The sequence below is a fragment of the Somniosus microcephalus genome, chromosome 3 (assembly GCF_052327205.1).
Source record: "Somniosus microcephalus isolate GS21.2 chromosome 3, FLI_Smic_1.0, whole genome shotgun sequence".
Lineage (NCBI taxonomy): Eukaryota > Metazoa > Chordata > Chondrichthyes > Squaliformes > Somniosidae > Somniosus > Somniosus microcephalus.
This window is the reverse complement of record NC_140989.1, coordinates 149,431,913-149,720,270: the sequence shown is the minus strand read 5'-3', so window position 1 is coordinate 149,720,270 and position 288,358 is coordinate 149,431,913.

Below are 288,358 nucleotides of genomic sequence, written 5' to 3'. Positions count from 1 at the left end.
AAAGCAGGGAGGTGGAAGAGTGGCTTTAGCAAAAGGACAGCTTGGCAGAAAGGCATGCCAGATTGCGGCAAGGCTCTGACATGGCTGCACACTGAGGAAGCATGCTGGCGGGTGGACCAAGTGGAAGGAAACAGCTGGAAAAGGTGAGAGCCTTACCCTCGCTGTCGGAAATGGGGTCGGCAGCTGCAGTGGTAACAGGACCACACAGACGTCCTCCAAGAATCTGGTGCACTCTCTCCTCGAGATCCGTCAGAGTGACCACTTGTGGAGGCCCGCCACCGGTTCGACGCTGGTCCTTTCGCATCGCCGCCAGCTTGGACTGCAGGGGAAAGAAGGGGAAGCTCTGTAACATGATGCCTTGAGAGATCATCTCATGCCCCCCATGGTGCAAGAGCCCTTACATGAGGCCTTGAGAGATCATCGCATGCCCCCCATGGTGCAAGAGCCCTTACATGAGGCCTTGAGAGATCATCGCATGCCCCCCATGGTGCAAGAGCCCTTACATGAGGCCTTGAGAGATCATCTCATGCCCCCCATGGTGCAAGAGCCCTTACATGAGGCCTTGAGAGATCATCGCATGCCCCCCATGGTGCAAGAGCCCTTACATGTGGCCTTGAGTGAAATGTCCATGTGTGTGCCCAGAAAGGGCCATGGGTGCTTGCTGACAGATGGCCATTGGGGCATCATGGCAACAGGGTGCTCGAAGTCAGGTGCAGATGGAGGGAATCAGAAGTTTGCATAAACAACACTCACCCTAACGACCCGAGTGAGGTCGTTGAATTTCTTCCTGCACTGAACAGGGCTCCTGGTCGCCATGCTGCTGGAGTTGACCCTCAGAGAAACCTCCCTCCAAGATCGCCGGTAATCCTTTTGATTCGGCCTCCTGCCATTGTCAGGATACAGAACATCTCGACGGCGCTCCACTGCAGACACCAACTGGTCCAGACCCTCAGTGCTGAAGCGCTCTGCTCTCTGTCTCACCTTCTCCATCCTGACCAAGTTTTTTGCGCCAGAGAAGGGCGAGCGCCGATTCTGAGTGTGGCAGCTCAGGCTGACTGACCCACCCCTTTAAGAGCCGGCCGGCGCCTGGAAGTCTCGTGGTTTTCGGTAATTGAGATCACCTGCGCTGCGCCCGTCCGCGCCGATATTGGGTAGCGCCTGAACTTTTGCGCCTTAGGAGCCCCGTGCAATGTCTAAATTCGCGCCTCAATCCCCTTTGGGGGTGATGCAACCCAATATCGTGCCAGGCAGCGATAAGTTTCGTCTGGCTATAAACTTTGCGCAGCGCCAGTTCTAACGTCTCAAGCGGGGCTATACCCAATTTCTAGGCCATAGAGTCATAGAGACATAACGGCACAGAAGTAGGCCATTCGGCCCATCAAGTCCATGCCGGCTCTCTGTAGAGCAATCCAATCAGTCCCATTCCCCCGCTTTATCCCCGTAGCCCTGCAAGTTAATTTCCCTCAAGTGCCTATCCCCTTGAAAATATTGAGTGTGTCCGCTTCCACCACTTCCGTCAGCAGCGAGTTCCAGGTCCTCACCACTCGCTGCGTAAAAAAGGTTTTCCTCACACCCCCCCTATATCTCTTACCCAAAACCTTAAATCTGTGTCCCCTAGTCCTTGTGCCATCAACTAGTGGGAACAGCCTTTCCCCATCTAGCCTATCCAAACCCGTCATAATCTTGTACACCTCTATCAAATCACCCCTCAACCTCCTTTGCTCTAATGAAAGCAAATCCAGCTTCTCCAACCTGTCCTTGTAGCTAAGATCCCCCATCCCTGGAACCATTCTGCACCCTCTCAAGGGCCTTCACATCCTTCCTAAAGTGCGGTGACAAGAACTGGATGCAATACTCCACTTGTGGCCTAACCAGCACTTTATAAAGGTTCAGCATAACTTCTCTACTTTTGTACTCAATACCTCTATTTTTGAAACCCAGGATCCCATATGCTTTGCTAACCACTCTCTCAATATGTCCTGCCACCTTCAGGGACCTGTGCACATTAACTCCCAGGTCCCTCTGTCCCTGCACACTCTTTAAAACTGTGCCATTAAGTGTATATTACCTCCCCCGTTCCTTCTGCCAAAATGCATCACCTCATACTTCTCTGTATTAAATTCCAGCTGCCACATGTCTGCCCATTCTTCTAGCCTTTCTATGTCCTGTTGCAGTCGGGCTTTTTTTCAGAGGCCGGTGTCAGGAGCAGCAGGAGAGTATAGTGAGTATTTAAACTCACTTTCGTGGGCTTTTATTCAGAGGCTTACCAAACTTGCATACCGGCGGCGGCGTTCCAGAGCCACGTCACCATTCAAAAAGTGACGTGGGCAAGATGAAGCAGCTGATTGGGTGAATACTTATACTACTCTATAGTTTGAAAGTTAAGGTTAATAGTTTATAAAGTTTAGTAGGTCTTAATTTTTGTGGTTATAGTTCCTAAGGTCTCTGTTGTGTAGTGGGGAGTGCTAGTAAACAAGGGCCCTTGAGTATATCATTTAATTGTAATGTAATTAGTGGTATTGATTTGATTTAATTTAATTTAAATTAATTAAAGGGTAAGTCATGGTAGCACAGCTCGGCCCCGTGGCATGCTCCTACTGCACTATGTGGGAAATTAGGGACACTTCCTGTGTGCCTGATGACCAAGTGTGCGGGAAGTGTATCCAGCTGCAGCTACTGATAGACCGCATTGCAGCGCTGGAGCTGCAAATGGATACATACTGGAGCATTCGTGATGCTGAGGACATTGTGGATAGCATGTTTGATGAGTTGGTCACACCGCAGGTAAAGGCTGCACAGGCAGGAAGGGAATGGGTGACCACCAGGCAGAGTAGTCGGCGCAGGCAGGTAGTGCAGGGGTCCCCTGTGGCCATCCCCCTCTCAAACAGATATACCGCTTTGGATATTGTTGGGAGAGATGCCTAATCGAGGGAAGGCAGCAGCAGCCAACTTCCTGGCACCATGGGTGGTTCTGCTGCACAGGCTGGGAGGAAAAAGAGTGGGAGAGCGATAGTGATAGTGGATTCTATTGTAAGGGGAATAGATGGGCGTTTCTGCGGCCACAAACAAGACTCCAGGATGGTATGTTGCCTCCCTGGTGCAAGGATCAAGGATGTCTTGGGGTGGTTGCAGGGCATTCTGGAGGGGGAGGGTGAACAGCCAATTGTCATGGTGCATATAGGTACCAACGACATAGGTAAAAAAACAATGAGGTCCTAAAAGCTGAATATAGGGAGTTAGGAGGTAAATTATAAAATAGGACCTCAAAGGTAGTAATCTCAGGATTGCTACCACTGTCACATGCTCGTCAGAGTAGAAATAGATGGATATTTCAGATGAATACATGGCTAGAGGAATGGTGCAAGGAGGAGAGATTCAAACTCCTGGGACATTGGAACCGGTTCTGGGGGAGGTGGGACCAGTACAGACTGGACAATTTGCACCTGGGCAGGACCGGGACCGATGTCCTAGGGGGAGTGTTTGCTAGTGCTGTTGGGGAGGGTTTAAACTAAAATGGCAGGGGGTTGGGAACCTGTGCAGGGAGACAGAGGAAAGGGAAGCAAGGATAGAAGCAAAAGACAGGAAGGCGAAAAGCAAAAGTGGAAGGCAGAGAAATCAAGGGTGTAAATCAAACAGGGCTACAGTAAATAATAATTCTAAAAGCACTAAGAGTGTTTAAAAAACAGACTTGAAGGCTTTGTGTCTTAATGCGAGGAGCATTCGTAATAAGGTGGATGAATTAGCTGCGCAAATAGATGTAAACAGATATGATATAATTGGGATTACAGAGACATTGCTCCAGGGTGGCCAAGGCTGGGAATTCAACATCCAGGGGTATTCAATATTCAGGAAGGACAGGCAAAAAGGAAAAGGTGGTGGGGTAGCATTGCTGGTTAAAGCGGAGATTAACACAATAGTAAGGAAGGATATTAGCTCTGATGATGTGGAATCTGTATGGGCAGAGCTGAGAAATACCAAGGGGCAGAAAACATTAGTGGGAGTTGTATACAGACCCCCAAACAGTAATGCTGAGGTTGGGGATGGCATTAAATGGGAAATTAGAGATGCATGCAATAAGGGCAAAGCAGTTATCATGGGTGACTTTAATTTACATATAGATTGGGCTAACCAAATTAGTAACAACACTGTGGAAGAGGAATTCCTAGAGGGTATATGGGATGGTTTCCTGGACCAATATGTTGAGAAACCAACTAGAGATCAGGCCATCTTAGACTGGGTATTATGTAATGAGAAAGGATTAATTAGCAATCTTGTTGTGCAAGGCCCCTTGGGTCAGAGCGATCATAATATGATAGAATTCTTCATTAAGATGGAGAGTGACGTAGTTGTTTCCGAGACTTGGGTACTCAATTTAAATAAAGGAAACTACGATGGTATGAGGTGCGAGTTGGCTAGGATGGATTGGGGAATATTACTTAAAGGGTTGACGGTGAATAGGCAAAGGCAAACATTGAAAGATCGCATGGGTGAACAACAGAATTTGTTCATCACTGTTTGGCATAAAAATAAAACAGAAAAAGTGACTCCACATTGGCTAACAAGGGAAATTAGGAAGAGCATAAGATCCAAGGAGAGGACATATAAATTGGCTAGAAAAAGCAGCAAACCTGAGGATTGGGAACAGTTTAGGATTCAGCAAAGGAGGACAAAGGGATTAATTAAGAGGGGGAAAATAGAGTATGAGAGTAAGCTAACAAGGAACATAAAAACTGACTGTAAAAGCTTCTATAGATATGTGAAGAGAAAAAGATTGGTAAAGTCAAGCGTAGGTCCCTTGCAGTCAGAATCAGGGGAATTTATAATGGGGAACAAAGACATGGCTGACCAATTAAATACATACTTTGGTTCTGTCTTCACAAAGGAGGACACAAGTAAACTCCCAGAGATGTCGGTGAACATAGGGTCTAATGAGAGGGAGGAACTGAATGAAATCAGTATTTGTAGGGAAATAGTGTTAGGGAAATTGATGGGATTGAAGGCCAATAAATCCCCAGGGTCAGATAATCTACATCCTAGGGTACTTAAGGCAGTGGCCCTAGAAATAGTAGATGCATTGCTGGTCATCTTCCAAAATTCTATAGACTCAGGAACAGTTCCCATGCATTGGAGGGTAGCTAATGTAACCCCACTATTTAAAAAAGGTGGTAAAGAAAAAATGGGGAATTATAGACCGGTAAGCCTGACATCGGTAGTGGGGAAAATGCTGGAGTCCATTATAAAAATGTAATAGCAGAGCACTTGGAAAACAGTGACAGGATCGGACAAAGTCAACATGGATTTACAAAAGGTAAATCATGCTTGACTAATCTACTGGAATTTTTTGAGGATGTAACTGGTAGAATAGATAAGGGAGAACCAGTGGATGTGGTGTGTTTGGACTTTCAGAAGGCTTTCAATAAGGTCTAGCAGAAGAGACTAGCGTGCAAAGTTAAAGCACATGGGATTGGGGGTATGGTACTGACTTGGATAGAAAACTGGTTGGCGGACAGGAAGCAAAGAGTTGGAATAAACGGGTCTTTTTCCGAGTGGAAGGCAGTGACTAGTGGGGCACCGCAGGGATCAGTGCTAGGACCCCAGTTATTCACAATATATATTAATGATCTAGACGAGGGAACTAGATGTAATATCTCTTAGTTTGCAGATGACACAAAGCTGGGTGGGTGTGTGTGCTGTGAGGAGGATGCAGAGAAACTCCAGTATGATTTGGACAGGTTGGGCGATTGGGCAGATGCATGGCAGATGCATGATAATGTGGATAAATGTGAGGTTATCCACTTTGGTGGCAAAAACAGGAAGGTGTGGCGGTACCACTGGTTGTCCCTTACATTGAGACACATAATTCCCTTTAACTTACCTTTTGGGGCCGTTGCCCTTTTAACTTACCTGTTGGGGCCATTGCCCCTTTAAGGCGCACCCTAGCGCGCTGACGTCATGTCACGTACGACGTGATGTGCGTGCGCCGGCACAGCCCGGCCTAGCGTCTTCGGCCTCAACGGCCAGCCGACGGGAGCGACGCGATCTTCCGCTCTCGCGGCAAGCACCGGCACAGCCCGGCCTCCCGACTTCGGCCTCAACGGCCAGCGACGCAACGACGCGCATCACGTGATGCCCTAAGCGCGGGAAACGCGAACAACGTGATGACATCACAACACAAACGCGATGACGTCATCACGCTCCCCACAGGACTGCGAACTCAGTCCTCGTGGTTTCCCCGCTGGGACAAGACCTACACCACGGTGCTCCTACAGTCAGCCATCTTACCTGCTATGGTGATTATTCTTTATGTTTAGTAAGAAGTATTGTGATTGGTTGTTTGTTTCCTGCCTTGGGATATATGCTGTAATCTCATTGGTAGTTGATGTCATGTGATTTGTGGTGGCCATCTTAAATTCAGTTCTTTCCAGCCTTTAGATGGGACTGGGTGTTGAAGATGTGCTACCGGATTTTTAAGTTAATAAAGCCTAGATTAGAAAGGCAAATCTATTCTTTATTTCAATTTATTAACTTTATGTCAGAATGGAGCGATATCTTCAACCAGAACGATTCAATGCTGACCCTAATTCTGCAGGAGTGGATGATAAATGGAAACATTGGTATTGTACATTTAAAAGCTTTTTGGGCGTGTTGGATCAAGAGTCTCTAAATAAGCTGAATATGCTGCTCAACTACATTGCTCCGGATGTGTATAAGTATATTTTGGACTGTAAAACTTACGAAGTGGCTATTTCTACATTGGAAAAGATTTTTGTTAAACCAAAGAATGAGGTATTTGCACGTCACCTTCTATCTGCCCGTAGGCAGCAGGTGGGAGAATCTTTGGATACTTATTTACAAGCACTTCGGTGCCTTAGTGTTAACTGTAATTATAAGGCCGTGACGGCTGAAGAATATAAGGAAGAATCGGTACGGGATGCTTTTATTAATGGATTACTGTCTAGATCAATTCGTCAGCGGTTGTTAGAAAATAAGACTTTGGATCTTAAGAGTGCTTTTGAGCAAGCTTCTACATTGGATGTGGCTCAGAGAAGTTCGGATTCTTATGCTCTTTTTAATCAGCCTGTGACTGTGGTTTTGGCAGTTCCGGATGAAAAGGAATTATGTGGACTTAATAGGAGTGGTTTACTAGATTCTGAAACAGTTTCTACTTCAGTGGCTGTTGCCTCTAGGATTCAGAAGTGTTATTTTTGTGGGAACATCCGGCACCCTCGTCTGAAGTGTCCTGCTTGGGAGGCTGTGTGTAGTAAATGCGGCAAGAGAGGTCATTACGCACGTGTGTGTAAATCATCAGGTTCAATTACCTCCTCTGTGACTATTCAGCCTTTAGATAGGGCGTTTATTGCATCAATTTCTGCTGCATTTGCTCATGGCCTAAACAAAGCTATAGTTACGGCCCAAGTTAATGGGTTGGAAGTGAAGGCCCTTATAGATACGGGCAGCACCGAGAGTTTTATAAGTCTTCAGTTTGCAAAGGAGAAGCATTTGAAAATTTTGCCTGTTTCCTATCAGGTGTGTATGGCTCAGATGACTCTCACTTCACAAGTAGCTGGTTGTTGCCTTGTGAAATTGATTCTTCTAGGTAATACGTATACTGATATATGCCTATCTGTTTTGCCTAATCTCTGTGCGGATATTTTGATTGGTCATGATGTGCTTCAGTTACATGAGAGTCTCAGTCTTTCATTTGGAGGGACTAAGCCACCTTTATCTATTTGTGGATTAACCTCTTTATCCATTTCTCCATTATCACTTTTTTCCAATTTGATGCCGGATTGTAAGCCAATTGCTACCAAGTCAAGAAGGTATAGCAGTCAGGATAGAGAATTTATTAATTCTGAAGTTCAACGTCTCTTATTGGAAGGAATCATTGAACCTAGTTGTTCGCCTTGGCGGGCACAGGTAGTTGTCACGACTAACGAGAGACATAAGAAACGAATGGTGATAGACTATTCCCAAACTATTAATAGGTATACTCAATTAGATGCGTACCCTTTGCCTAAGATTGATGAGCTTATCAATAAAGTATCTCAGTATAAGGTTTTTAGCACTATTGACCTAAAGCGTGCTTATCATCAGATTCCTATTGTTAAGAAGGATCAACCATATACGGCCTTTGAGGCTGGTGGAAAGCTGTATCAGTTTTGCCGAATACCATTTGGTGTTACTAATGGTGTTGCTTGTTTTCAACGGGCAATGGATGCTTTTATAAGTGATAACTCTCTCTCTGACACCTTTTCATATTTAGATGACATCACGGTGTGTGGCAAATCAAGGGTGGAGCATGATTCTAATTTAGAAAGATTCCTTCAAGCTGCGGAAAAAGTTGGTTTAACTTTCAATAAAGAGAAGTGTACCTTTTCGACCACTGAGGTAAATCTACTGGGGTACATTATCTCGGGAAATAAGATTAAACCAGACCCAGAACGTCTGCGACCATTGATTGATTTACCTTGTCCTACTAATTCTAAGGCTTTGCAACGAGTTGTTGGACTGTTTTCTTACTATTCTAATTGGATTGCAAATTTTTCACAGAAGATCCGGCCTCTTATTCGGGTTACGACATATCCTCTATCATGGGAGGCCAGGACGTGTTTTGATAATTTTAAAAAGGATATCCTTGGAGCAGTTGCGCATTCTATTGATGAGCAGGTTCCTTTTGTGATTGAGACGGACGCTTCTGATTTTGCAATTGGGGCTACTCTGAACCAAAATGGAAGACCTGTGGCCTTTTTCTCACGTACCTTGAACAGTAGTGAAAAAAGGCATTCTTCAATAGAGAAAGAGGCGTATGCAACAGTAGAAGCACTGCATAAATGGAGACATTATTTATCGGGGCGACATTTTACGTTGGTAACTGATCAAAAGTCTGTGCCCTTTATGTTTGATGTCAAACATTTTGGAAAGATTAAGAATGATAAAATAATGAGGTGGAGGATTGAGTTGGCACGTTACCATTTTGATATAGTTTATCGTCCGGGGAAGGATAATGTTGCTGCTGATGCGCTGTCGAGGGCTTATTGCTCTGTGATTCACGGAAATACGCTTATTAATCTTCACAATGCCTTATGCCATCCTGGGGTTACGAGGATGATACACTTCGTACGCAGTAAGAATTTGCCCTTTTCAGTTGAAGACGTCAAGCGGTGTAAACCGAATTTCTTTAAACCTCAACGAGCTCATCTTATGAAGGCTACTTCTCCTTTTGAACGTTTGAGCGTCGATTTCAAGGGGCCTCTTCCTTCAACTACTCAAAACCGATATATATTTACTGTTGTGGATGTGTTTTCAAGGTTCCCTTTTGCTTTTCCTTGCGCAGATGTATCAGCTGCTACAGTTATCAAATGTCTGACTCAACTTTTTGTCATCTTTGGGATGCCTGCGTATATCCATTCGGATCAGGGAAGTTCTTTTATGTCTTCCCAGTTGAAGGAATACCTTCAGAGTCGGGGAATTTCTACTAGCAGAACTACCCCGTATAATCCCCAGGGTAATGGACAGTGCGAATGATACAATGGGGTGATCTGGAAGGCAGTTTTGTTGGCTTTGACATCCCGGAACCTTAAGAATACACAGTGGGAAATGGTACTGCCTGATGCCCTGCATTCCATTAGATCATTGCTTTCAATGGCTACTAATGCGACCCCCCATGAAAGGCTCTTTAACTATCCGCGGAGATCTACTACAGGATATTCGGTACCTTCATGGCTTACTATGCAGGGACCTGTGCTGCTTCGACGCCATGTTAGATTGTCAAAATATGATCCTTTAGTGGAGGAGGTGGAGCTGTTGGAGGCAAATTCCCAATATGCTCATATTCGATTCCAAGATGGGAAAGAAAGTACCGTTTCAATTAAAGACTTGGCTCCTTGTGGTGGCCAGCCCTCTTCTGAGGATATTAACAATAGTCATGATTCAGATAATGTGGATGCTGTTACAGATACTACGAATATTTCCAATCCGACTGCAGATAATTATACTTCTATTAGTCAGCCTTCGATGGATGTTCATGACCGTCCCAGTTTACCTCCTGATGGGATTTCTAATCCGGAAACCGTTGAAAATCGGGATATGGATAGCCTTCCTGCAGAAGATACTTCTGTGTCTCCTGGTGTGGGAGGGCAAGGAATTTCACCAAGGTTAAGAAGGTCGACACGAACAAGATATCCGGTCGACCGATTGAAAATGGACTTTTAAATTGATAGTAATGTTTTAAAATTGTTGAAATATTATATTATATTGTTTTAGTTGAGAGATACTTAATACTTATGTGCAATGTTACTATTTGTTGTTGCTCACTTAGTATTGTGTCATGTTGAATAGTTTTATTTTGTCTGTGCATAGTTTTAGTTGTAAATAATTAATTATAAATTGTAAAGGTTATTTAGATTGTAGTATATTTTAAAAGGAGGGGTGAATGTGGTGATTATTCTTTATGTTTAGTAAGAAGTATTGTGATTGGTTGTTTGTTTCCTGCCTTGGGATATATGCTGTAATCTCATTGGTAGTTGATGTCATGTGATTTGTGGTGGCCATCTTAAATTCAGTTCTTTCCAGCCTTTAGTTGGGACTGGGCGTTGAAGATGTGCTACCGGATTTTTAAGTTAATAAAGCCTAGATTAGAAAGGCAAATCTATTCTTTATTTCACCTGCTATCTTACCTGCTGTAATTAGTCTGTTCCTGTAAATAAACAACTTGTTGATAGTTCGTCGAAGTCAAACTCTCTTATTTAGTGGCGATCTACACGAACCGCTACATTGGTGACCCCACGACGTGAGTACGGGAGCTCATCAATTCCAACGCTACAATTGGTGAACCCGTATCCGTGAACGATTTTCACGGTAGCAACGCGCGCCTGAACCTCGTCTTCACTCAAGATGACCAACGCACAACCGACGAACAACCATGGAACAACAACCGCCTAACACCGATTCCACCAAAAGTGACCCTGTCTTTGCGAACGTCTTCACAAAGGAAGCGCAGCTTGGAGGTGAGCCCGTTTTTCATGAACGATGTCACAGAGGTAGAGCATGACCAATGGCAACCGTCATCCACCAGCGCTACAATTGGTGGGTTTGTGAACGTCTTTCACAAATGAAGCACGCTATGGAAGCATCAGCCATTCTGCTGTCGCTACCACAATCCAGGGAGCCATGGTCTCCCTCATGCTTTATGCAGGTAGAAGCCCTATTCGCCGAGAACATCGATGCGGCACAGACCACGCACGTGCTCACGGTCTCCGTATTCGACTCTTCTACCGCCACACGGATCGTCCGCCTCTACATCCAAAGCAACAGCAAGTATACATCTCTCCAAGCATGGGTGCAGCATGTTCAGGCCCACAAGATCGGAGCGCGCCCCGCGGGGATACCACGAGGACTCACCCCCGCAAAACACGAGGACGCACTCCTCGCCCACGAGAACCCATCCCTCGTGAACACCGATGACTCTTTCCCCGCCGACGACGCACCAGCCCTTCAGCCTGCTGGTTGTGTTACCTACTACACGATTCGGCGTGAACAAAAAGCGTGCCGCCCTCCTGGCTGTTTTCTCCTAAATCTACAACTGTTACAAGTGTTGCCGCCCTCCAGGCAGAGTTAACCCCTCCTGAAAGCAACAACAACCTGGACTGTTGCCGCCCTTTCTCCAGTTTTCCCTTTAACAAACGCAAACGCCTACTGAAGCTGCACACATCGAGGACGGGTCCAACGGGCATCCTGTGGCCGCGATCAGCCACGTAAAAGTTGCTAGCCTCACCGCTCACTGATCAACGCAGCAACTCTTCACCCTCCGTTGTGTTCACGTCGTAGCACTATGGCATGCACCGTTCCGTGCGTTCCAGCCTCCCGAAGGTTTCGCTCACCAGCCAACGGAGACATCGCCCGCATCCGCCCAACCTGCCCGTCACTCTGACAAGGCCTGCTGTTTCGCACGTCTCCACGGTCCTTCACCTGACGGATACGTTTTATTTGCCACGACGCGCGTAAGGATCCGCTCACGAGCAGCATCTTCATACCTCGCCTACCAAGCCGAGACAGCACGACCGCTGAGACCACCAGCTCGTCAGACCATCTCATCCTTGGACTTTCGTTAAAGCGAATTCTGGGGGAGCCTATGTGGCGGTACCACTGGTTGTCCCTTACATTGAGACACATAATTCCCTTTAACTTACCTTTTGGGGCCGTTGCCCTTTTAACTTACCTGTTGGGGCCATTGCCCCTTTAAGGCACACCCTAGCGTGCTGACGTCACATCACGTACGACGTGATGTGCGTGCGCCGGCACAGCCCGGCCTAGCGTCTTCGGCCTCAACGGCCAGCTGACGGGAGTGATGCGATCTTCCGCTCTCGCGGCAAGCACCGGCACAGCCCGGCCTCCCGACTTCGGCCTCAACGGCCAGCGATGCAACGACGCACATCACATGATGCCCTAAGCGCGGGAAACGCGAACAACGTGATGACGTCACAACACAAACGCGATGACGTCATCACGCTCCCCACAGGACTGCGAACTCAGTCCTCGTGGAGTCCCCGCTGGGACAAGACCTACACCACGGTGCTCCTACAATCAGCCATCTTACCTGCTATCTTACCTGCTGTAATTAGTCTGTTCCTGTAAATAAACAACTTGTTGATAGTTTGTCGAAGTCAAACTCTCTTATTTAGTGGCGATCTACACGAACCACTACAAAGGCATATTATTATCTGAATGGCAATAGATTGGTAAAAGGGGAAGTGCAACGAGACCTGGGTGTCCTTGTGCACCAGTCGCTGAAGGTAAGCATGCAGGTGCAGCAGGCGGTTAAGAAGGCAAATGGTATGCTGGCCTTCATAGCGAGAGGATTCGAGTACAGGAGCAAGGATGTCTTGCTGCAGTTGTACAGGGCCTTGGTGAGACCACACCTTGAGTATTGCGTGCACTTTGTTCGCCTTATCTGAGGAAGGGTGTTCTTGCCATGGAGGGAGTGCCGCGAAGATTCACCAGACTGATACCTGGGATGGCAGGAATGACTTATGAAGAGAGATTGGGTCGATTAGGCTTTTATTCGCTAGAGTTTAGAAGAATGAGTGGGGATCTCATTGAAACTTATAGAATTCTGACAGGACTAAACAGACTAGATGCAGGAAGTCTGTTCCCGTTGGCGGGGGTGTCCAAAACCAGGGATCACAGTCTAAGGATAAGGGATAAGCCTGAGATGAGGAGGAATTTCTTCACCCAGAGAGTGGTGAACCTGTAGAATTCTCTATCACAGAAGACAGTTGAGGCCAATTCATTAAATATATTCAGGAAGGAGTTAGATATATTTCTTAAGGCTAAGGGGATCAAGGGATATGGAGAGAAAGCAGGGACAGGGTACTGAATTTGGATGATCGGCCATGATCGCATAGAATGGCGGAGCAGGCTCAAGGGGCCAAATGGCCTACTCCTGCTCCTATCATCTATGTTTCTATGTTTAAAAGCTCTATATCTGAATGCATTCAGCTTTCGTAACAAGATAGATGAGTTCACGGCACAATTAGATACAAATGGGTATGATCTGATCACCATTGCAAAGACGTGGTTGCAAGGTGACCAGGGCTGGGAACTGAATATTCCAGGGTATTTGACAATTCAGAAGGATAGACAGAAAGGATGAGAGGTAGGGTGGCTTTGTTGGTAAAGGATGGGATCAGTGCAGTGGTGAAAGGTGACATTGGCTCAAAAGATCAAGATGTAGAATTGGTTTGGGTGGAGATAAAAAATAATGTGGGGAAAAAGTCTCTGGTGGGTGTAGTCTACAGGCCCTCGAACATTAACAATACTGTTGGACAAAGTATAAATCAACAAATAATGGAGGCCTGTAAAAATGGTATGGTAATAATCATAGGTGATTTTAACCTCCACATTGATTGGACAAATCAAATTGGCCATGGTAGCCTTGGGGAGGAGTTCATAGAGTGTATCCGGGATGTGGTTAGCACTGTTGCCTCACAGCGCCAGGGACCCGGGTTCGAATCCGGCCTCGGGTGACTGTCTGTGTGGAGTTTGTACATTCTCCCCGTGTTTGCGTGGGTTTCCTCCGGGTGCTCCGGTTTCCTTCCACAGTCCAAAGATGTGCGGGTTAGGTTGATTGGCTATGATAAATTGACCCTTAGTGTTAGGGGGATTAAATACGTGGGGATAGGGTGGGATATGTGTTGGTGTAGGGTTTACGGGGATTGGGTGGGATATGTGTCGGTGCAGGCTTGATGGGCCGAAATGGCCTCTATCTGCACTGTGGGGTTTCTGTGATTCTGTGATTCTGTGAACAGTGTGTAATGGAACCAACCAGGGAGCAGGCTATCTTGGATCTGGTACTGTATAATGAGACAGAATTAATAAATGATCTCATAGTAAAGGATCCTCCAGGATGGTTGAATTTCAAATTCAGTTGGAGGGTGAGAAAGCTGTATCTCAAACCAGTGTCCTAATCTTAAACAAAGGCAATTACAATGGCATGAGGGCAGAACTGGCTAAAGTGGACTGGAAAAATAAATTTGAAGGTAAGACAGTTGAATGCAGTGGCGGACATTTAAGGAGATATTTTATAACTCTCAACAAAAATATATTCCAGTGAGAAAGAAAGATTTTAAGAGAAGGGAGCACTATCCATGGCTAACTAAGGAAGTAAAGGATGGTATCAAATTGAAAACGAAGGCATACAATGTTGCCACGATTGGTGGGAGGCCAGAGGATTGGGACATTTTTTTAAACCAGCAAAGGATGACTATAAAAAAATAAAAAGAGAGAAGATGAATTATGAGAGTAAACTGGCAAGAAATATTAAAACCAAAAGTAAGAGCTTCTACAGGTATATAAAAAGGAAGAGAGTAGCTAAAGTAAACATTGGTCCCTTAGAGGATGAGAATGGTGAATTAATAATGGGGAACGGGGAAATGGCAGAGACTCTGAACAGATATTTTGTATCTGTCTTCACGGTAGAAGACACTAACAACATCCCAATAATGGACAATCAAGGGGCCACAGGGAGGGGGGAACTAAAGACAATCACTATCACTAAGGAAAAAGTACTTGGTAAAATAATGGGACTAAAAGACGACAAGTCCCCTGGACCAGATGGCCTGCATCCCAGGGTCTTAAAAGAAGTGGCTGCAGAGATAGTGGATGCATTGGTTGCAATATACCAACATTCCCTGGACTCTGGAGAGGTCCCTGTGGATTGGAAAACCGCAAATGTAACACCATTATTTAAGAAAGGAGGGAGACAGAAAGCAGGCAACTATAGTCCAGTTAGCCTAACATCTGTCATTGGGAAAATGCTGGAGTCCTTCATTAAGGAAGCAGTAGCTGGGCATTTGGAAAATCATAATGCAGTCAAGCAGAGTCAGCATGGTTTTATGAAAGGGAAATCATGTTTAACAAATTTGCTGGAGTTCTTTGAGGGTGTAATGAACAGGGTGGATAAGGGTGAGCCAGTGGATGTGGTGTATTTGGATTTCCAGAGGGCATTTGATAAGGTGCCACATAAAATGTTACTGCATAAGATAAGAGCCCATGGAGTTGGGGGTAATATATTAGCATGGTTAGAGAATTGGCTAACTAATAGAAAGCAGACAGTCGGGATAAATGGGTCATTTTCCGGTTGGCAAATGGTAACTAGTGGGGTGCCACAGGGATCGGTGCTGGGGCCTCAACTATTTACAATCTACATTAATGACTTGGATGAAGGGACCGAGTGTAATGTAGCCAAGTTTGCAGATGATATAAAGATGGGTGGGAAAGCAAGTTGTGCAGAGGACTCAGAGAATCTGCAAAGGGATATAAACAGACTAAGTGAGTGGGCAAACATTTGGCAGATGAAGTATAATGTGGGAAAGTGCGAGGTTATGGAAAAATAAAAAAGCAAATTATTATTTAAATGGAGAGAGTATAAAATGCTACAGTTCAGAGGGATCTGGGGGGTCCTTGTGCATGAAACACAAAAAGTTAATATGCAGGTGCAGCAAGTAATCAAAAAGGCAAATGGAATGTTGGCCTTTATTGCAAGGGGGTTGGAGTATAAAAGCAGGGAAGTCCTGCTACAACTGTATAGGGTATTGGTGTGACACCTTGAGTACTGCGTACAGTTTTGGTCTCCTTATTTAAGGAAGGATATGCTTGCATTGGAGGCAGTTCAGAGATGATTCACACTGTAAGGTTTGCAAAATTCCCACATTCCCCCAAGGTTATTAATAAAAGGGACCCTGTGTGAACAATTTAAAAAGGGTACCCAAAAAGATGGCATCCGCACCTCCTGGCCAGAAGCCTGTAAGATTTTACAAGCTTGGACTCTGCAGCACAAACAGGCAGTTTTGGGAAATTGAAACTTAAAATGCATTTCTGTGAAAAGGGCTTTGTGTTTGAAAAGCCAGACAGCTAGGCAAACACGGAATATGCATTACGTCAGATCAAAACAGACCAAGCCCAGTTAGGCCTAAACATGAGGCCATTAGTTTGTCCGCATAAATAATCAGAAACAGCTCAAGGGAGCCACCAAGGCTGGACAGGCCAATTAAAATGCATTAATGACAATACAACCCGGACATCGGGGCCATCGGGTGCGATAAACGGTCATCTAAAGCCAGTTAACTTAGATTGGTATAATCATTTAAAACAGCCCGCCAAAAGTTGGACAATAGACTGACCTGATTTGGCGCGCAGATAAGGGCCTTCAGAAGGAGTATAATTGTAGGCCCATCGGTAACCAACGTTCTCTTGTTCTCTTGCTCTCTTCCTCCCGCGCTTGCTGCCTGGCCGCTGCCTGGCCACTTCCCGTGTCTTCCCCAAATCCATCAGGGATGCCCGGTATCGCACCAGGCAAACACGGGCAAACCAAGCCAGACGAGGCGGGACGAGACGAGATGAGATGAGATGAGATGAGACGAGATGAATTGGAAGAAGATTGAAGAACGCTTCGAATAATCGGGCCTTCAATCCAGCTAAACCTGCGACTATCTTCATGCAAACTTCAACTGCTGCCGCCCGAAGAAGAGGAACTATCATCCCTGCGAGGTAAAGTACCCAAGCAAAGACTTTAATCTCGGGGTACTTTACCTGGACGATGCCCTTGCAGCGCCCTGAGACCACGTGACGACGGCAGGCCCCAGAGAGCACAAAGAGCGAACCCCAAACCCCACAACCGTTTTAACTCAGCAGATCTTGACTTGGTGAGCATGAATTCCTGGCCCCTCTTAGCTTAATCTAGTTAGGTATAGGGGTGGGATAAGGATAAGGGGATTGTTAATGTAGTTTTTTTTCCCTTGATGAGCCGTGTGTTCCCCATTCCCATTTAAGTGTATTTTCTTTTGATAAGCCTGTAACTACATAGTGATTCTCTCAGTATTTGTAATTTTTATCATCGTTTTAATAAAGTTCACGGTTTTCTTGTACCAAACCAATTGTCTACCCATTTTCCTGTATCGCCGCCTGCACCTAAGTCCGGTGTCAAGAACCCAGGGGTGTGGAAGCGATTCGAACCACTCACAGGCAGTCAGGGGCATAACTGACTGGCCACACACCACCCCCTACAACACGGTTGATTCCTGAGATGAGGGGGTTGACTTATGAAGAAAAGTTGAGCAGGTTGGGCCTATACTCATTGGAATTTAGAAGAATGAGAGATGATCTTATTGAAACATATAAGATACTGAGGGGGGCTCGACAAGGTAGATGCAGAGAGGATGTTTCCCCTCATGGGGAAATCTAGAACTCACGCCAGGGACCCGGGTTCGAATCCGGCCTTGGGTGACTGTCTGTGTGGAGTTTGCACATTCTCCCCGTGTTTGCGTGGGTTTCCTCCGGGTGCTCCGGTTTCCTCCCACAGTCCAAAGATGTGCGGGTTAGGTTGATTGGCTATGATAAATTGACCATTAGTGTTAGGGGGATTAAATACGTGGGGTTATGGGGATAGGGTGGGACATGTGTTGGTGTAGGGGTTACGGGGATCGGGTGGGATATGTGTCGGTACAGGCTCGATGGGCCGAAATGGCCTCTATCTGCACTGTGGGGTTTCTGTGATTTCTGTGAACTGAGATGAGGAGGAATTTCTTTTCTCAGAGAGTCGTAAATCTGTGGAACTCTCTGCCCCAGAGATCTGTGGAGGCTGGGTCATTAAATACATTTAAGGTAGAGATAGACAGGTTTTTACAAGATAAGAGAGTGAAGGGTTATGGGGAGCGGGCAGAGAAGTGGCTCTGAGCCCAAGCTCAGCCATGATTTTATTGAATGGCGGAGCAGGCTCGAGGGGCCAAGTGGCCTATTCCTGCTCCTATTTCTTTTGTTCTTCACTCCCAAAATCGACTGCAGACAAATTTTCACCCCAAGGTCTCTTACTGGTCTCATGACACAGAACTTGCACAATCAAACTCCGCAATTAATGGATGCAGTTAGCACTGACAAGTGATAAACTGCTGGTGGTAACATCAAAAGAAAAAAATCAAATACCTTACAGATTGTAAAAAATAAAAAATGACCTAAAATATAAACTAAATGGTACAATTCTAAAGGAGGTGCAGGAACAGAGAGACCTGGGGGTGTACGCACACAAATCTTTGATGGTGACAGGACAAGTTGAAAAGGCTGTTAAAAAAGCATACGGGATCCTTGGCTTTACAAATAAAGGCATAGAGCACAAAAGCAAGAAAGTTATGCTAAACCTTTATGAAACACTGGTTAGGCCTCAGCTGGAGTATTGTGGCCAATTCTGGGCACCACAGCCTTGAAATTCCACATTGCTAAAAACCTTCATGTTAATTAGCCACCAGCACCAATTTATCTGTCCTGCCAGCTCCATCATTTTCGCCGGCTGTTAACATTGGCCCGTGCTAAACTTACCATGCAACGACGTTTTGGTGGTATTAGTCACGGCAGGATGTAGCATGGCCGTAGTGTCATTGCAGCAAGAACAGCCTCTCTTAAAGCAAGGCTGTCATTTCAGAAAGCAGTTCAGTCTCTTAAAGGGGAACTGCCTTCTGAAATGAAAAAAATAAAAATCATGTAAAAAAGTGAGTTTTAGCCCTTACAGCTCAACAGCCTTCTGAAAAAAAAATTAAAAAGATTTCCCAAAAGGGAATCTTCAGCATTTAACGCTGAATTGCCTTCCGCAACTAAAAAATTGGGAAAAGTGCTTCAGCACTAACACAAATGGCTCAGCAAGCCAGGGAAGGGGCACCCAGGGTCTCGCATGCAGCATTCCAGCTTTGTGCAGGGGGTCAACACAGCAAAAGATGTCCTCTACCCACAGGGGCCAGGATGCCCTCCAGAAAGAACGATGTGGGACCAGATCACCAAGGCCGTCACTGCCAGCAGTGCCGCCACCACCACCTGGCTCCAGTGCCCAAAGAAGCTTTATTACCTCAGACCACTGGTCAAGGTCAGTGAATTGCCCCACAAGCAAACCTGAGCGGCGGCAGCAGTGGCGGAGGTGGCAGAGAATAAATAGAGTGGGACCCGAGGACAGCGCAGACCTGATAGGAGTGACGTCACAGGAAAGCAGGTAGTTGGTTGATTGGTGAGCATTAATGTTTATTCCCTCTCTAAGCTAGGAATGTGGTTTATACTAAGTGCAGGAAATCTATAACGTACATTATTAAAGTAATAACTTAACTAGATAAACTAATTAATATAACTATAAATAATTGTTTGAATAAAGGGGGAAAATTCGGTTGATTTGCGCCTCCCATTAGGGCGCTAACGGTGCGCAAAGCAACTTGCGCCTGGGCGCAGTGCCGCTAACACCTCCCGCGAAATTCAGTGGCAGGTTAGCGGCAGTGGTAACCGTTAGCACCCCGCAGTGCTGCCCCTCTGGTGATGACATCATCACCGTGCACAGCGCCCCGCCCGTGCCCCAGCCGCGATCTTCGGTACCGCCCCCTGACTTACCAGACGCTATGTCCGACAGGGTCAGGGGGGCCAACCCTGCAAATTAAAGGGTAGGTGCCGCGTGGCCATTTTTGTTGCTGGCCGCCTGCAAGCACCTGCCCCCGTTGCTGTCACTGGCCTCCTGAGCAGCCTCCCCCGCAGGGTTCCGGTTACGCTCCGTGAGCCTGGCACTTCTCTTGAGTGCCGGGCTCTTTTGCGAGCGCTCCGATCCCTGGTGGCCCAGTTGGGCCCTGGGTCACGCTGCGCTAGGCCCCTCTCCTTTATTAACATAGAAACATAGAGATAGGAACAGGAGTAGGCCATTCGGCCCTTCGAGCCTGCTCCGCCATTCAATGAGATCATGGCTGATCTTCGTCTGAGATCATAGCTGATCTTACCAGTTCAGTACCCCGTCCCCGCCTTTTCTCCGTAACCCTTAATCCCCTTAGCCTTCAGAAATATATCCAATTCTCTCTTGAAAATATTTATTGAATTAGCCTTCACAGCCCTCTGTGGCAGGGAATTCCACAGGCTCACCACTCTTTGAGTGAAGAAATTCTTCCTCATCTCTGTTTTAAATGATTTGCCCGCTATTTTTAGACTGTGGCCCCTGGTTCTGTGCTCCCCGGCCATTGGAAACATTCTCTCTGAATTCAGCCTGTCCAGGCCTGCCATAATTTTATATGTTTCGATGAGATCCCCTCTCAATCTTCTAAACTCCAGTGAGTACAAGCCCAAACTATTTAATCTCTCTTCGTAGGTCATTCCCGCCATTCCAGGTATCAGCCTGGTGAATCGCCGTTGCACTCTTTCCATGGCAAGAACATCCTTCCGCAGATGGGGCGACCAAAACTGTACACAATACTCCAGATGCGGTCTCACCAGCACCTTGTACAGCTGTAGTAAGGTATCCCTATTCCTATACTCGAACCCCCTTGATATGAAGGCCAACATACCATTTGCCTTCTTAATCGCCTGTTGCACCTGCATGCTCTCCTTCAGTGACTGGTGCACAAAAACACCCAGGTCCCTCTGCACTTCCCCATCTCCCAATCTATTGCCATTTAGATAATAATCTACCCTCCTGTTTTTACCCCCAAAGTGGATAACCTCGCATTTATCCACATTATAGTGCATCTGCCACGTATCCGCCCATTCCCCCAACCTGTCCAAATCGCACTGTAGCCTCCTGACATCCTCATCAGAGCCCACCCCTCCTCCTAGTTTAGTGTCGTCAGCGAATTTGGAAATATTGCATCCAATTCCCTGATCCAGATCATTTATATATATTGTGAACAGCTGGGGTCCCAGGACAGATCCTTGCGGCACCCCGCTGGTCACTGCCTGCCACTCCGAAAACGAGCCGTTTATTCCAACTCTCTGTTTTCTATCCGCCAGCCAGTTCTCTATCCACGTTAATACATTGCCCCCAATCCCATGAGCCTTAATTTTGCATGATAATCTTTTGTGTGGAACCTTATCGAAGGCTTTCTGGAAGTCAAGGTACACCACATCCACTGGCTCTCCCCCATCTATTTTACCAGTTACTTCCTCAAAAAATTCCAGCAGATTAGTCAAACACGATTTACCCTTTGTAAATCCATGTTGACTCTGTCCGATCCTTTCCCCATTTGTCAAGTGCTCCGCTATTTTATCCTTAATAATGGACTCTAGCATTTTGCCCACAACCGATGTAAGGCTTACTGGTCTATAATTCCCTGCTTTCTCTCTACCCCCCTTTTTAAATATTGGGGTAACATTAGCTACCCTCCAATCCACGGGTACTGTTCCCGAGTCAATGGAGTTCCGGAAGATGATCCTTAGAGCATCTGCTACCTCCAGGGCCACCTCCTTAAGTACCCTAGGATGTAGTTTATCAGGCCCCGGGGATTTGTCGGCCTTCAGTCCCCTCAACTTACCCAACACCATATCCCTAGAGATACTAATTTCTGTCAGCTCCTCCCTCTCATTAGTCCCTATGTTTGCCGATATTCCTGGGAGGTTATTTGTGTCCTCCTTTGTGAATACAGAACCAAAGTATGAGTTTAATTGGTCTGCCATTTCCTTATTCTCCATTATATATTCTCCCGAATCGGACTGCAAGGGACCGACTTGGGATTTTACCAGTCTTTTCCTCCTGATATACCGATAAAAGCTTTTGCAGTCTGTCTTTATGTTTGCTGCAAGTTTACTTTCGTATTCTATTTTCCCCTTCCTGATTAATCCCTTTGTCCTCTTTTGCTGTATCCTGTACTGCCCCCAATCTTCCGGTCTGGTGCTTTTTTTTGCCAGTTGATGTGCCCTTTTTTTTGATTTTATGCTGTCCCTAATTTCCCTCGTTATCCACGGTTGAGTCACCATTTTAGGTTTATTTTTATGCCAAACCGGTATAAACATGTTCTGGAATTCTTCCATTCTATCTTTGAATGCTTGCCATTGTCTATCCACTGTCAATCTCCCCAGAAACACCACCCAATCAATCTTACCCAATTCCCGTCTCATACCCTCGTAATTCCCTTTATTTAAGTTCTGGACCTTAGTCTCTGATTCAATTTCCTCACTCTCCATCTCGACTGAGAGCTCGATCATATTATGATCGCTCTGACCCAAGGGGCCTCGTACAAGAAGATTGCTGATAAGTCCCTTCTCATTGCACAATACCCAGTCTAAAATGGCCTGATCTCGAGTCGGCTCCTCGACATATTGGTCCAGATAACCGTCCCGAAAACATTCCAGGAATTCCTCCTCCTCAGAATTTTTACTAATTTGAGTAGTCCAATCAATATGTAAATTAAAGCCACCCATGATGACAGCTGTGCTCTTATCACACGCTTCTCTAATTTCCCTTTTTATGCCTTCCCTCACCTCCATATTACTATTTGGGGGCCTATATATCACACCCACTAACGTTTTCCTCCCCTTGCTATTTCTCATTTCTACCCATACAGATTCCGTTTCATCCGAGTTAATATCCTTCCTTTCCATTGCATTAATCCCCTCCTTTACCAGCAATGCTACCCCACCTCCCCTACCTTTTTGCCGATCCTTCCTAAATATTGTATATCCCTGGATGTTAAGTTCCCAGCCTTGCCCACCCTGCAGCCACGTTTCTGTAATCCCAATCAAATCATACTTGTTTACCTCTATTTCCACAACTAATTCATCCACCTTGTTCCTAATGCTTCTAGCATTAAGATACAAAGCCTTCAGGCTTGCTTTTTTCACACTCTCATTATGAATTAGTTTGGCCCTTTGTGTTTCTCTCCTTTGCTTATTGCTTCTCACCTTTCTACCATCTATTTCTGACTTCATATGACTTCCCTCTTTTCCACTACCTAGGTTCCCATCCCCCTGCCAAATTAGTTTAAATCCTCCCGAACCGCCCTAGAAAATATTACCCCGAGGACATCGGCTCCCTCACAGTTCAGGTGTAGACCGTCCCCTTGGTACAGGTCACTCCTCCCCAAGAACTGGTTCCAATGCCTCAAGAATTTAAATCCCTCTCCCTTGCACCACTGCTCAAGCCACGTATTTAGCTTATCTATCTTACTCTCTCTAAACTTATTAGCTCGTGGCACTGGTAGCAATCCAGAGATTACTACCTTTGAGGTCCTACTTTTCAATTTAGCTCCTAACTCCCTAAATTCAGCTTGTAGGACCTCCTCCCTCTTTTTACCTACATCGTTGGTACCTACATGTACCACGACAACTGGCTGATCCCCCTCCCCCTTCAGAATGCTCTGCACCCGCTCCGAGACATCCTTGACCCTTGCACCAGGGAGGCAACATACCATCTTGGAGTCTCGGTCTCGGCCACAGAAACTCCTATCTATCCCCCTTACAATTGAATCCCCTATCACTATAGCCCTATTCCTCTTTTTCCCGCCCTTCTGTGCAGCAGAGCCAGTCATGGTGCCCTGAACCTGGCTGCTGGTGCCTTCCCCTGATAAGTCATCTCCCCCAACAGTACCCAAAACGGTAAACCTGTTTTGGAGGGAGATGACCGCAGGTGACTCCTGCACTACCTTCCTGCCTTTACCCTGCCTTTTGGTCACCCATTTACTGTCTGAGCTAGCCTTTACCTGCGGTGTGACCAACTCACTGAATGTGCTATCCACAACATCCTCAGCATCGCGTATGCTCCAGAGTGAGTCCATTCGCAGCTCCAGCGCCGCCATGCGGTCCGCTAGGAGCTGCAGCTGGACACACTTCCTGCACACATAGTTGTCAGGGACAGTGTCCCTGATTTCCCACATGGCACAGGAGGAGCATGACACGGGTCCGAGCTGCCGTTCCATGACTTAACCCTTACAATACCCTTTTATTTACTACGATTTAGCTTAATTATTGAATTCTACTTAGAATAAGTTTGTGAAAGTACTCACCAACCAGTCACCTACCTGTTTTCTGGTGTTGTATTTTCACTGCCGCCTCCTGTCCTGGAACCTTTTCCACCTAGGTTAGGCTCCTGAAATAAAATAAATTGAACCTACCTTTTCAACTTCCCCTAACCCCTAAAAGGTTAGAGGAGGTGGAAGGGTGGGAGACACTACACTGTAGTGTTTCGGGTTTAGCAACAGCTCCACCTATATAAGAGTTACTGGCCTCCTGCTCTCCCGACTGCACCAGCTGTGAAAGAAAAAGCCCCCGAAAGGTGAGCTTTTAAACTCACCAGTTACTGGCCTCCTGCTCTCCCGACTGCCCCAGCTGTGAAAGAAAAAGCCCGCGAAAGGTGAGCTTTTAAACTCACCAGTTACTGGCCTCCTGCTCTCCCGACTGCCCCAGCTGTGAAAGAAAAAGCCCCCGAAAGGTGAGCTTTTAAACTCACCAGTTACTGGCCTCCTGCTCTCCCGACTGCACCAGCTGTGAAAGAAAAAGCCCGCGAAAGGTGAGCTTTTAAACTCACCAGTTACTGGCCTCCTGCTCTCCCGACTGCCCCAGCTGTGAAAGAAAAAGCCCCCGAAAGGTGAGCTTTTAAACTCACCAGTTACTGGCCTCCTGCTCTCCCGACTGCACCAGCTGTGAAAGAAAAAGCCCGCGAAAGGTGAGCTTTTAAACTCACCAGTTACTGGCCTCCTGCTCTCCCGACTGCCCCAGCTGTGAAAGAAAAAGCTCCCGAAAGGTGAGCTTTTAAACTCACCAGTTACTGGCCTCCTGCTCTCCCGACTGCCCCAGCTGTGAAAGAAAAAGCCCGCGAAAGGTGAGCTTTTAAACTCACCAGTTACTGGCCTCCTGCTCTCCCGACTGGAGGAAGGCCTGCACAACGTGGCGCTGCTGCACGTAGCGCCGCGATATTCACTCGCAGCGCCCCAAGAGGGAGGGAGGGCACTCCAGTAGCGTCCGGCCTCCCTCTTGGGGCGCTACCAGTGAATTTTGGGCATTCTTTGGGGGCGCTAAAAGTAGCACCTCAGCGAAGTTAGCGCCCCAAAGGGGGTGCAACCCAATTTTGCCCCCAGGCTAAAAATTGAGTAGCGCCCCAATTGGGGTGCTAACTTCGCCGGCGCGCTAAAAGTAGCGCCCCAGAAAAATTAGCATCCCCGCGCCGGAAATTGTGTGGTTGCGCCCCAAGAGGGAAGCGGGGCGCTACTGGAAGCGCCCCGCATCCCTCTTGGGGCGCTGTGAGTCAATATTGTGGCATTTTGTGCCGCAGCTCCACACGCTGCAGCACGTCACGCCGCGGTATTGCAGGCCTTCCTCCCCTTCTTAAAGGGGAGGGGCCTTGTGCAGCACAACCTGGGGCCCAGCTGGGCCCCCCGGGGATCGGGAGTGCAAGCAAAAGAGCCCGGCACTCAAGGGGGGCGGTGGGGTGGCGTTTCAGGAGGTCTGGGACGGGAATGCAGGCAGGTGCTGGCAGGCGGCCAGCAACAAAAATGGTCGCCCCGCACCTCGCCTTTAAATTGTGCCTCCCCAGCCGCAGGTACACCCCCCTGATCCCGTCGGACATAGCGTCCGGCGGTAAGTCAGGGGGCGCTCCCGAAGATCGTGGCCGGGGCGTGAGCGGGGCACTGCGCACACCAATGATGTCATCGCCAGAGGCGCAGCACCACAGGCCGCTACCGGTTAGCGCCACCACTAACCTCCCGCTGAATTTTGCGGGAAGCGTGGGCAGTGCTGCGCCCGGGTGCTAGTTGGTTTGCGTCCCGTTAGCGCCCTCTTAAGGCGCTAATGGGATGCGCAACCAACTGAATTTTTCCCCCTAAAAGTTGAAAAGTTAGCGCCAGGCGCTAAGCAATCTCGCTGCCCACTAAATTCAGTCTCAGCGCTGAAAGAATGCAGGGAAGTGCTAAATCAGGCGCTATTAGGATCACTGAAGTCTGCACATCAGCCCCTAATGATTCAGGGAGTGCAGAACGGTGATATGCTGTGGGATGAAATGCGAAGTTCTTTGACGGCCCGCTACACTCCGGGGACTACGCAGCCTTTATTTGGCGGCAGTTACATCCTCCGCTCTCTGCCACTCATAACTGACCTTTGGAACAGAAATTCCTTGACAGCTGGAGCGCATCAATTTAAGTAGCGCCCCGCCAGCTGGCTGGTTCACGCCTCTGCTCCCTGGCGTTATCGGCGCGAGGCGCTACTGAAGCCTTGCACGCTCACTGACGTCACAAACTGCATGGCGAAAGGTGCCAAGGTGCTAACTGTTAATGCGCTACAGGGCCGGTGAATTTGCAGTGCGGTGTGGGATTTGCCCTGAGTTTGCCTGAGTGTCCCATTAGCGCCCCCGTGAGGCACTAACTGGGGGTGCTAACCTACTGAATTTTGCGGCCTTAGTCTTAAGGTTATTTCTGTTAAGTTAGTTAATCTATATATATAAAAGGATATGTCTATCTGTCTGTCTCTCTGTCTGTCTCTCTGTCTGTCTCTCTGTCTGTCTCTCTTTCTGTCTCTCTGGCCGGCTATACAATCAAAAGTTATAGAGCGTACCTACGCATATGTTATATCAAAAGAAAGCTCATCATTAGGGGACTCTTGTAGGTGTATTTACTTTTTGCTCCGACAAAAATTGTGCCGACGGTATCCAAAAAACGTTAAAAATTCCTCTCATTATCTGCTCATTTGCATCGAGTGGGGGCGGGTTCATTGTGTGTGCGGGCGGGCCATCCTACAGTTGAGTGACGTGATGATTGACCAATCCTACTGTTCAGTGACCTGACGGTTGACCAATCGGTGCGTGTGTGGGCGGGCCTTATCATTCTGAATCGAGGTGAGTCGCCGCCATCTTGATTCCAAACTTTTCCTTTCTTTTTCCCGCTTTCTGCGTGTTTCTTTTCAAATCCACATTTCCAGCAAAAAAAAAGTTGCTTTTAAAACACAAATTGTTTTAAAAAAAAGTTAAATAATTTGTTAATCTTTTCTCTAACCTCTATAATTCTCCTACCTTTCACCGTTTTTCCAGGCCCGGGGCCCAGGCTTCTCCAACTGCCAGCAGTGCAACTCTTGACCCAGGCTCCCGGCCTAGACAAAGACAAACACTGGCAGAGGGGAGAGGGTGTGCTGCCTCAGCTCCATTCCCGGGGTCAGTAGGTGGGGAGGCTTCATAAGCAACTGGGGTAGGTTGCAAGCCCCAAATAATAATCTGAAGATCCTGTGTTTGCAGCTGAGGAAATTTCTTCTGCTGACAGCCCCAGGTTAATGGCAGCCATCGTTGTCAAGGAGGGTGAAAAGTTTCAGTGCGACGCCATTTTGATTCAGTGTGTAACAGAGTGCATGCGCGGCCATCTTAGTACAAGAACATAGAGTGGGTGGGGCTTCTGTGCTCCAAATCGGGTCCTGGTGACCGAGACAGACAATCGACTGTGTGGGCGGGGCCTAATCTTTCCAACTGGAAAGCAAGCGGCGGCCATTGTTTGTGATACAACACACTGAGAGATGAGCACCCCTTTTTTAATAAAAAGATTGGTGAGGTTGTAAAGTGTATGTTATAGAAAGATTTACCAAAAATGTTTTATAAGTACAGGAAACTTTGTGCTATCCGGAGGTGAGCTATCCGGCAATCTGGAGCCACCAGCAAAAATCAGCAGTCGTTTTTTATTCTTTTTGTTTTTTTTTTTTGCTTTGTTTGAACAGTCAAGCTGTGCAAGGTCTGTAGCTATAGCAACAGCTTTAGCTACAGAGCTTTAGGGCCACACCTGAGTGTTTTGAAGCTGTTGCTAAGCAACAGTGTTTGTTGTCAAATTCGGAGATAAGAATCTCCGTATCTCTCAACATTAACTCTGGAGAGTACGGCAGTTTTGAGGCAAGGCAGCAGCTTGGTCCCATGGGTGCCGGATAGCACAAAGTTTCCTGTACTTTAAGTTTATCTCCTCCCCTCCCTTTCCACCCCACTCCCCCCCCACACCCCCTTCCCCCACACCTCCTTCCCCCCCACACACCCCCCCACTCCCCTTCCACCCCCCACACCCCCTTCCCACCTCCCCCCTCCCCACACCCCCTCCCACCCCTCCCCAACCCCCTCCCCCCTCCCCACCCACCTTCCCCCCTCCCCTCCCCCACCCCCCCTTCCCCTCCCCCCCACCCCCACCCGACACTCCCCTCCCCCTCCCCACCCCACCTCCCCAACCCCTCCCCTCCCCTCCCCACCCCCCTTCCCCACCTCCCCTCCCCCCACCCCTTCCCCACTCCCCTCCCCCCCTCCCCCCTTCCCTCCCCCCCTTCCCCACCCCCCTTCCCCCCCTCCCCACCCCCTCCCCTCCCCTCCCCCCTCCCCTCCCCACCCCCCTCCCTCCCCCCCTTCCCTCCCCTTCCCCCTCCTCCCTCCCCCCTTCCCCCTCCCTCCCCTCCCCCTCCCCTCCCCCTCCCCTCCCCCCTTCCCCCCTTCCCCATCCCCCCCTCCCCTTCCCCTCCCCTTCCCCCCTCCCTGTCCCCCCCTCCCCTCCCCTTCCCCCCTCCCTGCCCCTCCTCCCCCCTTCCCCCCTCCCTCCCGCTCCTCCCTCCCCTCCTCCCTCCCCCTCCCATACCCCTTCCCCCTGCCTCCCCTTCCCCCTCCTCCCTCCCCCCTTCCCCTTTCCCCCACTCCCCCCTCCCCTCCTCCCCCCCACTCCTCCCCCTTCCCCTTCCCCCACTCCTCCCCCTTCCCCTTCCCCCACTCCCCCCTTCCCCCACTCCCCCTCCCACTCCCTCCCCACTCCTCCCCGTCCCCTTCCCCCACTCCTCCCCCCTTCCCCTTCCCCCACTCCCTCTCCCCCCTCCCCTCCCCCCTCCCCTCCCCCTCCTCCCTCCACTCCCCCCCCCAGTCGCTCTCTCTCTTCCCCCCAGTCACTCTCTCTCTTCCCCCCAGTCGCTCTCTCTCTTCCCCCCAGTCGCTCTCTCTCTCTCTCTTCCCCCCCAGTCGCTCTCTCTCTTTCTTCCCCCCAGTCACCCTCTCTCTCTCTCTTCCCCCCCGTCGCTCTCTCTCTCTCTTACCCCCCCAGTCGCTCTCTCTCTCTCTTCCCCCCAGTCGCTCTCTCTCTCCCTTCCCCCCCAGTCGCTCTCTCTCTCTCTTCCCCCCCAGTCGCTCTCCCTCTCTCTTCCCCCCCAGTCGCTCTCTCTCTCTCTTCCCCCCCAGTCGCTCTCTCTCTTCCCCCCCAGTCGCTCTCTCTCTTCCCCCCCAGTCACTCTCTCTCTTCCCCCCCAGTCGCTCTCTCTCTTCCCCCCCAGTCGCTCTCTCTCTTGCCCCCCAGTCGCTCTCTCTCTTCCCCCCCAGTCACTCTCTCTCTCTCTTCCAACAACAACATGCCCTTGAAAAAGCCTCGGCACCGCCGGGTACTCCAGCTAGTAGTCTACAAAATAGAGGTATGGCAGGGCAGCTCAGTCCCATGGAATACACATCTTGTGCCATGTGGGAACTCCAGGACGCTTCCAGTGTCCTGGACAGCCACATGTGCAGGAAGTGTCGTCGGATGGAGGAGCTCAAGCTTCAGGTTTTGTAGCATTCATGAGGCTGAGAGCTACGTGGATAGCACGTTTAAGGAAGTGGTCACCCCGCAGCATAAGAGTGTGCAGGCAGAGAGGAAATGGGTGACTGCCAGACAGACAAGGAGGACCAGGCAGGTAGTGCAGGAGTCCCCTGAGTGCATCTCACTCTCTAACTGGTGTACTGAATACTGGTGAGGGCGATAGTTCCTCTGGGGAGTTCAGCCAGAGTCAAGTCCACGGCACCATGGGTGGCTCAGTTGTATAGTGGGGGAGGAGGAACATCGGGAAAACAATAGTGATAGGGGATTCAATGGTTAGGGGAACAGACAGGCGTTTCTGCGGTAGCAGACGTGATTCTAGGATGGTATGTTGCCTCCCTGGTTCTGAGGGGGGAGGATGAACGGCTGCAGAACATTCTGAGGGGGGAGAATGAACAGGCAGAGGTCGTGGTCCGTATCGGTATTAACTACATAGGTAGAAAGAGGGATGAGGTCCTGCAGGCAGATTTTAGGGAGCTAGGCAAGAGATTAAAATTAAAAAAGGTAGTAATCTCTGGATTACTCCTGGTGCCACGAGCTAGTGAGTATAGAAATAGGAGGATAGAGCAGATGAAAACGTGGCTGGAGAGATGGTGCAGGAGGGAGGCGTAAATTCCTGAGATATTGGGGAGGTGGGACCTGTACAGGCCAGATGCCTGTAAAAGGAAATAAGGGGGGCAAAGAGAGAGCATATGGTAGCTAACATCAAAGGGATTCCAAAAGTCTTCTATAGGCATATAAATAGCAAATGGGTAGTAAGAGGAGGGGTGGGGCCGATTAGGGACCAAAAAGGAGACCTATGCATGGAAGCAGAGGGCATAGCTGAGGTACCAAATAAGTACTTTGCATCTGTCTTCACCAAGGAAGAAGATGCTGCCAAAGTCATAGTGAAAGAGGAGGTAATTGAGATACTGGATGGGGTAAAAATTGATAAAGAGGAGGTACTAGAAAGGCTGGCTGTACTTAAAGTAGATAAGTCACCAGGACTGGATAGAATGCATCCTAGGATGCTGAGAGAAGTAAAGCTGGCCATATTCTTTAAATCCTCCTTAGATATGGGATTTAAGTACAGGAGTAAAGAAGTCTTAATCCAGTTATATAGGGCCTCGGTGAGACCACACCTGGAGTACTGTGTACAATTTTGGCCTCCTTACCTAAGGAAGGATATACTTGCCACAGAGGGAGTGCAATGAAGGTTCACGAGATTGATTCCTGGGATGGCGGGACTGTCGTATGAGAAGAGATTGTGTAAACTAGGCCAGTATTCTCTTGAATTCAGAATAATGGGAGGGGGTCTCATTGAAGCCTACAAAATTATTACAGGGCTTGGTAGGGTGGATGCTGGGAGAATGTTTCCCTTGGCTGTGGAGTCTAGAGCCAGGGGCCACAGCCTCAGGATAAAGGATAGGCCATTCAGGACTGAGATGAGAAGAAATTTCTTCACACAGAGTGTGGTGAATCTTTGGAATTTTCTACCCCAGAGGGCTGTGGAGGCTCAGTCATTGGGTATATTCAAAACAGAAGTTGATAGATTTCTGACTAGTAAGGGCATCAAAGGATATGGCGATAGGGCCGGTGAATGGAGTTGAGGCAGAAGATCAGCCATGATCTCATTGAATGGTGGAGCAGGTTCGTAGGGCCGAATGGCCTACTCCTTTTCCTATTTCTTATGTTCTTATATGGGAGTGGTGCCAGAGGACTGGAGAATAGCAAATGTTACACTCTTGTACAAAAAAGGGTGGAAGGATTATTACGTCCGTGAATGATTGAGACATGGACAGCAGGAGTTGAACAAAACACGTCTTAACTGATGGAAGTCAATAGTGAAACTGAAAACAACAGGGGCTCACTAGCGCCTTTTATACAGGGGTGGTCACTGCCGGTACTGCAGACTGAGACCAGTTATTCTCTTAAAGGTACATACACAATAATTACTCCCCTTTTAGATGAACAGTACATAACATTCATTTAACAACTAAATGATAACTAATTACAATCACAATTACGGTTGCTAGATACATTGGTTAAGTTTAAGCAATTATAAGTTCAGTCTTTGAGGAGGCTTCCTGATTCTGTCTGGATAACGCCTCTTTGGGGTATCAGGTTCTTCTGGCAATGTTGAGTCAGGATCAATGTCGTTGTTTGGTTCATCTGCTTCCAATATTACCAGTTCTGCGGTAGCTGTAATTGGAACGTCGATTTCATTACCAGGTGTATCAGATCGTGGTGTGGAGTTGACGTTTTCCAGTGACTCTAGAATCTGGTCAGCATGGCATCTTACAATGCTCTCCCCAACGTCCACGGTATACATGAGAGGTCCTTGTCGTGTACAAATCGTTCCTGGCTGCCATTTCTCAGTGCGGTAGTCCCGGGCCAAAACTGGTTGACCTATCTTAAAACTCCTGGTCGGCCTTTCATTCATATTCTGAAACTGCCTGTTCTCCACATCTCTTCTGATGTTTGGCTTAACCAAATCCAAGCGGCATCGTAGTCTTCGATTGAAGAACATCATGGCTGGAGTTTGGTTGGTAACCGCATGTGTCGCATTCCGGTAGGCAAACAAGAAGTTGTCCACCTTGTGTTGTAGGGGTATATCTTCATTACACATTGCCTTGATAGCCTTCTTGAATGTTTGAACAAACCTCTCGGCCAATCCATTAGTGGCTGGATGATACGGGGCAGATGTGTAATGCTTAACACCATTGTTCTTTAAGAACCTCCGGAACTCTTCAGACACAAACTGTGGTCCATTGTCAGAGCAAATCTGTTCAAGCAGCCCATTCCTGGCGAATATGGTTCGTAAAACTGTGATAGTTTTTTCCGTGGTGGTTGAGGACATTTTTATTACCTCTGGCCACTTTGAATGTGCATCCACCGCAATTAAAAACATCGAGTCCATGAAGGGACCAGCAAAATCAATGTGCACCCTTTGCCATGGAGATGAGGGCCACTCCCATGGATGCAGAGGAGCTTGTGGTGGGGCGTTTTGGACCTTCTGGCATCCTGCACAGCTCTTGGTCATCTCTTCGATTTCTCTATCGATTCCCGGCCACCACACAAACGCTATGGCTAAATTCTTCATTTTTACCCCACCCAGATGACCCTCATGAAGCTCATTGAGCACTCTATCCGTCAACTTAGGTGGAATTACTACTCTGGATCCACACATCAAGGTTCCTCTGCACACTGACAGCTGTTCTCTTCTTGGCGAGAATGCGGGCAGCAGTGGTTCGCCATCTGCTGGCCATCCCTTCACCGTTAAATCATAGACCCGTGATAGTGTCGGGTCATTCCGTGTTTCCTTTTCTATGTTTGCATTCGTCACAGGGAGACATTCGACTATGGTCGAGTGGAATAACTCCATTGGATCCACTGCAAGGTCTTCTTCTTCCACCATCGGCAACGGTAGGCGTGACAATCCATCAGCATTTCCATGCTGTTTAGTTCCTTTGTACTCGATGTCATATTGGTGTGTCCCGAGGAAAAGGGACCACCTCTGCAGCCTTTGTGCTGTCATTATCGGTACGCCCTTCTGAGGGTTGAAAATGGAGACAAGAGGTTGATGATCGGTTAGTAGAGTAAATTTTTGACTGTGCAGGTAGTGATTGAACTTCTTCACCCCCCACACTAGGCTGAGGGCCTCTCTGTCAATCTGGGCGTAGTTACGCTCGGCAGAAATTAACGAGCGTGACGCAAAAGCTATCGGCCTCTCTAAACCATCAAGGAATTTATGTGACAGTACCGCCCCAATGCCGTAGGGAGACGCATCACACGCCAGTCTGATCGGCAGTGCTGGGTTGCAGTGAGCCAATACTTCCCTTGACGTGATTAAGTCCTTACTCTTCTGAAAGGCCCGCTTACAATCATTGCTCCATTTCCATGCTACCCCCGTTCGTAGCAGGGCGTTCAGTGGGTGCAGAATTGTCGACAAATTCGGCAAAAACTTATGGTAGTAATTCACCAATCCGAGGAATGACCTCAGTTGCGACACATTTTCAGGCACTGGGGCCTTAACAACCGCTTCAATTTTGTCAGGGGTCTTATGTAACCCCTCTTCATCAATCACGTGGCCACAATACGATATCTGTTTCTTAAAAAATTCGCACTTGGGGCGGTTGGCTCGCAGCCCATGTTCCCGTAGTCTAGTGAGCACCTGTTCTAGGTTGTTAAGGTGTTCACTGTCATCTTCACCTGTCACAAGGATGTCGTCCAAGCAACACTGAGTCCCCGGAATCCCTTGCAGGACTTGTTCCATCGCTCTTTGCCATATCGCCGGAGCCGATGCTACTCCGAATACCAATCGATGATACTGGTAAAGACCTTTGTGAGTGTTTATCGTGAGATACTTCCTAGAGGACTCTTCAACCTCCATCTGCAAATATGCTTGTGCTAGTTCAATGTTTGTAAAACGCTTCCCTCCAGACAGTGAGGCGAAGATGTCTTCTATCCTTGGAAGAGGATATTGTACTGTGTGAAGGACTGGGTTCACCGTCACCTTGAAGTCCCCACAGATGCGAACTTTCCTTGGCTCCTCAGACTTATTGCTTAACATTTTCTTCATGACAGGAACGATGGGTGTTCCCACTCGCTCCAGTCGACTTTAGACAACACGCCTGCCTTCTCCAGATTCTCCAGCTCTGCCTCGACGGCTGGGCGAATTGCATATGGTACCGGTCTTGCTTTGAAAAACTTGGGAACTGCATTCTCTTCTATTTTTATCGAGGCGGTTACGCCTTTAAGCGTGCCCAGTTCTTGTTGAAATACCTCTTTGGCGTTAGCTAAGATTGTTGACAATCGTCCAGGAGTGACGTCTTCATCTTTTTTACCGTCCACCGTCATTGCATGAATGGAATGCCAATCTAAGTTTATCTTCCTGATCCATTCCCGTCCCAATAACGGTGGTCCACCATTTGGCAGTATGTAGAGATACAATTTCCGTATTTTCTTGCCGTTGTATTCGACAGGCACCCTTATTTTTCCTCTGGGGTATACTTTTTGCCCCGTATACGTCGTCAAGATGATGGATGTCTCTCTCAAGGGTATGTGTGAAAATAGCCACTCGTAGTCTCGTCGATTCATGACGGTTAACGCTGATCCTGTATCCAATTCCATTTGAACTTGGGACCCTGCTATCGTGAGGGTCACCCAAATGGTTCGGTGATCCTCTTTTGCGATTACATTGTGAAGTTTGAGACAGCTTAGTCTCCTGTTCCCGGATTCACTATCGCTCATCTGGTCTTCGGAACTACTGTCCGTCATCTTTTGTACTTTCTTGTACGGTTCCTTAGTAGCCTTTTTGTTGTCACTGGTCTTCTTCCCAGACCTGCAAACTCGTGCAATGTGTCCCATCTTCCCGCATTGCCTACATATTTTGTCTTTGGACCAGCAGTCCTTCTGGTCATGGTTAGTTCTGCCGCAGCGATAACATTTTGCAAATCCCCGTGTCATTTCGTGAGTGCCGTATTCCTGTGGTTTTTGTTGAATTTCTGCAGCTCCCCTGGCTGCTGCTTCATACGATACTGCCACGCTGAAAGCCTTATCTAGCGTCAGCTCTTTCTCTGAGAGTAACTTCTTCTGTGTTCCTTCACTCAGGAGTCCACAGACAAATTTGTCCCGTAGGGTATCTGCCAGTCCTGCTCCGAACTGGCAGTGCTTTGATAGCTTGCATAGTTCCATAAGGTACTCAGCATTGCTCTCGTCCTTATGCTGAGTTCTCCTGTGGAATTTAAATCTTTCTGCTATCAACAGCGGTGCAGGGTTTAGGTGTTCCTGTAGGACAGCAACAATTTCGTTAAAACTCTTCGCCTTCGGTTTGGTTGGAGTAATCAGGTCCCGCAATAGGCCGTACGTTCTAGCGCTCATTAAGTTTAGCAATATCGATGCCTTTTTCTCCTCCGCCATTTCGTTTGCCTCAAAATATACCCCGACTCTTTCCACATATGTGGTCCAGTCCTCTATTGTATTATCAAAAGCAGTGATACAGCCAGTCTTCGGCATCTTGCAAATCTAAAATGGCGCCTCCCGCGCTTTGCCTTCTTCCCCGATTTAACAAAATGGCACCTCCCGCGCTTTGCCTTCTTCCCCGCTGTTGCTAGCGCTGCTTTCCGCGGTTCCCGTTGCAACCTGCAGCTCCTCGCGGTTGCTTGCGCGTTTAATATTTCTTTTTTTATTATTTTCCCGTCTTGGAACAACCCAGTGGGACTCTTGCCTCCCTCTTCGCGGGTCTATACGCAGCCCGGCTTCGTAGCACCGGCCGCGCCCTTTGTGCTCCACCCTCTCTCTCTCTTCTTCCCGACAACGCTGCTCGGCCCCATTGCAAACCACCCGCTCGAGTTCGCGACCGCCGCAGCCCAGGAAGGATCAGTGCATTACCTGCCACCAGCCCGATTAGCTGAAGCACCGTCGACAGGAACCAGGCCCCGCTTCCGACAGCTTCTCCAGCAATCTTCAACTCCGCAACACAGGCCGGATGCCCACGGTCGACGCCCGTTTCTACTGCCTCTTACTTTCTTTTCTTTCTGGCCTCGACCTCTGCTCACTTCGCTGTAGGAATGGATCCCAGGAGGTGGTGCAGACTGTAGGTAGGTTCGTATCTGCTCGTCGCCAGTATTACGTCCGTGAATGATTGAGACACGGACAGCAGGAGTTGAACAAAACACGTCTTTACTGATGGAAGTCAATCGTGAAACTGAAAACAACAGAGGCTCACTAGCGCCTTTTATACAGGGGTGGTCACTGCCGGTACTGCAGTCTGAGACCAGTTATTCTCTTAAAGGTACATACACAACAAGGAAAAACCCAGCAACTACAGGCCAGTCAGGTTAACCTCGGTAGTGGGGAAGCTTTTAGAAACAATAATCAGGGAGAAAATTAACAGTCACTTGGACAAGTGTGGATTAATTAAGGAAAGCCAGCACAGTTTTGTTAAAGACAAATCGTGTTTAACTAACTTGATTGAGATTTTGATGAGGTAACAGAGAGGGTCAATGAGGGCAATGTGGTTGACGTGGTGTACATGGACTTCCAAAAGGCGTTTGATAATTTGCCACATAATAGACTTGCTAGCAAAGTTGAAGCCCATGGAATAAAAGGGACAATGGCAGCATGGATACGAAATTGGCTAAGTGACAGGAAACAGAAAGTAGTGCTGAATGGTTGTTTTTCAGACTGGAGGAAGGTATACAGTGGTGTTCCCCAGGCGTCGGTACTAGGACCACTGTTTTTCTTGATATATATTGATGACTTGGCCTTGGGTGTACAGGGCACTTTTTCAAAATTTGCAGATGGCACAAAATGTGGGAGTATAGTGAACAGTGAGGAGAATAGTGATCAACTTCGATGGGCGGACATGTGGCAGATGAAATTTAATGCACAAAAGTGCGAAGTGATACATTTTGGTAGAAAGAATGAGGAGAGGCCATATAAACTACAGGGTACAATTCTAAAGAGGGTGCATGAACGGAGAGGTATATGTGCACAAATCATTGAAGGTGGCAGAGTATGTTGAGAAAGCGGTTAAAAAAGCATACGAGATCCTGGGCTTCATAAATAGAGGCATTGGGCTGGATTTTGATACTGGGGCGGGCTGGGGTCGTGTAATCTGCATTTCGTGTTAGCCACCCGATTCTAAATTGATGTGGGAAAATGATGCCATTTTAACTTAATTGGCCAATTGAGTTCCAACATGTGGGAACCCACGGCCAATGAGTTTTTCCAGTCTGAAAGTCGCCTCCGATGACGTCATCATTGCTGCTGCATTTAAGGTCTGCAACAAGCCTTGCTTCTTCTGCAGACTGCCAAGCTTTTGCCCTTGCAGGTTAGAGGCACCTGCAGGAAGAATGGCCAGCCAGAGACCTAGGTCTGCACCCCGCTTTGATGACATTGCCCTGCAGTCTTTAGTAGAGGGAGCAAGAGCAAATAAAGAGGTGCACTTCCCTTCAGGGAGGAAGAAGCCTCCCCAGCAAACCAAGGCTGTGTGGATCCAGGTGGCAGAGGAGGTCAACTCCTTGTCAATAACCCGCAGAACCTGGCTTCAGTGCAGGAAGAGGTTTCATGACCTCCTGCGCACCGGAAAAGTGAGTATGAATTTCCCATCACCCTCAATCTGATCCCCATTGCCTCTCCTCACCAGCACTCAGCTTTAGCAATCTCTTCCTCCACATCCCACTTGACACTGACATTTATGCACCATTACCCATTCCCTCTCTCTCTATGGTCATATTCATCTAACTATTCGACTATGCAGCCCTCACACTTCCTATCACTGTGATGCAATTACAACTTATAACACACAGGGAGGGCCCTTGGTCTTGCCACCTCACTCCATCTTTGTCTCCTTCTAAGCATCTATGCTATGGATTCTCTACACTCCTTCATTCTCACTCAAACTCCACTTGTCTCCCTCATTGCAGGAAAAGAGAGCTCACAATAAGAGGGAAAGAGCGAGGACAGGAGGAGGGCCACCTCAGTAGCCCAGCTCACCCCCTGGGAGGAGGCGGTCCTGGAGATCGGGGGAGTGGAGGAAGATTCCCAAGTGGGGGATGGACAGACGGGTGCATCACAGCAAGCTGGTGACAGAATAGTTTTCCATCTCTCTCAATGACATTGCATGAGTCGCTGACAATGATTCTGAAGCTCTAACAGATCATCTGCAATATGCAATGTGCATGTAACCTTGGCCTCACATCTCTGACTCTTTCCTTTACTCCCCCACAGGACCATCGCAAGCACCCATCCCCACTATCCAGGAGGAAGAGCATGAGCCTCAAGACTCCTCAGAGGAAGCTGCATCCACTGAGGGCGCAGCGTCAGCAGAATTCACCCCACCAGAGTCCCCACCCAACTGAGATCAGCGTCTCAACCCTTGCACAGCCGCAGGAGCAGCAGACTGTTGGCGAGCCTGTTGTGTATGTAACTTTAAGGGAATAACTGGTCTCAGACTGCAGTACCGGCAGTGACCACCCCTGTATAAAAAGGCGCTAGCAATCATCTGTAGTTTCAGTTTCCCCATTGTTGCCATTCAGTAAAGACTTGTTATAATCAACTCCTGCTGTCCGTGTCTCAATTATACATGGACATAATATTGGTGACGAGCAGGTACGAACTTACCTACAGTCTGCACCACCTCATGGGATCCATTCCTGAAGCGAAGTGAGCAGAGGTCGAGGCCAGAAGGGAGAAAGAAGCAGTAGAAATGGGCGTCGACCGTGGGCATCCGCCCCTGAGTCAGCGGAGTTGAAGATTACAGGAGCAGCTGTCGAGAGCGGGGCCTGGTTCCTGTCGACGGTGCTTCAGCTAACCGGGCTGGTGGCAGGTAGTACACTGATCCTTCCTGGGCTGCGGCGTTCTAGAACTCGAGCGGGTGGCTTGCAACGGGGCCGAGCAGCGTTGTCGGGAAGAGGAGAGAGAGAGAGGGTGGAGCACACAGGGCGCGGCCGGTGCTACGAAGCCGGGCAGCGTACGGACCCGAGAAGAGGGAGGCAAGAGTCCCACAGGGTTGTTCCACGATGGGAAAATAATAAAATAAAAATAAAAAAGAAATATTAAACGCGCAGAAAACCGCGAGGAGCTGCAGGTTGCAACGGAAACCGCGGAAAGCAGCGCTAGCAACAGCGGGGAAGAAGGCAAAGCGCGGAAGGCGCCATCTTAATCCAGCGGGGAAGAGGGCAAAGCGCGGGAGGCGCCATCTTAATCAGCGGGGAAGAAGGCAAAGCGCGGGAGGCACCATTTTGTTAAATCGGGGAAGAATGCAAAGCGCGGGAGGCGCCATTTTAGATTTTCAAGATGCCGAAGACTGGCTGTATCACTGCCTTTGATAATGCAACAGAGGACTGGACCACGTATGTGGAAAGAGTCGAGGTATATTGCGAGGCAAACGAAATAGCTGATGAGAAAAAGGCATCGGTATTGCTAAACTTAATGGGCGCTAGAACGTACGGCCTATTGCGGGACCTGATTACTCCAGCCAAACCGAAGGCGAAGAGTTTTAACAAAATTGTTGCTATCCTACAGGAACACCTAAACCCGGCACCACTGCTGATAGCAGAAAGATTTAAATTCCACAGGAGAACTCAGCATAAAAATGAGAGCAATGCTGAGTACCTTACGGAACTACGCAAGCTATCAAAGCACTGCCAGTTCGGAGCAGGACTGGCAGATACCCTACGGGACAAATTTGTCTGTGGACTCCTGAGTGAAGGAACACAGAAGAAGTTACTCTCAGAGAAAGAGCTGACGCTAGATAAGGCTTACAGCGTGGCAGTATCGTACGAAGCAGCAGCCAGGGGAGCTGCGGAAATACAACAAAACCCACAGGAATACGTCACCCACGAAATGACACAGGGATTTGCAAAATGTTATCGCTGCGGCAGAACTAACCATGAACAGAAGGACTGCTGGTCCAAGGACAAAATATGCAGGCAATGCAGAAAGATGGGACACATTGCACGAGTTTGCAGGTCTGGGAAGAAGACCAATGACAACAAAAAGGCTACTAAGGAACCGTACAAGAAAGTACAAAAGATGACGGACAGTAGTTCCGAAGACCAGATGAGCGATAGTGAACCCGGGAACAAGAGACTAAGCTGTCTCAAACTTCACAATGTAATCGCAAAAGAGGATCACCGAACCATTTGGGTCACCCTCACGATAGCAGGGTCCCAAGTTAAAATGGAATTGGATACAGGAGCAGTGCTAACCGTCATGAATCGACGAGACTACGAGCGGCTATTTTCACACATACCCTTGAGAGAGACATCCATCGTCTTGACGACGTATACGGGACAAAAAGTATACCCCAAAGGAAAAATAAGGGTGCCTGTCGAATACAACGGCAAGAAAATATGGAAATTGTATCTCTACATACCGCAAGATGGTGGACCACCGTTATTGGGACGTCAGTGGATCAGAAAGATAAGCTTAGATTGGCACTCCATTCATGCAATGATGGTAGATGGTAAAAAAGATGAAGACGTCACTCCTGGACGATTGTCAACAATCTTAGCTAACGCCAAAGAGGTATTTCAACAAGAACTGGGCACTCTTAAAGGCGTAACAGCCTGGATAAAAATAGAAGAGAATGCAATTCCCAAGTTTTTCAAAGCAAGACCGGTACCATATGCAATTCGGCCAGCCGTCGAGGCAGAGCTGGAGAATCTGGAGAATGCAGGCGTGTTGTCTAAAGTAGACTGGAGCGAGTGGGCAACACCCATCGTTCCTGTCATGAAGAAAACTTTAAGCAATAAGTCTGAGGAGCCAAGGAAGGTTCGCATCTGTGGGGACTTCAAGGTGACGGTGAACCCAGTCCTTCACACAGTACAATATCCTCTTCCAAGGATAGAAGACATCTTCGCCTCACTATCTGGAGGGAAGCGTTTTACAAAAGTTGACCTAGCACAAGCGTATTTGCAGATGGAGGTTGAAGAATCTTCTAGGAAGTATCTCACGATAAACACTCACAAAGGTATTTACCAGTATCATCGATTGGTATTCGGAGTAGCATCAGCTCCGGCGATATGGCAAAGAGCGATGGAACAAGTCCTGCAAGGGATTCCGGGGACTCAGTGTTACTTGGACGACATCCTAGTGACAGGTGAAGATGACAGTGAACACCTTAACAACCTAGAACAGGTGCTCACTAGACTACGGGAACATGGGCTACGAGCCAACCGCCCCAAGTGCGAGTTTTTTAAGAAACAGATATCGTGTTGTGGCCACGTGATTGATGAAGAGGGGTTACATAAGTCCCCTGACAAAATTGAAGCGGTTGTTAAGGCCCCAGCGCCTGAAAATGTGTCACAACTGAGGTCATTCCTCGGATTGGTGAATGACTACCATAAGTTTTTACCGAATTTGTCCACAATTCTGCACCCACTGAAAGCCCTACTACGAACGGGAGTAGCATGGAAATGGAGCAATGACTGTAAGCGGGCCTTTCAGAAGAGTAAGGACTTAATCACTTCAAGAGAAGTATTGGCTCACTACAACCCATCACTACCGATAAGACTGGCGTGTGATGCGTCTCCCTACGGCATTGGGGCGGTACTGTAACATAAATTCCTTGATGGTTTAGAGAGGCCGATAGCTTTTGCGTCACACTCGTTATCTTCAGCCGAGCGTAACTACGCCCAGATTGACAGAGAGGCCCTCAGCCTAGTGTGGGGGGTGAAAAAGTTCAATCACTACCTGCACGGTCAAAAATTTACTCTACTAACTGATCATCAACCTCTTGTCTCCATTTTCAACTCTCAGAAGGGCGTACCGATAATGACAGCACAACGGCTACAGTGGTGGTCCCTTTTCCTAGGGGCACACCAATATGACATCGAGTACAAAGGAACTAAACAGCATGGGAATGCTGATGGATTGTTGCGCCTACCGTTGCCGACGGTGGAAGAAGAACTTGCAGTGGATCCAATGGAGATATTCCACTCGACCATAGTCGAATGTCTCCCTGTGACAAATGCAAACATAGAAAAGGAAACACGAAATGACCCGATACTATCCCGGGTCTATGATCTAACGGTGAAGGGATGGCCAGCACATGGCGAACCACTGCTGCCAGCATTCTCGCCGAGAAGAGAACAGCTGTCAGTGTGCAGAGGAACCTTGATGTGTGGATCCAGAGTAGTAATTCCACCCAAATTGAAGGATAGACTGCTCAATGAGCTTCATGAGGGTCATCTGGGAGGGGTAAAAATGAAGAACTTAGCCAGAGTGTTTGTGTGGTGGCCGGGAATCGATAGAGAAATCGAAGAGATGACCAAGAGCTGTACAGGATGCCAGAAGGTCCAAAACGCCCCACCACAAGCCCCTCTACATCCATGGGAGTGGCCCTCATCTCCATGGCAAAGGGTGCACATTGATTTTGCTGGTCCCTTCATGGACTCGATGTTTTTAATTGTGGTAGATGCACATTCAAAGTGGCCAGAGGTAATAAAAATGTCCTCAACCACCACAGAAAAAACTATCACAGTCTTACGAACCATATTCGCCAGGAATGGGCTGCCTGAACAGATTTGCTCTGACAATGGACCACAGTTTGTGTCTGAAGAGTTCCGGAGGTTCTTAAAGAACAATGGTGTTAAGCATTACACATCTGCCCCGTATCATCCAGCCACTAATGGATTGGCCGAGAGGTTTGTTCAAACATTCAAGAAGGCTATCAAGGCAATGTGTAATGAAGATATACCCCTACAACACAAGGGGGACAACTTCTTGTTTGCCTACCGGAATGCGACACATGCGGTTACCAACCAAACTCCAGCCATGATGTTCTTCAATCGAAGACTACGATGCCGCTTGGATTTGGTTAAGCCAAACGTCCGAAGAGATGTGGAGAACAGGCAGTTTCAGAATGTGAATGAAAGGCCGACCAGGAGTTTTAAGATAGGTCAACCAGTTTTGGCCCGGGAGTACCGCACAGAGAAATGGCAGCCAGGAACGATTTGTACACGGCAAGGACCTCTCATGTATACCGTGGACGTTGGGGAGAGCATTGTAAGACGCCATGCTGACCAGATTCTAGAGTCACTGGAAAACGTCAACTCCACACCACGATCTGATACACCTGGCGATGAAACCGACGTACCAATTGCAGCTACCGCAGAATCGGTGATATTGGAAGCAGATGAACCAAACAACAACATTGATCCTGACTCAACCTTGCCAGAAGAACCTGATACCCCAAAGAGGCGTTATGCAGACAGAATCAGGAAGCCTCCTCAAAGACTGAACTTATAATTGCTTAACCTCAACCAATGTATCTAGCAACTGTAATTGTGATTGTAATTAGTTATCATTTAGTTGTTAAATGAATGTTATGTACTGTTTATCTAAAAGGGGAGGAATTGTTGTGTATGTACCTTTAAGGGAATAACCGGTCTCAGACTGCAGAACCGGCAGTGACCACCCCTGTATAAAAAGGCGCTAGCAATCTTCTGTAGTTTCAATTTCCCGATTGTCTCCATTCAGTAAAGACTTGTTATAATCAACTCCTGCTGTCCGTGTCTCAATTATACACGGACATAATAGAGCCCTCACAGGTTCGCAACCCCAAAGAACGCCTGCCAAAGGTGTCAAGACAGGAGCAGCAAGAAAGTGAGCAAGGGGCCTCCACATCTGCTGAAGCCACAGGGGAAGCACCATGTAGGAGCACGCGTAAGAGAAAGAAACTGCACAAATAGTCACAAGGGTAGTCACTTGGGTGAAATTTGATGTTTTATGTTAAAAAGCCATCAGATGATTACTGTAAATAAAAAATCTGATGGCTACTGCTGTAATTGTGGCGTGTGTCATTTCACGAATGGGACTTCCACAGTGAGGGCTTAGGATTACTTGCAATTGTCAGTATGGTGGTCAAATTGATAGGAATCCGCTGGTTCTTGGCCATTGTCGATGCTCAGGTAAGAAGCTGCGAGGCAAAAGTGCTTGATTGGCTAGACTAAGCAAATCTGCCCAAGATGAGTGCATTCCTTGCACCCCAAGCAGCAATGTTCTCGCGTATTGCTGCCGATGGTTGATGGGCCTCTGCAAGATGTTCATTTTCGCTCTCCTCCTCCTCCTCCTCCTCTTCATCTGAGAAGGATATGTGATGAGCCACTTGGTCTTCAGGAATCTGCAAGCCACGACGCTGTGCCATGTTGTGAAGTGCACAGCAAACCACGATGATTCTGGAGACCCTGGCTGCTGAGTACTGCAGGGCTCCACCTGATCTATCCAGGCACCTGAAGCGCATCTTCAGCAAACCGATGGTTTGCTCGATTATGGTTCTGGTGGACATGTGGCTGGAGTTGTAGCCCTCCTCAGCTTCGTTGGATGGGCTGCTCAACTGTATCATTAGCCATGTCTTCAGGGGATAGCTCTTGTCTCCAAGTAGCCATCCGTTAAGTTGGTCTGGCGGACTGAATAGCGGAGGCACACTAGACTGGCGCAGTATGAAGGAGTCATGGCAACTGCCAGGTACTTGGCACAAACATGCAAAATGTCCTTCTTGTGGTCACACACCAGCTGAACGTTAAGGTTGACAAAAATACTTGGATTGTGATGGGGTGCCTTAAGGGCCACATGTGTGCAGTCAACGATGCCCTGCACCCTTGGAAAGCCTGCCAGATTAGCTAATCCAACCACATGCTCCGTAACACTTGCTTGATCCTTGGTGAAATGGATGTGATTGTGCGCGATGGCAAAGAGGGCATCAGTTACCTGCATGATGCAAGTGTGTGCGGCCACCTGGGAGATGCCGCTGATGTCTGCTGCTGACCCCTGTAATGAGCCTGAGGCAAAAAAGTTGAGTGCGGTGGTTACTTTGACGGCCACTGGTAAGGGGTGTCCACCTGGTCCTCTGGGCTCCAGGTCTTGTTGCAGCATTGCACAGATGCCACCAATTACCTCTCGCGAAAGTCGGAGCTGCTTTTGGCACTGCTGCTCGGACATGTTGAGGTAGCTGACCCTGTGTCTGTAGACCCTGTTTTGGGGGGTATCTCCTGCGCCGACGGGCTTCCATGTGCTGGCCCCTTCTGGCCTGTGCAGCTTCAGGTGGGTGAGCAGCAGCCTGGCGCTCCTGTTGTTGCTACTGCTGTTGGTGCTGTTGCTGTTGGTGCTGCTGTTGTTCATGGTTCTGCTGGTGCCACGGCTGGTCTTCATCCTCATCTGATGTCCAGAGGGAAGGAAATAAATGGCCCCCATGCTTCTGGTATATGCCTCAGTTGAGGAAGTGCTCAGTCAAGGTGGTGAGGGGGGGTTCCCAGGAGGTCACACTGGAGATGGGTGTCAGGCTCCAAACTTCCACAGCTGTGGTTATGCCTTCTAAAAGATCCCCCAGATCTGAGACAACAAAGTCCTGCCACCTGCAAATGATGGCTAATCAAAACTATTTAATGGTTGAATTGCAGCTTATAGTCAGTTATCCAATTGTGCTACCGCCAGGTTTCACCGTCATGTTTCAGAACAGGCGTGCTTCATGTGGGAAAAGGGTTAAAATCACAAAGGCATATCAAAATGGCATTACATAGAAACATAGAAGATAGGAGCAGGAGTAGGCCATTCGGCCCTTCAAGCCTGCTCCGCCATTCAATGAGATCATGGCTGATCATCCAAATTCAGTACCCTGTCCCTGCCTTCTCCCCATATCCCTTGATCCCTTTAGCCTCAAGAAATATATCCAACTCTTTCTTGAATATATTTAATGAACTGGCCTCCACCGCCCTCTGTGGCAGAGAATTCCACAGGTTCACGACTCTCTGGGTGAAGAAGTTCCTCCTCACTTCAGTCCTAAATGGCTTACCCCTTATCCTTAGACTATGACCCCTGGTTCTGGACTCCCCGGCCATCCGAAACATCCTTCCTGCATCTAGTCTGTCCAGACCTGACAGAATTTTATAGGTTTCGATGAGATCCCCTCTCAATCTTCTAAACTCCAGTGAGTATTAGCCCAATCGACACAAGCTCTCCTCATACATCATTCCTGCCATCCCAGGTATCAGCCTGGTGAATCTTCGCTGCACTCCCTCCATGGCAAGAACGTCCTTCCTCAGGTAAGGTGACCAAAACTGCACACAATACTCAAGGTGCGGTCTCACCAAGGCCCTGTACAACTGTAGCAAGACATCCTTGTTCCTGTACTCGAACCCTCTTGCTACGAAGGCCAACATACCATTTGCCTTCTTAACCGCCTGCTGCACCTGCATGCTTACCTTCAGCGACTGGTGCACAATAACACCCAGGTCTCTTTGCACTTCCCCTTCACCCAATCTATTGCCATTCAAATAATAATCAGCCTTCCTGTTTTTGCCACCAAAGTGGATAACCTCACATTTATCCACATTATCGTGCATTTGCCATGTTTCTGCCCAATCACCCAACCTGTCCAAATCGTACTGGAGTTTCACGACATCCTCCTCCCAGCTTACCCTCCCACCCAGCTTTGTGTCGTCTGCAAATTTGGAGATATTACATCCAATTCCCTCGCCCAGATCGTTAATATATATTGTGAACAGCTGGGGTCCTAGGACTGATCCTTGCGGTACCCCACTAGTCACTGCCTGCCACTCGGAAAACGACCCGTTTATTCCAACTCTTTGCTTTCTGTCCGCCAACCAGTTCTCTATCCAAGTCAATACCTTGCCCCCAATCCCATGTGCCTTAATTATGCACGCTAATCTCTTATGTGGGACCTTATCGAAAGCCTTCTGAAAGTCCAAATACACCACATCCACTGGTTCTCCCTTATCTATTTTACCAGTTACATCCTCAAAAAATTCCAGTAGATTAGTCAAGCATGATTTACCTTTTGTAAATCCATGTTGACTTTGTCCGATCCTGTCACTGCTTTCCAAGTGCTCTGCTATTACATCTTTTATAATAGACTCCAGCATTTTCCCCACTACCGATGTCAGGCTTGCCGGTCTATAATTCCCTGCTTTCTCTCGTCCACCTTTTTTGAATAGTGGGGTAACATTAGCTACCCTCCAATCCATGGGTATCGTTCCAGAATCTATCGAGTTCTGGAAGATGACCAGCAATGCATCTACTATCTCTAGGGCCACTTCCTTAAGTACCCTGAGATGTAGACCATCAGGCCCTGGGGATTTATCGGCCTTCAGTCCCATCAATTTTCCTAACACCATTTCGCTACAAATACTGATTTCTTTCAGTTCCTCCCTTTCATCAGACCCTATGTTCCCCGACATTTCTGGGAGGTTATTTGTGTCCTCTTTTGTGAAGACAGAACCAAAGTATGTATTTAGTTGGTCTGCCATTTCCTTGTTTCCCATTATAAATTCCCCTGATTCTGACTGTAAGGGACCTAATTATAGAGGCAATTTAGTGCTTGTTAAGGGCCTTAACAGCCTATCCCGCCTCTTGGAGGCGGGATGGAGGCGGGACGGAGACGGGACCAGTAGACATGATTTACTGAAAATTGCTTGGAGGTGGGATGGAGGCGGGGTTGGGCCCGCCCGTCAGTTTCTGCAATTTTAACCTCCCACATGCCTCCAATTCCACCTGAACGGCCCGATGAAATTCGAGCCCATAGAGTACAAAAGCAAGGAAGTTATGATAAACTTTTACAAAACACTGGTTCGGCCTCAACTGGAGTATTGTTTCCAATTCTGGACACCGCACTTTAGGAAGGATGTGAAGGCCTTAGAAAGGGTGCAAAAAAGATTTACAAGAATGGTTCCAGGGATGAGGAACTTCAGTTACGTGGATAGACTGGAGAAGCTGGGATTGCTCTCCTTATAGCAGAGAAGTTTGAGAGGAGATTTGGTAGAGGTGTTCAAAATCATGAGTGGTCTAGACAGAGTAGATAGAGAGACACTGTTCCCATTGGTGGAAGGGCCGAGAACCAGTGGACACAGATTTAAGGTGATTGGCAGAAGAACCAAGGGCAACATGAGGAAAAACATTTTTACATAGCGAGTGGTTATGATCTGGAATGCACTGCCTGAAAGGGATGGTGGGAGCAGATTCAATAGTCACTTTCAAAAGGGAATTGGATAAGTACTAAAAAAGAAAACATTTGCAAGGCTATGGGGAAAGAGCAGGTGGATGGAACTAATTGGGTCGCTCTTTCAAAGAGTCAGCACAGGCACGATGGGCTGGATGGCCTCCTTCTGTGCTCTGTGATTCTATGACTGGCAATGTGTCACAAGGTGCATCACACCCTCAGAGGTTGAATGACTAGTTCAACTGCTTCCACTTTGCTCTTGCAAGTTACTTCATCATCCAACTCCCTTGTTGTAATAGACTCCTAACCGTCTGTTGTACTTGATGCTACATTATCTAACCACAGCTTCCAGATAAACCCACACACTGTAGCAATCTCTAGGAATGTTGTCCAGACTGTATTGGCACAGTGTTATAAGTCTGGCTAGCTGCAACCACATAGCTCTGTGGAACAAATATTATTTAAGCAATATAAGAAGACTACAATATGGAAAACATTGTGATTACTGAGTTTAAGAGTGGTTTTGGCAAAGGTCTGAGAACTGTAGGGGGTGGCGTGTGGTGGTGTTTGGCGCGTACGCCCAGTCAGTTATGCCTCTGACTGTTTATGAGTGGTTCGAATCGCTCCCACACCCCTGGGTTCCAGACACCGGACTTAGGTACAAGGCGGCGGTACAGAGAAGACTCGAGTAGATAGGTGGTTGGATGTAAACAAAAACCAAGATTTTATTGAAGAGGAAAAACTGATACAATCTTATGGAAAAATTACTAGTGTACACTTCTACAGGCAAAAATACAAAAGAAGAATAACTATACTTATACAGGGAATGGGGAACACACGGCACATCGAGGGAAAACAACTATCTTAACAATCCCCTTATCCTTATCCCACCCCCTATAAATAACTAGATTAAGATAGGAGTCAGAACTTCATGCTCACCAATCAAAAGGTTTGTTAGACTCAAAACCGCGGTTGGGTTCGGGATTCGCTCTTAGTGCTCTCTGGAGCCTGCCGTCGTCACATGGTCTCTGAGCGCTGCAAGGGCGTTGTCCAGGTTTGAGTACCCCAAAGTTAAAGTCTCTGTTTGGGTACTTTACCTTGCAGGGATGATTCTTCGTCGACAGCTGACAGATTGAGTTGGTGTACAGATATTCGAAGGTCGGCCGAGGCTGAAGGCCCGATAATTTGAAGCCTCTCCTCAGTTCGTCTCCTCAGTTGGTCATCTTCAGCAGGTCTTCCTCATGTGGCCTTCCCTCCGGTGGTCTTCCCTCCTCCCCTCGTCGCATCCCGCCTCGCCTGGCCTGAATGGTCCGTGTCCGCCCGACCCGGTGCTGGGGCGATTCCAGATGGAGTGGGAAAAGGGCATGGGCAAAGGCCAGGGGGTAAGCGCGGGACGGGGAAAGAGCGGCAGCCATGAGGGCGAGGGGCCGAAGAGCAGCAGCACCAGGACAGCACAGCGCACCACACCGATTGCTACCTGGAGGCCTTCAATTATACCCTTGTCGAAAACCTTTATCTGCGCGCCAAATCAGGTTAGTTCTTTGGCTTAATTTTGGCGGGCTATTTTAAATAATGGTAGCAATCCATATTAACTGGTTTTAGATGGCCGGTAATCGTATCTACCGGCCCGATAATTGACTTGTATTGTCATGAAAGTTCCTTGATGGGCCTGTCCAGCCTCGATGGCTCTGTTGATCTGTTTCCGATAATATATGTAGACTGCTTGATGGCCTTAACTATAGGCCTAAACTGAATTTAGATTTGTCTCCAATTCGGTCTAATGCATAATTCAGAGTCCTGTCTGGCTTCAAAATACAAAGTCTCTATTCACAGACCCTTCAGCTTTGGGTTTCGATCCACAAGCTGTCTGCATTGCAGAGTCCATTTTAAAATCTCACAGGCTTTCTGTCACGAGGCACGGACGCCATCTTGGGTACCCTTTTTGATTTAAAATGTCCACGCAGGGTCCCGTTTATTAATAACAGCCTTCGGGGAAATGCAGAAATTTTGCAAATCTTACATTCCGCCCTGTGATTGTAGGATTTGCAAAATTGAACTTTATATTATAAAGGGTCGAATGGCAGAAGAGGCCATGATTTTAAAGACTGTTTTAAAAGAAGCCTAGGAAAAAGGGGCATTCAAAATGGCCGCCAGACCCTGTGACCAACTTATTGGGACACTTTAAAATGGTTCCTGCAGTCCTCAGACAGCTTTGTGGATTCAGCCCACAGTAAGTTCTGGAAGCCGTTTCTGAGAGAACGAAACCAGACACCCACATATACATATAGATTGGATGCAGATCTAGTCGAGATCGGCCTGTAGATAAAGGCCATCTAAATGTTTAACCAGACAAAAGGGAACAGTTTCATATTCATGAGAAGAGCATCAAGGACCTGTTAAGGACATCACCAGGACATTAAAAACAATGAAGTTCATTCCAGACCAGAGATGGCCCGTTACCGGCCATACAAGAACAGTTTAAAATATAATAACTGCCCCGTTGTGCTCCCAGCCTGCCAAAATTAAAACAAAAGACTAACCTGATTTGGCGCGAGATAGGGGCTTCTGATGAGAAGTATATCTGGGAACCCAGAGGTAGAAAGAGAAGGAGAGGAAGCCATAGACGGAGAAGCCATCGTGGTGCTGCCATTGTTTCGGTAGCATCATCGCTAGAAGAAGGAGAAGAAGACGGTTCGAGCCGGCGTCCCGCCCCGGGGTAAAACATCGGGAGATCATCGACCAACCCCGGGCCATTGACGAAACGAGAGGCCATCGACCCGCTCCGGCTCGGGAGAAGAGATAAGAAGAAACTACAGAAAAGATGATGGGGGCCAGCCCAAGGTTCCTCTGACCGGGGTCGAGCAAATGATCCCCGACCCCGCCGACATCCAGACCAGCCGGTGTCCAGCCGTCCCTGACCCCCACCTCAGGAGAGAGGTGTGGCGCAGTTCGCTGGGGCTCCACCAACCACGTGGAGACGGGACGCCTGAAAGGATCAAACGCAGACCTGTTTCAAAACCTTACACTTCCTAGTTGGATTGGTGAGCATGTTTCTGGCCCTTCATAATCAGATCTAGATAGATTTAAGGGGGTGGACATTTAAGGGTATAATTAACATGAGTTGTTGTCCCTCGATGTTCCGTGTGTTTTCCCCATTTCATGATGATCTTTGTAGAGTATAATATGCCTGTATTTGCCTTAGTTAGTACTGTGTCATTATGATTTGTTTGTGTTTTTCCTCTCCCATGTACCCTCTTACTTGCTTGCATTTTGATTTGTTTTAAATTATGCAATAAAATTCCATTTCGTTTCATCAAACTTGGTCTATAAGAGTTTTCTCTACATTGTAGTTCCTGCCCCAAAGTCCAGAGTACAGAATCTAAGGGGCGAGTGGGTCGAACCACTCACGGTTTTACTGTGCAAGAGAGAGAGGCCTCTAGAGAGAGAAACCTCTGCGATCTAAAACCCCTTACAGATACTAAAACTTGCTTGAAGTATCATACATTTAAGGTGAGCAAAATTTTTCTGACCCTCCATAGTCAACCTTCCCCTTTAATTACCTGTCTAATATACCCACGACACATGCACTTCCCATTCCGTGAAAATGTAGTGTACATCAGCATACAGAGAGCAAAATTACAGACTTTACACACACATCCAAGCGTGGAGGGGGTCCAACAACCCTGCACCGCTTGGTACACATATCTTTATTAAACCACGTCACAAAAAAAGCAACAAAAGAAAAACCTTTATTAAAAATAAGAAACAAAAAAGAAATGACAATCCTTTACTTATAATACAGGGAAAAGGCTTAAACCGGCGTATCTCCTTCCACCTTTACATAGTGTTCCTTCCAAATTCTCTGATTTCGGAATTCTGACCACCGACCCTTTCCCTTACACTAGATACAAACTAAATACAACATTATCCCTAACTGGGAAACCACGAGAATGTGGGAAGCCAGTCTGATCCACGGAGGGACCTCTATATTATTGAAAATGTTCCACCAGGGTGGAGTTACAATATCCAATATTTTAGTCCCTATCTCTACTGTTTTCTGTTCGAGTGTATAAAAATGTTTCTGCGAAACTATAATGGCTTTGAGTATTTTGGTAAGATGTTCAGGGAGAGGGGGAATTTCGTAGCCAAAGTGCGCTACATACTTTTGCAAATCCGTAAAATTCTCCTTCACAGTGAGGTGAACAGTGGAGGGTTCAGGATTGGGGACAATTCGCTCCTGGGCCACTTGAACTTCTGCCTCGGGTTTAAAACAGAAACTGCTGTCACTAACCAGACACCAGCTGTGCTGTCCATGCTGGTAGTGGGACGCGCCGGTGCTGACACAATATGTCCCACCCCCTATATATGCTACCTGCGGGGGAACATGGCCTTGTGCCATTGCCTCCATGGTACAATTTATAGGCTTTGCGTCAGCAGCTCTGAACCCACACTGCGATTTTCAAAAGGCATTCAAGTGCTGGGGACACAGGATTATGTGTGCTCCCCGGCTCCGGCACCCTGAGAGGTCAGTACCTGTCATAGCGTGTTCCCACTTAATGACGTAAGGCGGGATCGCTGTGAAACGAATGTGTGCACCCCCTGAATTACTCCAATGTTCTCCACCCTGTATACCGGTGCGGGTCGGGCTGTCCTACCATGACCGGCATCCTAACTACTACTCCCATGATTGTGTGGTTGGACCGCCCACAATCCACGGGGACTGGATAGGCTTCGGAGGCTAGCCGGAGTTGGCACGGGCTCAATGCATTCTCAAAAGGGTGGAGGGCTGCGAACTGCTTGTTGCTAATCCAGGAGGGGACCAAACCTTGTTTTAAATCCTCCAGATTACTGCGGCCCTCGCCCAGTAACCACGCCCCATATAACACGCACACCTCATTCTGCGCAGCCTGGTCAGAAGCATTTCTGTCCTCCCTTATGAGAGCATTTATCGTCTTTGCATGCTTTTCTAACTTGGCTATGATCTCCTTTAAATGGACCGTCGTGGCTTGGTCTTCATGCAACTCCGAGCCCACTACCTTGTTCTCATCCAGTAATATCCTCTTTAACTATGTTTTTAAACCGTTTATCTGGGTCTGCAGCTCTATGTCATCCAAGCTGTTGATGACAGAGGACCCAGTATTAAACGCAGTAAAAACATCATTCCATACTCCCCTTGTTTGTCTCCCTGCATTACTCAAAACTTCTCAGTGTGTGCTGTAGAGTTCGGTCTTGTCCACGTGGGCAAAATCGAACTCGTAAAATTTCTTGAACATGTCCTTTAATAGGGCCTGGTATAACTGCTCTGTTTCTTTGGGGCACCACTCCAGTAAATGTACCTCGGTGAGATTTAAAATCACGGAGGCTACCGCGTAGTGTACCCCCTGATACAGCATCTGATCGGTGGGGACTAGTACCAACCCATTCCCTGGTCCCTTGGTGGCGGTGGGGCAACCTTCCCTGGATAAACTCGCCGCCTGCGCCGTGGGCTGGGCACAAGCTCAGTGGCATTGATTGGGATCGGGGAATATGGGACCGCACACACCTTCCGGCTGGCATCCCACCTTATCCCCTTCCCGGTGTCGTGCCACTGCCGGTGGAACATAATGGATATGCCTGCGGGGCAGACCATCTCTGACCCCCACATACAGATGTAAATCCCTTGATCCGGTTCCCACCACTTGTCCCAACACACGCTTAGTCCTCCATGAGTCCCGGTAATCGTACGATGGGTGTTGTTTCCCAACCGTTCCCACTCGACTTCAGGGTTCCTCATGTCCTTGCTCAACTTCCTGAGCCACCACCAGCTATCCAGTGGAATGTGTCCTTTACACGTCAAACATATTCGCTTTCCAACAGTGACGCTGACCCTCGTGGTAACGACTCGTACCCGGGGGCACAGGAGGGAGGCTTCCCCGTACGTGAATCCGGTTTGTCTGGAGTACTGAGACGAATTGGACCCCAGCCATCCTGGCCACCTTCCCTCGTGGAAGTAAATGGCGGTCTCCTATGCATCCCATTCACCGCTCCCATCGATCGCCATGGGCGCCTTGTCTCCCGAACACCCGTAGATGTGGGAGTCCTGGACGTCGCCCCTCCTCTCCACACTCATCCCGATCAGGGCGAATACGATCACGATCCATTCCATCCCGAAAATCTTTCTGCAAAAAGATGTAAAAACATGCAGCCAGGTCCCCAAGAGATTCTCTGGCTTGGTGAAGCGTGGTCGGGTCCCGCGACCTCGACCCAAATATACACTCTTAACAGACTACTTAACTTAAAACTACCCATCACTTTATTTAACTTAAATTATAACACCCAAACTTAAGCTAAATAATTACACTTACTTTAAACTTAAACTTAAACTAAAACTATATACATGCGCCGCCCGTCTCCAGGCGGCCAGGCTAATCCCTGGTCGGACTGCGGCTCGCCGCTACCCCCGGCGTGACCGCACCGTCCTTGACTGTTGGTCCCTCGCAGCCCATGGCTGCTGGCTGAGGACCCCTGTCCTTTGACTTCCCCCTGACTCGGGAGGCTGCCCCTTTAAACTGGGGAGCTGGTGACCATGGCATTCTCGGCTGGGGCGTCCGTGGGGACCTTCTAGGGGCTTTGACGGGTGGGGCTTTCTTGGCCGCTGGGCCTTTTACCCGAACCGCTGCTCCACCAGGCTTGACCCTTCCCGAACCCGGGCTGGGGGCAGGTAACTTTTCACAGCCTGCTGCTGCGAGCTGACAGTCTCTGCCCCCAGGTCCCATGGCTGGGTCTGGGGCGGGGTTTTCCACCTCAGGTCCCTCCCTCCCTACACCTGGGTTAGGGGCGGGGTTTTCGCCCTCAGGTCCCTTCCCCTCGTCTGGATCCCAGAAGAGTGGGGGCGTGTCCCAATCGATGGGCGGGATGGTCCTTCCCTTCAAGCAAGCCACAGCGCCTGCCTGTGCAGTCTGTGAACTCGCTCCTGATGCAGACTGAGGATCTTTATCCTCAGACCCTTTTCCAACTGGCTGCTTTCCCCTTTCAGGTGTAAACAGCTTACACTGGTTGATGGAACCAGCGGCCTGTTTTAAAACCTGTGCTGAAGGCTCGCCCGCTGCCCCGAGCGGACCTTCTAGGGGCTCCCCTTTCTCTTTCCTCACCGGGACGGTCTTACAGACGGGATCTTGGGCCCGGACCCGCTTTAGGTCCGGGCCAAAACTACCCCCCGTGTGCCTCCCTTGTCCCGGACTGCGGCTTCCGGACCTGCCCGATAGGGGTCCCGGGACTCTCCTTCCCCAGCCTTATCTATGGCCCTTTCTCCAGCGCGCACGGTCAGACCGAGGAATTTCACCTCCTGCTGGCCGATCTGCGCCTTCTTGGGATTTACCTTGAAACCCTTCTGTCCTAACAGCTCCAGCAGTTCGGCCAATAGCGGGCCATGCTCCTCCTTCGAATCAATGAACAGGAGCAGGTCATCCACATATTGAACCAACTGTCTAGGCTGGCTAAAATCCTTCAAACTGTCAGCCATGCACTGATGGAAAATGCTGGGGCTGTTGTGGAAGCCCTGTGGCAAACAGTTCCACGTGTACTGTTACCCTTTAAAAGTAAAGGCAAACTTGTACTGATCCTCCCTCCTTACAGGGATGGACCAAAACCCATTTGAAATATCCAGCACCGTGAAAGTGGTCGCGGATGCTGGAATACTCCCGATGAGGTCGGCAACTGCTGCTACTGTGGGTGCGTAGGCTGGGATGTTGCTATTGAGCACCCGATAGTCCAACGTGGTCCTCCAGGAAATGTCCGGCTTTCTGACCGGCCATAACGGAGAATTCACGTGGGTCGCTATCGGTCTCAGAACTCCCTGCTGCACTAACGAGGACATGGCTGCTTCCATGTCCGGTTCTGCTTCCCTGGGGAAGTTATACTGTTTCTGTGGTCGGGCCATGGGGCCCTCGTCTACGCTGACCTCAAACCCTGTGACCCTCCCGCAGTCGTGTTTGTGAGTGGCAAATGTGGCCAGGTGGGCCTGCACAAATGCCTGGAACTCTGGTGGGGTGTTGCTGACCATGAGTCCGAGGTTATAATCCTCTTTGGGCTTCATGGTGCAGAGGGTCCCCTTCCCTTCCTTACCCGGGATAACTACGATCTCACTGTTCTTTACTTTTCCTGCCCCCCAAAGGCAGTGATTCCTCAAATCCACTAGGATCCCATGACCCATGATAAAGTCGGCCCCCAGGACTCCTCTTCCATCCTCCACGTCCCATTTCATCAGGACACACGTCCACTTGGAGCGGAGCGGTCCTATCCGAATGGCGAGCGGAATGGAAACCGAGCCGGCCTGTTCCCTACCCGTGAACCCAAATAGACTGTAAGGGACCCCGCTGGAAAGAGGTGTGGTGATGGGATTAGCTGAGTAGATCACGGTACGCGATGCCCCCATGTCCAATAGATAGGTCCCTGTCACCTTTTCCACCTCCATCTCCAAAAGGGGTCTCCTCCACTCATCATATCGGAGCGAACACAGATACACAGGCTGCGCTGGCTCTAGTCAAGGCTGTGGGTTTTGTAGGCTAGGGTTAGCTGCCTAATTACCGTGAGCTCTGTGGTCTGGGGATCTTTGGGGTCGAACCAGGCTTCTGCCTTGGCCCGGACCTGTGGCAAGCTGTTCGCCACCAGGCAATGGAGCCAATGCGTCAGGGAATCCCCGTTCAGGAACATCCGGCCTGGTGTCCCCGGGCAAGCTTTCCGGTACACCGGCCACAGCCGGTCCGCAAAAGCCTGCGGGGTTTCCCCAGAAAGCTGGATCGTGTTCTCCACGCGCGAGAAGGGACTTCCCTCATCCATCCCCATGGCCTCTAGAACCGCATCTCTAAGCTCCTCGTACCCGCTCTGCCCCCTTTTACACTCGTCAGAGAGGGATTGGAGGAGATTACTCTCCAGGGAGAATAGCAGCATTTTGGCCTTCTCAGTGTCATCACAGTCATTGACGCTGGCGGTCTGCTCTATTTCCCTGAAGTGGATCGAGGGGTCTCCTTTTGCGGAAAGCTTCGGGATATGGTTGACCATAACCCTGAGCTGTTGAATGTCGAAGGGTAATACGAACTGGTTTTGGAGGGGTCCCTCAATGTCGCCGTTGGCGGGTGGGTCGAACCTCTGATGCCGCGCTGGGCACATCGGTCCCGGCTCCGGCCTCTCGGGCGGGGGTTGCTCTACCTCCGCCTCCACCTCTGGTTCCGCTTTGGGTTCCACCCCCGGTTCCACCCCCCCTTGCTGCCAAACCTCGCTGAAACTTGGCTCTACGGGTGGTGGCCATGAGGTCTCCTCTCTCACAACCAGTCATCCCTGGGCACCACCGGTGATGTTGGAACTGTCCTCCCCTCATTCCCCATAAAATCTGCCTGGCCTGCCTTTGGGCTTATGAGGCATACCATGCCTTTTGCCTTCCAGAGGGCCCGGCTCAGATTTTCTATCCTCTATCTACAGGGGCCGTGGTCTGCCTCCTCAAACCCCTGCTCACTTGTTAGCTTGTAAGCGGCTTTTACCTACTGTACTTTCTCTTCCTGTTCCCTAATCTGCCTTGCCAAGCGGGTGTTCTTCTCCCGCAACCTGAACTCGTTTCCCTTGGCCTCGGTGACTTGGCACCGTAGGTATTCTAACTGGGCCTTGTGTTCTCCTACTAAATGTACTCTCTCTTGGTTCAAAGCCTGCAAAGCCACTAATAACTTCTCCCCTGCGAGAGCCTTATCCTGGATCTCCAGGGCTGACTCCCTTAACTCGACTGCCTGTGCTGCAACGAGCCCGTCCAAGAGCTGGACCTGCTTTTTAAAGCACATCAGCCAAACTCCCTTCTCTAAGGACTTCTTGTGTTCCTTTCCCTCTGTCCACTTAGCTGCTGCATCTATCGGACGCCCAGCCCTTAACAGAGTGGTGATCCACTTTTTAGTGATATTCACCTTGCTAAACACATAATCAGAAATCCTTTCCTCCATCGCGGTTCGCTCATCCGAACCATTGTCTACTGTATCGCAACCTTGTTGCCGGTGTCCTGCCGCGGTCGCCATTTCTGTAGAGGGTGGCGTGTGGTGGTGTTTTGCGCGTACGCCCAGTCAGTTATGCCCCTGACTGTTTTGTGAGTGGTTTGAATCGCTCCCACGCCCCTGGGTTCTAGACACCGGACATAGGTACAAGGCAGTGGTACAGAGAAGACTCGAGTAGACAGGTGGTTGGATGGAAACAAAAACCAAGATTTTATTGAAGAGGAAAAACTTGATACAATCTTCTGGAAAAATTACAAGTGTACACTTCTACAGGCGAAAATACAAAAGAAGAATAACTATACTTATACAGGGAATGGGGAACACACGGCACATCGAGGGAAAACAACTACCTTAACAAACCCTTTATCCTCATCCCACCCCCTATACCTAACTAGATTAAGCTATGAGGGGTCAGAACTTCATGCTCACCAATCAAAAGGTTTGTTAGACTCAAAACAGCGGTTGGGTTTGGAGTTCGCTCTTGGTGCTCTCTGGAGCTTGCCGTCATCACGTGGTCTCTGGGTTCTGCAAGGGCGTTGTCCAGGTTTGAGTATCCCAAAGTTAAAGTCTCTGTTTGGGTACTTTACCTTGCAGGGATGATTCTTCGTCGACAGCCGACAGATGGAGTTTGTGTACAGATATTCGAAGGTCGGCCGAGGCTGAAGGCACGATAATTCGAAGCCTCTCCTCAGTTCATCTCCTCAGTTGGTCTTCTTCAGCCAGTCTTCCTCAGGTGGTCTTCCCTTCTCCCCTCGTCGCGTCCCGCCTCGCCTGGCCTGAATTGTCCGTGTCCGCCCGACCCGGTGCCGGGGCGATTCCAGATGGAGTGGGAAAAGGGCACGGGCAAAGGCCAGGGGGTAAGCGCGGGACGGGGAAAGAGCGGCAGCCATGAGAGCGAGGTGCCGAAGAGCAGCAGCACCAGGACAGCACAGCGCACCACACTGATTGCTACCCGGGGGCCTTCAATTATACCCTTGTCGAAAACCTTTATCTGCGCGCCAAATCAGGTTAGTTCTTTGGCTTAATTTTGGCGGGCTGTTTTAAATAATGGTAGCAATCCATACTAACTGTTGTTTTAGATGGCCGGTAGTCGCATCTACCGGCCCGATAATTGACTTGTATTGTCATGAAAGTTCCTTGATGGGCCTGTCCAGCTCGATGGCTCTGTTGATCTGTTTCCGATAATATATGTAGACTGCTTGATGGCCTTAACTATAGGCCTAAACTGAATTTAGATTTGTCTCCAATTCGGTCTAATGCATAATTCAGAGTCCTGTCTGGTTTCAAAATACAAAGTTTCTATTCACAGACACTACTGCTTTGGGTTTCGATCCACAAGCTGTCTGCGTTGCAGAGTCCATTTTAAAATCTCACAGGCTTTCTGCCACAAGGCACGGACACCATCTTGGGTACCCTTTTTGATTTAAAATGTCCACGCAGGGTCCCGTTTATTAATAATAACAGCCTTCGGGGTAATGCAGAAATTTTGCAAATTTTACAGAACAGGTTGTATCTTGTGTGTCACACAGGTCTGGCTAAAGAAATGGAAAATTACATAAAGGTTATAACACAGAAACAAGCCATTTGACCCAACCAGTCTATGTTGGTGTTTAGCCTCCACACCAGCAAATAGTTCTAATCACATTTACCCACCCTGTTCGCATATCCCTTCAACACCTCATTCTTCATCCACCTTTCCAATCTAATCTCAAATGTTGACATAATTTCTGGCTCTACCACTAACCCTGGAAGTGTATTCCTCAGCCTCATAACTTACTTTGTGAAGAGGTTTCTCCTGCCCTCACTTCTAAATCTCATACATTTAATTGCCCGTAAACAGGATCTCCGCTGCACTTCTGGTGAAGTTATGGTAGTCGAGCGGAAACAACTCCGAGGAAATTCCCAGCCAATATTAAATGAATGGGAAGGGGAAATAAATAGGTGAATTGTTTTAGTATGTTTTCAACAGTGATTAGGGCAAGTCTTTACAGGGATGGACCAAAACCCATTTGAAATATCCAGCACCGTGAAAGTGGTCGCGGATGCTGGAATACTCCCGATGAGGTCGGCAACTGCTGCTACTGTGGGTGCGCAGACTGGGATGTTGCTATTGAGCACCCGATAGTCCAACGTGGTCCTCCAGGAAATGTCCGGCTTTCTGACCGGCCATAACGGAGAATTCACATGGGTAGCTATCGGTCTCAGAACTCCCTGCTGCACTAACGAGGACATGGCTGCTTCCATGTCCGGTTCTGCTTCCCTGGGGAAGTTATACTGTTTCTGTGGTCGGGCCATGGGGTCCTCGTCTACGCTGACCTCAAACCCTGTGACCCTCCCGCAGTCGTGTTTGTGAGTGGCAAATGTGGCCAGGTGGGCCTGCACAAATGCCTGGAACTCTGGTGGGGTGTTGCTGACCATGAGCCCGAGGTTATAATCCTCTTTGGGCTTCATGGTGCAGAGGGTCCCCTTCCCTTCCTTACCCAGGAGAAATAAGATCTCACCGTTCTTTACTTTTCCTGCCCCCCAAAGGCAGTGATTCCTCAAATCCACTAGGATCCCATGACCCATGATAAAGTTGGCCCCCAGGACTCCTCTTCCATCCTCCACGTCCCATTTCATCAGGACACACGTCCACTTGGAGCGGAGCGGTCCTATCCGAATGGCGAGCGGAATGGAAACCAAGCCGGCCTGTTCCCTACCCGTGAACCCAAATAGACTGTAAGGGACCCCGCTGGAAAGAGGTGTGGTGATGGGATTAGCTGAGTAGATCACGGTACGCGATGCCCCCATGTCCAATAGATAGGTCCCTGTCACCTTTTCCACCTCCATCTCCAAAAGGGGTCTCCTCCACTCATCATATCGGAGCGAACACAGATACACAGGCTGCGCTGGCTCTAGTCACGGCTGTGGGTTGGATGGGGCTGACGGGGTGAGAGCACCGGTGGCGGCTGCTACTCTCCCCTGGCCAGTCAGTAAGGACCTCATGGCGTCCAAAAGTGACTCGACCGCTGCGGAAGGGGTCCCTACCCCTGCCTTTTGGGCTGAGGCTGTGAGATGCTTTCCCTTGTTATCCTTTCAAGGGTTTTTGCACTCCTTCCACCCGTGGCCATCCTTCCCACACCCGTTGTGGTGTATGTAACTTGTTCCACCTTAAGAGAACTTAAACCTGTTCCACCTTAAGAGATGTACTACTTTCTCTGGCTGCTGTATACGGTAATACCGGTGGTGACCACACCGGTATATAAGTGCTGTGTAGTAATTTGCTGGGTAGTACAGCCCTAACCTCCGAATAGTAAAGACCTATTGAAAAGTTATTCTTGTAGTCTGTGTCAGTAATTGACCTGAAATATAACTGGAACACACAGACTTAACAGTGGCAACGAGTCCGATCTTACCCTGTGGCAGTTTACATCCACGGCAGCTTCGTCCTCAGAACGGGCGTCGAGAAGAGGCATCCACCCTCATCATCCTGCTGAACAGCACGTCGCGCGGGAGGCATCGAGGACCCGGAGTGAAGAAGAGAAATTCTGAACTCGAAGCCCACATCAGCGGCAGACAGCTATCTTCCTTCTACCACGGTGGTGGGTAAGCCAATCAGCGAAAGTCGGCCGCGTTGGCTGTAGCGAAGGGGAGGGAAGACGGAGGAAAGAGGGCGGTGAAATCGACCGCGGCCAGTGAAAAGGGCCGGGCCGCATTCGGGCTGAAAGGCGCAGCAACTGGGGCAGCTGAAGGCGCGAGAGTCGCGGTGAATTCGAACGCAGCGGGTGCACATAACCGGGCTGCAAGAAGGGCTGCGAGGCGCGACGGCAGGGAAGCGCGAATGCCCACAGGAACCGCGGTGGAGTAGAAGCAGCGTCGGGGGAGTTGTTAACCACTGGGGAGGCGAGACCGGCAGCAGCACAGCAATCGCCATTGCAGCCAGCGGGTGAAGAAGACGAGCGCGGGAAAGACCGCCAAGCGCGGGAAGCCGCCATTTTGGAAAACAAAATTGCAAAGATGCCTAAACATGGGAACATTAATACTTTTGATAGCGACATCGAAGATTGGACCACGTATGTAGAACACATAGAAGTTTATTGTAGAGCAAATAAGATACCAGATGGGGAGAAAGCACTAACCTTATTAAACTTAATGGGTGCGAAGACATACGGGCAATTGAAACACCTTCTATCACCAGAGAAACCGGTGGATAAGACTTTCGCGGATATTGTTACCGTCCTGAAAAATCATTTAAGCCCCACGCCGCTGATGCTAGCGGAACGATTTAAATTTTACAGCAGAAAGCAGCTGAAAGATGAAAGCAATGCTGAATTTTTAATTGAATTGCGTAAGCTAGCAAAGTACTGTCAGTTTGGAACAGGACTAACAGATGCGCTAAGAGATAAATTTGTGTGTGGATTGTTAAAAGAAGAGACACAAAAGCGACTGCTTGAGGAGAATGAGCTGACGCTTGATAAAGCTGTCGCTATGGCAGCATCGCACGAAGCCGCAGCGAGAGGCACGGCGGTAATGCAGCTACGGTCACCGGAACTCAGCACAAATCAAATGGTCTTGGGTACAGTAAAATTTTATCGTTGTGGAAAGACAACGCACGATCAGAACCAGTGCTGGTTCAAAAATAAGGAATGCAGAAAATGTGGCAGGCTTGGTCACATAGCTAAAGTATGCCGGTCAGGAGAGAAGACCAGCAACAAAAAGTCACCGCAGGGAAAGTACAGAAAGGTACACAAGGTGACAGAGAACAGTTCGAACGAACAGAAGTCAGATTCAGACGCCAGCAGTAATGAACAGGGTAGTTTAAGAGTACACAACGTTGGTAAGGAAGCAGACCTCCAGACAATTTGGGTCACACTTCAGATAGCAGGAGTCCAAGTGAAGATGGAATTGGACACTGGATCGGCATTGACGGTTATGAATAAGAAAGATTACAAAAGGTTATTCCAACATATTCCCCTACGGGATACGGAGATTGTATTGAAAACATACACGGGGCAAAGAGTATACCCCATCGGAAAGATAGAGGTAAAGGTGGTCCACAAGGGCAAAGAAAGCCGAGGAATGGACTTATATGTGCTACCTGAAGGAGGTCCACCACTACTGGGACGGGAGTGGATTAGAAAAATGAATATGGACTGGCATTCATTAAAAGCACTAACGGTAGATGCCAGGGAAACAGATGTCAAACCTAAACGATTGTCCAGAATATTGGACGATGCTAAAGAGGTGTTCCAGCAGGGACTGGGAACACTGAGAGGAATTACGGCAAACATCAAGATTGAAGAACATGCACAACCAAAATTTTTCAAAGCCAGACCGGTACCCTATGCGATACGACCTGCTGTGGAAGCGGAGCTGGAAGCACTAGAACGTTCAGGAGTACTGTCTAAGGTAGACTGGAGTGAGTGGGCTACGCCCATTGTTCCCGTGATGAAACGTCCTTCGAGCAACAAGCCGGGAGAACCAGGGAAGGTTCGCATCCGTGGAGATTTCAAGATCACTGTTAATCCGGTGCTTCACACGGTGCAGTATCCGCTTCCGCGGATTGAGGATATCTTCGCTTCATTGTCGGGCGGGAAACACTTCACCAAGATAGACCTGGCGCAGGCGTACATACAGATGGAAGTTGAGGAAGAGTCACGCCAGTACCTCACGATCAACACGCATAGAGGCTTGTACCGGTATAATAGACTGGTTTTTGGAGTGGCATCGGCTCCAGCAATTTGGCAGAGGGCCATGGAGCAGGTATTACAGGGAATTCTAGGCACACAATGTTACCTGGACGATATTCTGATTACAGGAGATGGTGACGAGGAACACCTCGTAAATTTGGAACTGGTGCTCATCAGATTGAAAGAGTATGGACTTCGAGTTAATCGGCAGAAATGTGAGTTCTTTCAGAAGTGGATCTCGTACTGTGGCCATGTCATTGACCAGGAAGGACTTCATAAGTCTCCTGACAAGATCGAAGCGGTTGTGAAGGCTCCCGCTCCGGTTAATGTATCTCAGTTGAGGTCGTTCCTAGGATTGATTAACTATTACCATAAGTTTCTGCCAAATTTATCCACGGTACTGCACCCGCTGAACGCTCTTTTGCAGAAGGGAGTACCATGGGAGTGGAGCGAGGACTGTAAGAAGGCCTTTCGCAAAAGCAAGGAATTGATAACCTCAGAGGAAGTGTTGGCTCACTTCAACCCAACACTGCCTATTCGTTTGGCTTGCAATGCTTCTCCATATGGTATTGGGGCAGTACTCTCACACAAGTTGCCAAATGGCACGGAGAGGCCAGTCGCGTTCACATCCAGATCATTGACCTCCGCTGAGCGCAACTATGCTCAGATAGATAGGGAGGCTCTCAGCCTTGTGTGGGGAGTAAAGAAGTTTAATCATTACCTGCAGGGCCAAAAGTTTATGCTTCTGACAGACCATCAGCCGTTGGTATCCATTTTTAACCCTAAGAAGGGTGTGTCGGTGATGACAGCACAGAGACTCCAGAGATGATCCCTTTTCCTAGGGGCACATCAATATCAGATAGAATTCAAAGGTACAAAGCAGCATGGTAATGCTGATGGGCTGTCGCGCCTGCCACTACCTGAAGAAGAGGAGACAATGAAGGTTGACCCTGTTGAGTTATTTCACTCGACCATCATCGAGTGTTTACCAGTCACCAATGCAAGTATTGAAAGAGAAACCAGGAACGACCCGACACTGTCCCGAGTCTACGAGGTGACAGTGAAGGGATGGCCAGCACATGGTGATTCTCTGTTACCGGCATTCTCGGCAAGACAAGACCAGCTGTCCGTCTGTCAAGGAACATTGATGTATGGAACGAGAGTGATTATTCCTCCTAAGTTAAGGGAAAGAGTTCTAAAGGAACTGCATGAAGATCATCTGGGGGGAGTCAAGATGAAAAGCCTTGCTAGGGCTTATGTGTGGTGGCCGGGTATCGACCAACAGATAGAGGAGCTGACGAAAAGCTGCTCAGGGTGCCAAAAAGTGCAAAATGCGCCTCCGATTGTACCACTGCATCCATGGGAATGGCCTTCAGCCCCATGGCAACGCGTACATATTGACTTTGCTGGTCCATTCATGGACTCCATGTTTCTAATTGCGGTGGACGCACATTCTAAATGGCCAGAAGTGATCAAGATGACTACCACTACTTCAGAAAAGACAATTGCGGTGTTAAGAACGATATTCGCAAGGAACAGATTGCCAGAACAAATATGTTCCGACAACGGACCACAGTTCGTGTCAGAAGAATTCCAAAAATTCTTAAAGAAGAATGGGGTGAAACATTATACCTCTGCCCCATATCATCCGGCTACAAATGGGTTGGCCGAGAGATTTGTACAAACATTCAAAAAGGCAATAAAGGCCATGAGCGAAGATCAGATTCCACTACAACATAAGGTGGACAAGTTTCTACTGGCATATCGAAACGCCGCTCATGCAGATGGTATTCCGGTGGGTGGGGAAAGGAAATGAGACAGGGATCTGTTATATCGTATTTTTGCCCAATTTTCTGCCAGGATTTCGAGATGGCACCAAAAGCTTTTACTCATAATGGGTGGGCATATTTAATTGAGGTTGTAATCATGTGTCTGTTTTTTATTTCTTCTCTGGACGTGAGCAACGCTGGCAAGGCCATATTTATTACTCATCCCTAGTTGCCCTGAGATGTCTATGATGGATCATCTCCTTGAACTACTGCAGTCCTTGTGGTGACAGTGTTCCCGTAACGGTGTGAGGTAGAGAATTCCAGGATATTCACCCAGTAAGAATAAAGGAACGACAGTATATCTCCAAATCTGGATCGTGTGTGACTTGGAGGTGAACTTGAAGGCGATGGTGTTCCACAAAATTACTGCTCTTGTCCTTTTCAGTGGTAGAGGTCACAGGGGAAGGAGGTGCAGTCAAAGTAATCTTGGTAAGTTGCTGAAGTATGTCCTGTAAATTGTCCATATGGCAACTACAGTGATGGAGGGGGTGAATATTGAGTTCAGTGGCAGGGCACCAATCAAGTGGACATCTCTGTCCTAGAAGCTGCCAATGTTTTTGAATGTTGTTGTGGTGGTAACCATTCAGATGAGTGCTGAATATTCCATCAAAGTCCTGACTTGAGCCTTGGAAGATGGTGGAGAGATTCAAGAGGTCAAGAGGTGAGCCATTCACCGCACAATACCCAGCCTCTGATCTGTTCTTATAGCCAAGGTGTTGATATAGTTGCTCCATTTTAGCTTTTGGTCAATCATAAGCACCAGGATGTTGATGGTGGGGGCATTCATGATGGTAGTGTGATGAAGGTCAGGGGGAGATGGCTATGCTATCTCTTGTTCAAGATTGGTCATTACCAGGCACTTATGTGGTGCGAATGTTACCTCCCATTTGTCATACCGAGCCTGGATATTATCTGGGTCTTGCTTTCATCTGGCATGGGCTGCTTCATTATTGGAGGAACTGTGAATACTGTATAGTTGTCAGCGAACAATCCCACTCTTGACCTGATGATGGAGGGAAGGTCATTGAAGCAGCTGAAGATTGCCTTCATTAGCCGAAGCATAGAATATCCTCCCACCTCACCTCCAGTAAGGACTCTATTCCATTCTTCCAGTTTCTCCGTCTCCGCCGCATCTGTTCCAACGATGCCACCTTCCATAACAGTGCTTCCGACATGTCTTCCTTTTTCCTCAACCGAGGATTCCCCTCTACTGTGGTTGACACAGCCCTTGACTGTGTCCGTTCTATCTCCCGCACTTCTGCCCTCACCCCGCCCCTCCCTCCTGGAATCACGACAGAGTTCCCCTTGTCCTCACCTTTTACTCCACCAGCCATCACATTCAACAGATCAACCTCCACCATTTCCACCACCTCCAGCGTGATCCCACCACCAAATGCATCTTCCCCTCCCCTCCCCTTTCAGCATTCCGTAGGGACCGCTCCCTCCGCAACGCCCTAGTCCACTCCTCTACCACCCCCAGCATCCCTTCCCCTTCGCCCGGCACCTTCCCGTGCAAGTGCAGGAGATGCAACACATGCCCTTATACCACCCCCCTTCCCAATGTCCAGGGCCACAAACACCCCTTCCAGGTGAAACAGCGATTTACTTGTACTTCTTGCAATTTAGTATACTGTATTCGCTGCTCACGATGTGGTCTCCTCTACATCGGGGAGACCAAACGCAGATTGGGTGACCACTTTGCAGAACACCTCCGTTCAGTCCGTAAGGGGGACCCCGAACTCCTGGTGGCCTGTCACTTTAATTCTCCGCTCCATTCCCACTCAGACCTCACCGTCCTCGGCCTCTTGCACTGTTCCACGGAAGCACAGCGTAAGCTCGAGGAACAGCACCTCATCTTTCGATTAGGCACTTTACAGCCCTCTGGACTCAACATAGAGTTCAACAATTTCAGATCATAACCTCGGCTCCTATCACATATATATATTTTCTCTCTTTTTTTCTTCTTCCCTCCCACATGGCAGCTGTCCTTCACTCTGCCAGCACAATTCACAACCCATCTAGAGCTATCCTTTGTTTCTTAACCTGTCCCATTACCACCTCCTCTTGCTTTGAATATCTCTTAATGTCTCTCAATGTCTCTTAATCTCTCCTGCTTTCTATCCTATCACTGACCTTCCCTTTTGTTCTTTCATCCCCTCCCCCTTTTCCCAGCCCGTAAACTTGTTTTCCATTTCCTGCTTTTTTCCAGTTCTGACGAAAGGTCTTCGACCTGATACGTTAACTCTGTTTCTCTCTCCACGGATGCTGCCTGGCCTGCTGAGTTTTTCCAGCACTTTCTGTTGTTATTTCTGATTTCCAGCATCCGCAGTATTTTGCTATTGTATTAGTGTTTGGTTCACTGCCACCTCTCTTCTCGGAATGCCCACCTTGAAGAAGTTCTGCTCTTCTCTTCGACAGGATTTCCGTTTGTCTCTTCAACCTTGTTCATCTTCATTGCTTTCAGTTTCCCTTCTCGTGTTTGATCAGGTATCTGCCAAGACTCGGTATCACAGCTGTTAGATCCGTGGTTCAGTGGATAAATAATTACACGGATGCTGTACATAAACAAATAACAGGTCTTTACTGGAGGAGGGTAATCTCTAGACTGGGGTACAGAGGCATGCACACAGCTTATATACCGATGTGGTCACTGCCGGTACTACAGTATACAGGAGCTGTAAAAAGTAGCTCTGACTTCAAGCACATACACTACAATTCCTCCCTTTTTAGATTAATAATACCCCCTTAATATTCAAATAACAATTACATTTTTACATGTACATTCAATAACAAAAGTCCATTTATAGACTCAGTCTTTGGGGCGGCTTCCTGACCCTTTCGGGATTGCGCCTTTCCGGAGGTTCTTGTTCTTGGTGCAGAGGTGATTCTGACCCCCTTTCATCGGGTAGTTCATCGGGTTCCACTGCTACTGGGTCTGAAGTAGATGCTATCAGTATGTCGGGTTCATCCCCAGGTACTCGAGACATGGGGTTGACGCATTCCTTTGATGCTAAGATCTGATCGACGTGGCGTCTCACAATGTTCTCCCCGACATCCACTGTGTACATTAATGGCCCCTGCCTTGTACATATCGTTCCGGGTTGCCACTTCTCTGTTCGATAGTCCCGGGCCAAGACTGGTTCCCCTACATTGAAGCTCCTTGTCGGCTTCTCGTTGATGTGCTGGAATTGTTTGTCCTCAACATTTCTTCGCACATTTGGCCTGAGCAAGTCCAGACGAGATCTCAACCTTCGGTTAAAGAACATTATGGCCGGGGTCTGGTTGGTAACTGCATGTGTCGCGTTTCGGTAAGCTAATAAGAAATTGTCCATCTTATGCTGTAGTGGAATTTCCTCGTCGCACATGGCCTTTATCGTCTTCTTAAAGGTTTGTACGAACCTCTCAGCCAATCCATTGGTGGCTGGATGATACGGGGCGGATGTGTAATGCCTTACCCCATTCCTTTTCATGAATTTTTGGAACTCGTCGGACACAAACTGTGGTCCATTATCAGAGCAGATCTGCTCTGGCAACCCGTTTCTGGCAAATATGGTCCGTAGGACTGCAATCGTTTTCTCTGTAGTGGTTGAAGACATCTTTATCACCTCAGGCCACTTTGAATGAGCATCCACTGCTATTAAGAACATTGAGTCCATGAATGGACCAGCGAAATCAATGTGCACCCGTTGCCATGGAGAGGAGGGCCACTCCCATGGGTGTAGAGGGGCATGTGGTGGTGCATTTTGGACCTTCTGGCATCCTAAGCAGCTCTTAGTTAGGTCTTCGATTTGTTGATCGATTCCCGGCCACCACACATAAGCCCTAGCTAGGCTTTTCATTTTCACTCCCCCCAGATGACCTTCATGTAGCTCATTTAGCACTCTCTCCCTTAACTTGGGTGGAATCACCACTCTGGATCCACATATCACTGTCCCCTGGCATACTGACAGCTGTTCTCTTCTGCATGAGAATGCTGGCAACAGTGAGTCGCCATGTGTTGGCCATCCCCTCACCGTCAATTCATATACCCGTTTCAGCGTCGGATCATTGCGGGTCTCCTTCTCTATATCCGCGTTTGTTACTGGCAATCGTTCAATTATCGATGAATAAAATATCTCGATAGGGTCCACTGCTGTTGCTTCCTCCACCGTAGGCAGTGGCAGGCGCGATAGCCCATTAGTGTTCCCATGCTGTCTCGTGCCTTTATATTCTGTTTCATATTGCTTCGCCCCTAGAAACAGGGACCATCTTTGTAACCGCTGTGCAGTCATTACTGGCACGCCCTTCTTAGGATTAAAGATGGAGACAAGTGGTTGGTGGTCAGTCAGCAAGGTGAGCTTCTGTCCATGCAGATAGTGGTTGAATTTTTTTATTCCCCATACTAGGCTGAGGGCCTCCCTGTCAATCTGGGCGTAGTTGCGCTCGGCTGAGGTTAGTGACCGAGACGCAAAGGCTACTGGCCTTTCCAACCCGTCTGAGAATTTGTGCGACAGCACTGCTCCAATGCCGTAGGGTGATGCATCACATGCCAAACGAATTGATAGTGCTGGGTTGAAATGGGCCAAAACCTCTTTTGATGTGATCAATTCTTTACACTTCTGGAAAGCTCGTCTACGTTCGTCATCCCACTTCCATGGTACCCCTGTTTGCAGTAGGGTGTTCAGCGGGTGTAATACCGTAGACAAATTTGGTAAGAACTTGTGGTAATAGTTTACCAGCCCGAGGAACGACCTCAGTTGTGACACATTTTCCGGTGCTGGAGCCTTGACTACTGCCTCTATCTTGTCAGGGGACTTATGTAGCCCCTCTTCATCGATGACGTGGCCGCAATACGAGATCCGTTTCTGGAAAAACTCGCACTTGTGGCGATTAGCTCGTAGCCCATATTCCTTTAATCTGGCGAGCACCTTCTCCAAGTTAGCGAGGTGATCACCGTCATTTTCGCCCGTGACCAAGATGTCGTCCAAATAACACTGGGTCCCTGGAATCCCTTGCAGGACCTGATCCATCGCCCTTTGCCAGATAGCCGGAGCTGAGGCTACTCCAAACACCAGCCGGTTGTATTGATAGAGACCTTTATGGGTGTTGATCGTAAGGTAATGTTTCGAAGCTTCTTCTACCTCCATTTGCAAGTATGCCTGGGCTAGATCAATTTTGGTGAAGCGTTTACCACCAGATAGCGAGGCGAAAATATCCTCAATTCGTGGAAGCGGATATTGCACCGTGTGAAGGACTGGGTTCACTGTCACCTTAAAATCCCCACAGATGCGGACCTTCTTTGGTTCCCCAGGCGTATTACTCAACGACTTCTTCATTACAGGAACGATGGGTGTAGCCCACTCGCTCCAGTCCACTTTGGACAGTACTCCTGAACGTTCCAACCCTTCCAGCTCTGCTTCAACCGCTGGTCTGATCGCATAAGGCACTGGTCTGGCCTTCAGAATCTTTGGGCTTGCATTATCCTCTATTTTAATTGTTGCTGTTATTCCTTTTGGTGTTCCTAGTCCCTCCTGGAACACTTCTTTTGCGTCAGTTAGCATTTTTGACAGTCGTCCAGGTGTGACGTCGTCATCCTTTTTGGCCTCCACCTATCTTCCGGATCCATTCACGTCCTAGCAGTGGTGGTCCTCCATTTGGCAATACATATATATCCATTTTAGGTGTTTCCTGATCTTTATATGTCACTTTCACCCTTATTTTTCCTTTGGGGTAGACTTTTTGCCCCGTATACGTCTTCAAGACAATCTCTGTAGCTTTCAAGGGTATGTGTGAAAATAGCCGCTTGTAGTCTCTTTGATTTATGACTGTTAGAGCTGACCCTGTGTCCAATTCCATTTCCACTTGGACTCCGTCTATCTCGAGTGTAACCCAGATAGTCTGGTGATCCTCCATTTCGGTTACATTATGTAGTTTCAGACAACCCAGCTCCTTGCTTCCGGAGTCTGTGTCACTTTTCTGTTCGTCTGAACCACTGTCCATCACCTGGTGTACCTTTTTGTACTTCTCCTGTGGAGATTTCTTACTGTTGGTTTTCTTCCCAGACCTGCAGACTCTTGCTATGTGTCCTGCTTTCCCACACTGTCTGCACACTTGGTCCTTGAACCAACAATCTTTCTGGTCATGTGTTGTTCTGCCGCAGCGATAGCACTTCCCTGTTCCATAGGTCATTTCATTGGTGCCATATTCTTGCGGTCTCCATTGTATCTCTGCAGCGCCCCTTGCGGCTGCTTCGTGTGACACTGCCATACTGAAAGCTCTGTCCAGCGTAAGGTCCTTCTCTGATAGAAGCCGTTTCTGGGTTCCTTCACTTTGTAGCCCACACACAAACTTGTCCCTTAACGTGTCTGCTAGTCCCGCTCCAAACTGGCAGTATTTCGATAGCTTGCACAGTTCCGTTAGGTACTCAGCATTGCTTTCGTCTTTGTGTTGGTTCCTTTTATGGAACTTAAATCGTTCTGCTATCAGCAGCGGTGTGGGGTTTAAGTGGTCCTGTAGGATTTCTACTATGCTTTCAAAATTCTTGTTTACCGGCTTCTCTGGGGTTATTAGATTTCGCAGTAACCCATAAGTTTTTGCACCCATGGAATTTAACAGAACCAGTGCTTTATTAGCATCTGGCACTTCATTTGCCCTGCAGTACACCTCAATACGTTCCACATATGTCGCCCAATCTTCGACTTCATTGTCGAACGTAGAGATACTGCCACTCTTCGGCATCCTTGGTTGTGCGTTAATTATCACCAATGGCGCCTCCCGCGCTTCCCCTTCTTCTCCGCTGGCACAAAATGGCGTCTCCCGCGCTTTCCTTCCTTCCCGCGCTCACCCGTCTTCTCCGCTGCTGCTTCGCAAAATGGCGTCTCCCGCGCTCTTCCTTCTTCTCCGCGGCTCAATGGCGCCTCCCGCGCTCTCCCTGCTTCTCCGCGGCTCAATGGCGTCTCCCCTTGCTTCGCCCCGCAGACCCTGATCAGCCCGTGATCCCTGGCTGTGCTCTGTGCGTTCTTCTCTTGATATTTGTCGACGCCACTCAGTCTAGAACCCGGCTGTTTCTTACCCTCTCTCTCTCCGGTTTGCAGTATTTTTCCTCGACGAGGCTCGGTGATCAACCCCCGGCTGCGCCCTGCTCTCTTCACCCTCTTTCTTACCCCGTCGACGCTGCCCGGCTCTCTCTTTCTGCCGTCGGTCGGCTCCAGCCGCCGCTGCTCGGGAAGGGTCTGCTTTGGACCTGTCGTCGGTCTCTTATTGCTCGTTGTGGCTGGGGAACCAAGCCCGGCTCTCCACAGCCTCCCCAGCGAAGTTGGATCTCTGCCTGACTGCTGGGCGGTTGCTCGCGAGCGACGCCCGTGTTCCGGGACTCGACTATTTAAAAAAAAAAAAAAAAATTTATGTTGCAGGTAGATTCGCATCAACACTCGTCGCCACTGTTAGATCTGTGGTTCAGTGGATAAATAATTACACGGATGCTGTACATAAACAAATAACAGGTCTTTACTGGAGGAGGTAATCTCTAGACTGGGGTACAGAGACATGCGCACAGCTTATATACCGGTGTGGCCACTGCCGGTACTACAGTATACAGGAGCTGTAAAAAGTAGTTCTGACTTCAAGCACATACACTACAACAGCCACATCTCTTTCCTCAGTAACTGTCTCCAGTTCCGACTCATTCCACGTGGATTCCAACTAAACTTCCACCCTCCATGTTTCGGATCGACCCAGGATTACAAATATCTCCAAGATAGTCATCGTTCCTCGAACTACTGCTCTCGCCGCATCTTGAGATCCACGCTCAACACCGTGCAGCGCCGCATGAACACTCTCGACCTCTCTCTTCAGCAGCACCGGCACACTCTATCTCAAAGCTGTCCGGGTCCACAATTAACATCTCATCCTTCGACTCATCCGATGCTTCAACAAAAACTTTTTTTCTTCCTTTCTGATGTCAAGGATCGCAAGCTTCATCAACTCTTGAACACCAACGCCCCTCCGGAACCTTCTTCCCCTTCACTTTCCTGTAAGCCCCCTTCTCCCAATCTCACCCCCTGCCGCGTTTTCACTATCCCTTCTGACCATCCCCTCTCTGACCCTGAATGATCAGTCCTCAGCAAAGGCCTGAGCTTCATCCCCTTACACCCCCACCTCAATGAATTTCGAGCTCGGCACAATGCTGAGCTGTTTTCTGTCGCCTTCGCCTCCGTGCCCACTTCTTTGGCCAGGAGTCTTCCCCCGCACGGCTGACCCTTTCTCCCGCTTTCAGAATTCTCATTCTACCTGGACCCCTCCCTCTGGCCTCTTACCCTCTCTAGATCTTTTCATTGCAAACTGCCGCCGTGACATCGGCCATCTCCATTTCTCTGCTCCCCTCACTCAGTCCAACCTACCTCCCTCTGAACTTGCAGCACTCCATTCCCTCAAATCCAACCTCGACATTGTCATTAAACCTGCTGACAAGGGTGGTGCTGTTGTTGTTTGGCGTACCGACCTCTACCTAGCGGAAGCTGAACGCCAACTCTCCAACACCTCCTCTTACCTCCACCTGGGCCATGACCCCACTACTGAACATCAAGCCACCGTTTCCAAGACTGTCACCCCACAGAACTTATCTCTTCCTATCTCGACTCTATTTTTTCGCCCCTTGTCCAGTCTCTTCCCACCTACATCCGCGACTCTCCCGACGCCCTCTGCCACTTTAAGAGTTTCCAGTTTCCCGGCCCCAACCGCCTCCTATTCACTATGGACGTACAATCCCTCTACACCTCCACCCCCCACCAGGATGGCTTGAGGGCGCTCCGCTTCTTCCTTGAACAGAGGCCCAACCAGTCCCCATCCACCACCACCCTCCTCCGTCTGGCTGAACTTGTTCTCACATTGAAAAACTTCTCCTTTGACTCCACTCATTTCCTCCAAATCAAAGGTGTTGCCATGGGTACCCGCATGGGTCCTAGCTATGCCTGCCTTTTCGTGGGATATGTGGAACACACTTTGTTCCAGTCCTACTTGGGTCCCCTCCCTCACCTCTTTTTCCGGTACATTGATGACTGTATCGGTGCCGTCTCCTGCTCTCGCCCTGAACTAGAAAATTGAATTCACTTTGCTTCCAATTTCCATCCTTCCCTCACCTTCACATGGTCCATCTCCAACTCTTCCCTTCCCTTCCTCGACTTCTCCATCTCCATCTCTGGGGATAGGTTATTAACTAACATTCACTACAAGCCCACTGACTCCCACAGCTACCTGGACTACATTTCCTCCCACCCCGCCTCCTTTAAGGTCTCTATTCCATTCTCCCAGTTTCTCCGTCTCCGCCGCATCTGCTCCAATGATGCCACCTTCCACACCAGTGCTTCCGACATGTCTTCCTTTTTCCTTAACCAAGGATTCCCCTCCACTGTGGTTGACACGGCCCTTGACCGTTTCTGTTCTATCTCCTGCACTTCTGCCCTCACCCCTGCCCCTCCCTCCCGGAACCACGATAGAGTTCCCCTTGTCCTCACCTTTCACCCCACCAGCCTCCACATGCAACGGATCATCCTCTGCCATTTCCGTCACCTCCAGCGTGATCCCACCACCAAACGCATCTTCCCCTCCCCTCCCCTATCAGCATTCCGTCGGGACCACTCCCTCCGCGACACCCTAGTCCACTCCTCTACCACCCCCAGCACCCCTTAAACCTTCGCCCGGCACCTTCCCGTGCAAGGGCAGGAGATGCAACACATGCACTTATACCTCCCCCCTTCCCACTATCCAGGGCCTCAAATACCCCTTCCAGGTGAAACAATGATTTACTTGTACTTCTTGCAATTTAGTATACTGTATTCGCTGCTCATGATGTGGTCTCCTCTACATTGGGGAGACCAAACGCAGATTGGGTGACCGCTTTGCGGAACACCTTCGTTCAGTCCGTAAGGGGGACCCCGAGCTCCTGGTGGCCTGTCACTTTAATTCACCGCTCCATTCCCACTCAGACCTCACCGTCCTTGGCCTCTTGCACGGTTCCACGGAAGCTCAGCGTAAGCTCGAGGAACAGCACCTCATCTTTCGATTAGGCAATCTACAGCCCTCTGGACTCAACATAGAGTTCAACAATTTCAGATCATAACCTCGGCCCCTATCACATATATATATTTTCTTTTTTTTTCTTCTTCCCTCCCACATAGCAGCTGTCCTTCATTCTGCCAGCACAATTCACACCCCATCTAGACCCATCCTTTGTTTCTTAACCTTTCCCATCACCACCTCCTCTCACCTTGAATATCTCTTAATGTCTCGCAATGCCTCTTAATCTCTCCTGCTTTCTAGCCTATGACTGACCTTCCCTTTTGTTCTTTCATCCCCTCCCCCTTTTCCCAGCCCCTAAACCTACTTTCCATTTCCTGCTTTTTTCCAGTTCTGACGAAAGGTCATCGACCTGAAACGTTAACTCTGTTTCTCTCTCCATGGATGCTGCCCTGGCCTGCTGATTTTTCCCAGCGTTTTCTGTTGTTATATACATAGAATATAAGAGCAGGGAGGTCATGATGGAGCTGTACAAAACGCTAGTTAGGCCACAGCTGGAATACTGTGTGCAGTTCTGGTCGCCACACTATAGGAAGGATGTGATTGCATTGGAGACGGTGCAGAGGAGATGCACCAGGATGTTACCTGGGCTGGAGCACTTCAGCTATGAAGAGAGACTGGACAGGCTGGGGTTGTTTTCCTTAGATCAGAGGAGGCTGAGGGGGACCTGATTGAGGTGTACAAAATTAGGAGGGGCATAGATAGGATACATAGAAAGGAGCTTTTCCCCTTAGTAGTGGGGTCAATAACCAGGGGGCATAGTTTCAAGGTAAGGGGCAGGAGGTTTAGAGGGGATTTGAGGAAACACTTTTTCACCCAGAGGGTGGTTGGAATCTGGAACTCACTGCCTGAAAGGGTGGTAGAGGCAGGAACCCTCACAACATTCAAGAAACATTTATATGAGCACTTGAAACACCATAGCATACAAGGCTATGGACCAAGTGCTGGAAAATGGGATTAGAATAAACAGGTCTTGATGGCCGGTGCAGGCACGATGGGCCGAAGGGCCTCTTTCTGTGCTGTATAACTCTATGACTCAATGACTAAGGAACTCTTGCAGCAATCCCCTGGGGTTATGATGATGGCCTCAGACAAACACAATCATCTTCCTTTGTGTCACACATGATTCCTGCCACTGGGCCCTATGACCCCCAATGAAAACCATTTTCTAGGGGTGAGATCATACCAGGATGCTAAAGGATGTGTTCTGGACGTGATTCCTTATTTAGTTATCTCTTTTGTATCAGTGCTGCCTCCCTAATGTTGAGGGTACAAAAGGCTCAATAAAACAGATGTTCAGCGTTGCTAGGCATTAACATAGAAACATAGAAGATAGGAGCAGGAGTAGGCCATTCGGCCCTTTGAGCCTGCTCCACCATTCAATGAGATCATGGCTGATCATCCAAATTCAGTACCCTGTCCCTGCCTTCGCCCCATAACTCTTGATCCCTTTAGCATTAAGAAATATATCTAACTCCTTCTTGAATATATTTAATGAATTGGCCTCAACTGCCTTCTGTGGGAGAGAATTCCACAGGTTCACCACTCTCTGGGTGAAGAAATTCCTCCTCATCTCTGTCCTAAATGGCTTCCCCCTTATCCTTAGACTGTGACCCCTGGTTCTGGACTCCCCGGCAATCGGAAACATCCTTCCTGCATCTAGCCTGTCTAGTCCTGTTAGAATTTTATAAGTTTCAATGAGATCCCCTCTCATTCTTCTAAACTCCAGCGAGTATAAGCCCAATCGACCCAATCTCTCCTCATACGTCATTCCTGCCATCCCAGGTATCAGTCAGGTGAATCTTCGCTGCACTCCCTCCATGGCAAGAACATCCTTCCTCAGATAAGGCGACCAAAACTGCACACAATACTCAAGGTGTGGTCTCACCAAGGCCCTGTACAATTGCAGTAAGACATCCTTGTTCCTGTACTTGAACCCTCTCGCTACGAAGGCCAACATACCATTTGCCTTCTTAACCGCCTGCTGCACCTGCATGCTTACCTTCAGCGACTGGTGTAAAAGGACACCCAGGTCTCGTTGCACTTCCCCTTCTCCCAATCTATTGCCGTTCAGATAATTATCTGCCTTCCTGTTTTTGCCACTAAAGTGGATAACCTCGCATTTATCCACATTATACTGCATCTGCCATGCATCTGCCCAATCACCCAACCTGTCCAAATCATATTGGAGTTTCTCGGCATCCTCCTCACAGCACGCACGCCCACCCAGCTTTGTGTCATCTGCAAACTTGGAGATGTTACATCCAGTTCCTTCGTCTAGATCATTAATATATATTGTGAATTGCTGGGGTCCTAGGACCGATCCCTGTGGTACCCCACTAGTCACTGCCTGCCACTCGGAGAAAGACCCGTTTATTCCAACTCTTTGCTTCCTGTCTGCCAACCATTTCTCTATCCAAGTCAGTACCTTGCCCCCAATCCCATGTGCCTTAACTTTACACGCCAATCTCTTATGCGGGACCTTATCGAAAACCTTCTGAAAGTCCAAATACACCACATCCACTGGTTCTCCCTTATCTATTTTACCAGTTACATCCTCAAAAAATTACAGTAGATTAGTCAAGCACGATTTACCTTTTGTAAATCCATGTTGACTTTGTCCGATCCTGTCACTGTTTTCCAAGTGCTCTGCTATTACATCTTTTATAATGGACTCTAGCATTTTCCCCACTACCGATGTCAGGCTTACCGGTCTATAATTCCCTGTTTTCTCTCTACCACCTTTTTTGAATAATGGGGTAACATTAGCTACCCTCCAATCCATGGGAACTGTTCCAGAGTCGATAGAATTTTGGAAGATGACCAGCAATGCATCTATTATTTCTAGGGCCACTTCCTTGAGTACCCTAGGATGTAGATTATCACGCCCTGGGGATTTATCGGCCTTCAATCCCGTCAATTTCCCTAACACCATTTCCCTACAAATACTGATTTCTTTCAGTTCCTCCCTCTCATTAGACCCTATGTTCCCCGACATATCTGGGAGGTTATTTGTGTCCTCCTTTGTGAAGACAGAACCAAAGTATGTATTTAATTGTTCTGCCACTTGTTTGTTCCCCATTATAAATTCCCCTGATGCTGACTGCAAATTAAGTAGATTTAAAGTGCCCTGTAGCTATTATGAAAGGATTAATAGGAAGCTTATTTCTCATCCAATTTTGATCATGTTTTCCTTGCTTTTCCAATGCTAACAACTGCTTCATCATCTACCATTGTGCCTCAGCGGGAGGTTAGCGGTGGCGGTAGCCGGTAGCGCCCCGTGGTGCTGCGCCTCCACTGATTACGTCATCACCAGGCACAGTGTCCCGCTGATGCCTCCGCCGTAAACTTTGCTCCCGCCACCTGACCTACCGCCAGACGCTATGTCCGACAGGATCAGGGTGCTGTGTTTGCTGCCGCAGTGGTGCAAATTAAAGGGCAGGTGGTGGGCGGGCATTTTCTTTTGGGCAGCTTGCCAACACCTGCCCCCTTTTGCCTGCTCATGCGGGGTGCTGGCTGCGATTGGTCAGCCCGGCTCTCCTCTTGAGTGCCGGGCTCTTTTGCCGGCACCCCGCTCCCCGGTTGTCCAGCAGGGCCCCGGTGTGTGCTGCGCTAGGCCCCTCCCCTTTAATCAGGGGAGAGAGGCCTGCAGTATCGCAGCTCTATATGCCGGTGCACGTGGCGCTGTTGCACGTAATGCCATGATATTGAATGGTTGCACCCCAAGAGGGATGGGGAGCGCTTCTAGTAGCGCCCCGCCTCCTGCTTGGGGCCCTACCATTCAATTTCTGGCACGGGGGCACTAACCTTTTCCGGGTGTTAAACGTAGTGCCCCAGCAAAGTTAGCGCCCCAAAGGGGGCGCGACTCCATTTATCCCCCTTGGTCTCTAACCAAAAAAAGGTGCCCTCTGTTTAGAAAGCACAGCAGTCCTTTAAAAGCTGCTCCACTCCGAATTCCCCAACCTGCCAGTTGACACAGGCTTCCCTGTTCATAGGAACAATATACAATGAACTTATTTAGATCATTCAAATGATCTGAGCCCACAGATATCCAGTGGTTAGTTGGCTAAACACACATATAGTGCAGGGGTTCCCAGCAGTGTTGACCGTTTTCTGACCTGATTGGAGATTCTGCTCTGCAGTTGCAGAATATAATGGACCAGGGTTTATGTGGAAAAGGGAAAAATGTTTGGTGAAATGAGGAGAAAGATACACAAGCAATTGAATCAAGTCATTTGAATGGAATGTATAGGTGCTCTTATTCAGTCTGAGTGGCAAAGATGTTGTATAAAAAGGGGCATCCTCAACTCAGTATTGACCTTGCAGCAGAACTATTATTCCTGAATCAGAAGTGGCTGCAATTTAACAGAATATGCACATCAGCACTCCCGTGTACCTTTTGTAGCACCAGCTTTCTGGCCATTTTTATGAATCATATTTTATATCCAAAACCCCAAGAAAGAACTGTACTTTTGTGCAAGCTTGTGGGAGTAGCTTAGGGAATAGGATTGCAAGCCAGGCTAACCTGACTAAGGTACATTCATATGCAAACGGCCATCTCACACTGGCAGGCTGGGTGGAAGGGAACCCAGGCCGATTGATGTCATCACCATCCAACATGATTACTGGGAACAATACCCCGAGAGGTAACTCAGAGACACTTTGCCCTTACATCAATAAAGCGCAGTTGCAACCAAAACTGGTGGAAGGCAGGAGATGGCCAGGCCATTGTCTTCCAGGAGATGAGCCAGTTCGGTTTGAGATTGAAACCCATTACCTGCTAATGGGAGCCATCAACTCAGGAAACGACAGACATCCAGTAATCAGCACTCATTGTCTCTTCAGGTGCCAGGCCTGGGAGCGGGGAAACGGAATGTCACTTTTCACAAAGACTTCAAAGGTCATGAGCCACTCCAGGCCATAGGGGGGTCCAGACAGATCACCTGAGTCAATACATTGATCAGTATTGGCGGGAGAAAAGGTTGATGGGTTTTGGGTATATAAGGAGCCGTTTGGGGGCTGCTCTCTCTCTCTCTCTTCTCCTCGGCATCAGTCTACAGCGAGTCTCCCGAGTGGGGCTCGGCTCGACGGAACACCGCCAGAAGCTGAGCGCTGCTCTTCATCCCGCATCAACGGACCCCAACTCAAACTGGGACTTGGATACTGCGTCAGCGGTACGGAACCAGGAGTGAGACATACAGGAAGAAGCTGCAAGCAAGACAATGGGCAATCGGGTTGAGCATATTGCCTGCGCCTACACATCCACAAGACCACTTAGCTGTGTGAGGGGTTGATTGTAAGTCCCAACCAAACCTTAGAGGGGTTTAGTGCTGAGGTCCTGTGTTAGTTTATTTCACGGGAGGGTTCTTTTATTAGACCGTGGTAATTTAGCATGGTATGGCTTGTTGGACAAGCTAGGGTTGTATTGTTTTGTACTGTTATGAGTGCTATTGTTAATCCTATTAAACACAATATGGTTGAGCTCAAACAGGTGTCTGAGTCTGATCTGTCCATATAATCCCTATCGTTCAGAACTTGTAGTAAGAGGTGTGTTTTCGGTGCGCCCGAGAAAACCACTTACACTTTCACCTTGTTTCTTTTACCAATATATTAAACTCTACCCCGACATTCGCAGTTTTGACACCATTAATACTTTGAGCACTTTATTGCTGGAGTGAGATTGTAACTTAAAGTGAACTTTTACATAAAAACATCTGAAAGTGTTTTCAAAGAAGCATGAGCAAAGCAGCTGGGCCATGGGTAAGCAGTGAAACCAGTGTGAAACAGTCATATTCCAATTTTAACTGCAATCTTCGGATAATCTGGACATTCTTGCCAAGCCTCCAAGCTGTTATTGTGATCCTTTTCCCATAAATCATACCTTGGCCGCAGTTGGAGGATGAATATTTTATAATACTGAGGTATGGTATTACACACCACCTAAAAAATAAATATGATAAGAAATAACTGTGACAAGGCTATAATCCAACTAAATAATTTTGTTTGCACCATAAAATCAAGAGCGGTTTATAAACATAAATAGATCCTTATATTAAATAACACCTAATCTTGTGCCAGCTATTAGTTACTGTGTGTTGCATATACTGAGTGTTATGTTCATTAATAACTAGTCGTTTTTATTAAGAACAGCTAGCTTTTGCTAGACACTTTATTGAGCACATGTGGACTAGGTACAGTATCTGTAGAGGCATCCATCTTGACTGCTGCCTTGTGGGTAATGTAGTCTTAATATACATACAGCTGGGTAGTGTAGTCTTATATACATACAGCTATATACAGCTCTACACAGCTCTACCGCTCCACCTAGTGTCCACTATAGAATGACATGTTATTGATCATTACATCCCCTTTCTTTGAGGTTTAACAAAATCAATATCAATCAACTTTCAAGAAAACAATAAAGATAATATCAGTAACACTTTTGTTAGTGCTCTATAAACATAAACATTTTCAAAACAGTCAACACATTTACAAAGCTTTACATTGTACTCAAAGATTAAGTCTATCAGGCTTTTTTACTTCACGTGTGGATCTTCTCAACATGGGTAAGACTGATGTGTCTTCATGAGATTGTTCTGGTGGTGAATGACAAGATGCAGTTGCGGCATTGTCATCAATCTGGTCTTGAATAGTCTCTTGTGTTTTTAGGAGGGAACGGCGGTTCCTCCTGAGAATCTGTCCTTCCTCAGTTCTAACAGTGTATGACCTTGGTCCTACTTCCTCAAGAACTGTAGCTTTCCTGTTCCATGCATCTGGATCCTCAATCCTGACAACATCATCCCTTGTCAATGGTTTTAGAGTTTTGGATGACTTGTCATAGTATGATTTCTGTTTCAGCTTTAACAGTTGAAGTCTCTGTCTCAGTTCCTCACTTTGCTGTTCTTTTGCACAGCAGGGTAGCGTGGTGCGCAACTTGCGACCCATTAGTAGTTCAGCAGGTGAAGAACCACAGTCTAAAGGTGAGGCTCGGTAGCTCAGCAGGGCGAGATAAGGATCAGACTTGCTTTCTGTCGCTTTCTTCAGTAGCTGCTTGAGAACTTGAACACCTTTCTCTGCCTTACCATTTGACTGAGCATACAAAGGACTGGATGTGATGTGCTGAAAGTCATAATGTGCTGCAAACTGTTGCCACTCCTTACAGTTGAAGCACGGACCATTGTCGCTAACGGCAATCCTGGGAATTCCATGTCTGGCGAAGATGGGTTTCACATGCATTATGACACTGCTTGCTGTGGTGCTTGAGAGCAGCGCCATCTCAGGATAGTTAGAATAGTAGTCAATCACTATTAGATAGTCTTTACCATTTAAATGAAAAAGGTCCATACCAACCTTTTGCCATGGTGGTGTTGGTATGTCAGCTACTATCATTGGTTCCTTTGCTTGTTTGTTTTGGTGTTTCTGACATGTCTCACATTTGCCTATCATGTTCTCAATGTCCTTATTTATGCCAGGCCAATAAACAGTTTCTCTTGCCCTCCTTTTGCATTTTTCAATTCCGAGGTGTCCCTCATGAATCCTTGTGAGCATGTCTTGACGTAGAGCCTGTGGAATGACTATTCTGTTCTGTTTTAGTAATAGTCCACTTGCGACACTCAATTCTGACCTTATGTGAAAATATTTTGGACAGGAACCTTTTGGCCAACCATGATGAATGTTCTCTATTACTGTTTGTAATACTGTATCTTTTACTGTTTCTTCTGCTATTTGCTTTGATTTTGTGTCTGACACGGGCAGCGCAGCAATTAACATACTCACATGAACATCCACATCTTCTTTAGTAGGGCTCGCATGACTCATTGTGGGTGCTCGGGATAGTGCATCTGCTAACACTATGTATTTGCCTGGTGTGTAGATCAGTTCAAAGTCATATCTTTGCAGCTTCATCATGAGTCGTTGAATCCTTGGAGACATCTCATTCAGGTTTTTTTTTACGATGGCAACCAGAGGGCTGTGGTCTGTCTCAACTGTGAAGGTGGGAAGTCCATATATGTAGCCATGAAACTTTTCTAGTCCAACTACCAAGCCTAGACATTCCTTTTCAATCTGGGCATATCGACACTCAGTATCAGTCATAGACCTGGAGGCATAGGCAACAGGCTTCCAATCTTCACCCTCTGCTTGTAGCAAGACCGCACCTAGGCCATCTTTTGATGCATCCGTTGACACTTTGATTCTTTTTGTTGGGTCAAAGAAGGTGAGTACAGGTGTGGTTGTCAGCACTGTTTTGAGGTTTATCCACTCTTGTTCATGTCTTTCTGTCCATGCGAACTCATTTGTTTTATGTAGCAGGTCTCGCAGACAGGCTGTCTTGGCTGACAAGTTAGGAATGAACTTTCCAATGAAGTTTATCATCCCCATGATGCATAGCACTCCTTTTTTGTCAGTGGGTCGGGGCATTTTGAGTATGGCGTTTACTTTTTCCATATCTGGCTCTATTCCTTTACCAGATAGATTTTCTCCTAGGGAAGTGACTTCCTGGACGCCAAACTGACACTTGGCTTTGTTGAGCTTCAGTCCATTCCGGCGTATGCTCTGTAGCACTTTAGTCAGTCTCTCATTGTGTTCTTTCAGTGTGGAGCCCCAGATGATGATGTCATCAACATAGACCCGAACTCCTTCCAGACCTTCAATTATGTGTTCCATCGCTCTATGAAAGATTTCAGATGCAGATATTATCCCGAAAGGCATTCTGAGGAAACAATACCTGCCAAATGGTGTGTTCAAGGTACAGTATTTGGTGCTCTCTTCATCCAGTTTTAGTTGCCAAAATCCTTGTGAGGCATCGAGCTTTGTAAAGTATCTGGCACCTGACATTTCACTCGTGATTTCATCTCGCTTGGGAATCTGGTAGTGTTCACGTTTTATGTTTGCATTTAAGTCCTTTGTATCCATGCATATTCTTAGATCATTGTTCTTTTTCTTTACACATACCATGAAGTTAACCCAGTCTGTTGGTTCTTCGACTTTCCTGATGACTGCTAGTGTGGTCATTCTGTCCAGTTCATTCTTGAGCCGGTCACGCAGGGGTGCTGGAACTCTTCGTGGAGCATGTACCACTGGCTGAGCATCCTCCTTTAGCTGGATCTTGTAAGTGAATGGTAGAACTCCAAATCCTTTGAACACATCCTGGAAATTATTCACTACAGAATCCACCGAGTCATCTGGTCTGCTTCTGGCACAGTTTATACGGTAGACTCTCTTGACCAGTTCTAAGTCCTCACAAGCTTTGTCACCCAGTAGTGAATCAAGTCTTTCAGCCACAACAGAAAACATGAGATGATGCACTTTGTCTCTGACTGTCACTTTAAGTCTGCATACACCTAAGCTATCTTTTTCTGTCCATTATAGTCCTTCAGTAGTACTGACTTTTTCTGTATTTTGGGCTTTTCTTTCATATTGTTAATGTCACTCATCCTGATTAAGTTTGCTTTTGCCCCAGTGTCTAGTTTCAAGGTAACTAATGCTCCATTTACCTGCAGTGGGATCATCCATTTGTCCTCTTTTATTGCATTAACTTTATGTTCAGCATTGTCCATTTCTGAGCGCTGCACATTTTCTGTATCCTTTTTGATATTGTCACATGACACCATTCCTACAAAAAATGTCTCACTTAAATCAGTGTCCTCAATTACATTAACTCGTTGCCCTTTCTTAATTTTTACTTTTGAAAAGCATTGTTTGGCAAAGTGATTCTTTCCATTACACTTTGTGCACATTTTTCCAAACGCTGGGCATTGTCTTAAATGGTGTTTGTAACCACAGCGTTTACAATTAAAAATGTCATCCTCCGATTGCTTTTCATTTCTGTTCTGCCCATGTTTCTTCCCCTTGTAGGACACAGCACCGACAGCAGCATTATCACTCATTACAATCGCATCATTATTGATTTCACTGAAAGTCTTCGCGTGCTTTTGAACTAGCTCGCTGGCTTGGCATATTTTCACAGCATTTTCCAAATTTAGTTTGGTTTCTCTCAACAGACGTTCCCTGACTTTTTTTTATCATGAATACCAAACACAATCTGGTCACGAATCATGGATGCTTTGAGCTCAGAGAAATTACATGTCTGTGCTTTCAGTTTCAGATCAGTTATAAAGCTATCAAAAGTCTCATTTTGCTGCTGTGTCCGAGAATGGAAGATGTATCTTTCATAGGTCTCATTCTTTTTGGGAGAGCAATGTGCATCAAATTTTTTTAGCACATCTTCTAATTTTTCTCTGTTCTCCTCTGGATTAAATACAAATGTATTAAATACCTCTATCGCCTGTGGGCCTGCAACCGTGAGCAGCAACGCTATTTTCCTTGCGTCTGGCTTCGTACCGTACCCGATGGCAACAATGTAGAGTTCGAATTGTTGTTTAAAAGTCTGCCAATTGTAGTTGATATTTCCTGTGAGTTTCAAATGCTCTGGTGGCTTCAAATTCTCCATGTCGCGTTGCACAATATTCAGCAGATCTTACCAATCCTGGTACCATGTTATGTTCATTAATAACTAGTCGTTTTTATTAAGAACAGCTAGCTTTTGCTAGACACTTTATTGAGCACATGTGGACTAGGTACAGTATCTGTAGAGGCATCCATCTTGACTGCTGCCTTGTGGGTAATGTAGTCTTAATATACATACAGCTGGGTAGTGTAGTCTTATATACATACAGCTATATACAGCTCTACACAGCTCTACGGCTCCACCTAGTGTCCACTATAGAATGACATGTTATTGATCATTACACTGAGTAGCTCTTGTGATAAGTAATAAAAAACAAAAATGCTGGAAACACTCTCCTCGTTCTAGATATAAATAATCAAGTATCAGTTTATTTATTGGACAGAATTTACCCATTAAATACATTGTAAATGGAGTTATCTCTAATAACTGGTGGCACTGAAAAAATAAGTAACATTACTCTTAGGGAAGAAACAATTGAAAAGTTCTTTTGAATGCTGAAAAAGGTTTCAGTCCTCAAAGTGTTACCATTTTCAGTGTGATTTGGACTGGAGACTTAAGGGTCGATGTTAACTCGGGACGAGAATCATGGGTGTGGGGCCCGAAGTGGGCAGCAAACCGTCCCAACACCATGGAGTGCGGGGCCTGGGAGGTTTTAATTCAGGCCACAACTGGGAACCCACGGAAACAGTCCTCAGCAATGTATATCTGAATTACAGGTTGATGTGGGCTGGGAAAGGCAAATCCACGATCATGGGAGGAGGCCAACCCAGGGCAAGTGAGGCCAAAGGAATTCTTGTGTGAGCCAGGAGGTGTGGGTCATTGATAAAGGTTGCAGATGACTACGGTCCAAAGAGTAGAAAAGGGCGTGAAAGAACTTGCATGAAACTTTGATAATTACAAACAGAACGCGGTCCACAAGCCACAACTATTTTGCAAGATAAAAAAATCAGTTGGCAAATAAATAATTGTAGCTGGAACCCCTGCCTCATTCCACTGGCTCACTAACGTTTCCTCTTAGGGTTGCCAACTTTGGTTGGACAAAGATCTGCAGGTTTCACCGCATCACCTCCTTCCTCCAAACACCCCTCCCAGCCAAACAGCCTTTTTACCCAGCTCCGCTATTTTTATAATGAATAAACATCGGACTGTTACCGATTGCTCAGTCAAGACTGAAAAGAGTAAAACAGATGAGGTTGATATGGAAGTGGTGAGAAGGCGAGGCCATGCTTGAATTTGAAAAGCCTAAACACGAGGGGAGAAGAGAAAGAAAGAGGAAAGGGTTTTGAGGTCTTAGAGAAACAATGATCATGGGAGGGGGGCAACCCGGGCCAAGAGAGGCCCATGGTAATGTTGTGGGGCCAGGAGGAGCTGTGTCTCTTGAGGTGTGGGCTGCTGACAGATCGTCTTAATTTCAAATCATAAGCATGTAAAGAAGAGGAAGAGTATGTAGGACCACACATTTGGAGTGTATGAAGAGATTTCAAGGCGATGGAGAATTTCAGACTTAATGGCCCAGAAATTCGGGTCTCCACGGGTGAGTACGCATGGGGTACTCACCCGTAAGCCCAATGGAAGTGCCGGTTTCCTGCATGTACTGCGCATGCGCGGGAAACCGGCACTTCCGTTCCCCTGAACGAAGGGGTTCAGAGGTTGAACGCGTGCGCGGGAGAGGCAGCGCGCACGCATCGAACTTCGGTTTTATTTGCAGGTTTTCCCGGGAGGGTAAGTCTCCAGAATTTACACATTTAAAAAGCAGGCGTAAGGCCTGTTTTTTACAAGGTAAGTGGTGAATTAATTAAAATGAAAACATTTTTTCCACAGGTTTATTATTTTTAAATACTTTAAAGCAAGGTAAGTTTATTTTTAGTCCCGTTAGAAAATAAAATTATTTTTTTTCAAAAATTTAAATTATTGTTTAAAATAGTTATTTCATGTAATTTATAGTTTATTAAAAAAATGTGATTAAAAAAAAAATGTATTTGACGATTTAGTGCTGTTTTGGGGCCGTTGTATTTCTAAGTTTTGACAGCTCTTCCTGTCAATCTTATGAATGGAGCACTCCCTGCTCCGATTGGCTCTCCATGGCCCACGTGATCCCAGGGGACGCATCGAACTAACTGCGCCCCTGGGATACGCAAGCACTGCGTGCCGGCAGCTGGAGCAGGCCCAGGATCGGAATCCCACGGGGGCCCACAGCTCAATGGCTGGTGCGCAAGGTAAGTGCAGGTCGGGGGCTTGCACCCGCGGGAAGCCTCCGACCTGAATTTCTGGGCCAATAGCAGCTTCCTGTACTTTAGAAAGTCCTTATGTAATGTTTTTAAGGTAATGATTTGAAGGGTAAAATTGACCATCTTTCTTAGTGATAAGGTGAACACAATTAATTTCTAAGGAGCAGATATTACAGACTGAAGATAAGAAAACCAGAGGATTTTTTGTAAACTCCAAAAGCTTGGGGGGAAAATTCAGTTGGTAGCGCCACCCATTAGCACCTTAAGAGGGCGCTAAGTGGGGCACAAAGCAACTAACGCCCGGGCACGGCAATATCTGCGCCTCTCGTGAAATTGACCGGACATTTTGCGGCGGCGCTAAACAATACCGCCCGATCTCCTGCGCACGCAGATCTTGACGTCATTCAAGAGTGCAACGCCCTTGGGGCGCCCCGGACCGGAAATTGAGTGGCGTCCCCCTCCTTTCTGCCTGGCGCAATCAACGACCGGTTGACTGGAACGCTTCCCAGTCGCTGTGAGGCTGGGGGGGCGCTATTTAAAGGGGGCCTCTTCCTGGCTTTTGTGTGGTAGCCATTTTTGCACCACTCATACTGAGAGAGATTTTGAGAGAGAGAAAGTGAGACTTCTACATTGAGTCAACGCTGTCTAAGGTAGTTTTGGCTTCTGACCATAACTTTGCAGGTACTTTGCTTTTTGACCTTCATAACTTTGATTGCCTAGATACTATGGGGGCTGCAATGGATGGGACCGTCGTCCTTCTCCATCACATTCGGAGGGCACAGAGATGCAGAGAGAGTGTGGCATTCATGGCCAGACAGAGGAGGGCCAACAGGCCTCAGTACAGGAGATCTTACCCTCCCAGGGTTTTTCGCCAACAGTTCTCCTACATTAATATGTCGGAGGAGCACTGTTTGCAAAGGCTGCGCTTCAGCAAGGAGGTGGTCACTGAGCTCTGCCACCTGCTTCAGCCAGATCTGCAGCCTCAACTGAGGAGCAGGACGTCTCTGTCAGTGGCAGTGAAGATAACAGTGGCTCTCAACTTTTATGCCATTGGCTCATTTCAATCAGCTTCTGGGGCATCGGCAATATCTCCCAGTTTGCGGTGCATTGCTGCATCCGTCAGGTAACAAATGCCCTCTTTAAAAGGAGATGAGAGTACATCTCTTTCCCCATGACCCCGGACAAGTAGCAAGAACGCGCAACGGGCTTTGCGATGATAGCGGGCTTCCCCATGGTGCAGGGTGCCATTGACTGCATGCATGTGGCTTTGCGGGCGCCGCAAGAGAATGCTGAGGATTTCCGCAACCGAAAGGGCTTCATTCCTTAAACATCCAGTTGGTCTGTGACCACAGACAGCTGATACTCGCTGTCAATGCCCACTTTCCTGGCAGCACCCACGATGCCTTCATCCTGCGCCAGACTTCTGTGGCAGACCTTTTCCAGGCACCGCATCACCCAGGAGGTTGGCTTCTCGGGGACAAGGGATATCCACTGTGCATCTGGCTGATGACACCGCTCCGTACGCCCAGCACCCCTGCTGAGCTACGATACAATGAGAGCCATCAAGCTACCAGGAACATCGTTGAGCACACAATCAGCGTGCTCAAGCAACGGTTCCGCTGTCTGGACCATTCTGGAGGAGCCCTGCAGTACTCTCCTGAGCAAGTCTCCCACTTCATTGTTGTGTGCTGCATGCTGCTTAACCTTGCAATCCTCAGGACCCAGCCAATGCCACCAAGCTTTGGAGCACCAGCAGAGGAGGAGGAGGAAAAGGAGGAGGAAGATGAAGAGGATGATCATCAGCAGCACCAAGGCGGGAGGGAGGCACAAAGTGGAAGGGCCGTCTGTCAAAGGCTCATAGCAAGTCACTTCTAGGCCCCCTCTGAGGAAATGGCTTCTGCCATTTAAACAACCTGAATGAAACCATCCCGCAACCCCTAATCCGGTCAAGGCAACAATGAGTGCAAAGACCAAACATGTACATTTTGAATACAGACACTTCTTTATTTCACAAACTCTGTCTCATTTCCACATGACAAAGTAATAGAAAGAAACACAAAAAAAAGCAGTCATTCACATAACTGGCTCGCACAACCTGGATACAATGTCTAAAACAGTAACAAAAATTTGACCACGAACCTCGGCCTTCAATAAAACAATGAAAAACATTTTGTCACACCTCCTACTTTTTGTCCTTCGAGGGTGGTCTGCTTCCCTTGCGAAATTCCCCCCTTCCCACCCTGAAGCTCCTCCGTAATGGGACCCCAGTGGCTGGAGCAAGGCTGGGGGAAGGCTGCTGATTGTCAGAAACTGAGACTGCAGATGCCCTTGAAGGATGGCCTGGACCAGCTCTGGGCCTGGAGGGCCCGGCTGCTGACTGCACCAACTCTGCATCGGTGGCAGCAGTCTGTCCTACAGGTGGTGGCAACTGCAGTGGAGAAGTGTCAGTGGTGGCAGCAGGAATGCTGTCATCTTGAGAGAGGACAGCAACTCCCTGCTCAACTGACACACTGGCACTCCCACAGGGCAGCACTTCAGCATCCGGAGCAATCTGATGGAGCACAGATTGCTGGCCTGCTGTGGCGTGGTGAGAGCCCCGGGGAAATGTGCCCGATCCAGCGAGGGTGGCAGCAGTCAGTGCTTGCATGGCCTCAATCTGCGTCTGCATGAGACCAGCCACTGACTGCATTGCAGTGCTAAGCATTTGCGTGGCAGCCGCCTGGGCTACAGCGAAGTGCTCCACACTCCTTGCCAGTGATTCGGGCAATCTTGCCACTGCAGCCATGAGCTCAGTGTGCCTGTGCTCCGCCTGGGCGCTCATTTCAGCGAGGACCCGCTCCTCCTCTGCGTCCAGTGCAGCAGGACTCGAAACCATATTCTCCCTCCAGGGAGAAGGCCCCCGAGCTTACCTACCCACATCGCGTTGCTGCAGCCCGCTGGGTCCTGGAGCTTCACCCTCATCAGACCATTCCCCCCTGCTCCCCTCCAGGGAAGGCGTGTTCCCAGTGTAGGCATGGGCTGCCTCGGTAGAGGGTGGCGCTGATGCTCCGGCTTCCTCTTCCTCCTCGCCTTCAGCTTCACTCCCACTGGCAGCTTGAGGGCCCGTCTCCTCACCTGGTGAATCACCATCTGAAAGCAGGGAGGTACAAGAGTGGCTTTAGCATGAGGACAGGGTGGCAGCAAGGGAGGCATGAGTGCAGCGATTTAGTGATTTGGATTGAAAGTGTCAAAGGCTGCTGTTGTGAGGAACAAGTGGAAGGAGAGAGGACAAAAAGGTGATGACCTTACCATTGCTGTCCAGAACGGGGTCGGCGTCTCCAATGGCGATGGGACCAATCACCCGGCTTGCCACAATCCTGTGGACACGCTCCTCAAGATCGCTGAGGGGTTGCAGCTGAGGCCACCCTCCACCGGTCCATTGCTGCTGTCTCCTATTATGAGACAGCTTGGCCTGCAAGAAAAAGGATGGCATCTGAGTAAATATGCAGCCATGGTCTTGCCTGAAATGCCTCCCATGGTTGAATAGCCCTTACTGTATGCAGCCATGGTCTTGCCTGAAATGCCTCCCATGGTTGAATAGCCCTTACTGTATGGAAATTGTGGAATGTGCGTGTGTGTTTGATGAAAGGGCCACAGGTGTTGGATGAGTGTTGGGCATTGGGGCTTTCAAGACCCTCTGGCCATAAAGTGAGGTTGAGATGGAGGGATGAAGAGGTTTTGAAAAAAAGGCACCCACCCTGACGACCTGAGTGAGGTCATTGAACTTTTTCCTACATTGGAGATGGGTCCTAGGCACCATGCTGCTTGAGGACACTCTCTGAGCCACCTCCCTCCACACTCTTCTGTACTCGCGTGGCAAAGGCCTCCTGCCACTCTCTGGGTACAGAATGGATCTTCTGCGCTCCACCCCGCGAACCAGAGCCGCCAAGGCCCGCTCGCAGAAGCGCTGTGCTCGCTCCCTAGCCCTCTCCATAGTGTTTGGCTGCTAGATTTAGCCATAGGTCTGCCCAGGCCGAGATTCAAGGCTCCAATGAGCAGGGTGTGGCTGCAGAGCAAGATCGACCCTCCCCTTTAAGAACTGACCGGCGCCAGTGTGTCTGTGTTCAATCGCTAACTGACAGCACCTGCGCTGCGCCCGCCCTCTGAGGTAGCGCCTCGCTCCTCGGCCTTAGCGCCTTAGAGCTGTGTAGTGCCTGATTTAGCGCTCCAATCACCTCCAGGGCCGATAAAAGCCAAGTTTGCTGTCGGAGGCGATAATTAGCGGCAGGCGCTAAACGTTGCGCACCACCAGTAATGGCGCCCCATATGGGGCGATACCGAATTTTTCCCCCCTTACCTTTTATAGGCAAAGCTGCCACCAGCTGCTTTCTGCTACAGTCAATGGCCTTTCTTTCCAGTGCATGACCACGCTATCCAGATGATTTCAGATAGGTGATTGGTCGAAAGTGCTTCTTCTTCTAGTTACCAGGAGATACAACAAAGTCAGTGCACTGATAATTGAAGAATATTGATGACGTAAACCAGCCCATATCAGTGGTAAAAAGATGTCAAGCTCCAATTAAAACATGGGCTCACCATCCCCTGTGACCTGGTTGACAGACAAGCTTGTCACTTTTAACCATGTTTGTGTTGTTAATGTGGGGTGATGTATGGCACATTGCTGAACACCTCACACCTAAGATTTGTCTAATGTTGACAGATGTGCTCTGACCTGTCGACAGCAGCGCTCTGGAAATTATGCACAATCATGAAAAGGGGATTAAAATCGATTTGTGAGAGGACAGGAACACAACAGTGCTCTTTCATCTGGTTTCCTTATAACTGTAGTACCGCAGGGAGGATAGTATAAAAAGTCTTTAGTCATTGCATATACATTTGCCTGTGTCACGTGCTGCACTGTGCAACTTGTGGCATTAAGAAAAGTGTCAGCTCTGAATGAATACATCACAAATAAACCATTAGGATTCCAGATTTGTGTGCGGGTAAGCTGATAAGAAAATAACCCAGGACTCCCACTATTCACAATTCACAATTCAAATCGCTTTATTGGCATGATAAGTTACATCTTATGTTGCCAAAGCATCAAAATACATTTATGGTTTAGCACATAAACGCAGTTCTATTCATACAGTGTATAAACAGGTATATCCCTGAGTGTATAAATATACATTTGCATTGTTTATATATATTCTTTTCTTAGTTTACTGGTTGTCCCTCTGTTCATGGCAAGCTGTAACATAGTGTGCCGCCAGTGTTATACAGCTTCTCTCCTCTCCCAGTAGGAATGGGAGTTTTTGGTTGTCATTCAGATTTCTGAAATCAGGGCATATTTGTGAGAATTTTTGGTAGAAATTCTCCCTGATGCCCTGATATTTTCCACAAGCTGTGAGGAAGTGCATCTCTGTCTCCACCACTCCCTGACTGCAGTGAGAGCATATCCTGTCCTCTCTTGGCAGCCTGGTCTGCCTGTGTCTGCCTTTTTCGATCGCTAGGCTATGTTCGCTAAGTCTGTACCTTGTCAAGGTTCTTCTCAGTTTGTTATCCTTTACCATGGTCAGGTAATCAGCTATGTTGTATTGTCTGTTTAGGGCCAAGTAGCAATTGAGTTTGCTTTGGGTTTTTGTTGTTTCTGCCCAATATGTCAGATATTTTTCCTTTTGCTTAGCGACGATTGTGTTGGGTCGAATTCTTTGTGTTACCCTGTCACTGTCCTGGGGCTGGTTATTGTTAGTATTGTTAGTAGTTACTTCACTGAGTCCCAGGACTAGTTGACTGAGGGTATTCTTCTTTATGGTCAGCTCTTGGCATTTCAGGGCGTCGTAGTGATAGCATTGGGGATTGCTCATTTGTAGGTGATTCCAAAATTTGGTGGCTCTTTTTTGGATAGTGATTATTAATGGATATTGGCCTAGTTCCGCCCTGCATGCATTGTTTACTGTTTTCCTTTGAGTCCGGAGGATACTTTTACAGAATTCTGCATGTAGGATCTCAATTGGGTGTTTGTCCCATTTTGCAAATTCTTGTTGAGTTAGCGGTCCCCATACCTCACTGCCATAGAGTGCAATTGGTTCAATTACTGATTTGAAAATTTTGAGCCAAATGCTAATTGGGATTTCTATTTGGATTGATTTTTTGATGGCATAGAAAGCCCTTCTTGCTCTCTCTTTCAGTTCATTCACAGCCAGTTTGAAGTTTCCCGTAGAACTGATTTTTAAGCCCAAGTATGTGTAGTTAGTGGTTTGTTCAATTTTGGTTGTTCCTACTGTGAAATTTATTTTGGGTCCCTGATGTTTGGATCTTTGCTGGAACACAAGGACTTTGGTTTTTTGGGGATTTATTGTCAGGGCCCAAGTCTGGCAGTACGACTCCAGCAGGTCCAGGTTTTGCTGTAGCCCCTCTTTAGTAGGTGACAGCAGAACCAGGTCGTCTGCATAGAGGAGGAATTTAACCTTGGATTCATATAGGGTGAGGCCGGGTGCTGTAGATTGTTCAAGTAGTTTTGCCAATCCATTTATGTAAATATTAAAGAGTGTCGGTGAGATTGGCGAGCCCTGCGTCACCCCCCGCCCCTGTGGGAAGTATTTTGTTTGTTTGTCTCCAATTTTAACTGCACATTTGTTGTTTGTATACATTGATTTAATTACATCATATGTTTTCCCTCCTACCCCACTTTCGATAAGTTTCAGGAATAAACCGTCATGCCAGATGGAGTCGAAAGCCTTCTGGAAATCTACAAAGCATGCGTAGATTTTGCTTTTGTTATTGTGAACGTGTTTGTCAATTAGGGTCTGTAGGGTGAAGATATGATCGGATGTTCTATAGTTTGGCAGGAATCCAATTTGGCTTTTACTCAAGACATTGTGCTCCTCAAGGAAGTTTATAAGTCTTTTGTTTATGATGCTACAGAATACCTTCCCCAGGTTACTGTTTACACAGATGCCTCGATAGTTGTTTGGGTCGATTTTGTCCCCACTTTTGTATATGGGCAGACTGCCATCCAATGACCCCTGCTGAAAATCACATGGATGCCCAGAGCCAAGGTTTTTCTATCAATTTGTTTATATCATTATATAAGTACCTGACATATCTTCAAGGGAATAGCACTGAAGGCTTTACTGATGGCACAAAAAGACAAAGCGCCCATTTGTTCTAATGTAAAACCACTAGACTGAATGAAGAACACAGAGATCGTATCTGGTTGAGAGGACACTGCAGAGAATGATTGATTAGCTCTGCCAAATTGTTTTTTTACCAAGCAGCTCAACTTTTCAATATTGTTACTCAGCCGAGAGAAATGCATTGGGTAGATCTTGACTTTGTGTTATGGCGTAAAATGGATGATAGCGAATTGCCAGCCCGTTTTACATCACTCCCGACTTTTATTTCCACCGACTTCAATGAAAATTCAAATATGAAGAGATGTAAAATGGGCTACCAACTCACTATCACCTGTTTTACACTATCGCAACAAGTCCATAATGATCCCTATTGTATTGCCACAGGTGTGGTGGCCTGAGGGGACAGGTCAGAAGCCTGGTATATGCTATTGTTCTGAGGGATGGCAGCCTGAGGCCGGTCACCTCCAGCCACCACCATTCCACTGGACCCTGGATCTGTGTCCCTACTTACCAGCAGGCTGGCTGGTAAAATGGCAGCTATCAAACCCTGAAAGCTCTGAGAGACAACAGCATGTATCAGGGCCACCAAGATCTGAATGCCAGTAAGCAGGGTACTGTCTTTTCTGTCCCTGCTGACACTAGGGCTGTGGTCTGTGCTTCCATTGAATTGGTGGCACCGAATGGTTCCTGGCCATTTTTTACACAGATTCCTGCTGCAGATTCCATTGCAGTTGCCACATGATCCATTGATGCCTGCAATGCAGAGAAAAACTTGTCTGATATTGCGGCAAATGATTTTGTAGACTCCAGTCACACCTGCCAGTTGCCACATATCATCAGAGATAGTAATATTGATGCACATAGGTGGGGAATGGATAGGTGTGATCTTCATCGTACCACCTTCTTTTCAGGCAAGTACCCATGGGTTCTGAGTGCAAATACTCTGAAGCCATGGGTAGCCCTCTCCTTGGCCTCTGCTGGGAAGATGACACATCCTCACCCACTCTCCACTCTTCCGGCCTCTGCATGCTCTACGAATCACCCGGTGCCACATCCTCATTAACATTCTCTACTTTCCCCCAGGTGAAAGTATCTGAGCTAGTAGGTGGTAGAGAAAAGGAAGTGAGAAGTAGGGGGTGAGAATGAAGGGTTGTGGTAGAAGACCATAGGGCAGGACCTCTTTGTTGGGATTGAACTTGACTTCCTTTCCCTCATCACCATCAGCCTCCTCGCCTTTGCATCTTCATAATCAACAAGGAAGAAATTCTGTTTCTCTTCCTTCTGGTCCTCCTCTTGCTCCTTATCATCATCACCAGCATCTTCCTCCTGTTGCTCATCCTCTGTCCCCATTGTGGATATGCAGGAATGGAGAGTACAAGTTAAGACTGGGTGAGCATCACCCCCTTGGGATTAAAGAGACAGAGAAGGGGGCAAAAGCTTGTGGCCGTGTGGTACTTCACAAGGATGCCACAGTGACCAAGTAGGTATTCAGTCACTAACCGGGCACTGGCACTATGCACCGACATCGTCATCCTCCAAGACAAGTACAGGACGCATCCCTATGAGCTCCATGGCTTGCTCCTCATAGAGAGTGAGCTTGTGAATGTCAGGGATCCCCCTCTGGTGGATTGTCTCTCACTGGCCTTTTAGGCTAAAATAAAGTGAAGGGCACTTAAAGGAAACGTGAAAGGCATTAGGGTGCAGTAATCAGATTTTGATAGGATCAACGTCATATAAGATCAGAAAAAATACACGGTAAGTGTAGTGTATGTAACTGTTCTACCTTTAAGAGAACTATTGTATGTAACCGTCCACCTTTAAGAGAACTATTTTAGGTGTGGCACTACTTTATCCTGGCTGCTGTATACTGTAATACCGACGGTGACCACACCGGTATATAAGTGCTGTGGCAGAATTTATTGGGCAGATTCGCCCTGACCTTCGAATAGTAAAGTCCTGTTTAAGTTACTCTTGTAGTCTGTGTATTACTTCGCTATACAACCCACAGACTTTACAGTGGCGACGAGTTCGATCTTACCCTGCGGCAACAATACTTCTGAAGAAGTAAACGAGCGTCGAGAAGAGGCACCCGCCCTCGTCGTTTTGCTGAGAGAAAACTCGAGTCTGCAGACCAAGAAAGGAGGAAGATTTCAAACACGAAGTCTTCCATCAGCAACAGGCACGGATTGTCCCTTCTGCCACGGTGGTGAGTGAGCCGATCAACACGAGAAGCAAGTCGGCCACGGTGACTGTGAGTAAAGGGAAAATAGAAACAAATAAACGGAGGATAAGGGCGGTGCACTCGACCACGGTCAAGGGGGAAAGGAGCCGGACAGAAGTCGGGCCCAGAGGCGCTGAGACTGGGGCAGCGTGGAGCAGAAGCCGCGGTACAAGCGGGTTGGGGAGCGTCGTGAGACGACTAGACCGCGACGGCGAAAAAGGCCGGACAAATACCGCGACCACGAGGCGCTGCGACCGGGATCGTAAGGCGCGGGAAGATATAAAAATAAATAAGCCACGGAGAACTCAGCCGCAGCCGGGGAGGAAAGCACCGGACTGCGAGAGGGCTGGGAGGCGCGATTGGAGCGAAAAAGGCCGGGCACCTACCGAGGCCGCGAGGCGCTGCGACCGGGATCATAAGGCATGGAGCCAATAAATAAATAAATAACTAAATAACCCGCGAAGAATCAGCCGCAGCCGGGGAGGAAAGGACCGGACTGCGGGAGGTCTGGGAGAGGCGTTTAAAGCCGCTGAGGGAGAGCCGTGCGAGCGGGAGAGACAGAGCCCGAGAGAGAGCGAGCGAGAGCCGAGCGAGCGGGAGAGACAGAGCCCGAGAGAGAGCGAGCGAGAGCCGCGCGAGCGGGAGAGACAGAGCCCGAGAGAGAGACCGAGCGAGGTTCCGGCCAGCGGCTTGCAGCAGCTGCCGTGAAGGACCAGGAGCTGGATCTGTCCGACGCCACTGGTTGTCCCCAGCGCCAGTTGCCCCTGCCGAAAAGAAGAAGGGGGGGGAACAAGGAACGCGATCGGCTTTTCTAGCGCGCGCTTCAGAATAAACTGAAGCCGGCGCACAGGCTACAAACCCCGTAAACCAGCGGTCGTCGCCCGAGGGCAAAGCTTACCCCTCCCACCAGAGGAAGAAGTCAGCAGCGGGAAACCGCCATTTTGCCAGTAGGGGGGAAGAAGACAAGCGCGGGAAACCGCCATTTTGCCAGTAGGCGGGGAAGAAGACAAGCGCGGGAAACCGCCATTTTTTGGAAAAAAAAAAGAAAAAGTTAAAAAGTTAAAGAGAAATCCTGTTGTTTCGCAGAAAGATAGTGAGAGATAGTGAAGATGCCTAAGCATGGTAACATCAACAACTTCGATGCCGAGGTGGAAGATTGGGCCACGTACGTAGAACGTATCGAGATATATTGTGAGGCCAATAAAATAGAAGATGATGATAAAGCTATAACCTTGCTAAACTCGATGGGCGCGAAGACATACGGGTTATTGAAGCATCTTCTATCACCAGCTAAACCGGCGGATCAGACTTTCGATAATATTGTTGCTGTTCTGAAGGATCACTTGAACCCCACACCGCTGATGTTGGCGGAACGATTCAAATTTTATGCGAGAACGCAACGGAAAGAGGAAAGCAACGCGGAATACTTGGTCGAACTGCGTAGACTAGCGAAATACTGCCAGTTTGGAGGAAATCTGACAGAGGCATTGCGAGACAAGTTCGTGTGCGGGCTGTCGAAGGAAGGAACGCAAAAGCGACTACTCGAAGAGAACGACCTTACACTTGAGAGGGCTGTCCTTATTGCAGCATCGCACGAAGCCGCAGTGAAAGGAACTGCGGAAATGCAGCTAAAGGCAGCGGTACTCAGTGTGGATCAAATTACTTCGGGTACAACGAAATGTTATCGTTGTGGGAAGACAACACACGACCAGGACCAATGTTGGTTTAAAAACCAGGAATGTAGAAAATGTGGCAAACTGGGTCAAATAGCTAAAGTATGCCGGTCAGGAAAGAAGACCAGCAACCAAAAAAAGCCATCACAGGGAAAGTACAACAAAGTACACAAGGTGGCTGAGAAGAGTTCAGACGAACAGAATTCGGATTCAGACCCAAACGGCCAGGAACTGGGTAGTCTGAGAATTCACAATGTGAGTAAGAAAGCTGACCTACAAACTATCTGGGTCATGCTAAAAATAGCCGGAGTCCAAGTGAAAATGGAGTTGGACACTGGATCAGCCCTATCAGTCATAAATCGAAGGGATTACAACCGGCTATTCTCACATATACCCTTGAGAGATACCAAGTTCGTATTGCAGACATACATGGGGCATAAAGTATACCCCATGGGGAAGATAAGAGTCAAGGTGAGAGACAGGGGCAAAGAACACCCAGGAATGGACTTATATGTACTACCTGAGGGAGGACCACCACTTCTAGGACGGGAGTGGATCAAGAAAATAGACATGGAATGGCACTACCTAAAAGCAATAACGAGTGAGGACTCGGTGCAGACAATCAGCTCAGACTCTGAAACGGATGACGATGAGACCAGCCCAAGTATGAAAGACAAGTCTAAAATGAACTTGCTGACTGAGGTTGGAAAAACGAAGGCGTGCATAAAGGCTTATGCTCCAGAGGAGAACAAAGTTTCAGAACAGAATTCCACTGAACAACAACAACATAGTTTGACAGAGAATTCTGAGTCTGTCCAGTTTACAGACATATACATTACTGAGGAACACCGAGCTCAAACTCAACTTTATTTCAAATTACAACAGCAATTAGAACAATTGAGTTGCCGTCTTGAGCAAGAGACAACAGCAATGAAAAAGTTCTTGGACACAGAGTGGGAGAATCTGGAAAGACAACAGAAGCAGCTGGGGGAGAAAATGGAGCAGGAGCACACAAACCGTCTGCGTGAGGAGGCCAAACGAATCAAAGCTGATTCCGTCTCTGAAGGTGCGTGCTCTAATCTGGTGGAGCAAGATGTTCAGCAACTGAAGGCGCTTGTTAGCAGGTTGCAGGCAGAAAAGGCTGATTTGGTCGCCATGAATTCCGAGCTCCTACTGAAGTCGGGTGCAGCATCACCGGGCGATTCACTTGTGGAAATTCGAATGGTGGAGGCTGCGGATGATGGCGAAGTAGAAGCAGCAAAGGGACCCCAGTGCAAGGTTCTAAACAGCCCTGCAGCTAATGGGAAAGGGATGATGGCAGAAGAGTTAACAGTCAGCCACATCATTCATATGCTGAGGGATAAAACTCTAAAATGGGAAAAACTTAAATACGAGCCTCAATCTTCAAAGGGAAGGGAGCTCTCAAAAGTCATTGGAAGAGCTGAGGTGGCAACCCAGACTGAGAAGTCTGCAGCAGAACAGCCCTTGGATGCCAAAAGTACGCTGACGCACGGCAATGTAGAACAACAGAATACTGAAACAGCTACTTCAGTAGAGGGATTGAATAGTCCGATCAATCAATCTCCGAATGAAGTTGAAGTATTGAAATCACAAATGAGGTAATTAGTAAAAGACTTGCAGGAAGCCCAGAAAAAGCGGGATGAATCTGAACGCATGATGAAGTCTCTTCAGGACAGATGTTGGGATTTGGAACAAAAGTCGGCTAACGTCCAGCTGGGTAAGGAGGAAATAGAAGACCCTCTCGCTGGCCTAGCTCAGGACGACACCGAATATTACCATGATCTGTTGAGTGACACTGAATATTACGAGGACCTGGTCTGCCCAGCTTGTGCCGAGAACTCCCAAAGTGCCGAAATCAGGATGAATCACTTAAAGTCTAAGGAACATAGGGAGATGGTGGCGTTACAGCTGGCAGCTGACAATGGAGCTCCGAGAGTCTCCAAGAAGCAAAAAAGGAAAAGACGAAGCAGAAGATGATAACCATCTGAACCATTATTACCTCTACCCGATCACACACGTGGTCCCCCGAACGGAGCCAAATCAGTTGGAAGGTAGGAAAATTTCCCAAGGCAATCCAACTGTTTTTTGTTTGTTTTAAAAAGTCAGCAATGCTGGTTCAGAAGTGATGGAAGTAAAGCTGTTAAGTCTAGGGAAGGACTATGGGATGAGTCCCTCTAGCAAGGTGACCCGACTACACCACGGAGGCGTGGTCCGGACCGAGTCAAGAAGATCAGAGACTGAATCTGTGAACTGTTTCCCGCAGAGACTGAATCTGTGAACTGTTTCTGCAGAGACTACCTCTGTGAACTGTTGTAACATGAAGTTGGATATGTTATGATGTTATGTTAATGGGGAATAAGTATGTTGTAAGCTAAAAAGGGAGGATTGTAGTGTATGTAACTGTTCTACCTTTAAGAGAACTATTGTATGTAACCGTCCACCTTTAAGAGAACTATTTTAGGTGTGGCACTACTTTATCCTGGCTGCTGTATACTGTAATACCGACGGTGACCACACCGGTATATAAGTGCTGTGGCAGAATTTATTGGGCAGATTCGCCCTGACCTTCGAATAGTAAAGTCCTGTTTAAGTTACTCTTGTAGTCTGTGTATTACTTCGCTATACAACCCACAGACTTTACAGTAAGCAAATTATATTGTATACATTTAATGAAAGTTAATGTAGGTTGGATAGAAGATTTGCTTTAAGCAATTTGACAGCATTTTAAGTTTTTTGAGGATGTTTTAAATAATATTTTCCCTCTGTTTTTCCACAAGATTGGGCCTCAGCTGCCTAATTAAATGGAATTGAGTGCAATTTGGTGTGAGATATATACTGCTGTCAGACTTAGATTTGATTACTATTGTAAGTATTTGATGCTAACCAGGACGGCGAAGGATAAGATAGTAGAATTAAAGAGTAGGATTCGTTTAGTTATGCGATTTGGTGGACATGAAAAAAATCAGGGACAACATGTGGCTGAGATTCGACAGAAAAGGGGACCAGCTGAAGGAGGAGAAAGGAAAGCTAGATAGGTAGAGCTAATGGCAAAGGTTGGATAGGAATATAGTGAAGGGAAATGAAAAGAAGGGACACAAAAAAAATCAAGACCAAAGTAATATAGGAAGTTAGAGTGTCAAATACGTTTCAAGAACTAGATGATAGGACAGTTGTTACTCAGGGAGAATGTAATTACCTACATTATTTTTTTCAGCCAAGTTACCTCAGAAAAAGTTGAAGATTTCATGATTTGCCTTGTTTTACTGTTATATAAAAATTCCAGTTATTTTCACTCCTCAGTAATTTTACATTGACACGTAGTACAAGAGGAAACTCCCAATAGCAAGGCTTGGCTTGGCCTGCCCTGTGAAGGGCCAGCCTTGCTTTCAATCACAATACAGTTCTGGGAACCATAGCCACAGATCCAATAAAATTTAAAATGGAGAAATGAGGGAAAAGGAAAGAACCATAATCAGAAGTTTGACTGTCACCTCCAATAAAAGTAGCGGCTCGGGTTATTAAGGCCATAAAAAAAGCAAACAAAGCACAGTGGTTCATTTCCAGAGGGATAGAATTGAAAAGCAGAGAAGTTATGTTGAACTTGTATAGAACCTTGGTTAGACCACACTTAGAGCACTGTGAATAGTTCTGGTCTCCATATTATAAAAATGGATATAGAGGTACTGGAGTGGGTGCAAAAAAGATTTACTAGGATGATACCAGAACTGTGAGGTTATACCTATCTAGGAAAGAGAAGACTGAGGGGTGATCTGGTAGAGGTCTTTAAGAATATGGCAGGTTTTGATAGGGTAGACATAGAGAAGATGTTTCCACTTGAGAGGGAGACCAGAACTAGGGGCAATAAATATAAGATAGTCACTACTTGGCCTCGTCCTCACCAATCTACTTTGTTTCAGCCAATATCCCAGACTCCTCCATCACCATCCCTGGGTATGTTCTGTACCACCAACAGGACAGACCCACCAGAGGTGGCGGCACCATGGTATACAGTCGGGAGGGAGTGGCCCTGAGAGTCCGCAACATTGACTCTGGCCCCCATGAAATCGCATGGCTTCAGGTCAAGCATGGGCAAAGAAACCTCCTGCTGATTACCACCTACCGCCTTCCCTCAGTTGCTGAATCAGTACTCCTCCATGTTGAACACCACTTGGAAGAAGCACTGAGAGTAGCAAGGGCCAGAATGTACTCTGGGTGGGCGACTTCAATGTCCATTACCAAGAGTGGCTCGGTAGCACCACTACTGACCAAGCTGGCCGAGTCCTGAAGGACATAGCTGCTGGACTGGGCCTGCGACAGGTGGTGAGAGAACCAACATGAGGGAAAAACCTATTTGACCTCATCCTCACCAATCTACTTGTTGCAGATGCATCTGTACATGGCAGATTTGGTAGCAGTGGCCTCCACACAGTCCTTGTGGAGGCGAAGTCCCGTCTTCACACTGAGGACACCTTCCATCATGTTGTGTGGCACTACCACCATGCTAAATGGGATAGATTTAGAACAGATCTAGCAGCTCAAAACTGGCCATCCATGAGGTCCTGTGGGCCATCAGCAGCAGTAGAATTGTATTCCTCCACAATCTGTAACCTCATGGCCCGGCATATCTCTCACTCTACCATTACCATCAAGCCAGGGGACCAACCCTGGTTCAATAAGGAGTGTAGAAGAGCATGCCAGGAGCAGAACCAGGCAAACCTAAAAATGAGATGCCAACTGGGGAAGATGCAACACAAGACTACATGCATGCTAAACAGTGGAAGCAGCATGCTATAGACAGAGCTAAGCGATCCCACAACCAATGATCAGATCAAAGCTCTGCAGTCCTGCCACAGCCAGTTGTGAATGGTGGTGGACAATTAAATATCCCCACCCTCAATCATGGCGGAGTCCACGCAAGTGCAAAAGACAAGGCTAAAGCGTTTGCAACCATCTTCAGCCAGAAGTGCAGAGTGGATGATCCATATTGGGCTCCTCCTGAGTTCCCCACCATCACAGAAGTCAGTCTTCAACCAATTTGATTCATTCCACATGATTACAAGAAATGGCTGAGCGGACTCGATACAGCAAAGTCTATGGGCCCGGACAACACCCTGGCTGTCGTGCTGAAAACTTGTGTTTCAGAAGTAGCCACACCTCTAGCCAACCTGTACAGCTACAACACTGGCCAGCATTTATTGCCCATCCCTAATTGCCCTTGAGAAGGTGGTGGTGAGCTGCCTTCTTGAACCGCTGCAGTCCGTGTGGTGAAGGTACTCCCACAGTGCTGTTAGGTAGGGAGTTGGTTGTAATCTACCAAAATTCCCTGGATTCTGGAGAGGTCCCAGCGGATTGGAAAACCGCAAATGCAACAGTACTATTCAAGTAAGGAGGGAAACAGAAAGCAGGAAACTATAGGCCGGTTAGCCTAACATCTGTCATTGAGAAAATGCTATAATCCATTATTAAGGCAGTAATAGCAGGACATTTAGAAAATCATAAGACAATCAAGAAGAGTCAACATGGTTTTATGAAAGGGAAATCGTGTTTGACAAATTTGCTGGAGTTCTTTGAGGATGTAACAAACAGGGTGGATAAAGGGGGAACCAGTGGATGTGGTATATTTGGATTTCCAGAAGGCATTCGATAAGGTGCCACATAAAAGGTTACTGCACAAGATAAGAGCGCACGGGGTTGGGGGTAGGGGATTGGCTAACTAACAGAAAACGGTTGGCAACCAGTAACTAGTGGGGTGCCACAGGGATCAGTGCTGGGCCCTCAATTATTTACAATCTATATTAATGACTTGGATGAAGGGACCGAGTGTACTGTAGACAAATTTGCTGATGATACAAAGGTAGGTGGGTTAGCAAGTTGTGAGGAGCACACAAAAAGTCTGCAAAGGGATATAGATAGGTTAAGTGAGTGGGCAAAAATTTGGCAGATGGAGTACAATATGGGAAAATGTGAGGTTATCCACTTTGGAAGGAAGAATGAAAAAGCAAATTATTATTTAAATGGAGAGAGACTACAAAATGCTGCGGTACAAAGGGATCTGGGGGTCCTAGTACATGAAACACACAAAGTTAGCATGCAGGTACAGCAAGTAATTAGTTAGGCTAATGGACTGTTGGTCTTTATTGCAAAGGGTATGGAGTATAAAAGTAGGGAAGTTTTGATGCAACTTTACAGGACGCTGGTGAGACCATACCTGGAGTACTGTGTACAGTTGTGGTCTCCATATTTAAGGAAGGATATACTTGCATTGGAGGCAGTACAGAGAAGGTTCACTAGGTTGATTCCTGGGATGAAGGGGTTGATGTATGATGAAAGGTTGAGCAGGTTGGGCCGATACTCATTGGAGTTTAGAAGAATGAGAGGTGATCATATTGAAACATATAAGATTCTGAGGGGGATTGACAGGGTGGATGCTGAGAGGATGTTTCCCCTAGTGGGGGTATCTAGAACTAGGGGGCATAGTTTCAGAATAAGGGGTCGCCCATTTAAGATGGAGATGAGAAGGAATTTCTTCTCTGAGGGTCGTAAATCTTTGGAATTCTCTACCTCAGAGAGCTGTGGAGGCGGAGTCACTGAATATATTCAAGGCGGAGATTGACAGACATTTGAACTACAAGGGAGTCAAGAGGTATGAGGAGAGAGCGAGAAAGTGGTGTTGAGGACAAGATTGGATCAGCCATGATCTTATTGAATGGCGGAGCAGGCTCGAGGGGCCGATTGGCCGACTCCTGCTCCTGTTTCTTATGTTCTTATGAGTTCCAGGATTTTGACCCAGCGACGATGACAGAACGACGATATATTTCCAAGTCAGGATGGTGTGGAACTTGGAGGGGAGCTTGGAGGTGATGGTGTTCCCATGTGCCTGCTGCCCTTGTCCTTCTAGGTGGAAGAGGTCGCGGGTTTGGGAGGTGCTGCCAAAGAAGCCTTTGCGAGTTGCTGCAGTGCCTCTTATAGATGGTACACACTGCAGCCACGGTGCACCAGTGGTGGAGGGAGTGAATATTTGAGCTGGTGAATGAGGTGCCAATGAAGCAGGCTGCTTTGTCCTGGATGGTGTTGAGCTTCTTGAGTGTTGTTGGAGCTGCACTCATCCAGGTAAGTGGAGAGTATTCCATCACATTCCTTACTTGTGCCTTGTAGATGATGGAAAGGCTTTACAGAGTCAGGAGGTGAGACACTCTCCACAGAATACCCAGCCTTTGACTTGCTCTTGTTGCTGCTTTATTTATGTGGTTGGTCCAGTTGGGTTTCTGGACAATGGTTATCACCAGGATGTTGATGGTGAGGGTTTCGGCGATATTAATGCTGTTGAATATCAAGGGGAGGTGGTTAGACTCTCACTTGTTGGAGATAGCCATTGCCTGGCACTTGTGTGGCACGAATGTTACTTGCCACTTATCAGCCCAAGCCTGAATGTCATCCAGGTCTTGCTGCATGTGGGCACGGACTGCTTCATTATCTGAGGAGTTGCGAAGAGAACTGAAGACAGCCGTCATCAGTGAACATCCCCACTTCTGACCTTATGATGGAGGGAAGGTCATTGATGAAGCAGCTGAAGATGGTTGGGCCTAGGACACCGCCCTAAGGAACTCCTGCAGCAATGTCCAGTGGCTGAGATGATTGACCTCCAACAACCACAACCATCTTCCTTTGTGCTAGGTATGACTCCAGCCAGTGGAGAGTTTTCCCCCTGATTCCCATTGACTTCAATTTTACTAGGGCTCCTTGATGCCACTCTTTGTCAAATGCTGCTTTGATGTCAAGGGCAGTCACCCTCACCTCACCTCTGGAATTCAGCTCTTTGGTCCATGTTTGGACCAAGGCTGTAATGAGGTCTGGAGCCGAGTGGTCCTGGCAGAACCCAAACTGAGCATCGGTGAGCAGGTTGTTGGTGAGTAACTGCTGCTTGATAGCACTGTCGATGACACCTTCCATCACTTTGCTGATTGAGAGTAGACTGAGAGTAGACAGTGGCTCAGCACCAGGGCGCTTTACCTGTAGACAAGGGCCAATCTCTAGCACACGACTCCTGCAGACTTTGAAGCACCACTGGTACTCATTTTAATAACCAGATACACTAAAGGTGAATCTTTTGCTTAATGGGGATTACTGATGTAGTGCGGTGCTTGGACAGTATTTAGACTGACTCATTTTATGTGTCGCGAGTGGCTTGTTGATAGTGCCCCTATGGGTATTGAAATAGAGACATGTTCATCCTCTGTCAAGGCCAGTGCTTTGTAACAGTTTGAGGTACACCAGCAAAATCGACCATAGAGTAAATTTTGTGAGGCCGGGTACTGCCCCTGGTAGGGCCTCACATGCAGCCAGCACCCATCAGAAAATCGGAGGCAGCGTACTCACGATTTTCCACTATGTGCTGACTGCCGGTGAGGCCTTGCTGCTGGTCTCACACGATTTACCCTCAGTTACCCTGAAATTCAGCCTGCATAACACGCATAACTCTCGGGCAGTACAGTTTCTCACAGAATTTAATTCCATGTGCATCTGTGAAGCACTGCTTGCTGTAAAATTGGACGCAAGCTACAAAGGACATAAAATAAATCAAGAGCATGCCTGAGCTGAGATCATTTTAAATTACATTTAGAGCCTATAACATAACAAAAACATACATGATTTAAATAAGTGGAACAATTTAAATAAATAGACCACACTCAGCACAACTCACTTATCACAGTCAACCACATCTTCTGCCAATGCTTTCAATGTAAGATTCCACTTGTACAAGCTTCACAATCATTTACACAAGCCATAAATTTGAAGTGTTGATCAGGTAAGCTTTCATTTTAACAATTGAAACAGCAAAAGGCATGTGGTCCCTAAATGGTAAAACAGTCACAGAATCAGAGGAAATGTTTCAATGACTGTTCAACCAATGGTCATTAATGGCTCATCAATACTGAAAGTTCTGAATCTGTCCCAAGGATTTGATTGCACATTAACAGAAATTGTGTGGGTGAGTCACTGATGCTGTTACCGATAGTCAACTTCAAATAAATGTGCAACCAAGCCAAGCATAATTGTGACCTAAGTCCTTGAATTGTAATGTCTAATGTGCCAATCCCATTCTGATTCATCCCCATTGTTCACAATCTCAAATCCAAGCATACGATTTAAATGCAACAATCGAATCAAGTATAAAATGTTCCCAGTTGCTTATAAAAACAGTTTTTCCTCCTTTCCTGAAGGCAGTGACTCTCTGGTATCCAATTTTATTAGCATTGGCAAACATCTGGTAGTTCTCTCAGTTAATCAGTCTTCATGTGTAAGCTTAACCAATAAGTGGCAGCAGGCTATCCAGGGAGATATCAGGTATCGAGCCTGATCTTGCCCTCAGCTGACATCCACATATGCATGCTTTCCAGCAGAGGTCTATGGGGAAAGAGTGGGTATGTGGAAATAATTGGATTTGCTCTTTAAAAGTGCCGGCACAGGCACGATGGGCTGAGTGGTCTCCTTCTCTGCTGTAAGATTCCAGGACGCCGCATAGTGTTTAGGGGTTGGGAACCCAGACTGAATTTTCTATCACTGACCCAGGGATACTAAAGTCAGTTGTCATGTCGTGGCTGAGATCTTCCTGGTTCAGTATTACAACTTGTAGCCTCTTTCACTGCTGAGCTTCAACACACATGGCACTAAAGATAGTAGCCTTGAAATTCTGTGAGAATTACTCTGTGTCTTCTGCTGTAACTCCAATGGGAGACCAGAGGGACCCTCCTCACCCCCCCAAAAAAAATCAATGGAGATCCAGGTTACGCTGTGACTCTGCCATTTTATGGAGTGTTCTGCCAGTCTCTTGTCAAAGTTAAAGTGGGAGATCGGGAGAACCCCAATGAAATTTCAATTGAAAGTTACATTTCAACTACGTTCAGCAACACGTAGCAGAAGTCTAAGGGGGAAAAATTTGGTTGCTTTGTGCTATGTTAGTGCCCTAAGAGGATGCTAAGGGGGCACAAAGCAACAAGTGCCCAGGCGCGGCGCTGCCAACACCTCCCGTGAAATTCAACGGGAGGTTAGCGGCGGCGGTAACCGTTAGCGCCCCGCGGCGCTGCGCCGCCGGCGATGATGCCATCGCCGTGTGCAGCGCCCCGCTCATGCCCTGGCCGGTAACACCCCCTGACTTACCACCGGACACTATGTCCAACGGGGTCAGGGGGGGCCTACCTGGGGCCGGGGCAGCGCTATATACAGGCAAGGTGCCGGGCGGCCATTTTTGTTGCTGGCCGCCTGCCAGCACCTGCCTCCGCTGCTGTCCCGGGCCTCCTGACCTGCACCCCCCGCGGAGTGCCAGCTGTGCTCCATGAGCCCGGCACTTCTCTTCAGTGCCAGGCTCTTTTGCCAGCTCTTCAATCCCCGGTGGCCCAGCTGGGCCCCGGGTCGCGCTGCGCAAGGCCCCTCCCCTTCAAGAAGGGGAGGAAGGCCTGCAATACTGTGGCACGTAGCGCCACAATATTCCCTCGTAGTGTCCCAAGAGGGAGGCGGGGCACTTCCAGTAGCGCCTTGCTTCCCTCTTGGGGCACGACCACTCAATTTCGACCACGGGGGCGCTAATTTTTCCAGAGTGCTAAAAGTAGCGCCCCAGCGAAGTTAGCGCCTCAAAGGGGACGCAACTCAATTTTTGCCCCTAAATATTTTGTGTGAAAAGTATCAGATTTCAGTGTTTCCTGCTTTTTTTTAATCCTGATTGAACTGCTGAATGACCAACTAGCTGGGCTAAGTACAATAATTTAGCAATTTTTATGAGTACTTTACAAAATTCCTGATTCAGGCATAATCCGGATCCAAGTATAACATTTCTTATCAAACAGTGGTTGTCAGGATTCAACTTGAATTAAACTGGCACATCAGTACTAACAGTGGGGGATTGCTGGGAAGTCTGACCTTTGCTGTAAATGCTTCACTTAGGGTAATGCAACCAGTCACATGATCAATCTGGATATTTCAGCACAATATTTGACTGGCAAATTCCCATTTGTAGAGAGATTATAAATCAATTTCATGGGGAGTGAACTATTAAGAAGACACACAGATGCTTTGAAGGAACTGTTAATCATGGAGACAGAGAGAAAGTGAGAAAGAGAGAAGATTCACCAGACTGATACCTGGAGAAAGAGAGAAAGATTGGAAGAGAGAGGGGAAGAGAAAGGAAGGAAAGCCCCACAAACAACAATGAGATAAATGACCAGATAATGTGCTTTTTAATGACATTGGGACAGAAATTGCGGTCGGTATGAGGGCCTACTCTCAGAGTATGGCATCATACCGCCTTTGAAATTCACTGCAAATTGAGGACTTCCGCATGCATGCGCTAAATCCCGAACTTATGATCTGTCAAGTTTCGACTTGACAGGTCATTCGCTCCGACTGTGACATCCTTTTTTCTGGTGCAGAGTTGGGCTAATTGTCCATCAACTGCTCAGCAATTACGCAGTAAAATTTTATGGCTGGTGCAAACAGGCACAGGAGCCTGCTTGCACAGTATAAGGGGAAGGGGGCGGGGGAATGAGAATTTTGCAATTTCGAGGCCATAAAATAAAATCGAACACATAAAAGAACCTATCAGGCAGCTGTAAGACTCAGTTTGAGGGATGAATTTTTTAAATTTAATCTTGCAGAGTCTTCCATTAAATAACTGTACTTACTCCAAAGTATTCCCTATGCTTTTTAAAGCCAAGTACTGCACTCAAATAAATATGGTTGATGTCGGGGCATCAGAGATTTCTGTTTCCTAATTGGCTAGTGAAAGGAGCACCGCCCCATGTGATTCATAGAAACATAGATGATTGGAGCAGGAGTAGGCCATTCGAACCCTCGAGCCTGCTCCACCATTTAATGAGCTCTTGGCTGATCATCCAAATTCAGTACCCTGTCCCTGCTTTCTCGTCATATCCCTTGATCTATTTAGCCTTAAGAAATATATCTCACTCCTTCTGGAATATATTTAATGAATTGACCTCAACTGCCTTCTGTGGTAGAGAATTCCACAGGTTCACCACTCTCTGGGTGAAGATATTCCTCCTCATCTCTGTACTAAATGGCTTACCCCTTATCTTTAGACTGTGACCCCTGGTTCTGGACTCCCCCACCACCGGGAACATTCTTCCTGCATCTAGTCTGTCTAGTCCTGTTAGAATTTTAAAAGTTTCAATGAGATCCCCTTTCATTCTTCTAAACTCCAGCGAATATAAGCCCAATCAACCTAATCTCTCCTCATACATCATTCCTGCCATCCCAGGTATCAGTCTGGTGAATCTTCGCTGCACTCCCTCCATGGCAAGAACATGCTTCCTCAGATAAGGTGACCAAAACGGCACACAATACTCAAGGTGTGGTCTCACCAAGGCCCTGCACAACTGCAGAAAGACATCCTTGCTCCTGTACTCGAATCCTCTCACTATGAAGGCCAACATACCATTTGCCTCCTTAACTGCCTGCTGCACCTGCATGCTTACCTTCAGCGACTGGTGCACAAGGACACCCAGGTCTCATTGCATGTCCCCTTCTCCCAATCTATTGCCATTCAGATAATAATCTGCCTTCCTGTTTTTGCCACCAAAGTGGATAACCTCGCATTTATCCACATTGCCATGCATCTGCCCAATCACCCAACCTGTCCAATTCATACTGGAGTTTCTCAGCATCCTCCTCACAGCACACATGCCCACCCAGCTTTGTGTCGTCTGCAAACTTGGAGATATTACATCTAGTTCCCTCGTCTAGATCATTAATATATATTGTGAATAGCTGGGGTCCTAGCACCGATCCCTGCGGTACCCCACTAGTCATTGCCTGCCACTTGGAGAAAGACCCGTTTATTCCAACTCTTTGCTTCCTGTCTGCCAACCAGTTCTCTATCCAAGTCAGTACCTTACCCCCAATCCCATGTGTGTAGGGGGTGGCGTGTGCCCAGTCAGCTTCACCTCTGACTGTCTTTGACTGGTTCGAATCGTTCCCACACCCCTGGGTTCTAGACACCGGACTTAGGTACAGGCGGCAATACAGAAAATCGAGTAGACAAGTGGTTTGGTGCAAGAAAACCAAAATTTAGGGTTACGGTTAAATGCAGAATAAAACACAATCTTATGAGTATTACTGATATGAATACAGGCATAAACACTTACACTTATATGGGAATGGGGAACACATGGCACATCGAGGGAAAACAACTACATTAAAAATTCCCTTATCCTTATCCCACCCGCTATACCTAACTAGATTAAGCTATGAGGGGCCAGGAATTCATGCTCACCAATCCGAAACCTGTTGCTTTAACTGGTGTGGTTTTGAGGCCCGCTCTTGCTGTCCTTTGGGGTATCCCATTGGCATGTGGTCTCAGGGCGTGGCGCTGAAGTTGTTTATGCGAAGCACCCTCCTTTTCCTCAGCTAACGTCGTCATCAAGTCACGATCGGTCTTCTTCTTCTTCTTCCTCGGGCGGTTGTCGACGGTATTGCTGCGGTTGGGGGTTGGTTGGCTGTCTTTACCACCTAAATGATTTTGCTATCCAAGCTTCGAACGCCAGTTTATTCTTCAACCTGGGCTATGACTCTGGGGTTTTACTGTCCATGCATGTAAACGCCAACTTATTTCTTCAAAACGCCAGCTTATAACTAGGCGTTTGTCCCCTAACGCGTCTTCCCGCTGCCCTTCTCTGCTCTTATCGGTTTACCATATTCTTCGCCTCGGCTCGTCTCATCTGCCCGTTTTGTGGCCTGTGTATCCTGTGTGCCTTCGAATTGGGTCCGCTCTCCTCCCACATTTGGTCCCGGTGTAATGGGCGTCCTTGGTGTTGAGCGGCATGGGGAGCGAGAAGAGAGCCCACCACGAGGCCAGGGCACGAGAGCGAGAGGCAGCAGCCCAAGAGTCAAGAGCCAGAGATAAGAGAGCGATCACCACTGATGGGCCTACAATTATACCCATTCTTCATTCCTTATCTGCGCGCCAAATCAGTTCAGTCCTTTGTCTAACTTTTGGCGGGCTCATTTAAAATGGTTACAGCCATTTACTTTAACGACTTCTGGTTGTCTCCGTGTCTAATGGCCTCGATGTCCTGGTTGTTTGTCATTTATAAAACTTAATTGTCCCATCCTGACTTGATGGCTACTGTGAGCTGTTACCTATTAAATATGCAGAAACCTAATGGCCTCGATTTAGGTCCATTCTAGCCTGATCTGCTTCAAGGCGAATGAATGCATATTCTGTGTTTGCTTTAGCTGTCTGGCTCCACAGAGTCTTTTCACAGATTCCTGCATTTTAAGTTTCGTTTCAGGGCCTGCCTGTTTGCAGGGCCTTGCTTTTAAAATCCTGTCGGTTTTGGTCACAAGGTTACAGAAGCCATTTTGGGTACCCTGTTTTTAATAACTTGTCCATACAGGGTCCCTTTATCCATGACTTTGGGGAATGCGGGAATTTTGAGAACCCTACACGTGCTTTAACTTTACATGCTAATCTCTTATGCGGGACCTTATCGAAAGCCTTCTGAAAGTCCAAATACACCACATCCACTGGTTCTCCCTTATCTATTCTACCAGTTACATCCTCAAAAAATTCCAGTTGATTAGTCAAGCACGATTTACCTTTTGTAAATCCATGTTGACTTTGTCCGATCCTGTCACTGTTTTCCAAGTGCTCTGCTATTACATCTTTTATAATGGACTCTAGCATTTTCCCCACTATCAATGTCAGGCTTACCGGTCTATAATTCCCCGTTTTCTCTCTACCACCTTTTTTGAATAGTGGGGTTACATTAGCTACCCTCCAATCCATGGGAACTGTTCCAGAGTCTATAGAATTTTGGAAGATGGCCAGCAATGCATCTACTATTTCTAGGGCCACTTCCTTAAGTACCCTAGGATGTAGATTATCAGGCCCTGGGGATTTATCGGCCTTCAAACCCGTCAATTTCCCTAACGCCATTTCCCTACAAATACTGATTTCATTCAGTTCCTCCCTCTCATTAGACCCTATGTTCCCCGACATCTCTGGGAGGTTATTTGTGTCCTCCTTTGTGAAGACAGCACCAAAGTATGTATTTAATTGGTCTGCCATTTCTTTGTTCCCCATGATAAATTCCCCTGATTCTGACTGCAAGGGACCTACGCTTGACTTCACCAATCTTTTTCTCTTCACATATCTATAGAAGCTTTTACAGTCAGTTTTTATGTTCCCTGAAAGCTTACTCTCATATTCTATTTTCCCCCTCTTAATTAATCCCTTTGTCCTCCTTTGCTGAATCCTAAACTGCTCCCAATCCTCAGGTTTGTTGCTTTTTCTGGCCAAATTATATGTCCTCTCTTTGGATCTTATGCTATCCCTAATTACTATTGTTAGCCACGGTTGAGTCACCTTTTTTGTTTTATTTTTATGCCAAACAGGGATGAACAAATTCTGTAGTTCATCCATGCGATTCCAAGTAAGCTTACGCACACGGTGTGCCCCTGTGATCCATGGGCCACTACGCTGCGCAAAACTCCACCGCATTTAAAAGCAAATTTTCATTTGGGGCCTCGCACCAGGTAAGTGTGGATTTTGTTCAGAGGTCAGCACCATGCTCCTTAGTTGTGCCGCCGAGCGCAATTTCAATGATTGAGGGATGAGCGATAAATGTTGGCCAGGATACCGGGGAGGACTCCCCTGCTCTTCTTCAAATAGTGCTGTGAGATCTTTTATGCCCACCTGAGAGAGCAGACAGGACCTCGGCATGGCGTCTCCGTGGTAAAATATGATGTTATGGGGGAAATGTGTAATAAGAACCACAGTACAGCTTACTGAGCCTGGTGTTTTGTAACTCTAAAATTTCTCTTACTTTTCCCATGAACCTCAAGACTTGTTGCAATCTTAACTCTTCAAAAAGTAACACGGCTGTTTAGAATCTAACTATGACACAATGTGGCATTGCTCATTTTACATAAGGTCAATAGTATGGTATTGCACAAATACACTGACATCAGTATGTGTGTCACTGAAAGGGTCATTTCCAATATTCTACCAAGAAAAATGTTTGCGGTTCTCAACTAATAGAGATGCCTGCTAATGCATACATCACATGCTTTTTGATCTACTTATTATATGGAAACATGAAACAGTCAAGAGTCTCAGTAATAAATTCTCTTGTTTTGATTTGATACAAACATACTAAAATTAAAATCTTCTGATAAACTGTGTTTACACAGCTGAGTCTTCAAAGCTGTGTGTGCAATGCTAACATTGTAAATCAAGTGGCTCGACAGCTGTGGCTGTGATAAATTCAGGAGAGACACTGCAGCCACGCAAATAGTTATCATCTGTCTAGGCCAAAAGGTTCTACCATTCTTTTGTTGACCGAATGGGACAGATATCTGTTTCCTGCAGCTGCGCATGTTGGGGAAGAGCGCATGCCGCTGAGGGAGTCTACCTGATCTTCCGTCCTTTGACTAAAGTGGATGGAAAATTGATCATGGACTCCTCCCTGCCTAATTTTATTTGATGCATTGCTCCTAGGTGATTCAATGGGTTAGCACCCAGGCGATGTTAGCGCCCCAAAATGGTCGATAATGAATTTTTCCCCCTTACTGGCTAGGCTCCCACATAAAGAGTGGTCACTTAGGCAAGGTGCTGCAGGGTAGCTGACACCTCTGGAGTCATAACTCAGTGTTGGCTTAAAAGGAGAAAAATGGGATTGGGGTTGGTTGGTTGGCAGAGAGTCTCAGCTGGAAAAAAAAGTTAATATTTGACCTGGCATTAATTCATTGAAGTAAATGTTAAGAACTAATTTCAAAATATTTTGACTTCAGAAATATTCAGAACAAAACACTATAGATAGAGGATATATAATGGACATGCTTGAGCTAAATAAGTTATCATCAGTGACCAAATCCCATTCACCCATCACTCCTTAACTCACTGGCCAACATTGGTTCCCTCTCTGCCAACACTTCAATAATAAAATTCTCACACTCGTGTTTAAATCCCTCCATGGCCTTGCCTTGCCCTATCTCTGTAAACTCCTCCAGCCCTCCAACCCTCCGAGAACTCTGCGCTCCTCCAACTCTGGCCTCTTGTGCATCCCCCATTTCCTTCACCCCACCATTGGCAGCCGTGCCTTCAGCTGTCTCGGCCCTAAGCTCTGGAATTCCCTCCCTACCTCTTTACTTTTCTCTCCCCCTTTACAATGCTCCTTAAGCCTACCTCTTTGACCAAGCTTTTGGTCACCTGTCTCAATATCAACTTCTTTGGCTTGGTGTCAATTTTTGTCTGATTACTGTTGTTGTTAAAGATGCTATATAAATGTAAGTTGTTGTTGTTGAAATATAAATAGTATTGCACAGTGGTTCATTCTTATTTCGTACTTATGCAGAAATTCAATAAACAGTGTTTTTTTGTGAAGTACAAGATTTGTTTTGTGATCCTGTGGTTTCAGAAACATTGAAGATAGCGTGGGCAGTAAAATTTCAGTTTATGTTAAATATGATATATCATGAGATAAATATGAATGAGAAAGGTCATTCAGTCCATCTTAGCTGATCCATCTGTATAATCATCTCCTGCCTCCACATTAATACTGCCGGCCCCTGCTCGCCACCCCACCCCCCACTTCCTCCAACTATTTGCCAACCCCCACCCCCAATACTGTAAGGTGGCTCCGCTTCTGAGCTGGCCAAGATTGGGAAGGCTCGGCACGGGAAGCTGCACCGTAGCTTGCCACAATTATTACAATCAGGCCCAAGGACAAATTTCTCATGATCTTCAGGTCTCCGTCTTCTGTTGCAGGGATGGTTCCCTGTGCCAATTTGGCATCCGAAAATGGGCTTAAACCAATATCCATCCCTAAGTATCAACCGTGTAGAGTGGGACTGCAGTCACATTTCAGCCAGACTGGGTTCGGGTGGCACGCTCTGTTCTCTGAAAGGCATGAGAGAACCCAGTCAGCTTTTTATGTTAATCCAGAAGCTTTCATGCTTTCCATATTTCTTGAATTCAGTTTCTCAACTTGCCAAGGTTGGATTTGAACTCATAACCTCTGGGTTGCGAGTCCAGTACCATAAGCACTAGATTAACTCCAATTGCTTCAAGGTTTTATTTACAGTGTTTAATTATCTGTTTGACTATGAAAATAGGAGTTGTGTATAGGCCCCCTGCTAGCAGCTGTGAAGTGGTAGATTGTATAAATGCAGAGATTAGACAAGCATATAGTAAAGGAAGAGTAGTTTTAATGAGTGATTTTAACTTTCATATAGATTGGGATAAGCAGACTAGCACCTGTCAGAAAGGTACTGAATTTCTTGAGTTTGTCTGGGATAGTTTTCTGCAACAATGGCCCAGAAATTCGGGTCGAGGGCTTCCCGCGGGTGTAAGCCCCTGACCTGCACTTACCTAGCGCGCCGGCCATTGAGCTGTGGGCCCCCGTGGAATTCCGATCCTGGGCCTGCTCCAACTGCCGGCGCGCAGTACTTGCGTATCCCAGGGGCACAGTTAGTTCGAGGCATCCCCTGGGATCACGTGGGCCATGGGGAGCCAATCAGAGCAGGGAATGCTTCATTCATAAGTTTGACAGGAAGGGCTATCAAACTTATAAATACTACCAGCCCCAAAACATCACTAAATCTTCAAATAAATTTTAAAAACCATCACATTTTTTAAATTACATGAAATAAATATTTTAAACAATAATTTACATTTTTGAAAAAAATAGTGTTATTTTCTAACGGGGCTAAAAATAAACTTACCTTTCTTTAAAGTATTTAAAAATAATAAACCTGTGGAAAAAATGTTTTAATTTTAATTAATTCACCACTTATCTTGTAAAAAGCAGGCCTTGCAATTGCTTTTTATATGTGTAACTCCTGAAGACCTACCCTCCCGGGAAAACCTGCAAAAAAAACGTAAGTTCAATGCACACGCGCAGCCTCTCCTGTGCATGCATTCGAACTCTGAACCCCTTATTTCAGAGGAACGGAAGTGCCGGTTTCCCGCGCATGTGCAGTGCATGCACAAAACCGGCACTTCCATTGGGCTTACAGGTGAGTACCCCGTGCATACACACCCGTGGAGACCCGAATTTCTGGGCCAATATGTCCTAGAGGTAACAAGGGGGCATGCCATATTAGATTTCATAATGAGCCCGATTTAGTCAACAGCCTAACGGTGCGTGAACATTTATCTAATAGCGATCATAACATGATCGAGTTCAACATAGCATTTGAAAGGGAGAAACGCGAAACAGCTACAGGAAACTTTGTGTTATCCGGAGGCTAACTGTCCGGAATGCTCAAGCCACCGGCAAAAATCAGGAGCCGTTTTCGTTAGGTTTTTTTTCTTCTCATTGCTTTTTTCTCAACAGTCAAGCTCTGCAAGGTCTGCTGAAGTTGTTGCTAAGCTACAGGGTTTGTTGACAGATACGGAGCTCAAAAGCTTCCGTATCTTTCAACATTAGCGCTGGTTTGTCCGGCAGTTTTGAGGGAACGGCAACAGCTCGGTCCCGTCGGTGCCGGATAGCACAAAGTTTCCTGGACTAAGATTCTAGATTTCGGTATGGCTGACTTCAATGTGATGAGACAGAGACTGTCCCCAGTAAAGTGGGCAAATCTGTTAATGGGTAAAACGACAGAAGATCAGTGGGAGGTGTTCAAAAAAGAATTTAAGGTGATACAGAACCAGTTTAAACCCCTAAGGTGCAAGAGCTCCACTTGCCAAAAACCCAGCCATGGTCGACTGAAGATGTAAGAGACAACATTAAACTAAAAGAAAAAGCATCCAAAAATGCAAAAAATAGCACAGGTCCTGGCAAATGGGAAAGATACAAAGAACAGCAAACGGTGACAAAACAGATAGTAAGAGCTACAAAAAGGGAGTATAAAAAGAAACTTGCAAGGGATATCAAAATCAACACCACCTTTTTTTTACAATTATATCAGGAAAAAGAGGATGGTCAGGAGGAATGTTGGCCCCTTAAAGACTGAAAGCGATGATAATAAAGAAATGGTGGACATGTTGAATAATTACTGTGCATCAGTAATTACAGTAAAAGGGGATAGCATGCCGGAAATCCCAAGGAAACTAATATTGAATCGGGGACAGGGACGCAACAAAATTAATGTAAGCAAAATAATAGTAATGAAGAAAATAATGGTACTTGAGTGACAAATCCCCAGGACCAGATGGTTTCCATCCCAGGGCATAAAGGAAGTAAGTGAACATATTGCAGATGTCTTAACTATAATCTTCCAACGTTCTCTCAATTCAGGAGCCGTTCCTTTAGATTAGAAAATTGTGCATATCACTCGTTATTTAAGAATGGTGAGAGAAGAAAACAAGGGAATTATAGACCAGTTAGCCTAACATCTGTTGTCAGGAAATTACTAGAGTCTATAATTAAGGATAGGGTAACTGAACACTTTGAAAATTTTCATCTGATCAGAGAGAGCCAGCACGGATTTGTAAAGGGTAGGTCATGTCGGATGAACCTGATTGAATTTTTTGAAGACGTGACTAAAGTAGTGGACAGGGGGATGTCTTTGGGTGTTATTTATAAGGACTTCTAGAAGGTATTTGATAAAGTCCCTCATAAGAGATTGTTAACTCAGGTTGAAGCCCATGGAATTGAAGGCAAATTATTGACCTGGTTAGGAAATTGGCTGAACGGCAGGAGACATAGAGTAGGGATAATGAGCAGGTGCTCAAATTGGCAGGATGTGACTAGTGGTGTCCCTCAGAGATCTGTGTTGGGGCCTCAACTATTCACAGTATTTGTTAACGACTTAGTTGATGGGATAGAAAGTCAAATATACAAATTTACCAATGACACAAAGATAGGTGGCATTGTAGGCAGTGTAGATAAAAGCATAAAATTACAAAGAGATACTGATAGATTAAGTGAATGGGCAAATAGATTTCAATGTAGGCAAATGTGAGGTCATCCACTTTGGACCTAAAAAGGATAGAACGGGGTACTTTCTAAATGGTGAAAAGCTAAAAACAGTGGAGGTCCAAAGAGACTTGGGGGTCCAGGTAAATAGATCATTAAAATGCCATGAACAGGTGCAGAAAACAATCAAAAAGGATAATGGAATGCTGCCCTTTATATCTAGAGGACTAGAATACAAGGGGGTAGAAGTTATGCTGCAGCTATACAAAGCCCTGGTTAGACCACACCTGGAGTACTGTGAGCAGTTCTGGGCACCACACCTTAGGAAGGATATATTGGCCTTGGAGGGAGTGCAGCGTAGGTTTACCAGAATGATACCCGGACTCCAAGGGTTAAATTACGAGGAGAGATTACACCAATTAGGGTTGTATTCCCTAGAATTTAGAAGGTTAAGGGGTGTTTTGATTGAAGTTTTCAAGGTATTAAGGGAAACAGATAAGGTAATTGAGAGAAACTATTTCCGCTGGTTGGGGAGTCTAGGACTAGGGGGCATAGTCTAAAAATTAGAGCCAGTCCTTTCAGGAGTGAAATTAGGAAACACTTCTACACACAAAGAGTGGTAGAAGTTTGGAATTCTCTTCCGCAAATGGCAATTGATGCTAGATCAATTGTTAATTTTAAATGTGAGGTTGATAGATTTTTGTTAACCAAAGGTATTAAGGGATATGGGCCAAAGGCGGATATATAAAGTTAGGTCACAGATCAGCCATAATCTCACTGAATTGTGAAACAGGCTTGAGGAGCTAAATGGCCTACTCATGGTCCTATAATAATTTTATAATGAAAGAGTTAAGTGAGTCACATAGCACTTGCTTGATAACTGTCATAGATTGGCATTGCAAAATGTTTGTGTCAGAGGATGAGCACACAGCTGTTAATGATGTCCGAATTTTTGTTTCATGAGTTACGGTAGCCTACTAAACCATGTGGCACTAGGACATTGGCCAAAACTTGTCTAGAAACAGAAGGGTATTGAAAGGGGGCATAAGTATTAAATAGAGAACTGTTAAATATATTTATTGATGAGGGAATTTCAGAGTGTGAAATGAATGAAGGCACAGCCACCAATGGGGGGGGGGGGGGGTGAAGGGAGAAGGGGCATGCACAAGAGGTCAAAGTGAGAGGAACGCCTAGTTCTGGGAAGATTGTAGGGTTGGAGGAGGTTACAGATAAGGGGAGGCAAGCCAATTGAGGAATTTAAACACGGCGATGAGAATTTTAAATTTAAGGCCTTGGAGGACTGAGCTAATTTAAGTCAGCAAGATGCTGGGTGAGTGCGATTTTTTGCAGACTTTTACAGAGTGTGTAGAGCAAGAGGCCAGCCAGGGGAGCATTGTAATAGACAACTCTTAAAGAAAGGCTTGCATTTCTATTGTGACTTTCACGACCTCAGGACGTCCCAAAGAGCTTTACATGCAACAAAGTGCTTTTTGAAGTGTAGTCGCTGTTGTAATATAGGAAATACGGCAGCCCATTGCGCTCAGCAAGGTCCCACAAACTGCAATATACTAATGACCATATAATCTGTTTTTGTTACATTGTTTGAGGGATAAATATTGGCCAGGACACTGGGGATAACTCCGCTGCTCTTCTTTGAAAAGTGGCATAGGATCTTTTACGTCCACCTGAGAGAGCAGACGGGGCCTCATCTGAAAGATGGCACCACCGATAGTGCAGCACTCTCTCAGCACTGTACTGGAGTGGCAGCCTAGATTTTTGTGGTCAAGTCTCTGGAGTGGGACTTGAACCCACAACCTTCTGACTCAGAAGGTGAGAGTGCTACCCACTTTTTTTTTATTAATATATTTTATTAAACATTAAGAACATTTACAACATCGTGATCATTTCATTGTATGATACAAATCAATTCCGCCGCTCTGCACAGCCATTCCGCCACCACATTTTAACATCAGAACCTGAAGTTTAATTTGTCTCCTGTAACATATATTAATCGATTGTACTTTAAAAATTGGTTGTAAAATACTATCCTTAAATTCCTTTCTGAATAAAACATCTACAGAGCCTTATAATGATCTTTTAGCTTATATTTAAAATACTCTTTTAGATTGATTCTCCTCCCCTTAAAAAACAGAGCATTCCTTCTTTGCACAATCACGAATCTAGCCAAACTGAACATTAACTTAATTGCTGCTCCGCTAGACTCGGGCAGACTCTCCTGCAATCCCCATCTCAAAATTGAGTCCCATGGGATTCCCATTCTCGCTCTTCGGTCCCCACCCAGCAAAAAAGCTTCACACAACTGTTGAACATAGTACCTAAAGTCATTTAACTGCGGACATAACACCAGTAAATGGGACAGAGTCTCATCCCGTGTCCCACACACTGGGCAAGTTGCCACCTTCACTCATCCAATCTTGCACAAGACCGTCATGGTAAAAATCCGGCTATGAGCCAATTTGAAATCCAGTTCAATCCATTCTGGACATTTAAAATGTGCCCAAACTCCCTTCCAAATCCTGTTGAAGTCCAGCTGTAGGTATATACTCTGCCAAGATTCCTGACCAGCAGGGGTCTTGAATCTCCATTCTCTAAATACCTCATAGAAATCTCGAGTATTACAGTTGTCAAATTGGACCAAATCTCCCCCTTTCTCCAGTACAAAGCTTGGAAAAGCAGGATGCATTTTACTTCCTTTGGAGATTTCCGCATTTATTTCTTCCATCCAATCCTGTGGCATTGCCCTCACAATCTTCTCATAAATGATTCCTATTGCTTTTTCCTCTACCTCCTGATCCTCCTCCCACACCATGTCCCTCACTATCGTTTCCGGCAACCAACCTGGAATTACCTCGTATAATATATCTTTCACAGATATAATCCCAGCTTTTATAAAAGCTTGATTAAATAATACCTCTCCTACAATGTTGACCCACCTGTTCAAAAATAAGGGCTGTTCTAAAATTCCTCAGCTCCCTTTGTTGTGTCCGTGTATAATAAGACACAGACTGCGGAGAACGGTACAACAGGTGTTTACTCAACGTGGCTCACAGTGGAACTGATCTGCACAGATTACTACTCAGGGCTATATACAGGTGTGGTCACTGCCGGTACTGCAGTATACATGAGCTGTAAAAGATAGTTCCCCACTTAAAGGTATATACATTACAATTCCTCCCCTTTTAGATTAACAGTACCATAACACTCATTTAACAATTAAATATCAAACTAATTACAATTAACACTTTTAACATGCAACATTAGCTGAAAATAGCCTATTTATATATTCAGTCTTTGGGGAGGCTTCCTGATCCTTTCTGGATAGCGCCTTTCCCGAGTGTCTTGCTCTTGGTGCGGAGGCGATTCTGGCCCCCTGTCGTCGGTTGGTTCATCAGCTTCCGATGCTACTGTTTTTGGGGTAGATGCGACCTGTACGTCGGGTTCATCACCAGGTACGCATGGGCGAGGCATGGGGTTGACTTGTTCCTGTGGCTCTAGGATCTGGTCAGCAGGGCGTCTCACGATGCTCTCCCCAACGTCCACTGTGTACATTAGTGGGCCCTGCCGTGTGCATATCATTCCTGGCTGCCATTTTTCTGTTCGGTAGTCGCGGGCCAAGACTGGTTGCCCTACATTGAAGCTCCTTGTTGGCTTCTCGTGGATGTGCTGGAATTGTTTACTCTCAACATCTCTTCGTACGTTTGGTCTGAGCAAATCCAGGCGAGATCTTAACCTTCGGTTAAAGAACATCATGGCTGGGGCCTGGTTGGTGACTGCATGTGTCGCATGTAGGCGAACAGGAAATTGTCCACCTTGTGCTGCAGCGGAATGTTGTCATTGTACATAGCCTTTATTGCCTTCTTAAAGGTTTGTACGAACCTCTCAGCCAATCCATTTGTGGCTGGATGATACGGGGCGGATGTGTAATGCCTTACCCCATTCTTTTTCAAGAACCTCTGGAACTCTTCGGACACAAACTGTGGTCTGTTGTCGGAGCAAATCTGTTCTGGCAAGCCATTCCTGGCAAAAATGGTCCATAGGACTGCAATAGTTTTCTCCGTGGTGGTGGAGGACATTTTGATGACCTCAGGCCATTTCGAGTGCGCATCCACGGCTATTAAAAACATTGAGTCCATGAATGGACCAGCAAAATCAATATGCACCCGTTGCCATGGAGATGAGGGCCACTCCCATGGGTGTAGAGGGGCCTGTGGTGGTGCATTTTGGACTTTCTGGCATCCTGAGCAGCTCTTGGTCAGGTCCTCGATTTGTTTATCGATTCCCGGCCACCACACATAAGCCCTGGCTAGGCTTTTCATTTTTAACCCTCCCAGATGACCCTCATGAAGCTCATTGAGCACTCTATCCCTTAACTTGGGTGGAATTACCACTCGGGATCCACACATCAAGGTCCCCCGGCACACTGACAGCTGTTCTCTCCTTGTCGAGAATGCTGGCAACAGTGAGTCGCCATGTGCTGGCCATCCCTTCACCGTCAAATCATATACCTGAGACAGTGTCGGGTCATTTCGGGTTTCCTTTTCGATACAAGCGTTAGTTACCGGTAGGTATTCAACTGTAGTTGAATGGAATATTTCGACAGGATCCACTGCTGGTGCTTCCTCCGCAGTAGGCAGTGGCAAGCGTGATAGTCCATCAGCATTTCCATGCTGTTTCGTGCCCTTATATTCAATCTCATAGTGGTGCGCCCCTAGAAAAAGTGACCATCTTTGTAGTCGTTGCGCAGTCTTCACCGGAACACCCTTCTTCGGATTAAAAATGGAGACAAGAGGCTGGTGATCAGTCAGCAAGGTGAATTTCTGCCCGTGCAGATAGTGATTGAACTTTTTCACTCCCCACACTAGGCTGAGAGCCTCCCTGTCAATCTGGGCGTAGTTACACTCGGCTGAGGTTAGTGATCATGACGCAAAGGCTGTTGGCCTCTCTGAGCCGTCCAAGAATTTGTGCGACAGCACCGCTCCAATGCCGTAGGGTGACGCATCACAGGCCAACCGAATTGGTAATGCTGGGTTGTAATGGGCCAATACCTCTTTCGATGTGATTAGTGTTTTGCTCTTCTGGAAAGCTCGTCTACATTCGTCACTCCACTTCCATGGTACCCCAGTTTGCAGTAGGGTGTTCAGTGGGTGTGGTATTGTAGACAAATTTGGCAAGAACTTATGGTAGTAGTTTACCAGCCCGAGGAACGACCTCAGTTGTGACACATTTTCCGGTGCTGGAGCCTTGACTACTGCCTCAATCTTCTCTGGGGACTTATGTAACCCCTCTTTATCGATAACATGGCCACAATACGAGATCTGTTTGCTAAAAATCTTGCATTTGGGGCAGTTAGCTCGGAGCCCATATTCCTGCAATCTAGTGAGCACCTGCTCCAGGTTGGCAAGGTGATCACTGTCATTTTCGCCCGTGACCAGGATGTCGTCCAAATAACACTGGGTCCCTGGGATCCCTTGCAGGACTTGTTCCATTGCCCTCTGCCAAATAGCCGGAGCTTATGCTACCCCGAATACCAGCCGGTTGTATTGGTAGAGACCTTTATGGGTGTTGATTGTGAGGTATTTTTTTGATGCTTCTTCTACCTCCATTTGCAGATACGCCTGGACCAGATCAATCTTAGTGAAGCGTTTCCCTCCAGATAGCGAGGCGAAAATATCTTCAATCCGCGGAAGTGGATATTGTACGGTGTGAAGGACTGGGTTCACTGTTACCTTAAAGTCCCCACAGATGCGAACCTTCCTTGGTTCCCCAGGCGTGCTGCTCAATGACTTTTTCATCACAGGGACGATGGGTGTAGCCCACTCGCTCCAGTCTACCTTGGACAGTACTCCTGAACGTTCCAGACTCTCCAGCTCTGCTTCGACGGCTGGGCGGATCGCATAAGGTACCGGTCTGGCCTTAAATAATTTTGGGCTTGCGTTTTCTTCAATTTTGATCATCGCTGTCATGCCTTTTAGTGTTCTGAGTCCTTGCTGGAACACTTCTTTCGTGTCAGTTAGGATCTTTGACAGTCGCCCAGGTGTGACATCGTCATCCTTTTTGTCAGCCACAGTCGGTGCCTGTATGGAATGCCAATCCAGTTGTATTTTCTGGATCCATTCACGTCCCAGTAATGGTGGTCCTCCATCTTGCAATACATACAGGTCTAGTTCTGGTGTTTCCTTATCGTTATATATAACGGTCACCCTTATTTTTCCTTTGGGGTAGACTTTTTGCCCCGTGTACGTCTTCAAGATAACTTTTGTGTCTCTCAAGGGTATGTGTGAGGATAGCCGCTCGTAGTCCCGTCGGTTTATGACTGTTAGGGCTGATCCTGTGTCCAATTCCATCTTTACCTGGACTCCTGCTATCTTGAGAGTGACCCAAATGGTTCGGTGATCCTCCGTTGTGATCACATTATGTAGTTTCAGACAACTCAGTTCCCTGCTTTCGGAGTCGTTATCACTCTTTTGTTCATCTGAACTATTCTCCGTCATCTTATGTACCTTCTTGTACTTTTCTTTGATAGGTTTCTTATTGCTGGGTTTTTTTCCCGACCTGCAGACTCGTGCTATGTGTCCTACTTTTCCACACTGTCTGCACACTTTGTCTTTGAACCAGCAATCATTCTGGTCGTGTGTTGTTCTGCCGCAGCGATAGCACTTCTCTGTTCCATATGACATTTCGTTTGTGCCATATTCTTGCGGTCTCTGTTGTATCTCTGCAGCGCCCCGTGCTGCTGCTTCATATGATACCGCAATGCTGAAAGCCTGTTCCAGCGTAAGGTCCTTTTCAGATAAAAGCCGTTTCTGGGTTCCTTCACTTTGAAGCCCACACACAAACTTGTCCGTTAAGGTATCTGCCAGTCCCGCTCCAAACTGGCAGTGTTTCAATAGTTTGCACAGTTCTGTTAAATAATCAGCATTGCTTTCATCCTTATGCTGGTTCCGTTTGTGAAACTTGAATCTTTCTGCTATCAGCAGCGGTGTGGGGTTTAAATGTTCCTTTAGTATCGTTACTATGTCTTCAAAACTCTTTTCCATTGGCTTTGTTGGGGTTACTAGATTTCATAATAAACCATACGTCTTTGCACCCATTAAATTTAACAATACCGACGCTTTCTTGTCATTTGACACCTCATTTGCCTTGCAGTACACCTCTATTCGTTCGACATATATAGTTCAATCTTCGACTTCATTGTCAAATGCGGTGATACTGCCACTCTTTGGCATTTTGGGTGTGGTTTAAAATGGCGTCTCCCAATGGCTTAAAATGGCGTCTCCCGCGCTTTCCTTCCTCCCCCGCTGCTGCCAACGCCGCTCCCGGCAGTTCTCGTGGCAATGGCGGCGCCCTGTAGGTTTCGCGCGCTTCTCCTGCGCATGCTGCCAACGCCACTCTCAGCGGTCCTCGTGGCAATGGTGGCGCCTCGCGGGTTTCTGCGCATCTCTCTCTCCCTCTCTCCGACGCTGCTCGGCCCCTGAACACCGGATGCGCCCTGTGCACTCTGCTCTCTCTCTGTCTCTCTCGTCGACGCTGCTCGGCCCTTTGCTGTGCCGCTCGGTCGGGCTCTAGCCCACCGCTGTCCAGGAAGGGTCTGCGCACTACCTGTTGCCAGCCCGTTTCGCTGGACCACCTCGACTGGAAAGCCAAGCCTGGCTCTCGACAGCCTCCCCCGCAATTCTCGAGTCTCTGCTGGATGACTGGGCGGTTGCCCGTGGTTGACGCCCGAGTCTCTGGCCTTGACCTCCAATCCACTGATCTCCAGGAACGAATCCCCGGGAGGTGATGCAGAGTTGCAGGTAGGTTCGAACTTGCCTCGTCGTCAATGTTGTGTCCGTGTATAATAAGACACAGACTGCGGAGAACGGTACAACAGGTGTTTACTCAACGTGGCTCACAGTGGAACTGATCTGTACAGATTACTACTCAGGGCTATATACAGGTGTGGTCACTGCCGGTACTGCAGTATACATGAGCTGTAAAAGATAGTTCCCTACTTAAAGGTATATACATTACACCCTTGGGCATAAACTGCACATTTTTTTAAAATTGGGCCTAAGCCTCTACAATCCCCTTATAAAACCTAGGGAGAAGTTTAATCGATTTCAAAAACATATTATTGTATTCCATATACAATATCCCCTGCCCTCCTATCCCACTTCATTTTTAAAAATGCTCAAAACAACTCTTCCAAAAACTTGTATTTGACTTCTGAAGAAATCTCTTCACCCATTTGATTCTAAAGGATTTTTTTTTCAAATCAATATCTGGGAAATTGAGTCCTCCCTGATTTCTCCGCCCAATGATGGTATTGTAAGCCACCAAGGCTGGTTTCCCTTCCCATAAAAACCTCACACAAGCCTCTCGGATGGAATTTTCCGCCCACTCAGGAATATCCTTCACCATCAATAAGTACCATAGCTTAGATAGCAGGAGAGCAGACACCACTGTCGCTCTTCCTTGCACTTTCAACCGCCTTCTTTCCCATCTTCCCAAAATCTTTTTAATTTTCATAACCTTCGGTTCCTAATTTAATCGATCCACTTCATCCCTGTCTTTCTTGCACCCCATATGCATCCCCAGAAATTCCAAAACCTCCACCGCCTTAAAGGGACATTCCCCCAACCCTTCCCCCCATCCCTCCCTGCAACCAGGCATTGGGACTTACTGTGGTAAACCACTGTTTGTATTCCACTGTGTACATGTCTGTACATGCCTCGGCTGACTCCCCCCACGAGTCCAGGTATAAAGGTGACTGCTCCACAGTCCCTCTGTATTCTGGACTGGTCGACCACTCGAGGCACACCTTCATTCTCTTGTTAATAAAAGCCTGTTAGTTACTCGCTTAACCTCAGTCTTTTGAGTGATTGATAGCGCATCAATTTTATTAACAAGATTTTTTATAATGGAGAAGATCCTCACACCAGCATGCCTAGACTTAGACCATCGGGAGTCGGACGCATCCACCAAGTTTGCTCACTGGCTTAGGTGCTTTGAAAAATTCCTGATCGCCTCCGCTGCAACGGTCAAATCAGATGAGGACAAACTGGATGTCCTGACCTCCAAAGTGAACCACCGAGCGTACTCGGTCATCCAGGACGCGACCTCGTACACGGCTGCTATCAAGCTCCTCAAGGACCAGTACACGCACCCAGTGAACGAGGTGTATGCCAGGCACCTCCTGGGGAGTCGTAAACAACAACCTGGGGAATCGACCGAGGAATACCTTCAGGCACTGTCTGTGCTTGGCCGGGCCTGTGGTTGTAAGGATGTAAAGGCCGCCGTGTACACAGAGGAACTTATCCGGGACGCTTTTGTAGCGGGCCACAGGTCCAATTACACCCGACAGCGACTGTTGGAGCAGAGTGACCTCGACCTCAACAAGGCCTCTGAACTCGCACTATCATTGGACACAGCCTACCGGGGCATGGATGCCTACTCCTCTGCACCATGGACGCCGCGGGGAACGACAGCCTGGGACACGGTAGGACCGTCTCATAGCGCCGTGCCACCCCAGCCACATCCCAGCAACGGCCCAACTACCGCAGCCGTGTCCCAAGGCCAGAAATGCTACTTCTGTGGCCAGGCCAAACACCCCAGAGCGCGCTGCCCGGCGAAAAATGTGATCTGCTCGGGCTGCGGGAAGAAGGGACACTACGCCAGCGTCTGCAGGGCCAAAGCCACCCCGAACCCCAGCAGCGCCGCGTGTGGGCCGTGCGGGCCGCCATCTTGGGCCTCCCCAGCCATGCGCGAACCACCGGAACAGCAGCCATTTTGGACGCCTCCAGCCACATGGGGATCATGGACGCCGCCATCTTGGACGCCAGCCGGGATGCAGCAGGCCCCCAACACCGCCTCATCTGATACCCGCAACGACACACCGACCCCTACGCTGGCCTCCGTTACGCTGGACCAAGCGAGACCGCACCAACTGGCCCGGTCCACAATGGACATTAAGGTAAATGGTCATGAAACAATCTGCCTTTTTGACTCTGGGAGCACGGAGAGCTTCATCCACCCCGACACGGTGCGGCGTTGCTCTCTCCCAGTCCTGCCTGCGCACCAGCGGATTTCTATGGCCTCCGAGTCCCAGTTGGCGGGCATTGGCGGCTACTGCGTGGTGACACTCTTAGTAGATGGGACTGTGTACGATAATTTTAAACTTCTGGTCCTGCCCCACCTCTGCGCTGCCGTTCAACTGGGGTTAGATTTTCAGTGCCACCTTAAAAGTGTTACAATGGCGTACGGTGGACCCCTCCCCCCACTCACAGTCCGCAGCCAGCAGCTTCCAAATTGCCCGCCGCGCACCAGGTGCAACCTCTCCACACTCAGAGTCACCCCCCCCCCCACTGTTTGCTAACCTCACCCCCGACTGTAAGCCCATCGCCACAAAGAGCAGGCGATACAGTGCCGGGGACAGGGTTTTCATTAAAACCGAAGTGGAGCGGCTCCTGAAGGAGGGGATTATTGAGGGCAGCACCAGCCCCTGGCGAGCCCAGGTTGTGGTCGTTAAGACCGGCGAGAAGCAGCGCCTGGTCATCGACTACAGCCAGACAATAAATCGCTACACCCTGCTGGACGCTTACCCACTCCCCCGCATAGCTGATATGGTCAACCAGATCGCACAGTACTGCGTCTTCTCGACCATTGACCTGAAATCAGCGTACCACCAGCTCCCTATCCGCCCTGAGGACCGCCAGTATACTGCCTTTGAGGCAAACGGCCGCCTCTATCACTTCCTTAGGGTTCCCTTTGGCGTCACCAACGGGGTCTCCGTCTTCCAAAGGGAGATGGACCGGATGGTCAATCAAAATGCGTTGCAGGCCACTTTCCCATATCTGGACAATGTGACCATCTGCGGCCATGACTTGCAGGACCATGACGCAAACCTCGAAAAGTTCCTCTGCACCGCCCAACTCCTGAACCTGACGTATAACAAGGAGAAGTGCATATTCCGCACAACCCGCCTCGCCATCCTTGGCTGTGTTGTGGAACACGGAGTCATCGGTCCCGGCCCCGACCGGATGCGTCCCCTTATGGAACTCCCACTGCCCCACTGCCTCAAGGCCCTGAAGAGGTGCCTAGGGTTTTTCTCCTATTACGCCCAGTGGGTCCACTACTATGCGGACAAGGCCCGTCCGCTGATCAAGTCCACCTCTTTTCCCTTGACGGCAGAGGCCCGCTTAGCCTTCCACCGTATCAAGGAAGACATTGCCAAAGCCACCATGCACGCAGTGGACGAATCCATCCCCTTCCAGGTGGAAAGTGACGCGTCCGACTTTGCCCTGGCCGCTACCCTTAATCAGGCGGGGAGACCCGTGGCCTTCTTTTCACGAACCCTCCAGGGCCCGGAGACCAGACACTCTGCTGTTGAGAAGGAGGCCCAGGCTATTGTGGAGGCTGTGCGTCATTGGAGGCACTACCTGGCCGGAAAACGATTTACCCTGCTCACTGACCAGCGTTCAGTTGCTTTTATGTTTAACAACAAGCAGAGGGGCAAAATCAAAAACGACAAGATCTTGAGGTGGAGAATCGAACTTTCCACCTACAATTACGAGATCTTGTACCGGCCCGGGAAGCTCAATGAACCCCCGGATGCTCTATCGTGTGGCACCTGCGCCAGCGCGCAGATCGATAGACTGCGGGCCCTCCACAATGACCTCTGCCACCCGGGGGTCACCAGGTTCTTCCACTTCATCAAGGCCTGCAACCTGCCTTACTCCATTGAGGAGGTCAGGACCATGACCAGGAACTGCCAAGTCTGCGCTGAGTGCAAACCGCACTTTTATAGACCAGACAGGGCTCACCTGATAAAAGCCACTCGCCCCTTCGAGCGCCTGAGCGTTGATTTTAAAGGGCCTCTCCCCTCCTCCGACCGTAATGTGTACTTCCTCAACATTATTGATGAGTACTCCCGTTTCCCGTTCGCCATCCCCTGCCCGGACATGACCAGTGCCACGGTCATTAAATGTCTGAACGACCTCTTCACCCTGTTCGGTTTCCCCAGCTATATCCATAGCGACCGGGCCTCATCGTTTATGAGCGACGAACTCCGCCAGTACCTGCTCGCTAGGGGTATTGCCACAAGCAGGACCACCAGTTACAACCCCCGGGGGAACGGACAGGTGGAAAGAGAGAATGCGACAGTTTGGAAGGCCGCCCTGCAAGCCTTAAAGTCTAGGGGCCTTCCGACCTCCCGCTGGCAGGATGTGCTCCCCGATGCGCTCCACTCTATTCGGTCACTGCTCTGCACTGCCACTAACGCCACCCCTCATGAGAAAATGTTTGTCTTCCCAAGGAAGTCCACATCGGGGACATCACTACCGCCATGGCTGACGTCCCCAGGGCCGGTCCTACTGAGAAGACACGTGAGGACCCATAAAATGGACCCCCTGGTCGAGAGGGTCGACTTCCTCCACGCCAACCCCCAGTACGCTTACATTGCGTACCCGGACGGGCAGGAGGACACAGTCTCCATACGAGACCTCGCACCCTCGGGGGCCCCAGTAACCCACTACCCACTACCACCCCCCCCCACGATCCAATATCCAACCCCAGCAGACGGCACGCCTGGGCCCCGCGACCCGCTCGACACCCACGAGGACTACACACCAGTGCCCCAGCCTACGCGGGACTCGACGCCGGAAGCTTCACTACCCCTGCCATCGCCACGTCGATCACAGCGGCAGACAAGACCTCCAGAGAGACTCCAATACACAAACTTTTAATACACTTCACCCCGCCGGACTCATTTTTAAACAAGGGGTGAATGTGGTAAACCACTGTTTGTATTCCACTGTGTACATGTCTGTACATGCCTCGGCTGACTCCACCCTCGAGTCCAGGTATAAAGGTGACTGCTCCACAGTCCCTCTGTATTCTGGACTGGTCGACCACTCGAGGCACACCTTCATTCTCTTGTTAATAAAAGCCTGTTAGTTACTCGCTTAACCTCAGTCTTTTGAGTGATTGATAGCGCATCAATTAATATCTGGGAAATTGAGTCCTCCCTGATTTCTCCGCCCAATGATGGTATTGTAAGCCACCAAGGCTGGTTTCCCTTCCCATAAAAACCTCACACAAGCCTCTCGGATGGACTTTTCCGCCCACTCAGGAATATCCTTCACCATCAATAAGTACCATAGCTTAGATAGCAGGAGAGCAGACACCACTGTCGCTCTTCCTTGCACTTTCAACCACCTTCTTTCCCATCTTCCCAAAATCTTTTTAATTTTCATAACCTTTGGTTCCTAATTTAATCGATCCACTTCATCCCTGTCTTTCTTGCACCCCATATGCATCCCCAGAACTTCCAAAACCTCCACCACCTTAAAGGGACATTCCCCCAACCCTTCCCCCCTATCCCTCCCTGCAACCAGGCATTGGGACTTACTATAATTCACTCTGGCTCCTGAAGCTCTACAATATTCTTCCACTACATCCATAGCTTTCCTCACTGGCTCCCCATTTCTCAATGTTAAGGTTGTGTCATCTGCATATTGGTGTATCACCGACACCAGCCCAGAACTGGGGACCACTATCCCAACTACACCTTGTTTCTTTCGCATCATGTAACCTAATGGTTCTGCTACCAATGTGTACAACAATGGGGACAGGGGACAACCCTGTCTCACTGATCACTGTATCGGAAAATACTTGGATAAAAAAACATTACATTTAACACAGCTAAATATGTTTGAATAAAAAATCCTTATCCACTGAATGAAATTTTCCTTGAAACCAAATGCTTCCAAAACCTTCAATAAAAACTCATGAGAGACCCTATCAAAGGCTTTCTCTTGATCTATCTTTAATACATATAAGCCTCCCTCCCACTCTCTTCCATGAGCTCTATCGCATCTCGGATTGAGACCGCAGAGTTTGCGATGTCCCGGCCTATGACTGCATAGGACTGAGAGGGCAAAACTATCTGCGGTAACACCTCCATCAAACGATTTGCCATAACCCTCGCCAAGATCTTATAATCCACATTTAATAATGTGATGGGCCTCCAATTCTTCAGATCCCGTCTATCCCCTTTATTTTTATATAAGCTAAGCTTATGATACCTCTCCTCATAGATGGGGCCAGGCTTCCCTCAATTTTAATTTCCTTAAAAACTTCTAAGAGAAATGGACTTAAAATCTCGAAAAATTCTTTATAAAATTCTGCACTTAGTCCATCGGACCCTGGGCTTTCCCCCCACTTCATTCCACTTATTACTACTTTTATTTCCACTAATCCTACTCCTTTGTCACACATGCTTCTCTCATCCTCCTTTAAACCCTCTTCAATAAAAGCAGTAACGTTCTCCATCGCCAAATTGGAAATGTCTTCTTTTGTATATAACTCTTGATAAAAGCTGCTAGCCACCTCTAAAATCTCGCCACTTTCATGAATGATCTTCTCCCCAACCTTCAACTCTTCAATTAACGATAATCTCTGTCGCAGCTTCTCTTGCTCTAGGAAATATCTTGTGCATCTTTCGCCCTCCAATGCATCTCTGGCCTTTGCACGGAGAATGGCCCCCTTACATTTTTCAGCTTGCAATCATTCCCATTCTTCCTTTAGCACCCGGAACTTAGTCTCTGCTCCCTTATCCCCTTCATCAACTGCTTTACAGACATCCATAAACCTTTTGTTTATATTCTCTTTTCGACGCCGGTTAGCTGCCACCCTCTTTTTCCCATAACGTACCAAAAAAACTTTTACCTCATATTTGAAATTGTCCCAACAAACTCTTCTTTCTTTCAAGAACAAAGGTTCCTTCCGAGCATTCTTTATTTTATTTAAAATCCCTTCTTTACAAGCAATTTCTTTCAGGTATTGATTGTTTAAAATCCACACCCCTGAACTGATCTTAACTCTGCTGTTCCTAATTCTAAGAACCAAAGCCGAGTGGTCACTAAAAAATACTTTTTTATAATAAATCTCCATCATCTCAGAACTTAACTCTTCCCGCATTAACACAAAATCTATTTGGCTTTGTTTTAAAACATCACCCACCCAACCTGATCTGGAGAACTCTCTTTTTATGGGGTTCCAGTCCCTCCATAAGTCTCTCAAATTTAAACTTGCCATCATTTTTACAATCATCCCTCTGGAGTTATCATCCTTAAAGGTCATCTGGGCTGAAATGTCCATCTGAGATAAAAATACATTAAAATCCCCCACTATACAAGGATTTTCCACCTCTGCCGCTTCAGTGAATAACCCCCGAAAAAACTTGCGATGCTTGCAATGGTTGTTTGGTGCATAGATATTAAAGAGATTGCAATTAAATCCCTCCATTTTTACCCTTTGCCGTAAAAATCTCCCCTCAGTGTCCTTGTCCACCAGGGCAACATTCTCTCTTATGGACGGACACACCAAAACAGCCACCCCTCTACAGTTATTGTTTGCATAACTTGCAAACACCTCTCCCTTCCAAACCTTCTGAACTCTTTCTAGGATATCCTCATCCCAAAAGGTTTCTTGCAGACACAAGTCCATACCTTTAAAACCCTGCAATAACTGTTGCAATTTCTTCTCGCCCCTCAGTCCGTTCACATTAATCGAGACCAATGTAATCATGACTCCAAAGAAGGGAAGTATGCCTGATAATCTCCCCATCATTAAATCTCTGACCCTTCCCAACTCACATGCTCCTGCCCAACTTTTCGGCCAGCTGTTGCTTTTTCCTGCAGCCTCCGACTCTTTTTCACCTCCTGTTTGAACCTTCCCTGCTGTTTCAGCCTCTTCCTTGCATTAAGTTTGGGCCAAGAAGCTGCCCTTTCTCCCTCCTTCTGCCCCTCACTAACCTTTCCCTTTCCACATGATGCCACCCCACCCCCGACTTCCATGTCTCTGTCCCCCTCTAATTCCTCACTCTTAAGCTCTTCTGCAACCCTCTGTGCCTGCTCCCCATCAGATACATAATCCTGCTCCCCATCAGATACATCATCTCCCATAGAGAGTCTTCCTGCTATCGCGGTTTCTCCAACAGTGCCGCTCCCTTCGACCTCATCTCCACCTCTGACCCTTGCTCCCTGATCCTTCTCTCTATGGGACAATGGCGCACCTATATTGTTCCCTTCTGGCGTCTTTGTCTCGCTGATCCCGTCCTGCTGCCCCTTTAAGGCTCCTGCCTCTTGCACCCTCTCCTTGTCTTGCCCCCTCCTGCTCACTGAGATGTCCGACTCCCCGTCTTTCTTTGGAGTACTTACATTTACCATGCACCCCGCTCCCGCCTCCTCTCCCCCCATGGACACTAGATTCTTTAGGGAGAGCTGAACCATATTAAGGCTCGAATCTGCACTCGACCCTTGCTGCCCGCTGCTGTCTTTGTTCTTTTCCACTGTACTTGGTGTGTTTTCCACCATCTCCATCCTGTTCTCTGCTCTGCAATTTTCTGCCTCTTCCTGTGCTCTTTTCTCCTTCAATTTACCAGCTGTGTCCTCCGACTGCTCCGCTCCTCCAGCCGTTCCACTCACACCTCCTGCTCCTTCTCCCATCTCCTCATCACTCATAGAGCTTCCTTCTGCCTCACACTCACAGCTGGTGGGGCCTTTGTGAAACACCCCACAGCTCGCTGCCTTGCAGCTCTGAGCGATGTGTCCAGACTCGCAGCAATTATAACAGTACAAGTCTGGACAGTTTCTTACAAGATGGTCGTGTCCAAGACAATAATAGCAAACCTTCACTTGGTTATCACGCAGCACTCAAAAGTACTGCACTCCTTCCAGTGTCTCGAATTTCATGCTGTACGGTAATGACCTCATCCCCTCTGGGAACCGCACCTTTACGTAACGGGTTCCATCTGCTACCCGTGTTCCTGGATAGTACCTCCTTTTTATTGCTGAGCAAATTTTGATGTCCCACGACTCCAACTTTTTGATTAGCACTTCGTCCTTAATATAAACTGGCAAGTTTAAGAATGAGACCACCACCTCTTCCGAATATAGCAGAAGTTATCGTCAACTTTCAGACTGAGTAAAAGTCTTTCCACCTCCTCCCGGCCACTGACCGTCACCTCGAACCCAACATTCGGCTTTGGTCAGCAGGCAAAGCAGCTTCCCACGCCACAGTCCTCATGTACCGCTTGGATAATATCCCAAGCTCATATCTCCTTAACCTCGCACTGAACCACCACCGTGTTTTCTTTTCCAAACCTCCTTGGGTCCCGGCCCAAATCTTTGGGCCTTTTTCTTTCCCTTCCAACCACAGTTTCTTCCCTAATTAAATTCCTCTTGGGAACACTACCCTCTGAGGGGCCCAGCACTCCGGACCCCTCAGCAGCCATCTGGCTGTTTTTGTGGGCCAAAAAGGCCCTAAAACCTGAAAATAAAAACCCCAAAACCCACCACCAACTTTTTACAAACTCACTCCAACTTCCTGCTGCAATCAGGCAACCAGTAACACCTGGTTCACTCCTAGCCCCTCCCACCTAGAGAGTTCTACCCACTGAGCCATGGCTGACACATATCATGTGCAGTGAGTGTTTACAAAAGGAGTCAGAGAAATGAGATGGACTCACTCGTGCTGATGTACTGAGGTAAAAAAAAAACGAGAAAATTACATGTAAGCTGAAAATTCCTTTAACCCTTCGGATTTGGAGGCTTTGTTTCAGATTTCAGGCCATGTGGATTTTAACCTAAAGCCTGAATTCACCAAGCGTGTACTGCAGCCTGACACGATTGAACAGTTGTGGTAAGCAGAGTGAAGGACTTCACAAAACAGATATCTTGTTACCCACTAAAAATTGCAGCATCTAAAGCTTCTGTCAATAACAAGAAACCTATCTTAGAAGCCTCTTGTATTTAGATGCAGCATTTTGAGACTGGAGTGTCAGCCTAGATTTTTGTGCTCAAGCCTCTGGACCCACAACCTTCATGACTCAGAGGCGAGAGTGCTACCAACTGAAACACAGCTGACAAAGGCGACAAAGGCATGGGTGGTATTTTCAGTAACACCTGCATTTAAATATGTTAATTTAAGAAAAAGTGAAGGCTGGCAGAAGAAAAATAGTGTATTTCCTCTGGAGATATCACTGACACCAAACTAGTGAAGAGTTGTGTGCCATATATGGACAATTATATATTTTATAAGGCTGATTTATTCTGTCTAACTGTTCTATTATTCCCTACTGACACTACAGACATGCAGTCAGCTGACGAGTAGATGATAGCAGCATAACAGCCAGACTGAGATAATGGCCCTGATATTAATGGCGAGGCGGGGAGGGTGTGGGGAAGCGCGGTTTTGCAAGGTAAATGCGGCAATGCCGGAGATTTGGAGGCCTTGCTGATCTTAACAGCAGGGGCTCATTTCAACAACATGCTGCAGTCTCCCGCCCGCCAGCCTGGAGAGCAGTCAGGCGGCAGGAGGCCGCTGCCAGGGACCTGTGAGGATGGGACCCAGCAGTTAGTGGGAGTGGGGGGAAGCTCTGGGCAATGATCGGGAGGGGTGAAGTGTTTCAAAGCTCAGGGCCGTGATTGGGAGGAGGGTGGTGGGGGGAGGCTGAGAGGTTGGGCACGTGAATGGGAGGGGGCGGTGTCTTACCGCGATCGGTGGGGAGGAAGGGTAGACCAGTTCAAGGTTTCCTTGTGAGGCCCGGGAGAGCACTCCTGGTCCACAATAAAACCTGGAAAATAAATTTAAAATTTATGTTCTGGGCCAGTATCTGGCTCCCGGCAGGTTTTGCCTGACGGGGGAGTCGACACTGCCCACCCGCTCCCCCGCTCAGGCCTCAGGTTGAAATTACAGATCGGTTCCTGAAGACTTCTTGTGGGTGACCTGCTCAAAAGATCAGGTTAATGTGGGGACACGGCAGGAAGGGAGCGGGAGTGGAGGGCGTAAGTCACTCCCGTTATTTTAACTGGTGGGGGCTGTTAAAATTGGGGCCAATAATGATTCAAAAGCACTCAAACCACAGATTAAGGTACTAGATTGGATCGATACTATTTGAAGTGGGCATGCATTCGTATATGTGTTTGTAATCACTATGATATCAACTTATTTGTTAGTTAGCAGTCCGTGGTTGATCAAATTAGCAGCATATTAGTGAAATGGTTTTCGTATTTATCACAAGGTTCAGGAACTGCTGCAACAACAAGGTTAACCAAACAAAATATAAAACAAGATAAGTATGTATGATAACAGTTACAAAACTGTGAGGGGGGAAGCATCATATCAAACAAACCGGACAAAATCAAGAGCAGATGCTGAGCTACAGAAGACAAGTTTTCTTGGAGTAAAATAATAAATGAGATTTTCATTCTGCATAGGATTATTTAAAACTACAGTTAAGTTCCATGCATACCTATCCTGATCTTATTATCTGCCCTCAGCCTTGGGCACTCTTGTACCATCTGTAGAAATTCCTGAGGATGAGAGGAAGTTCCCGGAATGTTGCAGACAGAAAAAGTGCAAACTCAGTTCATGTGTTATTACAGTGACTCCAGAGGCAACAGTGTCAGAGTGTCAATCAGTGTCGCCATCATTTTTCTAGCCATGAGTAGCGCCCTTGCAACCAGGTTGTAGATACTGTTTTATTATTGCTGTCCTCTATAAGCCTGCAATAGCTAGCAGGGACGGCCAGCAGCCAGAAATAATTGGGGGTATGACCTGCAGACAGTCATCTCAATGTTCAGATCAAATTACAGCTCCAAGTTTGAGTGTAAACAGGATATTACACCAGAAAGCAGAGATCCATTTGAAGTCTAAACCTGCAAAACTACATGCCGGGAATTTCCACGAGGATTGACCCGATCAGCGGAAACCTCGGATCCACATGTAAACGGAGTTTCTGCCAACCTTCTGCCAAAGTTATGGTGGCCGATCAGGGGAACTATGATCTCATTGAATGGTGGAACAGGCTCGAGGGGCTAAATGGCCTACTCCAGATCCTATCTTCCTATCTTCTTATGTTTCTCTAGACTTGCCTATTCCAACGCACTCCTGGCTGGCCTCCCACATTCCACCCTATGTAAACTTGAGATCATCCAAAACTCTGCTGCCTGTGTCCTAAATCGCACCAGGTCCAGTTCACCCATCACCCCTGTGCTCGCTGACCTACACTGGCTCCCGGTTAAGCAATGCCTCGATTTCAAAATTCTCATCCTTGTTTTCAAATCCCTCCATGGCCTCGCCCCTTCCTATCTCTGTAACCCCCTTCAGCCCCACAACCCCACCCCACCCCGAGATATCTGCGCTCCTCTAATTCTGCCCTCTTGAGCATCCCTGATTATAATCGCTCAACCTTTGGTGGTCGTGCCTTCTGTTGCCTAGGCCCCTCCCTAAACCTCTCCGCCTCTCTACCTCTCTTTCCTCCTTTAAGACACTCCTTAAAACCTACCCCTTTGACAAAGCTTTTGGTCACCTGCCCTAATATATCCTTATGTGGATCGGTGTCAAATTTGTTGTCTTAAAATACTCCTGTGCAGCACCTTGGGATGTATTACTACGTTAAAGGTGCTATATAAATACTTGTTGTTGTTGTTCTATATAATTTTAACCTTATTCGTCAGGTGGGAATCCCACGGGATTCAACAAATAGTAAAATCGGGCGGGGTGTAAAACCAGCGTTGTGACTGACTCCGTCAGTTTCCCAACGGGCATTTTAAGTTAAAATTTCCCCCATTCTGTTGCTGCAGATCCTGCCCTTGAATATAAGGGAGGCAGATTCCACAGCATCAGGAGCCCAAAGTATACTTGAAGCAGTTCCATTACATAAATACAGTATGAGACAAGCCTGACAGTGTGATGGAGTTGAATTAACATACACAGGCCAAATGACAAGGTTAATAATGCATCATTGCCCCATCTACTGAGGCCCATGTAACTCTTTCAGGTCCAAACCTTGAACTTTCAACTTATAATGGGCGGTAGCCTCTGATGATAAGATGACAGCAACATGTCCGTTATACACCCTGCCCGATTTTCCTTCTGTTGACAGAGGTGAATAACGGGCGGCCGATCCGCTACCATATTTTTCCCGTCCCCACCAAAGTTGAAAGTTGCAGCAAATAACAGCAATCACAGAGCATCCCATCATCAACGGTCGTTTTTCCGTGAACTGTACTCTACCTCTGATTTTGTTTTAAATGAACAACAAAAAACTGCAGATGCTGGAATCGGAAAAAAAATTGCTCAGGCAGACAGCATCTGGGGAGAGAATGTAAATGACAAATTAATTGGTGCAAAGTTGAACTTACCTTTCGGCCCCATCAACCGCTCACCTATATTATTGCATTATAGAGTCATAGAGTCATAACGGAACAGAAGGAGGCCATTCGGCCCATCAGTCTGTGCCGGCTCTCTGTAGAGCAATCCCATTCCCCGCTCTATCCCCATAGCCCATAAAGTTTATTTCTCTCAAGTGCCTATCCAGTCTCCCCTTGAAAACATTGAGTGTTTTCGCTTCCACCACTTCTGTCGGCAGCGAGTTCCAGGTCCTCACCACTCACTGCGTAAAAATACTTTTCCTCACATCCCCCTGTGTCTCTTGCCCAAAACCTTAAATCTGTGTCCCCTATTCCTTGTACCATCAACTAGTGGGAAGAGCCTTTCCCTGTCTAGCCTATTCAAACCCGTCACAATCTTGTGCACCTCTAACAAATCACCCCTCAACTTCCTTTGCTCTAATGAAAACAAATCCAGCTTCTCCAACCTGTCCTTGTAGCTAAGATCCCCCATCCCCGGAACCACTCTGGTAAATCTCCACTGCACCCTCTCAAGTGCCTTCACATTCTTCCTAAAGTGTGGTGACCAGAACTGGACACAATACTCCAGTTGTGGTCTAACCAGCGCTCTAGAAAGGTTCAGCATAACTTCTCTACTTTTCTACTCAGTACCTCTATTTATGAAACCCAAGATCCCATATGTATTGCTAACCACACTCTCAATATGTCCTCCCACCTTCAGGGACCTGTGCACATCAACTCCCAGGTCCCTCTGTCTCTGCACACTCTTTAAAACTGTGCCATTAAGTGTATATTGCCTCTCCCTGTTCCTTCTACCAAAATGTATCACCTCACACTTCTCTGTACTGTATTAAATTCTATCTGCCACTTGTCTGCCCATTCTGCTAGTCTTTCCATGTCCTGTTGCAGTCGATTGGTATCATCCTAACTGTTTGCCACACCCCTAAGTTTGGTGTCATCGGCAAATTTAGAAATTCTACTTTGTATTCCAATATCCAGGTCATTTGTATATATCAAAAAAAGCAGTGGCCCCAGCACTGACCCTTGGGGAACACCACTGTCTACCATCCTCCAGTCTGAAAAACAGCCATTTACCACAACTCGCTGTTTTCTGTCCTTAAGCCAATTCCTTATCCAAGCTGCCACTGATCCACCTATTCCGTGAGCCTCAATTTTGTTAACCAGCCTTCTATGTGGTACTTTGTTAAACGCCTTCCGAAAATCCACGTAGACAACATCCATTGCATTCCTTTCATCAATCCTCCCTGTTACTTCATCAAAAAATTCAATTAGATTAGTCAAACATGATCTACCTTTTACAAATCCATGTTGGCTCGCCTTAATTAGTTTAAGCCTCTCCAAGTGCCCGTTAATTGTTTCCTTGATTATTGTTTCTAAAACTTTACCCACCATTAATGTTAAACTGACCGGCCTGTAGTTACTGTACTAGGATTGTCCTTACACCCTTTCTTGAACAATGGTGTCACATTTGCCACTTTCCAATACTCAGGCACTTCCCCTGCATCTAAGGAGGATTGGAAAATTATGGCAAGCCCTTCCGCTATCTCCTCCTCCAATTCCCTTAGCAATCTGAGATGCAAGCCATCTGGACCAGCTGACATGTCCACTCTAAGCATACCCAGCTGTGATATCCGAGTGGTAAGGTCTGAAACTGAGATAAGCGAGATCTTAAGGAACAACACCCAACTGTTTAATTCTATGGTGTGGCAGAGAAACATCTCTTACAGTCTGCAAGCAAAACACAGTATTGCTAACTGCACGATGCAAGATGGAGGAACCCCTCTGAGACATACCCATAATGCAATGCCACATTACCATACTAACTGGTGTACCAGGACATTACCTTAAACACTGGTGAATATGATCCCTTAATCTTTGGCTCCATCTGGTGGATAACTTAAACATTACATCCCAGATTACTAAATCCCCCCCTCTTATGTTTACATTAATTTCTTAACAACATTCTTAAAAAGTCCCATAAGGAAACTCCTTTAACGATAGTCCATACTGAATTAATCTAGCAGGTCGTTATCAATCTCTGGTGGCTTGCGAGTCCTTGGTGAACGTCTTACAGTCAAGTCCCTACTTGGTTGTGGTAGAGCCACCTGCTGCTCCTGAGCAGTACTCAGAGTATCTGACTCTGCTACGATGGTTTCCCCTTGACGAAGGGGTCCAGGTGGAACTGGCTCTGTCGTGGTGTTGGTACCACCGATGCATTTGGATAACTGGGGGTCAACTTGTCCTCCGACATCTCCTCTGGAACCTCCATTTCGATTTCCCCTGGTCTGGTCAGTATCTGATCTACATGTCTGCGTACTACCTGACCAGTTCCCACCATGACCGTATATGATATTGGACTGGTCATTGAGTCTATGACGCCAGGAATCCATTTTGGACCATTACTGAAATTCCTGGTAAGGACCGCATCTCCTTCTCCAAAACTGCGGCTCTTTGTCCTTCTGTCATGGCTCTCCTTTTGTTTGATTTGTCGGTTTTCCACCTTCCTTTTTAGATCTGGGTGAACCAGGTCAAGAGTGGAGCATAGTCGACATCCTAACAACAGCTCAGCAGGAGAGAGTCCTGTGGTAGATTGAGGTGTTATTCTGTAGCTGAACAGAATTCGTGACACCTTGGTTGCCAAACTCCCTTCCGCACTTTTTTTCATCATCTCCTTAAATGTTTGTACGGCTCTCTCCGCAAGTCCATTTGAAGACGGATGATGTGGAGCTGAGGTCACAATTGCCGTGTCCGTGTCCTCCAACATCAAAACTCTGTCCTCTGGAGCTGCATGGATAGGGGTACCTGGCAGTGGAAGATGGCTCAAGGCATCTACGTTCCCATGGTACTTGCCCACCTTGTAAATGATGACATACTCATATGCCCTCAACGTCACTGCCCACCTCTGGATCCGGGGTGACACCATCTGTGGTACTGCTTTTCATTAAAAAGAGATAGAAGAGGTTTATGATCGGTGCATATGGTGAATTTCCTGCCATATATGTACTTGTGAAACCTCTGTAACCCAAACATTACTGCTAACCCCTCTTTATCTAAGTGGGAATAGTTTTTTTCCGCTGGTGTCAGAGTTCGAGACATAAACCCTATAGGTCTTTCTGTTCCATCTTCTAAGCTGTGTGAAAGAACCGCCCCCACCCCGTAAGGTGAAGCATCACAAGAGAGAATTATGTCTTTCTCTGCATTGTAGTGAACCAGCACATCCGAGGACAGCATCAGTTTCTTGGACTGTTCAAATGAAACCCTCTGTTCCTCTTCCCACTGCCACTGTGTCTCCTTGCGCAGAAGTTTGTGAAGAGGTGCTAACACTGTTGCCAAGTTTGGTAAAAATCTGTTATAATAGTTTAGCAGTCCCATGTAAGCTTTTAACTCAGTCACATTGGTAGGAGCTGGGGCCTTCTGCAGTGCTTGTACCTTCTCCTTGATTGGATGGAGCCCGGTGGCGTCCACTCTGTGTCCCAGAAACATGGCCTCATTCCCCAGGAAAGTGCACTTACTCCTCTTGAGCCGTAACCCAGCCTTATCCAATCTTTGTAGTACCTCTCTCAGAGTGCTCAGATGCTCCTGGTCGGTTCTTCCCGTCACCAGAATGTCATCCAGATAGATTGAAACATGTGGGATCCCTTGCAGTACACCCTCGATAGTCCTCTGGAAGATAGCTGGACTAGATGAGACACCGAATGGAAAGCGGTTATAGGTAAACAAACCCTTGTGTGTATTTATGGTTACATACTTCTTGGATTCCTCATCTAGTGTAATCTGCAAGTATGCATGACTCATATCCAGCTTTGTGAATTTCTTCCCTCCAGCCAGGTTCGCAAAGAGATCCTCTGTTTTGGGAATAGGATACTGTTCTAGTTTAGACACCCTATTAACTGTCAATTTATAATCTCCACAGATTCTTACTGAATTGTCCGGTTTTAAAACAGGTACAATGGGAGCTGCCCATTCTGAACATCTCACGGGTTCCAGAATGTTCTCTCTCAAAAGACGGTCAAGCTCAGCCTCTACCTTCAGTTTCATGGCATACGGCACAGGTCATTGTTTAAAAAACCTTGGAAGTGCCTCCTTGTCTACATAAATCTTAGCTGGGGGGCCATTAAATGTGCCAAGTTCTTCCTTGACCACGTTCTCATGTTCAATCAACACTTCTTGCAAATACAACTGTTTGCCTCCCCCTATTTGATTTATTGCTCCCCAATCTAATTTAATTTCTTGTATCCAGCCCCAACCAAACAAGTTTGGTCCAGAACCCGATACTGCAACTGCAGGTAGCTGTTCCACGGTGTCCCTGTGTTGCACAGTTACAGTAGCTGTACCCAATGTCACCACTCGTTCACCGGTATATGTTTTAAACTGCATAGAGCAAGACTTTAACTCTGGAACTTTTGCACGGTTCCACAATTTTGAGTACTCCTCCCTGTTCATTATGGTTATGCCGCATCCTGTATCCACCTCAAAGATGACCTTAGAGTCATTTACTGTCAGTTGCAAAGTGATAGGATCCACTTTTGGAATGTTCTCTACCATACTATGCATTATGAACATGTCGTCTACTTTCTCAGCTTCTCCGCTGATGTGATGTGCTCCCTGTTTTTTCACTTCTCTTCCTAGGTTTTGCTTTCCTCCCCCTTTTGGTTTGTAATCCTGCACGATTGCTTTTGCCCTGCATGCACGTTTTATATGTCCTTTTTTCCCACACTTGTGGCACTTTTCCTCCAGAAACCTGCTTTCCCTCGCCAGGTGATCGCCATTGCATCTATAACATGCCTTCACATGCTCACGTTGTGGTTTCTGATGCATATTTAACTCGTGCACAACCTGACCTCCAACTTGCTTTGTAGTAGCCCAGTCTGAACCTTGTATTTCTTTCACATCTCGGTTCACTGTCTCTATGGCTTGAGCAAGTTCCAACACTTTTTCATACGTAAGCCCAGTCTCAGACAATAATATCCTCTGCATTCAATCATCCATTATCCCGCAAACCAGCCTATCTCTCAGCATGTCTTTCAGGTTGTTCCCGTAATTGCAATCATGTGCCAATTTTCTCAACACCACTACATAATCCAATACAGTCTCTCCCAGTTTCCTGTTCCGTGAATTAAATTTGAAACGCTGTGCAATCTCACTTGGTCTGGGATTGAAATGGCTCTTCAGCAAGGCCACTAATTCAGCAAATGTACTGTCTCCTGGCTTTGCAGGACTGCATAAGTTTCTCATTAAACTATACGTCTGACTTCCCACGGAAGTGAGCAAAATAGCTCTCCTTTTCCCGACATCATCTATATCATTTGCTTCAAAGAAATGCATCAGCACCTCGCAGTACTCATCCCAGGTCTGTGTCTGAACATCAAAAGCAGAGATCTTTCCTACCATAGCAGCCATGATCCTTTATTCAGTGCTCTTTTATTTTTATCTTCAAGATGTGATCTTTTGATCCTCGTCGCCAATATGTGATATCCGAGTGGTAAGGTCCGAAACTGAGATAAGCGGATAAATGGTTCATTCTCAGACTGGCAATCAGTAACTAGTGGTGTTCCGCAGGGGTCAGTGCTGGGTCCCCAACTCTTTACAATCTATATTAACGATTTGGAGGAGGGGACCGAGTGTAACATATCAAAGTTTGCAGATGATACTAAGATGGGGGGGAAAGTAGTGAGTGAGGAGGACATAAAAAACCTTCAAGGGGACATAGACAGGCTAAGTAAGTGGGCAGAGATTTGGGAGATGGAATACAATACTGGAAAGTGTGAGGTTATGCACTTTGGCAGGAAAAATCGTAGAGCAAGTTATTATCTTAATGGCAAGAAACTGGAAAGTACTGAAGTACAAAGGGATCTGGGGGTCCTGGTGCACGAAACTCAAAAGGTTAGTATTCAGGTGCAGCAAGTGATTAAGAAGGCCAATGGAATGTTGGCTTTCATTGCTAGGGGGATAGAATATAAAAATAGGGAGGTATTGCTTCAGTTGTACAGGGTATTGGTGAGACCGCACCTGGAATGCTGCGTACAGTTTTGGTGTCCATACTTAAGAAAGGACATACTTGCTCTCGAGTCAGTACAAAGAAGGTTCACTCGGTTAATCCCGGGGATGAGGGGATGGACATATGAGGAGAGGTTGAGTAGATTGGGACTCTACTCATTGGAGTTCAGAAGAATGAGAGGCGATCTTATTGAAACATATAAGATTGTGAAGGGGTTGGATCGGGTGGATGCAGGGAAGATGTTCCCGGTGATGGGTGAAACTAGAACTAGGGTGCATAGTCTTAGAATAAGGGGCTGCTCTTTCAAAACTGAGATGAGGAGGAACTACTTCACTCAGAGGGTGGTAGGTCCGTGGAATATGCTGCCCCAAAAAGCTGTAGAAGCTACATCATTACATAAATTTAAAACAGAAATAGACAGTTTCCTAGAAGTAAAGGGAATTAAGGGATACGGGGAGCGGGCAGGAATTTGGACATGGGTCTAGGTTCGGATCGGTCATGGCCCTGTGGGTAGCGGAGCGGGCCCAGGGGCCGTGTAGCCTGATCCTGCTCCTATTTCGTGTGTCTAATTCTGGCAGATTCAGGAGATGGTTCTGTGATAGTGGTTTGGCGGTTAGGATCAGATCAGCCATGATCTTATGGCATGGCGGAGCAGGCTCGAGGGGCCGATTGGCCTACTCCTGCTCCTATTTCTTATGTTCTTATGTTAAGGAACAACACCCAACTGTTTAATTCTACGCTGTGGCAGAGAAACATCTCTTACAGGCTGCAAGCAAAACACAGTATTTCTAACTGCACGATGCAAGATGGAGGAACCCCTCTGAGTCATACCCATAATGCAATGCCACATTACCATCCTAACTGGTGTACCAGGACATTACCTTAAACACTGGTGAATATGATCCCTTAATCTTTGGCTCCATCTGGTGGATAACTTGAACATTACATCCCAGGTTACTATACCAGCCTTTTTATTACATCCTGTCTATCAATTTTCACCCCTTCCATTGCTTCTACCTTTTCCACTGCTACTGATATTTTGTCAGCATCCACCTCCTTAGTAAACACCGATACAAAGTACTCATTGAGTATTCTAGTCTTGCCCAGCGCCTCTAAGCATTAACATCTTCTTTTCGCTAATATGCCCCATCCCACCACTTACTACCCGCGTTGTACTCATCTGGTGAGTTATTTGAATTAGTGGAATCTTTCGCAGTCAGCCATGGCTCCGTGGCAGCACTCTTGCCTCTGAGTCAGACAACTCGGTGGGTTCAAGCCCCATGCCAGAGACTTGAGCACATTATCTAGGCTGGCACTACTGAGGGAGTGCTGCACTGTCAGAGGTTCCGACTTTCGGGTGAGATGTTAAACCAAGGCACTATTTGCCTGCTCAGTCAAATGTAAAAAAAATCCCATGGCGCTATTCAAAGAAAACAGGAGTGTTCTCCCACTGTCCTGGCCAACGTTTATCCCTCAACCAACATGGAAAAAAACAGTTTGCGGATGAATTTCCATTTGGCTTCTGCTGCTTATCTGCTGTAACTTCGATGGAAGAGCCACAAGAACAGACAAGCGAGAGAACCCCTTGTGGAATTCACCACTGTTATTTAGTCATCTATCTCATTGCTGTTTGTGGGACATTGTTTTGCACAAATTAGCTGCTGCCTTTGCCTACATTCAACAGTGACTACACTTCAGAAATATCTACTTGGCTGTTAAGTGCTCTGGAATAATCTGAGGACATGAAAGGCACTATATCAATGCCAATTCTTTATTCTAATGAAGCAGCATTGGCTCATTATCCCCTGGAGCAGATATTAAGCTACCCCATTGAAAATTAGTTCACGCATAGCAAAGCATAGGATGTAGTGTTGTTATAATTCAGTTTATTAATTGAAGAAGTATGTCTGGTCAGGATAGCTAATGTTACTATTGGGAGCAAAACTATCCTTATGGTTATTGCATTACTGAAACAATATCTTTTAGTAACAAATCAGTTTTATGCTCACATTTACTCAGAAGCATCCAACTAAATCTTCCATCATTTATAATTTGAGAGTTTAGACTTTTACCTGCTAATAGGTGGATAAACAATGGCTTGTGGCGGAGCCACCAAAGGACTCAGAGCGGTTGTCATGACGTCAGTCTTCTGACCAGGGGATCAGTCCTCGTGGAGCCCTCAAGGAAAGCAGACCTGTAGTTGATGTATTCCAGCAGTTTCCAGTTAAAACCTGTTTTGTTCCATTAAAGTTCATTGTTTTAATTGCCTGAGTCGAACTCAGTCTTTTTGATAGGAACCTCCGTTCCTACAGTGGTGACCCCGAATTCTATGAACAATTTTCGTGGAAGATTCATCATGGACACGAACGCCGTCACGCTGAAACTGCCACAGTTCTGGGAGCAACAACCAGACGCCTGGTTTATCCAGGCTGAAGCCCAGTTCACCATTAGGAGCATCGTCGCGGATCAGACCCGTTATTATTACGTGGTCTCCGCCCTTGACAGTGCAACTGCATCACGGATCATCAGCCTCCTCGGTAGTCCTCCTACTGACAGCAAGTATGATGCGATTAAGGCGCAGTTGCTTCAGGTTTTCGGGCTCTCAAAGTCGGAGCGCGCTTGCCGGCTCATCATGCTGCCCGGCCTCGGGGACTCCAAACCGTCTGAGCTCATGAGCCAAATGCTCATGCTCTTGGGTGCCGAACCGGAATGCTTCCTCTTCTGGGAGCTTTTCCTCTATCAAATGCCTGAACAGGTTCAGGCTGCCCTAGCCAGATCCGACATTGCAGACTGCGCCGAGCTTGCGGCCGAAGCCGATAAGATTTTCACAGTAACCCAGCAGGGCTGCGCGGCCACGAGGTGCCCAACCCCCACAGACGCGGTTCCAGCTCCTCCTACAGCGGGCTGGTGCTCCTACCACACCCGTTTTGGCATGAAAGCACGATGCTGCCGTTACCCCTGCAGTTTTTTGCCCCAAAAAAAACCAACAAAGCGCCAGCGGCGTCCCTGGCAAAGGACGACCGGGTCTAACGGGCGCGCCGCAGTGGCGATGGCCGTTCGATCTACGGGGAAACTCCTTTATATCACCGATTCCCTCTCGGGCCGCCGTTTTATTTCTGACACCGGGGCGCAGTGTAGCATCCTACCTGCGTCGAAGCTCGACATGCAGACTGGGAACCTCGGTTTTTCCCTTGTAGCAGCTAATGGCGCAACAATTCGAACTTTCTGAAAGCGGCGGGTCGAAGCCTGTTTCGGCAGTCAGCGCTTCTTTTGGGAATTCGTCATGGCCACAGTCTCACAGGCCATCCTAGGGACGGATTTTCTGTGTGCCAACAGCATCCTCGTCGATGTCCGGCACTGCCAGCTGATCAACGCGGCCACCTTCCACTCAATTCTGTGCTACCACGGTACCTCCGTGTCGCGCTCTATTGCCTGCGCGTTCCCTCCCCCGGATGACTTCACGCGGCTCCTCGGGGAGTTTCCGGAGCTGACAAGGCCCACCTTCTCCTCTTCGGCGACGAAGCATGGTGTTGAACATCATATCACCACTACTGGCTCCCCGGTTTATGCGCGGGCTAGAAGGCTCGAACCCGGCAAGCTCGCGGCTGCGAAGGCGGAGTTCAACACGATGGAGCAGCTCAGGATCATTCGGCGATCCAATAGTCCCTGGTCCTCACCTCTCCACATTATGCCGAAACCAGGCGGCGGCTGGCGGCCATGCAGTGACTACCGACGCCTGAACGACGCCACCACTCCGGATCGGTACCCGATTCCGCATATCCAGGATTTCTCGGCTCATTTGGCGGGAAATTCTGTCTTCTCTAAAGTCGACCTCGTCAGTGGATATCACCAGGTTCCAGTGCACCCACAAGGCGTCCCGAAAACTGCAGTCATCACCCCTTTTGGCCTCTTTCAGTTCCTGCGGATGCTGTTTGGCTTAAAGAACGCAGCACAGGCGTTCCAGCGTTTAATGGACTCCATTGTTCGAGACCTGCATTTCATCTTCATCTACCTTGACGACATTCTCATCGCCAGTGCCAGCAAGGAGGAGCACATCTCCCATTTGCGTTCCCTCTATACGCGCCTCAACCAGCACGGTTTAATCATCAACCCGACCAAGTGCCAGTTCGGCCTGCAACAGATCGATTTCCTGGGACACCGCATAACATCAGACGGCGCCGTCCCCTTAATGACAAAGGTGGAAGCGGTTACCTCTTTCCCACGGCCGCCGACAGTCAAGGCCTTGCAGGAGTTCCTGGGGATGGTCAACTTCTACCACCGTTTTGTCCCCAAGGCGGCTCAACTTATGCAACCTTTGTTCGGGGCCCTCAAGAGCAAGTCCAGTAAGGATCCAATCAGCTGGACAGCCGAGATGGTCCAGGCGTTCGGCAACACCAAGAGCGCTTTGGCCAACGCAACCATGCTGGCGCACCCACTTCCAGGTGCCATCATTGCCCTTACCACCAACGCGTCAGACTACGCCATCGGTGCAGTGCAAGAACAGTGGGTCAACGGCACGTGGCAACCGCTGGCATTTTTCAGCCGTCAACTACGGAAGAATGAAAAAAAATACAGCACCTTCGATCGGGAGCTATTGGCCCTTTTCCTCGCCATTCGCCATTTTCGGTTCTTATTGGAAGGGCGTCCCTTCACGGCTTTTGTCGACCACAAACCCCTTACGTTCGCCATGGCCAAGACCGCCAAACCGTGGTCCACTCGTCAACAACGTCACTTGACGTTCATTTCCGAATTTACCACGGACATTCAACATGTGTCTGGTAAGGACAACCTGGTGGCGGATTGCCTCTCCCATGCGACGGTCCACGCGGTGCACCTGGGGGGCGACTATTTTTTAATTTTTTTTATTCATTGATGGGATGTGGGCGTCGCTGGCTGGCTAGGCCTGCATTTAGTGCCCATCCCTAATTGCCCTTGAGAAGATGGTGGTGAGCCGCCTTCTTGAACCGGTGCAGTCCATATGGTGTAGGTACACCCACAATGCTGTTAGGAAGGGAGTTCCAGGATTTTGGCCCAGCGACAGTGAAGGAACGGCGATACAGGTCCAAGTCAGGATGGTGTGTGGCTTGGAGGGGAACTTGTAGGTGGTGATGTTCCCATGCGTCTGCTGCCCTTGTCCTTCTAAGTGGTAGAGGTCGTGGGTTTGGAAGGTGCTTGTTATGTTCATTAATAAATAGACATTCTTATTATGAACACAGCTAGCTTTTGCTAGTTACTTTATTGAGCACATGTGGACTGGTACAGTATCTGTAGAGGCTTCCATCTTGATTGTTGCCTTGTGGATAGCCTAGCCTCATGGGTAATGTAGTCTTAATATATATATAGCTGGGTAGTGTAGTTTTATACATACAGCTATATACAGCTCTACTGCTCCACCTAGTGTCCACCACAGAATGACATGTTATTGATCACAACATCCCCCTTTCTTTGGAGGTTTAACAAAATCAATATCAATCAACTTTCAAGAAAACAATAAAGATAATATCAGTAACACTTTTGTTAGTGCTCTATAAACATAAACATTTTCAAAACAGTCAACACATTTTCAAAGCTTTACATTGCACTCAAAGATTAAGTCTATCAGGCTCTTTTACTTCACGTGTGGATCTTCTCAACACGGGTAAGTCTGATGTGTCTTCATGAGATTGTTCTGGCGGTGACAGACAAGATGCAGTTGCGGCATTGTCATCAATCTGCTCTTGTATAGATCGAGGTCTCCTTGCAATCTTTGCTTGGAGAGGGCTTCAGTGTTTCCTTCACTCTTCATGCCATAACTCTCAATGTAGTCAATGCACTCTCGAAAAACTGCTGGCAGCTAGATCCCATCATACAGCATAGTCCTCTCAGCAGCCTCGGCTAATGGAACACCAAAGATTGGCCTGAGGAAAGAAGGAGTATCCACCGGAACTGCTTCCTGCTCTGGTGCAGGCTTCTTCTTTTTCTTTTCCTCTTTCCACTGCTTAACAACATCTGCTGCGGTTATATCTTTGGACTTTTTCTCCTTGTGTTTTTTCTCTTTGTGCTTTTCTTCCTTTGGCTTCTCTTTGACGTTAAAGTCTTTTTCTTTCTTCTTGGAGAAACTAGGCTTTTTGAAGACATGGATACCCTTTGGCCTTTTCATCCTTGATGGGCTCTCTGCTTCATCACCTGAGTCATCTGGTCTGCTTATGGCACAGTTTATACGGTAGACTCTCTTGACCAGTTCTCAGTCTTCACAAGCTTTGTCACCTAGTATCGAATCAAGTCTTTCAGCCACAACAGAAAACATGAGATGATGCACTTTGTCTTTGACTGTCACTTTAAGTCTGCATACACCTAAGCTATCTATTTTCTGTCCATTAAAGTCCTTCAGTAGTACTGACTTTTTCTGTATTTTGGGCTTTTCTTTCATATTGTTGATGTCACTCATACTGATTAAGTTTGCTTTTGCCCCAGTGTCCAGTTTCAATGTAACTAATGCTCCATTTATCTGCAGTGGGATCATCCATTTGTCCTCTTTTACTGTATTAACTTTATGTTCAGCATTGTCTATTTCTGAGGGCTGCACATTTTCTGTATCTTTTTTGATATCGTCACATGACACCATTCCTACAAAAAATGTCTCACTTAAATCAATGTCCTCAATCACATTAACTCGTTGCCCTTTCATCGTTTTTACTTTTGAAAAGCATTGTTTGGCAAAGTGATTCTTTCCACTCGGGCGACTGTCTGTGTGGAGTTTGCACATTCTCCCTGTGTCTGCGTGGGTTTCCTCCGGGTGCTCCGGTTTCCTCCCACAGTCCAAAGATGTGCGGGTTAGGTTGATTTGGCTATGATAAATTGACCCTTAGTGTTAGGGGATTAAATACGTGGGTTTACGGGGATAGGGTGGGATATGTGTCGGTGCAGGCTCGATGGGCCGAAATGGCCTCTATCTGCATTGTGGGGATTCTGTGATTCTGTGATTCTGTGATTACACTTTGTGCACATTTTTCCAAACGCTGGGCATTGTCTTAACTGGTGTTTGTAACCACAGCGTTTACAATTAAATTTTTCATCCTCCGATTGCTTTTCATTTCTGTTCTGCCCACGTTTCTTCCCCTTGTAGGACACAGCACCGACAGCAGCACTTACTACAATCGCATCATTATTGATTTCACTGAAAGTCTTCGCATGCTTTTGAGCTAGCTCGCTGGCTTTGCATATTGTCACAGCATTTTCCAATGTTAGTTCGGTTTCTCTCAACAGACGTTCACTGACTTTTTTTATCATGAATACCAAACACAATCTGGTCACGAATCATGGATGCTTTGAGCTCAGAGAAATTACATGTCTGTGCTTTCAGTTTCAGATCAGTTATAAAGCTATCAAAAGTCTCATTTTGCTGCTGTGTCCGAGAACAGAAGATGTATCTTTCATAGGTCTCATTCTTTTTGGGAGAGCAATGTGCATCAAATTTTTTTAGCACATCTTCTAATTTTTCTCTGTTCTCCACTGGATTAAATACAAATGTATTAAATACCTCTATTGCCTGTGGGCCTGTAACCGTAAGCAGCAACGCTATCTTCCTTGCGTCTGGCTTCGTACCGAATCCGATGGCTGCAATGTAGAGTTCGAATTGTTGTTTAAAAGTCTGCCAGTTGTAGTCGATGTTTCCTGTGAGTTTCAAACGCTCTAGTGGCTTCAAATTCTCCATGTCGCTTTTCACAATTTTCAGCAGATCTTCACCCCACTCCTGGTACCATGTTATGTTCATTAATAAATAGACATTCTTATTATGAACACAGCTAGCTTTTGCTAGTTACTTTATTGAGCACATGTGGACTGGTACAGTATCTGTAGAGGCTTCCATCTTGACTGTTGCCTTGTGGGTAGCCTAGCATCATGGGTAATGTAGTCTTAATATATATATATAGCTGGGTAGTGTAGTTTTATACATACAGCTATATACAGCTGTACTGCTCCACCTAGTGTCCAGCACAGAATGACATGTTGTTGATCACTACAGTGCTGTTGAAGGAGCTTTGGCGAGTTGCTGCAGTGCATCTTGTAGATGGTGCACACTGCATCCACAGTGCGCCGGTGGTGGAGGGAGTGAATGTTGAAGGTGGTGGATGGAGTGCCAATCAAGCGGGCTGCTTTATCCTGAATGGTGTCGAGCTTCTTGAGTGTTGTTGGAGCTGCACTCATCCAGGCAAGTGGAGAGTATTCCATCACACTCCTGACTTGTGCCTTGTAGACGGTGGAAAGGCTTTGGGGAGTCAGGAGGTGAGACACTCGCTGCAGAATTCCCAGCCTCTGGCCTGCTCTTGTAACCACAGTATTTATATGGCTGGTCCAGTTCAGTTTCTGATCAATGGTAACCCCCAGGATGTTGATAGTGGGGGATTCAGCAATGGTAATGCCATTGAATGTCAAGGGGAGATGGTTAGTGTAGTGTATGTACTTTGCAGAAGGAACTATATTCTGCAGCCCCTGTATACTGCAGTACCAGTAGTGACCACCCCTGTATATAATCCTGTGTAGTAACATTTGCATAGTAGTTCCAGGTTGCCTCCATTCAGTAAAGACCTGTTATAACTAACTTCTGCAGTCTGTGTCTCAATTATACACGGACATAATACTGGCGACGAGCAGATACGAACTTACCTACAGTCTGCACCACCTCATGGGGATCCATCCCTGAAGCCAAGTTATCAGAGGCCGAGGCCAGAAGGAAGAAAGAAACAGAAGAAACGGGCGTCGACCGTGGACATCCGCCTCTGAGTCAGCGGAGTTGAAGATTTGCAGGAGAGGCTGTCAAGAGCGGGGCTTGGTTATCCTGTTGATGGTGCTTCAGCTAATCGGGCTGGTGGCAGGTAGTACACTGATCCTTCCTGGGCTGCGGCGGTCTAGAGCTCGAGCAGGTGGCTTTGCAACGGGGCCGAGCAGCGTTGTCGGGAAGAGGAGAGAGAGAGAGGGTGGAGCACACAGGGCGCGGCCGGTGCTACGAAGCCGGGCAACGTACAGACTCGAGAAGGAGGAGGCAAGAGTCCCACAGGGTTGTTCCGACGACGGGGAAATAATAAAAATTAAACGCGCAGAAAGCCGCGAGGAGCTGCAGTTTGCCACGGGAACCGCGGAGAGCGGCATTAGCAGCAGCGCGGGGGGAAGTGCGCGAAGACGATAGGGCGTCGCCATCAAGGCATAAAATGCCAGCAACAGCGTTAGCAACAGCGGAGAAGACAGAAAGCGTGGGAGGCGCCATCTTAATCCAGCGGGGAAGAAGGCAAAGCGCGGGAGGCGCCATTTTGTTAAATCGGTAAAGAATGCACAGCGCGGGAGGCGCCATTTTAGATTTCCAAGATGCCGAAGACTGGCACTATCACTGCCTTCGATAATGCAATAGAAGACTGGACCATGTATGTGGAAACAGTCGAGTTATATTGCGAGGCAAACGAAGTAGCCGATGAGAAAAAGGCATCAGTACTGCTAAACTTAATGGGCGCAAGAACGTACGGCCTATTGCGGGACCTGATCACTCCAGCCAAACCGAAGGCGAAGAGTTTTAATGAAATTGTTGCTATCCTACAGGAACACCTAAATCCTACACCGCTGCTGATAGCATAAAGATTTAAATTCCACAGGAGAAATCAGCATAAAGATGAGAGCAATGCTGATTACCTTATGGAACTACGCAAGCTATCAAAGCACTGCCAGTTTGGAGCAGGACTGGCAGATACCTTACGGGACAAATTTGTCTGTGGACTCCCTGAGTGAAGGAACCCAGAAGAGGTGACTCTCAGAGAAAGAGCTGACGCTAGATAAGGCTTTCAGTATGGCAGTATCGTACGAAGCAGCAGCAAGGGGAGCTGCAGAAATACAGCAAAAGCCACAGGAATACGGCACCCGCGAAATGACACAGGGATTTGCAAAATGTTATCGCTGCGGCAGAACAACCCATGACCAGAAGGGCTGCTGGTCCAAGGACAAAATATGCAGGCAATGCGGAAGGATGGGACACATTGCATGAGTTTGCAGGTCTGGGAAGAAGACTGACGACAACAAAAAGGCTACGAAGGAACCATACAGGAAAGTACAAAAGATGACGGACAGTAGTTCCGAAGACCAGATGAGCGATAGTGAATCCGGGAACAAGAGACTAAGCTGTCTCAAACTTCACAACGTAATCGCAAAAGACGATCACCGAACCATTTTGGTCACCCTCACGATAGCAGGGTCCCAAGTCAAAATGGAATTGGATACAGGATCAGCTCTAACCGCCATGAATCGACGAGACTACGAGCGGCTATTCTCACACATACCCTTGAAAGAGACATCCATTGTCTTGAAGACGTATACGGGGCAAAAAAGTATACCCCAGAGGAAAAATAAGGGTGCCTGTCGAATACAACGGCAAGGAAAGACAGAAATTGGATCTGTACATACTGCAAGATGGTGGACCACCGTTATTGGGACGTGAATGGATCAGAAAGATAAGGTTAGACTGGCAGTCCATTCAGGCACTGACGGTGGCTGGTAAAAAGGATGACGACGTCACTCCTGGACGATTGTCAACAATCTTAGCTAACGTCAAAGAGGTATTTCAACAAGAACTGGGAACTCTTAAAGGCTTAACCGCCTCAATGAAAATAGAAGAGAATGCAATTCCCAAGTTTTTCAAAGCAAGACCGGTACCATATGCAATTCGCCCAGCCGTCGAGGCAGAGCTGGAGAATCTGGAGAATGCAGGCGTGTTATCTAAGGTAGACTGGAGTGAGTGGGCGACACCCATCGTTCCTGTCATGAAGAAAACGTTAAACAATAAGTCTGAGGAGCCAAGGAAGGTTCGCATCTGTGGAGACTTCAAGGTGATGGTGAACCCAGTCCTTCACACAGTACAGGATATCCTCTTCCAAGGATAGAAGATATCTTCGCCTCACTATCTGGAGGGAAGCGTTTTACAAAAATTGACCTAGCACAAGCATATTTGCAGATGGAGGTTGAAGAATCCTCCAGGAAGTATTTCACGATAAACACTCACAAAGGTCTTTATCAGTATAATCGACTGGTATTCGGAGTAGCATCAGCTCCGGCAGTATGGCAAAGAGCGATGGAACAAGTCCTGCAAGGAATTCCGGGGACTCAGTGTTACTTGGACGACATCCTAGTGACAGGTGAAGATGGAAGTGAACACCTTGCCAACCTGGAGCAGGTGCTCACTAGGCTACGTGAACATGGACTACGGGCCAATCGCTCCAAGTGTGAGTTTTTTAAGAAGCAGATATCGTATTGTGTCCACGTGATTGATGAAGAGGGGGTTACATAAGTCCCCTGACAAAATTGAAGCGGTAGTTAAGGCTCCAGCGCCTGAAAATGTATCGCAACTGAGGTCATTCCTCGGATTGGTGAATTACTACCATAAGTTTTTGCCAAATTTGTCCACAATTCTGCACCCACTGAATGCCCTGCTACAAACGGGAGTAGCATAGAAATGGAGCGATGAATGTAAGCGGGCCTTTCAGAAGAGTAAGTACCTAATCACTTCAAGAGAAGTATTGGCTCACTACAACCCATCACTACCAATAAGACTGGCGTGTGATGCATCTCCCTACGGCATTGGGGCGTTGCTGTCACATAAATTCCTTGATGGTTCAGAGAGGCCGATAGCTTTTGCGTCATGCTCGTTAACTTCAGCCGAGCGTAACTACGCCCAGATTGACAGAGAGGCCCTCAGCTTGGTGTGGGGGGTGAAGAAGTTCTATCACTACCTGCACGGTCAGAAATTTACTCTACTTACTGATCATCAACCCCTTGTCTCCATTTTCAACCCTCAGAAGGGCGTACCGATAATGACAGCACAACGGCTGCAGAGGTGGTCCCTTTTCCTAGGGGCACACCAATATGACATCGAGTTCAAAGGAACTACACAGCATGGGAATGCTGATGGGTTGTCGCGCCTACCGTTGCCGACGGTGGAAGAAGAACTTGCAGTGGATCCAGTGGAGATATTCCACTCGACCATAGTCGAATGTCTCCCTGTGACGAATGCAAACATAGAAAAGGAAACACGAAATGACCCGACGCTCTCCTGGGTCTATGATTTAACGGTGAAGGGATGGCCAGCACATGGTGAACCACTGCTGCCAGCATTCTCGCCGAGAAGAGAACAGCTGTCAGTGTGCAGAGGAACCTTGATGTGTGGATCCAGAGTAGTAATTCCACCCAAATTGAAGGATAGAGTGCTCAATGAGCTTCATGAGGGTCATCTGGGAGGGGTAAAAATGAAGAACTTAGCCAGAGCGTTTGTGTGGTGGCCGGGAATCGATAGAGAAATCGAAGAGATGACCAAGAGCTGTACAGGATGCCAGAAGGTCCAAAACGCCCCACCACAAGCCCCTCTACATCCATGGGAGTGGCCCTCATCTCCATGGCAAAGGGTGCACATTGATTTTGCTGGTCCATTTATGGACTCGATGTTTTTAATTGCGGTGGATGCACATTCAAAGTGGCCAGAGGTAATAAAAATGTCCTCAACCACCACAGAAAAAACTATCACAGTCTTACGAACCAAATTCGCCAGGAATGGGCTGCCTGAACAGATTTGCTCCGACAATGGACCACAGTTTGTGTCTGAAGAGTTCCGGAGGTTCTTAAAGAACAATGGTGTTAAGCATTACACATCCGCCCCATATCATCCAGCCACTAATGGATTGGCCGAGAGGTTCGTTCAAACATTCAAGAAGGCTATCAAGGCAATGTGTAATGAAGATATACCCCTACAGCACAAGGTGGATAACTTCTTGTTTGCCTACCGGAATGCGACACATGCGGTTACCAACCAAACTCCAGCCATGTTGTTCTTCAATCGAAGACTACGATGCCGCTTGGATTTGGTTAAGCCAAACGTCAGAAGAGATATGGAGAACAGGCAGTTTCAGAATATGAATGAAAGGCCGACCAGGAGTTTTAAGATAGGTCAACCAGTTTTGGCCCGGGACTACCGCACAGAGAAATGGCAGCCAGGAACGATCTGTACACGGCAATGACCTCTAATGTATACCGTGGACGTTGGAGAGAGTATTGTAAGACGCCATGCTGACCAGATTCTAGAGTCACTGGGAAACGTCAACTCCACACCACGATCTGATACACCTGGCGATGAAACCGAAGTACCAATTGCATCTACCTCAGAATCGGTGATATTGGAAGCAGACGAACCAAACAACAACATTGATCCCGACTCAACGTTGCCAGAAGAACCTGATACCCCAAAGAGGCATTATCCAGACAGAATCAGGAAGCCTCCTCAAAGACTGAACTTATAATTGCTTAACTTCAACTAATGTATCTAGCAACTGTAATTGTAAAAATGTTATTTCACTGTTAATCGAATGTTATGTACTGTTTAGCTAAAAGGGGAGGAATTGTAGTGTATGTACTTTGCAGAAGGAATGAAATTCTGCAGCCCCTGTATACTGCAGTACCAGTAGCGACCACCCCTGTATATAAGCCTGTGTAGTAACATTTGCATAGTAGTTCCAGGTTGCCTCCATTCAGTAAAGACCTGTTATAACCAACTCCTGCAGTCCGTGTCTCAATTATACACGGACATAATAGTTAGAGTCTCTCTTGTTGGAGATGGTCATTGCCTGGCACTTGTGTGGTGCGAATGTTACTTGCCACTTGTCAGCCCAAGTCTGAATGTTGTCCAGGTCTTGCTGCATATGGACACGGACTGCGTCAGTATCTGACGAGTCTCGAATGGTGCTGAACAGTGTGCAATCATCAGCGAACATCCCCACTTCTGACCTTATGATGGAGGAAAGGTCATTGATGAAACAGCTGAAGATGATTGGGCCTAGGACACTGCCCTGAGGAACTCCTGCAGTGATGTCATGTGATTGAGATGAATGACCTCCAACAACCACAGCCAACTTCCTTTGTGCTAGTTATGATTCCAACCAATGGAGAGTTTTCCCCTTGATTCCCATTGACTTCAGTTTTGCTAGGGCTCCTTGATGCCACACTCGATCAAATGCTGCCTTGATGTCAAGGGCAGTCACTCTCACCTCACCTCTTGAGTTCAGCTCTTTTGTCCATGTTTGGACCAAGGCTGTAATGAGGTCAGGAGCTGAGTGGCCCTGGCGGAACCCAAACTGGGCGTCAGTTAGCAGGTTATTGCTGAGTAAGTGTCGCTTAATAGCACTGTCGATGACACCTTCCATCACTTTGCTGATGATTGAGAGTAGACTGATGGGACGGTAATTGGCTGGGTCGGATTTGTCCTGCTTTTTGTAGACGGGACATACTTGGGCAATTTTCCACATTGTCGGGTAGATGCCAGTGTTGTAGCTGTACTGGAACAGCTTGGCTAGGGGCGCAGCTAGTTCTGGAGCACAAGTCTTCAGTACTATTGCCGGAATGTTGTCAGGGCCCATAGCCTTTGCAGTATCCAGTGTCTTCAGCCGTTTCTTGACATCACGTGGAGTGAATTGAATGGGCTGAAGACTGGCATCTGTGATGCTGGGGACCTCAGGAGGAGGCCGAGATGGATCATCCACTCGGCACTTCTGGCTGAAGATAGTTGCAAATGCTTCAGCCTTGTCTTTTGCCCTCATGGCTGCAGATCAGGCCTTGGACTCTGAGGTCCAATCATATAGAACCATTCCCTCTAGCTTCCAAGCGACCGACGTCACTTTCCAGGCCACAGGCGCCACGCTCCTTTGCGAAGTCTCCATGGGCTTTCCACGACCTATCGTGCCAGTCGCATGGCGCCGAAAGGTTTTTGATGCCATACACGGGTTGTCGCACCCTGGGATGAAGGCTTCACAATGGCTTATGTCGGCGAAGTTCGTCTGGAAAGGTATGCACCTCGATGTCCGTGACTGGGCTAATACCTGCGTCATCTGCCAGAAGGCCAAAGTCCAGCATCATGTTAAAGCTCCAGTGGCTGCGTTCGCTGTTCCGGAGCATCGTTTCGACCACGTGCATGTGGACCTTGTGGGGCCGCTTCCGCCTTCTCAGGGTTATACTCATCTCCTCACCATAGTGGACCGCACCACTAGGTGGCCAGAGGCAATTCCTTTGGTTTCCACCACTTCGGCAGACGTCGCTAGAACTTTCATGTCCTGTTGGGTTGCCAGTTTCGGGGTACCGGTGGACATCTCTTCTGACCGCAGGCCACAATTTTCCTCGGAGCTTTGGAACGCTGTGGCTCAGGGACTTGGCACCAAACTTCATCGCACCACCGCCTATCATCCACAGGCGAACGGCCTTTGTGAGCAATTCCACAGGTCACTTAAAGCCTCTCTTCGGGCCAGTCTTCAAGGTGCAGGATGGGTGGACAGACTTCCATGGGTCCTTTTGGGTCTTCGTACGGCGCCCAAAGATGACCTGCAATTGTCTTCAGCTGAACTCGTCTATGGCCAGCCGTTCCGAGTACCGGGGGATTTCCTCCCTTCTCCCACAGTGCCATGGTCCGCCTCCCAGCAACTCGTTCGCCACAAGGAAGAGGCCAGATGCTTCGCTCCGGTGCCTACATCCAATCATGGTTTGCAGAACTCCTGCGTGCCGCCGGGAATGAAGAATGCGGAGTATGCATTCATCCGCCACGACGCTCACCGGGATCCGCTCAAGCCCTCTTACACTGGTCCTTTCCGCGTCATCGAACCAGGAGACAAATCCTTTTCGGTCGACGTCGGAGGGAAGCCGGATCACATCTCGGTGGACCGATTGAAGGGAGTTTGAGCAGCTAGGGGCCAAATTAAAAAGCAGAACCACAAGGGTAATAATCCCTGGATTACTACCTGAGCCACGTGCAAATTTGGCTAGGGTAAATAAAATTAGAGAGTTAAATGCATGGCTCAAAGACTGGTGTGGGAGAAATGGGTTTTGCTTCTTGGGGCACTGGCATCAGTACTGGGAGAGGAGAGAGCTGTTCCGTTGGGACGGACTTCACTTGACCAGTGCTGGGACTAGAATCCTGGTGAATTGAATAACTAGGGCTGTAGAGAGGGCTTTAAACTAATTAGTCGGGGGGAGGTTTTAAGAGAGCGAAAAATAAAAATGACAGAGGAGAAGGCAATAGAGCAAGGTAGCAGTGGGGGAATTAAAAACCAGAGCGTGTCAGGAACGGACAGAATGTATAATGATAAAGGTAAAGTAGTAAAAGGGGTAAAAGCAGGAATAAATTGTCAGAAAACATATTTGAAAGTTCTTTATCTGAATGCACGCAGCATTCATAACAAAATAGACGAGTTGACGGTACAATTAACTACACATGGGTATGATCTGGTGGCCATTACGGAAACATGGCTGCAAGATGATCATGACTGGGAACTAAACATACAAGGGTATTTGACAATTAGGAAGGACAGACAGGAAGGAAAGGGAGGTGGGGTTGCTATGTTAATCAAGGATGGAATCACTGCAATAGTCAGAAATGATATTGGGTCAAAGGATCAGGATAGTGAAACAGTTTGGGTGGAGATAAGGAATAATAAGGGGAAAAAGTCACTAGTGGGCGTAGTCTATAGGCCTCCTAACAGTTGCAACTCTGTTGGTCGGAGTATAAATCAGGAAATAGTTGGGGCTTGTAATAAGGGAACAGCTATAATCATGGGGGATTTTTACTTTCATATTGACTGGACTAATCAAATTGGGCATGGCAGCCTTGAGGAAGAGTTCATAGAGTGTATTAGGGACGGGTTCCTTGAGCAGCATGTAACTGAACCAACCAGGGGGCAGGCAATCTTAGATCTGGTCCTGTGTAATGAGACAGGATTAATAAAAAATGTCCTAGTAAAGGATCCCCTTGGAATGAGTGACCACAATATGGTTGAATTCCAAATTCAGTTTGAAGGTGAGAGAGTTGGATCTCAAACCAGCGTACTGAGCTTAAATAAAGGAGACTATGAAGGTGTGAGAGTAGAATTGACTAAAGTGGACTGGGAAAACAGATTAAAGTGTAGGATGGTACAAGAGCAGTGGTCTACATTCAAGGAAATATTTCACATCTTTCAAGATAAATATATTCCACTGAGGAAAAAGGGGAGTAAAAGAAAAGACAGCCATCCGTGGCTAAGTAAAGTAATAAAGGATAGTATCCGACTGAAAACAAGGGCATATAAAGTTGCCAAATCTCGTGGGAGGATAGAAGATTGGGAAGCATTTAAAAGCCAGCAAACAATAACTAAAATATTAATTAAGAAAGGGAAGATAGTTTATGAAAGTAAACTAGCAAAAAATATAAAAACAGATAGCAAGAGTTTCTACAGCTATATAAAAAGAAAAAGGGTGGCTAAAGTGAACATTGGTCCCTTAGAGGATGAGACCAGGAAACTAATGGTGGGGAACATGGAGATGGCAAAGACGCTGAACAAATATTTTGTATCAGTCTTTACAGTAGAGGACACTAAAAATATCCCAACACTGGACAAACGGGCAATTGTGGGGGGAAGGTGGAGCTAAACACGATTAAAATCACTAAGGAGATGGTACTCAGTAAAATAATGGGACTTAAGGTGAATAAATCCCCCAGACCTGATGGCCTACATCCTAGGGTCTTGAGAGAAGTGGCGGTAGGGATTGTGGATGCATTGGTGATTATTTTCCAAAACTCCCTGAACTCAGGAAAGGTCCCGGCAGATTGGAAAACTGCTAATGTAACACCCTTATTTAAGAAGGGAAGTAGACAAAAAGCTGGAAACTATAGACCAGTTAGCCTAACATCTGTGGTTGGCAAAATGTTGGAGTCCATGATTAAGGAAACAGTAACAGAGCATTTGGATAAACATAATTTAATAGGACCGAGTCAGCATGGTTTTATGAAGGGGAAGTCATGTTTGACAAATTTGCTCGAATTCTTTGAGGACGTAACATACAGGGTGGATAAAGGGGAACCAGTGGATGCAGTGTATTTGGACTTCCAAAAGGCATTTGACAAGGTGCCACACAAAAGATTACTGATCAAGATAAAAAATCACGGGATTGAGGGTAATATACTGGCATGGGTGGAAGATTGGCTATCTAACAGAAAACAGAGTTGGGATAAATGGTTCGTTCTTGGGCTGGCAATCTGTAACTAGTGGTGTTCCACAGGGGTCAGTGCTGGGACCCCAACTCTTTACAATCTATATTAACGATTTGGAGGAAGGGACCGAGTGCAACATATCCAAGTTTGCCGATGATACAAAGATGGGAGGGAAAGCAGTGAGTGAGGAGGACATAAAAAACCTGCAAAAGGACATAGACAGGCTAAGTGAGTGGGCAGAGATTTGGCAGATGGAATATAATATTGGAAAGTGTGAGGTTATGCACTTTGGCAGAAAAAATCAAAGAGCAAGTTATTATCTAAATGGAGAGAAACTGCAAAGTGCTACAGTACAAAGGGATCTGGGGGTCCTGGTGCATGAAACACAAAAAGTTAGTATGCAGGTGCAGCAGGTGATCAGGAAGGCCAATGGAATCTTGGCTTTTATTGCAAGGGGGATGGAGTATAAAAACAGGGAAGTCTTGCTGCAGTTATACAGGGTATTGGTGAGGCCACACCTGGAATACTGCGTGCAGTTTTCGTTTCCATATTTAAGAAAAGATATACTTGCTCTCGAGGCGGTTCAGAGAAGGTTCACTTGGTTGATTTCGGAGATGAGGGGGTTGACGTATGAGGAAAGGTTGAATAGGTTGGGCCTCTACTCATTGGAGTTCAGAAGAATGAGAGGCGATCTTATCGAAACATATAAGATTGTGAGGGGGCTTGATCGGGTGGATGCGGTGAGGATGTTTCCACTGATGGATGAGACTAGAACTAGGGGGCATAATCTTAGAATAAGGGGCTGCCCTTTCAAAACTGAGATGAGGAGGAGCTTCTTCACTCAGAGGGTAGTAAATCTATGGAATTTGCTATCCCAGAGAGCTGTGGAAGCTGCAACATTAAATAAATTTAAAATGGAGATAGACAGTTTCCTAGCAGATAAGGGAATTAGGGGTTACGGGGAGAGGGCAGGGAAGTGGACGTGAGTCTAGATTCTGATCAGCCATGATCCTATTGAATGGTGGAGCAGGCCCGAGGGGCCGTATGGCCTACTACTGCTCCTACTTCTTCTGTTCTTATGTTCTTATGGTCACCTGGACCTGGACCACTCTGTCGTAGTCGCTCAACCACCCAAACGTGGCCGACTGCCCGCAGCCGCCACACCAGATCAACCAAAGCCACCCGCCAACTCGACCGCACTCGCCGCGTCTGCTCAACCACAACCGACTGCCAACTCGACCACCGGTCATCAACTTCCTCTACCAGGGTATCGAAGTCGATCGGACAGACTTGTCAGACCTCCTCCTCGTCTTACTTTTACTGTTAAAGACAATTCTGGGGGGGCGCATGTGGCGGAGCCACCAAAGGACTCAGAGCGGTTGTACATAATTCCTTTAACAGCAATGTAGTTACTGTCTGTGCCTGTACCTTTAATTACACTGTTTGACTGTACAATGTCTAGTTACCTTTACAGCGCGGTTTCAACGTGATGACGTCATGCCGTTAGTCACGTGATGCCCCAATGGCGGGAAGAGCGTGATGATGTCATGACGTCAGTCTTCTGACCAGGGGATCAGTCCTCGTGGAGCCCTCAAGGAGAGCAGACCTGTAGTTGATGTATTCCAGCAGTTTCCAGTTAAAACCTGTTTTGTTCCATTAAAGTTCATGGTTTTAATTGCCTGAGTCGAACTCAGCCTTTTTGATAGGAACCTCCGTTCCTACAGACTAACATTTAAGGAACAAATGCATGAATTGCAACAGTTATACATTCCTTCCTGGTGCAAAAACACAAAAGGAAAAGCGGCGCAACCATGGCTAACAAAAGAAGTTAAGGATAGTATTAGATTCAAAGAGGAGTTATATAAAGTTGCCAGAAAAAGTAGCAAGACTGAGAATTGGGAGCAGTTTAGAGTTCAGCAAAAAAGGACCAAGAGATTGATTAAAAGGGGAAAAATAGAGTATGAGAGTAAACTTGCAAGGAACATAAAAGAGGATTGTAAAAGCTTCTATAAGTATGTAAAAAGAAAAAGATTAATGAAGACAAATGTAGGTCTCTTACAGTCAGAAATGGGAGAATTTATTATGGGGAACAAGGAAATGGCGGAGCAATTAAACAAATACTTTGGTTCTATCTTCACGGAAGAGGACACAAATAACTTTCCAGAAATGCTAGGGAACCAAGCATCTAGTTAGAAGGAGGAATTAAAGGAAATTAGTATTAGTAAAAAATAGTGCTAGAGAAATTAATGGGACTGAAAGCTGATAAATCCCCAGGGCCTGATAATCTGCATCCCAGAGCATTAAAAGAGGTAGCCATGGAAATAGTGGATGCATTGGTTGTCATCTTCCAAAATTCTATAGATTATGGAACAGTTCCTACAGATTGGAAGGTGGCAAATGTAACCCCACTATTTAAAAAAGGAGAGAGAAAACAGGGAACTAGCCTAACATCTGTAGTAGGGAAAATGCTAGAGTCTATTATAAAGGATTTGATAACAGGACACTTAGAAAATATCAACGGGATTAGACAAAGTCAACATGGATTTATGAAAGGGAAATCGTGTTTGACAAACCTACTGGAGTTTTTTGAGGATGTAACTGGTAGAATAGATAAGGGAGAACCAGTAGATGTGGTGCATTTGGATTTTCAGAAGGCCTTTGATAAAGTCCCACATAAGAGGTTAGTGTGCAAAATTAAAGCACATGGGATTGAGGGTAATATACTGGCATGGATTAAAAATTGGTTAACAGACAGGATACAGAGAGTAGGAGTAAATGGGTCTTTTTTGGGGTGGCAGGCGGTGACTAGTGGGGTACCGCAGGGTTCAGTGCTTGGGCCCCAGCTATTCACAATATATATCAATGATTTGGATGAGAGAACCAAATGTAATATTTCCAAGTTTGCTGATGACATGAAACTAGGTGGGATTGTGAGTTGTGAGGAGGATGCAAAGAGGCTTCAAGGCGATTTAGGCAAGTTGAGTGAGTGGGCAAATACATGACAGATGCAATATAACGTGGATAAATGTGAAGTTATCCACTTCGGTAGGAAAAACAGAAAAGTAGAGTATTATTTAAATGGTGATAGATTGGGAAATGTTGATGTATAAAGGGACCTGGGTGTCCTCACACACCAGTCACTGAAATCAAACATGTAGGTGCAGCAAGCAGTTAGGAAGGCAAATGCTATGTTGACCTTTACTCCAAGAGGATTTGAGTACAGGAGTAATGATGTTTTACTACAGTTATACAGGGCCTTGGTGAGACCACACCTGGAGTACTGTGTGCAGTTTTGGTCTCCTTACCTAAGAAAGGATATACTTGCCATAGAGGGAGTGCAGCGAAGGTTCACCAGACTGATTCCTGGGATGGCAGGACTGTCATATGAGGAGAGATTGGGTCGACTAGGCCTGTATTCACCAGAGTTTAGAAGAATGAGAGGGGATCTCACTGAAACATATAAAATTCTGACAGTGCTAGACAGACTGGATGCAGGGAGGATATTTCCCCTGGCTGGGGGGTCTAGAATGAGGGGTCACAGTCTCAGGATATGGGGTAGGACATTTAGGACTGAGATGAGGAGAAATGGTTGGGATAAATGGTTCATTCTCAGACTGGCAATCAGTAACTAGTGGTGTTCCGCAGGGGCCAGTGCTGGGTCCCCAACTCTTTACAATCTATATTAACGATTTGGAGGAGGGGACCGAGTGTAACATATCAAAGTTTGCAGATGATACTAAGATGGGAGGGAAAGTAGTGAGTGAGGAAGACATAAAAAACCTGCAAGGGGACATAGACAGGCTAAGTAAGTGGGCAGAGATTTGGCAGATGGAATACAATACTGGAAAGTGTGAGGTTATGCACTTTGGCAGGAAAAATCATAGAGCAATTTATTATCTTAATGGCAAGAAACTGGAAAGTACTGAAGTACAAAGGGATCTGGGGGTCCTGGTGCACGAAACTCAAAAGGTTAGTATGCAGGTGCAGCAAGTGATTAAGAAGGCCAATGGAATGTTGGCTTTCATTGCTAGGGGGATAAAATATAAAAATAGGGAGGTATTGCTTCAGTTGTACAAGGTATTGGTGAGACCGCACCTGGAATACTACATACAGTTTTGGTGTCCATACTTAAGAAAAGACATACTTGCTCTCGAGTCAGTACAAAGAAGGTTCACTCGGTTAATCCCAGGGATGAGGGGATGGACATATGAGGAGAGGTTGAGTAGATTGGGACTCTACTCATTGGAGTTCAGAAGTGATGCGCCATCAATTACTCAAAAGACTGAGGTTAAGCGAGTAACAACCAGGCTTTTATTAACTAAAGAATGAAGGTCTAGTCTCGAGTGGTCGACCCATCCAGAATACTAAGGGACTGGGAGGTAGTCACTTATATACCTGGAATAGTGGGAGGAGTCAGCCGAGGCATGTCCAGACCTGTACCTACTGGAATACACATACACATACAGACAGGTATAACAGTGGTTTACCACATTCACCCCTTGTTTAAAAATGAGTCCGGCGGGGTGAAGTGTATTTAAAAGTTTGTGTATTGGAGTCTCTCTGGAGGTCTTGTCTGCCGCTGTGATCGACATGGCAACGGCAGGGGTGGTGGAGCTTCCGGCGTCGCGTCCCGTGTAGGCTGGGGCACTGGAGTGTAGTCCTCGTGGGTGACGGTCCAAGGCGAGCCGGCTGCTGGGGTTGGATATCGGGTCGTTGGGGGGGTGGTAATGGGTAGTGGGTTACAGCTGTCCCCGAGGGTGTCGTGGGGGGAGGTGGTAATGGGTAGTGGGTCACAGCGGTCCCCGAGGGTGCGAGGTCTCGTATGGAGGCTGTGTCCTCCCGCCCGTCCGGGTACGCAATGTAAGCATACTGGGGGTTGGCGTGGAGGAGACGGACCCTCTCGACCAGGGGGTCCATTTTATTGGTCCTCACGTGTCTTCTCAGTAGTACCGGCCCTGGGGACGTCAGCCATGGCGGTAACGCTGTCCCCGATGTGGACTTCCTTGGGAAGACAAACATTTTCTCGTGAGGGGTGGCATTGGTGGCAGTGCAGAGCAGTGATCAAATTGAGTGGAGCGCATCGGGGAGCACCTCCTGCCAGCGGGAGGTCGGAAGGCCCCTAGACTTTAAGGCTAGTAGGGCGGCCTTCCAAACTGTTGCATTCTCTCTTTCCACCTGTCCGTTCCCCCGGGGGTTGTAACTGGTGGTCCTGCTTGTGGCTATACCCCTAGCGAGCAGGTACTGGTGGAGTTCGTCGCTCATAAACGATGAGCCCCGGTCGCTATGGATATAGCTGGGGAAACCGAACAGGGTGAAGAGGCTGTTCAGACATTTAATGACCGTGGCACTGGTCATGTCCGGGCAGGGGATAGCGAACGGGAAACGGGAGTACTCGTCAATGATGTTGAGGAAGTACACATTGCGGTCGGAGGAGGGGAGAGGCCCTTTAAAATCGACGCTCAGGCGTTCGAAAGGGCGAGTGGCTTTTATCAGGTGGGCTCTGTCTGGTCTATAAAAGTGCGGTTTGCACTCAGCGCAGACTTGGCAGTTCTTGGTCATGGTCCTGACCTCCTCAATGGAGTAAGGCAGGTTGCAGGCCTTGATGAAGTGGAAGAACCTGGTGACCCCCGGGTGGCAGAGGTCATTGTGGAGGGCCCTCAGCCTATCGATCTGCGCTCTGGCACAGGTGCCACGCGATAGGGCATCTGGGGGTTCATTGAGCTTCCCGGGCCGGTACAAGATCTCGTAATTGTAGGTGGAAAGTTCGATTCTCCACCTCAAGATCTTGTCATTTTTGATTTTGCCCCTCTGCTTGTTGTTGAACATAAAAGCAACTGAACGCTGGTCAGTGAGCAGGGTAAATCGTTTTCCGGCCAGGTAGTGCCTCCAATGACGCACAGCCTCCACAATAGCCTGGGCCTCCTTCTCGACCGCGGAGTGTCTGGTCTCCGGGCTCTGGAGGGTTCGTGAGAAGAATGCCACAGGTCTCCCCGCCTGATTAAGGGTGGCGGCCAGAGCGAAGTCGGATGCATCGCTTTCCACCTGGAAGGGGATGGATTCGTCCACTGCGTGCATGGTGGCTTTGGCAATGTCCTCCTTGATACGGTGGAAGGCCGAGCGGGCCTCTGCCATCAGGGGAAAAGAGGTGGATTTGATCAGCATAGTAGGGGACCCACTGGGCGTAGTAGGAAAAAAACCCTAGGCACCTCTTCAGAGCTTTTAGGCAGTGGGGCAGTGGGAGTTCCATAAGGGGATGCATCCGGTCCGGGTCGGGTCCGATGACCCCGTGTTCCACAACACAGCCAAGGATGGCAAGGCGGTCTGTGCGGAATATGCACTTCTCCTTGTTATATGTCAGGTTCAGGAGTTGGGCGGTGCGGAGGAATTTCTCGAGGTTTGCGTCATGGTCCTGCAAGTCATGGCCGCAGATGGTCACATTGTCTAGGTAAGGGAAAAGTGGCCTGCAGCGCGTTTTGATCGACCATCTGGTCCATCTCCCTTTGGAAGACGGAGACCCCGTTGGTAACGCCAAAGGGAGCCCTAAGGAAGTGATAGAGGCAGCCGTTTGCCTCAAAAGCAGTATACTGGCGGTCTTCGGGGCAGATGGGGAGCTGGTGGTACGCTGATTTCAGGTCAATGGTCGAAAAGACGCGGTACTGCACGATCTGGTTGACCATGTCAGCTATGCGGGGGAGTGGGTAGGCGTCCAGCAGGGTGTAGCGGTTTATTGTTTGGCTGTAGTCGATGACCAGGCGTTGTTTCTCGCCGGTCTTAACGACCACAACCTGGGCTCGCCAGGGGCTGGAGCTGCCCTCAATAATCCCCTCCTTCAGGAGCTGCTCCACTTCGGTTTTGATGAAAACCCTGTCCCCGGCACTGTATCGCCTGCTCTTTGTGGCGATGGGCTTACAGTCGGGGGTGAGGTTAGCAAACAGTGGGGGGGGTGGATCTCTGAGTGTGGAGAGGTTGCATCTGGTGCGCGGCGGGCAATTTGGAGGCTGCTGGCTGCGGACTGTGAGTGGGGGGAGGGGGCCACCGTACGCCATCGTAACGCTTTTGAGGTGGCACTGGAAATCCAACCCCAGTAGAACGGCAGCGCAAAGTTGGGGCAGGACCAGGAGTTTAAAATTATTGAATACAGTCCCGTCTACTACTAGTGTCACCACGCAGTAGCCGCCAATGTCCGCTGACTGGGACTCGGCGGCCATAGAAATCCGCTGGTGCGCAGGCAGGACTGGGAGAGAGCAACGCCGCACCGTGTCGGGGTGGATGAAGCTCTCTGTGCTCCCGGAGTCAAAAAGGCAGTTTATTGCATGGCCGTTTACCTTAACGTCCATTTTGGACCGAGCTAGTTGGTGTGGTCTCGTTTGGTCCAGCGTAACAGAGGCCAGCGTAGGGGTCGGTGTGTCGCTGCGGGTATCAGATGGGGGGGGGTTGGCGGCCTGCTGCATCCTGGCTGGTGTCCAAGATGGCGGCGTCCATGATTCCCACGTGGCTGGAGTCGTCCAAGATGGCTGCTGCTGCGGTGGTTCGCGCATGGCTGGGGAGGCCCAAGTTGGCGGCCCGCAAGGCCCACACGCGGCGCTGTTGGGGGCCCAAGATGGTGGCTCGCACGGCCCACACGCGGCGCTGCTGGCGTTCGGGGTGGCTTTGGCCTTGCAGACGCTAGCGTAGTGTCCCTTTTTCCCGCAGCCCGAGCAGGTTGCATTCTTCACCGGGCAGCGCGCTCTGGGGTGTTTGGCCTGGCCACAGAAGTAGCATTTCTGGCCTTGGGATACTGCTGTCTGGCTTTGGGACACTGCTGCGGTGGTTGGGCCGTTGTTGGGCTGTGGCTGGGGTGGCACGGTGCTATGGGGCTGTCCGACCGTGTCCCAGGTTGTCGTTCCCCGCGGCGTCCACGGTGAAGAGGAGTAGGCATCCATGCCCCGGTAGGCTGCGTCCAGCGTTAGTGCGATTTCGGAGGCTTTGTCGAGGGTGAGGTCACTCTGCTCCAGCAGTCGCTGTCGGGTGTAGTTGGACCTGTGGCCCGCTACGAAGGCATCCCGGATCAGTTCCTCCGTGTACTTAGTGGGCGTTACCGCCTTATACCCACAGGCCCGGCCAAGCACGGACAGTGCTTGGAGGCATTCCTCAGTCGATTCCCCAGGTTGTTGCTTGCGACTCCCCAGGAGGTGCCTGGCGTAAACTTCGTTCACAGGGCGCGTGTACTGGGTCTTGAGGAGCTGGAGGGCGGCTGTGTACGAGGTCGCGTCCCGGATGACTGAGTACACTCGGTGGTTCACCTTGGAGATCAGGACAGACAGTTTGTTCGCATCCGTTACGACCGCAGTGGAGGCAGTCAGGAATGCCTCGAAGCACATGAGACAGTGAGCAAACTTGGTGGAAGCGTCCGCTTCCCGACTGTCCAGGTCCAGGCATGCTGGTGTGAGGATCTTCTCCATTATAAAAAATTTAGTTAATAAAATTGATGCGCCATCAATTACTCAAAAGACTGAGGTTAAGCGAGTAACAACCAGGCTTTTATTAACTAAAGAATGAAGGTCTAGTCTCGAGTGGTCGACCCGTCCAGAATACTAAGGGACTGGGAGGTAGTCACTTATATACCTGGAATAGTGGGAGGAGTCAGCCGAGGCATGTCCAGACCTGTACCTAGTGGAATACACATACACATACAGACAGGTATAACAGTGGTTTACCACAAGAAGAATGAGAGGCGATCTTATTGAAACATATAAGCTTGTGAAGGGGCTGGATTGGGTGGATGCGGGGAGGATGTTCCCGATGATGGGTGAAACTAGAACTAGGGGGCATAGTCTTAGAATAAGGGGCTGCTCTTTCAAAACTGAGATGAGGAGCAACTACTTCACTCAGAGGGTGGTAGGTCCATGGAACATGCTGCCCCAAAAAGCTGTAGAAGCTACATCATTACATAAATTTAAAACAGAAATAGACAGTTTCCTAGAAGTAAAGGGAATTAAAGGTTACGGGGAGCGGGCAGGAATTTGGACATGAGTCTAGGTTCGGATCGGACATGGCCCTGTGGGGAGCGGAGCAGGCCCAGGGGCCGTGTAGCCTGATCCTGCTCCTATTTCGTGTGTCTAATTCTGTTAGATTCAGGAGATGGTTCTGTGATAGTAGATTGGCGGTTAGGATCAGATCAGACATGATCTTATTGAATGGCGGAGCAGGCTCGAGGGGCCGATTGGCCTACTCCTGCTCCTATTTCTTATTTTCTTATGTAAATTTCTTCACTCAGAGGGTGGTGAACCTGTGGAATTCTCTACCACAGAAGGCTGTGGAGGCGAAGTCACTGAATATATTTAAGAAGGAGATAGATAGATTTCTAGACACAAAAGGCATCAAGGGGTATGGGGAGAGAGTGGGAATATGGTATTGAGATAGAGGATCAGCCATGATCATATTGAATGGTGGAGCAGGCTCGAAGGGCCGAATGGCCTACTCCTGCTCCTATTTTTCTGTTTCTTTGTTTCTAACATAAACATGTTATTCAGCTGTTATACTTAGTAATTATTTGCATATGATACATTTTAATAGCCATCAAAATCAGTTTACTAATATATTAACTTCATTTCTGCTATACTGTTTCTGTGTCACTAATTTTTCTGTTTTAATAGAGAAGAACTTTGTGAGGACATTCATTATTTTCAGAGATACTCTTGTATTATTTGTCCAGCTTCCCCTGTTTGTACTTTCTTTACTGGATCTGCTTGCAGCTGAGGCCTAATTAAAGCGTGAATGCACTTATTAAAATGAGGTTGCATTAATTTCTGCTAGATTGTTGACTAAAAGCTTACAGGGGAAGCAAGGAGCAGGTCACCTGAGGTGATGTGCTATTAACTCATCCCTATAAAAGATGCTGCACACTACATTGATGTGGGAGACTCTGTCTGTGGTATATTTGAGGGAGCCCCCAGACTTATCCAGACTTTGTTTCAAGAACTCCATAGTGTGCTCAATGGTCATCCTGGTGGTCCCAGATAATGATTTGATAACCTGTTTTAGAGGTAAGTATTGGCCTGGACACCAGGGAAAACTCCACTAACATAAGAACATAAGAAATAGGAGCAGGAGTAGGCCATTTGGCCCTTCGATAAGATCATGGCTGAACTTCTTCCTCATCTCCACTTTCCTGCACTATCCCCATATCCCTTGATTACCTTAATATTTAAAAATCTATCGATCTCTGTCTTGAATATACTCAAAGACTGAGCCTCCACAGCCCTCTGGGGTAGAGAATTGCAAAGATTCATCACCCTCTGAGAGAAGAAATTTCTCCTCATCTCAGTCCTAAATGGCCGACCCCTTATTCTGAGACTGTGACCCCTGGTTCTAGAATCCACAGCCAGGGAAACATCCTCCCTGCATCTACCCTGTCAAGCCCTGTAAGAATTTTCTATGTTTCAATGAGATCAACTCTCATTCTTCTAAACTCTAGAGAACATAGCCCTGCCCTTTGTTAAAGGGAGAGCTATAGTGATAGGGGATTCTATTGTAAGGGGAATAGATAGGCGTTTCTGCGGCCGCAAACGAGATTCCAGGATGGTGTGTCACCTCCCTGGTGCAAGGGTCAAGGATGTCTCAGAGTGGCTGCAGAACATTTTGGAAAGGGAGGGTGAACAGCCAGTTGTCGTGGTGCGTATAGGTACCAACGATATAGGTAAAAACCGGGATGAAGTCCTAAAAGCTGAATATAGGGAGTTAGGAGGTAAATTAAAAAATAGGACCTCAAAGGTAGTAATCTCAGGATTGCTACCAGTGCCACGTGCTAGTCAGAGTAGAAATAGAAGGATATTTCAGATGAATACGTGACTAGAGGAATGGTGCAAGGGGGAGGGATTCAAATTCCTGGGACATTGGAACCGGTTCTGAGGGGGGTGGGAACAGTAAAAAACAGACGGTTTGCACCTGGGCAGGGCCGGGACCGATGTCCTAGGGGGAGTGTTTGCTAGTGCTCTGGGGGAGGGTTTAAACTAAAATGGCAGGGGGTTGGGAACCTGAGCGGGGAGACATAGGAAAGGGAAACAAGGATAAAAGCAAAAGACAGGAAGGAGAAAAACAAAAGTGTCAGACAGAGAAATCAAGGGTTTAAATCAAACATGGCCACAGTAAATAATAATTCTAAAAGATATAAGAACATTAAAAAAACAAGCCTGAAGGCTTTGTGTCTTAATACGAGGAGCATTCGTAATAAGGTGGATGAATTGCTGCGCAAATAGAGGTAAACGAATATGATACGACTGGGATTACGGAAACATGGCTCCAGGGTGGCCTAGGCTGGGAACTCAACATCCAGGGGTATTCAATATTCAGGAAAGATAGGCAAAAAGGAAAAGGAGGTGGGATAGCATTGCTGGTTAAAGAGGGGATTAACACAATTGTAAGGAAGGATATTAGCTCTGATGATGTGGAATCTGTATGGGTAGAACTGAGAAATACCAAGGGACAGAAAACGTTAGTGGGAGTGGTATATAGACCTCCAAACAGTAATGCGGAGGTCGGGGATGGCATTAAAAGGGAAATTAGAGAAGCATGCAATAAGGGCACAGCAGTTATCATGGGTGACTTTAATCTACATATAGATTGGGCTAACCAAATTAGTAACAATACTGTGGAGGAGGAATTCCTGGAGTGTATACGGGATGGTTTCCTGGACCAATATGTCAAGGAACCAACTAGAGATCAGGCCACCTTAGACTGGGTATTATGTAATGAGAAAGGATTAATTAGCAATCTTGTTGTGCAAGGCCCCTTGGGTTGGAGCGATCATAATATGATAGAATTCTTCATTAAGATGGAGAGTGAAGTAGTTGACTCAGAGACTAGGGTCCTGAATTTAAATAAAGGAAGCTACGATGGTATGAGGCATGAGTTGGGTAGGATTGATTGGGGAATGTCACTCAAAGGGTTGACGGTGGATAGGCAATGGCAAACATTCAAAGATCGCATGGATGAACTACAGAATTTGTTCATCACAGTTTGGCATAAAAATAAAACAAAAAAGGTGACTCAACCGTGGCTAACAAGGGAAATTAGAGATAGCATAAGATCCAAGGAGAGGACATATAAATTGGCCAGTAAAAGCAGTAAACCTGAGGATGGGAGCAGTTTAGGGTTCAACAAAGGAGGACAAAGGGATTAATTAAGAGGGGGAAAATAGAGTATGAAAGTAAGCTTGCAGGGAACATAAAAACTGACTGTAAAAGCTTTTATAGATATGTGAAGAGAAAAAGATTGGTGAAGTCAAGCGTAGGTCCCTTGCAGTCAGAATCAGGGGAATTTACAATGGGGAACAAAGAAATGGCACACCAATTAAATACATACTTTGGTTCTGTCTTCACAAAGGAGGACACAAATAATCTGCCAGATATGTCGGAGAACATAGGGTTTAATGAAAGGGAGGAACTGATAGAAATGAGTATTTGTAGGGAAATGGTGTTAGAGAAATTGACGGGATTGAAGGCTGATAAATCCCCAGGGCCTGATAATCTACATCCTAGGGTACTTAAGGAAGTGGCCCTAGAAATAGTGGATGCATTACTGGTCATCTTCCAAAATTCGATAGACTCTGGAACAGTACCCATGGATTGGCGGGTAGCTAATGTTACCCCACTGTTCAAAAAAGGTGGTAGAGAGAAAACGGGGAATTACAGACCGGTAAGCCTGACATCGGTAGTGGGGAAAATGCTAGAGTCCATTATAAAAGATGTAATAGCAGAGCACTTGGAAAACAGTGAACGGATTGGACAAAGTCAACATGGATTTAGAAAAGGTAAATTGTGCTTGACTAATCTACTGGAATTTTTTGAGGATGTAACTGGTAAAATAGATAAGGGAGAACCAGTGGATGTAGTGTATTTGGACTTTCAAAAGGCTTTCGATTAGGTCCCGCATAAGAGATTAGCGTGTAAAGTTAAGGCACATGGGTTTGGGGGCAAGGTATTGACTTGGATAGAGAACTGGTTGGCAGACAGAAAGCAAAGAGTTTGAATAAATGGCTCTTTTTCCGAGTGGCAGGCAGTGACTAGTGGGGTACCGCAGGGATCGGTCCTTGGACCCCAGCTATTCTAAATATATATTAATGATCTGGACGAGGGAATTGGATGTAATATCTCCAAGTTTGCAGACGACACAAAGCTGGGTGTGCGTGTGTGCTGTGAGGAGGATGCCGAGAAACTCCAGTATGATTTGGACAGTTTGGGTGATTGGGCAGAAGCATGGCAGATGCAATATAACGTGGATAAATGCGAGGTTATCCACTTTGGTGTCAAAAACAAGAAGGTAGATTATTATCTGAATGGCAATAGATTGGGAGAAGGGGAAGTGCAATGAGACCTGGGCGTCCTTGTGTACCAGTCGCTGAAGGTAAGCATGCAGGTGCAGCAGGCGGTTAAGAAGGCAAATGGCATGTTGGCCTTCGTAGCGAGAGGGTTTGTGTACAGGAAGAAGGATGTCTTGCTGCAGTTGCACAGGGCCTTGGTGAAACCACATCTTGAGTATTGTGTGCAGTTTTGGTCACCTTATCTGAGGAAGGATGTTCTTGCCATGGAAGGAGTGCACGAAGATTCACCAGACTGATACCTGGGATGGCAGGAATGACGTATGAGGAGAGATTGGGTCGATTGGGCTTGTACTCGCTGGAGTTTAGAAGAATGGGAGGGGATCTCATTGAAACTTATACAATTCTAACAGGACTAGACAGACTAGATGCAGGAAGGATGTTCCCGATGGTCGGGGAATCCAGAACCAGGGGTCACAGTCTAAGGATAAGGATAAGCCATTTAGGGCTGAGATGAGGAGGAATTTCTTCACCCAGAGAGCGGTGAACCTGTGGCATTCTCTACCACAGAAGGCAGTAGAGGCCAATTCATTAAATATATTCAAGAAAGAGTTGGATATAATTCTTAAGGCTAAAGGGATCAAAGGATATGGGGAGAAAGCAGAGACAGGGTACTGAATTTGGATGATCAGCCATGATCTCATTGAATGGCGGAGCAGGCTCGAAGGGTCGAATGGCCTACTCCTGCTCCTATCTTCTATGTTTCTATAAATCATACCATGGGATCTTTTACACCCAACTGAGAGGACAGACTTGGTTCAACGTCTCATCTGAAAAACGGCACAGTTGACAATGCAGCATTCCCTCAGTACTATAAACCACAGCTTTTATTACTCCGAGGTGAGAGAGCTACCACTGAGCCAAGACTGACACCTCAGGAAGCATCAGCCAGAGGTAGCCGCACTTCATCATTATCCAGCTGGAAGTGCTCATGCCAGGTGAGGGCAGGATAAGGCCCAGCTGTGATGTCCTCTGCAGCATGTTGGCACTCAGTGTCAATGCTTGCACATGAGCAATGGTTACTTGGATAATGTACTAGGTGGCAATTGCATGTGGAACCCTATTTCAATATGCCTTCAGAGAGGAGGAAGGGAGGAAACAAAATTAGATAAATTTACAGCCAGTGGTATCCTATTGCATCTACCGACAGGAATGTCACACCTAGGATAACCTGGAGCACGGAAGCAGAACTTTCATTCCTAACTCTCCAAAATCTATGCATAGCTGCCTGCTATGGTTCCTTAAATCAAAAATGCATGTTTATAGAGCACTTAAAAAAGACAGTGGGCCGTAATTGGCGGCCCCTACGGGTGCATACGAGGTGCGCACGCGCCTGTAAGGGCCATGCAAGTTCCGGGTTTAGGCATGCGCTGTGCATGCTCTAAAACCCAGAACTTGCGATCTGTCAAGAGTCTTCTTGACAGATCCTCCGCATCCCTGGGAAAAGGACCTCCGCGGGCGGAGAGTTGCGCTAATTGCCCAACTTCTGCCCAGCAAATGCCTGTGAAATTCTTACTCCTGATAAAAGCAGGCATAAGGCCTCTAACCGCGGGTACCCGGAGAGGCCCAGGACTGTGAGTCTCCGTACCTCCCGAAGCAGAAGGTAAGTTCGTAGATCATTTGTCTGTCGGAGGCATCCACCCCTGGGATGCCTCCAACCGCAAATTCAGGCCCAGTGTCAATTTCCACAGATAGCCCAGTAGGCTTTGCCAAATATTTCCCACAGTTTTCTGTTGGACCTGATTATGTTCACAAGCAGAGCAACACTGAGGCCAACATATATTTGTGGAGCATCCTGTTATTGCAACGGTATGTTTTAATTTTCCTTCCCGTAGTTTAGGTTTTCTAAATATTCTCTTTCTGAATGCACAGGGCAAATCTCTGGCACCGACATCAAATAAGCAGTCAAAGGAGATAATTCATGCTAATGTTTGTATGGAGTTAAAAGTACAGAAGGTGTTTAGTTCGTGGGGATAAAAACTAGTTAATCTAGAAAAGAATAATTGCTTGAAATAAGAACTTTGTTGGCAGCTCATGTGGCAGATTTATTGCACTCAGAAAGCTATTACATATAGTTTACTATAAATATACGCAGACTTCACCCAAACATAATTCTGATCCAAACTGCTTCCTGTTTGTAAATATTTTATTTAATTTCTGATCCAAAGGAGATGTTCAGGAATGATTCCATTTTTTAACACTTCCCACTTTATACAGCCATCTTTCAGGGACTCTGGCCAAAAAATTGGAGCCCTTGGCGCTGGCTTTTAAGGCCGGTTTGGAAGAAAAAATGACAGCTGCCTCGCTTCCAGCGTGAATTGCGTCAGCCGCCCTTTTGAGCAGGTCGGCAGCGCTGCCGTTGCCTGCGCTCGCTTCCCATGTTTAACTGATCCAGAGTGTGACGTTAATCAGCGTGCAATGCCTGAAATGACGCACGATCTGGGATTTTTGGCATCGCTGCTCTTAATAACACCCTCACCAAACTACGCACGGAAGAACATGCGTGCAGCAGTACAACAGAGACACTGCCACCACTTCTTAAAGGGACACACGCAACTTTCAGGTAAGTTTAGATTTTTCCTTTAGGACAGGTTTCTTTACAATTTATTGGCTGGTGTAATACATTTAAACATAGAAGATAGGAGCAGGAGTAGGCCATTCGGCCCCTCGAGCCTGCTCCGCCATTTAATGAGATCATGCTGATCATCCAAATTCAGTACCCTGTCCCTGCTTTCTCCCCGTATCCCTTGATCCCTTTAGCCTTAAGAAATATATCTAACTCCTTCTTGAAAATATTTAATGAATTGGCCTCAACTGCCTTCTGTAGTTGTAGAGGTTGTTAAAAAGTTGTTAAAGTGTGCAGGGAGTGCTGCTGGACATTTGTAAGACTTTGGCTGTTAAAGGAAGGCCTCTGAGAACACCACTTGCTCCCAGTCCTGGGGGCTCTAGTTGCAGTCCCCCTTGGGCTGCAGCATGATATGGAGTTGGAGCAGATGCAGCAAAGGGAACAAGCTGCTCGCAGAGGGAGGAGAAGGAGGAGGAAGAGGAAGAAGCAGAAGAGGAGGAAGCAGAAGGAAGGAGGCAACTCAGACAGCCCCTTTCTGGCCGGGATATCCAGGATCAAATCATCTGCCTGCAGTACCAGTGACCACAACCCCCAATTCCCCTTTCAACATTAGTCCCACACCTTACCTTCCCTCTGTTACTGACCACCAAAGCATCCTCTTGGCCACGATGCTGAAATAAAAGCCACCACAAAGCAAACTTTCCAATCCAACTTTATCCATATATGCATCCAATATTACATCAAAAAAATCAACTAATCACCCTTGCGCTTTCCCTGGGTGACTGTCTTGTCTGTGCCTTTGCCTATCCTACTGATAGCAGTGCTACCCCAGTGGCTGCAGCATGGCTGGTGGAAGGCTGCTGACTTTTAGTGGGGGACACTGCAGATGGCCTTGCAGGACGACTTCGAGGAGCTGGTGGCTGGGAGTGTGAAATCGAGTGACAGTGTTTCTTCTTACTATTATTATTATTCACTATCCTCTCCCTCTTCTTGGTCAACTACTAGTTGGGCAGGCTGGATTTCTTGGGGGTCTGAAATGAGGAAGGCACAAGGGTAGGGTTGTGGTGAGGGGAGGCGGTAAAGCAAGAGGTGCATGCTTACACCATGTGCAGCTTGTAAATCAGAGGAGATTGTGGGATGAGGGGGAAGTGGGATGTAAGAAGGAAGATAATGTATGAGGATACCGGCATTTTGTATTCTTTCAGCCCCTCCACTGGCCAAGGGCTCAGCAATGCCCCTGCCAAGAATGACCAGCACCGTCTCCTCCAAGGGGGTGAGATGAAGCTAGGAATGTGAGGTGTGCCTCGTGTTTGGTAGAGATTATTGGTAGGTGAGTGATGGGGGGGTGGGGGGAGGGATGGGAGGGATGGTTGTATAGTGATGCAGTTGGTAGGAGATGGCATTTGAAGATGCATTCACTGATCTTGCCCACTGGTCTGAGATCATGAAACCTCTTTGGACACTGGAGCCAGATTCTGGAGGCAACAATGCTGGCAGTGACTGCCTCGGCGATCTGGTCCCACATCCTTCTTTCTGGAGAGTCTCCTGGTCTCCTGTGGGAAGAGGACCTCTCTTCCAGTGTTGACCCCCTGCAAAAGGCCTCGCGTGCTACGTCCGAGACCCTGGGTGCCCTTTCCCTGGCCTGTTGAGTCATTTGTGTTTGTGCTGAAGCACGTTTACCATTTTTGATCAGCAGAAGGCAGCTCACCTTTAAGAGGTGCAGACTGCCTTACAATCAGGCCCAAGGACAAAATTCTCATGATCTTCAGGCTTCAGAGAAAGAGAGAAAGTGAGATAAAGTAAGAGGGCATGAAGGAAAGAGAGAAACAAAAAGAAAGAAAAAGAAATAACTTGCATTTATATAGCACCTTTAATGACCGCAGGACATCCCAAATGCTTTAAAGCCAATGAAGTACTTTTAAAGTGTAGTCACTGTTGTAATGTAGGAAACGCAGCAGTCAATTTGTGCACAGCAAACTCCCACAAACAGCAATGTGATAATGACCAGACAATCTGTTTTAGTAATGCAGGCTGAGGAATAAGTATTGGCCAGGACACTGGGGATAATTCCCCTGCTCTTCTTTGAAATAGTGCTGTGGGATCTTTTACATCCACCCGAGAGTCTCCTCCAAAAGATGCCACCTCTGACAGTTCAGCACGCGCTCAGTACTGCACTGGAGTGTTAGCATTGATTTTGTGTACTATTACAATATTAAGGCTCATATTATGTTATAGTTGTTGTGTATGTACCTTTAAGAGAACAACTGGTCTCAGACTGCAGTACCGGCAGTGACCACCCCTGTATAAAAGGCGCTAGTGAGCCTCTGTGTTTTTAGTTTCACTATTGACTTCCACCAGTAAAGACTTATTTTGTTCACTCCTGCTGTCCGTGTCTCAATTATTCACAGACATAACAATAGTCAAATATAATTTCTTATGTTCTTATGCAATCTGCCAGTTCGAGAACAAAGAGAGAAAGATAAGAACGAAGAGAGGCATAAGCCTAGAAATTGCTGTTGCTGTAAAGGCAAATATGCACTATCTAACTGAGACAAGCAGCATTATTTTATCCACTACTACAATTTCCAAAGTATGCTTTTAGATTTATAAAATGCACCTCTATGTGCAGTTGTCTGAAAGCACAGATATGGCGTTTTGTTCACGGGGTTGATGGTGTGAGTACGTGGTTGTCGTGTACTGAGCTGCGCATCCCAGAGTTCTGTTTTTCAGTTTGACTCTCGGGTCGGCTCATTATTGGATGTGGCAGGCAATCGCGAATTAAAACTTCATGTTTGCATAACTAAGCCCTTATCTCAATTGAGCAGGAGCTTGATTCACAACAAGGGTGGTGAATTGTTCTGTTGGACTGGCACCAACTCAATCCAGACAAACAAGTGCTTTCCAGGAGAATACAAAATCTAGTTTGTCGCATTCTGGTTGAAAATGGTGACAAGTCCACTGACAACCCAAAATGTCCTATACTCTCTCCGACAAATCTATTAATGCCCCAGGGGCTCGAATGAAAAACCTTGCAGAGAGCCCCTTGAGTTCAAATTAACAACTGGAATTCATTTTTTAAGATTCTGAAGGCAAGGATGTGACATTTTGGTACTTTCTCCTGCGAGTGTTAATAATGTTAATGTGGAGATTCTTCTTTTCAACAGCAGGATTTGTGACAGGGCCGGACTTCAGCCAGCCCCCCTAACACTGCTGTGACCGTGACCCATTTTCCAGGGTCCGGCTGTTTATCTATGCAGGGTGGAAGGGAGTCCGCTGATGACAGGGTGAAACATCACGAGGGTGCGACTACAGCACCAGCGGAGGTGGATGTCCATTTAAAGGGGGCAGAAGAGCCCTGAGGAACATGTCAAGAATTTTATTTAGGCCTCAGCCAAGATTGAGGCCTTGTCTCTGCGGAAAGCAACCAGCAGCGGTCCCAGCATGAGCGGGAAGCAGGACATGTGGCTTCACTGCCCAATTTGGCCCCCTTTCCCACCACAATCTTGCTTGATTTACATATGAACAAGACATCATAGGCTGGATTTTTCTGATTCTGCTCCTACAGGGTTGGGCTGGAACTTCTGCCTGCTGCCGTGATCCTGCCATGATCCCAGCCCAGGTTTTTGGGTCAAAGGTCATTAAGTAGTCATGGTGGGTTCCCAGTGGAATTTCTGCCAGCAAGTCGGAGTTAGCCAATGGCCCCCAGGAGAATCAAGCCCATGCTGCAGTGGGGCCGTTTCCACCACTACCCCAGGCCTACCACTGTGGTTCACGTAGCGACCCCAGGTTCAGTGGTAAGTAACGTGGGAGCCATCATCGGCAGTCTCAGCAGAGGTGGGGGAGGGATAGCAGAGGAAAGTCCGCCCCAATTGCAGCTCCTGGGTGACATGCCAAAGTAGGGCAGTGAAACTGGAAGAAGCAGTTATAGACTGTAAGACTGTTATAGACTGGGCAACAAGAATTGGAGGACAAGGAGTAGGAGGAGAAGTAAGTACAGGGCCAGCATCGACCACCAGTGCCCCTAGCTACCAGAGCTATCAGAGAGTAATCCCTCTCACCACCATCCTTACTATCCAATTGCCTTCCTTCAATCCAGCTTCTGAGTCTTGCCCTCACTTGACAATAAATATTAACACCAACATCAAATCCACAGAACTCCATTCTACATGTATATAATAGTTAACAGGAATAATTAAGAACCCTATAACCCTAGAATATTGGAGTTCCATCAACAACTCCTCTTAATTCAAAGTCACTTAATTCAAATGATTTGACCATTCAACATTTTTTGGCATTGAATTCCCAATTTGCTGTGTTATTTATGTCGCTTAATTCAAATTGTATTGATTTCTATGTGGGTTCAATGACGACACATCGATGAAAGAGAATGTCTTTTAATCTAAAGTTTGTTCAACTAAGCTAAGAGCATTACAGGAGACACCATCTTAGAGATCCATCTAAAACCGAAACTAAAACTAAACTCTCTCTCTCACATGCCCTCTGCTGGTAAGGCATAAATAATCAAACAGGCAAATATGCTGGTAAGGCATAATAATCAAACAGGCAAATACCATCACTATTTGCTGATATCATTACATCTCCCTTTCTTAAAACAAAAGTATTTTACTTTTATCTAACAACATGTTTTCTTTGTAATACTCTGCATTTTAACTGTAACACTTAATGAACTTACATTATCATTATCAAGGTTTTTTAACGTTGTTTTGTGTGTTCACATGAAATATGTAAATACACTAGAACTTGAAGAAAGAATAAGATAACATTACTTCCTTCTATAACAAGAGTCCTTAAACTTGCTCAATGAGTCTCTCAGGAGGCTTCACGTGTCTTGAGGATTTTCTGATTGATTGTCCTTGAATCTGAGTTGTTGCCTCAGATGATGATGATTTCTCAGCTGTGTGATCAGGTTGTTCAACAGTATCAGTCTTTTGACCTGCTGTGGCTGGTCCCATGAGAAGATCCCGACGATTTCTTCGCAGAACAGCACCCTCATCTGTCTGAATGGTGTATGATCTTGGTTGGACTTCACTCAGGACAGTTCCCTTCTGAGTCCATATGTTTGTTTTGTCTTTGAACCTTACTTGGTCACCAGTGTAGAGTTCAGGTAGGTTTTGTGTTCCTCTGTCATAGTAGTACTTTTGCTTTTCTTTCTGTTGTTCTTTGAACTTCCTCACTTTCTCCCCCTCTTTTGTTTTCAGGAGGTTCTCCGGGATGGGTAGGTTTGACCTTAGCAGACGTCCCATAAGGAGTTGGGCTGGTGACATACCACACTCGAGCGGCGTTGTGCGGTGTACAAGCATGCTCTGGTAGAAGTCAGTTCCACTGTCTTTTGCCTTGTACATCAGTCTTTTCACTGTCTGGACCGATTTTTCCACTAGTCCATTGGACTGTGGAAAGTGAGGACTTGACGTTGTGTGGACAAAGTCCCACTCTTTGGCAAAGTGTCGGAAACTTGCATTGTAAAACTGGGGTCCGTTGTCTGTGAAGACCTCGCTTGCCACGCCATGTCTGGAGAATATGGCTTTCATACATGTTATCACAGCATCTGCAGTGGTGGTGTACAGTCTACAAACTTCTGGATACAGGGAGTAATGGTCTGTGACTACAAGATAATCCTTCCCTTGACATACGAATAGGCCAGCGCCTACCTTCTGGTAAGGTCTGTCTGGCGCTGGGTGTGGCTTTAGTGGTTCTACCGGATTGCTTGCTCGATATTTCAGGCATATTGTGCAGTTTGACACCTCATTTGTCACATCTTGGTTGATTTGTGGCCAGTACATCACCTCTCGTGCTCTTTTCTTACACTTTTCGATTCCCAGATGTCCTCCATGGATCCTTTTTAGCATCTCTTTTCTCAGACTCTTTGGGATAACTATTTTACTTCCTTTGTAGATTATGTCTTCGACCACTGATAGTTCTGCCCTGCAGTTCCAGTACTCTGCCATGTCAGGTGAGCAGTCTTGCTTCATGTTGGGCCATCCATCGAAGATACTTTTCCTCAGTCGTCTCATTGTTTCATCTTTGTTTGTCTCATTCTTTATGAGCTCCATTTTTGCATCTGCTATGGGCAGTGCACTTGTGATCATGTCCACGTAGGCGTTCACTTTTTCATCCATTTTGGTGTTTGCGGGCTCACTTGGGTCAACAGCTCTGGACAACGTGTCTGCTGTATACATCAGCTTACCCGGCGTGTACGCAACATTCAGTGTATAGCGTTGCAGCCTGATCATCATTCTTTGTATTCTAAGCGGACAGCTATTTAGTGGCTTTTGGAACAATGCAATCAAGGGCTTATGGTCAGTCTCTACACTGATTGCTTGTCCTGACACAAACTGGTGAAATCTTTCATAGGCGTATGTGATGCTGAGCAGCTCCTTTTCTATTTGAGCATATCGCGTCTCCGCGTCTGTCATTGAGCGCGATGCATATGCAATAGGTTGCCAGTAGTCATATTTTTGCAGAAGAACGGCACCGAGCCCACTCTGTGATGCATCTGATGATATCTTGATGGGTCTCGCTGGGTCATAAAACCTCAGAACTGGTTCCTCTGTGAGCAGTTTCTTTAGATCGCTCCATGACTTCTCATGCTCATGATTCCATTCCCATTCTATGTTCTTTTCAGTTAGTCTTCTCAGTGGCGCCATCTTTTCTGAGAGGTTGGATATGAATTTACCCATGTAGTTGATCATTCCATTAAACCTCTGCACATCCTTTTTGCATTGTGGCTTTGGCATATTCTCAATGGCGGACACCTTTCTGGGATCTGGCCTGATGCCCTCACTGCTAAGGATATCTCCCACGAATGTCAGTTCTGTCACCCCGAGCTGGCATTTCTCTCTATTCAGCTTCAGGTTTGTTTTCCTTGTTGCTTCCAGCACTTTTTTCAGTCTCTCGTCATGCTCAGTTCTCGTGGTTCCCCATACTATGATGTCATCCATTGAGGTATCAACTCCCTCCAGGTGCTCATAGATCATATGGATAGTTTTGTGATACACTTCAGGAGCTGAGGCAATGCCAAATGGTAACCTTAGGAATCTGTATCTGCCAAATGGACTGTTGAACGTGCACAGTCTTGAACTTGCCTCTTCCAGTTTCATCTGCCAAAATCCTGATGATGCATCTAACTTGCTGAAATACTTTGCATTTGCAAACTGTGACATGATTTCCTCACGCGTAGGAAGCTTGAAGTGCTCTCTCTTTATTGCTCTGTTTAGATCCCTTGGATCCAGGCAAATTCTGAGCTTTCCATTCTTTTTGTCCACAACGACGAGGGAACTCACCCACTCAGTTGGCTCATCTATCTTCTGAATCACGTTCAGGCTTTCCATCCTGTCCAACTCTGCCTTCAGTTGCTTTTGAAGAGCAAACGGAACTTTTCTGCATGGATGTATGACCGTTGGCATACCTTTATCTACTCTGATCGTGTGTTCTCCTGGAAGGCAGCCTAGACCCTGAAATAGGTCGTTGTACTCTTTCATGAGTTCATCATAGACTGCCTCTCCTTCGCTTTCCACAACGAGGACTCTCTTTACCAGGTTCAGTCTCTCACAGGCTATTAAACCTAGTATGGCTTGCACATCCTTTGGCACCACGATTAATGCTAACGTGTGCTCTCTGTCCTTGTGTGTCACTTTGACAATGCATCTTCCTTTCACTGGTATATCAGTACCTGAGTATCCTGTCATGTTCACTTTTATTCCATGTATCTTTGGTCTGGGTCTAATTTTCTTAAAATCAGTCTCTGATATCACATTAACTTGTGCTCCAGTATCCAATTTAAATGGAATGTGTATGTCATTCACCTTTAGTGTCAACATCCAGTCTCTTTTTTCTTTTTTGTTTTCAGACACAACATCCACATAGAACTCCTCTATCTCGCTTTCATCTACTGTATGGACCTTGCTTTGTTGCGCTTGGTTCTTACGGCAACGGGCATAATGGTTGTTTTTGTTGCAACTATTGCATGTTTTACCATATGCTGGACACTTTTTTGGTGGATGCTGTGTACCGCATCGACTACATGACTTTCGATTGCCCCTTTCATTTTTGTTCGCTGGCCACGCCTCTTTTTCACATTGGCGCTCTTTTTGTTAAACGGTTTGTGTCCGTTCTTTCTCACTGCATCCACGTTGCAGCTACTGTCACTGAACAGCTCCTTTGCCTGCGACTTCACAGTCTCTGTAGCCCTACACAGTGCTATGGCTTTTCCCAGGTCTAGATTTTGCTCTCTTAGCAGTCTTTCCCTTAGACCATTATCTGGAATACCACACACCAGTCTGTCTTTTATCAGCGAGTCTGTCAGTCCCCCAAATTCACACGTTTTGCTTCTGTTTCTCAGTTCAGTCACATACTGATCAATAGTCTCTCCCGTCTTCTGTACACATGTGAAAAATCTGTGCCTCTCAAACATCATGTTATGTTTAGGTATGCAGTAGGCCTCAAACTGTTCCATTATTTTATCCAGCTTCATTTTGTCTCCATCAGCAGCGAATGTGAAGTTATTATACACCTCCAGTGCTTCATCACCCACGACATGTAAGAACACTGACGCTTTCATTTTATCACTTTTCTCGTCAACTCTGATTGCCGCTAAATACAACTCCAAACGTTGTTTGAACCTCCTCCAATTTTCAGCCACATTACCTGTCAACTGAAGCTTCGCCGGTGGGAGTAAACCTTCCATTTTTTCACTTCATTAGCTATTCTTCAAAGGTAAGTAACGATGTTCTCTTTTGGCTTGCTAATATGTGGAGAGCTGATTTAACTTCAGATTTTTCCTCTTCATCTCTTTCAATCACTTCTTCTTCTGACACCATGTATTGATTTCTATGTGGGTTCAATGACGACACATTGATGAAAGAGAATGTCTTTTAATCTAAAGTTTGTTCAACTAAGTTAACAGCATTACAGGAGACACCATCTTAGAGATCCATCTAAAACTGAAACTAAAACTAAACTCTCTCTCTCACATGGCCTCTGCTGGTAAGGCATAAATAATCAAATAGGCAAATATGCTGGTAAGGCATAATAATCAAACAGGCAAATACCATCACTATTTGCTGATATCATTACACAAATTATTGGATATTTATTTATTTTTTTAAGTACAAAAAATGCTTTTGAATTATCAGGATAAGACAGTCAAAATAAGGACTGGCAAAACTCACCCAGTGCAGAGAGAAATGAAAAGCAATTGGTTCCAGGTAGAATCAGTTCTCTCTCTACTCCCGAGGAATTTCAGGGCCCATGACTCTCATTGAGAAGCCTATTGAAGTTGCAATGTTCTATCGCCCCCAGTGGCATAGTCAGTAAATGGAGCCATACAGCAAAAGAAAGTCCCAGGTTTGATCTGTAGTTGTATGTCGGCCTGAGTGTCAGTGAGTGTGAAGGTGGACAAGACACAAGAGATGGATAGTCCTATGCCTGAGCTTAGGGAAGTGGCTCCAACTTCCTGTACTGTCACCACGCTCTTAGATGCAAGAATGTCCAGAGTACAGTAGTTCCTTCAGAGAATATGAGCTCTCCATGCTCATTGTGTGCAGGCAGTCCTGTCCTATCGATGCTGCAATGGGACTAAATAAACAGCTCCGATTTTGACTCTCCACTGGGATCAAAAAGCAATCTTTGCCATTCTAACCCATTTCTGTGCACCTAACCAGCTATTAATAAAATAGTGTTTTTACTGTCACTTATCACTGCTATGCAGTAGGAATCCATTCAACCTATGGCTTAGGCAAAATATTGTGGATAATGATCCATCAAAAAAAAACCTTCATCAAAAGATATTGAGCACAATTTACATAGAACTTACAGCACAGAAACAGGTCTATGCCAGTGTTTATGCTCCACGTGAGCCTCCGCCCTCCTTACTTCATCTCACCCGATCAACATATCCTTCTATTCCTTTCCCCCTCATGTACTTAAGTAGCTTCCCCTTATGATGTCCAGAAACCATTGTAAATAAACCTCAAAGTCTCTGCATGGCCAAACCAGTGATTTTTTAAAGAACATTTCAACTTGCTTGTTAACAACTGAGTATAAAATCTTTTCAAAAGTCACTGGATTGACATATATGTTTAGGTTGCTGCCAATCTAGTTTGGGACCAGACACATTGATTTACATTTTAGCAATGTGTGGACGTCCCGGAGTGTGAGTTTTATATTGGAAGTCCATGTTTTTCCATTTACTTTGGTGTCTTGTGTTGTGGCAATATGAGTTGTTAAGATTTTCAATTACATTCTCATCAGCAACAAATAAAGCACCTGAACTCAAACCTAACCCCATCTCCTGCCTCCTGGTTCCATGGTAATACATAGCAACCCTGTGTGCATGACCTTAACAAGATGATTGGAGGCAATGTGATGGCAGCATAAAACCAGGAATAATATAGCCAGCTGGTCAGACTGGATGGCAGTGATTGAAAGGAGACAGAGGGGCATCAGGTGATTAGAATCAGGAAAAACTTGCAATGAAGAATGCAGGTGGAGCGGTAAATTCCCCGCTGTGGAACAAGTTAAGAAGGGAGGGAATTCCTCACCAATGGGAAGACTACGTTTGCGAGGGTGGAAGAACTGAACCGAAATCAGCCTTGTGATTTGTTCCATGTGAAAAATACAGACTGGGCATGTGAGATCACATGGTTTCCCAATTTTAGATTTTCAAGTTTTCAATTCAAGGTTAAAGAATACTTTTCTGTGAAAACTTAAAGGACAAGTATTCTGAGATAGCATCAAGTGTACTATGACATTACTGCAAGCTGTGTCACTTTAACCTGCAGTAAGCCTACCTCACTTGTATACATTTACACTGACATAGTAATGTAATAAAGTCATAATATGCTATCTACCAAAAGAAAATCACAAAAAACATGAAAAAATTCAAAAACAATTTGTGAACTTTAAAAATAACTAATTTCAACATCACAGTAACACTTCCAACTCTATGGCTAACAATGAATGGATACATACTGGAGCATTCACGATGCTGAGGACATCGTGGATAGCACGTTTAGGGAGTTGGTCACACCGCAGGTAAAGGCTGCACAGGCAGGAAGGGAATGGGTGACTGCCAGGCAGAATAGTAGGCGCAGGCAGGTAGTGCAGGGGTCCCCTGTGGCCATCCCCCTCTCAAACAGATATACCGCTTTGGATATTGTTGAGGGAGATGGCTTATCGGGAGAAGGCAGCAGCAGCCAACTTCCTGGCACCATGGGTGGTTCTGCTGCACAGGACGGGAGGAAAAAGAGCGGGAGAGCTATAGTGATAGGGGATTCTATTGTAAGGGGAATAGATAGGCATTTCTGCGGCCACAAACAAGACTCCAGGATGGTATGTTGCCTCCCTGGTGCAAGGGTCAAGGATGACTCAGAGTGGCTGCAGGGCATTCTGGAGGGGGAGGGTGAACAGACAGTTGTTGTGGTGCATATATAGGTAAATATAGGTACCAACGATATAAGTAAAAACCGGGATGAGGTCTTAAAAGCTGAATATAGGGAGTTAGGAGGTAAATTAAACAATAGGACTTCAAAGGTAGTAATCTCAGGATTGCTACCAGTGCCACGTGCGAGTCAGAGTAGAAATAGAAGGAGATTTCAGATGAATATGTGGCTAGAGGAAAGGTGCAAGGGGGAGGGATTCAAATTCCTGGGGCATTGGAACTGGTTCTGGGGGAGGTGGGACCAGTACAAACTGGACGGTTTGCACCTGGGCAGGACCAGGACTGATGTCCTAGGGGGAGTGTTTGCTAGCGCTGTTGGGGAGGGTGTAAACTAAAATGGCAGGGGGTTGGGCACCTGTGCAAGGAGACAGAGGAAAGGGAAGCAAGGATAGAAGCAAAAGACAGGAAAGAGAAAAGCAAAAGCGGCAGTCAGAAAAATCAAGGGTGTAAATCAAACATGGCCACAGTAAAGAATAATTCTAAAACATAAGAACATAAGAACATAAGAAGTAGGAGCAGGAGTAGGCCATACGGCCCCTCGGGCCTGCTCCGCCATTCAATAGGATCATGGCTGATCCGAACCTAGACTCACGTCCACTTTTTGCCCGCTCCCCGTAACCCCTAATTCCCTTATCAGCTAGGAAACTGTCTATCTCCGTTTTAAATTTATTTAATGTCGCAGCTTCCACAGCTCTCTGAGGTAGCAAATTCCATAGATTTACTACCCTCTGAGTGAAGAAGTTTCTCCTCATCTCAGTTTTGAAAGGGCAGCCCCTTATTCTAAGATTATGCCCCCTAGTTCTAGTCTCACCCATCAGTGGAAACATCCTCGCCGCATCCACCCGATCAAGCCCCCTCACAATCTTATATGTTTCGATAAGATCGCCTCTCATTCTTCTGAATTCCAATGAGTAGAGGCCCAACCTACTCAACCTTTCCTCATAAGTCAACCCCCTCATCTCAGGACTAAGGACTAAGGCCTAGAAATTGGGTATAGCCCTGCTTGGGGCGTTAGAAGTGGCGCTGCGCAAATTTTATAGCCAGACGCAACTTATCGCCCCTAAAGGTGATTGAGGCGCGAGTTCAGGTGTTACACGGGGCTCCTAAGGCGCTAACTCGGCGGCGCTACTCAATATCGGTGTGGGCGGATGCAGCGCAGGTGCTGTCAATAATCGATGACCACGAGACATTCAGGCACCGGCCAGCTCTTAAAGGGGTGGGTCAGTCAGCTCCAGCATCCACACTCTGTGCCTTGTAGGCCTGAAAATCAGAGCAGGCCCTTCTCTGGCGCAAAAAACTTGGAGCAGATGGAGAGGGTGAGACAGAGAGCAGAGCGCTTCACCAATGAGGCTCTGGAGGTATTGGTGGCCGCAGTGGAGCGCCGGCGAGATGTACTCTACCCAGACAATGGCAGGAGGCCTAATCATAAGGACTACCGACGAGCTTGGAGGGATGTTTGTCAGAGGGTCAACTCCAGCAGCATGGCGACCAGGAGTCCTGTGCAGTGCAGGAAGAAATTCAACGACCTCACTCGGGTCGTGAGGGTGAGTGGTGTTTATGCAACCTTCTGCATCCCTCCATTTGCACCTGACTTTATGGCTACAGGGTGCGCTATGCCCCAATGGCCACCTGTCAGCAAGCACCCATGGCCCTTTCTGGGTACACACATGCACATTTGACTCAGGGCATTATGTAAGGGCTCTTCCACCATGGGGGGCATGAGATGATAACTCAGGGCATCATGTAAGGGCTCTTCCACCATGGGGGGCATGAGATGATAACTCAGGGCATCATGTAACATCACTTCCCATCCTTTCCCCTGCAGGCCAAGCTGGCGAGCATCCGCAAGGAGCAGCTTCGCACCGGAGGAGGTCGTCCTCAACTGTAGACTCTGACGGATCTCGAGGAGAGAGTCCACCAGATTGTTGGAGGACGCCTGAGTGGTCCTGTCACCACTGCAGCTGCCGACCCCATTGTCCACAGCGATGGTAAGGTTCTCACCTTTTACAGCTGTCTCCTTCCACTTGTTTCCCCCGCCAGCATGCTTTCTCACTGTGGACCCATGTCATAGCATTGCCGCACTCTTGCATCCCTTGCTGCCAAGCTGTCCTTTTGCTAAAGCCACTCTTCAACCTCCCTGCTTTCAGATGCTGCATCACCAGCTTGGGAGCCGGCCCCTCAAGCTGCCAGTGCCAGTGCCTCCGGAGGCGACGATCAGGAGGAAGCCGGACCATCCGTGCCAGCCTCAGGGGAGCCAACGCATCTGGAGACTGGGGATAGTAGTTCCCTGGGTGGGGTGGCGGGGGGGGGCTCTGACGAGGAGCCAGTTGCAGGAACCAGCGGCCTGCAGCAACGCGAGGGGGGTAGGGAAGCTCGGGGGCCGTCTCCCCGGAGGGCGAGGCAGGCCACGATGACTGCTGCACAGAGTGCAGAGGAGGTGCGTAGCCTTGCCGAAATGAGCGCCCAGGCCCGGCTCAGGCACACTGAGCTTATGGCTGCAGTGGGGAGGATGCCTGAGTCGATCGACACACTGGCAAAGAGTGTGCTGGACTTTGGGGCAGCAATGGAAAGGACTGTCCAGGGCTTCGGGGCAGCAATGGAAAGGTCTGTCCAGGGCTTCGGGGCAGCAATGGAAAGGTCTGTCCAGGGCTTCGGGGCAGCAATGGAAAGGTCTGTCCAGGGCTTGTCCGAGGCAATGGAAAGGTCTGTTCTGGCCTTGTCTGAAGCAGTGGAAAGGACTGTTCCGGCCTTGTCCGAAGCAGTGGAAAGGACTGTCCAGGGCTTCTCTGAAGCACTGGCACCTGCCATGCAGGTCCTCACTGCTGCCACGCAGTCACTTGCTGGCCTCGTCCACACGCAAATTGAGGCCACGCGAACACTCACTGCTGCCACCCTAGCTGCATCAGGCAGGATCACCCCGGGCTCTTGCAGCACCACAGCAGGCCATGAATCTGTGGGGCAGTCGATTGCGGCGGATGATCTGGTGCGGCCCCGTCAGAGTGCCAGTGTGTCGGCCGACCACGGTGCAGGTGCCCTCTCTCGGCATGTGAGCATTCCTGATGCCACTGCTGGAACGTCAGCAGTGCAGCTGCAACCACCTGCACGGCAGACTGCTTCCAGCCATGCCCAGTTGGAGCAGCCAGCTTCCGTGCCCTCCAAGCCCAGAGGTCGTCCAGGCCGGCCCTCAGGGGCTTCAGCGCTTCCAGACACTCAGCAGGCATCCCCCAACCTTGACGCAGCCACTGGGGTCCAATTACGGAGGAGCTGCAGGGAGGGAAGGGGCCGACCTCGTAAGAGAAGTCGGTCTCCATCAAGGGGTCAACAGTAGAGGGAGGTGCTAAGACGTCTCTTTTTTCGAATTCAAGGCCGTCCACACCTGCTGTGTTTGTTTGTTATGTTTTGGTTAGTCTCGCCGGTTTGCCAGACAGTTATCTGTTAGTTTGTTAGTTATGCTTTCTGTTGCCATTACGTTGTCATGCTGGAAGGAAGCACTTTTTTGAAAATAAAGAAAATGTTTTATTTACAATGGAGCTGTAGACTATTTACAATCATGGTGGCCTTCATAGGCTTACTACGAACCGAAGGGCGATGTTCCAATCACACCCAGCATTCCGTCAGAGGGGCCTAGAACCGAGTCCTGATGAGCCTCTGACGAACAGCCCTTCCAGTTTCTGGAGCCCTCCCATCTTCCTCCTCCTCCTCCTCCTCCTCGTCCTCCTCCTCCTGCTCCTCCTCGTCCGCATGCTCCTCCTCCTCCTCCGCCTGCTCTGCTGGACCTTGAGGGTCGGCTGGCATTGGCTGGGTGCGTCGAATGGCCAGATTGTGGAGCATGCAGCAGACAACGACGATGCGCACCACATGCTCCGGCGAGTACTGTAGGGCACCCCCCGAATGGTCGAGACAACGGAAACGCTGCTTCAGCACACCAATTGTGTGCTCCACAATGTTCCTGGTCGCCTGATGGCTGTTGTTGTAATGCTCTTCTGCCGGGCTGCTAGGCAAACGGAGCGGGGTCATGAGCCATGGGCAGAGAGGATAGCCCTTGTCACCAAGAAGCCAGCCTCGTGGGTGAGCCGGGCCCTCAAAAAGGTCAGCCACTGAGGTCTGTCGCAGGATGAATGCGTCGTGGCTGCTGCCCAGGAATTGTGCGTTGACCGCCATGATCATCTACCTGTGATCACAGACCAGCTGCACATTGAGGGAGTGGAACCCCTTGCGGTTGCGGAACTCCTCAGGATTCTGTAATGGCGCCCGCAAAGCCATGTGTGTGCAATCAATGGCCCCCTGCACCATGGGGAAGTCCGCAATAGCCGCGAAGCCCTGTGCGCGCTCCCCCTGCTTCTCCAGGGTCACAGGGAAGGTGATTAATTCGTGCCTCCTTCTATAGAGGGCAGCTGTCACTTGCCGGATGCAGCAATGCACCGCAAATTGTGAAATATTTGATATGTCCCCAGTTGCTGCCTGAAACGAGCCACTGGCGAAAAAGTTGAGGGCAACAGTGACTTTGACGGCCACCGACAGAGAGGTCCTGCACCATAGCCGCGGCTGCAGATCTTCAGCAAGCAGCTGGCACAGCTCAGTCACAACATCCTTACCGAATCTGAGCCTTCGCAGACACTGCTCCTCCGACATGGTAAGGTATGAGACCTGCTGCCTGAAAATCCTGGCAGCGTATGGTCGGATTTGGCGACGCCCATTGCCCCTCCTCCTTCTGGCCAATCCCGGCCCTCTCTCCCTCTGTCTCTGTGCCCTTGCCAGTTGTTCAGCCAGGAGGACGTTCCCCTCCAAAGCAGCTCCCATTATTATGTCAGATGAGTAAGACGCAGTAATCTCTCACGATCAAACTGTTCTGGACAGGGCTGGCTCAATGAGAAGAATGCTCTCCAACTGAAGGTCTGCAGCTCTCTCCAGCAGCGAGCAGGATGGCCAGCCCAAATGGCTGCTGCTTTTATACTAGTGCTGTCCCCTTTAAAGAGCGCCCCCCGAGTCCGAGAAGGACCTGGTAGCGTTCCATCCAACTGTCACTAATAGCGCCAGGTGGAACGGAGGGGGGCGCCACTGAATTTCCGGTCTGGGCGCCAAAAAGGCATTGCACACTGAAATGACATCATGATCTGCCTGTGCCCACGAGCGGGCGCAAAGAGTTTGCGCTGGCGCTAAAAGGCTACTCAATATGGCAGGAAGCGCTGGGTTCACTGCGCCCGGCTGAAAATTGGGTAACGCCCCAAATCTCGGGCTCTTTAGGCGCTAATCGCTGGCGCTACCAACCGAATTTCTCCCCCTAAGAGTGTTAAAACAACAAGCCTGAAGGCTTTGGCCTAGAAATTGGGTATAGCCTCGCTTGAGGCGTTAGAACTAGCGCTGCGCAAAGTTTATAGCCAGACGCAACTTATCACCGCCTGGCGCGATATTGGGTTGCATCGCCCCCAAAGGTGATTGAGGCGCGAATTCAGACATTGCACAGGGCTCCTAAGGCGCTAAACTTCCGGCACAACTCAATATCGGCGCGGACGGGCACAGCGCAGGTGCTCTCAATTACCGATAATCACGAGACTTCCAGGCGCCGGCCGGCTCTTAAAGGGGTGGGTCAGTCAGCCTCAGCTTCCACACTCAGCGCCTTGTAGGCCTCAGAATCGACGCAGGCCCTTCTCTGGCGCAAAAAACTTGGACCAGATGGAGAAGGTGAGGCAGAGAGCAGAGCGCTTCAGCAATGAGGCTCTGGCGCAATGGGTGACCGCAGTGGAGTGCCGTCGAGATGTTCTGTACCCAGACAATGGCAGGAGGCCGAATCATAAGGACGACCGACGAGCTTGGAGGGATGTATGCCAGAGGGTCAACTCCAGCAACATGGTGACCAGGTGACCAGGAGCCCTGTCCAATGCAGAAAGAAATTCAACGACCTCATTCCCCTTGTTTAAATTCAGGACCTTAGTCTCTGAGTCAATTTCTTCGCTCTCCATTTCGAGTGAGAAATCGATCATGTTATGATCGCTCTGACCCAAGGGTCCCCGTACAACAAGATTACTGATTAGTCCCTTCTCATTGCACAGTACCCAGTCCAATATAGCCTGTTCCCGAGTTGGTTCCTCGACATATTGATCCAGATAACCATCCCTTAAACACTCAAGGAATTCCTCCTCCTCATTATTTTTACTGATTAGGCATTGCTAGTAAAAGAGGGGATAAATGCAATTGAAAGGAAGGATATTAACTCAGTTAATACAGAATCTATATGGGTGGAGCTAAGAAATAGCGAGGGGCGAAAAACATTAATAGGAGTGGTATATAGGCCTCCAAATAGTAAAATAGAGGTTAGGGAGGGCATCACGAGGGAAATTAGAGAAGCGTGCAATAAGAGCACAGCTGTCATCATAGGTGACTTTAACTTACATATAGATTGGACTAGCCTAATCAGTAAAAATAATGAGGAGGAGGAATTCCTTGAGTGTTTAAGGGATGGTTATCTGGATCAATATGTCGAGGAACCAACTCGGGAACAGGCTATATTGGACTGGGTACTGTGCAATGAGAAGGGACTAATCAGTAATCTTGTTGTACGGGGACCCTTGGGTCAGAGCGATCATAACATGATCGATTTCTCACTCGAAATGGAGAGCGAAGAAATTGACTCAGAGACTAAGGTCCTGAATTTAAACAAGGGGAATTATGATGCCATGAGACGGGAACTGAGTAGGTCTGATTGGACAACGTTCCTGAGAGGACTGGAGGTAGATAAACAATGGCAAACATTTAAAGATAGAATGACAAAATTGCAAAAATTGTTTATACCAATCTGGCATAAAAGGAAATCTAAAAAGGTGACTCAACCGTGGATAACAGGGGAAATTAGAGACAGCATAAAATCCAAAGATAGGGCGTATAAAATAGCCAAAAAAAGCGCCAGAGCGGAAGATTGGGAACAGTTTAAGATAGAGCAAAGGAGGGCAAAGGGCATGATCAAGAGGGGCAAAATAGCTTACGAAAACAAGCTGGCGGAAAATATAAAAACTAACTCCAAAAGCTTTTATAAATATATCAAAAGGAAAAGACTGGTGAAAACCAAAGTTGGTCCATTGCAGTCAGATACGGGGGAATATATAATGGGAAATAAGGAAATGGCAGATCAACTAAATGCATACTTTGGGTCAGTCTTTACGAAGGAAGACACAAAAAACCTCCCTGGGATATCGGGAAAAATAGGGACATTGGCAAAGGAGGAACTGACGCAAATCAATATCTCTAAGGATATGGTGTTAAGGAAGCTAAAGGGATTGAAGGTGGACAAATCCCCAGGGCCTGATAACATGCATCCTAGGGTACTGAAGGAGGTGGCCCTAGAGATAGCGGATGCACTAAGGATGATTTTTCAGAATTCATTAGACTCGGGAACAGTGCCGATGGATTGGAGGGTAGCTAACGTTACCCCACTATTCAAAAAGGGGGGTAGGGAAAAAGCAGGTAATTACAGACCTGTAAGCCTTACATCAGTTGTGGGCAAAATGCTGGAGTCCATCATTAAGGATGAAATAGCGGAGCACTTAGCAAATGGGGACAGGATAGGACAGAGTCAACATGGATTTACAAAGGGTAAATCGTGCTTGACTAATCTATTGGAATTTTTTGAGGGAGTAACTGGTAGAATAGATGGGGGAGAGCCAGTAGATGTGGTGTACCTGGACTTCCAAAAGGCCTTCGATAAGGTCCCACATAAAAGATTAGCATGGAAAATTGAGGCTCATGGGATAAAGGGGAAAGTTTTGGCGTGGATAGGGAACTGGCTGTCAGATAGAAAACAGAGAGTTGGAATAAACGGCTCATTTTCTGAATGGCAGGCAGTAACAAGTGGGGTACCACAGGGATCTGTCCTGGGCCCCCAGCTGTTCACAATTTACATTAATGACCTGGATCAGGGAGTCGGATGCAGCATTTCCAAATTTGCAGACGACACTAAACTAGGAGGTGGGGTGGGCTCAGAGGAAGAGACCAGGAAGCTCCAGAGCGATTTGGACAGACTGGGCGATTGGGCGGATAAATGGCAGATGCACTATAATGTGGACAAGTGCGAAGTTATCCACCTTGGGTGCAGGAACGGGAGGGCAAATTATTATTTAAATGGCAATAGATTGGGAGAGGGGGAAGTACAGAGAGACCTGGGTGTTCTTGTACACCAGTCACTGAAGGCGAGCATGCAGGTGCAACAGGCGGTCAAGAAGGCAAACGGTATGCTGGCCTTCATAGCAAAAGGGTTAGAATACAGGAACAGGGATACCTTGCTGCAGCTGTACAGGGCACTGGTGAGACCACACCTCGAGTACTGTGTACAGTTTTGGTCGCCTCATCTGAGGAAGGATGTTCTTGCCATGGAGGGGGTGCAGCGGCGATTCACCAGGCTGATACCAGGAATGGCGGGAATGACCTATGAGGAGAGACTATGTAGTTTAGGGATGTACACACTGGAGTTTAGAAGATTGAGAGGGGACCTCATAGAAGTGTATAAAATTCTGACAGGTCTAGACAGACTGGATGCAGAAGGAATGTTTCCCTTGGCGGGTGAGAACAGAACTAGAGGACATAATTTAAGGATAAGGGCTAAACCATTTAGGACAGAGATGAGGGGGAATTTCTTCACTCAGAGAGTGGTGAACCTGTGGAACTCATTGCCACAGAGGGCAGTGTACGCCAGCTCATTAAATATATTTAAGAGGGAATTAGATATATTTCTACGGGCAAAAGGGGTTAAGGGTTACGGAGAGAAGGCGGGGACGGGATACTGAATTAAAGGTTCAGCCATGATCTCATTAAATGGCGGAGCAGGCACGAAGGGCCGAATGGCCTACTCCTGCTCCTATCTTCTATGTATCTATGTATCTATGTCAGGGTGAGTGTTGTTTCTGCATACTTCTGCATCCCTTAATTTGCACCTGTCTTTATGGCTACAGGGTGGCCTGTGCCCCATTGGCCATCTGCCAGCAAGCACCGATGGCCCTTTCTGGGCACACACATCCACTTTTGACTCAGGGCATCATGTAAGGGCTCTTGCACCATGGGGGACATGAGATGCTCACTCAGGGCATCATGTAAGGGCTCTTGCACCATGGGGGACATGAGATGATCACTCAGGGCATCATGTAACATAACTTCCCCTCCTTTCCCCTGCAGTCCAAGCTGGCGAAGATTCGCAAAGACCAGCTTCGAAACAGTGGAGGACCTCCACAAGTGGTCACTCTCACGGATCTCAAGGAGAGAGTGCACCAGATTCTTGGAGGACGTCTGAGTGGTCCTGTTACCACTGCAGCTGCCGACCCCATTGTCGACAGCGATGGTAAGGTTCTCACCTTTTACAACTGTCTCCTTCCACTTGGTCCCCCCGCCAGCATGCTTTCTCACTGTGGAGCTATGTCATAGCCTTGCCGCAATCTGGCATGCCTTGCTGCCAACCTGTCCTTTTGCTAAAGTCACTCTTCCACCTCCCTGCTTTCAGATGCTGCATCACCAGCTCGGGGTCCGGGCCCTGAAGCTGCCAGTGCCAGTGCCTCCGGAGGCGAGGAGCAGGAGGAAGCCGGACCATCCGTTCCAACCTCAGGGGAGACTACACATCTGCAGACTGGGGATAGTAGTTCCCTGGAGGGGTGGTGGGGGTGGGGCTCTGATGAGGAGCCAGTTGCCGGAACAAGCGGCCTGCAGCAACACGAGGGGGGTAGGCAAGTTCGGGCACCGGCTCCCCGGAGGGCAAGGCAGGGAACGATGACTGCTGCACAGAGTGCAGAGGAGGTGCGTAGCCTGGCTGAAATGAGCACCCAGGCCCGGCTCAAGCACACTGAGCTTATGGCTTCAGTGGGGAGGATGCCTCAGTCGATCGACACGCTGGCAAAGAGTGTGCTGGACTTTGGGGCAGCAATGGAGAGGACTGTCTAGGGCTTCGGGGCAGCAATGGAGAGGACTGTCCAGGGCTTCGAGGCCGCTATGGAAAGGACTGTTCAGAGCTTCGGACAATCCCTGGAAAGGTCTGTCCAGGGCTTGTCCGAGGCAGTGGAACGGACTGCTGCGGCCTTGTCCGAAGCAATGGAAAGAACTGTCCAGGGCTTCTCCGAAGCACTGGCACCTGCCACACAGGTCCTCACTGCTGCCACGCAGTCACTTGCTGGCCTCGTCCACACCCAGATTGAGGCAACACCAACTCTCACTGCTGCCACCCTATCTGCATCAGCCAGGATCACCACGGGCCCTTCCAGTACCACACGAGGCCAGGAATCAGTGGAGCAGTCGACTGTGGCGGATGATCCGAGCCGGTCCCCTCAGAGAGCCAGTGTGTCATCCGACCATGGTGCAGGTGTCCTCTCTCGGCAGGTGACCATTGCTCATGCCACCGCTGGAACATCTGCAGGGCAGCTGCCACCACCTGCAGTGCACACTGCTTCCAGCCATGCCCAGTTCAAGCAGCCAGCTTCGGCACCCTCCAAGCCCAGAGGTCGTCCAGGCTGTCCCTCAGGGGCTTCTGCGCTTGCAGACAGTCACCAGGCATCCCCCATCCTTGACGCCGCCACTGGGGTTCAATTACGTAGGAGCTGCAGGGCGGGAAGGGGCCGACCGCGAAAGAGAAGTCGGTCTCCATCAAGGGGCCAGCAGTAGAGGGAGTTGCTGAGACGTTTCTTTCTCCAAATTCAAGGACGCCCTCACCCGTTGTGATTGTTTGTGATGGTTTGTTTAGTTTTGTGGCTTTGTCAGAGAGTTAACTGTTATTTTGTTAGTTATGCTTTCTGTTGACATGACGTTGTTATGCTGGAAGGAAGCACTTTTTTGACAATAAAGAAAATGTTTTATTTACAATGGTAATCGTAACTATTTACACTCATGGTGGCCTTCATAGGCTTTGTACGAGCCGAAGTGCTCAGTACGAGTGACACCCATCATTCCGTCAGAGGGGCCTAGAACCGAGTCCTTATGAGCCTCTGACGGACGGCCCTTCCAGTTTCAGGAGCCCTCCCATCTTCCTCCTCCTCCTCCTCCTCCTCCTCCGCATGCTCCTCCTCCTCCTCCTTGTCCGCCTGCTCTTCCTCCTCCTCCTCCTCCTCCTCGTCCGCCTGCTCTGCTGGACCTTGAGGGTCGGCTGGCATTGGCTGGGTTCGTCGAATGGCCAAGTTGTGGAGCATGCAGCAGACGACGATGATGCAACCCACTTGCTCCGACGAGTACTGCAGGGCTCCCCCCGAATGGTCTAGACAGCGGAAATGCTGTTTGAGCACACCAATAGTGTACTCGACAATGTTCCTGGTCACCTGATGGCTGCTATTGTAAAGCTCTTCTGCCGGGGTGGCGGGCAAACGGAGTGGGGTCATGAGTCATGGGCAGAGAGGATAGCACTTGTCGCCAAGAAGCCAGCCTCGTGGGTGAGCCGAGCCCTCAAAAAGGTCCGAAACTGAGGTCTGCCGCAGGATGAACGCATCGTGGCTGCTCCCAGGGAATTATGCGTTGACTGCCATGATCATCTGGCGGTGGTCACACACCAGCTGGACATTGAGGGAGTGGAACACCTTGCGGTTGCGGAACTCCTCCGGATTTTGTAATGGCGCCTGCAAAGCCACATGTGTGCAATCAATGGCCCCCTGCACCATGGGGAAGTCCGCAATAGCAGCGAAGCCCTGCGCGCGCTCCGCCTGCTTCTCCAGGGTCACAGGGAAGGTGATTAATTGACGCCTCCTTCTATAGAGGGCAGCTGTCACTTGCCGGATGCAACAATACACTGCAAATTGTGATATATTCGCGATGTCCCCAGTGGCTGACTGAAAGGATCCGCTGGCATATAAGTTCAGGGCAACAGTCACTTTGACGGCCACCGACAGAGAGGTCCTGCACTGTAGACGCGGCTGCAGATCTTCAGCAAGCAGGTGGCAAAGCTCAGTCACAACCTCCTTACCGAATCTGAGCCTTCGCATACACTGCTCCTCCGACATGGTAAGGTATGACACCTGCTGCTTGAAAACCCTCGCAGCGTATCGTCGGATTGGGTAACCTCCATTGCCCCTCCTCCTTCTGGCCAATCCCGGCCCTCTCTCCCGCCGTCTCTGTGCCCCTTCCAAGTGTCCAGCCATGAGGACGTTCCCCTCCAAAGCAGCTCCCATTGCTATGCCAGACAGGCAACACGCAGTAATGCCTAGCGCTCCAACTGCTCCGGACAGGGCTGCAGGTCCCAAGTCTTCGAAGGCTAAATCCGAAAAATTCTGTGCAACAGTAGTTCACCAACTCTCTCCAGCAACGCTCAGAATGACCAGGCCAAGTGGCTGCAGTTTTTATACTAGAGCTGTCCCCTTTAAATAGCACCCCCCGACTCCGAGAAGGGCCTGGGAACGTTCCATCCAACTGTCACTAATAGTGCCAGGCGGAAAGGTTCCGGGCGCCACCGAATATCCGGTCAGGGGCGCCAAAAAGGCGTTGCACACTGAAATGACGTCATGATCTGCCTGCGCATGCGGGCGCGCGCTAAGAGTTGGCGCAGGCGCTAAATGGATACTCAATATGGGAGGTGGCGCTATCTTCACTGCGCCCGCCCGAACATTGGGTAACGCCCCAATTCTCGGGCTCTTTAGGCGCTAATCGCTGGCGCAAACAACCGAATTCCTAGGCCTTTGTGTCTTAATGCGAGGAGCATTCATAATAAGGTGCATGAGTTAGCTGCGCAAATAGAGGTAAATGGATATGATATAATTGGGATTACGGAGATATGGCTCCAGGGTGACCAAGGCTGGGAATTCAACATCCAGGGGTATTCAATATTCAGGAAAGACAGGCAAAAAGGAAAAGGAGGTGGGGTAGCATTGCTGTTTAAAGAGGAGGTTAACACAATAGTAAGGAAGGATATTAGCTCTGATGATGTGGAATCTGTTTGGGCAGAGCTGAGAAATACCATGGGGCAGGAAATGTTAGTGGGTGTTGTATACAGACCCCCAAACAGTAATGCTGAGGTTGGGGATGGCATTAAACGGGAAATTAGAGACGCGTGCAATAAGGGCACAGCAGTAATCATGGGTGACTTCAATCTACATATAGATTGGGCTAACCAAATTAGTAACAATACTGAGGAGGAGGAATCTCTAGAGTGTATACGGGATGTGCAGTGTATGTAACCTGTACCACCTTAAGAGGATACCTTAAGGGATGGACTACTTTTTGATGGTTCCTGTACATTGTAGTACCGGTGGTGACCACACCGGTATATATATATTATTATATATATAACCCTGTGGAGCAAAGTGTATTCCAGTTCAGCCCTGACCCTCAATTACTAAAGAGCTGTTTAATTATTTCTGTAGTCTGTGTCCAGTTATTCAGCATAACTACATTGGGAAACACAGACTCAACAGTGGCGACGAGTCTGATCTTACCTAGCGGCAGTTGCATCAAAGGAAGCTTCGCCTCTGAAACGGGCGTCGATCAAGGACATCCACCCTCAACATCCTGCTGGGCACTGCATAGCACGGGAGGCAATCGGGAACCCGGGTTGGTTTCTGGCCATGAAGTCAAACATCAGTGAACATCCCTTCGACGACAGCGGCGGGTAAGCCCGATCGAGTGGCACGGGGGGGAAGTCGACCGAGTTGTCAGTAAGAGAAGGGGAGGGAAACGATGAAAAGGGCGGAGAACACAACCGCAGCCGGTGTCAGGGGCCAGACTGCAATCGGGGCAGAGACGCGCAGCAGCCAGAAAAGCGTTTATGTCCACAAGGACCGCGGGAGCGGCGGGGGAACAAGAGCAGCAGCGTAGGGGAAAATAAAGGACCGCTGGGAGGCGAGAACGGCAACAGCGCGGTAATCGCCATTTTGAGTCGGCAGGGGAAGAAGACAAGCGCAGGAAAAGCCGCCAAGCACGGGAAGCCGCCATTTTGAAAAAAAAAATAAAATAAAATAAAATAATAATCATATCCGAAGGAAAGGAAACTCAACAAGGATACCAAAAACGGGTAACATCACTGCTTTTGATAGCGATGTGGAAGATTGGGCCACTTATGTGGAACGCGTCGAAGTTTACTGTACAATGAATGAGGTACCGGAGGATAAGAAAGCACTAACCCTATTAAACTCGATGGGTGCGAAGACGTACGGGTTATTAAGGAACCTTGTAACACCAGATAAACCGGTAGGAAAGAGTTTCGCGGATATTGTTACTATCCTGCAAGAGCATTTAAACCCCACGCCGCTGCTGATAGCGGAACGATTTAAATTCTACAAAAGAATTCAACTTAAAGGGGAAAGCAACGCTGAATTCTTAATCGACCTGCGCAAGTTATCAAAGTACTGTCAGTTCGGTACAGGACTAGCAGACGCACTGAGAGATAAGTTTGTATGTGGACTCCTAAGGGAAGGAACCCAGAAGCGACTGCTAGAGGAAAAGGATCTTACGCTGGACAAAGCTTTCAGCATTGCAGCATCGCACGAGGCAGCAGCGCGAGGCACTGCAGAGTTACAACAAAGGCCACTGGAATTCAGCACCAATAAAATGGCATTGGGCGCAGTAAAGTGCTATCGTTGCGGAAGGACAACGCATGACCAGAACCAGTGCTGGTTCAAAAATAAAGAATGCAGGCAATGTGGCAAACTTGGTCACATAGCGAGAGTATGCCGGTCAGGAAAGAAGACCAGCAGCAAAAAGTCGCTGCAGGAGAAGTACAAAAAAGTACACAAGGTGACAGAGAACAGTTCGGATGAACAGAAGACGGATTCAGACTCCAGCAGTAAGGAACTGGGTTGTCTAAAAATACATAATGTGGGTAACACAGCAGACCACCAAACTATCTGGGTCATGCTTCAGATAGCAGGCGTCCAAGTGAAGATGGAATTGGACACTGGATCGGCATTGACGGTCATGAATAAGCAAGATTACAAAAGGTTATTCTCGCACATTCCCCTGAGGGATACGAAGATTGTATTGAAAACATACACGGGGCAAATAGTATACCCCATCGGAAAGATAAAAGTAAATGTGGTCTACAATGGTAAAGAAAGTCAGGAAATGGACTTGTATGTGTTACCTGATGGAGGTCCGCCACTACTGGGACGGGAATGGATCCGGAGAATAAATGTGGACTGGCATTCCATACAAGCACTAACTGTAGATTCCTGTAAAGAGGACGACGTCAAACCTAAACGACTGTCCAAAATATTGGACGATGCTAAGGAGGTGTTCCAACAGGGACTGGGAACACTGAAAGGAATTACGGCAAATATCAAGGTTGAAGAACATGCAAACCCAAAATTTTTCAAAGCCAGACCGGTACCTTATGCGATACGACCTGCTGTGGAAGCAGAGCTGGAAGGGCTAGAACATTCAGGAGTACTGTCAAAGGTGGACTGGAGCGAATGGGCCACACCCATTGTTCCTGTCATGAAGCGTTCGTTGAGCAACAAGCCGGGGGAACCTGGGAAGGTTCGCATCTGTGGCGATTTCAAGATCACTGTTAATCCGGTTCTTCACACGGTGCAATATCTAATTCCGCGGATTGAAGATATCTTCGCTTCGCTGTCTGGTGGGAAACACTTCACCAAGATAGACCTGGCGCAGGCGTACCTACAGGTGGAAGTTGATGAAGCGTCACGCCAGTATCTCACGATCAACACACATAAGGGCTTATATCGGTATAATAGACTGGTTTTTGGAGTGGCATCGGCTCCAGCGATTTGGCAAAGGGCCATGGAGCAGGTATTGCAGGGAATTCCAGGCACACAATGCTACCTGGACGACATTCTGATTACAGGAGATGATGATAAGGATCACCTCGCGAATTTGGAACAGGTGCTCACCAGATTGAAAGAATATGGGCTCAGAGTTAATCGCCAGAAATGTGAGTTCTTTCAAAAGCGAATCTCGTACTGCGGCCACGTCATTGACCAGGAGGGGCTCCATAAGTCACCTGACAAGATCGAAGCTGTTGTGAAAGCTCCCGCTCCGGAAAATGTATCCCAGTTGAGGTCGTTCCTTGGGTTGGTTAACTATTACCACAAGTTTCTTCCAAATTTATCCACAGTGTTACACCCGCTGAACACTCTTTTGCAAATGGGAATACCATGGAAGTGGAGCGATGATTGTAAGTGGGCTTTTCAAAAAAGCAAGGCACTGATCACCTCTAAGGAAGTGTTGGCTCACTTTAACCCAACGCTGCCTATTCGCTTAGCTTGTGATGCTTCTCCATATGGTATCGGAGCAGTGCTCTCACATAAGTTTCCAAATGGTTTGGAAAGGCCAGTCGCGTTCGCATCCAGATCATTGACCTCCGCAGAGCGCAACTATGCTCAGATAGGTAGGGAGGCTCTCAGCCTCGTGTGGGGAGTTAAGAAATTTAACCATTACCTGCAAGGCCAAAAGTTTACGCTGCTGACAGATCACCAGCCGTTGGTTTCCATTTTTAACCCTGTGGTAAACCACTGTATTGTATATTGCCACATCTGGGTGGCGCTGTGTATGGAGGCATGCCTCAGCTGACTCCACCCACCACTGTGTGGGTTTCGTTCAGACTTGTTCAGTCACTCACGAAGAAGCATGGTCTCTTCTTAGCTAATAAAAGCCTTATTCATCTCTTCTTTCGACTCATCATCTCTTCTTCGACTCATCACCTTTTATGAAGTAATTGATAAGCGTATCAAACCCTAAGAAGGGTGTTCCGGTTATGACGGCGCAGAGGCTTCAGAGATGGTCCCTTTTCCTAGGGGCACATCAATATGATATCGAATTCAAAGGTACAAAGCAACATGGTAATGTTGATGGGCTGTCGCGCCTGCCACTACCTACAGCGGAAGAGGCACCGGCAGTTGACCCTGTCGAGATATTTCACTCGACCATCATAGAATGCTTACCAGCCACCAATGCGGTATTGAGAGAGAGACCCGAAATGACCCGACACTGTCTCGGGTCTACGATTTGACAGTGCAGGGATGGCCAGCACATGGCGACCCACTGTTACCAGCATTCTCAGCCAGACGAGAACAGCTGTCCGTCTGTCAAGGAACATTGATGTATGGAACAAGGGTGATTATTCCTCCTAAATTAAGGGAGAGAGTTCTGAAGGAATTGCATGAAGGTCATCTGGGGGGAGTCAAGATGAAAAGCCTTGCTAGGGCTTATGTGTGGTGGCCAGGTATCGACAAACAAATAGAGGATCTGACTAAAAGCTGCTCAGGGTGCCAAAAATTTCAAAACGCACCTCCAATTGCACCGCTGCATCCGTGGGAATGGCCTTCAACCCCATGGCAACGTGTGCATATCGACTTTGCAGGTCCATTCATGGATTCCATGTTTTTGATAGCAGTAGACGCACATTCTAAATGGCCAGAAGTGATTAAGATGTCGACCACTACCTCTGAAAAGACAATCGCAGTTCTAAGAACCATATTTGTAAGGAATGGGTTGCCGGAACAAATATGTTCAGACAACGGACCACAGTTCATGTCAGAAGAACTCCAGAAATTCATGAAAAAGAATGGGGTGAAACACTATACATCTGCCCCATATCATCCGGCTACCAATGGGTTGGCCGAGAGATTTGTACAAACGTTCAAAAAGGCGATAAAGGCCATGAGCGAAGACCATATTCCACTACAACACAAGGTGGACAATTTCCTGATGGCATATCGTAACGCCACGCATGCAGTGACAAATCAAAGCCCTGCCATAATGTTCTATAACAGGTGGTTGCGGTCCCGGTTGGATTTGTTAAAACCCAATGTGCGTAGGGAATTCAAAAACAAGCAATTCCAGCACGTAAATAACAAGGCCACTTGGAGTTTCGAAATAGGACAACCAGTGTTGGCCAGGAACTATAGGAATGATAAATGGCAATCCGGAACAATTCGTGCCCGACAAGGACCCTTGATGTACACGGTAGACGTTGGAGAGAACGTAATACGACGTCATGCTGACCAACTTGTGGAATCGAGAACAAGGGTCGACCCCATGTCTACGGCAGAGACACCAGTTGAAGAAGTTATTGAGCCTGTAGCATCTACCTCAGACTCGAACGTACATGATGATGTTCAATCCATAGGAGATCAAATGGATGAGTCACCCCAGCAACGAGAACCAGAGACCCCTGAAAGGCGTTATCCGGCCCGGATCAGGAGGCCTCCTCAGAGACTGAATCTTTGAACAGTTTTGTGTGAAAGTTGTATATATGTTATCCATGTAATGTTTAAATTGGGGTGTACACTGTTAAGCTAAAAGGGGAGGAATTGTAGTGTATGTAACCTGTACCACCTTAAGAGGATACCTTAAGGGATGGACTACTTTTTGATGGCTCCTGTACATTGTAGTACCGGTGGTGACCACACCGGTATATATATAACCCTGTGGAGCAAAGTGTATTCCAGTTCAGCCCTGACCCTCAATTACTAAAGACCTGTTTAATTATTTCTGTAGTCTGTGTCCAGTTATTCAGAATAACTACATTGGGAAACACAGACTCAACAGGATGGTTTCCTGGACCAATATGTCGAGGAACCAATTAGAGATCAGGCCATCTTAGACTGGGTATTATGTAATGAGAAAGGATTAATTAGCAATGTTGTTGTGCGATAATATGATAGAATTCTTCATTAACATGGAGAGTGAAGTAGTTGACTAAGAGACTAAGGCCTAGAAATTCAGTTGCGTTCGCCAGCCGTTAGCGCCTTAGGAGGGGTAGATCTCGAGCGTTAGGCACTTAGCGCCCGGGCGCAGGACGATCTGCGCCTACGCCCAACTTCAGTAGACATTTAGCGCCGGCGCAAAGTGTTTGCGCGCGCTCAGCTGCGCGCGCAACTTATGACGTCATTTCGTCGTGCAACGCCCTTTGTGCGCCCCAAACCGGAACTTCAGTCGCGCCCGCCCAATGTGGGCGTGGCGGTGTTAAGAACTGTGAAGTGGAACGCAGCAGAGGCCCTGCGGGCCTCGGGGAGCGCTAATTAAAGGGCACTTACACTGAACTATAAAGGCCAGCCATTTTGCTGCAATGACTTTTCTGCAACGGATTTCTGGACAGAGACCAAGGAAGAGACCTTACTGATTTGGCCCAACATAGGAGAGGTATTTTTGGCTTCTGGCCAGAGCTTGGAAATTTGCCTCATTGTGATTTCATTGTTTGCAAGTATATTATGGGGGCTGCATGAGGTTCCAACCCTCAGTTCCAGCATTATGTGCGAAGGGCTCGCAGACGCTGTGTGAGAGGGGCAGCCATGCCTAGACGCAGAGGGGGCATCAGGCGTCGGCAACGTAGGCCTTACCCACTCAGGGAATACCGCCAGCAGGTGTCCTATCTCACCATGACTGCCGCGCAGTGTGTTAAGAGGCTGCGCTTCAGAAGGGAGGTGGTTGCAGAGATCTGCCAGCTGCTTCACAGAGATCTGCGTCCACAGCTGATGTGCAGGACATCTCTGTCGGTGGAAGTGAAGGTCACGGTGGCTCTGAACTTTTATGCAAGCGGCTCCTTCCAAGCCGCTGCTGGGGACATAGCTAACATCTCCCAGTTCGCCGTGCATCGCTGCATCCGGCAGGCCACCGATGCCCTTTTCACAAGGAGACACCAATTCATCTCCTTCCCCATGACCCTAGAGAGGCAGGAGCAGCGTGCAGTCGGATTTGCGAGGATCGCCGACTTCCCCATGGTGCAGGGCGCCATTGACTGCACGCATGTGGCTTTGCGGGCACCTATCGACAATGTCGAGGATTACCGCAACCGGAAGGGCTACCATTCCCTCAATGTACAGCTGGTGTGTGACCACAGGCAGCGCATCCTAGCTGTCAATGCCCGCTTTCCAGGCAGCAGCCACGATGCATTTATCCTGCGCCAGACTACTGTGGCTGACATGTTCCAGGCACAGCCTCCCCCAAGAGGATGGCTTATCGGGGACAAAGGCTATCCTTTGTGTACATGGCTCATGACCCCGCTCTGCGCGCCCAGGACCCCTGCTGAGGAGGCATACAACGAAAGCCATCAAGCCATAAGGAACATCATAGAGCAAACGATTGGCGTCCTCAAGCAACGATTCCGCTGCCTGGATTGCTCCGGCGGATCTCTGCAGTATTCGCCGGATAGAGTCTCCCAGTTCGTCGCCGTTTGCTGCATGCTGCACAACCTGGCTATCCGCAGGACTCAGGCACTGCCACCTCACGTTGGACCACCACCTCAGGAGGACGAGCAGGAGGACCATGAGGAGGAGGAGGAGGAGGAGGAGGAGTACCAGCCCAGGAGGGAGCCACAAGGTCCAAGGGCCGTCCGTCGGCGGCTTATTGAACGACACTTCTAGGCCCCCTGTCAGGGAATGGCTTGTGGCAATGAACGCACCTGAATGCAGCCGCTCCGCAAGCCCTCAGCCGGTTAACGCAACAACCACTTGAAACATCACACATGGACAAGCTGAATAAATAAAAAGCTTTATTGAACAAACTCAGGGCCCTTCCCACATGAAACCCAAAAACAGACAACACCCCCAAAAAACAGTCAAAAACATATCTCACTCCCACAACCTGGGGAGGAATAACAAAACTTGTCCATCCAAATGGCCTTCATCCTCGGCCTTACCAAAAGAACCCCCCCCATAGACAACACAACCACCCCCATATAAAAAAACATTTGCCAACACACTCTACTTTGTGTGCCGAGAGGGCGAGTCCTTGTCCAGGCTTTTCCGGCCCCTGGCCGACCTGCTGCTCCGCCTCAACCTGGGCCCTGTGGGTGCTGCAGGGCTGGGGGAAGGCTCCTGAGGGGCACATTGCGTGACAGCAGATGCCCTTGGGGGTCGGCCTAGACGAGCTCTGGCCCTCGAGGAGCCGGCTGCTGACTGCTGCAGCTGTGGCTGGGCAGCATCAGTCCCTCCAGCAGCTCGTCGCAGCTTCGCTGGGGGAGTGGCAGTGGCGGCTGCAGCAATGGGGGCAAGCTGGCTGATGCCAGGCGCTCGCTGCTCGCCTGAGACACTGGCACTCGGCTGGGCTGGCACTGCAGCAAGCGCAGCAATCTGGTGAAGGCCAGACCGCTGTGCTGCTGCAGCGCGGCGGGTGCCCTGGCGATGCCTGCCTGACACAGCGAGTGTGGCAGCAGTGAGTGCCCGTACTGCCCTGGTCTGTGCCCGCATCAGACCCGCCAGTGACTGCACGGCACCACTGATCAACTGGCCACTCGCTGCCTGTGCTGCCCTGAATTCGTCCCGACTCGCGTCCTGTGCTGCCCTGAATTCGGCCCGACTCGCGTCCTGTGCTGCCCTCAATTCGGCCTGACTCGCGTCCTGTGATGCCACGAATTCGGCCCGACTCGCGTCCTGTGATGCCCCGAATTGTTCGAGACCCCTGGCCTGTGCTGCCGCGAGTTGTTCGAAACCCCTGGCCTGTGAGGCCCTGAAATCGGACACACTATGAGCCAGGGACTCAATGGCCTCAGGCAACCGTGCCACAACCCCCATGAACTCGGTGTGCCGACGATCCGAGTCCGCGGACATTTGATCAAGGAGGCGCACCTCCTGGGCGAGGACCGTCTCCGGACTGGAGGCCGGACTCTCCCTCTGGGGAGAAGGCAGCCGAGCTGCCCGACCCTTCCCGCGTGGCTGCACGCCACTGGGCCCAGCAACTACACTCCCCTGCAACACTTCCCCCCTCTGGGGAGAAGGCAGCCGAGCTGCCCGACCCTTCCCGCGTGGCTGGACGCCACTGGGCACAGGAGCTACACTCCCCTGCAACACTTCCCCCCTCTGGGGAGAAGGCAGCCATGCTGCCCGACCCTTCCCGCGTGGCTGGACGCCACTGGGCACAGGAGCTACACCCCCCTGCAACACTTCCCCCTGGCTCTCCTCCAGGGAAGACGTGTCCCCTCCATTGCCATCCCCTGGAGCGGATGAGGGTTCCCCCGATGGGCCGCCTTCCTCTTGCTCCTCCTCGTCCCCCTCCTCCGAGGGACTGACACTCGCAGCTTCAGGGACCTCCTCCTCACCAGCTGAAAGCAGGAAGGCACAAGAGTAGCTTTAGAGTGAGGACAGGGCATCAGCGAGGGAGGCATGAGTGGTGGCATTCTGCGCATTGGTCGGACAGTGGCAAAGGATGTAGATCTGAAGCACAAGGGGAACGAGAGAGGTCCAAAAGGTCATGTCCTTACCATTGGGGCCCAGCACAGGGTCGGCATCTCCAATTGCAACGGGGCCAATCACCCGGGCACCCATGAGTCGACCCACGCGCTCCTCCAGGTCACTGAGCTGCTGGAACTGGGGACGGCCTCCCCCGGTGACAGTCCGGCTCTTCAGATTCTGGGCCAGCTTGGCCTGCAAGAGAAAGGATGGCCTCTAAGTACAGTGTGGTGCCCTGTTGTGTGCACTGCCTCCCATGGTCGAATAGCTTGGCCAGTGTGTAAAGTGCAGAAAGTGCAATTGATGTTCATGCCAGTGCCATAGCTGCTGGATGAGGGCTGGCCATTAGGCCTTTGAGGTCCCTTTGCCCATAATGTGAGGTGCACATGCAAGGATGAGGAGGACACTGGAAAGGGTACTCACCCTGACAATCCGAGTGAGGTCGTTAAACTTTTTCCGGCATTGGACAACAGTCCGGGGGACATCGCAGGTGGCTGTGACCCTCTGGGCGATATCCCTCCAGGCTCTCCTGTACACCCTGTTGGGAGGCTTCTTGCCACTGTCCGGGAACAAGATATGGCTTCTCTTCTCCAAAGCCCTAACCAGCACCTTTAAATCATGGCCAGAGAAGCGCTGCGCTCGTTCACGGGCCCTCTGCATCCTTCCTGGCGCTATTTCTCTCCAGCAGCAGTGTTTAGGCCTAGCTGGAGGGCTGCAGTATCCAGGGCGTGGCAGCAGACCAAGTCGACCCTTCCCCCTTTAAGAGCTGGCCGGCGCCAGGGTGTCTGCTGTCAATCAAAACATGACCGCACCTGCGCTGCGCCCGGCCTCGGCGGTATCAGTCTGCACCGCCGGCTTAGCGCCTAAGGATAGCCGTGCATCGCCAGTTTTAGCGCTCGAGCAAACTCCTTGGCCAAAGCTACTGAATTTCGGCAAACTGCCCTCCACTTTCCGGCGGGCGCAAACTTTAGCGGCCGCCCGACTTTACCGCCCCAAAAGTGGCTATACTGAATTTCTAGGCCTAGGGTCCTGAATTTAAATAAAGGAAACTACGATGGTATGAGGCGCGAGATGGCTAGGATGGATTGGGGAATGTTACTTAAAGGGTTGACGGTGGATAGGCAATGGCAAACATTTAAAGAGCACATGGAAGAACTACAGAATTTGATCATCCCTGTTTGGCATAAAAATAAAACAAAAAAGGTGACTCAACCGTGGCTAACAAGGGAAATTAGGGATAGCATACGAGCCAAGGAGAGAACATATAAATTGGCCAGAAAAAGCAGCAAACCTGAGGATTGGGAACAGTTTAGGATTCAGCAAAGGAGGACAAAGGGATTAATTAAGAGGGGGTGATGGGCCTTCAATAACCACAAAACTAGAAGTTATAGACTTAAACAAGTTGGCTTTTAATCACTAAGATCAGAGCTAACATCTCAACACGCCGACTGGTTCACAGGAATGAGTCATACAGATCCTGGGATCTTTATGTAAGAGAAGCCAGGGGCGGAGCCAAGAGCCAAGACCTGGAACCTCCCAGGTTAGTCGGGAAAGAGGAAGTGAAACTATACACGGTGGGGGAGGGTAATATACATGAGTGCAAAACGAATACAGGATCAAGACAAACAGATTTCATTACATTCACCCCTTCTATAGATTTAGTCCATCGGGGTGATGTTTCTTAAAAGTTGGTATAAGTGAGTCTGTCAGGAGGTTTTGCAGTTCTCAGTGATCGGCGCAAAGCCGGTTGGGGTGCCTCTAGGGGAGTGGATTCTGGTTCCTCCGCTGTCCGGGCCTCCGCAGTGTCTTCCAGGTTATCTGCAGTGTCCTCCAGGTTAAAGTTGGGTATTGATACCTCTGGGCGTCCTGTCTCTTTGTAGTGTAGGTCTTCATCGGGTAGTCTCCCATCGTTCTCTCCGCTCCCCGAGGGAGCAAGGTCTTTTATGGAAACAGTGTCCTCTCGCCCGTCAGAGTATTCGATATAGGCGTACTGAGGGTTTGCATGGAGGAGCTGTACCTTTTCCACAAGGGGGTCCATTTTATGGCCTCTCACGTGCTTCCGCAATAGTACTGTCCCCGGAGACGTCAGCCACGCGGGTAGAGATATGCCCGAGGTGGATTTCCGGGGGAAAACGAACATCTTTTCGTGAGGGGTAGCATTAGTGGCAGTACATAACAGAGACCTTATGGAGTGGAGCACATCTGGGAGGACTTCCTGCCAGCGGGAGGTCGGAAGGCCTTTTGACTTTAAGGCTAACGTGACAGCCTTCCAAACAGTAGCATTCTCCCTTTCCACTTGCCCATTACCCCGGGGGTTGTAGCTAGTGGTTCTGCTAGTGGCTATCCCCTTCGAGAGCAAGAACTGGCGCAGCTCGTCACTCATGAATGACGTCCCCCTATCGCTGTGTATGTAGTTCGGCATGCCAAACATGCAGAATAGATTACAGAGACACTTGATGACCGTGGCACTGGTCATGTCTGGGCAGGGAATGGCGAAGGGGAAGCGGGAATATTCATCAATGATATTGAGGAAGTATAGGTTACGGTCGGCAGAGGGAAGGGGTCCCTTGAAGTCCAGACTTAGGCGCTCGAATGGCCGTGTGGCTTTGATAAGGTGTGCACGGTCAGGCCTGTAGAAACGAGGCTTGCATTCCGCACAGATGCGGCAGGCTCTGGTCATTGCCCTGACCTCCTCGATGGAGTGGGGCAGATTGCGGGACTTTATAAAATGGCATAGTCGGGTGACCCCTGGGTGACAGAGGTCGTTGTGGAGACCCTGTAATTTGTCCGTATGAATGCTGGCACACATTCCCCGTGATAGGGCATCTGGGGGTTCATTAAGGGCTCCCGGCCTGTACATAATATCATAGTCGAACGTGGATAGTTCGATCCTCCACCTGAGTATTTTGTCATTCTTGATTTTCCCCCTTTGTTTGTTATTAAACATGAAAGCCACCGACCACTGGTCGGTGAGCAGGGTGAAACGTTTGCCAGCTAGGTAGTGTCTCCAGTGCCGCACTGCCTCCACTATAGCCTGTGCCTCCTTCTCGACAGAAGAGTGCCTGATTTCAGGTCCCTGAAGGGTTCGGGAGAAGAAGGCCACAGGTCTCCCAGCCTGATTGAGGGTCGCAGCTAAGGCAAAGTCTGACGCATCGCTTTCGACTTGAAAGGGAATGCATTCGTCCACTGCACACACTGCAGCCCTTTCAATGTCCTGTTTACTACTGGTGAAAGCCTCCCCAGCTTCAGCTGATAGTGGGAAGGACGTCGATTTAATGAGGGGTCGGGCCTTATCAGAGTAATTGGGCACCCATTGGGCATAATACGAAAAAAATCCCAGGCACCTTTTTAAAGCTTTGGGATTGTGTGGCAGGGGCAGTTCCTTTAGGGGGCGTAATCGGTCAGGGTCCGGTCCAATTCCCCCATCTTCCACCACACAGCCGAGGATACAGAGATGGGTTGTGTTGAAGACACATTTGTCTTCGTTGTAGGTTAGATTCAGCTTTAGGGCAGTTTTTAAAAATCTCGCAAGATTTAGATCGTGGTCTTGCTGGTTGTGCCCGCAGATAGTGACATTGTCCAGATAGTGGTAGGTAGCTTGTAATTTATTCTCGTCAACCATGCGGTCCATCTCACGTTGGAAGACCAAGACCCCATTTGTTACCCCGAAGGGCACTCTGAGAAAATGGTAGAGGCGCCCGTTCGCCTCGAAGGCGGTGTATGGGTGGTCCTCTGTTCTAATGGGGAACTGGTGATACGCGGATTTGAGGTCGATAGTCGAGGAGACTTGGTATTGCGCAATCTGGTTGACCATTTCTGATATGCGGGGTAAAAGGTAGGCGTCCAGTTGGGTATAAATATTAACAGTCTGGCTGTAGTCAATTACCATCCGTTTCTTTTCGCTATTTTTAACTATGACTACTTGGGCACGCCACGGGCTGGTACTGCATTCAATAATGCCTTCCCGCAGGAGTCTGTCCACTTCCGCCTTGATAAAGTGTCTGTCTTCCAGACTGTACCATCTACTTTTGGTCACTATGGGCCTACAGTTCGGAGCGAGATTAGCGAATAAAGAGGGCGGGCTGATTTTTAAGGTTGATAGGCCACAGACTGTGAGTGGCGGCTGGGACCCGCCATATGCTAGCGTGACACTTTCGTGGTGGCACTGGAAGTCCAGGCCCAAGATTACATTAACACAGAGTTCTGGCATCACGAGGAGTTTAAAATCCTTGTAGTCCGTGCCTTTTACAGTCAGTGTTACCACACAGTAGCCCAAAATGTCCGAAGTGTGGGGCTTAGCAGCCATAGCAATTCTGCTCCGTGTAGGGGTTACCGTTAATGAGTGCCGCCGTACCAGGCTAGGGTGGATAAAACTCTCGGTACTCCCACAGTCAATTAAACATTTCGTTAAATTCCCGTTTACCTGTATGTCCATCATGGATTTTGTCAACGGGTGTGGCCTGGATTGATCCACCGTGATCGAAGCCACTGTTGGGCCCTGGGCGGCCGTTGAGTCGGGAAAAGATGGCGGATCCCAAGATGGCGGCCCGCACGGCATGCACGAGGCGGTGACAGAGTTGGAAATCAGATTCCCCCTGCAGACTTTGCTAAAATGCCCCTTTTTCTTACATTTGAAGCATGTAGCGTCCTTCGCTGGGCATCGTTGTCTGGGGTGCTTGGCCTGGCCGCAGAAGTAGCATTTCAGGCCTCGAGACATTGCTGCTGTAGTAGGACTCCTGGGTGAACTTCTGTGTGGGGACTCCGGCGGTGTAGAGCTGGTCTGAGACCTGGATGGGGAAGATGGCTGATTCCAAGATGGCGGCCCGCTCGGCGCGCACGAGGTGGTGAGGGCCGCATGGCCGGAAGAATAAGAGTCAGAGTTTTTCTGGGCCACGTCCAGCGATCGCGCAGTGGCCACTGCCTTTTTTAAGTCCAGGACCTCCTTCTCCAGCAGTCTCTGCCGGATATAATTCGATTTGAGGCCCGTGATGAAGGAATCGCGGACCAATTCGTCAGAGTACACGTTGGCCGTCACGGCCTTGCAGTTACAGTCCCGGACTGAGATGAGGAGGAATTTCTTCACCCAGAGAGTGGTGAACCTGTGGAATTCTCCACCGCAGAAGGCAGTTGAGGTCAACTTATTATTAAATATATTCAAGAAGGAGTTAAATATATTTCATAAGGCTAAAGGGATCAAGGGATATTGGGAGAAAGCAGATACAGGGTACTGAATTTGGATGATCAACCATGATCTCATTAAATGGTGGAACAGGCTCGAGGGGCCGAATGGCCTACTCCTGCTCCTATCTTGTATGTTTCTATATTTCTAGCTTAGAAAAGATCAGAATAAAGTTGCAGGAATAAAAGTTAGGCAGGGATGCTGCAGATTAAAGTGACACAGAACATTGTAAAATCACGAAACATCCCAAAACAGAGAAAGAACCATTGGTTCTATTGCTGTTATGGCAGTGAGCACTGGAACAATTTTATTTGGCTGGTTCTGGTCTCTTGTTCCTGGTATGGCACCGAGGGGGCTAAAGAAACATTGATTTAATGCACTATTCTCTGTAGCAACTGGTTCAAAAGGAAACATTCAGGGTGTTCTGGGATGCACTTATAAGGATTGAATGGAGTTGAGTAAAAATGATTTGTAATGGGTATGGTTTAGAAATTCGATCGCACCTGAAAACGGGCTCGCGGGGGACGTGGTGCGCACTGCAGGTGCCTGTTAACGTTAGCTCAGGCAGCACCTAATATTCGTGCTGCCTGCTGATTATAACCTGCCTTCTCTATTTTTACCACTCATTGGCTGCATGCCTGTCTGGAAGGCTGAGAGTCACGTGTCTTGGACGCCACTAAAAGACACATGTCACCTTTTAAAGGCCAGGTGCACTCTGGCTGCCGGAGGAAAGAAAGAGGCGCTCTAAGCTAGATAGGTACATCGTACCCCCAGGCTCTAAGATGCTGCGTTGGAAACCCTGGCAGTGGACAGGAGTTGGGATATCCTCTCCCCCCCCCCTTCAAACCCCACCCCCCAGGGGGTAGGATGCCCTCCAGGCATCATCTCCATCAACAGTGGGAAGAGGTGACAGAGTATGTGAATGCCAGCAGCTTAGCTCCCAGGTCATGGCTGCAATACCACAAAAAATTTCAATGACCTCACCAGAGTTGTCAAGATAACAATACTGCTCTCTTACTCTCTGGTCACACTGCCATCACCTACAGCCTTACTCCTCACAATACTCCCCTCAGTGCACTTCTCGCCCACTTCTCATCAGATTGGGGAAGGTCTTCTTGCTGTGCCAATTTCATGTGCTGTCCCCGTTGCACAGCAAAGTCTCCCATAATCACAATGCGAAAGAATTTCTGTGGGCTATACCACAGAGCGCCACCAGACTTGTCCAGGCACAAAAGCGTTGCTGAGCAGTCCGATGGTGTGCTTTATGATGGCTCTAATGGGCCCATGGCTTTAGTTGAATCTCCCTTCAGGCAGGCAAGTGTAATTTACGTAGAGGTGTCACGAGCTGTGTACAAAGAGAATAGTCCTTGTCCCCAAGCAGCAAGCCGAGATGGGTCAAAGAATTGGGGGGAGATGGTGGGCTAGCGCAGTACGTAGGCGTCATGAAGATGACCAGGAAACTGGGCGCAGACCTGCTTAATTTGCTGGCAGCGATACCGCACCAGCCAGATATTAATGGACGTGATAGCCTTTCCTGTTTATGAAGGCTGCCCCTGATAGCTACACGGGTGCAGTCAATCACAGCCTGAGCTTGTGGGAAGACTGCTATGGCTGCAAAGCCTACAGCTTTCTCCTGGTGACTGCTGGCGTCCATGAGAAATGTAATTAAACCGTCGGCCGTGAAAAAGAGGATGTCAGTGACCTTGCTTGATGCAGGCATGGATGCAGGCTAACTAATGTGACGGGATGTCACCCGCCGCAGCCTGCAAAGAGCCTGAGACAAAGAGAAATGACTGGCGGTGCTCACTTTGACTGCCTCAGGCAACGCACGGCCAACTGGGAGTGTGGGTTGCAGGCCTTATTGTAAGAGACTGCAGAGGTCGGTGACTATTTGCATATGCAAATAAGGGGTTTAACGACTGCTTCTGGTTCCTGCTGCTACTTTATCTTGCCCCGAGGCAGCCAGCAGCAGTCCTGGTTACCTCCGGGAAAATCAACTCGATACACCACGTAAGTAAAAAAAAAGGGACATACTTACCATAATCCCCACCGCTCCCGGGCCCGAGATATCTGACCTCCGACCTCCTTCCCAACCCCAACCTCCAGGCGCGCCCCCAATCTGCCACCACCCCCCCACCCCTGGCCCCTACCGCCTAGCCACCCAACAGCACACCCGACCCACCAACAGTATTCCCGAGGCCAGCGATCTTCCTACCCAATTAACCACCGAAGCCCTATCGCGGACTCCGAAGCCCACCCGTTCCTCCTCCGGAACCCCGTGATCCAAACCGATCACTTACCTGGAACATGGAGCACTAACCTGTGCAGCCTCCTACTGCAGCACCATCTTTTTTTATTATTTATTCACGGGATGTGGGCGTCGCTGGCAAGACCAGCATTTATGTGTACCTTTATACTGACATAGTAATGTAATGTAATGGGCCCATAGAAGGTAAGATACATTTTGTACTAAAAGAAAATCACAAAAACTTGAAAAAAATTCAAAAACAAATTGTGAACTTTAAAAATAACTCATTTCACCATCACAGTAACACTTCCAGCTCTATGGCTAACAATGAATGTTCTAATTTAGAAAAGGTCAGAATAAAGGTGCAGGAATAAAAGTTAGGCAGGAACACTGCAAATTAAAGTGACGCAGAACATTGTAAAATCACGATACATCCCAAAACAGAGAAAGAACCATTGGTTCTATTGCTGTTATGGCAGTGAGCACTGGAACAAATTTTTTTGGCTGGTTCTAGTCTCCTGTTCATGGTATGGCACCGAGGGGGCTAAAGAAACATTGATTTAATGCTCTATTCTCTGTAGCAACTGGTTCAAAAGGAAACATTCAGGGTGTTCTGGGATGCACTTATAAGGATTAAATAGAGTTGAGTAAAAATGATTTGCAATGGGTATGGTTTAGAAATTCGATCACGTCTGAAAACGGGTTGGCGGGGGGCGTGGTGCGCACTGCAGGTGCCTGTTAACGTTAGCTCAGGCAGCACCTAATATTCGTGCTGCCTGCTGATTATAATCTGCCTTCTCTATCTTCACCACTCATTGGCTGCACGCCTCTCTGGAGGGCTGAGCATCACGTGTCTTGGACGCCAATAAAAGACACACGTCACCTTTTAAAGGCCAGGTGCACTCTGGCTGCCGGAGGAAAGAAAGAGGCGCCTCTAAGCTAGATAGGTACATCGTACCTCCAGGCTCTAAGATGCTGCGTTGGAAACCCTGGCAGTGGACAGGAGTTGGGATATCCTCTCCCCCCCCCTTCAACCCCCACCCCCCAGGGGGTAGGATGCCCTCCAGGCATCATCTCCATCAACAGTGGGAAGAGGTGACAGAGTATGTGAATGTCAGCAGCTTAGCTCCCAGGTCATGGCTGCAATACCACAAAAAAGTTCAATGACCTCACCAGAGTTGTCAAGATAACAATACTGCTCTCTTACACTCTGGTCACACTGCCATCACCTACAGCCTTACTCCTCACAATATTCCCCTCAGTGCACTTCTCGCCCACTTCTCATCAGACTGGGGAAGGTCTTCTTGCTGTGCCGATTCCATGTGCTGTCCCCGTTGCACAGCAAAGTCTCCCACAATCACAATGCGAAAGAATTTCTGTGGGCTATACCACAGAGCGCCACCAGACTTGCCCAGGCACAAAAGCATTGCTGAACAGTCCGATGGTGTGCTTTATGATGGCTCTAATGGGCCCATGGCTTTAGTTGAATCTCCCTTCAGGCAGGCAAGTGTGATTTACGTAGAGGTGTCACGAGCTGTGTACAAAGAGAATAGTCCTTGTCCCCAAGCATCAAGCTGAGATAGGTCAAAGAGTTGGAGGGAGATGGTGGGCTGGCGCAGTACATAGCCGTCATGAAGACTACCAGGAAACTAGGTGCAGACCTGCTTAATTTGCTGGCATGAATCCCTCACCAGCCAGACGTTAATGGACATGATAGCCTTTCCTGTTTATGAAAGCTGCCCCTGATAGCTACACGGTGTGGTGTATGTAACCTGTTCCACCTTAAGAGAACTTAAGCCTGTTCCACCTTAAGAGATGTACTACTTTCTCTGGCTGCTGTATACGTAATACCGGTGGTGACCACCGGTATATAAGCACTGTGTAGTAAGATTGTATGTAGATTAGTCCTGACCTCCAACCAGTAAAGACCTGTTGAACTTTAATCTTGTAGTCTGTGTGTTATTAATTACAACTAGAACACACAGGCCTAGAAATTCAGTCTAGCCACTTTTGGGGTGGTAAAGTCGGGCGGGCGGTAAAGTTAGCGCCCGCCGGAAAGTGGAGGCCACTTCGCCGAAATTCAGTAGCTTTGGCCAAGGAGTTTGGGCGAGCGCTGAAACTGGCGTTGCACTCCTATCTTTAGGCGCTAAGCCGGCGGTGCGGACTGATAACGCCGAGGCCGGGCGCAGCGCAGGTGCGGTCATGTTTTGATTGACAGCAGACACCCTGACGCCGGCCAGCTCTTAAAGGGGGAAGGGTCGACTTTGTCAGCTGCCACGCCCTGGATAGTGGAGCCCTGCAGCTAGGCCTGAACACTGCTGGTGGACCCAAATAGCGCCTGAAGCCATGCAGAAGGCCCGTGAACGAGCGCAGCGCTTCTCAGAGCATGCTTTGAGGGTGCTGCTTAGGGGGTTGGAAAAGAACAGAGAGATCTTGTGCCCGGACAGTGGCAAGAAGGCTCCCAGGAGGCAGTACAGGAGAGCCTGGAGGGAAATCGCCCTGAGGGTGTCAGCCAACAGCGATGTCCCCAGGACTGGTGACCAATGCCGCAAGAAGTACAACGACCTCACTCGGTTGGTCAGGGTGAGTACCCTTTCCAGTGTCCTCCTCATCCTTGCATGTGCACCTCCCATTATGGGCAAAGGGACCTCAAAGGCCTAATGGCCAGCCCTCCTCCCGCAGCTATGGCACTGGCATGATCATCAATAGCACTTTCTGCACTTCACACACTGGCCAAGCTATTCGACCATGGGAGGCAGTGCACACAACAACAGGGCACCACACTGGCCAAGCTATTCGACCATGGGAGGCAGTGCACACAACAACAGTGCACCACACTGTACTTAGAGGCCATCCTTTCTCTTGCAGGCCAAGCTGGCGCAGAATCTGAGAAGCCAGACTGTCACCGGGGGAGGCCGTGCCCAGTTCCAGGAGCTCAGTGACCTGGAGGAGCGCGTGGCTCGACTTATGCGTGCCCGGGTGGTTGGCCCCATTGCTATTGGAGATGCCAACCCTGTGCTGGGCCCCAATGGTAAGGACATGACCGTTTGCACCTCTCTCGTTCCCCTTGCGCTTCATATCTACATCCTTTGCCACTGTCCGACCAATGCGCATAATGCCACCAATCATGCCTCCCTCGCTGACTCCCTGTCCTCACTCTAAAGCTACTCTTGTGCCTTCCTGCTTTCAGCTGGTGAGGAGGAGGTCCCTGAAGCTGAGAGTGCCAGTCCCTCGGAAGAGGAGGACGACGAGGACCAAGAGGAAGGCGGCACATCGGGGGAACCCTCATCCGCGCCAGGGGATGGCAATGGAGGGGACACGTCTTGCCTGGAGGAGAGCCAGGGGGAAGTGTTGCAGGGGGGTGTAGCTCCTGGGCCCAGTGGCGTCCAGGCACGCGGGAAGGGTCGGGCAGCACGGCTGCCTTCTCCCCAGAGGGGGGAAGTGTTGCAGGGGGGTGTAGTTGCTGGGCCCAGTGGCGTCCAGGCACGCGGGAAGGGTCGGGCAGCACGGCGGCCTTCTCCCCAGAGGGGGGAAGTGTTGCAGGGGAGGGCAGTTGCTGGGCCCAGTGGCGTCCAGGCACGCGGGAAGGGTCGGGCAGCACGGCGGCCTTCTCCCCAGAGAGAGAGTCCGGCCTCCAGTCCAGAGACGGTCCTCGCCCAGGAGGTGCGCCTCCTTGATGAAATGTCCGCGGCCTCGGAGCGGCGCCACAACGAGTTCATGGGGGTTGTGGGACAGTTGCCTCAGGCCATTGAGTCCCTGGCTCATAGTGTGGCCGATTTCGGGGACTCACAGGCCAGGGGTGTCGACCAACTCGCGGCAGCACAGGACGCGAGTCGAGAGTTCATGAGTGGTGCCGTGCAGACACTGGCTGATCTGATGCGGGCACAGACCAGGGCAGTTCGGGCACTCACTTCTGCCACACTCGCTGTGTCACGGAAGCATCGCCAGGGCACCCGCCGCCCTGCTGCAGCACAGCGGTCTGGCCTTCACCAGATTGCTGCGCTTGCTGCAGTGCCAGCCCGGCCGAGTGCCAGTGTCTCTGGCGACCAGCGAGCGCCTGGCATCAGCCAGCTTGCCCCCATTGATGCAGCCGCCACTGCCACTCTCCCAGCCAAGCTGCGACGAGCTGCTGGAGAGACTGATGCTGCCCAGCCACAGCTGCAGCAGTCAGCAGCCGGCCCCTCCAGGGCCGGACCTCGTCTAGGCCGACGCCCAAGGGCATCTGCCGTCACGCATTGTGCCCCTCAGGAGCCTTCCCCCAGCCTTGCAACACCCACAGGGCCCAGGTTGAGGCGGAGCAACAGGTCGGGCAGGGGCCGGAGAAGCCTGCACAAGGACTCACCCTGTCGGTACACCAAGTAGAGTGTGTTGCCAACTGTTTTTTTATATGGGGGTGTTTGTGTTCTGTATGGGGGGGGGCTTATTTTGCTAACGCCGAAGATGAAGGCGACTGTTTTTTTATATGGGGGTGTTTGTGTTCTGTATGGGGGGGTTTGTCTTGGTTAGGCCGAGGATGAAGGCCAATTGGATGGACAAGTTTTGTTATTCCTCCCCAGGTTGTGGGAGTGAGATATGTTTTTGACTGTTTTTTGGGGGTGCTGTCTGTTTTTCTGTTTCATGTGGGCAGGGCCCTGAGTTTGTTAAATAAAGCTTTTTATTTATTCAGCTTGTCCAGGTGTCATGTTTCAAGTGGTTGTTGCGTTAAACGGCTGAGGGCTTGCGGAGCGGCTGCATTCAGGTGCGTTCATTGCCACAAGCCATTCCCTGACAGGGGGCCTAGAAGTGTCGTTCAATAAGCCGCCGGCGGACAGCCCTTGGACCTTGTGGCTCCCTCCTGGGCTGGTACTCCTCCTCCTCCTCCTCCTCCTCCTCATGGTCCTCCTGCTCGTCCTCCTGAGGTGGTGGTCCAACATGAGGTGGCAGTGCCTGAGTCCTGCGGATAGCCAGGTTGTGCAGCATGCAGCAAACGACGACGAACTGGGAGACTCTATCCGGCGAATACTGTAGAGATCCGCCGGATCGATCCAGGCAGCGGAACCGTTGCTTGAGGACGCCAATCGTTTGCTCTATGATGTTCCTTGTGGCTTGATGGCTTTCGTTGTATGCCTCCTCCGCAGGGGTCCTGGGCGCGCTGAGCGGGGTCATGAGCCATGTACACAAAGGGTAGCCCTTGTCCCCAATAAGCCATCCCCTTGGTGGAGGTTGTGCCTCATACATGTCAGCCACAGTAGTCTGGCGCAGGATAAATGCATCGTGGCTGCTTCCTGGAAAGCGGGCATTGACAGCTAGGATGCGCTGCCTGTGGTCACACACCAGCTGTACATTGAGGGAATGGTAGCCCTTCCGGTTGCGGTAATCCTCGGCATTGTCGATAGGTGCCCGCATAGCCACATGCGTGCAGTCAATGGCGCCCTGCACCATGGGGAAGTCGGCGATCCTGGCAAATCCGACTGCACGCTGCTCCTGCCTCTCTAGGGTCATGGGGAAGGAGATGAATTGGTGTCTCCTTGTGAAAAGGGCATCGGTGACCTGCCGGATGCAGCGATGCACGGCGAACTGGGAAATGTTCGCTATGTCCCCAGCAGCGGCTTGGAATGAGCCGCTTGCATAAAAGCTCAGAGCCACCGTGACCTTCACTTCCACCGACAGAGACGTCCTGCACATCAGCTGTGGACGCAGATCTCTGTGAAGCAGCTGGCAGATCTCTGCAACCACCTCCCTTCTGAAGCGCAGCCTCTTAACACAATGCGCGGCAGTCATGGTGAGATAGGACACCTGCTGCCGGTATTCCCTGAGTGGGTAAGGCCTACGTTGCCGACGCCTGATGGCCCCTCTGCGTCTAGGCATGGCTGGCCCTCTCACACAGCGTCTGCGAGCCCTTCGCACATAATGCTGGAACTGAGGGTTGGAACCCCATGCAGCCCCCATAATAAAATTGCAAACAGTGAAATCACAATGAGTGAAATTTCCAAGCTCTGGCCAGAAGCCAAAAATACCTCTCCTATGTTGTCCCAAATCAGGAAGGTCTGTTCCTTGGTCTCTGTCCAGAAATCCAAAGCACTAAAGTCATTGCAGCAAAATGGCTGGCCTTTATATTTCAGTCTAAGTGCCCTTTAATTAGCGCTCCCCGAGGCCCGCAGGGCCTCTGCTGCGTTCCACTTCACAGTTCTTAACAGCGCCACGCCCACATTGGGCGGGCGCCACTGAATTTCCGGTTTGGGGCACACAAACAGCGTTGCACGACGAAATGACGTCATAAGCTGCGCGCGCAGCTGAGCGGGCGCAAACACTTTGCGCCGGCGCTAAATGTCAACTGAAGTTGGGCGTAGGCGCAGATCGGCCTGCGCCCGGGCGCTAAGTGCCTAGCGCTCGAAATCTACCCCTCTTATGGCGCTAACGGCTGGCGGACGCAACTGAATTTCTAGGCCACAGACTTTACAGTGGCGACGAGTCAGATTCTTACCCTGCGGCAGTTATATCCACGGCGGCTTCATCCACAGAACGGACGTCGAAGAGAGACTTCCACCCTCATCACCCTGCTGGAAGACACGTCGCGAGGCAGACATCGAGAAACCAGAGTGCAGAAGACATCCTGAACTCGAAGCCTCCATCAGCGGCTGTCAGCTATCTTCTTTCTACCTCGGTAGTGGGTAAGCCGGGCAGCGATGCGACCAGAAAGTCGGCCGCGTTGGCTGTACAGACGGGGAGGGAAGACGGAGGAATAAGGGCGGTGAGATCGATCGCGGCTGGTGATAAGGGCCGGGCCGCATTCGGGCTAAAAAGGCGCAGCGTCTGGGGGCAACTGAAGGCGCGAGAGCCGCGGTGAAGCGGAGACAGCGTCAGGGGACAGGTGAAGACCGCCAAGCATGGAAAAACCGCCATTTTGTAGGCGGAGGACGAAGACAAGAGCGCGGAAGCCGCCATCTTGGATAAAAATAAAAATAAATTAAATTGCAACGATGCCTAAACATGGGAACATTAATACCTTTGATAGCGACATCGAAGATTGGGCTATGTATGTAGAACGCATACAAAATTATTGTAAAGCAAATAAAATCCCAGATGAAGAGAAAGCACTAACATTATTAAACTTAATGGGTGCGAAGACATACGGGCAATTGAAACACCTTTTATCACCAGATGAACCGGCGGATAAGACGTTCGAGGAGATTGTTACTGTCCTGAAAAATCATCTAAACCCCACACCGCTGATGCTAGCGGAATGATTTAAATTTTACAGCAGAAGGCAGCTGAAGGATGAAAGCAATGCTGAATATTTAATGGAATTGCGTAAGCTAGCAAAGTACTGTCAATTTGGAACGAGACTGACAGAGGCGCTACGAGATAAATTTGTGTGTGGTTTATTAAAAGAAGATACACAAAAGCGATTGCTCGAGGAGAATGAGCTGACGCTTGAGAAAGCGGTCACTATGGCAGCAGCACACGAAGCCGCAGCGAGAGGCACGGCAGTAATGCAGCTACGGTCACCGGAACTCAGTACAAATAAATTGGGTTTGAGTACTGTAAAATGTTATCGTTGCAGAAAGACAACGCACGATCAGAACCAGTGTTGGTTAAAAAACCAAGAATGCAGAACGTGTGGCAGGCTTGGCCACATAGCTAAAGTATGCCGGTCAGGAAAGAAGACCAGCAACAAAAAGTCACCGCAAGGAAAATACATAAAGGTACACAAGGTGACAAAGAACAGTTCGACCGAACAGAAGTCAGATTCAGACGCTAGCAGTAATGAACTGGGTAGCTTAAGAGTACACAACGTTGGTAAGGATGCAGATCTCCAGACAATTTGGGTCACCCTTCAGATAGCAGGAGTCCAAGTAAAGATGGAATTGGACACTGGATCGGCATTGACGGTCATGAATAAGAAAGATTACAAAAGGTTATTCCAACATATTCCCCTACGGGATACGGAGATTATATTGAAAACATACACGGGGCAAAGAGTGTACCCCATCGGAAAGATAGAGGTAAAAGTGGTCCACAAGGGCGAAGAAAGCCAAGTAATGGACTTATATGTGCTACCTGAAGGAGGTCCACCACTACTGGGACGGGAGTGGATTAGGAAAATGAATATGGACTGGCACTCCTTGAAGGCACTAACGGTAGATTCCGGGGAAACAGATGTCAAACCTAAACGATTGTCCAGAATATTGGATGATGCTAAAGAGGTGTTCCAGCAGGGACTGGGAACACTGAGAGGAATTACGGCAAACATCAAGATTGATGAACATGCACACCCAAAAAATTTTAAAGCCAGACCGGTACCCTATGCAATACGACCTACTGTAGAAGCGGAATTGGAAGCGCTAGAACGTTCAGGTGTACTGTCTAAGGTAGATTGGAGTGAGTGGGCTACGGCCATTGTTCCCGTTATGAAATGTCTTTCGAGCAACAAGCCAGGAGAACCAGGGAAGGTTCACATCTGTGGAGATTTCAAAATCACCGTTAATCCGGTGCTTCACACGGTGCAGTATCCGCTTCCGCGGATTGAGGATATTTTTGCTTCGTTGTCTGGTGGGAAACACTTCACCAAGATAGACCTGGCGCAGGCGTACTTGCAGATGGAGGTTGAAGAAGAGTCACGCCAATACCTCACGATCAACACGCATCGAGGTTTGTACCGGTACAATAGGTTGGTTTTTGGAGTGGCATCGGCTACAGCAATTTGGCAGAGGGCCATGGAGCAGGTATTACAGGGAATTCCAGGCACACAATGTTACCTGGATGATATTCTGATTACAGGTGATGGTGATGAAGAACACCTCGCAAACTTGGAACTGGTGCTCAACAGACTGAAAGAGTATGGACTTAGAGTTATTCGGCAGAAATGTGAGTTCTTCCAGAAGCGGATCTCGTACTGTGGTCATGTCATTGACCGGGAGGGGCTTCATAAGTCTCCTGACAAGATAGAGGCAGTTGTAAAGGCTCCCGCTCCGGATAATGTCTCTCAGTTGAGGTCGTTTCTAGGATTGATTAACTATTACCATGAATTTCTACCAAATCTATCCACGGTACTGCACCCGCTAAACGCTCTTTTACAGAAGGGGGTACCATGGGAATGGAGCGAAAACTGTAAGAAGGCATTTCGCAAAAGCAAAGAATTGATCACCTCAGAGGAAGTGTTGGCTCACTTCAACCCGACACTGCCTATTCGGTTGGCTTGTGATGCTTCTCCATATGGTATTGGGGCAGTACTCTCACACAAGTTGCCAAATGGCACGGAAAGGCCAGTCGCGTTTGCATCCAGATCATTGACCTCCGCTGAGCGCAACTATGCGCAGATCGATAGGGAGGCTCTCAGCCTTGTATGGGGAGTGAAGAAGTTTAATCATTACCTGCAGGGCCAAAAATTCACACTTCTGACAGACCATCAGCCGTTGGTATCCAGTTTTAACCCTAAGAGGGGTGTTTCAGTGATGACAGCACAGCGTCTCCAGAGATGGTCCCCTTTCCTAGGGGCACATCAATATCAAATAGAATTCAAAGGTACGAAGCAGCATGGCAATGCTGATGGGCTGTCGCGCCTGCCACTGCCTGAAGAAGAAGAAACGACGAAAGTTGACCCTGTTGAGTTATTTCATTCGACCATCATCGAGTGTTTACCAGTCACCAATGCAAGTATTGAAAGAGAAACTAGGAATGACCCAACACTGTCCAGAGTCTACGAGGTGACAGTGAAAGGATGGCCAACACGTGGTGATCCTCTGTTACCGGCATTCTCGGCAAGGCGAGACCAGCTGTCCGTCTGCCATGGTACTTTGATGTAGGGGACAAGAGTGATTATTCCTCCCAAGTTAAGGGAAAGAGTTCTAAAAGAACTGCATGAAGGTCATCTGGGGGGAGTTAAGATGAAAAGTCTTGCTAGGGCTTATGTATGGTGGCCGGGTATTGACCAACAGATAGAGGAGTTGACGAAAAGCTGCGCTGGGTGCCAAAAAGTGCAAAATGCACCTCCGATCGCACCACTACACCCATGGGAATGGCCGTCAGCCCCATGGCAACGCGTACATATTGACTTTGCTGGTCCATTCATGGACTCCATGTTCCTAATTGCGGTGGACGCACATTCCAAATGGCCAGAAGTGATCAAGATGAATACCACTACTTCAGAAAAGACAATTGCGGTGTTAAGAACAATATTCGCAAGGAACGGATTGCCAGAACAGATCGGTTCGGACAACGGACCACAGTTCGTGTCGGAAGAATTCCAAAAATTCTTAAAGAAGAATGGGGTGAAACATTATACCTCTGCCCCATATCATCCGGCGACAAACGGGTTGGCTGAGAGATTTGTCCAAACATTCAAAAAGGCAATAAAGGCCATGAACGATGATCAGATTCCGCTACAGCACAAGGTGGACAATTTCCTAATGGCGTATCGAAACGCCGTTCATGCAGTGACTAACCAAAGTCCTGCCATGATGTTTTATAACAGGCGGTTGCGGTCCAGGTTGGACTTGTTAAAACCAAATGTGCGGAGGGAAGTGGAAAACAAACAGTTCCGGCATATTAATAACAAGTCCACTCGAAGTTTCGAAGTAGGACAACCAGTGTTGGCAAGGGGCTATGGAAACGAAAAATGGCAGTCCGGAACAATTCGGGCCAGACAAGGACCTCTGATGTACACAGTAGATATTGGTAACAATGTGATAAGGCGTCATGCGGATCAACTGGTAGAACCAAGAGCAAGGGTCGAACCTATGGTTGCGACAGAGACAACTGTGGAAGACGTTAATGAACCTGAAGCATCTACCTCGGCAGGGACTGTACCTGATGATGACGTCCAATACATAGGAAACCAACAAGGAGAGTCACCTCAGCAACAAGAATCAGAGACCACTGAAAGGCGTTATCCAGACCGCATCAGAAGGCCTCCTGAGAGACTGAACCTTTGAACTGTTTATACCTGAAGTTATATATGTATATATGTTATGATGTTATGTTAAATGGGGATATGACTGTTAAGCTAAAAAGGGAGGATTGTGGTGTATGTAACCTGTTCCACCTTAAGAGAACTTAAGCCTGTTCCACCTGAAGAGATGTACTACTTTCTCTGGCTGCTGTATACGTAATACCGGTGGTGACCACCGGTATATAAGCACTGTGTAGTAAGATTGTATGTAGATTAGTCCTGACCTCCAACCAGTAAAGACCTGTTGAACTTTAATCTTGTAGTCTGTGTGTTATTAATTACAACTAGAACACACAGACTTTACACATGGGTGCAGTCAATCACAGCCTGAGCTTGTGGGAAGACTGCTATGGCTGCAAAGCCTACAGCTTTCTCCTGGTGACTGCTGGCGTCCATGAGAAATGTAATTAAACCGTCGGCCGTGAAAAAGAGGATGTCAGTGACCTTGCTTGATGCAGGCATGGATGCAGGCTAACTAATGTGACGGGATGTCACCCGCCGCAGCCTGCAAAGAGCCTGAGACAAAGAGAAATGACTGGCGGTGCTCACTTTGACTGCCTCAGGCAACGCACGGCCAACTGGGAGTGTGGGTTGCAGGCCTTATTGTAAGAGACTGCAGAGGTCGGTGACTATTTGCATATGCAAATAAGGGGTTTAACGACTGCTTCTGGTTCCTGCTGCTACTTTATCTTGCCCCGAGGCAGCCAGCAGCAGTCCTGGTTACCTCCGGGAAAATCAACTCGATACACCACGTAAGTAAAAAAAAAAGGCACACACTTACCATAATCCCCACCGCTCCCGGGCCCGAGATATCTGACCTCCGACCTCCTTCCCAACCCCGACCTCCAGGTGCGCCCCCGATCTGCCACCACCCCCCCACCCCTGGCCCCTACCGCCTAGCCACCCAACAGCACACCCGACCCACCAACAGTATTCCCGAGGCCAGCGATCTTCCTACCCAATTAACCACCGAAGCCCTATCGCGGACTCCGAAGCCCACCCGTTCCTCCTCCGGAACCCCGTGATCCAAACCGATCACTTACCTGGAACATGGCGCACTAACCTGTGCAGCCTCCTACTGCAGCACCATCTTTTTTTATTATTTATTCACGGGATGTGGGCGTCGCTGGCAAGACCAGCATTTATGTGTACCTTTATACTGACATAGTAATGTAATGTAATGGGCCCATAGAAGGTAAGATACATTTTGTACTAAAAGAAAATCACAAAAAACAGGAAAAAAATTCAAAAACAAATTGTGAACTTTAAAAATAACTCATTTCACCATCACAGTAACACTTCCAGCTCTATGGCTAACAATGAATGTTCTAACTTAGAAAAGGTCAGAATAAAGGTGCAGGAATAAAAGTTAGGCAGGAACACTGCAGATGAAAGTGACACAGAACATTTTAAAATCTCGAAACATCCCAAAACAGAGAAAGAACCATTGATTCTATAGTTGTTATGGCAGTGAGCACTGGAACAATTTTATTTGGCTGGTTCTAGTCTCCTGTTCATGGTATGGCACCGAGGGGGCTAAAGAAACATTGATTTAATGCACTATTCTCTGTAGCAACTGGTTCAAAAGGAAACATTCAGGGTGTTCTGGGATGCACTTATAAGGATTAAATGGAGTTGAGTAAAAATGATTTGTAATGGGTATGGTTTAGAAATTCAATTGCGCCTGAAAACGGGCTCGCGGGGGGTGTGGTGCGCACTGCAGGTGCCTGTTAACGTTAGCTCAGGCAGCACCTAATATTCGTGCTGCCTGCTGATTATAATCAGTCAGCCATGTTGCCTTCTCTATCTCCACCACTCATTGGCTGCATGCCTCTCTGGACGGCTGAGCGTCACGTGTCTTGGACGCCACTAAAAGGCACACGTCACCTTTTAAAGGCCAGGTGCACTCTGGCTGCAAGTGGAAAGAAGGAATACTTGCTCTATACACCACGTAAGATACATACTTACCATAATCACCGCCGCTCCCGGGCCAGTGATCTCCGACCTCCGACCTCCCTCCCCAGGCCCCGATCTCCTAGCACCCACAACAGCACTCCCAACACCCCCAACTGTTCTCCTGAGGCCTGCGATCTTCCTACCCAATCCTCCGCCGAAGCCCTATCACACACTCCGAGGCTCACCGGTTCATCCTCCAGAACCCCACAATCCAACCCGATGACCTACCTGGAACATGGAGCACTAACCTGTGCAGCCTCCTACCGCAGAACCATCGTTTTTTTGATTCATTCACTGGATGTGGGTATCGCTGCCAAGGGCAGCACTTATTGCCCATCCCTAATTGCCTTTGAGAAGGTGGTGGTGAGCCGCCTTTTCCTTTCAGCATTTCGAAGGGACCGTTCCCTCTGCAACACCCTGATCCACTCCTCTATGACCCCCAACACCCGCTCCCCTTTTTTAAAATTCACTTATGGGATCTGGGCATCGCTGGCAAAGCCAGCATTTATTACCCATTCCTAATTGCCCTTGAGAAGGTGGTGGTGAGCCGCCTTCTTGAACCGCTGCAGTCCGTGTAGTGAAGGTACTCCCACAGTGCTGTTAGGTAGGGAGTTCCAGGATTTTGACCCAGCGACGATGAAGGAATTATGATATATTTCCAAGTCGGGATGATATGTGATTTGGATGGGAACTTGGAGGTGGTGGTTTTCCCATACCCCTGATGCCCCATCCTTCTAGGTGGTGGAGGTCACGGGTTTGGGAGATAATGTTGAAGAAGCCTTGATGAGTTGCTGCAATGCATCTTGTAGATGGTACACACTGCAGCCATGGTCGCCGGTGGCAGGGGGAATGAATGTTTAAGGTGGTGGGTGGGGTGCCAATCAAGCGGGCTGCTTTGTCCTGGATGGCTTTGAGCTTCTTGAGTGTTGTTGGAGCTGCACTCATCTAGGCAAGTGGAGAGTATTCCATCACACTCCTTACTTGTACCTTGTCGATGGTTGAAAGACTTTGGGGAGTCAGGAGGTGAGTCACTCGCTGCAGATTACCCTGCCCCTTGACCTGCTCTTGGAGCCACAGTATTTATGTGGCTGGTCCAGTTAAGTTTTTGGTCAATGGTGATCCCCAGGATGTTGATGGTGGGGGATTCGGCGATGGTAATGCAATTGAATGTCAAGGGGAGGTGGTTAGACACTCTCTTGTTGGAGATAGTCATTGCCTGGCACTTGTGTGGTGCAAACCTACATTATGATGAGGTCCGAAGCACAAAACCCAGGGCTCCTTGGACCTCACCATTTGAGTGCAGGTTGTTAACACTGTGCATGTGAGGCTTTAAGAGCCAACTTTCAGAGTTCAAAAGACTGTGGGGAGCCTTGTGGCCCAATTGTGCATATCAGGGAATCACAGACACGCTGTCCATAAACTTCTGTTCCATAATTTAAATCCAAACTCACAAAATGGCTCCCTCGTTACTTATGGACAGAGATTTTCCTTTTGTTGATGTAACCCTTATCCTGCTGATCATACTTTCATTGTTCCATTTCAGATTGAGTTTCAGACTTTCATGAGGTTTTGGGTTAAGTGACTCATATGAGGGAAGATTATTCCTTGTGAGTACAATTGTTCATCTAATGTGCTTGAATATTAGTAAGTCTGTACCCTTATTATTTAAAACTGTGTGTACCTGGAATGAATTTGAAAACGCTGAAAATGATTCCCACTAAGCATAGAAACATAGAAGATAGGAGCAGGAGTAGGCCATTCGGCCCCTCGAGCCTGTTCTGCCATTTAATGAGATCATGGCTGATCATCCAAATTCAGTACCCTGTCCCTGATTTCTCCCCATATCCCTTGATCCCTTTAGACTTAAGAAATATATCTAAATCCTTCTTGAATATATTTAATGAATTGGCCTCAACTGCCTTCTGTGGGAGAGAATTCCACAGGTTCACCACTCTCTGGGTGAAGAAATTCCTCCTCATCTCAGTCCTAAATGGATTACCCCTTATCCTTAGACTGTGATCCCTGGTCCTGGACTCCCACGCCATCGGGAACATCCTTCCTGCATCTAGTCTGTCTAGTCCTGTTAGAATTTTATAAGTTTCAATGAGATCCCCTCTCATTCTTCTAAACTCTAGCGAATATAAGCCTAATCGACCCAATCTCTCCTCATACGTCATTCCTGCCATCCCAGGTGTCAGTCTTGTAAAGTCTGTGGGTTGTATCGCGAAGTAATACACAGACTACAAGAGTAACTTAAACAGGACTTTACTATTCGAAGGTCAGGGGGAATCTGCCCAATAAATCCTGACACAGCACTTATATACTGGTGTGGTCACCGTCGGTATTACAGTATACAGCAGCCAAGATAAAGTAGTGCCACACCTAAAATAGTTCTCTTAAAGGTGAACGGTTACATACGATAGTTCTCTTAAAGGTAGAACAGTTACATACACTACAATCCTCCCTTTTTAGCTTACAACATACTTATTCCCCATTAACCATATCATTAGAACATATATACAAATTATGTACAACAGTTCACAGATTCAGTCTCTCTGGAGGTCTCCTGACTCTGTCCGGATAACGCCTCGGTGGTGTAGTAGTTTTCGGCGGGGTAGTAGGTTCTTCCGGCAAGGCCGATTCAGCTTGAAGGACAGTGTCACAATCATCTGATTCCAGTATTACCAGATCGGAGGTAGGTGCTCTGGGTATCTCTGTTTCTACATTAGCCGTGTAAGGTTGTGGAGTAGGTTGGCTCTTTGTGGATGACCCTATGATCTGGTCAACATGGCGCCTTATTATGCTGTCACCAATGTCCACTGTATACAGCAGCGGCCCTAGCCTTTTTACAATAGTTCCAGGCTGCCATTTCTCGGTACGGTAGTCCCGGGCCAAAACTTGTGACCTGTCTGAAAAGATCTAGTTGGCCTTTCATTCATGCCCTGGAATTGTCGGTTCTCTACGTCCCTTCTGACGTTTGGCTTAATCAAATCCAGCCGGCATCTTAGTCTTCTATTGAAAAACATCATGGCGGGAGTTTGATTTGTGACCGCATGTGTTGCATTCCTGTACGCCAACAAGAAGTTATCTACCTTATGTTGTAAGTTGATGTTCTCATTACCCATGGCCTTTATGGCCTTCTTGAAGGTCTGGACAAACCTTTCAGCTAAGCCATTGGTGGCGGGATGGTATGGGGCTGACGTGTAGTGCTTGACCCCATTGCTTTTTAAGAACTTCCTGAATTCTTCGGACACAAATTGTGGTCCATTATCAGAACAGACCTGTTCCGGCAGCCCATTCCTGGCAAACATGGTCCTTAATACTGTGATGGTTTTTTCCGTGGTGGTGGAGGACATCTTTATTACCTCCGGCCACTTGCAGTGTGCATCCACCGCTATTAGAAACATTGAGTCCATAAATGGACCAGCAAAATCGATGTGTACCCTTTGCCAAGGAGATGAGGGCCACTCCCATGGATGCAGAGGAGCTTGTGGTGGCGCGTTTTGGACCTTCTGGCATCCTAGACAACTCTTGGTTATTTCCTCGATGTCTCCATCAATACCTGGCCACCACACAAACGCTCTTGCTAGATTCTTCATTTTCACTCCACCCAGATGCCCCTCGTGAAGTTCCTTTAGCACCTTATGCTGAAGTTTGGGTAGAATCACCACTCTCGATCCACACATCAAGGTTCCTCGGCACACTGACAGCTGTTCTTTCCGTTGCGAAAATGCTGGCAGTGTTGGTTCGCCATGTGCTGGCCATCCCTCCACTGTTAGATCGTAGACCCGTGAGAGAGTCGGGTCATTTCTTGTTTCATTCTCGATCATCGAATTGGTTACTGGTAGACATTCTACTATGGATGAGTGGAACATTTCTACCGGGTCCATTGTAGCCGCCTCTTCTACTACCGGCAACGGTAGGCGCGATAACCCATCAGCATTTCCATGCTGTTTGGAGCTTTTGTATTCAATGTCATATTGGTGTGCCCCAAGTAACACGGACCACCTCTGTAACCTTTGCGCTGTCATAGTGGAAACGGCCTTGTTAGGGTTGAATATGGACACCAACGGCTGGTGGTCTGTCAGTAATGTGAACTTCTTGCCCTGCAGGTAATGATTGAATTTCTTTACTCCCCACACAAGGCTGAGGGCCTCCCTGTCTATCTGAGTGTAATTTCGCTCCGCGCAGGTCAACGATCGGGACGCAAATGCGACTGGCCTTTCCGAGCCATTTGGTAACTTGTGTGAAAGTACTGCTCCAATTCCATAAGGGGAAGCATCACAAGCTAGACGAAGAGGTAACGTTGGGCTGAAATGAGCCAACACTTCCTCAGAGGTAATCAACGCCTTGCTTCTGCGAAAGGCCTTTTTACAGTCCTCGCTCCACTTCCATGGCACTTCTTTCCGTAACAGAGCATTCAGCGGATGTAGCACCGTGGATAAATTTGGCAGAAACTTGTGATAATAATTAATCAACCCCAGAAACGATCTCAACTGTGAAACGTTTTCCGGAGCGGGGGCCTTCACGACAGCTTCTATCTTGTCAGGCGACTTGTGCAGCCCCTCTTGGTCAATGACATGACCACAGTACGAGATCCGTTTCTGGAAGAACTCACATTTCTGGCGATTAACTCGAAGGCCATATTCCTTCAACCTGGTGAGCACCAGTTTCAAATTTGTGAGGTGTTCCTCCTCGTCTTCTCCCGTAATCAGGATATCGTCCAAGTAACACTGCATGCTTGGAACACCTTGTAAGACCTGCTCCATTGCCCTCTGCCAAATTGCTGGTGCCGAAGCTACTCCAAAAACCAGTCTATTATAACGATACAAGCCTCTGTGCGTGTTGATTGTGAGATACTGGCGCGACTCTTCCTCGACTTCCATTTGTAAGTATGCCTGTGCCAGGTCTATCTTGGTGAAGTGTTGCCCGCCAGACAATGAAGCAAAGATATCCTCAATCCGCGGAAGCGGGTATTGTACCGTGTGAAGCACCGGATTAACTGCGATCTTGAAATCTCCGCAGATGCGGACCTTCCCCAGTCCCCCTGGCTTGTTACTTGATGAAGACTTCATGACGGGAACAATGGGCGTGGCCCACTCACTCCAGTCCACCTTAGACAGTACCCCTGAACGTTCAAGCTCTTCCAGTTCTGCCTCCACAGCAGGTCGTATCGCGTAAGGTACCAATCTGGCTTTGAAAAATTTTGGGCTTGCATGTTCTGCAATCTTGATTTTTGCTTGAATTCCTCTCAGTGTTTCCAGTCCTTGCTGGAATACCTCTTTAGCTTCGTCCAATATTCTGGACAACCGTTCAGGTTTGACCTCTTCCTTCCCGGAATCTACCGTCATTGTGTTTAGTGAATGCCAGTCTATCTTTATTTTCCTGATCCACTCCCGTCCCAGAAGTGGTGGACCTCCCTCGGGCAGCACATACAAGTCCATCCTTTGGTGATCTTTGTCTTTGTATCTCACCTTGACTTCTATCTTTCCGATGGGGTATACTTTGTGCCCCGTGTATGTCTGCAATACTATCTCCGTATCCCGTAGGGGAATATGTTTGAATAACCTTTTGTAATCATGCTTATTCATGACCGTCAACGCCGATCCGGTGTCCACTTCCATCTTCACTTGGACTTTTGCAATCTGTAGTGTGATCCAGATAGTTTGTCGGTCAGCTTCTTTACTCACATTATGAATCCTCAGACTACCCAGTGCCTTGCTGTTGGAGTCTGAGTCCGAATTCTGTTCATCTGGACTCCTCCCAGTCACCTCATGTACCTTTCTGTACTTCTTCTGCGGTGACTTATTATTGTTGTTCTTCTTTCCTGACCGGCATACCTTAGCTATGTGGCCAAGCTTGCCACATTTCCTACAGTCCTGGTTTTTAACCCAGCATTGGTTCTGGTCGTGTGTCGTCTTCCCACAACGAGAACATTTCGTTGTACCCGAAGTCATTTGATCCACACTGAGTACCACTGTCTTCCGCTGCATTTCCGCCGTGCCTCTTGCTGTGGCTTCGTGCGATGCTGCAATAAGGACAGCCTTATCAAGTGTAAGATCATTCTCTTCGAGTAGTCGTTTTTGCGTTCCTTCCTTTGACAATCCACACACGAACTTGTCTCGCAATGCTTCTGTCAGATTTCCTCTAAACTGGCAGTATTTCGCTAGTCTACGCAGCTCGACCAAGTACTCCGCGTTGCTTTCCTCTTTTCGTTGCGTTCTCCCGTAAAATTTAGATCGTTCCGCTAACATCAGCGGTGCGGGGTTAAAATGATCCTTCAGGACAGCAACAATATTATCGAAAGACTGATCCGCCGGTTTAGCTGGTGATAGGAGATGCTTCAATAACCCATATGTCCTCGCACCTATTGAGTTTAATAAGGTTAGAGCTTTTTCATAATTTGCTATCTTATTAGCCGTACAATATATCTCGATGCGTTCTACATACGTGGGCCAGTCTTCCACCTCGGCATTGAAACCGTTGCTGTTACTATGCTTAGGCATCTTCACACTCTTCCTGAGAAACAACAACAATATTCTTTAACTTTTTTTTCCAGGTGGCGGTTTCCCACGCTTATCTTCTTTCCCCGCCCACTTTAAAAATGGCGGTTCCCGTTTCTGTCTTCTTCCCCGCCTACTGGCGGCTTCCCGCGTTTCTTCCCCTGGCAGGAGGGGTAAGCTTCCCTCAGGCGACGGCCGCTGGCTTTCGGGTTTGCAGCCTGCGCGTCGGCTTCAGCGCGTTCCCTTCTCTCGGCAGGGCAGCCGGTGCTGGGTACAACCCGTTGGCAGCGAACAGTTTCAGCCGCTGGGCTGGATCTCGCTCAGCCTTCCTCGCTCGGGCTCTGTCTTTCCCGCTCGCTCGGGCTCCCAATCGTGCCTCCAGCCCTCTCGCAGTCCGGTGCTTCCCTCCCCGGCTGCGGCTACGTTCTCCGCGGTTTATTTATTTTATATCGTCCCGCGCCTTATGATCCGGTCGCAGCGCTTCGTGGCCTCAATCACTGTCTGGTCTTTTTCACCCCAATCGCGCCTCCCAGCTTCTCGCAGTCCGGTGCTTTCCTCCCCGGCTGCGGCTGAGTTCTCCGTGGCTTATTTATTTTTATATCTTCCCGCGCCTTACGATCCCGGTCGCAGCGCCTCGTGGTCGCGGTAGTTGTCCGGCCTTTTTCGCCGTCGCGGTCTAGCCATCTCACGACGCTCCCCAGCCCGCTTGTACCGCGGCTTCTGCTCCACGCTGCCCCAGCCTCAGCGCCTCTGGGCCCGACTTCTGTCCGGCTCCTTTCCCCCTCGACCGTGGTCGAGTGCACCGCCCTTATCCTCCGTTTATTTGTTTCTATTTTCCCTTTACTCACAGTCACCGTGGCCGACTTGCTTCTCGTGTTGATCGGCTCACTCACCACCGTGGCAGAAGGGACAATCCGTGCCTGTTGCTGATGGAAGACTTCGTGTTTGAAATCTTCCTCCTTTCTTGGTCTGCAGACTCGAGTTTTCTCTCAGCAAAACGACGAGGGCGGGTGCCTCTTCTCGACGCTCGTTTACTTCTTCAGAAGTATTGTTGCTGCAGGGTAAGATCGAACTCGTCGCCACTGTAAAGTCTGTGGGTTGTATAGCGAAGTAATACACAGACTACAAGAGTAACTTAAACAGGACTTTACTATTCGAAGGTCAGGGCGAATCTGCCCAATAAATCTTGACACAGCACTTATATACTGGTGTGGTCACCATCGGTATTACAGTATACAGCAGCCAAGATAAAGTAGTGCCACACCTAAAATAGTTCTCTTAAAGGTGAACGGTTACATACGATAGTTCTCTTAAAGGTAGAACAGTTACATACACTACAAGTCTGGTGAATCTTCGCTGAACTCTCTCCATGGCGAGAACATCCTTCCTCAGATAAGGTGACCAAAACTGCACACAATACTCAAGGTGTGGTCTCACGAATGCCCTGTACAACTGCAGCAAGACATCCTTGCTCCTGTACTCGAATCCTCTCGCTATGAAGGTCAACATACCATTTGCCTTCTTAACTGCCTGTTGCACCTGCATGCATACCTTCAGCGACTGGTGCACAAGGACACCCAGGTCTCATTGCACTTCCCCTTTTTCCAATCTATTGCCGTTCAGATAATAATCTGTCTTCCTGTTTTTGCCACCGAAGTGGACAATCTCGCATTTATCCACATTATACTGCATTTGCCATGCATCTGCCCAATCACCCAACCTGTCCAAATCATACTGGAGTTTCTCTGCATCCTCCTCACACCACACACGCCCACCCAGCTTTGTGTTGCCTGCAAACGTGGAGATATTACATCTAGTTCACTCGTCTAGATCATTTATATATATTGGCCCAGTAATTCAGGTCCCAACGCGTGAGTAAGCACTGTGTACTCGCACGTGGGCCCGATGGAATTGCCGATTTTCAGCATGCACAGCGCATGCGCGGAAAACCGGCATTTCCTTTCCTCTGAACCAAGGGGTTCAGGGGTCGAACGCGTGCGCGCAGGAGTCTGTGCGTGCGCGCTGAATTCCTACTTTTTTTTACAGGTTTGCCCGTGCGATAAGGCCTCCAGTTTTTACGCGAGAAAAAAGCAGACATAAGTACTTCGGCCTAGAAATTCAGTATAGCCACGTTTGGGGCGCTAAAGTCGGGCGGCCGCTAAAGTTTGCGCCCGGCGCAAAGTCGCGCCACCTTCGCCGATATTCAGTCGCATCGCCCCAAGAGGTTGCTGCTGCGCTAAAACAGGCAATGCACGACTATCTTTAGGCGCTAAGCCGGCGGTGCTGAGTGATACCCCCGAGGCCGGGCGCAGCGCAGGTGCGGCGAGTTGTTGATTGACAGCAGACACTCTGGCGCCGGTCAGCTCTTAAAGGGGGAGGGTGGATTTGTTTGCCTGCCACGCCCTGCACACTGCAGCCCTCAACCTAGGCCTGACCACTTCTGCTTCATCTGCACAACGCCCAGGGCTATGGAGAAGGCCAGGGAGAGAGCGCAGCGCTTCAGCGACGGTGACCTGAGGGTGCTGGTTGGTGGAGTGGAGCGCAGGCGCCATGTTCTGTTCCCAGAAGGTGGCAGGAGGCCGCTGCCCAGCGCCTACCGGAAAGCCTGGAGGGAGGTCTCAAACAGGGTGTCTTCCAACAGCGTGGTTGCCAGGACTCCTGTGCAATGCCGGAAAAAGTTCAACGACCTCACTCGGGTTGTCAGGGTGAGTACCCTTTCCAGTGTCCTCCTCATCCCTGCATGTGCACCTCAGTTTATGGGCAAAGGGACCTGAAAGCCCTAATGGCCAGCCCTCATCCAGCAGCTATGGGACTGTCATGAAAGTCACTTGCACATTCAGCACTTTACACACTGTACAAGCTATTCAACCATGGGAGGCATTGCAGACAAGATCAGGGCTTCACACTGTGCAAGCTATTCGACCATGGGAGGCAGTGCAGACAAGATCAGGGCTTCACACTGTACTTAGAGGCCGTCCTTTCTCTTGCAGGCCAAGGTGGCGCACAACCGGCGGAAACTAAGTGAGACCGGGGGAGGCCGTCCTGACGTCAAAGAGCTCTCCGACCTCGACCAGCGTGTGGAGCGCATTATGGCAGGCCGGCTGATTGGCCCCGTCGCCAGTGAAGATGCCGACCCTGTTCTGGGCACCAATGGTAAGGGCATCACCTTTTTGAACTCTCTCTTTCCACTTGCACCTCAGATCAGCATCCTTTGCCACTGTCCGACCAATGCAGTGCATGGCAGCACTCATGCCTCCCTCGCTGCCGCCCTGTCCTCACTCTAAAGCTACTCTTGTGCCTTCCTGCTTTCAGATGGTGAATCGGCAGGTGAGGAGGCGGGCCCTCAAGCTGCCACTGTCAGCGATTCCGAATTCGAGGAGGAGGAAGAGGAAGCCGGCCCATCAGTGCCACCCTCAGCCGCGCCAGCCCATGGTGATGAAGGGGACACGTCTTCCCTGGAGGGGAGCCGGGGGGAAGGGTCGGAGGATAGTGAAGCTCCGGGGCCCAGCGGGCTGCAGCAACGCGGGAGGGGTGGGGAAGCTCGGCGGACTTCTCCCCAGAGGGTGAGTGCGGCCTCCAGTCCTGCGACGGTGAGCGCAGAGGTGGTGCGGCTCCTGGAGGAAATGGCCGTCCAGGCTGAGCGCAGGCACAATGAGCTCATGGCTGCAGTGGCAAGGATGACTGACTCCATTGAGTCTTTGTCAAGGAGTGTGCAGCAATTTGGAGCAGCACAGGCCAGGAGTCTACAGGACTTTGCGGCAGCACAGGCGGCTTCGAGCCAAGTGCTCAGTCGTGCCGTCCATTCACTGGCTGTTGTCATGCAGACACAGACCAGGGCCACACGGGCACTAACTGCTGCCACCCTCGCTGGATCAGCCAGGCATCGCCAGGGCACTCGCCGCGCAGCAGCAGCCCAGCAGTCTGTTCTTCAGCTGTTTGCTGCGCATGCTGCAGTGCTGGCCCGTGCGAGTGCCAATGTATCAGGCGACCAGGGAGCACCTGCGATCTGTCAGGTTGGCACCATTCCTGCAGCCGACACTGCCACTCCGCCATTGCAGCTGCCACGAGCCGCTGGACAGACTGCTGCCGCCCAAGCAGAGTTGGAGCAGTCAGCAGCCGGCCCCTCCAGGGCCAGAGCTGGTGCAGGCCGACCCCCAAGGGCATCTGCCGTCTCGCCATCTGACCCTCAGCAGCCTTCCCCCAGCCTTGCTGCAGCCACTGGGCTCCCATTAAGGAGGAGCTGCAGGGCGGGCAGGGGCCAGGCAAGGATGCGAAAGGCATCGCCCTCGCAGGGCAAAAAGTAGAAGGTCTGCACAAATGCTTTGTGGTTGTTGAAAGGCCGAGACTGGTGTAGTTGTGTTTTTGTAAGGCCGAGACTGGTGTCTTTCTTTGTTTTTGTAAGGCCGAGACTGGTGTCTTTCTTTGTTTTTGTAAGGCCGAGACTGTTAGTTTTGTGTTTTTGGAGGGGGCTTCTCAACATGAGGTTGTAATGTGGGAAGGGCAGAGGTTTGCAATAAATTAATGTTCTTAAATCGCACTGTGCATGGTTTTTTCTGGCAAGTCCTGGTTGCCCTGCTCGGCTGAGGGCTTGTGGAGCGGCTACATTCATCTGCTGACATTGGCACAAGCCATTCCCTGAGAGGGGGCCTAGAACCGACGTTCAATAAGCCGGCGACGGGCGGCCCTTGCACTTTCTGCCTCCCTCCTGTGCTGGTCCTCCTCCTCCTCCTCAGGTGGTCCTCCAATCTCTGGTGGCAGTGGCTGAGTCCTGCGGATAGCCAGGTTGTGCAGCATGCAGCACACGACCACGAAATGGGAGACTCGCTCCGACGAATATTGTAGGGCTCCACCAGAACGACCCAGACAGCGGAACCGCTGCTTCAGGACGCCGATTGTTTGCTCAATGATGTTCCTGGTCGCTTGATGGCTGTCGTTGTATCCCTCTTCAGCAGGGGTGCTGGGCACACGGAGCGGGGTCATCAGCCAGGTACACAAAGGATAGCCTTTGTCCCCGAGAAGCCATCCTCGTGGGTGAGGCTGGGCCTGGAACATGTCTGCCACAGAAGTCTGGCGCAGGATGAAGGCATCGTGGCTGCTGCCTGGAAAGTGGGCATTGACAGCTAGGATGAGCTGCCTGTGGTCACACACCAGCTGGACGTTGAGCGAATGGCAGCCCTTCCGGTTGCGGTAATCCTCGGAATTCTCCAGAGGTGCCCGCAAAGCCACATGCGTGCAGTCAATGGCGCCCTGCACCATGGGGAAGCCCGCGAATGCTGCAAAGCCCATTGCACGCTGTTGCTGCTTGGCAAGGGCCATGGAGAAGGAGATGAACTGACGTCTCCTTTTGAAAAGGGCACTGGTCACCTGGCGGATGCAGCAATGCACGGTGAACTCGGAGATGTTGGAAATGTCCCCAGTAGCGGATTGGAAGGAGCCGGTGGCATAGAAGTTGAGAGCCACCGTCACCTTCACTGCCACCGACAGAGACGTCCTGCTCCTCAGATGTGGCTGCAGATCACCGCCAAGCAGGTGGCAGATCTCTGTGACCACCTCCCTTCGGAATCGCAGCCTCCGAACACACTGCTCGTCAGACATGTTCAGATAGGAGAACTGCTGGCGGTATACCCTGGGTGGGTAAGGCCTCCGTTCCCGATGCCTGTTGCCCCCTCTCCATCTAGCCAGGACTGCCACTCTCTCACGGCATCTGTGAGCCCTTTGGATGCAATGGAGAAGGCCAGCGTTTGCACCCATTGCAGCCCCCATTATATGTTAGCAAACAATGATATGTCAATGAAGGCAAAGACAAGTGGAAAGCTGTGGCCTGAAGCCACAAGTACCTGTCCGAGTGTTGAGCCAAAGCAGAAAGCTCTCTACCTTGGTCTCTCTGCAAAGATCCGTCTCTCAAGAAGGAGTGCTGCGAAATGGCAGCCTTTTCGAGTGCAGGAGGAGTGCCCTTTAATTTGCGCCCCCCGCGCCCCGCATCGACTGAGCACCGTTCCACTCTACCAGTCGCTAGGGGCGCCAGGCGCACAAGAGGGCGTCGCGACTGAATTTCCGGTTTGGGGCACACAAAGGGCGTTGCATGAGGAAATGACGTCAGGATCTGCGCGCGCAGCTGAGCGCGCGCAAAGACTTTGCGCCACCGCTAAATCGTGAGTGAAGTTGGGGAGAGGCGCAGATCGCGCTGCGCCCAGCCGCTAGCCGCCTAGCGCCCGACATCTACTCCTCCTAAGGCGCTACCGGCTGGCGCAACCAACTGAATTTCTAGGCCTTAGTTTTAAAAGGTAAGTGGTCTATTCATTAAAGTTAGAAAATCTTTTCCTCAGGTTTATTATTTTTAAAGACTTTACAGTAAGGTAAGTGTATTTTTAGACCCGATTTGTTAAAAAATTATTTTTTTCAAAATTTTGAATAATTGTTTAAATTAGTTTTTTACAGTTATTAATAGTTCATTTAATTAGTGGGATGTTTTTTTAACTTTTATTTGAAGTTTAAGTACTGCTTTGGGCGCCCGGAGTTCTCATGAGTTTGACAGTTCTTACTATCAAACTCATGAATGAACTTTTGCAACCTCCGATTGGTTGCCCAGTGCTCACGTGATCCCAGCCGGCTCATCGAACTAACTACGCCATTGGATCACGCAAGCACAGTGCGCCGGGAGCTGAACCAGGCCACTGGCAGGAAATCCACGCAGGGCCAGGCTTCAACGGTCGGCGTGCTATGTAAGTGTAGGTCGGGGGCTTGCACCCGCGGGAAGCCCCCAACACCAATTTCTGGGCCATTGTGAATAGCTAGGGTCCTAGCACCGATCCCTGTGGTACCCCCTAGTCACTGCCTGCCACTCGGAAAAAGACCCATTTATTCCAACTCTTTGCTTCCTGTCTGCCAACCAGTCCTCTATCCAAGAGAGTACCTTACACCCAATCCCATGTGCTTTAATTTTGCATGCTAATCTCTTATCTGGGATGTTATCGAAAGCCTTCTGAAAGTCCAAATACACCACATCCACTGGTTCTCCCTTATCTATTCTATCAGTTACATCCTCAAAAAATTCCAGTAGATTAGTCAAGCATGATTTACTTTTTGTAAATCCATGCTGACTTTGTCCGATCCTGTCATTGTTTTCCAAGTGCTCTGCTATTATATCTTTTATAATGGACTCTAGCATTTTCCCCACTATCGATGTCAGGCTTACCGGTCTATAGTCCCCTGTTTTCTCTCTACCACCTTTTTTGATTAGTGGGGTTACATTAGCTATCCTCCAATCCATGGGAACTGTTCCAGAGTCTATAGAATTTTGGAGGATGACCAGCAATGCATCTACTATTTCTAGGGACACTTCCTTAAGTACCCTAGGATGTAGATTATCAGGCCCTGGGGATTTATCAGCCTTCAATCCCATCAATTTCCCTAACACCATTTCCCTACAAATACTGATTTCATTCAATTCCTCCCTCTCATTAGACCCAATGTTCCCCGACATCTCTGGGAGGTTATTTGTGTCCTCCTTTATGAAGACAGAACCAAAGTATGTATTTACTTGGTCAGCCATTTCTTTGTTCCCCATTATAAATTCCCCTGATTCTGATTGCAAGGGATCTACACTTGACTTGACCAATCTTTTTCTCTTCACATATCTATAGAAGCTTTTACAGTCAGTTTTTATGTTCCGTGCAATCATATTTTGATCGCTCCTCCCCAAGGGGCCTCGCACAACAGGATTGCTAATTAATCCATTCTCACTACATAATACCCAGTCTTAGGTGGCGTGATCTCTAGTTGGTTCCTCAACATATTGGTCCAGGAAACCATCCTGTATACACTCTAGGAATTCCTCCTCCACAGTATTCTTACTAATTTGGTTAGTCCAATCTATATGTAGCTTAAAGTCACCCATGATAACTGCTGTACCCTTATTGCATGCGTCTCTAATTTCCCATTTAATACCATCCCCAACCTCCGCATTACTGTTTGGGGGTCTGTATACAACTCCCACTAATGTTTTCTGCCCCATGGTATTTCTCAGCTCTGCCCATACAGATTCCACATCATCAGAGCTAAAATCCTTCCATACTATTGTGTTAATCTCCTCTTTAACCAGCAATGCTACCCCACCTCCTTTTTCTTTTTTCCTGTCCTTCCTGAATATTGAATACCCCTGGATGTTCAATTCCCAGTCTTGGTCACCCTGGAGCCATATCTCCGTAATCCCAATGATATTATATCCATTTACATCTATTTGCGCAGCTAACTCATCCACCTTATTACGAATGCTTATCGCATTAAGACACAAAGCATTCAGGCTTGATTTTTTAACACTCTTAGTCCTTTTAGAATTATTGTTTACTGTGGCCCTGTTTGATTTACACCCTTGATTTCTCTGCCTTTCACTTTTGCTTTTCTCCTTCCTGTCTTTTGTTTCTATCCTTGCTTCCCTTTCCTCTGTCTCCCTGCACAGGTTCCCAACCCCTTGCCATTTTAGTTTAAACCCTCCCCAACAGCACTAGCAAACACTCCCCCTAGGACATCAGTTCTGGTCCCGCCCAGGTGCAAACCGTCCAGTTTGTACCTGTCCCACCTCCCCCAGAACTGGTTCCAATGTCCCAGGAATTTGAATCCCTCCCCCTTGCAGCATTCCTCTAGCCATGTATTCAGCTGAATTACCCTTCTATTTCTACTCTGACTAGCACGTGGCACTGGTAGCAATCCTGAGATTACTACCTTTGAGGTCCTAATTTTAAATTTACCTCCTAACTCCCTATATTCAGCTTTTAGGACCTCATCCCAGTTTTTATATATATCGTTGGTACCTCTATGCACCACGACAACTGGCTGTTCACCCTACCGCTACAGAATGCCCTGCAGCCGCCCCGAGACATCCTTGACCCTTGCACCAGGGAGGCAATATACCTTCCTGGAGTCTTGTTTGCGGCTGCAGAAACGCCTATCCATTCCTCTTACAATAGAATCCCCAATCAGTATAACTCTCCCGCTTTTTATCCTCCCGTCCTGTGCAGCAGGACCACCCATGGTGCCAGGAAGTTGGCTGCTGCTGCCTTCCCCCGATAAGCCATCTCCCTCAACAATATCCAAAGTGGTATACCTGTTTGAAAAGGCGATGGCCACAGGGGACCCCTACACTACCTGCCTGCGCCTACTACTCTACCGGGTGGTCACCCATTCCCTTCCTGCCTGTGCAGCCTTTACCTGCGGTGTGACCAACTCCCTAAACATGCTATCCACGATATCCTCAGCATCGCGAATTCTCCAGTATGTATCCATTCGCAGCTCCAGCACCGCAATGCGATCTGTCAGTAGCTGCAGCTGGATACACTTCCCGCACATATGGTTGTCAGGGACGCAGGAAGTGTCCCTGATTTCCCACATAGTGCAGGAGGAGCATGCCACAGAGCCGAGCTGTGCTGCCATGACTTACCCTTTAATTAATTCAAATTAAATTAAATCAAATCAATAAGAACATAAGAACATAAGAAATAGGAGCAGGAGTAGGCCAATCGGCCCCTCGAGCCTGCTCCACCATTCAATAAGATCATGGCTGATCTGATCCTAACCGCCAATCCACTATCACAGAACCATCTCCTGAATCTAACAGAATTAGACACACGAAATAGGAGCAGGATCAGGCTACATGGCCCCTGGGCCCGCTCTGCTACCCACAGGGCCATGACCGATCCAAACCTAGACTCATGTCCAAATTCCTGCCCGCTCCCCGTAACCCTTAATTCCCTTTACTTCTAGGAAACTGTCTATTTCTGTTTTAAATTTATGTAATGATGTAGCTTCTACAGCTTTTTGGGGCAGCATATTCCATGGACCTACCACCCTCTGAGTGAAGTAGTTCCTCCTCATCTCAGTTTTGAAAGAGCAGCCCCTTATTCTAAGACTATGCCCCCTAGTTCTAGTTTCACCCATCATCGGGAACATCTTCACCGCATCCACCCGATCCAACCCCTTCACAATCTTATATGTTTCAATAAGATCGCCTCTCATTCTTCTGAACTCCAATGAGTAGAGTCCCAATCTACTCAACCTCTCCTCATATGTCCATCCCCTTCCCCGGGATTAACCAAGTGAACCTTCTTTGTACTGACTCGAGAGCAAGTATGTCCTTTCTTAAGTATGGACACCAAAACTGTATGCAGTATTCCAGGTGCGGTCTCACCAATACCTTGTACAACTGAAGCAATACCTCCCTATTTTTATATTCTATCCCCCTAGCAATGAAAGCCAACATTCCATTGGCCTTCTTAATCACTTGCTGCACCTGCATACTAACCTTTTGAGTTTCGTGCACCAGGACCCCCAGATCCCTTTGTACTTCAGTACTTTCCAGTTTCTTGCCATTAAGATAATAACTTGCTCTACGAATTTTCCTGCCAAAGTGCATAACCTCACACTTTCCAGTATTGTGTTCCATCTGCCAAATCTCTGCCCACTTACTTAGCCTGTCGTGAAGGTTTTTTATGTCCTCCTCACTCACTACTTTCCCTCCCATCTTAGTATCACCTGCAAACTTTGATATGTTACACTCGGTCCCCTCCTCCAAATCGTTAATATAGATTGTAAAGAGTTGGGGACCCAGCACTGACCCCTGCGGAACACCACTAGTTACTGATTGCCAGTCTGAGAATGAACCATTTATCCCAACTCTCTGCCTTCTGTTAGATAACCAATCCTCTATCCATGCCAGAATATTACCCCCAATCCCGTGATTTTTTATCTTAAGCAATAATCTTTTGTGTGGCACCTTGTCAAATGCCTTTTGGAAGTCTAAATACACTACGTCCACTGGTTCCCCTTTATCCACCCTATATGTTACTTCCTCAAAGAACTACAGCAAATTTGTCAAACATGACTTCCCCTTCATAAAACCATGCTGACTTTGTCCTATTAAATTATGATTATCCAAATGTCCTGTTACTGTCTCCTTAATAATGGACTCCAAAATGTTACCTACCGCAGATGTTAGGCTAACCGGTCTATAGTTTCCAGCCTTCTGTCTACTGCCCTTTTTAAAAAAGGGTGTTACATTAGCAGTTTTCCAGTCTGCTGGGACCTTTGCCGAGTCCAGGGAAATTTGGAAAATTATTACCAATGCATCCACAATCCCTACCGCCACTTCCCTCAAGACCCTAGTGTTGTGTATGTAATATGTGTGCTACTTTGAACCTATGGACAGGACTGCACTACTTGTAGGGCGTAGTGATACGCAGTACCACTCCTGGCCATAGGGGTATAAATAGTACTGTGGGTCCTGATCTCCCCTCAGTTGCCGCCTGTGGGCATGAAGTAAAGACCTACGTGTAGTCCCTACCTCCAACCAGTAAAGACCTGTTTGAGTTATACGTTTAAGTCTTTGTGTTAATTGTTCAATACAATACACATACTTAACACTGGCGACGAGTCAGGTTCTTACCCTGCGGCAGTTGAAGAGAGGTTTCAAACCTCACCACCCCACTAGAAGCGACAGGCTTAGGACTCTGAAGCCTCCATCAGCGACTGAGCACTGGAGTGCAGCAGCCATCCTGACAGCTTCCAGCGACTGACAGAAGTCTTTCTGCAGTTTCCTTGTTCAACCTAGGTGGTGGGGTAAGCCGTGCAGCGTTGGCTGCAAAGACAGGGCTGGGGAAGTCGGAGCAGATAAGGGCCATCGATCGCGATCGGAGATAAGGCCGGGCCGCCTTCAAGTGCGAGGCGCAGCGCGGGCCAGCGATCGGGACCAAAGATAAGGGCCGCACTCGGACTGAAAGGCGCGGCGGCTGCAGAAGCTCAAGGTGAGAGAGCCGCGGTGCACAGCGCGGGCTATCGATCGCACAGAAGATAAGGGCCGAGAGCCGCTTCGGTCGGGAGCCACTTCGCGATCCAGCGATCGCATCCGCTGATAAGGGCCGCACTCGGGGGCTGAAGGGAGACAGCGTCGGGGGACGGGTGAAGACCGCCAAGCGCGGGAAAACCGCCATTTTGTGGGCGGAGGACGACGGCAAGAGTGGGAAGCCGCCATCTTTGATAACAAGTAAAGAAAATAAAATCTGAGAAATTGCAAATCTACAATGCCTAAACACGGGAATATTAGCACCTTTGATAGTGACCTCGAAGATTGGGCCATATATGTTGAAAGAGTAAAAAATTATTGTAAGGCCAATAAAATTCGTGACCAAGATAAAGCTCTAACATTATTAAATTTAATGGGTGCGAAGACATACGGGCAATTGAAACACCTGTTATCACCAGATGAACCGGCGGATAAGACGTTCGATGAGATTGTTACTGTCCTGAAAGATCATCTAAACCCCACGCCGCTGATGCTAGCGGAACGATTTAAATTTTATGACAGAAGGCAGCTACAGCATGAAAGCAATGCTGAATATTTGCTGGAATTGCGTAAATTAGCGAAATATTGCCAGTTTGGAATGGGACTGACAGATGCACTACGAGACAAATTTGTGTGTGGTTTATTTAAACAGGATACACAAAAGCGACTGCTCAAGGAGAATGAGCTGACGCTTGAGAAGGCGGTCACTATGGCAGCAGCACACGAAGCCACAGCGAGAGGCACGGCAGTAATGCAGCTACGGTCACCGGAGCTCAGTGCACACAAATTGGGTGTGAGTTCTGGCAAATGTTATCGTTGTGGAAAGACAACGCATGATCAGAACCAGTGTTGGTTTAAAAACCAAGAATGTAGAACTTGTGGTAGGCTTGGACACATAGCTAGAGTATGCAGGTCAGGGAAGAAGACCAGCAACAAGAAGTCACCGCAAGGAAAATACGCAAAAGTACACAAGGTGGCCGAACAGGAGTCCGATTCAGACGCTAGCAGTAATGAACTGGCTGGCTTAAGCAGTATTGAACTGGCTAGCTTAAGCTGTAATGAACTGGCTAGCTTAAGAGTACTCAACGCTGGTAAGGGTGCAGACCTCCAGACAATTTGGGTCACTCTTCAGATAGAAGGAGTCCAAGTAAAACTGGAATTGGACACTGGATCGGCATTGACGGTCATAAATAAGAAAGATTATGGAAGGTTATTCCAACATATTCCCCTACAGGATACGGAGCTCATATTAAAACATACACGGGGCAAAGAGTGTACCCCATCGGGAAAATTGAGGTCACAGTGGTCCACAAGGGCGAAGAAAGTCAAATAATGGACTTATATGTGCTATCTGAAGGAGGTCCTCCACTACTAGGACGGGAGTGGATTAGGAAAATGAATACCGACTGGCATTTCCTACAAACAATAACGAGTGAGAACTCGGTGAACATAATCAACCCAGACTCTGGAACTGATGATGGTAAGACCAACCCGTGTGCAAAAGACAAAGTTTCAGCACAGAATTCCACTGAGATAGAGAATTCTGAGTCTGTCCAGTCTACTGACATGCACATTTCTGAGGGACACCGGGCTCGAACTCAACTCCATTTCAAACTGCAACGGCAATTAGAACAAATGATTCGCCGTTTTGAGCAAGAGATGAATGCGACGAAAGAGTTCTTTGATATAGAGTGGGAACATCGGAAAGACAACAGAAGCAGCTGCTGAAGCAAATGGAGCAGGAGCACACAAAACGTCTGATGTCAGAGGAGTTAACGGTCAGCCAACTCCTGCATATGCTGAAGGACAGGACTCTGAAATGGGAAAAACTTGAACACGAACTTCAATATTCAAACGAAAGGGGTTCGGAGCTCTCAAAGGTTATTGGAAGAGCTGAGGTGGCAACACAGACTGAGATGACTGCAACAGAGCAGCCCTTGGATGCCAAAAGTACGCTGACTCACGTCAACGTAGAACAACAGACCGCTGAAACAGCTGCTCCGGTAGAGGGATTGAATAGTCCGATCAATCAATCTCCAAAAGAAGTTGAAGTAGTAAAATCTCAAATGAGGTCATTAGTAAACGACTTGCTGAAAGCCCAGAAAAAGCTGGATGAAGAGGTACGCATGAAGAAGTCTCTTCAGGAAAGATGTCTGAACTTGGAACAAAAGCTGGCTAACGCCCAGCTGGGTATGGAGGAAATAGAAGACCCTCTCGCTGGCCTAGATCAGGACGACACCGAATATTACTATGTCCTGTCCTGCCCAACTTGTAACTTCGACTCCCACCATACAGAAATCATGGAGGAGCACCGAAAGTCTACGGAACATCGGGAGAAGGTGGCTCTACTACGGAAAAAGGAGGAAGAGAAGGAGGAACTGCGCATGCAGCTGGCAGCTGACAGTGGAGCCCAGAGAGTCTCCAAGAAGCAGAAAAGGAAAAGTCGAAACAGAAGATGACCCATCTGAACCATTATTACCTCTACCAGATCACACACGTGGTCCCTCCGAACGGAGCCAATTCAGTTCGGAAGTTCAAACTGTTAAATCCATGGAAGGACTATTGAATGAGTCACTCCAGCAATGTGAACTGACTACACCACAGAGGTTGAATCTGTGAACTGTTTTCCGCAGAGACTGAATCTGTGATCTGTTTTGACATGAAGTTATCTATGTATCTATGTTATTCTGTTATGTAAACCTGAAGTTATATATGTATATATGTTATTACGTTATGTTAAATGGGGAGATGACTGTAAAGCTAAGAAGGGAGGAATGTTGTGTATGTAATATGTGTGCTACTTTGAACCTATGGACAGGACTGCACTACTTGTAGGGCGTAGTGATACGCAGTACCACTCCTGGCCATAGGGGTATAAATAGTACTGTGGGTACTGATCTCCCCTCAGTTCCCGTCTGTGGGCATGAAGTAAAGACCTACGTGTAGTCCCTACCTCCAACCAGTAAAGACCTGTTTGAGTTATACGTTTAAGTCTTTGTGTTAATTGTTCAATACAATACACATACTTAACACCTAGGATGTAAGCCATCAGGTCCAGGTGATTTATCCGCCTTGAGTCCCATTATTTTACCGAGTACCACTTCCTTAGTGATTTTGATCGTGTTTAGCTCCTCCCCCCCTTTAGCCCCCTGTTTGTCCAGTGTTGGGATATTCTTAGTGTCTTCTACTGTAAAGACTGATATAAAATATTCATTCAGTGTTTTTGCCATCTTCATATTTCCCACCATTAATTTCCCAGTCTCATCCTCTAAGGGACCAACATTTACTTTAGCCACCCTTTTTCTTTTTATATAACTATAAAAACTCTTACTATCTGTTTTTATATTTTTTGCTAATTTACTTTCATAATCTAACTTCCCTTTCTTAATCAATCTTTTTGTTATTTTTTGCTGTCTTTTAAAGTTTTCCCAATCCTCTATCCTCCCACTAGATTTGGCTACCTTATATGCCCTTGTTTTTAGTGGAATACTATCCTTAATTTCTTTACTTAGCCACGGATGGCTGTCTTTTCTTTTACACCCTTTTCTTCTCAGTGGAATATATATTTTTTGGAAGTTGTAACATAACTCCTTAAATGTACACCACTGATCATGTATCGTCTTACCCTTTAATCTATTTTCCCAATCCACTCTACTCAATTCCGCTCTCATACCTTCATAGTCTCCTTTATTCAAGCTTAGCACGCTTGTTTGAGATCCAACCTTCTCACCCTCTAATTGAATATGGAATTCAACCATGTTATGGTCACTCATTCCAAGGGGATCCTTTACTAGAACATTTTTAATTAATCCTGTCTCGTTACACAGGACCAGATCTAAGGTTGCTTGCCCCCTGGTCGGTTCAGTTACATACTGCTCAAGAAACCCATCCCTAATACACTCAATGAACTCATCCTCAAGGCAGCCCTGCCCAATTTGATTTGTCCAATTAATATGATAGTTAAAATCCCCCATAATTATAGATGTTCCCTTATTACAAGCCTTAACTATTTCCTGATTGATACTCCATCCAACAGAGTTGCCACTGTTCGGAGGCCTATAGACTACGCCCACTAGTGTTTTTTTCCCCTTATTATTCCTTACCTCCACCCAAAGTGTTTCATTATCCTGATCTTTTGACCCAATAGCATTTCTCTGTATTACAGTGATTCCTTCCTTTATTAACATAGCCACCCCACCTCCCCTTCCTTCCTGCCTGTCCTTCCTGATCGTTAAATAACCTGGTATGTTTAATTCCCAGGCATTGTCACCCTGCAGCCATGTTTCTGTAATGGCCACAAGATCATGCCCATATGTAGTTATTTGTGCCATTAACTCGTCTATTTTGTTACGAATGCTACGTGCATTCAGATAGAGAACTTTCAAAGATGTTTTGTGACACTTAGTTCCTGCTTTTGCCCTTTTTATTACTTTACCTTTTACTCCATACCTTCTGCCCCTTCCTGACACGCTCTGTTTATTAATTTCCCCACTGCTACCTAAGTCTATGACCTTCTCTGTTGTCATTTTTATTATTTGCTCTCTAGGAACCTCCCCCCCACTAGTTAGTTTAAAGCCCTCTCTACAGCCCTAGTTATATGATCCGCCAGGACTCTAGTCCCAGCACTGGCCAAGTGAAGCCCGTCCCAACGGAACAGTTCCCTTCTGCTCCAGTACTGGTGCCAGTGTCCCAGGAAGCAAAACCCATTTCTGCCACACCAGTCTTTGAGCCACGCATTTAACTCTCTAATTTTATTTGTCCTAGCCAAATTCGCTCGTGGCTCAGGTAATAATCCAGAGATTATTACCCTTGTGGTTCTGCTTTTTAATTTGGCCCCTAGCTGCTCAAACTCCCTCAGCAGAACCTCCTTCCTTGTCCTATCTATGTCGTTGGTACCAACATGGACCACGACAACTGGATCCTCCCCCTCCCACTCCAAGTTTCTCTCCAGTCCAGAGGAGATGTCCTTAACCCTGGCACCGGGCAGGCAACACAGCCTTCGGGACTCTCGCTCTCGGCTGCAAAGAACTCTATCTATCCCCCTAACGATACTATCCCCTACCACTACAACATTTCTTTTAACTCCCCCCACTTGAATGGCCCCCCGCTCCACGGTGCTGTGGCCAAGTTGCTCGTCCTCCCCACAGTCCCTGTTCCCATCCTCAGAGGGAGTAAGAGCCTCGAACCTGTTGGACAAGTGCAAGGGCTGCGGCTCCTCCAACACTACCTCCTGGATCCCCGTACCTGCCTCACTTCTAGTCACACCATCCTGACCCTGGCCACAGACTACATCTGAATTAATTAATCTAATTGGTGTGAATACCTCATGATACACAGAGTCCAGGTAACTCTCCCCCTCCCTGATGTGTCTCAGTGCTTGAAGCTCGGACTCCAGCTCTTCAACACGGAGCCGGAGTTCCTCGAGCAGCCAACACTTACCACTTATTACACTACAATTAAATGATATACTCAAGGGCCCATGGTTACTAGCACTCCCTGCTACACAACAGAGACCCTAGAAACTATAAACAACAAAAATTAAGTTTGGAAAAAAGCGAGAAAAAGAGAAATATTCACCAACCAATCACTTACCTGCTTTCTGGTGACATCACAATTCGATTACTTTTTACTTCTCACTGCTGCCGCCGGTGAGTCTGGGCCGCTCTCTCTCTCCCCGCTCCTTAACTCCTCGGTCTCCGCGCTCACTCTCCACCCAGGGCCGCTCTCTCTCTCCCTGCTCCTTAACTCCTCGGTCTCCGCGCTCAGTCTCCACCCAGGGCCGCTCTCGCTGCTGCCGCCGGTGAGTCTGGGCCGCTCTCTCTCTCCCCGCTCCTTAACTCCTCGGTCTCCGCGCTCAGTCTCCACCCAGGGCCGCTCTCGCTGCTGCCGCCGGTGAGTCTGGGCCGCTCTCTCTCTCCCTGCTCCTTAACTCCTCGGTTTCCGCGCTCAGTCTCCACCCAGGGCCGCTCTCGCTGCTGCCGCCGGTGAGTCTGGGCCGCTCTCTCTCTCCCTGCTCCTTAACTCCTCGGTCTCCGCGCTCAGTCTCCACCCAGGGCCGCTCTCACTGCTGCCGCCGGTGAGTCTGGGCCGCTCTCTCTCTCCCCGCTCCTTAACTCCTCGGTCTCCATGCTCACTCTCCACCCAGGGCCGCTCTCGCTGCTGCCGCCGGTGAGTCTGGGCCGCTCTCTCTCTCCCTGCTCCTTAACTCCTCGGTCTCCGCACTCAGTCTCCACCCAGGGCCGCTCTCACTGCTGCCGCCGGTGAGTCTGGGCCGCTCTCTCTCTCCCCGCTCCTTAACTCCTCGGTCTCCATGCTCAGTCTCCACCCAGGGCCGCTCTCGCTGCTGCCGCCGGTGAGTCTCTATTGGCACATAATTGGCAATCTCACTCAGAAGAATCTCAAACATGGAAAAACATTGTATTCATTTGCAGGGGGTTCTCTTTTGTACTTGGGGCTAGAGCACATTGTTGGGACACATTAGGAGGTGATTTTGGCTTTCTGCGATAGTGTAAAATGTGTGATCGTGAATTGGCAGCCCATTTTACATTGCTCCCGATTTTTATTTCCGTTGACATAACGTTCTATGACAATAAGGTCCGAGGTCCGATATCAGGTGTGCCTCGGACTTCACCATTCTGCCACAGGGTATTTACCCTGCGTTTCCGCGTTCCCGCATTTCTAGGCCAAAGTTAGGGAATGAATTAACCCAGCTAGTTACAGGCAAATGCAAAATACTGCAGATGCTGGAAATCTGAAATAAAAACAGAAAATGTTGGAAATACTCAGCAGGTCAGGCAGCATCTGTGGAGAGAGAAACAGAGTTAACGTTTCAGGTCGATGACCCTTCGTCAGAACTGGAAAAAGCTGGAGATCGAACAGGTTTTTAAGCAAGTGCAGGAGCAGGGAAAGGGGGGAGGGGAGGAAAGAACAAAAGGGAAGGTCTGTGATAGGATGGAAGGCAGGAGAGATTAAGAGACATTAAGATTTGGTGCAAGGCAAAAGGAGATAGTAATGGGACAAGTTAAGAAACAGCTACAGGCAATACTGTTTTGCGAACCAAACTATTGGCTGCAACTGGGATTGGTGTAGCCATATATTTAGCTGCTGGAAATCTCTTCCATTAATTTAACCAGACCTAATAAGACCCTTCATAAATCGCTATTCATAGATTTGAGAGAAAGGGCTGTTGTTTTTGTAGGCAATGTGGCAGACAATGTGGACACAGCAAGGTCCCTCAAAGAGCAATGAAATAACTGACCAGTTAATCTGTTTTTGGTGTTGGTAGAGGGACAAATATTGGCCAAGACACCAGGATAATCTCCCTGCTCTTTTTCAAAAAGTGCAGTGGGATCTTTTATGTCTACAGGCAGACAGGACCTTGGTTTAACGTGTCATCTGAAAATGGCACCTTCAACAATGCAGCAACCCTTCACTACTCTATGGAAGATTATGGGACTATAAAGTCAACAGCTCTTCCAACATACTCCCACCATAACTATGGAAGGAGTACAGAGGAATAGCCACAAACCAGATATGCTTTGGAGCCAGGCTTTGCACAGGAGTTTGCAGATGGCCCTGTAAGGGGAAGAGTTTCTGCCCACCCCAAACAAGGCTCATGTGGCAGAACCACTGAATGACTATGGCTAACTGTATATAATTCTCTTTATCGATGTTCTAACACCAGCCTAAGCCTGTACCATTGTGTTAGGCATTACTGTGTTTTGTATATAGAGTTTGCATGTACAGGGCGTGGCCCCTTTAAGAGCGCGGGAAAACGCGGGCAAATGCGATGACGTCACGTCGCAAACCACGTGACTGCCCAGGGAGCCCTCGTGGCATCTCCATTGAGTAAAGACCTGTTTCATTGTTTCCCCTGTGTCGGTCTCAGTTATTCGTAGGAATTCGTCAATTCTTACATTGGTGACCCCGTTTTTGTGAACGTTTTCACAGAAGAAGAGCACAACATGGAGGCAAACGCCGTTTCGCTAAAGCTACCGCAGTTCTGGGAGCAGAAAGCGCCCTCGTGGTTTATTCAGGTCGAGGCCCAGTTCACCCTGAGGAACATCGATGCGGATCAGACCAAGTATCTTTACGTGGTCTCCGCACTCGACAGCTCTACCGCCTCTCAGATCGTCAGCCTCCTCGAAAACACCCCAACGAAGCGCAAGTATGAAACCCTCAAAGCGCAGTTACTGCAAGTTTTCGGGCTCACAAAATCGGAGCGCGCCCGTCGATTACTCGCTATGCCCGGGCTCGGGGACTCCAAGCCTTCAGAGTTGATGAGCCAAATGCTCACACTCCTGGGCTCAGAACGGGACTGTTTCCTATTCCGCGAAATTTTCCTCAGCCAACTGCCTGAACAGGTACAAACTGCCCTGGCCAGATCTGAAACTGAAGACTGCGCAACACTTGCGGCGGAGGCTGCCAAAATTTTCGCTGTAACTCGGCAGAACTGCGCCGCCACGAGGCACCCATCCCCGCAGATGCCACCCCAGCTCGTCAGCCTGCTGGGCTCTGTTTCTACCACGCGCAGTTCGGCGCGAAGGCGAAGCGTTGTCGCCCTCCCTGCAGTTTTCCCCAAAAAAACAACCAGCATCATCTGACACTGCGACCACCGAGGAATGGGTCTAACGGGCACCCCGCGGCCGCGATGGCGATCGGCAACGCGGGAAAATTGCTGTTCATCACTGATACCCTCTCCAGTCGTCGCTTTCTGTGCGACACCGGAGCGTAGTGCAGCATTTTACCCGCGTCTGCCCTCGATGTGCAGACGGGGAATCACGGCCCTGCCCTTGAAGCGGCCAATGGTGGCATAATGCTGACCTTCGGCAGACGGCGAGTGGAGTTGTGCCTTGGAGGACAACGTTTTCACTGGGAGTTTGTTACGGCCAAAGTTTCCCAGCCCCTCCTCGGCGCGGAGTTCCTGTGCGCCAACAGCCTCCTGGTCGATGGTCGGAACCAGCGGCTGATCAACGCAGCCACTTTTAATTCTCTTCCGTGTTATCGCAGTAACACTACGTCACGCACCGTCTCCTGTGCGTTCCCGACTCCTGAGGAGTTCGCTCGCCTGCTCAGCGAATTCCCCGACCTGACAAGACCCACGTTCTCCTCCACAGCCACAAAACATGGTGTGGAACACCACATCACCACCAACGGCCCCCCGGTCTACGCGCAGGCCCGGCGCCTGGAACCTGGCAAGCTGGCGGTCGCAAAGGCGGAGTTCGCCACCATGGAACGGTTAGGGATTATTCGCCGGTCGAATAGTCCCTGGTCTTCACCCCTCCATATCGTCCCGAAGCCTGGCGGCGGATGGCGGCCATGCGGCGCATATCGACGACTAAACGACCACCACCCGATTCCCCATATCCAGGATTTCTCTGCCCATTTGGCAGGGAACACCGTTTTTGCAAAAGTCGACCTCGTCTGAGGCTACCACCAGGTCCCAGTTCATCCACAGGACATCCAGAAGACCGCAGTCATCACCCCATTCGGTCTCTTTGAGTTTTTACGGATGCCGTTTGGGTTAAAGTTTGGGTTGAGTCTGTGTTTCCAAATGTAGTTATGCTGAATAACTGGACACAGACTACAGAAATAATTAAACAGGTCTTTAGCAATTGAGGGTCAGGGCTGAACTGGAATACACTTTGCTCCACAGGGTTTATATACCGGTGTGGTCACCACCGGTACTACAATGTACAGGAGCCATCAAAAAGTAGTCCATCCCTTAAGGTATCCTCTTAAGGTGGTACAGGTTACATACACTACAATTCCTCTCCTTTTAGCTTAACAGTGTACACCCCAATTTAAACATTACATGGATAACATATATACAACTTTCACACAAAACTGTTCAAAGATTCAGTCTCTGAGGAGGCCTCCTGATCTGGGCCGGATAACGCCTTTCAGGGGTCTCTGGTTCTCGTTGCTGGGGTGACTCATCCATTTGATCTCCTATGGATTGAACATCATCATGTACGTTCGAGTCTGAGGTAGATGCTACAGGCTCAATAACTTCTTCAACTGGTGTCTCTGCCGTAGACATGGGGTCGACCCTTGTTCTCGATTCCACAAGTTGGTCAGCATGACGTCGTATTACGTTCTCTCCAACGTCTACCGTGTACATCAAGGGTCCTTGGCGGGCACGAATTGTTCCGGATTGCCATTTATCATTCCTATAGTCCCTGGCCAACACTGGTTGTCCTATTTCGAAACTCCGAGTGGCCTTGTTATTTACGTGCTGGAATTGCTTGTTTTCGACTTCCCTACGCACATTGGGTTTTAACAAATCCAACCGGGACCGCAACCTCCTGTTATAGAACATTATGGCAGGGCTTTGATTTGTCACTGCATGCGTGGCGTTTCGATATGCCATCAGGAAATTGTCCACCTTGTGTTGTAGTGGAATATGGTCTTCGCTCATGGCCTTTATCGCCTTTTTGAACATTTGTACAAATCTCTCGGCCAACCCATTTGTAGCCGGATGATAAGGGGCAGATGTATAGTGTTTCACCCCATTCTTTTTCATGAATTTCTGGAATTCTTCTGACACAAACTGTGGTCCGTTGTCTGAAAATTTTTGTTCCGGCAACCCATTCCTTGCAAATATGGTTCTTAGAACTGCGATCGTCTTTTCAGAGGTAGTGGTCGACATCTTAATCACTTCTGGCCATTTAGAATGTGCGTCTACTGCTATCAAAAACATGGAATCCATGAATGGACCTGCAAAGTCGATATGCACACGTTGCCATGGGGTTGAAGGCCATTCCCACGGATGCAGCGGTGCAATTGGAGGTGCGTTTTGAAATTTTTGGCACCCTGAGCAGCTTTTAGTCAGATCCTCTATTTGTTTGTCGATACCTGGCCACCACACATAAGCCCTAGCAAGGCTTTTCATCTTGACTCCCCCCAGATGACCTTCATGCAATTCCTTCACAACTCTCTCCCTTAATTTAGGAGGAATAATCACCCTTGTTCCATACATCAATGTTCCTTGACAGACGGACAGCTGTTCTCGTCTGGCTGAGAATGCTGGTAACAGTGGGTCGCCATGTGCTGGCCATCCCTTCACTGTCAAATCGTAGACCCGAGACAGTGTCGGGTCATTTCGGGTCTCTCTCTCAATACCCGCATTGGTGACTGGTAAGCATTCGATGATGGTCGAGTGAAATATCTCGACAGGGTCAACTGCCGGTGCCTCTTCCGCTGTAGGTAGTGGCAGGCGCGACAGCCCATCAGCATTACCATGTTGCTTTGTACCTTTGAATTCGATATCATATTGATGTGCCCCTAGGAAAAGGGACCATCTCTGAAGCCTCTGCGCCGTCATAACCGGAACACCCTTCTTAGGGTTATCAATGGAAACCAACGGCTGGTGATCTGTCAGCAGCGTAAACTTTTGGCCTTGCAGGTAATGGTTAAATTTCTTAACTCCCCACATGAGGCTGAGAGCCTCCCTATCTATCTGAGCACAGTTGCGCTCTGCAGAGGTCAATGATCTGGATGTGAACGTGACTGGCCTTTCCAAGCCATTTGGAAACTTATGTGAGAGCACTGCCCTGATACCATATGGAGAAGCATCACAAGCTAAGCGAATAGGCAGCGTTGGGTTAAAGTGAGTCAACACTTCCTTAGAGGTGATCAGTGCCTTGCTTTTTTGAAAAGCCCGCTTACAATCATCGCTCCACTTCCATGGTATTCCCATTTGCAAAAGAGTGTTCAGCGGGTGTAACACCGTGGATAAATTTGGAAGAAACTTGTGGTAATAGTTAACCAACCCAAGGAACGACCTCAACTGGGATACATTTTCCGGAGCGGGAGCTTTCACAACAGCTTCGATCTTGTCAGGTGACTTATGGAGCCCCTCCTGGTCAATGACGTGGCCGCAGTACGAGATTCGCTTTTGAAAGAACTCACATTTCTGGCGATTAACTCTGAGCCCATATTCTTTCAATCTGGTGAGCACCTGCTCCAAATTCGCGAGGTTATCCTTATCATCATCTCCTGTAATCAGAATGTCGTCCAGGTAGCATTGTGTGCCTGGAATTCCCTGCAATACCTGCTCCATGGCCCTTTGCCAAATCGCTGGAGCCGATGCCACTCTGATATACCTATCAATTCATCCAATGAAAAGCGACAAGTTAAGAAAGTAACTATAGGTTTTTATTGGCTAAATAACAGAGCCCACCCTCATGGGTGATCGGATCCAACAAGGAGGAATACCAGCCAGTCGACCACCTTTATACCTGGGCAGGTAGGTGGAGCCATGGGCGGAGTCAGCAGTGGTCAGCCCAGGTATAACAGCGTGACAAGAGGCGACCTCGTATAGTGATACAACAGTGTGAACAGTGATAACCATAGAGTAACGATATAACAGTGATAACTATAGTGTAACGATAGTGAACGACAAAAGTGGTTTACCACATTCACCCCTTGTTTAGATTTGAGTCCGGCGGGGTGATGTGTACTACCAGTTCTGGTATGTCAGTCTGTCCGGAGGCCTCGTAAGCCTTTCCGATCATCGCAGCGGCGGTGTTGCATTCTCCGGTGGTGATGCTGGTGTCTGCGTGGTCGGCGAGGGCTCATGGGGTTCCGGCATGCCGTCTACCTGAGCTGGAATCGGGGGGGGGGGTGGGGGGGGTGAAGGTGGTGTCTCCGGAATGCCCGAGGGTGCGAGGTCTCGCAAGGAGACTGTGTCCTCCCGCCCGTCTGGGTATGCCACATAGGCGTACTGAGGGTTGGCGTGCAGGAGGTTCACCCTCTCGACCAGGGGGTCCGTTTTATGGGCCCTCACGTGCTTTCGCAGCAGGACGGGCCCCGGAGAGGTCAGCCAGGTTGGTAGTGTGGTTCCCGTAGTCGACTTCCTGGGGAAAACAAACATTCGTTCATGGGGGGTGGCGTTAATGGCGGTGCAAAGTAGTGACCGGATGGAATGCAGCGCTGCCGGGAGGACTTCCTGCCAGTGGGAGGTTGGGAGGCCCTTAGACTTTAAGGCTAAGAGGACGGCCTTCCATACAGTCGCGTTCTCTCTTTCCACCTGGCCGTTCCCTCGAGGGTTGTAGCTGGTGGTCCTGCTTGCAGCAATACCTCTTGCTAGTAGGAACTGGCGGAGTTCCTCGCTCATGAAGGAGGAGCCCCGGTCACTATGTATATAGTTTGGGAACCCGAACAAGGCGAAGAGGTCGTTCAGGCATTTAATGACCGTGGTACTGGTCATGTCTGGGCAGGGGAAGGCGAAGGGGAAACGGGAGTACTCATCAACAATGTTGAGGAAGTACACATTACGGTCAGAGGACGGGAGGGGCCCCTTAAAATCGATGCTCAAGCGCTCGAAGGGGCGGGTGGCCTTGATCAGGCTTGCTCTGTCCGGCCTAAAGAAATGCGGTTTGCACTCGGCACAGGTCTGGCAGTTCCTGGTCATGGTCCTGACCTCCTCGATGGAGTAGGGCAGGTTGCGGGCCTTAATGAAGTGGTAAAGTCTGGTGACTCCGGGGTGGCAGAGGTCGTTGTGGAGGGTCTGAAGTCTATCAATTTGCACATTGGCGCATGTAATTCGTTATAGAGCATCAGGGGGTTCGTTCAGCTTACCTGGCCGGTACAAGATATCATAATCATAGGTGGAGAGTTCGATTCTCCACCTCAAGATCTTGTCGTTCTTGATTTTACCCCTCAGCTTGTTATTAAACATAAAAGCGACCGAACGCTGGTCGGTGAGGAGGGTAAATCGTTTGCCTGCCAGGTAGTGCCTCCAGCATCGTACAGCCTCCACAATCGCCTGGGCCTCCTTCTCGACCGACGAGTGTCGGATCTCAGGGCCCTGTAGGGTCCTTGAGAAGAAGGCCACCGGTCTCCCCTCCTGGTTAAGGGTAGCGGCTAGGGCGAAGTCGGATGCATCGCTCTCCACTTGGAAGGGAATGGACTCATCCACCGCGTGCATTGTGGCCTTAGCAATGTCTCCCCTAATGAGGGAGAAGGCAGCGCACGCTTCCTCCGTAAGGGGGAAGGATGTGGACTTCATGAGGGGTCTGGCTTTGTCCGCATAATTGGGCACCCATTGGGCATAGTAGGCGAAGAGCGCCAGGGCTCTCTTACATAAGAACATAAGAACATAAGAAATAGGAGCAGGAGTAGGCCAATCGGCCCCTCGAGCCTGCTCCACCATTCAGTAAGATCATGGCTGATCTGATCCTAACCTCAAATCTTCTATCACTCTGCATCCACCCGAACCCATGTGATCTCCCGGGAGAGGCGAAAAACCAGATAAAGACCCAATGGCCAATTTGGGAGAAAAAAATCTGGGAAATTCCTCTCCGACCCATCTAGGCGATCGAAATTCTTCCAGGAGATCACTCTGTCCCTATATTTTCTACAGTACTTACCTTCTGTAAAGGCGATCTCCACCCCAGCCAGGAACAGGAATAAAACCATCTCCTGAAATCTAACAGAATTAGAACATAGTAGGAGCAGAACAAGGCTACACGGCCCCTGGGCCCACTCCACTACCCACAGGGCCATGACCATTCCAAACCCAGACTCATGTCCAATTTCCTGCCCGCTCCCCGTAACCCTTAATTCCCTTTACTTCTAGGAAACTATCTATTTCTGTTTTAAATTTATTTAATGATGTAGCTTCCACAGCTTTCTGGGGCAGCAAATTCCACAAACCTACCACCCTCTGAGTGAAGAAGTTTCTCCTCATCTCAGTTTTGAATGAGCAGCCCCTTATTTTAAGATTATGCCCCCTAGTTCTAGTTTCACCCATCATTGGGAACATCCTCACCGCATCCACCCGATCAAGCCCCTTCACAATCTTATATGTTTCAATAAGATCGCCTCTCATTCTTCTGAACTCCAATGAGTAGAGTCCCAATCTACTCAACCTCTCCTCATATGACCACCCCCTCATCCCCGGGATTAACCGAGTGAACCTTCTTTGTACTGACTCGAGAGCAAGTATGTCTTTTCTTAAGTATGGACACCAAAACTGTATGCAGTATTCCAGGTGCGGCCTCACCAATACCTTGTACAACTGCAGCAATACCTCCCTGTTTTTATATTCCAACCCCCTAGCAATAAAAGCCAACATTCCATTGGCCTTCTTAATCACTTGCTGCACCTGCATACTAACTTTTTGAGTTTCGTGCACCAGGACCCCCAGATCCCTTTGTACTACAGTACTTTCCAGTTTCTTGCCATTAAGATAATAACTTGCTCTATGATTTTTCCTGCCAAAGTGCATAACCTCACACTTTCCAGTATTGTATTCCATCTGCCAAATCTCTGCCCACTTACTTAGCCTGTCTATGTCCTTTTGCAGGTTTTTTATGTCCTCCTCACTCACTACTTTCCGTCCCATCTTTGTATCATCTGCAAACTTTGATATGTTACACTCGGTCCCCTCCTCCAAATCGTTAATATAGATTGTAAAGAGTTGGGGACCCAGCACTGACCCCTGCGGAACACCACTAGTTACTGGTTGCCAATCTGAGAATGAACCATTTATCCCAACTCTCTGCTTTCTGTTAGAGAGCCAATCCTCCACCCACGCCAGAATATTACCCCCAATCCCGTGATTTTTTATCTTGAGCAATAATCTTTTGTGTGGCACCTTGTCAAATGCCTTTTGGAAGTCTAAATACACTACGTCTTTCGGGGTCAGGGCCGATGAGTCCGTCCTCTACTACGCAGCCGAGGATGGCAAGGCGTGAGGTGTTAAACACACATTTCTCCTTATTGTAGGTGAGGTTCAGCCATTGGGCCGTACGGAGGAATCTCTCCAGATTAACATCATGGTCCTGCCGGTCGTGGCCGCAGATGGTGACGTTATCTAGATAGGGGAACGTGGCGTGCAGCCCGTTCTGGTCAACCATCCGGTCCATCTCCCTTTGGAAGACCGAAACCCCGTTGGTGACGCCGAAGGGAACCCTAAGGAAGTGGTAGAGGCGGCCATTCGCCTCGAAGGCGGTATACTGGCGGTCCTCAGGGTGGATAGGGATTTGGTGGTAGGCCGACTTAAGGTCGATGGTAGAGAATACTCGGTATTGTGCAATCTGATTGACCATATCAGATATGCGGGGAAGGGGGTATGCGTCCAGCTGGGTGTACCGGTTTATGGTCTGGCTGTAGTCGATGACTAGGCGGTTTTTATTGCCGGTCTTAACGACCACGACCTGGGCACGCCAGGGGCTGCTGCTCCCCTCGATGATGCCCTCCTTCAGGAGACGCTGCACCTCAGAGCTAATGAAGGCTCTGTCCCCGGCGCTGTACCGCCTGCTCTTGGTAGCGACGGGTTTGCAGTCGGGGGTGAGGTTAGCGAACAGGGAAGGTGGCGGGACCTTGAGGGTGGATAGGCCACAGGTGTTACGCGGTGGGCGGTTTAAAGGCTGCTGGTTGTCGACTGTGAGTGGGGGGAGGGGTCCGCCGTATGCTAGAGTGACGCTTTGGAGGTGGGATTGGAAGTCCAGCCCTAGTAGGACGGCAGCGCAGAGCTGGGGGAGGACGAGGAGTTTAAAATTTTTATACTCCGTGCCCTTAACCGACAGGGTCACGACACAGTAGCCGCTGATGTCTGTGGCGTGGGACCTCGATGCCATCGAGATCCGGTTGCGCGTTGGCCGGACAGTGAGGGAGTAGTGGCTCACCGTGTCTGGGTGGATGAAACTCTCCGTGCTTCCGCTGTCGAACAGGCAGGTCGTGGCGCGGCCGTTTACTTTGATGTCCATCATGGACTTGGACAGGTGGTGCGGGCGGGCTTGGTCCAGTGTGACAGAGGCTAGTGTGTGGCTCAGCGAGCTGCCGTAGTCTGCGGGTGAGGCGGTGGTCGAGTCCGGAGGCGAGGTGGCGGTCGAGCGTGGAGGGTAAAATGGCGGCGCCCACGAGGTTGGACAAAATGGCGGAGAAGATGGCTGCCCCCACAACTCACATGAGGCACTGCTGGTGTCGGTGCCTGGATCAAAGATGGCCGCCCCCATGACTCACACGTGGGGATGCTGGCATCTGTGGCCTTGATGGAAGATGGCCACCCCCACAACTCGCATGAGGCACTGCTGGCCTCTGTTGATCTCTGTTGGCCTCTGCAGGCCTTAGCAAAGTGGCCTTTCTTCAGGCAGCTTGAGCACGTCGCGTTTCTCGCTGGGCAGCGCGCCCTAGGATGTTTCGCCTGGCCGCAGAAGAAGCAGCCGGCAGCCCGATCGCGGGGGTCCGAAGTCGCAGCCGGTACCAGGGGTGGCGGTCCCGATCGGGTCCGGGACGCCGACGCAGAGGTAGGTCCCAGGGGCGGCGCTGCGAGGGGTATCGCGGTCGGGGTCGGTCCCGAGTCCCAGGGTCGCAAATTACTGTACCTGGAGTACGCCTCGAGGTCCCGATGGGCCACTTCTAGGGAGCGAGCGAGGGCTGCAGCTGTGTTCAGGTCAAGGTCCTTTGCTTCAAGAAGTCTTTGCCGTGCGTAGTCGGACCGCAGGCCTTTCACGAAGGCATCGCGGACATTATCTTCAGTATTTTCTGCCGCTGATACCGCTTTAAAGTCACAATCCCTGCCGAGTGCTTGTAGCACCCGTAAAAATTCATCTACCGACTCTCCTGGCTATTGCGGGCGGGATCTTAGGAGGTGTCTGGCATACATGGAGTTTACCGGGCTCCGGTACTGTTGTTTCAGCAGGTTGATGGCGGCTTCGTATGTTTTAAGGTCCCGGATGAGTGCGAATACTTTAGGGCTCACTTGGGCGGTCAGAACTCTTAGCATGGATTTCTGAGGCACGCCGGATTCTCCCAGGTAGGATTCGAAACAGCTCAGCCAGTGTTCGAAGTCGAGGGCTGAGTTTGCTGCCTGTGGGTTTAGATCCAGGTATGGTGGTCGGAGGGCTCGCAGTCAGGCTGGCTGCTGTGGCTGTTGTAGCTGGGCGTCTGGCTGGTCGCTTGGCTGGTCGTTTGACTGGTCGTTTGACTGCTCAAGTGTCGACATTTTAAAATTTAGCCAATAAAATTGATATACCTATCAATTCATCCAATGAAAAGCGACGAGTTAAGAAAGTAACTATAGGTTTTTATTGGCTAAATAACAGAGCCCACCCTCGTGGGTGATCGGATCCAACAAGGAGGAATACCAGCCAGTCGACCACCTTTATACCTGGGCAGGTAGGTGGAGCCATGGGCGGAGTCAGCAGTGGTCAGCCCAGGTATAACAGCGTGACAAGAGGCGACCTCGTATAGTGATACAACAGTGTGAACAGTGATAACCATAGAGTAACGATATAACAGTGATAACTATAGTGTAACGATAGTGAACGACAAAAGTGGTTTACCACACACTCCAAAAACCAGTCTATTATACCGATATAAGCCCTTATGTGTGTTGATCGTGAGATACTGGCGTGACGCTTCATCAACTTCCATCTGTAGGTACGCCTGCGCCAGGTCTATCTTGGTGAAGTGTTTCCCGCCAGACAGCGAAGCGAAGATATCTTCAATCCGCGGAAGCGGATATTGCACCGTGTGAAGAACCGGATTAACAGTGATCTTGAAATCGCCACAGATGCGAACCTTCCCAGGTTCCCCCGGCTTGTTGCTCAACGAACGCTTCATGACAGGAACAATGGGTGTGGCCCATTCGCTCCAGTCCACCTTTGACAGTACTCCTGAACGTTCTAGCCCTTCCAGCTCTGCTTCCACAGCAGGTCGTATCGCATAAGGTACCGGTCTGGCTTTGAAAAATTTTGGGTTTGCATGTTCTTCAACCTTGATGTTTGCCGTAATTCCTTTCAGTGTTCCCAGTCCCTGTTGGAACACCTCCTTAGCATCGTCCAATATTTTGGACAGTTGTTTAGGTTTGACGTCGCCCTCTTTACAGGAATCTACAGTCAGTGCTTGTATGGAATGCCAGTTCACATTTATTCTCCGGATCCATTCCCGTCCCAGTAGTGGCGGACCTCCATCAGGTAACATATACAAGTCCATTTCCTGACTTTCTTTACCATTGTAGACCACATTTACTTTTATCTTTCCGATGGGGTATACTATTTGCCCCGTGTATGTTTTCAATACAATCTCCGTATCCCTCAGGGGAATGTGCGAGAATAACCTTTTGTAATCTTGCTTATTCATGACCGTCAATGCCGATCCAGTGTCCAATTCCATCTTCACTTGGACTCCTGCTATCCGAAGCATGACCCAGATAGTTTGGTGGTCTGCTGTGTTACCCACATTATGTATTTTTAGACAACCCAGTTCCTTACTGCTGGAGTCTGAATCCATCTTCTGTTCATCCGAACTGTTCTCTGTCACCTTGTGTACTTTTTTGTACTTCTCCTGCGGCGACTTTTTGCTGCTGGTCTTCTTTCCTGACTGGCATACTCTCGCTATGTGACCAAGTTTGCCACATTGCCTGCATTCTTTATCTTTGAACCAGCACTGGTTCTGGTCATGCGTTGTCCTTCCGCAACGATAGCACTTTACTGCGCCCAATGCCATTTCGTTGGTGCTGAATTCCAATGGCCTTTGCTGTATCTCTGCAACGCCTCGTGCTGCTGCCTCGTGCGATGCTGCAATGCTGAAAGCTTTGTCCAGCGTAAGATCCTTTTCCTCTAGCAGTCGTTTCTGGGTTCCTTCCCTTAGGAGCCCACACACAAACTTATCTCTCAGTGCGTCTGCTAGTCCTGTACCGAACTGACAGTACTTTGATAACTTGCGCAGTTCGATTAAGAATTCAGCGTTGCTTTCCTCTTTAAGTTGAATTCTTTTGTAGAATTTAAATCGTTCCACTATCAGCAGCGGCGTGGGGTTTAAATGCTCTTGCAGGATAGTAACAATATCCGCGAAACTCTTTCCTACTGGTTTATCTGGTGTTACAAGGTTCCTTAATAACCCGTACGTCTTCGCACCCATCGAGTTTAATAGGGTTAGTGCTTTCTTATCCTCCGGTACCTCATTCGTTGTACAGTAAACTTCGACGTGTTCCACATAAGTGGCCCAATCTTCCACATCGCTATCAAAAGCACTGATGTTACCCGTTTTTGGCACCCTTGTTGAGTTTCCTTTCCTTCGGATATGATTATTATTTTATTTTATTTTTTTCAAAATGGCGGCTTCCTGCGCTTGGCGGCATTTCCCGCGCTTGTCTTCTTCCCCCGCCGACTCAAAATGGCGATTACCGCGCTGTTGCCGTTCTCGCCTCCCAGCGGTCCTTTATTTTCCCCTACGCTGCTGCTCTTGTTCCCCGCCGCTCCCGCGGTCCTTGTGGACATAAACGCTTTTCTGGCTGCTGCGCGTCTCTGCCCCGATTGCAGTCCGGCCCCTGACACCGGCTGCGGTCGTGTTCTCTGCCCTTTTCGTCGTTTCCCTCCCCTTCTCTTACTGACAACTCGGCCGACTTCCCCCCCGTGCCGCTCGATCGGGCTTACCCGCCGCTGTCGTCGAAGGGATGTTCACTGATGTTTGACTTCGTGGCCAGAAACCAACCCGGGTTCCCGATTGCCTCCCGTGCTATGCAGTGCCCAGCAGGATGTTGAGGGTGGATGTCCTTGATCGATGCCCGTTTCAGAGGCGAAGCTTCCTTTGATGCAACTGCCACTAGGTAAGATCAGACTCGTCGCCACTGTTGAGTCTGTGTTTCCAAATGTAGTTATGCTGAATAACTGGACACAGACTACAGAAATAATTAAACAGGTCTTTAGTAATTGAGGGTCAGGGCTGAACTGGAATATACTTTGCTCCACAGGGTTTATATACCGGTGTGGTCACCACCGGTACTACAATGTACAGGAGCCATCAAAAAGTAGTCCATCACCTTAAGGTATCCTCTTAAGGTGGTACAGGTTACATACACTACAGTCCCGAAGCCTGGCGGCGGATGGCGGCCATGCGGCGAGTATTGACGACTAAACGACCACCACCCGATTCCCCATATCCAGGATTTCTCTGCCCATTTGGCAGGGAACACCGTTTTCGCAAAAGTCGACCTCGTCTGAGGCTACCACCAGGTCCCAGTTCATCCACAGGACATCCAGAAGACCGCAGTCATCACCCCATTCGGTCTCTTCGAGTTTTTACGGATGCCGTTTGGGTTAAAGAACGCCGCCCAGGCTTTCCAACGCCTGATGGACTCCGTGCTGCGGGACCTCAAGTTCCTCTTCGTCTACCTGGACGATATTCTAATTGCCAGTCCTACCAAGGAAGAACATACCTGTCACCTACGTACCCTTTTTCGACGCCTCAGCCAACACGGCCTGATTATCAACCCGGCCAAGTGTCAGCTGCACCAAATTGACTTCCTGGGGCATCGCATCACCTCAGAGGGAGTGGTTCCTTTACCTTCGAAGGTAGAGGTGGTGACATCCTTTCCACGCCCGCAGAACATAAAGGCCCTGCAGGAATTCCTAGGCATGGTAAATTTTTACCACCGTTTCGTGCCTAAGGCGGCACTACTCATGCGGCCCCTGTACGAGGCCCTCAAGGGCAAGACTGGCAAGAACCCGGTAGACTGGACGGATGACATGGCCCGAGCGTTCGCCGACACCAAAAGCGCCTTAGCCAACGTGACTATGCTGGCGCACCCGCTGCCAGGAGCCACCATCGCCCTCACCACCGACGCGTCGGACTACGCAGTCGGTGCCGTGCAACAGCAGTGGGTGAGCGGGACGTGGCAGCCGTTGGCATTCTTCAGCCGTCAACTACGGCAGAATGAGAGAGCATACAGCATGTTCGACCGGGAGATGCTCGCCCTTTTTCTGGCCGTCCGCCATTTTCGGTTCCTTCTGGAAGGACGTCCTTTCACCGCCTTTGTGGACCATAAGCCGCTGACCTTTGCAATGTCCAAGACCGCCGAACCGTGGTCAGCCCGACAGCAGCGTCAACTGACCTACATATCCGAATTCACCACGGATGTACGGCACGTGGCCAGTAAGGACAATCTGGTGGCAGACTGCCTCTCCCACGCGGTCATCAATACGGTTCATTTGGGCATCGACTACGCCCTCATGGCAGCGGACCAAGCCTCAGACCCGGAAGTCCAAGCTTGCAGAACGGCCATCACCAGCCTCCAGTTGGCCGACGTCAAGTTCCATTCGGCAGTTCCACACTGTTGTGTGACGTCTCCATACAGGATCCTCGCCCTGTCATGCCGGTCGTCTGGCGCTGCAAAGTGTTCGACGCCATACATGGGTTGTCACACCCTGGAATGAAGGCCTCTCAGAAACTGATGTCCGCGAAATTTGTATGGCATGGCATGCATAAGGATGTCCGCGACTGGGCCAACACCTGCGTGGTCTGCCAAAAGGCAAAGGTACAGCGCCACATCAAAGCTCCGTTGGCCGTCTTCACAGTTCCGGAGCGACGTTTTGACCATGTCAACGTGGACCTGGTAGGACCACTCCCACCCTCCCATGGTTTTTCACACATCCTGACCATGGTTGACTGCACCACCAGATGGCCAGAGGCAGTTCCCCTGTCATCCATTACTTCGGCGGACGTGGCCAGGGCGTTCATTTCCTCCTGGATCGCCCGTTTCGGAGTGCCCGCAGATATTTCGTCGGACAGGGGACCGCAGTTTTCCTCCAAACTCTGGAATGCAGTGGCCCAAGGACTCGGTGTCAAATTACACCGCACCACAGCCTACCACCCACAGGTGAATGGCCTCTGTGAACGCTTCCACCGCTGAATGAAAGCCGTCCTGCGGGCCAGCCTCCAGGACGCTGGATGGGCAGACAAGCTACCGTGGATCCTGTTGGGCCTTCGCACGGCCCCCAAAGAAGACCTGCACTCTTCATCTGCGGAACTCGTGTATGGTCAGCCACTGCGAGTCCCAGGGGACTTCCTACCAATATCGACTGAGCCATGGTCCGCGTCTGCCCAGCTTGCTAGTCACCAAGAGGCGGCCAGATGTTTCGCACCGGTGCCCACTTCGCACCACGGGCTGCAGAGGTCACACGTTCCCACGGAGCTTCACAAGGCTGAGTATGTTTTTATTCGCCATGACGCACGTAGGGATCCGCTCAAGGCCCCATATACCGGTCCCTTCTGCGTGTCGGAAGCAGGGGACAAAACCTTCACGGTTGATGTCGGTGGTAAGCCGGACCACATTTCGGTCGATCGCTTAAAGCCAGCAGATTTGGACCTTGACCGCCCCGTCGAGACAGCACAACCGCTGCGACGGGGTCGGCCACCCATCGTCGTTACGACAGACCAAGTGCGGCCGCCCGCCAGACCGCCAGCCACCCTGCAGCCTCCGCCTCGAGAGTACAGGAGTCGTTCTGACAGGCTCGTCAGACCCCCTCACCGTTTGACTTTGTCCGTTAAAGCAAATTCTGGGGGGGCGCATGTGGCAGAACCACTGAATGACTTTGGCTAACTGTATATAATTCTCTTTAACGATGTTCTAACACCAGCCTAAGCCTGTACCATTGTGTTAGGCATTACTGTGTTTTGTATATAGAGTTTGCATGTACAGGGCGTGGCCCCTTTAAGAGCGCGGGCAAACACGATGATGTCATGTCGCAAACCACGTGACTGCCCAGGGAGTCCTCGTGGCATCTCCGTTGAGTAAAGACCTGTTTCATTGTTTCCTCTGTGTCGATCTCAGTTATTCGTAGGAATTTGTCAATTCCTACACTATCAGCATAGCAGTGGGTGGGGTATCCCTATGCCAGGAGTTCCCACATCCCCAGTCTGTCAGTAGCTGGGTGGACTGTTGGCAGCCAGAACACTGGATGAGACCAGATGTACATTGCTGCCAAATTCCAGGAGCATCCCGGGCAATCCGGGAGGGTTGGCAACCCTACTCCCTACACAATCCCAGGGATTACCACCTGTGGAATCTCAGGCCCAGTATAATGTTTTTTCTTTTCACTCTGATTTTCAGGTGGGAGTTTGAACCCCCAAAGACAGGTGGGTTTGGGTTGGGTGGGATGTAAAAATGTTTAAAATCTCAAACACAAACCGAACCCACCCACTTCCGGTTTTAACGGAGGTGGGACGAGGGGGCGGGAAATGACACCCACTCCCAGGGGAAGGGTTGCTCATTTAAATATTTTAATGAGGCTGTGCACCTCAGATTTTTTTCTCCATTTTAGGTTAAACGCTGGCTGGCTGGCTTTCCTGGGCCTCGGGAGCTACAGGGGGGCAAGGACTGCTGCATGGAAGAGTTAAGTGCTTTTCCAGCACTGCTTGAGGGCCAGGAGGAGCAGGAGTGTTTCCACCCCACCCCGCCAGCCCGCAAGCTAACTTGCTTCCCCCCACCCCCCAGAGATCAGACACCCCCCCAGCAATCGGAACTACTCCACAATCGGACCCCCTCACTGCTCGATCTGACCCACCCACGATCCAATCTCCCCCTGAGCAATGATCTCCCCGCCGAGCCACGATCTGCCCCTGCATTCGAAAGACAGTACAGTTCAATTGGAGACTTGAAGAAAGAAGAGTGAAACAGAAGGAAAAAGAAAGTCACGGCAACCAAAGGCCTCAAGAAACCAACAACTACCAATATTACCACCAACCAGTTAATATTGGGCCACCGCGACCAACAAGAAACCAGCCACTGAGAAATCGAAAAGTCACAAACTTGTTTCCACTCTACAGGCTAGTCTGACTTACCCCTGGGTAAGATTTGACACAAAAGACCATAAAAACTATACCTAACCAAAGAAAATTGGGTACTTACCCGATAAATACAACTATGCAGCTAACCACATCAGCGGACAGGCGAAGACTGAAAACCCAACGCAGGTGCAGTCTTCCACCATGTCCGGGGTACGGCAGGCCCCAACCGCCACAACTAAAGAGAACCCCGAAATCGCGAACCTCTACAATCTGTCAAGAAAGTCGTTTGGTGAGCATTTCCTGGTCCTCTGGATTTCAACCTAGTTAGGATAGTGGGGTTGGGAGGGTAAGGTATTTTTGTCTATTGTAGTTCTCCCTCGCATATTCCGAAGTGTTCCCCCTTTTAGAGTATAAGATTTATTGTATTGTATATTTTCCTGTCTCAAAATAAAAATCTCAATTCTTTTGACCAACTCAGGTGTCTGTTGCAATTTCATTACAACCCCCAAATAAGTCCAAAGTCTAGAACCAAGGGAGTGGGAGCGATTCAAACCGCTCAGGGAGTCAGAGGTAAAGCTGACCACACACACCACCCCTTACACCGTGCAGAGTCCAGCTGTCAATAAACAGCAGCCTCGGCACTGTGTCGGGACCACATTCTCAACCACAATGCTTCAAGGAAAGAATGGGATAAGGGGCTGAGGCTGTGGCAGAATGAACACTGGCAAAATAGAAAGAGAAGGCAGTGATCTTCAGAAAAACGTTATCACAATTGAAATAATTGACAATTTTATCGCCATTTCCATTTAAAAAAAAATGAGGATCTAAGGATTTTACTGGCTCTAGGTTCACTTGATTTGAAGTACCAGAACCCAAATGATTATTAAAATGATCAGTCTCTCAGACTTTAAGGTGCCTGGATCTCTGTCTCAGTAAGTTTTCAGCAGAGGAGGAAAGGGAAGAGAAAGCACATAAAAAAGCATGTGATCTATCAGTGAATTCCTTACTCTTGTATATTATATTAATTGCAGTAAGCTTAGAGAATATTAATAGATTATTGTTAGCAGCTATATAAAAAGGGAATGGTAGCATAGTGGTTATGTTACTGAACTAGTAATCCAAATGCTTAGATTAATGATCTGGCAATATGAGTTCAAATCCCACCATGGCAGCTGTGGAAGTTAAATTCAGTAAATAAATCTGGAATATAAAGCTCATTTCATAGGAGCAGGAGTAGGCCATTTGGCCCCTTGAGCCTGTTCTGCCATTTAATGAGATCATGACTGATCATCCAAACTCAGTACCCTGTCCCTGGTTTCTCCCCATATCCATTGATCCCTTTAGCCTTAAGAAATATATCTAACTCCTTCTTGAATATATTTAATGAATTGGCCTCAACTGCCTTCTGTGTTAGAGAATTCCACAGATTCACCACTCTCTGGGTAAAGAAATTCCTCCTCATCTCAGTCCTAAATGGCTTACCCCTTATCCTTAGACAGTGACCCCTGGTTCTGGACTCCCCCGCCATCGGGAACATCCTTGCTGTGTCTAGTCCTGTTAGAATTTTATAAGTTTCAATGAGATCCCCTCTCATTCTTCTAAACTCTAGCGAATATAACCTTAATCGATCCAATCTCTCCTCATACGTCATTCCTGCCATCCCAGGTATCAGTCTGGTGAATCTTCGCTGAACTCTCTCCATGGCAAGAACATCCTTCCTCAGATAAGGTGACCAAAACTGCACACAATACTCAAGGTGTGGTCACACCAAGACCCTGTACAATTGCAGCAAGACATCCTTGCTCCTGTACTCGAATCCTCTCACTATGAAGGCCAACATACCATTTCCCTTCTTAACCGTCTGCTGCACCTGCATGCTTACCTTCAGCGACTGGTGCACAAGAACACACAGGTCTCATTGCAATTCCCATTTTCCCAATCTATTGCCATTCAGATAATAATCTGTTTCCTGTTTTTGCCACCGAAGTGGATAACCTCGCATTTATCCACATTATACTGCATCTGCCATGCATCTGCCCAATCACCCAACCTGTCCAAATCATACTGGAGTTTCTCTGCATCCTCCTCACACCACACACGACCACCCAGCTTTGTGTCATCTGCAAACTTGGAGATAATACATCTAGTTCCCTCGTCTAGATCATTTATATATATTGTGAATAGCTGGGGTCCTAGCACCAATCCCTGCAGTACCCCCTAGTCACTGCCAGCCAATCGAAAAAAGACCCGTTTATTCCAACTCTTTGCTTCCTGTCTGCCAACCAGATCTCTATCCAAGTCAGTACCTTACCCCCAATCCCATGTGTTTTAACTTTGCATGCTAATCTCTTATGCGGGACCTTATCGAAAGCCTTCTGAAAGTCCAAATACACCACATCCACTGGTTCTCCCTTATCTATTCTACCAGTTACATCCTCAAAAAATTCCAGTAGATTAGTCAAGCATGATTTACCTTTTGTAAATCCATGTTGACTTTGTCCGATCCGGTCACTGTTTTCCAAGTGCTCTGCTATTACATCTTTTATGATGGACTCTAGCATTTCCCCCACTACCGATGTCAGGCTAACCGGTCTATAATTCCCCGTTTTCTCTCTACCACCTTTTTTAAATAGTGGGGTTACATTAGCTATCCTCTAACCCATGGGAAGTGTTCCAGAGTCTATAGAATTTTGGAAGATGACCAGCAATGCATCTACTATTTCTAGTGCCACTTCCTTAAGTACCCTAGGATGTAGATTATCAGGACCTGGGGATTTATCGCCCTTCAATCCCATCAATTTCCCTAACACCATTTCCCTACAAATACTGATTTCATTCAATTCCTCCCTCTCATTAGACCCTATGTTCCCCGACATCTCTGGGAGGTTATTTGTGTCCTCCTTTGTGAAGACAGAACCAAAGTATGTATTTACTTGGTGAGCCATTTCTTTGTTCCCCTTTATAAATTCCCCTGATTCTGACTGCAAGGGACCTACGCTTGACTTCACCAATCTTTTTCTCTTCACATAACTATAGAAGCTTTTACAGTCAGTTATAATGTTCCCAGCATGCTTACTCTCATACTCTATTTTCCCCCTCTTAATTAATCCCTTTGTCCTCCTTTGCTGAATCCTAAACTGCTCCCAACCCTCAGGTTTGCTGCTTTTTCTGGCCAAATTATATGTCCTCTCCTTGGATCTTATGCTATCTCTAATTTCCCTTGTTAGCCACGGTTGAGTCACCTTTTTTGTTTTATTTTTATGCCAAACAGGGATAAACAAATTCTGTAGTTCATCCATGCGATCTTTAAATGTTTGCCATTGCCTATCCACCATCAACCCTTTAAGTAACGTTCCCCAATCATCCTAGCCAACGTGTGCCTCATATCATCGTAGTTTCCTTTATTTAAATTCAGGACCCTAGTCTCTGAGTCAACTACATCACTCTCCATTTTAATGAAGAATGCTATCATATTATGATCGCTCCTCCCCAAGGGACCTCACACAACAAGATTGCTAATTAATCAAAATCAAATCAAATCAAATCAAATCAACTTTTATTGTCATTGTTAGTGCACAAGTGCAGTACAACGAAATGTAGGCTTGCGGCTCCCGAGAGTGCACATTTGGATTAAGACATTTAAACATTCAACATACATTTGGCTTGTAGTATATTAACATAAATATAACCATAATAAAGTGCATTGGCAGATGTGCAGGCTTTAGAGTTTATTTGTGGAGTTCAGTAGGATGACAGCCCTGGGAAAGAAGCTGTTCCTAAATCTAGTCGTACGGGTGCGAATGCATCTGTAGCGTCTCCCAGATGGCAGGAGGGCGAACAGACTGTGGCTGGGGTGGGTAGGGTCTTTGATGATGGACCGTGACCTCCGTAGACAGCGTTTCTGGTATATGTGCTCTATGGTCGGTAGCCGGGTGCCGGTAATGCATTGGGCAGTTTTGACTACCCGCTGCAGGGCTTTCCGGTCATAGTAGCTACAGCTGCCATACCATACTGTGATACAGTTTGTCAGGATGCTCTCTATAGTGCAGCGGTAAAAGTTAGAGAGGATCAGGGGCGACAGATTACATCCCTTCAGCCTCCTTAGGAAATATAGGCGCTGCTGGGCCTTCTTCACCAGAGAGGAGGTGTTGAGGGACCAGGAGAGGTCTTCCGTGATGTGGACTCCGAGGAACTTAAAGCTGTCCACCCTTTCCACCACAGCCCCATTGATGTGGATGGGGGTGTGACTTCCGCCTTTGGACTTCCTGAAGTCCACAATGATTTCTTTTGTTTTCTTGGTGTTAAGGGCCAGGTTGTTATCGGCACACCACTTCACGAGATGCTGGACCTCCTCCCTGTAGGCTGATTCATCGTTGTTGGTGATCTGGCCTACTACCGTGGTGTCATCCGCAAACTTGATGATGGTGTTGGAACCCTTAACAGCCACACAGTCATGGGTGAAGAGGGAGTAGAGGAGGGGGCTCAGCACACATCCTTGTGGGGCCCCTGTGTTCAGGGTCAGGGGGGGGGAGGTGTGGTTACCTAATTTGACAGACTGGGGTCTGTTTGTTAGGAAGTCCAGGGTCCAGTTACAGAGGGAAGTGTTCAGGCCAAGAGTTTGGAGTTTGGTGGCCAGCTTGTTGGGGACAATAGTGTTGAATGCTGAGCTGTAGTCTATGAACAGCATTCTGATGTAGGCCTCCTTACCATCTAGGTGATTCAGTGCCGAGTGTAGAGCAGTTGTGATTGCATCCTCCGTTGATCTGTTTGCACGATAGGCAAACTGGTGTTGGTCAAGGGAGGCAGGAACACTGGCTTTGATGTGGGCTAAGACCAGTCTCTCGAAACACTTCATTATGATGGGTGTGAGTGCGACAGGTCGATAGTTGTTCAGGCACGTCACAGCCGTTTGTTTTGGCACAGGAATAATGGTAGCGGTCTTGAAGCATGTAGGGACTACTGCCTGGGCCAATGACAGATTGAAGATGGCGGTGAAGACATCAGCCAGCTGATCAGCACGTTCCTTGAGTACCCGTCCAGGGATGCTATCCGGTCCAGCAGCCTTTCGTGTGTTCACTCCGCGTAGAACACCCCTTACGTCGGAGGTCGACAGAGTGAGCACCTGGTCTTCCGGGGGTGGCAAGGCTTTGGTAGCCGGCTCCCTGTTGTCCCTGTCGAAGCGAGCGTAGAAGTTGTTAAGCTCCTCCGGAAGGGAGGCATCGCTAACCGGGGGACTGGTGTTTTTGCCCTTGTATTCAGTGATGGACCGGATGCCTTGCCACATGCGCCGGGGGTCCGAGTTGTTGCGGAAGTGATCCTCTATCCGCAGTGCCTGTTTCCTTTTGGCAGTCCTGATACCCTTTTTTAGGTTGGTCCTAGCTGCACTGTAAGCCACTGCGTCGCCAGATTTAAATGCTGCGTCACGTGCTTTCAACAGTGAGCGGACCTCTCCGTTCATCCAGGGTTTCTGGTTGGGGTATGTCCTGATATTTTTATGGGTCGTGACGACCTCGACACAGCTGTTGATGTAGAAAGCACTGTGGATGCGTATTCCTCGATGTCATTATGGGCAAACATGCCCCAATCAGTGCGTTCGAAGCAGTCCTGAAGCTCCGATACTGCCCCCTCGGGTCATACTTTCACTGCTCTCACTGATGTTCTCCCTCTTTTGATGAGCGGTTTGTATGCCGGGGCTAGAAACAGGGAGAGGTGGTCAGACTTCCCAAGGTGGGGGCAGGGAATGGCCTTATAAGCGTCTACAATGCTCGTGTAGACTTGATCCAGTGTGTTCTCCCCTCTTGTGGGGCAGGAGACATTCTGGTGGAATTTCGGTAGTACAGTTTTTAGGTTTATGTGATTGAAGTCCCCCGCGACGATAAAAGCTCCGTCTGGGTGCGCAGTTTGTTGTTCGCTGATGGCCCTGTAGAGGTCCTTCAGTGCTAGTTTGGCATTAGCGTGTGGTGGGATGTAGACCGCAGTGATGATAACAGCCGTGAATTCCCGAGGCAGGTAGAAGGGTCTGCACCTTACCATGAGGAATTCCAAATCAGCCGAGCAGGATCTATCAATTATATCAGTGTTAGTGCACCAGGCATTGTTAGTGTAAATGCACAAACCGCCTCCCTTGCTCTTACCGGAGTCTGCAGTTCTGTCGGCGCGGAAGACCGTGCATCCTTCTAGTTGGATGGTGGTGTCAGGGATGCCGTTGTTCAGCCAGGTCTCTGTGAAGATCATGGCGCAGCATTCCTTTGTCCTTTTCTGTGTGGAGAGATCCAGTTTGATCTCATCCATTTTGTTCTCCAGTGACCTGACGTTGGCCAGGAAAATACTTGGGAGGGAGGGTTTGTGTGGGGCCCTCTTCAGCCTGTTTTGGATGCCTGCCCTCTTACCCCGCTTCTGCTTGCGTTCTCTGCGCGGTCTGCGCTGACTTCCGGCTGGGGAAGGACGCCACGCTGGTCCCGGGGGTCGGGCGATGTCGGGAGGCAGATCGATGTCGCCGAGTGTAAGCCGCACGCAGTCGGCCCCGATGTCTAGGAGCGTCTGCCGGCTGTACGGTAGGTCAGCCTTTAACTCCCGAATCAGCAGAGTCCAGAAGAGACTCAGGAAGAGGGTGAAAACGCTCAGTCTCAGGAGAGACAAAGCCGCTGCGTCCGTGCGCGCCGCCATCTTGTATGTAATCCTTTCTCATTACATAATACCCAGTCTAAGATGGCGTGATCTCTAGTTGCTACCTCTACATATTGGTCCAGGAAACCACCCCGTATACACTCTAGGAATTCCTCCTCCACAGTATTCTTACTAATTTGGTTAGCCCAATCTATATGTAGATTAATGTCACCCATGATAACTGCTGTGCCCTTATTGCACGCAACTCTAATTTCCCATTTAATGCCATCCCCAACCTCCGCATTACTGTTTGGGGGTCTGTTTACAACTCCCACTAACGTTTTCTGCCCCTTGGTATTTCTCAGCTCTGCCCATACAGATTCCACATCATCAGTGCTAATATCCTTCCTTACTATTGTGTTAATCTCCTCTTTAAACAGCAATGCTACCCCGCCTTCTTTTCCTTTTTTCCTGTCCTTCCTGAATATTGAATACCCCTGGATGTTGAATTCCCAGACTTGGTCATCCTGGAGCCATGTCTCCGTAATCCCAATTATATCATATCCGTTTACATCTATTTCTGCAGCGAATTCATCCACCTTATTATGAATGCTCCTCGCATTAAGACACAAAGGGGGAAAAATTCAGGTGTTTGCAGCTCCCATTAGCGCCTTAAGAGGCCGCTGATGGGGCACAAAGCAACTAGCGCCCGGGCACGGCGATATTTGCGCCGCTCGCAAAATTAATTAGACATTTTGCAGTGGCGCTAAACACTATTGCCTCAATCTCCTGTGCCAGCAGTTCGTGATGTCAGTCGAGTGCGCAATGCCCCGGTAGCACCCGGGACCGGATATTGAGTGGCGCCCCCTGCCTTACCGCCTGCCGCTAGCAACGACAGGTTGAGGGGAGCGTTTTGCAGTCAAAACGGGACTGGGGGAGTGCTATTTAAAGGTGACCGCTTCCTGCCTTTTTTTTTGTGACATTTTTGCACCATGCATTCTGAGAGAGAGAGAGAGAGAGACTTCTGGAGAGATTCAACGCTGTGTGAAGGGGTTTTGGGTACTGAGCAGTACTTTGCAGGTTCATTTTGATTTGCCCTTCCTTGCTTCGCCTGCACTCTGAGGTAGCGCCTCGCTGCTCGGCCTTTGCATCTTAAGACAGATGTGAAGCGCCTGATTTAGCGCTCCAATCACCTCCAGGGGCAATAAAAGCCAAGCTTGCCATCGGAGGCGATAATTAGCGGCAGGCACTAAACTTTGCACACGGCCGATAATGGCACCCCAAATGGGGCGATACTGAATTTTTCCCCCAAAATCCTTCAGGCTTGATTTTTTAACACTCTTAGTCCTTTTAGAATTATTATTTAGTGTGGCCCTGTTTGATTTACACCCTTGATTTCTCTGCCTTCCACTTTTGCTTTTCTCCTTCCTGTCTTTTGTTTCTATCCTTGCTTCCCTTTCCTCTGTCTCCCCAGTAATAGTGACCATGTAACTACTGGATTGTTGTAAAAACCCATCTGGTTCACTATTGTCCTTTAGGGAAGGAACGTTGCCACCCTTACCTGACCTGGCCTATATGTGGTTCCAAACCCACAGCAATGTGGTTGACTCTTAACTGCCCTCCGAAATGGCCTAGCAAGCCACTCAGTTAAGGGTAATTAGTGATGGGCAATAAATGCTGGCCTTGCCAGTGACGCTCACATTTCATGAATTAATTTTTAAAAACTTTTGACTTATATCTTTGCTGTATTAGCTGGCATTTTAAATTGAATTTCAGAAAGAATTGATATGTAATTTTTTTGGGTGCTCTGCCTACCCAGACCTAGGCTTGCTTCTCAGTGCTTCAAGAGCAGGAAGGACATTCCCTATGGGTATGCCTACTGAGTCTGCAAGTAGGTGCGATGTTCCTCGAACATCCTTCTTTTTAGGACAAAACCCATGAGTTTGGGATCCCCGACTCTGAAGTTATGGGTAGCTTTTTCCTCAGCCTCATCTGGGAAGGTAGCACATCTTCGTCCACTTCCCAGAGATCTGGATCCCTCATACTCTGTAAATCACCCAGTGCTATACCCTCACTAATACTATCTAATACTCTTCTCTCCCCCTCCCATGCCTCACTGGATGAAAATATCGGAGTTGGTGCATGGAAGTGAGAAAGCCAGTGACGCAGGAGGTGACATTATGAGGTTGGGTCCGACATATTGTGGTTTGGATTTTAGATGTGCTGTACTGTCGTTCATGCTGTTGATTTGTTAAATGTGTTTTGTGTTGTCATTTCAGTCAGTCCCCAGGGTGGTCTCATGGCGTAGTTATCATGCATGCATTGGGGTTTAAGTACAAGTTGTGACCTTTGTTAATATAATAAAAGATCATGTGCTGATTCCTGGAAAATAATAAATTATAGAACTAATGGCAAGTTAACTAACTGGAATGAAAACTTTCTTAGCAACAGATAATGTGGTAACAGTGAATAGAATCATAATATCATAGAAATTACAGCACAGAAGGAGACCATTCGGTCCATCTTGTCTGTACCAGCTCTTCAACTGCAATTATTTACTCTAATCCCATTTTCCTACCCCTTTCCCTGTATCCTTTTTAGATTTTTTCTTTTAAAATAGCTACTAATTCCATCTTAAGTTATGTACAGTCACTGCCTTAATATCTATCTGTGGTAAAGCATTTTTCTGATCTGGTGGGAATCCTGTGGATTAACCCCGGTGGATCTTCCAAGGACCAGGCTCCGTGCATGTTTATGCTGGGCTCCCAGCAGTATTATCACTGCCTCCCAGTCAACTGCCTCAGGTGCAGCACAGGAAATTGGTTGTGATGCATGGCAGACTGTGGCATGGCTGTCAGTGCAACTGAAGAGAAAAAAACATGATATCATTTTTTAATTTATCTTCAAATCAACCAGTCTGCCTCATGCAATCAATTGCTGTGCAATGGTAAATGTAGCCCTCTCTTTTTTAAAGCCACCCCCACCCCTTCATTGTCCAATTTTCCAATTTTGTTGTGCCTGGGTGCACCTGCGCACAAACTCAGAAAATTCAGCCCTTCAATCTTTCACTGTTATTCTCTTAAAACCATTCCTGACAGGGGTGGCTTGCCAGGTGAGACAACTGAGCCACTGCCTCACCTCGAATCGTCACAGACGTCTGCTCTAAGGTCGTTTGGGTCTCTTTAAAGGCTGCCGCGAAACTGTCACTTACCTTTAGTTCTCTTTCCTTCAACTCTTAGCAAGGGAGCACCCCGAAACCATCGCCGCACCCTAGCTGCTTTCAATACAGCCCGCTGCGAATTGGTCACCAGCCAATGGGAGCCTTGTTGACACAGTTTGATTGAGAAGAGCCCAGGAATGCTGGCAGTGCATGCCTCGTTGTACAGACAAGATATCGAAGTAAAGAATCACTAAAAGTAGCAACGCAGGTTAATAAGGCAAATTTAAAAAAACAAAGCACTGTGGTTCATTACT